General features: G+C 45.4%; 1 protein-coding gene across 1 annotated transcript; it reads left to right on the top strand.

Moving 5' to 3' along the window:
* Window positions 1-114,833: 114,833 nt before the first annotated feature.
* On the top strand, window positions 114,834-207,694 carry BRINP1 (BMP/retinoic acid inducible neural specific 1). Its single transcript, XM_034793712.1, has 8 exons — window positions 114,834-115,078; window positions 143,760-144,027; window positions 173,775-173,965; window positions 183,360-183,529; window positions 184,894-184,999; window positions 195,903-196,139; window positions 200,432-200,654; window positions 206,056-207,694. Exons 2-8 carry the CDS (start codon window positions 143,810-143,812, stop codon window positions 207,194-207,196), a joined length of 2,286 nt encoding a protein of 761 aa, XP_034649603.1. The 5' UTR covers window positions 114,834-115,078; window positions 143,760-143,809; the 3' UTR covers window positions 207,197-207,694.
* The last annotated feature ends 27,253 nt before the right edge of the window (window positions 207,695-234,947 follow it).

The raw sequence follows: 234,947 nt of genomic DNA, 5'->3' as shown, positions 1-234,947 counted from the left end.
GCGCAGGGTCCGGAGGCATGGGGGGCTGCCCGAAGCCCAAGCGCTACCGGCTTCACGGTTTGCCGGGCAGCCTCCAGACCCTGCGCCCCCGGCTGGGCTCTTCCCCTCCCAGGCTCCAGCTGTGCTGGGGAAGCGCCAGCCGGGGACGCAGGGTCTGGAGGCTGCCCGGCAAACCGTGAAGCCGGTAGCGCTTGGGCAGCCCTTTTCGCGTGGCTGGGAGGGAGGAGGGGGAGTTAGGGCGGGGACTTTGGGGAAGGGGCGGAGTTGGGGCGGGGAAGGGGCGGAGCCGGGGCCCCGTGGAGTGTCCTCTTTTTTTATTTTTTAAATATGGTAACCCTAGCAAACCCCCATTGTGTGTTCCTGGGTCTCCGGCTTAGCTTTCACCGGGATTGGGCAGGCTTCCTCCTGAGCTTGGGAGAACAGTTTTTATATTTTTGTACCAGTTTCTTTGGGCATCATGCCTACAGCTCAAACATCCCCGTGATCTCCTTCATTATGGAATACGCACCAGGGTTCACGTGTCCTGAGACAGAAATAGGGTGAAATGAATGGGAACGGAGCCTCCAAATCCATTAGGTGGCTTTGAAAACCTCATCCATAACCTCTCTCTGAGCCTCTAGCACCAAGTGGAGGATAAAATGCACCCCACCCCTCCCAGTTTATTCCCAGCGTGGTACATGGACCTTTAAAAGCCCATCAAGTTATTTTTGACTGTGTCACCAATTTATGGTCTGACAGACTGATTTATGAATGCCCATTCTGCTTCGAACTGGAGGGCCGGTGATTTTATACCTCCAGCCATGCGGGACATCGAGCTGTGCTGATCAAAGAGGCGCCAATTTCACTGGCATGATTGATTCAAGCCTGAAGAAGAATTACAGTGAGAACACACTCACACCCCACAATAATCACAGGTCAACGGCATCTCCTACCATCAAAGAGACCAAGTATGAAGTCTCAAATGCTGGAGGATTTTACCCTTTCTAATCCTCCCGCTCACCCCTAAAATCAAGCAGTCGTTCATCCGTATCAGAGCACTCCAAAAGGCAGTGCTGTTAAATTGTAACACTCAAGTTGCTGTTACTGATAGCGCCTCTTGGATCTCAGCTGCTGACACAAAGAGGAGGAGTTTTACTGTGCCACTTGGAAGGCTCAGCATGATTTAGTGACTCAGTATCTATGCAATGGGATGCCTTGGGGACTCAGCGCCCGGTAGCTGTGTGGTCAGTGATGCTCACTAGTTCATTGGTTCCTAACCAGGGCTGGTCAAAACTGTTCTGTCAGATTTGTCAAGTGGAAAATTGTTTTTTTGATTAAAAAATAATGTTCACGGAGAGTGTCAGATTTCCTCACTATTTTTGGTTGTCAGTGGAAATCCCCAGGTCAGAAAATGTTTGAGTTTTCTGGCCATCTTGGCCAAAATATTTTCAGTTTTTGGTGAAAATTTTCTCAGTTTTCGTTAAGCATTTTTGGCTTGTGGTTGCCAAACACAGTCGAGATTTTTGGTTTCTTGACAAAAGTTCAAATTTTCCATAAAAAAAAAATAAATAAAAAAAAAAAGCAACCCCCGCTCTGTATTTTCCTACCAGTTCTATTTTCAGCCTATTCTATACTGTGACCCCATGTGCAACTAAAACCATATTTCAAGATCCCCTTTCCTCTCTATAAAGAAATGTCACAAACCCTAGAAGGCCAAAACCCACATGTGGAGGGCTCTTGTACTAGCTGTACAGTTGTTGGGCTGGTGGCCCTGAAGACTAGTGCTCCTCAACGTGGGGGTAGGGCAGGGGGTTAATGAATGTGGAGCATTCCAGATAAGTAGCTACATCCTGAAGTTTTTACTCAAACCTTACATCCACTGAACTCAAAGTTGTTCTCTGGAGGCCTCCCTTCCCCTCGCTCATTTCTGGGTGTTCTTTGCACAGGGCCGGCTCTAGGCACCAGCGTCCCAAGCATGTACTTGGGGCAACACTTTTCAAGGGGCGGCACTCCGGCCCTTTGTTTGTTTTGTTTTGTTTCGGTGGCGCTCCGCCTTTTTTTTTTTTGCTCGGGCGGCAAAAAACCTGGAGGCGGCCCTGTCTTTGCAGAGCCTTTTTTGGGGCTGAGCGGGAAGGGGGGTTGAAAGAGAGGGAGCCATGACAGTTCCCTGGTTGGCGGAGGTTAAGATCAGTCTCTTCGTCACACAGGCATAGAGAATACTTCTGACATAATCCCCAAGAAAAATGGCTTAGTCATTAGGGCACTAGCTTAACGCTCAGGAAATCCAAGGTCAACTCTCTGCCTCACCACAGGTAACTTAGGGTATGTCTACGCTGCAGGGTTAGAGTTATGGCAACTGCATCTTTGCCACTGTAGCTCGGTAGTGGAGACACTTCCAATATTGATGGAAGGGGTTTTTTCTGTCGATGTAGGTAATCCACCTCTCTGAGCAGCAGTAGCTAGACTTTTTCTGTTGGCTTAGCTGCGTCTACTATGGGGGTTAGACCAACCTAACAGTGTTACATGGGATATAATATTTTTTCACAGCCCTGAGTGACGTAGTTATGTTGACCTACATTTTAGGTGTAGACCAGGCCATAGTCTCATTGTGCCCCATGTATAAAATGGGGATAATGGCACTGGCCTACCTTACAGGGTTCTGATGAGGATAAATAGATTAAAGATTATGAGGCGTTCAGAATAAGTGCCATGAATAAATAGCCTGCTATGTTCCCTATGATTTAGAACAGTGTTTCCCAAACTTGGGACGCCGCTTGTGTAGGGAAAGGCCCTTGCGGGCTGGGCCGGTTTGTTTACCTGCCCCGTCCACAGGTCTGGCTGATCGTGGCTCCCACTGGCCACGGTTTGCTGCTCCAGGCCAATGGGAGCTGCTGGAAGCGACGTGGGCCGAGGGACATACTGGCCGCCGCTTCCAGCAACCCCCATTGGCCTGGAGCAGCGAACCGCGGCCAGTGGGAGCCGCGATTGGCCGGACCTGCGGACGGGGCAGGTAAACAAACCACGTTCCCCACACAAGCGGCGTCCCAAGTTTGGGAAACACTGATTTAGAAGATGTTTCATTCTACTCCCATTGTACCCCAAAGAAAAGACAGAAAAAAAGTTAAATAAACACTGCAAAAACCTCCTGTAATCATAACTAAGGCTACAATTTAGTCACATGTATTTATAGTAAAAGTCATGGACAGGTGACAGGCAATACACAAAAATTAATGGTCTGTCACCTGGCCACCCGGGAGCTGCTGTTGGGGGTCACCAGGAGTGACTGCACTGGCCTCCCAGGGACTGCTGCCAGCTGCCCGGGGTTGCCCAAGCAGTGATGGTGCCGCAGCGGTCGGTGTGGCTGGCTATGGGGCCGCTCCAGCAGTGTCCGGGGTGGCTGTACCTGAGGCCACCTGACCAGCAGGACCCAGAGCCAGCTGCTTGGGTGGCCCTGGGGTCAGCCACACTGGCCCCTGCAGAAGTCACGGCGATTGTGGAAAGTCATGGAATCTGTGACTTCCGCGACCTCTGTGACAAACACAGAGCCCTACCCATAATTACTGGAGTCAGCAGACAGCAACTTCTTCTGTGGGATAGACGTGTTCACCTCTGGACCCCTGATCCAGGTTACGTGACTGGGGCTAGGCAGTAAAGCCTCCTAAAAATATTCCGGTGGGTCACACCTTGCTACAAAGACACCACTGGCTTGCAAACCAAAACCCGACACTCACCATGTGTCTGAATGAAAGACGAGACACACAAAATATGGAGCGGATCACAGCTCGGATGAGACCATGCCAAAACTAGTGTGAGGAGTCCTGGGATTTAGCCAATGAGCAACTTGTAATGCACAAGAAACAGTTTTAATACCAAGAGAAACTGACACTGTACTGTATCTAGAAAAATGTCACTCTCTCATTTGGACACTGGATAAACAACACCTGACTTCTTACCTTGGTATAACAAGTAGCCATATCAACTGAATCTTAATTAATTAGCCTCTTAGAGTTGATATGGCTACTTCCACCTTTTCACGTTCTGTATGTGTATATATCTCCTTACTATATGTTCCATTCTATGCATCTGATGAAGTGGGCTGTAGCCTACGAAAGCTTATGCTCAAATAAAATTGTTAGTCTCTAAGGTGCCACAAGTACTCCTGTTTTCTTAACGCGACAACTGTAAGACTTATACCTATGCGTGTAGTTTGTGCGCACGCTACATACTTATCCGGCCTATTTGCCAAAAGCCCCTGGCATACTTCCACACGTAAAGGGAAACCCCTGAATCCCTTTGTGATGCTCTCTGCAGGGAGCCCAGAACAGCAAGGGACTGTGTTACCTCTGCCTCAGCAAGGGAGAAATTTATTGGTGCTTAAACAGTGTGTCAGCTCCTGGCCACACCCATTCTGGCACCCTTACCAGCAAACTGCCTGAGACTCTACCAATTTTAACCTTGCCTTGCAGGTAACATTCAGTGAACCCCAGTTCCCCAGAGTGTCCAGTCCCTCTCACACAGAGCTCACAGAACTGATTACGCCCACTGTCTCCAAAGACACAGATACACACCTGTGTGTTGGCTCACCAAGGACACTTTATTAATACATAGTACTGAGATGGTTTATAGTAAACCTAAGCATAGGTTTATTAATAAAGAACAGAGATTTAAGTGATACTGAGCAAGAGAAAAGGAGACAGATATGGTTACAAATGAAACAAAGGTCAAGATAAGTTTCTGATGCTAGAAACTAACAGTTTGCAGTCTGGTCTCAGGCAATTTCTCACTTATCTTCAATCACATTGCTGAAGGATACACCTTTCAGATTCCAAAAGCACTGGCCTCTTTTGTCTCTTAAATGATGGAGAGCAAAGAAGTCCCCTTTCTTCTTTTTTTGTAGTTCAGAAAACCTTTGAAAGGTATTCTTTGAAAAGTGAACCCAAAGTTCCCCTCCCCTGCTGCTTGTTTGTTGGGGTGCAGGCACCAACCCCCCTTTTCATCCTCTTGTCAATTTTCTTCCTTGATTGGCTTGATTACTTTGTTTACCTTAGATGCAAATGTACTTCCATTGTCCCTGGCCTCACCTTGCTCAATTTGCAGTGAGGACAGGCAAACAGGCAAAACCACATAGAATCATAAAAGATTAGGTTTGGAAGAGACCTCAGGAGGTCATCTAGTCCAACCTCCTGCACAAAGGAGGACCTTGGACATTCCTTTGCCTAGGACAAACTTGATTATCCACTCAGTTGGCTTGGGCTGAACATATTTTCAGCATACAAACATAACTGCTTACACGCAACCCATACATACATCACACAATGATATTCATGACTAGTGTGTCCCCAGTTTACATACGATACCTTACAAGACACTGTTTGGCTAAATATTCTGACAATACTGTGTTGGGAGCACCCTTTGCCAATTAGCATAAAGGAGCTCTTAGGGTCACACCCTTAAACCCCAAGGCCCAACAAGATGATTCTTCCTCTGGGATACACAGGATCCTCCTTGTGGGGGTACCCAGAAAGAATTCCCTCTTGGATTCCTCATGTGCACACCCTCCTGCTCCCAAATACAATTGCTTTTTTGCAACTTTCATGACATTTGTCAGCTGACAAGAATACCGACAACCTACTGGCTGAGTGACCAGACTCACTCACAATCTAGCAGGAATGAGGGAAAAGAGGAAAGAATTTGCAGGGTTCTCAGCATTCAGAGCAATCCGTCTGGCCATTAATCACCTTCACCCTGTTCCTATTTCTGCATTTGATGTTAGCTGGACAGCATCTCGTGCTGGGCTCTCAGGCCCTGTCCTGTGCTGTATGCCTCTATCCTTAGCATAACTGGAAAGATGATTTGTGACTGAAGAATGAATTCTACTGCCAATCCATATCAGACTCCCCTAAATGGCCAGAGACAGCCTCTTCCAGAGGAGACTTTTACTGGTCTGTTATTTCTCATCCAAGACAGCAAACATTTCAGCTTGTGACAGCCTTCTGTCAGCCCAACAGCTTGGTGTCTTGTTTCTGAGATGGTAACAGACCCAGAGAGTCAGACCATGTTTCCTCTGTCTGCTGCTTTACCCTGAAATAACAAGCCTGGGATGGCAGGGAAAGGTAGAGGCAGTGCTAATCCGTCTTTCTGGCCCTCCAGCCAGACTAACACAAGACCGTTGGAGGGTAGGGTGACCAGATGTCCCGATTTTATAGGGACAGTCCTGATTTTTGGGTCTTTTTCTTATATAGGCTCCTATTACCCCCCACACCCGTCTCGATTTTTCACTCTTGCTATCTGGTCACCCTATTAGAGGGTCGTGCTGGGTGGGTGGGTGATTGGTTCAGTCTCCCAAAGCTACGGTGTCAACCCGACCTGCACAAAGTGTTGTCAAAACTCAGAAAGGTGGACGTACCCCTGCATGGCTTTCTACACCCATTCTAGGGGGAAGGGCTGGTAGAAATGCAAAAGCACGACTGACCCAAAGGTCAGATTTGTGTATGAAGTGATTCAAAGCAACCAGAATGTATTCTGAACACACACTTGGGTCTGGTATTGATTCCTGACTTTCTCTCTAGCAAGAGCAGAAAGCCGAGAACATTACGGAACAATGAAGCAAAGTGCATGTTACTGTGCCTTTAAAGGCTGCTTACCTGCCTTACTACTACAATGGGAACCTAGGGCCGAGAGTCTTGTTTATACTAAGACCACTTTATACTGCACTGGCTGTGTAAAGGTCCCTTAAATTGACCCCCTTCCCCCCAAAAAATTGTGTCAGGAAAATCAAAATGATCTATTCTGTTCTGTGTCAGGTCGATGTTAATCTGCCTGAGCTGCTGCAGGGTCACATGGGAGTGGTGGTTTGGATACCACATATGCCCCCGTCTTTCTCTAGAGGCTGGACTCCCTTGCTGGACTTTATCTTCCGTGATGCACTATGGTCTCCCCTGTGGTTGAGCTGCTGGGGTGCATCGGGGAGTCATGTGACTGTGGTACTTCCTGAGTCAGGGTGAAAAAACTCTTTGAAATACTGGAATTTCCTGCAGGATGGAAATTCTGATTTGTGACCTGCTCTACTACTTGGTACGTACCGATAGGTCCAAAAATACTTGGAGTAGAGATTTGATGCGCTGAAAGCCAGGCATATGTTTTGTGTATAACTCTCATATCAGAGGTAAGAATGCAGGTGTTATTTTATCCAGTATATAACCTCTCTGAAGGAATCATCAGTGCATCTGGGGAGTCATTACGCTTAATGTAGTCACAGGGGAATTGTCAACTCCAACTGAATGCGCCACCTCCAGAAAAAGTTTGGGGGACTGCTACGTTTCAGATAAAATTTTAATGCCGTGGTTGCTATTCGCTTTTCATTTTGCATTTCCTCCCTGCAATTATAAAAGAGCCCTTTCTCTAGCCAGCGTGATGGGATGCATTTGTTAGCTTCGATAACTAGAATTTGGAATATACATTTTCCCTTTATTTGTTTGCAGATCTCAGCCATTTTCCCAACAACGTATAAATTGGATCTCATGGGATCCCAAACAGCATCTGCTTCTACAAACATGTCATCTCTGGATATCCCTAACAGATATGGGTATAAGCACCACATCACTTACGATCTCCCCACCAGGTTTTGGTAACATTTCAAATCCATTTTATATTGAAATAACACAGCTTGCTGTTTGAGGAATGGGTATTGTCCATATAAGTAACTTATAGTTTGAAAATTAATGGATGCCACTGATTGACTTTATCCATGTAAATTAAAAGAAAATTCTAGCAAAGCTACCATGAAAAAGGTAGATTTGTTCGCCGGTATATTGCCAGCTGGTATGGAGATTTTATTAATATCTCGCAATATTTAGGTCATAAATCAAATCTGAGCCCTTATTGCACATCCAGAGAAAATTACTTTCCAGTGACATATGGTATAACCTTCAACATTTATAAATTAATAAAATTCCAGTAAATCTACTCAAATTCAGATATTTTTTACCCTCATATTACTTTTTATGGACACTATTAACCACTCGCAGAATTGAGGTCGTAGACCAAAGGTGAGAGTTGATTGCAACGTTAGGGGAAATTACCTTGCAAATGACCCAGGGCATGAACTTCACGTCCCAGTAGTCAGCAAGGAGTTCAGATCTTGCTGACCATTGATACATTCAGGATGCCCGATTTATACTCTCTGCCTGATTAAGGGGCTGTAGAAGGATCCAGTTATAGTTTGCCATGGAAAATTCTTGCCAAGGCAGTGAAGTTGTTGCAGTTTGTGTAGGTCTTTCCAGGGATTCCCTGTTGTGTTTCTTGTTCAAGTTTTGTACTTAATAGATTCTTTATGTCCTTGGAGTTAGTCAGCCAAGAATGAGTGTATCTGGGCAATTTGTCTTTCATTAGTGGAGGTGTTTCTGTGCCTCGGAGTAATGAGCTGTTCAGAAGGACAAAATCTCTCTTTGTGTGCCATGGTTAGCTTTGGGATTTTAAATTGGGCCTGATTGGTTAAGATTTGGAAAAGTCACATTTGCCTAAGTCACATTTGTGTAAAGCTGTTAAACCCAGTGCTCTCAAATACATCTTCCAGATTCGTGCCTGATGGCTCCCATCTTGTCATACTTTGTGTTTTTCCTTAATTGTGGAAATTAGAGACCAAATAAAGCATCTGGACTTTCCTGGTTCTCTTCCTATTTTGCTTCAACATAATCTTCAACAGGCTCTCCCCCCCTTGATGCTCCTAAGCAGTCTGTCCTTACCTTCTTCTTCATTAAGGTCACCTCAGCAGCTCCCATGCTTTTATTAGTTAACGGCTCACAAATTATCTCCCTAATCGGATATCTTCCCTTCTGTCCGGTCTTGGCTCCGTTTCTCAACCCCTATATGTAGCGCTGCTTTCTCAAAAGCTCCGCTTCCCACCTCTTCTTCTACACCTTTTCTTTTCCCCAAATGCTTAACTCCACCGTCACTCCTCATCGAAACCTGTCACTTTCCTCTCTCTTCTACTGAAATGCCAGCCCTATGCCTCAGTAGCTCCGCTTGCTGCACGTTTTTCAGCAGACCCGTCTACCCAGCCATGGCGTAACATGATCCAGAGACTGGAAGTCAAAAGTTGATAGTTTAAAAGAGAGATGGCTCAGTGGTTTGAGCATTGGCCTGCTAAATCCAAAGTTGTGAGCTCAATCCTTGAGGGGGCCACTTAGGGATCTATGGCAAAATCAGTACTTGGTCCTGCTAGTGAAGGCAGGGGGCTGGACTCGATGACCTTTTGGGGTCCCTTCCAGTTCTATCTCATAGACTCATAGACTCATAGACTTTAAGGTCAGAAGGGACCATTATGATCATCTGGTCTGACCCCCTGCATGCTGCAGGCCATAAAACCGTCCCTACCCCTTCCCTGGACTCTGCTGTTGAAGTCCCCAATCCTGTTTTAGGTGACTTCAATCGGCAGAAACCCTCCTGCTAGAGATCCCTGCCCTATGCTGCGGAGGAAGGCGAAAAACCTCCAGAGGCTCAGCCAATCTGCCCTGGAGGAAAATTCCTTCCCGACCCCAAATATGGCGATCAGTAAGACCCCGAGCATATAGGCAAGAGTCTCCAGCCTGACCCCTGTCAGCCATTATACAATTTACCTACCATTTCTTGGTTTTCCTTGACTACTATGTTTTACCATTAAACCATTCCCTCCATAAATTTATCTAACTTAATCTTAAAACCAGACAGGTCCGTCGCCTTATACTATCAGATAAGTATATCTCCATATATTTTTTTTACTGGGAAATGAGACACACATTTTTAACAGTTAGGGCAATTCATCCTTAGAACAGCGTCCCAAGGGGTACGGTGGATTCTGCAGCTTGTGACTGTCATGGGATTTTAAAAATTGTAAATTTCATGATTTCAGCTATTTAAATCTGAAATTTCAGTGTTATAATTGTAGGGGTCCTGACCCAAAAAAGGAGTTGTATGTGTGTGTGTGTGTGCACGTCACAAGGTAATTGTAGGTCGGGGGGTTGTGGTACTTCTCTGCTGCTGCTGATGGCGATGCTGCCTTCAGAGCTGGGCAGCTGGAGATCAGTGGGGACTGCTGGCTGGGAGCTCAGCTCTGATGGCAGAGCCGCGGCCAGCACCAGTGCAGAAGGCAGGATGGCATGGTATGGTATTGCCACCCTTCTTTCTGTGAGGTTGTGTGCAGAGCTGGGCCCCTCAGCCAGCAGTTGTCACTCTCTGGCCACCCAGCTCTGCAGGCAGCGCAGAAGGAAGGGTGGCAGTACTGCAAACCCCCCCCCCCAACTCCCTTTTGGGTCAGGACCCCCAATTTGAGAAACGCTGATCTCCCCCATGAAATTTGTATAGTAGAGGGTAAAAACACACAAAAGACCAGATTTCACAGGGGTGACCAGATTTCACGCTCCATGACGTGTTTTTCATGGCTGTGAATTTGGTAGGGCCCTACCTATTGGGCAGCTCTGGGGGGGTTAGTGCCTCAGGAATGCAGAACCCCTGTTGGAGTGATCTTGGCCCCCTGGGGGACTGCACATACGGCAATAGCCCTTAGGAGGGTGGAGGTTTGAGCCCTGTAATCCCACAGTCTGTTGAAAAGGGGCCACAGCCCTGCTTCCTCCCCATCTCCTTTGGGGTGCTGTATGACCCCGGGGGAGTCGGGGGGACCATGTAGGAAACAGGCACAGCACTCCCACAGGCAGGGGATGCAAATGTGGCAGGCCATCGGGTTAGCCATACAAAGGGCTCCTTGCATGTTCCCCTAGCCTACCAAGCACTAGCAAATGAGACCGCAGTACAAAAGGGTATTAGGGTTAGGGTTGTACGGTATTGGTAAGGTGAGGACACCACAGGGAGAGGAATTGCTTAGGGTGGTCCATGGAAGAGGGCAATAAGATGGAATTAAGCACAGGGAAATTCAGGCTGGATACCAGTGAAGGATTCCTACTAGTGTTAGAGGGTGGCATAGTCTCCCATTGGGAACAGTGGGAGCTCCATCGTTTGTGGTTTTAAATGATACTAAACATAACAAATCAATATGGTAATTAAGGGAATTCAAAAGAACATCCGCTCTGACCTGCCCCAGGGGTTTGACTAGGGTTTTGATCCAGGTGACACACGGGAAGGGGAGTTTCCCTAGCATTCAATGACGTTGAACAAATGCCACTGGCTGAACCCAGTCAAAGGGGTCTGCTGTTTCAGTCTGTCCGTTGCTCCTGTTTTGTTTATTGCAATAAAACCTCATTTCTTCTACTGCACCTGCCTCCACAATGTGATTTACAAATACTATAAAATGTTTGGCCCTCGTGCAGCACTTTTTTCCAAAGCTCCACTGCAGTCCCACTGCACCACCTATCTGGTGGATATTGTGACTCCATGGTACAGCGGGAGTAAGTTGAGGCACGGAGAGGTGAAATGACTTTCAGGTTTCATAGGAAGTCAATGACAGAGCTGGGAATGGAACCTAGAACTCTTGACTTCCAGGCTTGTGCTCATGTAACTCCCATGGCTCCTGTAATCAAGTGACTGTTTCAGACTCAAGACTCTTTGGCCGGAATGCCTGGAAATACACCTGGATCACTTGGCTAATCGTTTGTCAATATTTATGTACGAGAGATAAGTTTTGTGTGAACAGCCTCATGCAGAGAGCTGGTTGGGAAAGAAAATAGGCACGACGATTTCTTTGATGCACATTTTCGGGGAGGGAGAGAGGCTTTGAAGGGGGCTAGTGGAGACGGGCGTGGTCTGGGGTGGTTAGTATGTTATTTCATAACAGTGGAACTCATGTGTGTATTTATGAGCTGTAATTTTAAATTACCAACAGGCTGCTCTGGAGGTCAGACACAATGATCACAGCGCCCCCTTCTGGTCTTACAATCTATGAACTGGAGGCACTGTTTGTGCGCCTATCACTCCAAGTCAATAATTAGCATGGGGGCTTTGCTTTCTTTTGAAGTCAGTTGAGGTGCTCGGGGTGTGGCGCTGCTTATAAGGGTCGGGGCCTTCACCAACTGTTAGTTCCCCTCCTTAAAAGCTCTTGGCTCACGAGCAGCTATTTAGGGACAGATTTTCAAAAGTGCTCAGCGTGGTGCACGCGGCGATCCTTGGAGATTCTGCCCCCAACTCTGACACTGAGCATTTGGACCGCAGTCATTTCCTCAGGCTCTGGTCTTACTGGTGGACCGACCCAGCTGATGGTGGTTTTGGAGGGGGTGGCAGGGTAGAGGGATTTCATTTTGTAATGATACATTGAAGTGCACCCAGCCACAATTTGTATGGCTTGTGTGTAGACAAATTACCATAGACGCCGTATCTATAAAAGATAGTGTTGTGTGTGTGTTATTCACAAAATAAAGTCTTGTTTTATTGCTCTGGCCCTTATAATACTGAATGTAAGTCATCCAATTGCTTTTATTAATGATTTGTAGACAGTATTATTTGAGCCTGAACAGTGGAACCAGAACAGTTTTGTTTCACCCAAGAAAAAATGAGAGAGAGGAGGAAAAAAAAACCAACAAAAACCCTCCAGCTCTGGTGATTGATTCCTGCTGTCAGGAATCATTAGGCATTTGGTACTTATGGAGGTGTTGGGCTGTGGGCCCATGGTGGATAATCCCTCAATCCCTAAATCATTTCACTGTAAACATAATCTTTGAGTAGCAAAGTCATTCTTGGGAATCTGCCAACATCTAGGGATGAAGCTTGTCAAACGATTTCTCCACTTGCATTTGGATGTAAATTGCTTGAAAGACCGAATGGCAGGCAAGCCAGGAACGTGCTGAATCAGCAGCTGAAAAAAATGCACCCACCACGATCGAGGCGCTCTGCTCACCCCTTTGAAATCCCCTTCCTGCCACCACCACCTCCTGGAGCTGTTCCAACAGCCACCGAGCTTGTCTGACCTGCCCCTGGGCCATGTCCTTTCAAGAGCTGGACAAACAGATGGGCTTTGTTCTTTACCATGTTTGCAGTTGGCTTGTGAGCATGTAGGACACGGCTGTTCTATTGCTCTCTGCTTCTGATGTATTGCTACGGGTCTATGTAAGGATTTAGCTCACTATTTTGCGTATAGTGAGCTAAATCCTTACGTTACACAGTGCTCTATCAGCCATAGCAAGCATTAGCTCTCTACCCTATAGCCTTTAGTCTGCTCCTTTCCAAAGCACCAGAGAAAAAGAGATGGGGGATCTCGCCAACATGTCCAGAAAGGGAACAGATCTGGGCTCTGTTGGAAGGAGGGGTTGGCAGGCGTAGCTGATAGCAAAATCTGTTCATATGATTGTGACATATAGCAATACCGGGGTGCCTGGTTTATGATGTTATGAGCCACTGGGATCGGAAAGTACGCCAGAGCTGTCTTTTCGGAAGACATTGTATTCCTTCTCTGTGTATCCCAGACCGGCCAGGAATTTGTCCCAACATTCTTCAGACAGAGTTATCAAGAGTTAAGTTGAACCAAGATTGAAATGACTAAACATGTGACATTGGAAGCAGATGCTAAAAGAGAATGGGCCAAATTCCTCTCGGGTGAAAATCCATTGATGATGCTGGAGTCACACCAAAGGATGAATTTGATACTGTATTGCTTAGAGAGGTTCATGAGAGGCTAGATTAAGGCCAGAGGGGACAATTAGATCATCCAGTCTGACTTGGTGAATCACACAGACCCCTGGTTAGCATAAGTTGGTATCAGAACTTGATTCAGCCCGGCTTTACTACTCTGCTCTGGTTCTGAAAGGTGGTGGACCCTGTAGATTTGTGTGCCCAAAGGCAGAAACAGGGAGAGAGACATTTTTCTTGGGACATATGGCAAGCAGGGGCACTGGGAAACAACCTTTAGGCTAAAAGACCTTTTGTTCTGCCGTGATTTAGACAATATTCACTTATTTTCCAATGCAAGTTTTGTGTCAGCCAACCAATGGTTTGGATGCTACTCAACTAGGCAGCCTTATTTCCAGTGTTCTTTTATTTTGGGATGTTCCCTGATGCATTGACAATCTGCCGATCAATTCTGCATTGTCCCAAAGGGAATTTGGGTACTGTTAGACGCTAGTGATTGCTGACAAGGACTTACTTAGATGTCCAGGGAGCAGAATCTGAAGTGGGAATGGATTGAGTGGACGAGGTTAGAAGCAAAGAGGGTTGCAGTCACCTCTCTAAGCAGTGCCACGGTAGTCAGTGTCAGTATTAGAATGGTTTCAGCGCACCTGGCTATTTGGTCACAAGAATCACTTATAGGTGCTTACAGGATCCCATTATCGTAGTTTCTGAGCATTTCTCAATCTTGAATGTGTTTAGCCTCCCCATACTCCTGAGAGGCAGCGCAGTGCAGTTTATCCCCATTTTACAGCTGGGAACTGAGGCACAGAGAGACCCAGTGACTTGCCCAAAGTCACACAGGAATCAGTGACAGATCACGGAATTAAACCAGAGTCTCCTAAGTCCCATGCGGGCACCCTAACCACTGAGCCATCCTACCTCTGGGACAAAAGTCATGCATCTTTTTATTTGACTATTTTCAGTCTCTCCTTTTCTGGGCACCCTGGCGCATTTCAGTAAAAGCCTCTCCATGAAGATATCACTGCAAACAAATGACATTTTGTTCTCCATGCCACAGTGAGATATGGCTCTTCTCCCTGCAAGAGTTAAATTGAGACACAGTCTCTCCCAGGAAGAAAGTGTCATCTCGGACTCTGTCCAAACCACAAAGCGCTCTTTTTTCTACTTATGCCATAATACTTTACTTTCACGTAGTGCCTTTCCTGCTGCCAGATCCCCCAGCACTTTGCAGATGGGATATGAAAGGATCACTTCCAACCTGCTCTGAAATGCAGCATCCTTTGGGGCGAGAGGCAGCAGACAGTTTGCACCTACACAGCTGAGATTTTTGGGTGGGTGGAGAGGAATAACTTCTGGGTGAAACTGAAGAGTGGGTAGGATTGAAGCAGGAGGAATGCAATCCACAGCACACACTGGCCTCAATGCCTCTACTCCTAGAAAAAAAGGTCCCATAAGATTTTAGAATGATCACAAGTGATTTGGGCCTGTTTTCCATCTCACTCCAAAACCTCACCTTACCATACTCACAGTCCATAATGTGTCATTCGTTCAATCCTGACTGGGAAAGGGAATCAGAACTGGAACGGACCTCAAGAGGCCATCTAGTCTAGTCCAGTCCAGTCCCCTGCAGTCGTGGAAGGACTAAGTATTATCTAGACCATTCCTGACAGGTGTTTGTCTAACCTGCTCTTAAAAGTCTCCAATGATGGAGACTCCACAACCTCCCTAAGCAATTTATTCCAGTGCTTAACCACCGACAGTTAGCGAGTTTTTCCTAATGTCCAACCTAAACCTCCCTTGCTGCAATTTAAGCCCATTGCTTCTTGTCCTATCCTCAGAGGTTAAGAAAAACTATTTTTCTTCCTCCATCTGTAACAACCTTTTACAGACTTGAAAACTGTTATCTTGTCCCCTCTCAGTCTTCTCTTTTCCAGACTCAGCAAACCCAATTTTTTCAATCTTCCCTCATAGGTCATGTTTTCTAGACCTTTAATCATTTTTGTCGCTCTTCTCTGGACTCTCCAATTTGTCCACAAATGGGAAAGCTCACTTTTGAGCACCTCGTGCATTCTGTGGAGATTTCTTTTCTAAGATAAGGAGGGATGGGGCTTAGATAAGCAGCTGGGACCACAGCCTGGGGTTGGATGCCTGGCAAGATTTATCATCATGGACGTGATTATGAAGTCCCAGGGATTAGAACCTCGACACCATGAGTAAGAGAGGTGGTGGTGGAGGACACACACACAAAACACACACGTTTACGGTATTTAGTAATAATGACAATGGAAAAATGTGGGTTAAAAGTCAGTTACGTTGGTCCAAATCCTGAGCCTGGTTTTTCCTCAGCCCTCATGCAGACAAATGTCACTGACTTCAATGGGAGTTTGGCCAAGTAAAGAACTCATTTTCTGTAGGTCCATATAGGTTCCTAGGCCACACTCATCACCTCAGTATCTGGATTTGTGAGATTGGGTATTCCCCTGGTTTCTATGGTCTCATTATACTGGAGGCTTCTATCATGCTAATTTGCTCATTGCCTCTGAATCCTTATCCCTGGGGCATGACAGTAGGGTCTATGTTTCAAAAAGGGAGCCATAATTCTGAGGGCTTTGGGTTTTTGTGCCCAGCTTGAAAGATCTTAAAGGGGACACCCAGAAAATGGAAGGAACCAAAATACTTGGACTGTAAGCAATTTGGGGCAGAGGCTGTCTTTCGTTCTGTGTTTGTAAAGTGCCTAGCACAAAGGGGTCCATCACTGGGACTCCTAGGTGCTACACCAATACAGATAAACAGCCGCAATAATTAGTAGTCGTTTATGAAAATTTAGGCCTAGAGCTTTGTGTCGAGTAGAGAGGAGCAGGTCACCAGCACAGCATTTCCAGCATGAAATGCTGGCCTTCATTAAAGTCAATAGTAAATCTTCCATTGACTTCAATGGGGCCAGGACTCAGCCCATGGCTTTTAAGTGTGCTGGATGTTAGAGTCACTCAGCCTCTGCAAAGCCAACTTGCTTCAGCAGGAGCCAATCGCACTGTCAGCACTTTGACCCCAAACTGGCTAGTGGCTCCTAATACTGTTTATTTAGGAAGTGGCTTTAAAACTTTGGACTGCACTGAAGCTTGTCTGGCTCTTTATTGAGGCCATATCCAGCTGTTATTGCTCTCACTAAAATGTACTGATTAAATCATGATTCTAATTGTTTTCCTCGTTGCACAGATATAAATTCCATTTGCTAATAGCAATCCGAGGTATTTCAGGCTGCGCACTTCTAGCTCCATCACTGAGCTTCCTCCAGCAATTCTAGTGATTCCCATTCCGCTCTTGACCTTACACTAAATGAGACCCCATCTCTGCACAATGCCCTGCCCTGCTGTGCCCCCTATCATCTCTCTTTTATGAAAACTTTCTGATGTGGCTTGCTCCCTTAGGCTGCCCTCCAGTGGGAACGGTGGAAAAGTGCAGTCCATGCATCACTGCAGGCACCCTCCAGAGCATAAGCAGTGGGAGGTGTGGGATCCTCCCCTCCCAGACAGGTCACACTCATGGCTTCAAGCAAGTGTCCTCTCTCACGCTAGCTGGGAGAAGCTTTTTATGTTCTTGCTCATTTGTATTTAAACGTTTGGGGTTTTTTTGCTCCAGCAGACTCTCTCTAGAGAGATATCCCACCTTCCCCTCACCTTGCAAACCCACCTGTGCTCAGTGGCCTGCTCCCACCCATCACTATTACTCCTTCCACTCCATGGCTTTGCTTAATTCCCCTCCATGTGTTGGTCAGAAGGGGGCACTCGAACCAGGATCACTTCTCCCCGTGCTCTGACCCAGCTTATCCACCGGTGGAGAGTGTGGGCATTACCATTATGTTTTAACATTATGATTTCCTACAGTAGCTCCTAGAGGCCCCAGTCCAGAGTGCCAGGCACTGTACAAACACAGAGTATGAGAGCCCCTCGGCCAGAAAGCTTGCAGTGTAAATAGTCAACAGCTGGGGGAACAGGCAGTATTATTATCCCCATTTTACAGAGGGGGAACTGAGGCCCAGATGGTTGTAAGTGACTTGTCCAAGGTCACCCAGGCAGTCTGCGGTGAAGCCAAGAACTGAACGTAGTGCTCCTGAATCCCAGCACAATATCTTAGCCACAAGACCTTCCTTTCCTCCAGCAGCGATGTTAAGCAGCCCTGCCCTTGCAGCTCCATCTCAGCTGACAGGTCTACTCTCCACCCTTCAAATATCTCATGGCACCTCTTCCGCCGCCCATCCCATACACCGTTCTTTCCTCCTGGCTTGGGACGTCATTGCTGTCAACCCACCCAGACCAGCACGGATCAGTGCTGGAGATAGCCGGGTCTCCAATCATAGAACTGTTTGCTGAGGAGCCCGCTGCATGTGACTGATGGAGCAGCCAGCCTTGATCCTCCTTGCAGGGACTTCCGGATGGCCTTAGGCATGACCCCATGTGGCTAGACTGGCAAGGCCCCCTGGTATCGATAGCTGACTTTCTCTGGCTATAGCCCTCTCCCTGCTGCAGGATTGTTGACCCCCACCCCCAGGCATCTCTATTTAAAAAAGGAGGGTCTCTAACAAGTCCAGCTGAGCATCTAAACCTCCTGAAGGTCGCTCCTCAGTGAAGGACACAGCTGGCAGCAGCTGTTTCCTAGGCTAAAAGACTCTGGAGAGCATACTAAAAAGGGATTAACCTGACAACTCCACCAGCTGCTCAGGATAATCCACTGCAATGGTCTGGTCACCTTTCTTCTTCATCCTCCTCCCACGCCCTCAGGTGCATGGGCATCCACAGGTTTCTGCCTGTGGTTATGGTCTTGTACTGGTCTGCTCAGGCTTCTGAGTGTCAGCTTGATGGATTTGGCTTCTCTCTCTATTGTTCTGTGTCAAGTTCACATGCAGTTGCTCTCTTGCTCAAACCTGCTGCATACTGATATGCACCTCGGAGTTTTTTTCTTTAATAGATTTGGTTTTACGTGACAGGGCTCTGGTCGCTTTGAGAGGAAGCAATACCAAACACAGGAATAGGCCTGTGTAGTGAACAGAGCACCCTGTTTCCAGGAAGTGGGAGGGAGTGGAAGGGGCAGGGCTCCTCCCGTCCTCTTTTTTGATTGTTGAAATATGGTAACCCTACTATCTTACCTTCTCCTCCTATGTAGCCACTGCCCATCCTGTAGCAGGCTATATGGAGGCTGCCATGGTCTGCAGTTCCACACCCTGGGAACCTGCTCCACGGAACGTGCATGGCAGAAACAGACTCGTCTGGTTGCAAGTTAGGTGCTGAAATGAAAAGAGGCGTCTGGAAAAGGGGCTTGGGGCAGTGGGAAAAGAAGGGGTACAGCAGTTCCGTGAAAGGTTTACAGGACCAGTGCTGTTCAACAGATTCATTAATGATTTGGAAAAAGGGGTAAATAGTGAGGTGGCAAAATTTGCAGATGATGCAAAATTACTCAAGATCGTTAAGTCTAAAGCAGACTGAAGAGTTGCAAAGGGATCTCACTAAACTGGGCAACAAAGTGGCAGATGAAATTCAGTATTGGTAAATGCAAAGTAATGCATATTGGAAAACAATCCCAAATATATATACACACAAAACGATGGGGTCTAAATTAGCTGTTGCCACTCAAGAGAGATCTTGGAGTCATTGTGGATAGTTCTCTGAAAACGTCTGCTCAATGTGCAGGAGCAGCTAAAAAAAAGCTAGCTAACAATGTAAGGAACCATTAGAAACGGATAGATAAGAAGACAGAAAATATCATAATGCCACTATATAAATCCACGGTACGCCCACACCTTGAATTCTGCATGCAGTTCTGGTCACCCCATCTCAAAAAAAAGATATATTAGAATTGGAAAAGGTAGAGAAAAGGGCAACAAAAATAATTAAGGGAATGGAACAGCTTCTGTATGAGGACAGATTAAAAAGACTGGGACTTTTCAGCTTGAAAAATTGACGACTAAGGGGGGATATAACAGAGGTCTATAAAATCATGACCGGTGTGGAGAAAGTGAATAAGGATGTGTTATTTAATCCTTCATATAACACAAGAACTAGGAGTCACCCAATGAAATTAATAGGCAGCAGGTTTAAAACAAACTAAGGGAAGTATTTCTTCACACAACATGCAGTCAACCTGTGGAACTCATTGCTAAGGGATGTTGAGAAGGCCAGTACTATAATAGGGGTTCAAAAAAGATTTAGATAAGTTCATGGAGAATAGGTCCATCGATGGCTATTAGTCAAGATGGTCAGGGATGCAACCCCATGCTCTGGGTGTGCCTAAAACACTTGACTGCCAGAACCTAGGAGTGGACAGGGGAAGGATCACTCAGTGATTCCCTGTTCTGTTCATTCCCTCTGAAGCACCTGGCATTGGACATTGTCGGAAGACACAACACTGGGCTCGATGGCCCATTGGTCTGACTCAGTATGGCCGTTCTTATGAGAAATGAATGTCCGTACAGGGTCAAGTCCCAGAACAACATGGTTATTTAGCGGGGATTAGAAGGAAAGGGTCTCTACAGGGAAATGCCAGAGGAACTGGGTCAGAAGCTCACTACCACGTTAAGACTGCATTTGATGAATCAGAGTGCAGTAACAGGAAATGTTCTTGTGTAGATGAGACTGAGCTGTGGTATTATGCTAAATCAGACAAGGCTCTGAGCCTGCTCCCAGTGACATCTAAGACAAATCTCCCAAATCCAGGAAACCTAGTGGGAATTGGTCCTGCTTTGAGCAGGGAGTTGGACTAGATGGCCTCCTGAGGTCCCTTCCAACCCTGATATTCTATGACTCTATGATATGGCACTAGAGCAGGACACGTGGGTTCTATGCCCAGCTCCGCCACTAACCTGCTCTTTGACTTGGGCAAGTCATTTCCCCAGTTTCCCGTCTTATAATTTAAATAGAAATGACAAATAAAGGGTAAGCTGTGTGGGGCAGGAAACATCTCTCTGTGTGTCTGTACAGCACCTACTGCAATGAGCCCTAATCTCTGTTGATGTCACGAGGTGTGATAATCCTGATCCTAACAATGGGAGGGTTAAAATGCCAGGCACCTCTGAGTTGGGGGTGAAAATGGGTTTTCATTTAAAAAGGACTGTGACATTTATTTCCAGCCAGAGGAATGATGACAAGACTGTAGCAGACAGCCATCATCTCTCAGGATCCCTGCAAGATGACCTCTCTGCATCCTAGAGCTGCCGCTTCTACTGCGAGCGCAAAGCAAGTGCTGACCCTGCTCTCAGATCCAGCCCCGCGTACAGCAGTAGATAGGCTCTGAAGCGTGGACAGAGTTTGTCAGGGTTCCTTGGTGCTACGCTGCCTGCCCATCCCCGGTAGGCTCCGGCTTGTCATCTTAGATTCTCTCCGTTGTCACTCACTTAACCAACGTGCCTGAATTCCTCCTGACGTGCAGGACTGGGAGAAGGGAGTTCGCGGATGAGGCCAACGTTTCTCAGCAGAGACAGAACAGGAAGGACAGCCAGCAAGAACCAAGGGTATCTTCACGCAGCTCCAGTTCTGTCACTCCTCTGAAAGGCCCAGCCTTGCATGCCTGTCTCTCTGTGCCAGGATCCTAGAGCTGAAAGGCTTCAGCGATATCTGTTTGGGACATGCTTCTGGAGTGCCTCGTTCTTCAGAAAAGTCTAAGTCAGGGCCACATGGCTGGAGATCCACACCCAGCTCTGTCTATCTATGGCAATTGGCTGAAGAGGCAATCCCAGTTTGCTTTGTCCTCTCAAGGGACAAATAGAATTTGCTAACTCGTAGTTCCTCCAAACATGGTCCTTCTTTTTCCATTCCCCCTCTTGGTTCCCCTGGCCCTCGTCAACCTCCATCTGTCTGTCTCTCCCTACCTCGTCTGCAGTGCACCGACACTGCAGTGACTCATCCACGCCTCCTGGCTCCCTGCGGTAATTACCAGCGGAGCTTTCTCTCGTCACAGCTCTTAAGGTGGGCTCACGCTGTGATAAATAAGCTGCTTAGCAGCATGGAAAGAAATGGTATTTAAAGTTTAATATCTTTTTTTAGCCCCTTTTCAAAGAACGCTGATTGTGTGATCTGTTTCGGGAAAATGCAACGTGCTTTCACTCTGCAGTGGGGTGAGGTGGTGCTGGGGCGGAGGGGGGAGAGGAGGGATGGTTTGTGGTGGCAGCTAATGATGAAACCAGGCTGCGTTCCCTCTTTCTAGCCGCCCTAAGCTTGTAAAATGACTGACACCCTCATTATACTGTTGAATTTCAGCCTGGTAGCTTAGTTCTGCCACCGCAACTGTGGCTATATCAGCACTTTGCACCCAGGGCCCAGTCAATTCCTTCCCCCGGAGGAGAAGGACAAGGCGCTGGTGGGCGGTTTTGCCCTCCCCAGTTTCCAGGGGCATCTGAAGCTCTCGCTGTGGAGAAATGAACTCAGCCAGGCTGTCTTTCCCCACGATGGCAGCCTGCAGGCCCAAGAGTCAATGAGGGGCAGAGGGAAACAGAAGTCAGCGGTGCAGGGCTGTTAGTACAGACTGCTGCTCCCAACCCGGCTTGCCACCTGGCAACCAGCCTCTACATCTTGCAAAAAAACACGGTGAAGCCCATTTCTGCAGACATTAAAAAAAAAAAGAAAAAGAAAAAAAGATGTTGCCCTTCTGTAGCATTTTCCATCCAAGGACCACACTAGTCCATAGTGTTTATGTGATGCAGAGGCCCCCTGCTGGGTCTTTGCACAGGGGTGGATTTCAGTCATTACTATGTTAAGTCTCCCAATGCTCCCATGCATGGGGGTGGGAGCATTATCCTTACATACAGATGGGGAAACTGAGACACAAGGTGATTAAATGACTTGCTCAAGGTCACACAGAGAATCATTAGAAGAGCTGAGGATGGACCCCAGGGTTCCTCACTCCCAGTCCCATGTCCTAACCACTAGGCAGCACTGTCTCACCTTCTTGGGGGAGCCAAGCTGCAGCTTCCACCTGTCTATTTCCAGCTTTGTCCTAGCACCTGCAGCCAATCAGATTCTATTTCAGGGAGGCGGGGGGAGGTGAAGGCATTAGCAGCAAAAATTGGGGGATGTGGCAATTCCATCTCTTCCTGCAACTCTGTGGCTCGCAGGCGAGCCCCAGGGAGCAGCGAATGTGGGTACAAGGTGCCCTGATTGGAGCCCGTGGGAGGACAAGGCAAGAAGGATATGGCAGGCCCTACCCTACATGTTCTGTGCCTTGCAAGGTGGCAGATAGTGTTAGGCAAGCCGGAGTGGGGGGGTGGGGGATGGGGCTGCTGCTATGAATTATGCGTTCAGATTTCACACCTACAGAAGGCTGGCAGACTCCAAACAAGCTCTCTGAATTCAAAGCCCCATGAATCAAGTTACCAGGAACATGTGAGTGATTCCAAAGGCTTGTACTGCTTTGAGTAACAATTTATAACAACAAAAGCCTCATTTAAGACAGGGACCCCTGTGGGAATGTTCCTATTCATTTCCCTCTTCTGTGGGTAATTGCAGGAAGATGACATTTAAGTTGTTTTACAGAAGTGGCAAGGGAAAAAAAAGAGAGAGAGCGAGAGAGAGCGAGAGCGAGAGCCCGCTGCTGCACAGGGGTGAAGGAGAGGTAGTCTGGCTAAAGTTCCCAGGGGGCTAGCTATCTGAATAATGATCTTGGGTGGGTGGGGGAAAAGGGCTATGGCAAGGTCCTGAACTGTTACATCAGTTCACTGCAGGGTGTGCCCTCGAACAGTGGAATTCAGGTGCTGGTGCACCAGGGTTGGAATCCCATCACCAATGGAGAGGGACTGATTCCTTGCACTAGTGTGGATCCTGCAGTGCTCAGTGGGTGGGAATTGGATCAGTGGTACCAATGCCCAGGTGAGCGGGTCCTGCTGTGCTCAGTGATTTTGGGAGTCAGAGCCTTGGCCCTAGTGTTCAGGTGAGCAGATCCTGGCTCACACAGAACCTGGGAGTCAGAACCCAGCCAGTTTGGCCATAGCTGGAGCTCCACATAGAGGATTCTCTGGACCACAGGTCCACTCCTTCTAGATGCCTGGCTGGTGTGTCTTCTCAGGGTTGCCAGATTTGGGTTGGGGAGGAATTTCCCCCCAGGCTGGAACCTGGTTGTTTTGCCTTCCTATGCAGCGTGGAAGTCACCTGCTGGGATCATATGGGTGTATCTCCTTTAATCAATTCACTGCCCTTGCAGGCGCTTCAGGCATTTGGTGGCACCTCGGTCTCTCCTGTTCTCTACTCTGCAGCATCCTGTTCACCCTCCTAAAGACTGAAATGCTTTGGGCTGACTATAGAGTCTTTGGGGTTAATATAGGGGTAGCTGGGTGAACATTAATGGCCTGTGATATACAGGAGGTCAGACTAGATGATCTAAGGGGCCCTTCTGGCCTTAAACTCTATGAAATCCTGGCACTAGTGCCCAGGTGCGTGGATTCCAGTGTGCTCAGGGGGTGAGAATTTCAAAACATTTCACTCACGTTTCTAGGGGACCCCTAATGACTGAGCGTAGGCAGGGGTTATTGAACCAGCACTGCTGCAAAAAAAACAAACATGTCATCACAAGGAAGGGCAGGGGCTGGGAGAAGGCAAAGGGGGATGTCAAAAGGCAGCTGATTTGAAGGACAAGCAATCATTTCTCTCTCTTATCAAGCCAGTCCCTCACCAATCAGTCTAGGAGATGCACACCTGCTGTTCTCAGTACTCCTAGAGCTGGGTTATATAATCCCTCTGGTAACGTTCTGCTTTTTTTTAAAAAGCGGTCTCCCTCAGGTCCACTAGCAACACATGCACACGCTGAAAGAAGCTGGTACGGGCAACCCTGACAAGCTGAGTAGTAGATGCGGCCTGCTGAGTAACTTGGACAGGGCCCACTGAACCATGCTGGATGCCATCAATCATGGGTAGAAGCCCATCCTTCCCAAGGAGAGGGCAAACACTGAACGTTGTTTAGCATTTATGTTGCTCTATCACCCACAAACTAGAAGAAATGGAGGAATAAAAGCAAACCCAGATTCACGCAGTGAGGAAGAAGCAGCAGACGACACTAGAGTGGTGTGAAATGTTCGCAGTGGGATGCAGAACTCTTCCCAAGGCTGAGCTTGCAACATCCAGGTCCCTACCACATACGCACACTTTTGTAGATACTGTGAGGAAAAAAGGCAAAAACCCTGAGGGGGCTGTAAAGCAGAGACGACCGGGGCCTGCTGATAGCGGGGCAGGAGGGGCAGAGTGAAGGCAGCTGGCATCAGCAATGTTATTGAGCATGCTCAGTACAAGCCAAGCAGCAGAGCTGGGGGGCATGTGACCCCATATGTCCCCCCCACGCATCGCCTCTGCTGCAAAGTAACCTGATACCACTTTATTCCCCCCCCCTCCCATGAGCCTCGGTAATAACCTGGCAGGTTTGCATGGCCTGGCTAGGAACCCTACCCGAGTGGAAGGGGTTAGAAGTAGATCTGGTTGGGAATTTTCCAAAGAAAAGTTTTTCAAAATGGGAAATGCCAATTCCCACAAACAGTTTTGGGTTTAATGAAATGGTTGGTTATGACCACTGGAAAAAAGTTGAATTTTTTTTTTTAAAAAAGTTGTCAAAACAACCTGTTGACATTTTTGAAACAAACAAAACAAATTTCAGAATGTTAGTTTATTTACACTAAACTTGTATGTTTGTTTTATAGGTCAACATTGTAACAAAATAGTTTGTTTGACCTGATTTCCACCCCACTTTTTTATTTTTTATTTTTTGGATTATTAGTTGACTAAAGTTTGAGGTATTGGCAAAAATTTGAGATTTTGACTTTTCATCTCAATGCGGGAAGGGAAAAATATTCAAAAAAACCTCATTTCCCTCCCAGCTTTAATTGGAAGGTCTCTTTCAACCATCCCCTTTCTAATGGCACAGATGAGTCTCCATCAGCCTGTTCCATTGCCTCTGTACTGTGGGGGTGGGATGGGGAGCCATTCAGAAGAAGTGTAATGATAGTTTAGTTTTGGTCAGGGATGTACCTAGCCTCTGATTGTCAGAACCTGGGAGTGGACAACAGGGGAAGGATCATTCAGTGACTGCCTGTTCTGTTCATTCCCTCTGAAGTAACAGACATTGGCCACTGTCAGAAGACATGGATGCACCAAGGGCAAGTCATGCCTGACCAACCTGATTACCTTCTATGATGAGATAACTGGCTCTGTGGATAGGAGGAAAGCAGTGAACGAGATATACCTTGACTTTAGCAAAGCTTGAGATATGGTCTCCCACAGTATTCTTGCCAGCAAGTTGAAGTATGGATTGGATGAATGGGCTGTAAGGTGGATAGAAAGCTGGCTAGATCATCAGGCTCAATGGGTAGCAATCAATGGCTCCATGTCTAGTTGGCAGCCAGTATCAAGCAGAGTGCCCTAGGGTCCTGGGGCCGGTTTTGTTCAACATCTTCATTAATGATCTGGATGATGGGATGGATTGCACCCTCAGCACGTTTGCAGAGGACATGAAGCTGGGGGGACAGGTAGATATGCTGGAGGGTAGGGATAGGGTCCAGAGTGACCTAAACAAATTGGAGGATTGGGCTAAAATAAATCTGATGAGGTTGAACAAGGACAAGTGCAGAGTCCTGCATTTAGGACAGAAGAATCCCACGGACTGCTACAGACTGGGGACCGACTGGTTAAGTGGCAGTTCTGCATTGCAATGGACGAGAAGCTGGATATGAGTCAACAGCGTACCCTTATTGCCAAGAAGGCTAACGGCATTTTGGGCTGTATAAGTAGGAGCATTGCCAGCAGATCGAGGGATGTGATCATTCCCCTCTATTCCACACCGGTGAGGCCACATCTGGAGTACTGTGTCCAGTTTTAGGGCCCCCAACTATAGAAAGAATGTGGACAAAAAGGAATCCAGAGGAGGGCAATGAAAATGATTAGGGGGCTTGGGCACATGACTTATGAAGAGAGGCTGAGGGAACTGGGCTTAGTCAGCAGAAAAGAAGAGTGAGTGGGGATTTGATACCAGCCTTCAACTACCTGAAGGGGGGGGGGGTTCCAAAGAGGATGGCGCTAGGCTGTTCTCATTGGTGGCAGATGACAGAACAAGAAGCAAATGGTCTCAAGCTACAGTGTGGGAGGTCTAGGTTGGATATTAGGGGAAAAAAACCTATTTCACTAGGAGGGTGGTGAAGCACTGAAATGGGTTACCTAGGGAGGTGGTGGAATCTCCATCCTTAAAAACCTCTAAGCCGCAGTTTGACAAAGCCCTGGCTGGGATGATTTAGTTGGGGTTGGTCCTGCTTTGAGCAGGGTGTTGGACTAGATGACCTCCTGAGGTCTCTTCCAACCCTAATCTGCTATGATTCTATTACAGGATACTGGGCTAGATGGACCATTGGTCTGACCCAGCATGGCCATTCTTATGTTCTTCTGAGAACCCTGACATGGGCTCAGTAGGGGGTATCTGGGTGAACTGTACTGGTCTGTGATATACAGGAGATAAGACTAGATAATCTTGTTCTTTCTGAAACCCTATTAAACTCTGGGACTGTTTTATATGGGGTATAGAGACACCCCTTCCCAGTATTGGACACAGGGAGGTCTGGGAAGCGTGAAACAGCCTCTTCCTCCTATGTAGAGCTGCCTTCTCTTTTGTAGCACTTCAGAGCCTTGCTGCATATTAGAACTGATTTAAATTCCTTAGACAGGATTAAGCCCAGGTGAAGGCCCACGCCTTTCATCTCTCATGAGTCACAAAGAGAACATTCAATCTTTTCCCTGCCACGCTCAGGTGGCCGCGGAAGAACCCGAAGGCCGAAGCTGGTGCAATCCATTGCACTCTGCAGATGGCGTGTGCATGTGTAAAATCGCTTTTATGATCCGTAGCGGAAGGGCGAGGGGTGTGTGTGTCTTGTTTCTGTGATCAAGATAATTGGCCCTGCAACAGTAAAGGCGAGTTGGCTGTCAAGCCTCTAACAGAGTGTGCGAGAGGCAAAAGTGACATGCTGACAAGTCCTGCGAACATCCAGGGCCCGCACTTCCCTGCCAAACAAATTATTGCAACCCTTCCGCTCACGTTTGGAAAGTCAAGTGGAGGCAATGACCATCCTGGGGAAGGCTGGGATAGGATTGGGGTGTCACAGCTTCACCACAAGTCCCTGCATGGGATGGCCCCTTTCCTCTGCCCCCCCACACGTGGATTTTTCCCAGCTGAGGAACATACGGTCATATCTGGGATTACTGCCTTCTTCCTGCTCCCCCAGTTTGTACAGAAGGCGCTCTTGGGTGGTGATGGTAAGGAGACCTCACGGTTGAACTCAGGGCATGGACACAGATGGGGCTGCATCATTCTTGCTAACAGGGAGGGGGGTCTTTTTTGTACCAGGGTTTCCCCTCTAAAATCCAGCAGGCCACAGCTCATGGGAAAGTTCACCATTTTTTGGTACGTTCCCCTCATTCTGCAGATGCTCTGCCACTGTTGTATATACACCCCCACCTCCATGTGTTACTCAGCGCTCTCTACACATAGAATGGAATGGGTCATGGGAGAGCAACATACTTCCCTGCCTCCAAGCCCAACCCTGCTCTGTATCTTTTGCTCTCAATCCCCATTCAAAGCTCAAATAATAATATGGAGATGTACCTATCTCATAGAACTGGAAGGGACCTTGAAAGGTCATCGAGTCCAGTCCCCTGACTTCACTAGCAGGACCAAGTACCAATTTTGCCTCAGATCCCCAAATGGCCCCCTCAAGGATTGAACTCAGAACTCACATTGGGTTTAGCAGGCCAATGCTCAAACCACTAAGCTTCCCCCCCAACATTGCCATAAGCATGATTTTGGGGTAAGATTTAAATTTGGACTACCAACATTGCACTACCATGCACCAAGGAAGGGGTAGAAAGGAAGATCAGTGAGCATGGGCCGGGCTGAGACCCTATGAAATGGTTACTTCAGTGCTGCCTGGACTGTGTTTCTAGGGCTTCTAGAGCCATAGATAGGCATCTTTCATATTTTACATGTAAATAAACTCCCCTTACTCTCTTTTATCACTAGGAATCATTATTCAGCTGTTTGGCTCCTAGCAGGTGGTGTTGAAATTATCACACTTGTTTTGTTTGCTTTTCAGTCAGCAAGGAGTAGTTTTGTTTCCTGTTCATTCACCTCCCGAATTTCTGTTAGAGCACCCAACAGCATTACCTCTTCTTGCTTTTAAAAAAGTTAACTAGATGGAAGAAAAAAAGTTTGAAAACTGGCCATCTCACAGGAAAATGATCATCAGAGGGAACTACTAAAAGCAAACTGACGTCATCTAATTGAAATATAACCATATAGATCATTGTTGCAACCAGTTACATAGTTGCAGCAAATATTGTACAAAGGTTGTTGAGTGAGAGGTCTATGAAAAAGGTTACATTTTGCTGGTTATGATCATGCTGTCTGTATGCATGTATCATTTTTGTATGTGAAGTTATAAGTATTGGCTCTATACTTGGATTTCAAATGTTTGCTCCTGGGATAACACCCACAAGGTAGCTAGCCAGCACATCTTGGAGGAAATGTTCAAATTAAGTGGTTCATCAAGGAACACTTGGTTCACAGTGGATCATGGGAGATGCCCATCTACACTGAGTGGACCGTCATGTAAACGTGCTGTCTGGAGTGTAGGTAATGGCTTCCTGCAATGACTGAGGGAAATTGGGCATGAACATGTGACTTGCCCACGTGACTCCAAACTCCATCTTGTTGCTGTAATTTTCCACAGTAAGAACAATGGGTTGTCCTCCACATGGCAATAGATGTAAAAGGCCCTAGAAATGCCTCCATTTTGTCTTCAATCTTGCTTCTTACCTCTGGAGGAACCTTGCTACAACCTGAAGCTCTGAACAAAGGCCTAAATGGCCCATCCAAGCTGTGGATGTACTCCAAAGACTTGATTTAGGCCAGCAGTTTATTCCATCATTGCTACAAGCCTGAACCAAGAACTTTGCCATTACTATCTGTAATTGATTCCTTTAACCACTTTTAACTCATCTTTCTTTTAATAAATAAAGGTTTAGATACTAAAGGATTGGCATCAGCATGTGTCATAACTATAAAGGGAAGGGTAACAGCTGTCCTGTGTACAGTACTATAAAATCCCTCCTGGCCAGAGACTCCAAAATCCTTTTCCCTGTAAAGGGTTAAGAAGCTCAGGTAACCTGGCTGGCATCTGACCTAAAGGACCAATAAGGGGACAAGATACTTTCAAATCTTGGGGGGGGGAGGAAGGTTTTTGTTTGTGTTCTTTGTTTGGGAGTGTGTTCGCTCTCGGGACTGAGAGGGACCAGACATCAATCCAGGTTCTCCACATCTTTCTAAACAAGTCTCTCCTATTTCAAACTTGTAATTAAATAGCCAGGCAAGGCGTGTTAGTTTTCCTTTGTTTTCTCAACTTGTAAATGTACCTTTTACTAGAGTGTTTATCTTTGTTTGCTGTACTTTGAACCTAAGACTAAAGGGGAGTCCTCTGAGCTCTTTAAGTTTGATTACCCTGTAAGGTTAATTTCCATACTGATTTTACAGAGATGATTTTTACCTTTTTCTTTAATTAAAAGCCTTCTTTTTAAGAACCTGATTGATTTCTCCTTGTTTTAAGATCCCAGGGGTTTGGATCTGTATTCACCAGGGAATTGGTGAAGGTTTTTCAAGGCTTCCCAGGGAGGGAATCCATTGGAAATGGTGGCAGCAGACCAGAGCTAAGCTGGTAGTTAAGCTTAGAAGTTTTCATGCAGGCCCCTACATTTGTACCCTAAAGTTCAAAGTGGGGATACAGCCTTGACAGCATGATTTTGGGGTAAGATTTAAGTTATATATTGACCTGGGTGTGTGGCTGGTCCTTTGGGATCAAAAGTACCTATTATGATAAGACTGGTTGTAAAGACCCACTCATCTCTGAATCCAGTGTTTCTGGTGGCGATAGAAGAACTGGAATACCTGAGGAAACTGCCTTTATGTTTTTTTATTAGCCAGGATTGTGAAACAGTTTACTTTTGTGGCTGGTTTGGTATATCTTATAAAAGAATAAGCCACCAGTTTTGGGTTGCGTTTGCCTTATTTCTCAGTTCATCCTGAATTTGCCATCCTCAGTTGTGACCCACTAAGGCACGGTTACACACACACACACACACACACACACACACACACTGAAAGGGTTAAACATAGGAACATGTAAATTGATTCATGGTGACTCACTTGACTGACAGTGCTTTCAGCAGTTTTCTGGAGTCATCCCCTGCAATTCCATTTTTAGCACACCCGAAGAGTAATGCTAGGTCAGATTCTGATCTCATTTACTCCATAAATGAAAGTTCATTCATTTCTCTTCAGGGGAGCTACAGGTTCTTCATTACTGTAAGAGGGAGAGGATAATTTGGTCTGTGGCACTTAAAAAAAATCAGATGCAAGTGTATTTGTTAAAAAGCTACTGAAATAAACAAAGGCTTTTTTCCATTGCCTGTTTCTATTGGAGTAGCAGCCAGAGACCCCAGTCAGGATCCCATTGTACTGGAGACTCAAAGACATAGTTCCTGACTCAGTCTCTTTCCAGTCCATGCACAGAACTGTTTTCACTAGCAAAACAGCAACCAACTAACTTTAGCCCTACTGACACAGCCCAGGAGCCTTATTGTTCCTGTTTAGGTGAAAGCCCTAGAATTTTAGATGCTATCACTTTTCCTTTCTGTCCCTTCTCAAAACTTTCTTATTCAAAAGTATTTCACAGGAACATAAAGGCAAATCCCTATTTTTCCTCAGCCATGCTTTCAGACCCTCTCCCTACCAAATCTTCTACAACATAACCCCAACTTAAATCCCCCACAGAAAAGAGAGAAGCACCTACGGGGAGCTTATATACTGTTCAAGTCCCTCCCTTCTCTCAGCTGTCTGCATTTATGGCCCCACCTTGCCCTAGCTCATGCCCTAATGAGTTTCAGCTGGTCTTCATCATCAGCCTTGTTATTCTATTGATCAGAGAATGGTTTGGCTTCCTCAGACCTTTCCTTGAAAGTTCAACCCTTTGTGTGCCCTAGAACACCACCAAAGGCTGGTGAAGGCAGGAGAATTGCTCAAGCTACTACAAGGAGATTCCCTCCAGGGGCTGATTTATTTCCATAAGGGGTGCACTGCCATTGTAGCCCCCTCCCCTGTAGCCTAGCCCTCATGCCAGTTTGTGCAGCGGTACTCCTGGAGACTATATTTACACCTGGGGGATGAAATTCAATTTCAGCACGTGAGCATCTTGCTTATGCCTAAAAACTGGTTTTTAGTGGAGGGGCCTGGAGTGCTATGACCTGGGCCGAGATCCACCAAGGATCTGGGCCCTAGTGAGCGTTTCCACATGGCTGGCCGAGCTGGTTCTCTCACATGTGTGAGTCTCCAACTAAGCAATGATCCTTGTTGAGACCTGTAGCTGAGTCCAGACTCCTGGAGGCTTTTCAGAGGCAAAGCTGGTGAAAACCTAAAGCCCAGCTCTTCCCAGCTGTGTCTCACAGCTGTATGTTGTTTTTATTCTATTACTGTAGCACCAATGGGTCCCAACTGAGAACAGGGTTCCACTGTGCTCAGTGCTGTACATGTAAGGTGACCCGATGTCCTGATTTTATAGGGACAGTCTTGATATTTGGGGCTTTTTCTTATATAGGTGCCAATTACCCCCCCACTCCCTGTCCTGATTTTTCACACTTGCTATCTGGTCACCCTATGTACATGCTAATAGTAAGATATAGTCCCTCTCCAAAAGAGGTTACTGTCCAAGACCCTGATTCATCAAGTCATAACCTTCTAGGGACACCAATCTCTGAATGGTGCCAATTGCACGATTAGTACCTATTCGTGTCACCTTGTGCCCTCTCAGCAGTCACCACTGACCCTTCCTGTCCTTCTTTCCAAGTCCCATGAGTTCTGCTGACCTCAGTGGGCTGCTTAAGAGTTTACCTGTTTGGTCAGTTCATGCCACCAGGCTGATGCATCAGGGAAGGCCCTTCTACTTCCACTGCCAAGGGAATAAAGGCTTTTCATAGGATGCTCCTTGGAGAAAGTTGGTGGAACTCTTGTTCCAGGTGGCTGCTGTGGGGAGAGGACTCTGGAGCTGGGGATCCTAACTGGTCCTGGTGCTGGTATTGGGTTGAGCAGATGAGAGCGGCAGGCAAGCTTCACTTTCTTACTTCTGCTGCTCCTGAGGCCCAGAGACCTTTTATAGGCCTACTTCTTGCAGGAGAAGGAGTTTGCTGTCTCTATAAGGGGTGACCTTCCAGCTGAGATGAGCCCAGAACACCATCTAGCAACTTAGCCACAAGCGGGTTCCATTTTAGTTTCCTCAATAGAACTGGTTCTGAGGGACCACAAAGGGCCCTGGATGGAGTGTCTCCTTCATTGCGACACACAGAAGACACTCATAGCAATCTCAGCCACTGGATGAAGAGCAGAGGGTGGTTGCACTCACCTCTAGTTGGCCTTTTCTGGAATTGGAAAAGGTTCAGAAAAGGGCAACAAAAATGATTAGACGTATGGAGCGTCTGCCATATGAGGAGAGATTAATAAGACTGGGACTTTTCAGCTTGGAAAAAAGATGCCTAAGGGGCAACATGATGGAGGTCTATAAAATCATGACTGGTGTGGAGAAAGTAAATAAGGAAGTGTTATTTAATCCTTCTCATAACACAAGAACTAGGATTAACCAAATGAAATTAATAGGCAGCAGGTTTAAAACAAGCAAAAGGAAGTATTTTTTCACAGAACACACAGTCAACCTGTGGAACTCCTTGCCAGAGGATGTTGTGAAGGTCAAGACTATAACAGGGTTCAAAAAAGAACTAGATAAATTCATGGAGGATAGGTCCATCAATGGCTATTAGCCAGGATGGGCAGGGATGGTGTCGCTAGCCTGTGTTTGCCAGAAGCTGGGAATGGGTGACAGGGGATGGATCACTTGATGATTACCTGTTCTGTTCATTCCAGCTGGGGCACCTGGTATTGGTCACTGTTGGAAGACAGGACATTGAGCTAGATGGACCTTTGGTCTGACCCAGTATGGCCATTCTTAGGTTCTTATGTTAGTGTTTGGCTAGCAGACAGCAGGGGCAGTAAAGTTCATGCTGCCACATTGGCTGCCATCCAGATGCTTCTGGTGTTGCATTCCTAGTAAACAGAATGTCCCATGGGCACGAGGTGGGTAGACTTATTTCTTTTATGATCAACAGGACCAAGAAGATCAGTTCAGCTTGAGAGGGGCCTTCTTAGCTCTAGCCACATGTGAAACCATTATTTTATTATAAACAAAACCTCTCTCATATTTGCCTCTAATTTGAGAAGAAGATGGCCCATCGCCAAAGGACTAATGAAGTATTCTAGATGCCATCAAAGGGTTTTATCTTTGAGCATAAACAGAAAGCAAGAGGAAGAGGGCTTATTATTATTTTCCATTCAATTATGTTGAATGTATAATCACTGCTTCACAAGGGCACGTGTTTCTCTTTGGATTTCTCCCTGTGCTTCAGTGGCTCACCCTGGCTTGGTTACAGACCTCAGGCTAGTCCCAATGGACTCTCTTGCTTTGTCTGGACTTGTTTGTTGTCACTAGTTTGTTGAAAGGCCTTCAGGAGCAGTGGGGGAGACGTTGGTTTTATAACAGTGCTTTTGTAATGTAAATTTCTTATTGGAGAGAAATTTTAATAAAATATGTGTTTTCTTCTGAACTGTTGGCAGGGACATTTGATCAGGTTCCCTTGGTGTGGAAGACTATCTGGAGCTGCATTAGGAATTTCTGGCACATTGTTATACCCAAGATCTCAAGATAAGTCCAGACTGGCATCCAAAGAAGCTGTTTAGATCTTTCTGTAGGGGTCCTGATATCAAATGCGGGACTTGACGTTATTACATTTGGTCCAGATGAATTACTATTTTTTCCAGAATTTGGAAAGCAAAGATCGAAATGTCCACAGTTCAGAAAGTGGAGTAACTCTACCGGGAGCCTGACTGGCCTTTTTGGGAAAACTGGTTTCTCATAGAGAAATAAATAAAATTCAAATATACTTAAGCACATAGATCCACAGAGGAATCTGTACATCACAGTTAATGAACAAAGCTGGTCAACATTTTTCTTTTAAAAAATATTGAAATTTGACCATTTTTCAAAAATGGATATTTTGTGAAAACGTTTCATTTAAAAAAAGTCATAATGTGTAAGGAAAAGTTTAGTACTTTTGCTGTTCTTTCTTTGTCTGTCTGTTACCAGTTTTGATTGGTCAGCTTAGCCACATGGTAGGATGATTTTTTTAAAAAAAGGAAAAAATTTCCTTTTCAACATTTTCCAATGTCAAAAATAACATTTAAAAAAATTGGAAAATCTGCAGAATAAAAAATCAGGAATACATTTCAGACAGTTTGGGGCTACTCAGAGATGTTCTTAAATGCTGGATCAGGGCCAGAGTTCTCAGTATATTGGAGGACTGAGTCCAGAATGGATTAATTAAGCATCTGGAGGATTTTCTTTGAGTCACCAGCTCCAGCAGAGTTAATGGATTCATCTATTGAGTATTCAGCCCACTTTCCCAGGGCAACCACCCTAAAGAACTCAAGCATTGTATTCTCAGGAACATGGTTTCTGAGCCCCTGGGCTAAACAAGATCACTTCCATGTTTAACCAGTCCAAAGAGATGTTCTCTGAGTTTCAACCTGTGTTATAAAATGAACTGGGTAGGAAACTCAATCTTGACTACCTCTGTTATTGACATGCACAATTTCCGTGCAGGAAATAGTGGATTCCTGAGTAGCTATTGTATCCCTTGTCTTATTTGTAGAGAAAAAAATTTAGAAACCTTACATTCTTTTTCTGTTATTCTCCTTCCTTTGATGTCAGAGGTGAAATATTGGTGGTTGTCCTTACTAGGACTTGTGGAACTATTGGTTATGAATAATTTTCATTAAGAATGTATGCTGTTTCAGGGAATCACTTAACCTTTTAACCACTTAACTATAAGCACATGCTTAAATCCCATTGACTTCAACAGAGCTGTAGCTTCCCTGAATCAGAGCCTCATTCTGGTTAGCAAATTGTTCATGAACCGATCCTGCTTTCATATGAACGGATTTATTATGTGTAAGTATTCACCAAACAGGTCGGGCTCTTTGCTTTACCCTATTTGCTACTCAATCATAATTAATTTTGTATGGTTGGTCAAGCATCTCACATGGTATTGTTTTTGCTTCCTGAAGCTTTTTAAACAGGAGGGAAAAATGATTAACAAAAAATGGATAACATGCTTTCTTACATAAATCTTCATACTAACATGGGTGAAACATTCAATATTTGCAAATATTTTAATACATTCTCTGCAGCTGTCCAAATACTAAAGTATAATGAATAATGTGACTCTGTGAATCATACTTCATTAAACTGATTGCTTTAATTCGCTATGGGCCAGATTTTCAAAGCAATTTAGGTGTTTAAAGATGAAGATAGGTGCCTAGTGGGATTTTCAGAAGTGCTTAAGCAGGAGAGGTGCCAAACTCCCACTGAAATCAAAGTGCTTAGGAGCATTTGAAAATGCCATTTAGCACCTAACTGTGTTTTTAGGTACCTAAATACCTTTGAAAATATGGTCTCCAGCCACCAATTCAGCAAAGCATATATAAACAAGTTTTAGTGTATAAAATTGTCATTTCACCCATCGTAATGTACGGCAGAGAGACTTGGCCAGCCTCAAGAAAAGAAATGGGTATGCGCTCCACCATGGAAATGAAGATGTTGAGATGGTCAGTCATTGGACACTCCATGACAGAAAATGATATGAGGTTGTAAAGGGCCTAATGGGGGTTGCTACAACTGAAGACAAGTTGAGGGAGGTGAGGCTATGTTAGTATGGGCATATCCAGAGGAGACCTGAGCGCTATATCAGCCGGGTAGCTCTTGCAATGATTATGGATGGAAGATGAACAAGGGGAGACCAAAGACTCTGTACATAGACCAGATATCAATGGACTTCAGAGAGACCAATCTGCATGATAGCCTGATGTAGGAGCATGAGTTTTGAAAGAAGGCTATAAAAGTTGCTGACCCCAAATAGCAAAGTGGCAAGAAAGAAGAAGGGGTACACACCTGGGAATCCCATTGGGATTCAAGCATATGCTTCAAGTTAAGCATGTGCTCAAATGCTTTGCTGAATAGGGTGGTTTGCTGAATCAGGGCCTGTTAGATTTAAAAATCCAATGTTGTTTTTTCACTCTTTGACCAACTCTGCCTGACCCAGTGGATTATTTTCTTGTAGACTGTTGAGACCCTTTGGACTGAAAAATCATTTTAATCTCGAGGTTTATGGCCATCCTTGTGGCTTTTATGAACTCACATCGGAAAGAGGAGGCAGGATTTTCGGCTCCATCTACACTATGAGCTAGGGCTGTGATTCTCAACTCATGCAGTCATCCTTGCGTTCGCTCTCATCTGAGCTAGCATGGTAGCTATGGCTACACTTTGATAGCTGACCTGCCTACAAACTAGCCTCAACCCCGTGGCTACGTACTCAGTGCTGCTGACTGTGCGACACTCCTATATTTAGCACGCTAGCTCAGATAAGAGCTAGTACGAGTATGTCAACGCGAGGTGGAATCCCACTTCTAGCTCGTAATGGAAAGGCAGCCTGAGACTCTTACTTGCATTTCATTTGGGGAAAAAGCAAGTTTGGTGGCGGGGGGTATTCAGAAGCCTAGTGAGCTTGACTAAATGGAGGAACCATCGAAAGCCATGAATGAAGAAGGATGAAGTATCCTAAGAGACACACTAATTAATGCATGAGTGTCTTAAAACGCTCCTCTGTTAGAATGTCCACAAAAATCCCCCGAGAATGGTTAGGCAGCTGGTGTGCGGTGGCCAGTGTTTATCATGCTGCTCTGCATCATCCCATTGTCACTTTGTACTGCCTTCCATCTGCCACCTGTTGTCTCTTGTTTTATGCTTAAATTGTGAGCTCTTCAAAGCAAGGACAGTCTCTTTAGTTATATGTTTTTACAGCACTTAGCACAGTGAGGCTAGGCCCCATGGCATACGAACGAGTAGTAATAACAAAGTGTCTGTAATTCCACTGCAAAATAAAAAATGCAAAGCACAAGAAGTGGTCAGTTGTGGTCTCTGTTCAGCGATCTGAAGGTTACAAGAAATTATCCTTCATTTAGTGCTGGGAACATTTGGGGGAGGGACTGGATGGTCTAAGAGACCTTTTCCATCTCAATTTCTATAGGACAAGTCCTGCCCTTTGATAAACAGCTAGCGAAAGTCAATGGGAGTGAGATTAGAGTTGGTCAGAAAATAGATTTTTTTTTCCATGGACAATTTTGACTTTCAAGCAAAAAAGCTGGAAGTTAAAAACAAAATTTGGGGGAGTGTGTGGACATTTTTGTTTAGTTGAAAACCCAATTTTCTCTTGAAAAACATTGGGCAAACATTTTCCCTCAACAATGTTGGGTGGAATTTGGCTGCAGGGTTTTGTGTGGAATGCTCTAAAGTCAAGCCGAGCTGAAGGTATTTCCCTCCGGAGTTAGTTATCAAATATCAAAGTTAATTAGTTAGTGGCAATTTCAAAGTGGAAGAATTTCCATTTAGAAAACAAGCCTGCTCCTTTTCTCTGCAACTTCTTTTACTCCACTGCCTGCAGGATGCCTTTCCCCTCTGTAAGCAGGAGCGGTACGGTCTGCGCCCCCCTTATATACCACCTGGTCTCCGTCCACTGCTCACCGCTCCAAATGCTTCATAAATCCAGCCAGCTTCCTCCGTTTACTGGAACTCAGGGAGCTGTATCATTTACTGTGCTGCTCCCCATCTCCTCACAAATAACGTCCACTCAATGAGAGAACCAAGTGTCAGAACCCATCGATTTACAAGCTAGCCACCAGCCGCAGTGCCCTGCTCATTAGAAACAATTTGCATGCTGAACATCACGATGACAGGCCTAGCAAGGGATTTGTTTAGCTAATTTAGAGTAATGGAGAAGAGAAATTAATCACTTTAACACTGATGCTCCCTGGCACGGTCAGTCTAGTAGTCATCCCGCCCACCTGTCAGCTCTGAACCCCCTCCCTATTTCCTTGCCGCTGCGCCCCTGAGTGGAGAGTACAGTGTTACAATCACAGGCCCGGAAAAACAGGCCAGGAGCCGTCAGCGCAGAGAAAAAAACACAAGGCAGCTACAGAGCACATACAGCAAGGTTAAAGCAAGCAGGATTATCTATTCGAAGCACTTGAGAGTGTGCATGCTTTGGAAACAAAGGACGGAGACAGCAATCTGAATGGAGCACTGCTCAGTGCCTCCCAAATCTGTTCTCCACCGAGCCCAAGAGTATCGTGACACCGAGTTATTGTTTTATGAATGATTTATTGAGGGAATACAGCCGGGATGCAGAAATCACATGCACAGCAGTAGCCCTCTCCTTCAAAAATGGGCAGGTGTTTAACTCCTGTGAAAGAGTCTGAGGCGGCAGGATGCTTTATCTGCTTAATGCCGGGCCAGCTAAGAATGGGCTTATCTTGGGGATCCATTGGAGCAAGGCCCATTTACAACAGCAGAGGAGCCGGCTCTGTTTGGTTATTGTTTCTTTAGTTCTTCTTTCAATTGCTAGGTACAAACCAAAAGCCCCTATTCACACAGCCCTGGGCACCATCACATCGGTTACAATATTCCACACTGCTAAGCACTTAAATCAAACCTGGTACAAAAAAAGCCAATTAACTGTGCTGTGGGAGTTTTATTGCGCCAGGAGGTATTCAGGCTTTAGCCATATTCCTGAGAGGGGAGGAAAATAGAGATGTTGGGAAGTGTATGAGCGCTCTGGTCTGCACCATATGGTTAATCTTGACCGGTCCTATTATAATTAATTATTAATATTTCAGGCATGCCTAGAGGGCCCTGCTGACACTGGGTCCCAGTTGTGATGTATAGCAAGAGACTATTTAAGAGCTTGTGTAATACCGACTGACCCTGGTTGGTGGAGGGTGGGATCGAACCTGGGGCCCCTGGAGCTTAGTACATGAGCCTCTACTGCATGAGCTAAAAGCCAACTGGCTGTAGAACAGACTCATTTTATTTCTCTCTCTAAGTGGTCTTGGTGCCACTAGATGGGACAGAACACCACACTCAGAGAGTGTGTGGGTTACACACTTCCCCTAGCTAAGGGAGCATGTCCCAAGCTTCAGAGTCTTCCCAGTTGAAATCCATGACAAGCCCCCACTTGTAACACCCACAGATCCTGGTTGTCAATTGGTGGGATTGAACTGGGGACCTCTGGTGCTTAGGGTCTGAGCCTCTACCACATGAGCTGAAAGCCCACTGGCTGTTAGCTAAGGCTGTAAAGCAGACTGATTTGATCTTTCTCTCTAAGTAGTCTCGGTGCCCCTAGATGGGACAGAACACCACACCCAGAAGGTGTGTGGGTTACACTTGCAGTCGAACTAGACAGGACCGACAACAGGCGGAAGAGGAAATGGGGACCCAGAGAGGTGAAGTGACTTGCTCAAGGGCACACAGTGGAAGAGCCAGGAAGCGAACCCGGCTGCTGAGCCTTTGCTCAATTCCTTATCTATTGGACTCCGCTGCCTCCCAAACTGACATTAATTCCCTTTCCAGACTAGGAGAAGCCACTTCACATCTCTTTGCCTCAGTTCCCTCACCTGAGATGTACGGCTAGTAATATCCATCTTCTTCACGGAGGGTTATTGGGGTTTGAAGATAAAAAGTGTTACCCAAATGCTGATGAGTATTATAGCTACCTCAACGTCAAACATTCGAGCTTGTCTCTCTCACTAACAGAGGTTGGCCCAATACAAGATATTACCTCACCCACCATGTCACTCTAATATCCTGGGATCAACACGGCTACAACAACACTGCGTACCATAGCATATAGGTCCAACATGGCGATGTTCTATGGGCTGGCTCTTTCAGACCCTGGTTATCCGTCACTTTCCCGAGTGAAGCTTATCAAACCCATCCATGTTCGTCAAACAGACAGGAACGTGGTCTTTGAATGTGCCCGTTGCCTCTGTCTCCACACCCAACCATGACCACTGTGATAGAGGGGTAGTCATTGCAATCGCTGGTCTTTAGAATCAAAAGCTCTGGTGGCTGGATCATACAGGTCACTCTGTGGGAGGCCCGCCACTGTAGAATTCACAGCCACTGGAGAGCAGGAGAAATCCTACTTCATCATCTATAGGGGCATACAAGACTCATCTCTTTCTACAGGCCTTTGCTCAATAACTGTGGCTTCAGAATGACTGGCAATATTTTTTTCTAGAGTAAGAATGATTGAATATAAACAAGTGTCATGAAGTAAGGAGGAGGTGGAAATATTGGTTCTTTTATGGACAGACATGATGCCAGTTTGTGAAGCAAAAATATGAGTGCTGTAACATAATATGTTTGATTATGTATCTGGACCAAGGCTTTCAGCAACAGAATCTAACGTTAGGTTCCGAAAGCTCTGAGCATCAGCAGTTTGGGAAATCAGGACCAATGCCTAAATAAGGATTTAGGAGCTCTCCTTTAGTTCTCTCTCTCTCTGTCAACCTTGAACATGGCACCTACATATCATGGTGATAGACACATTTGAAATGAAGGTTAGATAGATAAAATTAGAAAGAAGGGAAGGACTGAATACTGACATGCTATTATAATCCTTCACTGTTCGAGGTGGATTTTAATTATGTTCTATCCATGAAGCTGGGACATGTACAGCTACAGTTAGACATAAGTGTGTCCCAAAGAATTGATTGGCCTAAACTGAAGTCAACAGCAAAAAGTCCCATTGACCTCACAGGGAGGAGGATCTAGTCCTGAGAAACCATAACCAATGTTGTAAGAGAACCTTCCCCATTGAAGCATCATGAAACACATAACGCTCTGCCTTCTAGATTAGAGCACGGACACTCATTCTATCTGGGATTTTCTAAAGTACTCAGTATGGGCGTAATTTAATTCCCCCATTGACTTTAATGTTGGGCCAATGTCAGGTGATTTTGAGCACCGCACCCTTTATGGAATAAAGCCCATTGAAATCAGTGGAAGTCTTTCCATTGATTTCAGCGGGCTTTAATCCAGTCCTCACAAAAGTATTTGAGCCCAAGACTTCCAAGTGACGGGAGAGTTGTCAAGAATTCCATCTTGTGCTTTCATCAGAACAATCTCAATATTTTTTTACAAAGATTATCTTTGCCATTGAAAATTATTTGAATGTTTTATAATAAAAGCCCAGAAACAAGGCTACACTTTAGTTGCAATAGAATGTGTATTAGCATATTTTGATACTTCTTGATCATTTTTGCATGCATTAAAATGAAACATTCTGTAAAAATTAAACATTATATGCAAATGAGTGCAACAAACCTCCTTTTTTGAATCATAATAATTCATTATCTCCCTATAGTATATGTAAGTGGTTTCCTCTTTTTTAAAAAAAATGCACTGTAGACATTAATTCAGCATACCAGAAGTTTACAGAGATCCACTGAAATTATAATTGAGGAACACATTCTTCATTTGCATAAATCCCAGAATCCCACCTGCCAAAACCTCCAGCTATTAATAGACGATATTAATGTTACTTGGTATTCATTTATAATGTTGTCATTGTAATATAATGCATACTTAGGGCACATTTTAAGACTCATTGTAATTAACAAAGCTCACCATTACAAGAAAGTGTTTATTTGTGCTATAGAATAAAGACATTGCATTAGGAAACAATTATAACTCTAGAGGTGCTGAATTAGCCTTTTGGAAGCTTTGCTTGTTTATATTGGATGTGATACATTTTTGACCAAGTGGTTGCATTTTTTATTTTATTTTATTTTGTTTGTTTAAAGAAACAGCAACTATGTACATGTGTAATTACAATAATGTTAATTCATGTTCCAAGTTCTGTACTGATAATATATAATTATTCTTCACCCATCTCTGTACCTAGCTGAGGAATGATTGTTGTCACATAGTCACACCTGAGGAAATTGAGTCAGAAAGTGGACTGAGATTTTCAATTTGTGCCTCGTTTTATATACTTTAAGGTCAGAAAAGACCATTATATCATCTAGTCTGACCACAGACCAGTAAATTCCATCCAAACACCCCTGTGTTGAGCCCAGTGTCTTAGTTAGAGCAAAGGATCTAAGTCTTTAAGAGACTAAAATGATGTGTGCCAGAGGCAGAGAAGAGGAGAGATGGAGGTACCACCAATGCCTGAGGCCCCTGCAATGGAAGAGAAGCGATTACATGAAACATCTCCAGATGATCCATTGCATTTGGTCACATAACTCCATTAGGCCACTTTGAAACTCTCAGTCTAAGTGACTTGCCCACGGTCATACAGGCAGTCAATGTGAAAGCTGGCATTAGACCATAAGAGTTCCTAGTTACCAATGATCAAGCTACTAGACCATGAGTCCCTGGTATATGCCCTGTTGGTGTGTATCCTCCTCGGTCCTGCTGAGAAGTCTATACTTTCCTGCTTGAAACCTTCTGAAACAAAATGGATTTCAAAGACACATACATGGAAAGGATATATTGTTCAGGGCTGGATCCTGAGTGCCGTCTTAGGCAGTCTCCAATTAACATCAGTAACTGTTTTGTCTGAGGAAGTTCTGAGTGAGCTCTGAGTAAAGATCTTAGAATTTGGCAAGATGTAAATACTTCAGGCTTTAGTACTCTATAGCTTATAAGTCCCTATCTTTTCAAGCAGGCCTACCTGATGAGCCCGTACGTCAGGCATCGCTCACTCCCCTATATCTCTGTGGGGCTGATTCTCTTCTCACTAACAACAGTGCTAACCAAGAGCAGCTCCACTGAAGCCAGTTACACCAGTGTAAATCCAGTGTAAGTGAGAGGAGAATCAGGCCTCAGATGTCACTGTTCTCCCACGTGCAAGCAGTGAAGAGATAACTCAAGGGCATGGGCAAAACTTAGCTATGTCAAATATGGATTCCTGCGATAACTTCCTGGCACCAAATGGAAATTTCCATTGATACGAGTCAGTCCCAGCCTGCGGGTGGGTGCCATGCTCCTTTGGGAGGGTGAGGAGTACAAGGAAAGCATCATGGACAGTGGGGAATGCTTCAGGACCCTGTATCTGCCCCTTACTCACTGCAAAACCAACCGTTGCAGATAAACTGCTCCTTGAAAGCCATCCATCAGCTCTTCATGCAGCTGACCTTGAGCCTTTTTTCTCTACTTCTGCAGCAGTTAGCTCAACTATGAAAGCATGAATGCCACGTGTCCCCTCTGAGTCCCCAGTGGAAACCATCTCCCCACCTTCACTAGCATACACGTCCTTCCCCATACCACTCGCGAGAATAGGGGAATGGTCAGGAGAGGATTAATCAGAAGGCAGAACAAGCAGGAAAAGAGGTGTAAACTCACCCACCCACCCACACTTTTAAAGAAGAGATGGAAAGAAATAGAACAAACACAATAAGCGGAGAAAGAGAATGAGAAGGATGGTGATAACTGTAGGGGCTAAGAACAAAGAGGCCTCATCTGTCTATCCATTGAGAGTGGTGGTGGAGGGGGGTCAACCAGAAAAAGTTATTGGGAAGCACTAGTCTCTCCTGCTGCTCTGTTATCAGCTGCCATGTGACCGCTTGATGTTTCCAGCGCTGCCTCTGGCTGTGGAATCTGACTCCGTGAAGTCCTCAAGCAAACCCACAGGCAGCAGACATCTCGGCTTTGCATTGCCCTGTGTGTCTCTGCGTGTGGGCAGAGAGGGCAGATTTAATGAACCGACTTGGGGCTTCCCTGCAATTTTTCTTTATGTGTAAATCACCCTGAATTGCAGTGCTCATCCATGCTGTACCTTCTTCCTCCTTGAAGCCAACAGAGCTTCTTCAAATGCTTCCTATTACTATATCCTACACTGACATGTCTTCCCTCCATACCCACAATAAACTCATCCAGGAGGACACAGCCAGAGCCTGTCTAGACTGTCTCCTAGCTTCCTTGCCCAAGCAGTAGGGACACTAGCGAAACACCACAAATCTTTCAAGGGCTACATGAATCACATCCGTACTGTTATCATAACAAATTCACTTGCTACACATACAGGCATCACGGTATATTCGTCTCTGGGAAAAGAACCCAGAGCCCTGTGTTCCGGGTCAGTCCTGAAGTAGAGTAGAATCCGCATTGGCTGTAGCACTTTCAGGGTGGCTGAAATATGGAACAACATTTTCACACTGCTAGTCTCAATTTTTTATTCATCCAAATTTGAAATTTTGGCAAATCAGTGAAATTTTGAATTTTGAAACATTTCAACTCGCTCCAATATGAGGCTGGAGCACGCTTGTTGGCTGAAGCTACTAGAAAGTAACAGGCTCCCATAAACTTGAGCTCATTAGACATCCCATGGATCCGAAAGTACTTTGTACCTTAACCAAAAAAGCTGGTCAGAAAATTACTTTTTTTTTTTTCATCAAAAAAGAAAAATAATTCCTTTTTCATCAAAGTTTTCTGCAGAAAATTTTGATTTTTATTTTTTTGGTCAACATCCCAGCTAAAGATCAAATTGCTGAAAATTTTAACGGGAATCATTTTTATAAAACTGAAAATTTTGTGCAAAAAGGTGCCAACATCCAAAAGATTTGGGTAAAAAAAATAAGATAAACAGATTCCCATATTTAAAGGCAAGGAGGGCCCATTAATCTACCCTCTGTGAAGCAGGCCATACAGTTTCACAGTTATCCCTGTATTGAGCCCAAACTTGGGCTTGACTAAAGCACGTCTCCCGGAAAAGCAGCCAATTTGGCTATGAAGACATCAAGAGCCTCCACCACTGCCCTTGGTAGTTTGTTCCAATGGTTAATCTCCCACATTATTAAAAATCCATGTCACATGTCTAATTTGAATTTGTCTGGTTTTAGCTTCCAGCCATGGTTCTTGTTATGCCCTTCTCCGCTAGGTTAAAAAGCTCACTAGTACCCAGTATTTTCTCCCCATTAAGATGCCATCATTAAGTCACCTCTTGATCTTCTTTATAAACTAAACAGATTTCAATCCTTAAGTCTCCCGTCATACAGAATTTTTTTAAGAACTCAAATATTCTTTTGGGCTGTTTTCTGTGCTCTTTTTACTCCCTGTTGCTGCATTGCCCATACTGTGATGCTTTTCTGGTGTCATTAGAGCAATGACACACCATCCCCTGTATTGCATGATACGCGACAGGACTTCCAGTTGCTAACTCCATGGCTACAGACCAGCATGTGACACTGGCTGTGATGCAAAAAATCATGCAGCAAAATAGGCATGACCAAAACATCCACAAAGGGATAAATTGAATACATAGCTGCCCTTTGCATTTCCTGCCCCTACTACACACAGAAACACAACTCACAAAGATACACATACACATAGATACAGATTCTCAGACATGGATAAATATAAACCAACAGATAGATACACACACAGAAATACACACAGCTCACAGAGATTCACATACAGATTCTCAGAAAAATATATTCCTAGATACACATATGCTTGCCCATATGCATACAAACACACACACGCAATTATCGACAAATACACACACACACACACTTTGAACTTTCCCTTCCTTGACAATGCCCCTGCTGCGTCTGTGCACACAAACTATATGCATCTATAAATAAACATACCAATGCACCACCGTTCTGAGTGTCATCTTTCTTCAGCAAGTTTGTTTAAATATAGGTGTTGGCTTGGCTCCAGGAGGAGGTACAAGTGGTTTCAGACTCAGACAAATTGTTATGAATCCCATTTGCAGTGTGAATATGCTTAGTGGATGTTTCCTTCCCTAAGGAGACCAAAATAGCAATTAACATGAGCTTAATGTTATAGTTCCGTGTGTGTATATATATGTATTATCCTTAATGTTCTTCCCTTCTGGCTTCAAATGCAAAAGCCTTCTTGTGTAAACATGTATGTCGAACACCACAACTGTGTCTATACCTTACTATTTCACACACAAACTCACACAGGTGTGTAGGGGGAAAGCTGCTGGCTTTGTAGCCAGATAGCTCCAAACCTTGATTGCTGGCAAATCCCAGGGCTCTGAGTTTGTGGTTGGCTTTTTGTTTTGCGTTTCTTGGTTTTGTTATTCTCCACTTGAGGATGATGTAGGAGCAGAGATTTTTTTTTTTTCTCACTTGCTGCATGAAGGTTTTCCTACCAGGGATTTTCTAGTTTTCTTTTTTCTTTTTTTTCTTTTCCAACAGCCCACACATACTTGGTGAATACAAAATCAGCCAACTCAGGCAGAGGCCGAGCACCCTGGGAGAATGAGAGAGCAGGAGAGAAAAAGTGAGACATGCTCAGCTCAGGCAGAACACAACATTTTGACTCCACGGTGCATTTTCTCTCCTTCTCTAAAATAAATAAATAATAAAAACCCCCAAATCAGGACCATGGAGAAAAAAGCTTCCGAATGTCCTCAGGCTTACTTTTCCTCCGATCACCCCTCCTACTGTTCTGTCCGAGCACTGTAGTGATAGGGAGCGTTTACGTCCACAGGAGTGTTCTGTTTGCTGCTAGTTACCAAGAAACACGGGCAAACAGAAGGGCCCCTTTTTATCATCGCTGTACAAATCGGCACGTCTGATCAAAGCTCAGAATCCCCTGCAGGACCAAACCAAACTGGCAACTGTTCCTCCTGGCCAGTCAAACCCAGGACCATACCCTGGCAACCAGGCTGTGGGTCTTGCTTTGCTGTTCTGTGCCTGCGCTGGTAAAGTGGGGCCTGTTAGTCTGAGCTCACGCCTGGATGCCAGGACCTCTTGAGTTCTAATCTGGGCTTGAATGCGTTGTGTGACCTTAAGTACATCACTAAACCTCTCCACCTCATTGTCTCCAGCTCTGAGATGGGGCTTGAAAGACTCAACTCTGCGGGGAGCGGGTGGGTTATGATTAGTTACGTTTTGAAAAATGCTTCCAGGCATAATGCCTGCAAAGAGGGGATACGCCACAGTTAACCCCCACTCCCTAGCTTCAGGCCAGCCACGAGCTGCTTCAACCCCCAGTACAACATAGAGCAGCCATGGGGCAGCTGTTCTGTCAGTCAGGAACCACCAGCGTGTACTGCTCCCTGGCCATGCCCCCTTTCCCAGGCTATGTTGTCTGTGCTCGGAACCAGAAAGGGACAGATAAATAGAGTTCTTGACTCTTTTTACTGCTGGTGTGAAAGATTCCTACTGGGGCAGAGAACCTGGCCCCAGTCGGTGCTAGTCAATATGATGTATAATTTATCGGTAGCAGAGTGGAACGGACCCTCCCTGAGCACAGCATTGTGACTTCGATGTAAAGAGGGAGGGGGAAAATAATCCCCTCCTGAGTAGCATACTGCTGCTGTAGCAGGTGTAGGGCTCTCTAGGGTGGAGTGCTTCACCATATTACTGGGAGCGAGTGGAAGGGAGACGGGATGCAGAACTTACAGCAAAACTGGACAAACTTTTGATCTATTTATCCAAGCACTTGGAGACTTCAGGCAGGGGGAGACTCTATCCTCATCATGAAGAATAATAAATAATACATCAGTGCCGCCCCATGAGCTCTCCCCAACCCACTGGACCCTGATTTCACTTGAGAGGTTTCCAATTAGCTTGTCGCATGAGCTCATTTAATCTTTTCAGACCCCCTCTTTCTCCGGGGCCCCTGCTACCCTTCCCTGCCCCCGTCTCCGCTGTGTCTCCTAGGAATGGCTGATTTCCAGCATGCTGGAGAGTGTCTGAGAACGGTGTAATTGCAATATAATTAATGAATTAAAAGAATGAGATGTTTTAAGTGCTTTCAATATCCCAGTCCCTATCATTATCTGCAGGAAACATGTTCATTAACGATCTTGGAGTACAAGGCTGTGCCTCATACAAGTGAGTGTTTCCTTCTCGGGGGGTGAAGCGGGGTGGGGAAATCTAATTTTGTGATCTTTCAGGGGGCTTTGCTTTTTCCCTAGACTAGGATCTAGCTGAGATAAAAGACGGTCAATGACACCCTGATCTGAATTAGTCCCTTGCAGTGACAGTAGGGATTGGAAGGCAGGACGGTCCAGTGGACACAGCACTAGACTAGGAGTAAAAAGACCTGGGTTGCGTTCTGAGGTTTGCTGTGCAATCCTATGTGTGCGGGATCCAGATGTAATGGGCCAATTGCAACCACGCTGCCCTACAACGCCCTCCCCTGCTGATTACAATGGGAACTGCACCCACTTATGTCAAGACTGAATGCGAGTCTGTGCACAAGAAACTAGCTTCACTCACTGAGCTACATTCAAGGCCAAGCAGGATGGCCCAGCAAGTGCCTAACCAAGCAAAGGAGACTCCAATTGCCCTGGCTGTAACTTGCATCGTTGGAGCATTGCTGGGAATTACCTCCCACGTACTGAAAGGGCACCGAAGTGAGGAAGTTCACACCCTGGAGCTGTGTTCCTAACAGCTTGACTCTCGTCCTGCTCACGCTGGTGTAAATCCAATGACACGATGGAGTTACCGGCCTGAGTAAGAGAAGAGCTTGGCCCACTGGAATCTTGAGGGCACTGTTACGAGGAAGCTCATGCTGTAAGACTGACAGGGCAAGGTTCTGTGCATCCTAGCGTCCCAGATTGTAACTTAACTCAGCCATATACGTGACTAATGCATTCTGTGGATGGACGGTTTCGGCTGCACACCAGGCTGGAGGTTCCAGGACGCTGTAAATTGTTTTCTGGTACATTTTCGGAATAAATGAGCATTGCATTTGGAGGGGGTCAGCAGCCAGCACTCAGACCCCCCCCTCACTCGGCAAGATGCTGCAGAATGAATCGCGGGGTGATCGCTGGGGCTTAACAAACCCACACATTTCGATCGCTGCATGGTCGTCGCCTGTTCTGGCTGAGAAGGCGACTCCATCCAGTAGGTGGGGGAGGAGGGAGGAATAAAAAAAAACCCAGCAGCTGAGGAAGAGACTGAGTGTGCCAAAGAGCCGCCGAGAGGGGAGGAGTTAATGAAGGGAGGGAGATTTTTGCTGGACGGAAGTGAGGTTGGCTTTCAGTTTCCAAATCATGGCAGTGGAGAGCCAGGCTGAGCCCTGGCCCCATGGCAGGAACCCAGGGTTCAGTACAGTCCCACGTCCTAATCGTGCAGAATTAGCTTACGAAGTGGAGGTGCAGCAGGGTCCCATTGATCCCTCCTTACCACATGCCCCAAGAGTGGCAGCTCAGAGCCAGCCTTGGCAGAGCTACAACACCGCGGCCTGGCACCCCCGCATAACCACATGCCCCGTGCTGGAAAGATGAAGGATGCCATTTTTAAAGGTCGGCGCGGTAGGCGATCATTCACGTCTCGCTGGTGGGTGATCAGATCGGCACTTAGAGGTGTAGGAATAACAACACCTAGCTCTTATTGAGCCCTTGTCATCAGTGGATCTCCAAGTGCTTTGCAAAAGAGGTCAGTGTCATTTTACAGAGGAGGAAACTGAGGCACGGAGAGGGGAAGTGACTTGCCCAAGGTCACCCAGTAGGCCAGTGGCAGAGCTGGGAACAGAGCCCAGAGCTCTATCTTCTAGGTAACAGTGCCTCTGAGATAAGCTGAGCATCCCAATCTATACTGAGACACCCCCCCCACACACACACACACACACTGGAAAGCTGGTCTTAGACTGGGAACTTCTCCAGGCAGGGCCATGTCTGACTGGGTGCTTCTTCCAGACCCAGCATGATGCTGCCCCTGGCAGTTCCCACAACAGAATACATACCAATGGCAGTTCCACATGCATCCATACTGTTACTCTACTGCCTTCATTTGGTTCACCCCCGGGATGAATCGGGCCCGCAGTGTCAGCCTAGAGTCACCCGCTTTGCACCTTCACTTCCTTTCCTGCCTGCACACCCATCTACCAGTCTGTCAGACATGCTGAGCTCTCCAACACCTCTGCTACTGCGGGCACCTGGAAGAGCAGGGCCATCTGGCAACACAATTCCCAGGTGGAAGCAGCAACAGCAGTATGGATAGAAGCCAAATTCTGCTTTAACCCCAGCATAAGGTAGGTGTTTGAGTGAATCTCCAGTGGACTTCCCGTGGTTTTATAATCTTCAGCTGGCCCATGAATTGTCAGCATGGCGGACTGTGTCCTAAGGAGCCAGGACATATTTTAGAACCTCAGTGCGTATTAGTGAACAGTGACCTTTGAGCCTTTATGTCTTGCCGTAGCTGCAGATGCTGCGTCCATAGGCAGGTGTTTGCTATACCTGTAGGAAATGCAACTGGTGGCCAGTGGAATGTGAGAGGGGAATCTAAAGGTGTAAAAAAACAAATGCATTTTACATAACTAAGACATAATTGTATAATAATTGTCCCTCATCCAGTAACACGTTTGACTCTGAATGAGCAGGAAAGATGAGCTTGTAATTAAAGTGCAGGCCTAGAGACAGGGAAACTGCATTCTATTCCCTGTCCTGACCCAGATTTGCTGCAGACCTTTGGAGAAACAAGGTGGGTGCGGTTGCATCTTTTATCGGACAAAATTCTGTTGGTGAAAGAGACAAGCTTTTGAGCTACAGAGCTCTTCTTCAGGTCTGGGTCAGTTTCAGTTCACAAGGGCCCATGCATATCTGCCTTTCGGCATGGGTTCCTCTCTCCTGAGGTTGGCTTTCAGTTTCCAAATCATGGCAGTGGAGAGCCAGGCTGAGTCCTGGCCCCGTAGCAGGAACCCAGTTTTCTGTACAATCACTCGGCCTAATCATGAAAGTGCAGAATTAGCTTAAGAAGCAGAGGTGCTGCAGGGTCCCATGTTCAATCCTTCCCCATGTCCCCATAGAGTCATACTTGACAGAAACTCAACAACATGGTCCTGCATCCCATTTTAACCACATAAGAGCAGCCAAACTGGGTCAGACCAAAGGTCCATCTAGCCCATTTTCCTGTCTTCTGACAGTGGCCAGTGCCAGGTGGGCCAGAGGGAATGAACAGAACAGGCAATCATCAAATGATCCATCCCCAGCTTGTGGCATTCGGAGTTTAGGGACACATATCCCAAACTGGAAAACCCAGACCTGAACAAGAGCTCTGCGCAAGCTTGAAAGCTTGTCTCTTTCACCAACAGGAGATATTATCTCACCCATCTCATCTCGCTAATATTCTGGGATCAGCTACAACAATGCTGCAAACAACTATTTTTGAAGAAGTCACTTGACCTCATTGGACCTAGGCTTTCCTTTCTGTAAAATAGGCATGCTAACATTTAGTGACCTGACACAGCTGCAGGGAGGCACAGTTCACTAGTGTTCCTGAAGGGGTTTGAGATACCCAGAGGGAAGGTGCTATAGGCATGCAAAGTATAATTCAGAGGGCGGGTCAACATTTTTAAAATTTCCACAAAAAATGTCACCATCATTTCATATTTGGATAAAAAGATGGTAAAAAAGTGGAATGAAATGTCATGACATTTTTCGGACCAACAATAGAGTTTACAGGACATTTTTTTTTTGTAAATTTCAGTGACATTCCACATTAGACCTGAGGGGGAAAGAAAACAAAACCCCGGGAAGAAAAGAAAGGTGTAATACCCTCCTTCTGATCTCATCCGGAGCTGTGGACGCTTTGAAAATCAGGCCAATGACATCTACAGGAAGTTTCCTCTGGGCCCATTAGACTGAGAGCCGCTCCCTATTCCCTGGCTAAACTGAAACTGACCACTGTCCTGCTGTTCAAACTTGCAAGAGGATGTGCGTGGAGGAGACACCTGGGCGAAACCTGCAGATGTTCTGGCAGCCCATTGACTAGCAGTGAGAGGAAAAGTGGGCTGTTCATTGAATATGTGAGTACATCTCTCTCCTCCCTCCCCGCCCGCCCCCGCCGTGCTCAGTTCAATAATGTAAATAAAGTCTTTAAGAAGTCCATTACTTTCATCTGCAGTTCTGAGAGAACCGTTTGGGTGCTCCCTTGGCAGTTCTGTTTGCACATAAGAATAATACTAAAAAAAAAAAAAAAAATCCATGGAAAACAGCACACACAAACCCCGAGTCCTTTCAAAGTTTTGCCTTTTATAGAAGTTTTCACTGTGTGAAAAAATCGCAAAGACTTTGCCACTATCAAACCCCTCTGCCATTTGAAAGTCTAATGAGTGCCGGCTCCTTTATTTCTGGAGACAGGGGTCCAAGGACCACGCCGCTCAGCCCACATCAGTGCAGCATGCTGTGGTGGGGCTGTGAACTCGGCAGGACCAATCTCCTGGCATTTAAGTCATCAGGGCATCAGCCATGAAAGACTGGAGCTTTTTCTCCCTTTCTCCCTCACACTGGTTCCGATCTGCCTTTCAACTATTTATTTCCCTCTTTAGGAATCTCTTTGCTGCCTTTCATGTCGGCTCCTTTGTTGTTTCTCCTTTAGCCTCTGCCTGCCATCCTTGCCTCTTTCATTTTGGCTTTGAGCTGGCCACTGAACTGCGGGCCCTGGAAGTGCAGTTCTCTGCGGGGAATGAGTCCCTCACTCCTTCCCACAAACAGCCCCAGATGGTTTATGCCTGACCCTGGGGATGGGGCTGTGGTGTTCTCCTCAGAGTTCCCAAATCCCACCTGGCAAAGGGCTGTCTCCAATGCTCTATCTAATACCTGTTCCACACTGATAAGGAGCAGTCCTCCTTCATTCCCACAATGGGAAGGGAGTGTCTCTGTTCTTCTAACCCCACAGGTTCCTTTGTCTTGGTCTGGAAGGTGGCTATCCTGGTATGGAGCAACAGAGAGTCCTGTGGCACCTTTAACACTAACAGATGTATTGGAGCATAAGCTTTCGTGGGTGAATACCCACTTCGTCAGACGCATGTAATGGAAATTTTCAGAGGCAGGTATAAATATGCAGGCAAGAATCAGTCTGGAGATAACGAGGTTAGTTCAGTTAGGGAGGGTAAGGTCCTCTGCTAGCAGTTGAGGTGTGAACATCTGTTAGTCTTAAAGGTACCACAGGATTCTCTGTTGCTTTTTACAGATCCAGACTAACATGGCTACCCCTCTGATACTATCCTGGTATGGTTTACCTCCCTCCATCTTTTGAGTAAGGGGATGGGGGGAGGAGAGGAAGCCTCAATACTCGTAACAACAGCTGGTTGAAGGAACTTTGATAGAACCATATTCCATGAGAAGATGAAGTTCTGACAAAATCTAAATGCGTCACAAAATCGTGTCGACTTCACCCGAATTTTGTTGGGAAGAAAATCAGGAACAAAAGGCCTGATGATGCTGAAGCATCCATTCTGACATTTTCAGAATGAAACAGTTTGATTTTTTTTTGTTTGAGACAACTTTTTTGGGGGGAGGGGCTGTTATTATTATTATTACGTATTTATTTTGTATTATATTATTTATTATAACATAACATTTTAAAAAGTCAAATTTGAAGCTAAGCCCTTTGGTTTTGTCAAAACAAAACATTTTGATTGACCCAAAATAACAACAACAACAAATCAGAATTTTCCTCATATAGTAACAGTTATAATAATGACTTTCAATAGATCGCAGTGAGGTAGCTGCTCTGCTACGCACGAAACCCTGACCCAGAATCATAGCAGAGCAGCTACCTCAGTGCAATCTATTGAAAGTCAGCCTTTGACACAAGACCAGCGCCGTGGAGCCTTGGTTGGCCCCGGATAGCCGCCCCCCCCCCCTCTGGGGGGTAGGGCTTGGTGAGGAGAGCCATTCGTGTCGGGACCGGAGTGCGGACAGAAGGGAGCCGCCTCTCACCCGTTGCGCACCGCATGTTCGTGGGGAACCTGGTGCTAAATCATCAGTTATAATAATGATACTGGAACAAGTCTGACTACCAAGGAAACTGATGGTTGTCAAATTTTGTAAGGAAAAATTATTTGCATTTTCTTACAAGGACTAGTTGTCACCATGCCACTCATTGGGGCTACTCAGAATTTCATGGTGAGAGGGAGGATAGAACTCAGATCTTCTCCTTAACTCAAGGACTTCAACCACTAAAGCTAAAGGAGAATCTCCTCTTAGCAGTACAGGGCTTATGACACACAGTGGTTCAGTTTTGATTTCTTCAAACAGGATGGCGTAACTCCTGATCGGGAGGAGGACATGAGAAAACCACTGGGGCTTTGAATCTCTCAGGGAGAGGGAGAAGCTTAGTGCAAGGGAGCTGATAACGATGGTTAAGGAGTATTAGAACATTTTAAACACTTCCTTTCAGGGCCACACAAATCATGCCCAAGTCATCATTCCAAGAAAAATTGGGCTATCCTAAGATTTATTGGCTGGGTGCAGAGTTCACATTTATTTTTCTCTCATCACATTTGTATATAAGAGGAGGGGGTGATGGTCAGGGAAGTCCTGCTGATGGGGACGGTGGCATCCATCTGCTGACCTAACATGATGTTCGGGAAGGTGTGCTGCCTGCCTGCAGCTGGGATCTGGGGACATTACGGAAGAGTCATTGAGGTTCATTCATCCCTCTGATCACTACCCCATGCTGCTCATCCACCTGGGCATTAACGATACTGCCAGGTGTGACCCTAAGCAAATCAGCAGTGACTACAACGCCCTAGGAGAAGGGTGAAGGAATCTGAAGCCCAGCTGGTGTTCTCATCCATCCTCCCTGGTGAAGGTAAGGGGACCAGGCAGTAACACACACATCCTGGAGATGAATGGTAGCTGCGCAGATGGTGTTGACAGGAAGGCTTTGGCTTCCTCAATCATGAGATGATGTTCTGGGAAAGAAGACTTCCGGGAAGAGATGGGGTCCACCTGGCCAAAAATGGGAAGAGCATCTTTGCACACTGACTCGTCAACCCAGTAAGGGAGGTTTTAAACTAGGTACAAAGGGGCAGGTGACAAAAGTTATAAAAAAGTTGACCTTAACAGAAGGCTACATAAATAAGTAAATCCATTTATTCATGTCTGAATATTGATGACACTATAGCAGAATTTTTAAAGCCTTCATGATCCCTCGCTAACTTTGAGCGGTCAGCAGCTGACCTTCCAGGGATCTGCCACATACCATCCATCTATCTCCTCGATGGTCATCCCTTACTATGATAACCCTCCACCATTCTTTCCTTAATAACTTTCGCAAGGTTATTTCCATCATTACACCTAACGAGACCAAAATACATACATTTGCATCTGTTGATTTCTGACATAAGCACCTGCTTCTCTCCAATAATATTTCTAACATAGGCATTCATCTCTTTTTTTATCCAGGAAATACACAAGAGACTTCACCAGCACTACATTCCAAAAGCTTCAGTTTTCTTATTGTCAGCAGCATTAACTTCCATCAATTCATATCCACACATCATTATGGAAAAAAACAGGGTTTTTTTACCAGTGTCACCATCGTACGTTTTGAGATACCATGTTTTTTTTCCACACTTTCTTAAGGGAGGCCATAGCTGAGCGTGACATCCCTAGTGCTCTTCCAATTTTTTGGAACGGTCTCCTTGGTTGGATATATATGATCCCAGATAGCTAAATTCATCTACTGCCTCTACAGCTTGTCTGTTAATGATGATATATGTTTGCATCCTAGTTTTGTTAGTCATGTCGATCTATAAGCATTTCAGTCCATATTCCCTCACTAACTGTTTTTACAGACTCCAACATTTGTTACTTTGCATCAGTGGTTGTAACAAAGAGCGTTGTGTCATCAGCATATCTTAGGTTGGTTAAGAGTTAAATGGCAGGGGGGAAATAGAAAATTACAATAGGGTCCTAGGAAAATAAAACAAGAGGGATAACAGAGGGAGAATCTGCTGAACATCTTAGGTGTCTGTACACAAATGCAAGGATTATTGTGAATAAACAGGAAAAATGGGACATTTTAGTACATAAGCTAAATTATGACTTAATTGGCATCACAGAGACTTGGTGGGCTAAATCTCATGGCTGGAATATTGGTAGAGAGGGGTATAGCTTGTTCAGGAAGGACAGACAGGAAAAACATAAGAAGTTCTTGCATTATACATCAAGAATATATACACTTGTTCGGTGGTCCAGAAGGAGGTGAGAGGCAAACTAGTTGAAAATCTCTGGGTGAAGACAAAAGAGGAAAAAACAGGGGTGATGTCATGGTAGGGGTCTACTATAGACCACAAAATCAGGAGGATGAAGTATATGAGGCATTTCTAGAACAAACAACAGAAATATCCAAAACACAAGACCTGATAGCAATGGGGGACTTTAGCTACCCAGATATCTGTTGGAAAAGTAGTACAACAAAACACAGAATGTCCAGTAAGTATTTGGAATGTCCTGAGGACAAACTTTTATTTCAGAAGGTGGAGGAAATAACCAGGGGGACAGATGCTTTAGACCACATTCTGACTAATAGGGAGGAATTGGCTATGAATCCTAAGGTTGAAGGCAATCTGGATGAAAATGCTCGTGAAAAGATAGATTTCATGATTCTAAGGAAAGGAAGAATAAGGATAACAGACAAAAAAACCTGACAACAACAAACGAACTCAGCGAAATGGTAGGTAAAGTCCCATGGGAAGAATACCAAAGGGGAAAAGGAGTTCAGGAGAGCTGGCTCTTTCTCAAAGAGACAGTATTAAAGGCACAACAGCAAGCTATCCTGATTCTAAGGAAAGATAGGAAGACTAGTACATGCAATATGGCTGCATCAGGAGCTCTTTAATGACCTGAAAATCACAAAGGAATCCCGTGAAAGTGGAAACATGCATAGATTGCTAAGGATGAGTACAAAAGACTATCACAAGCATGTAGGGACAAAATCAGAAAGGCTATGGCACAAAAGGAGTTACACCTAGCAAACATATAAAAGACAATAAGAAGAGGTTCCCTAAATACATTAGGAGCAAGAGAAAGATGATGGAAAGTGTAGGTCCTCCACGTAATGCTAATGAAAATTAAATGTATGTATGTTGATATGACTAATAAAACTAGGATGCAAGAAGACATCATCATTAACAGACAAACTGTAGAGGTAGTAGATGAATTTAGCTATCTGGGATCATATATATCCAACCAAGGAGACTTAATGTTAATTAATATTAACAGTAAGGGAGAAGAACACAAGCCAAAATAGGGAAAAAACAGGTTAAAGAATATTTAGATAAGTTAGATGTATTCAAGTCAGCAGGACCTGATGAAATTCACTCTAGGGTACTTAAGGAACTAGCTGAAACAATCTTGGAAACATTAGCAATTATCTATGGGACCTCATGGAGGATGGCTGAGGTCCCAAGGCACCAGAGAGAAACAAGCATAGTACCTAGAAAAAAGGGGGCCAGGGAATTATAAATCAATCAATCTAACTTTGCTATCCAGAGAGATACTAGAACAAATTATTACACAATAAATTTAAAGTATCTAGAGCAGAAGTAGTCAATTATTTTTTGTCAAGGTCCAAATTTCTTCAAGGTATAGGCATGGTCCAGACACCAGAGAAAATAAAAAAAATAGTAACAATAATGGTAATACAGCTCTACCTTGATATAACGCTGTCCTCGGGAGCCAAAAAATCTTACCGTGTTATAGGTTAAACCGCGTTATATCGAACTTGCTTTGATCCACTGGAGTGCACAGCCCTGCCCCCCGGAGTACTGCTTTACCACGTTATGTTGGAATTTGTGTTATATCGGGTCGCGTTATATCGGGGTAGAGGTGTAATAATTAAATAAAAAGATTTTGGGCTCTTTTCAAAAGTGTCTGGCAGTCCAGATTTGGCCCGCAGTCCAGATTTTGGCCCACGGTCCACCTATTGACTACCCCCGATCTAGAGGATAATATGGTGATAAGGAACAGCACACCTCTGTTCTCTGTTGCTATCTGACCTGTCCTATGCAACCTTCCCCAGTTCCAGCACTGGTTCCCTACCCACTGCTTTCTACCTTCTCTTATTCTTGCCCAGACCCCAGAAAACCATTTTCAATTCTTTCCCACTGCTTGCCTCTCTCATGTCACCTTGGCTACGTAGAACTCCTTCATCTACTACCTTTTCCTGTCTAGCCTCCTTCCACAACCCGTGTTCCGGAGTCAAATCAGCATTCGTTCAACACTGTCAGTGCCCATTACATTCCCCCAAAATTGAATTCATTATGAACCCATGAATAAATCCCCAAGAGAGTAAAAGTATTTCCAGGTAATTTAATCACACAAGAGCGATGGGTCTTTTTCTTTTCTATTCATTTCAAGAGTGCGGTTCAATCAACATTCATTATTCCCACCACCCTTGAACTGAGGATGCAGTGGAAATGGGTGGTGAAGGAGGACTCTTGGCCTTCTGATTAAATCTTCCAAGTATGATGGCCTATCAAGGTTGCAATTTGGGAGCCTGGAAACATGAGATTTTAATTCTTGCCCTGACTTCAATCTCCATGTTAAATGGTCCTTTTACTTTACACAAATACAAAAGTGCAACCAGTAAAATTGGCTGAGAAGAGGAGCTGAACAGTACAGCAAATAGTGCTGGTAAAAAAAACCCGATGGAACAGTTTTCCGTTAGAGAATGCTGTTTTGTCTATAGCAAAATATTTCATGGGAAAGTTCAATTCAAAATGAAAATGGAGCATTTTATCTTGACTTTCTTGTTCTGTTTTGACTTTCTTATATCATTTTATTCTAACATAGTTTCATTTCACCCTTTTAAACATTTAATTAATTTTAAGATTATAGTATATTTATTTTAATATATATCATGTAATAGTTTATATTATATTACAATGTTTCAATATTCTTGAGATGAAAGGGTTAGACATTAGCCAAACTAAATATTTCTCTATGGTCATCTCAATGTTTCCATATAGAAATATTTCAAAATTTCTGCTCTGCAAAATATTTTGCCTTTTCATCCTGATTTGGAACAAAAAGAAATGTCAAGGGGTTGGGATTTTCCATGGTATAGAGATGCTGTATTCCAACCAGCCCAAAGAGCAAGTTCATTGAGGAGGACGTCACCCACCGAGTAAACAATTTAGCGAGACACATGCGCCTACATTCTCCTCAATGGTTGTACTGCATATGAAACTAACCAAAGCCTCCCATATAAACCATGCAGACATTGAAGTCATCAGCTGGGATTTAACCTGTGATCTTCGGCACTAAAACCACAGGTCTCTGCCTCTTGCGCTAAACAAGACCTTTGCCAGCTCTGAGAAAGGAGGAGGATGTATAGTCGCATGGGCCAGTCACCAAAGGGAGTCATGTTCTCACACACAGGAGGCTAGTGTTTTATTGTACATATGCAATGAAGCCACATATCCCCCCCCCCCACCCCCAGCTACTGTGATGACATGGTAAATGCAGGTAGTATTGTGAGCCACATCTGTCTGGTCTAGCTGGATTTCCAAAGAAATTGAGAGCCGCTGAAAGTGGCGACTAGCGTTGCTCTGACAGAAGGGATAATGGGGGCCACGTCCTATCAATTGTCACCGCTATAATAGCAAGTATATACGATTGGAGACAGTCTCACACTTTCCAGGCAGATGTACACACCATGGTAGGCTGAGAGTTCTTTAGACAAAGAGCATGAGACAGACAGCGAGGACTTCACCCACAGAGTAAACAATCCCAATGAGGAGTCCTTGTGGCACCTTAGAAACTAACAAATTTATTTGGGCTTAATCCTACTGAGTAAATCACTCAGTTGAAGTCAGTGGAGCTACATGACTCTATAAAATGCCATGTATGTCTATAGTGCTATGTAAATATTTCTTAATAATACATAAACAGATGCAAAGCACACACAAGTCCTACAGGTGAACATGCATATATGTGCAAATTCACCTAGCTACCATACACATAGAGAAGCAACCAAAGCCAGGCTGCAAGATCATGCACAGATCACAAATGCATGCCCAAATATCTAGCTATAATGGATTTCTATTGTGTCTACCAGCATAGTATGTAGATTTGTACTACGCAGCTCACATGCATATACAAATGTAAACACACATATACATCCATGTGCACAGGTACCTTGCAAGCACATTTTATGATACATAAATTACATATATATATATATATACACATATACCACACATAGGTGCATAGACAAGTGTAAGTATATATGCTTCTGCACACACACACACGTGCATATGTTCAGACATGTGGAAACACATATACATTCCGACATGCATATGCATACAAAACATGTCTGCGCACACATTCATTCATGATGGGCCTATATGCAGATAAACAGATGCGCACACACGCAGATGGCCATGACTCCGCATGAACACACCCCAAGCATGTGGCTTGTATTCAGGAAAGGTCACACAGAGTCCTGTCAGAGTCCAACATCATTGTGAATTTCAGCTGAACATTACCTAGTGTACAGAAGAAGAAAAAATAAAGTCCTCTATCTCAAAAACCACAGGGCTAAAAAAGTGATGAGTGAGGCAGCTGAGACAGTCCATGTATGGAGAGGAGAAAATGACAAATCACCGTGCAGGCTGTCTCCATCAGTGGGAAATGCCTTTCTCTGCTCCGCACTCCCTGCTAGGTTTGATTGCTGCAAGAACTGATTAAACTCACAACCCTTCCCAGGCTGACTCCATTGGCCCAAATGGGCCAGATCCTCAGCTGATGAAAATTGGTGGCACGCAGGCAAAGTCATTTAGATTTAATTTGAGCGACATTGATTTACAACGGCTGAACATCTGGTCCAAATTCTCCAGAGGGCTAGAGATAATCATGCACAGGACTGAAAAGAAACTTTGACAACTGCTACTAACATGGGACCAGGAAATCGGTGCAGACAGAAAAGGGTTTTCCCACCTGAAACAAAGTTAATGGTGAGGATCAAAAAGGTTGGCTATTTTTGTTTGTTTGTTTAGTTTTACATTTTCATGCACCTTATAGCTTCTGTCATGAGCCTAAAGTAGAAGTCAGAATATCAGGGGAGAGTCTGTTGTTCTCATATTTTGGATCCATTTGACAGCTGTAAATATGGAAATCCCATAAGTGAAGCCTGTTTTTATGCGTTTTCCAGGACAATTTTTCAGACACAAGAAGTTTGGATCTTGAGTTGAGGCTCAGGACACATATCCTGGCACTTCTCTAAAATGAATTCAATGACATTGTACAGTGTTTTCCATCTCAAATACTGACCTCCTTCCATCTCCTGTATCACTTAACTTGGGATCATTGTAAACCATCAACTCTTTTAGCTATTTATTTTCATCTTGTTAGTCCACAGGAGACAACAGCATAAGGTACAAAACCCTCTGGGTGTAAGCAAAAATGTGATGACCTGGCTCTTTCATTTTTCAAAATCAGAGGATGAACATAATTCCACCTCAAAGAGGACAGCTTCTCCAAGTTGGTAGCAAAAGACCTTAGAGGTGATATCAAGGGCCAGCCACCATTTTAAGTGGTGCCTGGTCCTTAATGGAGACATAGGAAGGGCTTAGGCCTTGTCTTGGCCCATTGCACAGGGCTGAATTTCATCCTAGGTGAGTAGCGGTGGGATTCCAAGGACTGAATGAACATCAATTCTGAGCTTCCCCCTCATTGCAGGAGACAGTGGGTCCTGGCTGAGGTCTATCGGCAGAGCAGCAGGGAGGATGGTCAGGATTCAATGAACACAGAGACCAATTTTTCTCCCTGACACCGAGAAATGGTGCCCACACCTATCCTGGATTGGAGTCCTTTGGTGGAGCTGACTGGTGGTGAAACTCCACCACTGAACAAAACACTGGGACTGAATTCACCTCTCCTCTCAGGTGAGAGGAGTCAGTGATGAGAGTTACTGATAAACCTGGCAGAAGCCCACAGCCTACAGTGACTCACCCCCATAGTTTAGAGCAGTGTTACAACGCAATATGTTTCAGTGATCCAAACATCAAAGCTACACACACAAAGCTCTGTGCCACACACTCTGGGGCAGTGCAGGGTTACCACTGGTCAGCAGAGCACTTGCTGGTGTGTGGCAGAGGGATGTCTGGTCACATGGTTCGGGCTCTCCTTTCTGTAACTATTTTAAGCTATGACTGACCAATCTATTGGGAGAATCAGGATTCCCAGCAGGAACACTTGAGAGGAAGAAATCCAGGGGAACCAGGGCTGGCTCTAGGATTTTTGCCGCCCCAAGCAAAAACAATTTTGGCCGCCCCTCCCCATTTTTTTCTTACCCCACCCCCGGCCTCGCCTCAACTCCGCCCCTTCCCCAAATCCCCAGCCCTGCCTCCTCCCCCTAGGCTCTCAAGCCTAAGAGGGAGGGAGGGAGAGGGAGAAGCAGCGTGAGCACCGCGGCCACTCGGAGCCTCCCCCTCCCTCCCAGGCTCTCAAACCTAGGAGGGAGAGAGGGAGAGGGAGAAGCAGCGCGTGCGCGGCGGCTGCTCGAGATCTCCCCCTCCCTCCCGGGTTTGAGAGCCTGGGAGGGAGGGCGAGCAGCGGCGGTGAGTTAGGGCGGCCGGGGCACATTTTTAGGGGCGGCATGGCCCGCGCCAGAATGCCGCCCCTAAAAATGTGCCGCCCCAAGCACCAGCTTGTTTTGCTGGTGCCTAGAGCCGGCCCTGAGGGGAACATAGAAATCGCCAGCCTGGATCAGACCTGAGGCCCATCTAGTTGAGTATCTGTCTCTGTTCGGGACCAACACCAGACACTTAAGAGGACGTTGCAAGATCAAGAAAAAGCCTCCTCCTAACCCCACCTGTGAGATGCTGGCTCCAGACGTGAAGCAGGAGGTTTAATATCCTCCACAAAATTCTGGTTTATTCTTTTAACAGTTTGAATCTTTCTCCAGGACTTTCAGTTTCCTTGCCTTCAGCTTTTGACTTCCAAATGTCCAGGGAGAGCCTATATCCCCTGGGGTTGGGGGAATGCCTGGGAGCAGAAAATCCTGGGCCATTTTATTTGTGTTTATAAATAAATCCATGGCTGTGGCGTTCTGGTGACACTATCCGACAACAAGGCTTGCAAGCGTAAATGCAGTGGTGTTGCACCCACTAACATGCGCGCTGAATTTGACGCTATTGCATTCAATACCATGGCCATCTAGCCAGGTCTATCTAGGTTGTAAAGCATTACAACCTGTGTCATAGGCATTTCCAGTAAGTCTCTGTGCACACTATAGCATCAGCAGGGCCGGCTCCAGGCACCAGCCCACTAAGCTTGTGCTTGGGACGGTACCTGAAGGGGGGGTGGCGCGGTGCGGTGCTCTGGCTCCGGCTGCCGGGAAGAGCGGGACCACGGCCGGGCACTCCACCCTCCCCCCGATGCTCTGGCTGCTGGGGAGAGCAGAGCCCCGGGCGGGCACTCCGCCCTCCTCCCAGGGCTCCGGCCGCCCTCCCCCCGCGCCCTCCCCTGCCGCGCTGTGGGGGGGGCGGCCGGAGGCTTTTTTGCCTGGGGCGGCAAAAAAGCCAGAGTCGGCCCTGAGCATCAGAGTCAGTATCACAGATATCCAGGTAGATATCTCTGTGCTGCAGAAAGGCTCAGTGGTAGGCCTTGATGTGCCCTGTAGTATCACAGGTAGTATCAGTCACCAAGCTAGTTGTGTGACAATGACAATGAAAGAACTGATCCTTTAATGCTGTGCTTGGAAAATACTCATCTGTGAAGAAATATAGACCATGAGGGGGAAAGAACCTGAATTCCTTTCTGAATGGAATATGGCAGCATGACAAACAGTGACTTGTCAGGCAGGGAGTACGGCATGTGAGCGAAAGAACTTGGCTGTGATATGAAACGGAAAGCCTGATGTTTCTGAGGATGAGGCCCTAAGTCTGGGCAAGGGAAATAAAACATTTATGGTTTTAGACTAAAGCTACTTTTTGAATTTTAGCACAAGGCGAATCTTGTGCATTGAAGTAGCTATTCCACTGCCAACTTCCGACAGCGGGCTGACATCAGCATGGCTCCAAAGTATCCATCACAATGCAAATGCGAGGAAGCAAACTCCCACTGGAATGAATGAGATGGTGGGTATTATCCACACTGGACTTATAACACGTAGCATGAACAAAATACGTGTGTGTGTGTGGTGGGGGTGTACCTATCGATATAGTGATATATCTATATAGCTATAGATATAGAAATGGATATGAAAATAATAAAAATCAGGATGCTTTTCACTTATTTCAAAGCCTTTTATGAACAAAAGTTAGTGAAACTACCTGTAAGTTAGCAACCTTCTTCACTAGCCTGGGGAATTATCAGCCATACCCAAATCAGTCTTTAGCCCCTGCATTTGAGCTCCATTGATTGTCCAAACAACCAACAACCTCACAAAAGCAAAACAAAATTCCAGCTGGGGTTTTCTACCCAGCCACCATTCCCAGGCTTCTCTCCTGGAGTGTCCTTTCTTTGGGGACTACAACAGGCACCTGACCCTTCCTGCATCTTCTTTCTGTCATCCTTCCCTTCCGCTTCCTGCAGCTCTTTCTAGGGAACATTGGTCTCCTCAGCTGTATCTGATTCGTGAACAGTGCTGGTGGTCCCCTTAAAGAGGGAGGTCATCCTATTTCACTGCCCACCATCCCTGTGGGGCAAAATAAGTATTATTACAGCAGTCTGTGTTTCTGTTAAGTAACTTGCCCAAGGTCATACACCAGCACAGGGTCCAACAATGGGGGAATTACACATAGCTGGTGAAATTCACCCCGTGCTGTGAGCCAATGTAAGCCACACTAGGAGATTGCAGATCTTTTTTTCCCCCTCTCTGGTATCTGGTTCACACAGGAGGTTTATGAGTCTGCTACTGCCCACAGTTAGAGGACTTAGGACCTGATCCAAAGCACACTGAAGGCAATGGGAGTATTTCCGCTGATTCCAGTGGGATTTAGCTCAAACCCTAAATGCTATAGCTCAAATAATAGACCCTCATTCTTTTAGCATCGAAGAGTCGGTGTTCAAATCCAGCTGCCAGCCCAAGCGGGATTGGCTATACCAGCCTTGGATCTATACACCACTTGAGTCCAAAATATGACTTAAGCATCGGGTGACCAGATGACCCGTTTTTATAGGGACCGTACTGTTTTTGGGGGCTTTTTCTTATATAGGTGTCTATTACCCCCCACCTCCTGTCCCGTTTTTTCACAGTTGCTATCTGGTCACCCTACTTAAGCGGTGCATGGTCTTTGTGCTGGGTCCTGATCATAAACAGGGCCGGCTCTAGGATTTTTGCCGCCCAAAGCAAAAACAATTTTGGCCGCCCCCTCTTATTTAATTACCACACCTCCGGCCCCGCCTCAACTCCGCCCCTTCCCCAAATTCCCAGCCCTGCCTCCTCCCCCCAGGCTCTCAAGCCTAGGAGGGAGGGAGGGAGGGGGAGAAGCGGCGCCCACGCCACGGCCACTCGGAGTCTCCCCCCCCCCAGGTTTGAGAGCCTGGGAGGGAGGGGGAGACTCTGAGTGGCCGTGGTGCGGGCGCTGCTTCTCCCCCTCCCTCCCAGGCGCCCAAGCCTGGGAGGGAGGGGGAGCAGCGGCGCGCAAAACGGCCGCTCGGGATCTCCCCCTCCCTCCCGGGTTTGAGAGCCTGGGAGGGAGGGGGAGACCCCGAGCCGCCGTGGCGCGCAAAACAACTGATTCGCGCGCTGCTGCTCCCCCGCCCTCCCATGCTTGAGAGCCTGGGAGGGNCCTGGGAGGGAGGGGGAGACTCTGAGTGGCCGTGGTGCGGGCGCTGCTTCTCCCCCTCCCTCCCAGGCGCCCAAGCCTGGGAGGGAGGGCGAGTAGCGGCGTGCGAATCAGCTGTTTCACGCACCATGGCAGCAGCAGCGGAGGTGAGCTAGGGCGGCCGGGGCACACTTTTAGGGGTGGCATTCTGGCGCCGTCCATGCCGCCCCTAAAAATGTGCCACCCCAAGCACCAGCTTGTTTTGCTGTTGCCTTGAGCCGGCCCTGATCATAAAGGTGAATTTCACCCATCTTGCAAGACGGAGCATAGAGTCCCAGCAGCTCTGATTTCTGAATGCTCGCATTAGACCACATGGAGTACTGGAACGAACTACTCCACATGCATGGTCATTGCTTGTCCAATTGCAATAGGCACGGCTGTCTGAACAATTGAAAACAAAAACAAACAAACCAAAAAAGCCACTCCATCCTGGACTGCAAAGTGTAAGTTGGGAAAGCGCAGCCCGCGTTAAGATAGATCGTTCCAAACACAACCCCTGAAACGACCCGGCTACTGTTTCATCGCTCCCCCGATTACAAAATGGGCGCGTTAGCAGAGCTGGAACATTCCAGACATAGAAATAGCAATAAAAAGCAACTTGGGCTGGGGATGTGTGTGTGAACTCTTTCTCCCAGTGGGCGCGAAGGAGCTGAATTACCATACACATCGGTGATGGATGGCTTTGATAATCTAAACCCCGATGATGCCTCTAGTACAATGTTGCTGCCAGGCACGGCCACGGTTCTGACGCTAACGTGTCAGTGAGTTTATTAAGTCAAGACAATATTAAGTGTGTTCCAGACAATAAGGGCACCCACTCACCGTTGGCGTACGGGCCCAGTGCCGTCACTGCAGGCATGCCTGCTCATCTGTAGCAGAACCAGAGACGCTGCCCTGGCCATTGTATTCCCCCAGGTGGAGTCATTTCAAGGCATCTCCGGAGAAAACAAAGAATTTGCCTTTGGCTCTACCCTTTTTGTTTTATATCTTCAGCTGCTGCAAATAAACATTCTCAAGGTAACGTTACTGGAGTGTTTTTACACCACTGTCAGTTCCTCCCTCTTTTCCTTAGTGCCAGATTTTCAAAAGAGTTTAGGAACGTCAAGGTGCAGCAAAGCGCCCAGTGAGATTTTCAGAAGCACAGACGCAGGTTAGGCTCCTAACTCTCATTGAAATCAATGCAAGTGCTCAGGGTCCTTTGAAAATCTCACTAGACACCTATCTCCGTCTTTAGCTACCTAAATACCTTGAAAATCTGACCCTACATCATTTTTGAAAATGGGACTTAGGCCTGTACATGACTTAGGTGATTTTAAAAATGTTACCCTGTGTATCTCAATTCTCCATCTGAAAAGAAAATGGGATAATAATATTTCTTTTACTCCACCATTATTTTTTTGTCAACCTGAACTCTAAGCAATTTGGGTAGGAGCTGTACTTATGAATAGGCTTGGAAGGATTAGATTTTTATTTATGGGTTTAAACTGCAGCAAGGGAGGTCTAGGTTGGACATTAGGAAAAAGTTCCTAACTGTCAGGGTGGTTAAACACTGGAATAAATTGCCTAGGGAGGTTGTGGAATCTCCATCTCTGGAGATATTTAAGAGTAGGTTAGATAAATGTCTATCAGGGATGGTCTAGACAGTATTTGGTCCTGCCATGCGGGCAGGGGACTGGACTCGATGACCTCTCCAGGTCCCTTCCAGTCCTAGAATCTATGAATCTATGAATGTCCATAAATTTTGATTTCACCGTACATACACAAACTGACAAAAAATATTTTCATTGCTGATACTCTAAATAGATGGATAGGCAAAATAATAATAAAAAAAGCTCCTTGAGAACTTATTTTGTATGCTGACTGACCCATAATTTCACTCAGCTGTGAAAATGTAAATAGATCAAAATTTTAAAAACTTAAGAACGACCATACTGGGTCAGACCAAATGTCCATCTAGCCCAATATCCTGTCTTGCAACAGTGGCCAATGCCAGGTGCCCCATCTCCTGTCGCTCATTCCCAGCTTCTGGCAAACAGAGGCCAGGGACACCATCCCTACCCATCCTGGCTAATAAATTTATGGAGGATAGGTCCATCAATTTTTATCTAGTTCTTTTTTGAACCCTGTTATAGTCTTGGCCTTCACAACATCCTCTGGCAAAGAGTTCCACAGGTTGACTGTGCGCTGTGTGAAGAAATACATCCTTTTGTTTGTTTTAAACCTGCTGCCTATTAATTTCATTTGGTGAACCCTAGTTCTTGTGTTATGAGAAGGAGTAAATAACGCTTTCTTATTTACTTTCTCCACACCAGTCATGATTTTATAGACGTCTATTATATTCCACCTAAGTCGTCTTTTTTCCAAGCTGAAAAGTCCCAGTCTTATTAATCTCTCCTCATATGGCAGATGCCATACCCCTAATCATTTTTGTTGCCCTTTTCTCAACCTTTTCCAATTCCAATATATCTTTTTTGAGATGGGTGACCACATCTGCACACAGTATTCAAGATGTGGATGTACCATGGATTTATATCGAGGCAATATGCTATTTTCTGTCTTATTACCGATCCCTGTCTTAATGATTACCAACATTCTGTTTGCTTTTTTGACTGCTGTTGCATATTGAGTGGGTGTTTTCAGAGAACTATCCACAATGACTCCAAGATCTCTTTCTTGAGTGGTAAAAGCAAATTTATACCCCATCATTTTATATGTGTAGTTGGGATTATGTTTTCCAATGTGCATTACTTTGCATTTATCAACATTGAATTTCATCTGCCATTTTATTGCCCAGTTCATAGAATATCAGGGTTAGAAGGGACCTCAGGAGATCATCTAGTCCAACCCCCTGCTCAAAGCAGGACCAATCCCCAGGCAGATTTTTACCCCAATTCCCTAAACAGCCCCCTCAAGGATTGAACTGACCATCCTGGGGCTAGCAAGCCAATGCTCAAACCACTGAGTTAGATCCTTTTGTAGTGCTTTGCAGTTGGCCTGGAAGTTAACTATCTTGAGTAGCTTTGTTAAAAATGTTTAAAAAAACATTAGTATCTGTCAAAATTATTAGAAAAACTAGAAATTGAATTTTGACAAGCCTACTTAAGTACAGTGATTAGCTCAATTTAGCTCAACCTCGGTTGGGATCTCTATGTGCTAAAGTAATCAAAATAAATAAATAACGATAGAGGTGAGATAAGATCAAAAGGCTTGGAGGTTCAGGTCAGATAAGGACTCAAAAATTTCAATTATCCCAGGTTGATCTGAACTATCCAGCCCTCTTAAACCTACCAAGAAGGACTGAAAATTTTAAGACAACAGGTTTTTTCATCACATTTCTGCTGTTTTCTGCTTCCTTTTGAGTCAGAAAAATTTTCCTCCCAAGTATTTTGGGAGATCTGCAGCTGATTCCAGATAGAACCAGCAACCACAGGGGAGTGCAGAGTTGAAAACCCAAATATTTTAAAATTCATAAAGAGTTATTGGTTTGGCATTGTGGGTTCATTCTGGTTCTTTCATTAATCTGAACAGGCATTTACCACCTCCTTAGATCCTAGCCAGTATCTTTATACTAACTATGAAATATGTCCCAATAGGATTCTACTTTAGCAGTCTCTCTCTCCCAAGAGCTCAGGCTGAAGCACAGGAAGAATAAATCCACCTATATTTTTTATACAGCCAGTCTTGTAACGTTCTTTTTGTATGTACTGACTAATGATATCTTAATGGGATAAACTAAAGGCCTTATTGAAACAGCTGTAAGCTCAAAGCAGGAATCACTCAAAACATTAGAAACCTGCCTGTTGATTGTGGGAGAAGTTGATAAGGAGCCAATCTTCAGGTGGAGTAAATTGGTGTAGCTCAGCGGAAGCCCATGGAGTACAATTTACTCCAGCTGAGGATCTGCCCTATCTAGTTTTTCTGCTTAGTTTGCAGTTTAAACTGATCTCTGCTGTTTTCTTAACCACTTTGCCTTCTTCTGATAGATTAGTGTGATGGCAATAGCCCAACCAGTCTCCAAGAAGCACAGATGGCAGTGCATGGAAAAGTGTTAGTTTAAGTTTCCTGGGGCATTCTTTTTCTAGGAATTTTGGAATAGCATTGAGGCCCCTGCAAAAGTTTCTGTTATGATAACTTTGATGCTGCTATAGCATCTGAGACTAAGTTCTTGGCAAACAGGAATTAGTTATGTTTTGCTGTGAGGTAGGTAAGAATTATTATCCCCATTCTGAAGATGGGTAAATTGAGTCACGGAGACAGTGAGCTAAGATCAGCTATGCACTGGTTCATTGGCAAAGCCAGGAATAAAATGTGGCCACCCCTAGCTCTCAGTCATGCAGTCTAAGCAACAGATGATCCTCTCATTGATGTTCCTGTAGCTCCAAGTATTCAGTGTTAGTGAGGCCTTCATTTTTGTGGGTACAAATCATGGCATGTACAATTTGAAACTTGCCAGGCTTGTGAATCATAGAATATCAGGGTTGGAAGGAACCTCAGGAGATCATCTAGTCCAATCCCCTGCTCAAAGCAGGGCCAATCCCCAGACAGATTTCTTTTACCCCACTTCTCTAAATGGCCCTCTTAAGGACTGAGCTCACAACCCTGGGGTCAGCAGGCCAATGCTCAAACCACTGAGCTATCCCTCCCCCCCACTGAGCAATGGAGTTTACATCATTGTTCAAACCCCCGATTCTGCCGGCAAATCAGGGACTTAAAAATCAAAACCACCTACGTTGTTGCAAATAAATGCAAGGCCATGGTTATTTGCAACTGCAAAAACTTGAGGCCGCTCTTTGAAAATCTGGGCCATAACATCAGACAGATCAGCCCCTTCCTACTGGAGGGGGAATCCTAAATTGCCAAGACACAAGGAGTTTGGGAATCTCACGCTGTTTATTCCAACCCCACTCTTTCTTATGGCAGTGAAAAGTCAGTATGCAGAAGCCATAAGCATCACAGAAGCACTGTGCAGCCATATCCACTTTTTGTGTTGTGGTCTCATCAGATCTCAAATAATAAACAAGACTGAAGTCATACAGTGCTTGAAGGGGAGAGATCAAGGGGGAAAAATAACAAGTTTCACATAGAGCGGTGTTGGGTATACAGTGGGGGGGGAGTGCTTTCCTTTGAACCAAACCTCAGCATGGTGTCAAGAGGAACCATGCTGCCGGAGCTGCCTTTTTTGGACAAGACGTGAAACCAAGATCCTGGCCATTTGAAGTCAGTAAAGACCCCATGGCACTTTTTGCAAGAGTCAGATTGTCATTCCCCGTCTCCTGGCAACATCCCAACTAATTATATTCCGCCTCCCTCACTGCCCCATACAGCTTCAAACGAGCACAACATACTCATTCCCTTCCCTTTCTAAACCACAGTGTAGCGTTGTTGTGCACTGTTAAGCATCTGTTGCGTCCCACCCCAGAGATGATTTCATTTCAGTGGTGGGTGGGATGAACTTTATATATCCCTTCCTGCCAACCCGGGGGTTTTGTGGGGCGTAATTAGTCACCGTTTGCAAAGCGCTTTGAAATCCTCAGATGAAAGGGCTCTACCGAAATGCCCAACCATATGATGCTTTTTTATAACATGCTCCAACTGAAATCAAGCAGTCGCGCCATCCAAACGCTCACGAATTTCCCAGTTATCTGCTTTGCGCGGCTCCATCTGTCTCTTTCTCTTTTGATTCGCCAGCCTCCGAGAGGTCTGCGCTTTTGCAGACAGCATGGAGGTGGCGGGCGGGGGTGGCGGGGAAGATGAAGAACTCAGTGATATACTGAGTATATATAACAGTGTATAATACACTGAATGATGTAACAGTAAGAGAGCTAAGTGAATGCCGCTGCCTTGTGATTTACTGCTTGTAAATGCCTTCTCCTCTTCTGAAATGCTCTTAATTTAATAGACAAACATCCTAGGATAAAGGCTCACCAGAGACGCGACTGATGGGATAAACACCGAGAGATTAAAGACCTGCAGGGGGAATGTATAATTCCGTTATTAAAATCCTGAAATGTTCTCTTAAAATTAGAGCCTAGCAAAAGACGAGGCATGGAAAACCTATGCTTAAAAGTGGGGCTGCTTTTGTACTGAGCATTTCAGCATCATTTGCTAAACAAAGTGAAACAGAATAATAATGCCAAGCTGGGTCTTCCGCTTGATTTTCCTCCCGCTGTCCCTAACTATCAAAGAGGCGTCAAAGAAACCTACCTATTAGCTGCCTGTTCAGAACAATTTCTAAAGGCAGCCGGGAAGCCATCAATGCCAGATTTTCTATGGCCTCCTAATTGCACCCCATACAGCGGAGCTGCTGTTAGGCCCATGCGGCAGATGCATTTGCGTAGGGCATCCCATGTCCTCAGCTCCCAGTGCAAGAAGGAGCCCATCCTGCTGTGCATTGTTTAGTATGATTAATTATTTGTATTACGGTAGCACCTAGATGCTCCAGCCAAGACCTAGGCCCTATTGGGCTGACTGCTATCCGCACACATACTCAGGATCTACCCCAAGGATCATACAGTCGAAACAGGCAAGACAGCCAATGGGTGGGAGAAAGGAGATATCATTACCCCATTGTGCACCAGGGGAAACTGAGGCACAGAGATCCCAATTCAGCAAAGCACTTAAGCCCAGGTTCAATTTTAATCCGGTGCTTATGTCCCATTGACCTGCGTTACACGAGAGGTCAGACTAGACGATTCTGGTCTTAAGATCTATGAAAAACTTTGCTGAATTGGGGCCAGAGAGACGAAGCAGCTCGCCTAAGCTCACATAAGAACCATGAAAGAGCTGGGAATTAAAACCAGATCCCGAATCCCAGGCCAGTGCCTTAACCACAACCCCATCCATCATCTCACGAGTACCTAAATGACGGACCATGGTGGGTGATTGCCCTCTGCTGCTACTGCTGAGTCCTCTCTTTTGAATGCTGCCTCCATGCTGGATGTGGATTTTTAAATAAACGTGGCAAAACTGGCCACTCCTTTACTTTTCTTGAACTGGGGAGGGTCTAATTTGGGAGAAAGAGAGAGAGAGAGAGGGAAAGAAATTTCAAAATAATGACTAAGAATTTAAGGAGAAGGAAGGAGACAGAAAAGCAGGAGGGACTGGGGCTCACTTATCAGCAGTCACCTTGGTGGGACAATGGCTGCCCCTCCAGTCCCTAAGGATGCTCTCAGACTGACAGCAGGGCATGCAGATTCTGGAAGCAAAATGAAAGGATAAAGAGACTCTACGGCTATTTGTTTGAATGCTAGACAGTCTAACTACCTACATTAATATTACCTACGATGTAATCTGGCTAAATAATTGATGAAGTCTCAGTGGCTAGCTGTTCTGAATCCTATAGTTACGTAGTTTTAGGATTGCATTAAATGGCTAGCAGCTCTGGGTACTATATTAGAATCATAGAACATCAGGGTTGGAAGGGACCTCAGGAGGTCATCTAGTCCAACCCCCTGCTCAAAGCAGGACCAATTTCTGAGTTATTTTGGTAGCTGGCAGTTCTGAAGACTACAGTTAAGCTTTAAGCTTTTCCTTGCACGGGAAACGTTGCCATGTTTCTGAAATAGACATTGTGGGCCAGTTTCCGACACCATTTGTTTCTCCCATTAAAGTTTGTCTATATGGGGATATTGACTGGAATAGCTATTTTGGAATAGCTCCCCCTTCTGGGCCTTCTTATTCCAAGTGGATTTAGCTGAACCAGAAAAAGGCACTCTGATTCCAGAATAAGGCTGGGTCTACACTACCCGCCTGAATCGGCGGGTAGAAATCAACCTCTCGGGGATCGATTTATCACGTCCCAACAGGACGCGATAAATCGATCCCCGAATCGACGCTCTCACTCCACCAGCGGAGGTGGGAGTAAGCGCCGTCGACGGGAAGCCGCAGAGGTCGATTTTGCCGCCGTCCCTACAGCGGGGTAAGTCGGCTGCGATACGTCGAATAGCGTAGCTGAATTTGCGTATCTTAAATCGACCCCCCCCTGTAGTGTAGATGTAGCCTAAGAGTGCCCACATGGAGGGCTATTCTGGAACAGTTAATCCACTTTAAATTCACACTCTCCCTTATTCCAGAATTACTTCCCCATGTAGACATGTCTTGAAAATTGCCTTACTCCAGCGCCAATTCCACAGAAGTCAACAGGACTCTGTGGGATAAGGTAGGGTAAGTAAGGTATCTGACTCTGACCCTGCCTGGATCACTTGACGTAGAACTGCTTCCTTTTGTCTCTAGGAGCACTCTTTTCCCTTCTCCTGTGTGTGTTTAGAGGATACCAGGAGATCTTGTGTAGACACAGCAGTAAACTGTGCCTGAATTCAGTCCAGTGTAGGATCAGGCCACAGATTTACATGGCTGCCCTTGGAGGGATAAGTTGAAGAGCACCCCCACCAGAAAACTAATTCCATTTAACAATCGTCAATAGCAAATTAACCAAAACCCAGCTGATTCTGACAGACACAGTTAGCAGTCATGTATTAGTCACGTATCACTGACATAGATGTTAGACTTCCATAAATAGATTTTTAATGATCAAATATTACTTAATGTACTTTGAATATCACATTAAATGGAAATTAAATGCACGGTTTAGTGTATCATCTCTTCGCATGGGCTCAAAAGCATCTTTCTCCAGTGTATAAACATTGACAATACAGCCATTGTTCAGCACAACTCTACAGCCACCAGATGTTGGAGCCTTGGGCCATTGGGTGTGTTGTCCTCATCAAAAAGGCTGTCGTTTGCTGTCAATCTCTCCCATTACACCAGGGTCTTTTGGCAGAGAATTCCTGGGCATATTCTGGAGGCAGTGCACCCTAGTAGATAGAGCAATGGACTAGGAGTCTATTGGACTTGGGAGCCTCTGACCTTGGGCAAATCATCTCAAATCTGTTTCCTTCCCACCCTTTGACATGTCTAGTTAGTTTGCAAGCTATTCAGTATAGGGACTGTCTCACTGTGTGTTTGTGCAGCACCTAGCACTATGGGCCGTGATCTCAGCCGGGGCCTCTAGGTGTTATTAGACTATGAATAATAGTGGCTTGTTTTCTAACTGTATAGGTAAGTAAATGCCATTAATATGACTTTGGACTTATAGACTGCGTTTCGTCCACGATCCCAAAGCACTTTATAAATATTAAAGTGTTATTAAGGTCAGAAGACAATGGTACTCATCTATTATTAATTACAGTAGCAGCTAGAGATCTCAACCGAGTTCAGGTCCCAAGACATATACATAGTAGGAGTCAACACCTGCTCTGAGCTTACAGTCTAAACAGACACGACAGAGGATAGAATTAGTATTCTCCCCATCTTCTGGATGAGGATCTGAAGAACAGAGAGATTAAATGAGGTCACACAAAAAGTCTGCGGCAGAGTTGGGAATTGAACCCCCAAGTCTTGGTCTACATGCATAGATTTTAAGGCCAGAAGGCACCATTATAAACATCTACTTTGACCTCCTGCACAATCCAGGGCAGAGAATTTAACCCAGTAATTTCTGTGCCATCCTTTAGACTTCTGGTCTAATGCCTTCATCACCAAAACATCAAGACCTGTCTATTCAGAGTCATAGCTGCTGCTTCCTCGTCTCACAGAAATATGGTTTCACTACTTTTACTCATTATAGCACTCAGAACAACACAATAATGAAAATCATTAACAAAGCTTGACAAGGAAGAGAACCCAGTTTAGCTGTCTGTTGCCACACTGTTTGCAGACGCAGCGGCGAAGAAAAACAATCTTCTTTTGCCTTGTAAACTGAACAAATTTGATCTGGAGTCACTGAAAGATAATCTTTATACCTCACAAGACCGTTACAAGAAACACTCACTCTTCTGTACAATACCATGTTAGTTAATATTTAGCACTTGTAGAGTTCTTTACCGTTGGAAAGCATGGTAATAATATTAGTAAGATCGTTTAGTTCTGTAGTATTTCCATTCATGATGCTACATTCCCCTGGGTAATTGTACCCATTTTTACATGTAGGTAAACTGAGGAACTACTATAGTTATCCTGAAGAGGTGTAATTTTGACAAGGCCCAGGAGCCAAAGTGCCAGTAAAAGTCTCAGAGTAGCAGCCGTGTTAGTCTGTATCCGCAAAAAGAAGAACAGGAGTACTTGTGGCACCTTAGAGACTAACAAATTTATTAGAGCATAAGCTTTCGTGGACTACAGCCCACTTCTTCGGTAAAAGTCTGTATTCCCACAAGGTTTCCAGCTCCATTTTTCAAGTCCAAGTGGCTTGGATGACCATTTGCATTGCTGGATGCTCTTGCAGACCCAAATTCTGAGCCACTGAAAGCTCACACAAATGCTTAGTGGTCAGTTTCCAGGGTCTTTTTAGTTTCTAGGAGCATTCTGTTCTAAGGTGCCATGGTATTTTCCCAGCTGCATTTTCAGGGTCCAAGCTGGAGGAATAACTCAATAGAAATACCCCCCAGGTGCAATCAGCAAGGAATCCTCCTCTGGGGTAATGTTTATAACCAGAAACCAAGAAAAAGCGTACACCATGAAACTCCTCCAGCTTGGATGTCACCTTTAACCCAAAGTACCCTAAAGTATGGCGCATGACAGTGCTCAAAGGCATTCTCCCTTCCCTGGCACTCAGGGAGCCAATTTACTGTCCTTCCTCTTTTCAAGGAAAGGAAGGGGGAGGTTAACCCCTTATTCAGTGGGCACAAACCAATTCCACGTACATCCCATCACTGATAGTCCCCACAACCCACTATCTAGTCCATTCTTTGCTTAATATCAGCTGTAAGAACTCTGCAGTCCCCCTCCGAAGTCATGAGTTTTTTTTAATCAACCATCAATGTTCAAATTTTAGGACTGATCTCCAAGAGTACAATGATTAGCTTTGAAAACAGGAGAGATTCTGCCTCTCACATCTTCATTATTCTGTAGTTTGTCCCTTCGTGCTGACTGGTACTCCTTCACCAAAGGCCATAAATACAGTCTGTCGTTTTTATGATTATTGGTGGTTAGAGCTGATGAATATTGATACACTGCAACTGTGCAGTAGATATTAAATACATTAGCCAATCTTCCGCCCTCTCCCAGCCCCACCCGTTAATGCTTCATCCAATATGAATCAATATTAGTTTAATAATTAACATGTTTAAACATTTTTATGTATATTTCATGATGAGAAGATCTATGTTTATTTTATGAAGATAAAATATTTAATTCCCAGGGAATTTTACTGCGCTGCCATCACTGCATCAGATGGGCCCTTTGCTCTCTGCCTGACAGAGCAGCTCTCTGTCTCATCTAGGCAAAGCAGAAACTCCAAAGCTTTCGGCTATACATACAAAAGCCCAGTCTACGTGCGTCTGAGATGCAGCTGGCTTGGAATGGAGGACTGACAGTAGTTTCATCACTTAGGAAGTGGTCCAACCATTAGTGGTTCGGGCGCAAAAGGACTGGATCTGACCCAGAAAGAATGGTAAAAGGTTCATTTTCAAAAGAAATTCAGAGTACAAGTTTGAGCGCTGTGCCTAATCTTCCCTTCAGATGCAGGTGTGTAACTCCTATTGAAAACAACGGGCCTGATTCTCCATTACTCTGTCCCTGTGCTTGGGGCAGGGGTGGAGTGTGTGGGGGTGTAAATTAAAATATGGGTCCTCAGGCTGGATGTTGTGAACAGATTAGGGGCTGTGATCACCCTGCTCTCCCTGTATTGCTAAATCATTTAGCCTAAATGAGAAAGAGGGTACTAGGTAGTTCCCAGCTTGATAAGAGAGGATTCCTGGAGAAATCTTGGTATGGAAATGCGGGTCTCAATGTGAAAAGGTGGAAAACCACTGAGTTAGATTTCAGGGTAGCAGCCGTGTTAGTCTGTATCCTCAAAAAGAACAGGAGTACTTGTGGCACCTTAGAGACTAACAAATTTATTAGAGCATAAGCTTTCCGAAGAAGTGGGCTGTAGTCCACGAAAGCTTATGCTCTAATAAATTTGTTAGTCTCTAAGGTGCCACAAGTATTCCTGTTCTCACTGAGTTAGAGCAACCTCAGGGTCACTCTGATTTATGCTTTACATTCCATAGTCCCCTGTGCCCCCTGAGAAGCAGAGAATAGCCATAATGCAGTGTGCTCTGTACACACCATGACATGCCCCCAACATTGGTTAGGAGGGCTGGTGGACAGCCTTTGCAGCAGATGCACACTGCAAAGGATCTTTTATCAGGGGACTGCTTCTATTCACTTTAAGGCCCCTTTAGACTGCCAGAATGGCAGAGAGGGGCCTTAGTGTAACCGAGAATCGGCCCTAAAGTACATGCATCCAAGGAAACGATTGGATCTTAAAGTCAGCTCCAGTGTTCTGGCCCAATTCCAATTTGAACAATTACATCCTGCATCCCTAATTTCCCCTGTGGTTGCAGACAGCGCTCTTCTTCGCTTTCTCTCCTAAACCCGTGTGCAGCGTGGCTGTGGACTGTTAAACACAAAGTGTGTTTTGCCCTGTGGTGGCTACACTGCAAGGATGGGTTAAGGGATGCGTACTGGGGCGTGCTATAGGAATATCAGTGAGCAGGTTCAATGGTAGAAGCTTTGGGCCTGATCCAACCCCTACTGAAGTAATTGAAAAGATGCTTATTGATTTCAATGGCCTTTGGGTCAGGCCGTTTATGTCTTGACAAGCCTCTAACCGAGGTGCACACAAACTATTATTCCTCAAACTGGACTAAAGAAGTGAATTATGTCAATACCACTACGGTACAACTAAATGCCTGTGCAGATAATCGTGCTTCCTCAGAGATGTCTTGATGAGATCCTGGATGGATTTCTGTTTCATTTAGGGCCTGAACCAAAAGCCATTACAGAAAATGGAAAGACTCCCCGTCACTTCAGCAGACTTTGAATCAGGCACTTAACGCACGAAGGGTTACATGCACTCTTGTGCAGAGAGTCAGCACATGGGTCTAGTTAAGTGGCATTTAAGTGATGCATAGAATTTGCACTGATTTTTTGCACAGAGGTGAATTTCATTTGGGGGGGGGGGGGGGAGAGAGAGAGAGAGAGAGAATGGCTGCCTCTAGCCACTGTAGAATCATGGATAATGAGATAACAGGCTCAGAACTCACTTTAAACCATGGTGAAGGTTGCCTGTGAAATTGTGATTAATGTGATAAAGATGATTATGTTTATTTCCTTATTTGTGAAGAATTATTTTCCTGGTCACAGTCCAGTGATGTTCTACTTACGGGCATCAGGACAAGTCTTGGTATCAGATCTGATGCTACTGTAATCACGTAGAGCACCTGACCACATGCTGAAAGGGGGCGTAGGTGAGGGGTGGATGATGTATTCCCCAGGGCCATAGAAAACCAGGAAATTAGCTGGTGGAAACTTTTCATAAGATTCTCTACTGTTTTGTTTTGCACTTGCAAAGTGACATTTTCTGACAAAGTATCCCATGAATTATTTCCAAATTGAGATATGGGAAAATTCACTTTTTTTTTTTTGCTTTGCAAATTTTCATGTGAAAACTGATCTAGGAATGAAACAGCAATGTTTTTAATTATGATTTTTTTTGGTGCTGGGGGTGGAGAATAATGTTGTGGTTTTTCAGCCGGCTCTGAATCACAGTGAGGAAACATTGCATGTACGTTGTGACATCCAAGCACTTCTTGTGGAATTTTGCAACCAAGTGTGAAAACCTCCGATTTCAAAGATTTTTTTGTATATTAACTTCATTGTGACTATTTCCCACCATTCTAGCAGGGAATAACAGTTATATTAATCCACCTCCTCTAGGTTGTTAATCCTGGTAAAGCAGCCTGTTGCTTGGAAGATTTTGTGCAGTTCAGGAGCTCTCTAAGAACTCCTTTATTAAGGTTTGCAGAGTGTATTCCTAATTCCATATACTTTTCATGTAGGTTGAAATTTGGCCCTGTGAAGAGGAGCAAACGCAAGCTCTTTGTAACATGTAAATCCCAGGAACCCCCACCCCCGCAAATCTGAGACTAAAGTAAAACCCTGGGACAAAGAGTGGCAGGATATTCTAGCCTAGCAACCACCAAGAGGAGGTTGCTGAGATTAAACCACCAGAGACGGGAGAAGGGAGAAAGATGTTCTCTCTGTGTGTATACACATACCCCTGATTTCTAGCAGAGCCTGTATGTTTATATTCCAAACCCGGAGCCCTGAACTCTAAACCTCAACCTTAGGCCAGGAGGCGTAAAGGCCGATCAGACATGTAAGTTGCACTCTCCGAGCGGAGCAAGACAGCAATGAAATTCAGATGGAAGCTCAGTTTGCACCACAGGTGGTGTCCTGTGGAATCCCAGTGTGTCCGTAGGGGTCTGTATTGCAATCTGCTATCTCAATGGCATACTGGGTGGAATGCTTCAGTAAGACCAGCAAAATAACATTGCGAGGCTGCGTGCCAGAGACCTACGATGATTGTTGTCTGGCAAGCGCAGCTAGTTCTGAAAGCGTGTTGTTCCACGTGCCTTTAATAACGTACCAAGGCTTTGCACGGAGGCTGCGCTCCGTTCATTGTAATACACAGCTATATGCCAACGCAGCAGTACTGGTGTTACAAAGATGCATCTCGGAGTCTGTGACAATGAAGTGGCTAATGGGGCTATACCGAAGGTGCTTGCTGCGTGGTGCTGGCGACGCGTTCGTTGTTTCTCCTTATGCTCCCTTAAAGCCATCAGTCCAAACTCCAGATCATACCCCACCTGTGCACTTCACAAACCCTGCACTCTCTAGCTGACTATGCCCCAGCCACACCCTCTCTTCTCAAAGCCACACCCACCTAAACCCTTTGCACCCTCCATCTTCCACCTGCTTCCAGAGCATTACACCCTTTCACAATTGCTCTACTAATTTTTGCTCCTTGTACTCCTGGTGCTGGGGCTGATGCTAAACTCTGAGTGTAGCTTGTAGCCCTACAACTGTGTGCCAGCCGAACCCTGAAGGAGCTGTGGCATGTGCTCCAATAAGCATGAGGGGTCCCAGCTGAGAAGTTCAACATGCCTACTTTCTATCAATCATAGTGGCCTGCAATGACCAATATCCTGATCCCTCCCTCTATAAATCTCTTCTGAAAACGGCCAGTGCATGTAGGAATGCGAAGGCGCCCCTGCTCTCATTGTGTTGACAGTAAACTGCCGTGCATTGGTGCAATGAAAGGGTACTGCATGAAAACGGGCATATTCTTTTACCCCTGAGGGAACCCGGTTCAGTGTAAATCCCTCCACAGTCCCCGTCTCCCAAAGCCATGGGAAGGCTGAGCAACATGTCACAACACAGTTCCTGACACATTTCCACTTTTGTTGAATTCCGATCAATCTTCAACTCAACAGTGTTACCGACAGGTGTACATTCCCATTCCCTGACCCTTTATATATGACATTTTTGTTCACACAGGTGTTTGGAGGGGAGATTTTATTCACATGCAAAGAAAAATCTTCACCCCAAAAATGCTGATCTGGATACCTAAGAGATATTATCCTTGAGGTTAGCAGTGAGGGGTGGGGAGGAGGTAGAGAGTGTTATAGCAACTTTGAGACGTTTGGTGTCATCTGTAAAGAGCCAGCTTCTGGAGGCACGGGATTATATGAGAATCTCCTCTTTCAATTAAAAGCTTCTACCCCCTTCCAGATGCAGAGAAAAGATGGAAAACATGAACCCTAAAGGTCCAAATGCCATAATGTAAAAAGAACTCCACATACATTTTGTAAACCTCATGATTTCTAAGCCAATCTCATGATTTTTGGAGTTGCTCTTTGAATGCTTGGGAATTGGGAATAGTGCAATAGAAAGTCCCCTTGCTTTAGAGACACTTTGCCCCATCCTCTGGGAATGGAGTATACCCGTCCCTAAAGTCCACTCTCTCAAAGCCTCCAGGGTTTCTTCAAGCATTCCTTCTCTTTATAGAGGCTAGGTCACCCAATTAGGGAACAGAAACAATACTATGTGACTTAGGCGACCAATCAGCTCAAATGCTGACTACTTGCTATCTACAGTTGTGAGAGGCCCAGTGGCACACAGAGATCTTTACACATCCCCTCAAGGAAGGATCAGCCTGGGGTTAGGGCTGTAGCTTAGAACGTAGTAGGGTTCACTTCTCTTCACTACAATAAAATTCCTGTGTGATGTTGGGCAAGTCACTTAGCCTCTGTGTTGCTCATCTGTAAAATGGGAATAATGCTTCCATTCCTCACAGGGTGTTCTGAGGCTAATATGTTTGAGGACTGTGAAGCACATTGGGGCCTAGTTGCTATATGAGAAATGATTCCTATTGTGCCCTGTGCATGTACACACAAACACCAGCCGCATGCCTAGTCATATATTTATAGCTCCCATCATGTACAAATATATACAAAGCCATACACCTACACATGTACATTCCTCCAAAAACACACTCCTACACACACAGGCCCATGCCTATATACATTCAAACATATAGTGATACAACCAGAGATGCACAAGCGCGTCTATAGGCAACCACAGAGGCAGTCATGTATTCACTGACCTATACACACACATACCCATCTACGCAAATACACCTGCAGTCATTGACACTAACACAAACACACAAGGGACCAAATACACAAACAACTGTGAACACCGACGCACAATAGAACCCATACTTAAAACCTCATTCACATTCACATACGCACACGCACACCCACAATCTCGCTCCTGGATTTTTGTGCGCTTTGGTCGATACGTAGCTGGTGGTTCTCCCACATCGATCACATTCCATGGCTTTACCCAGATCCCTTCAGTGAAGTTTTAGGTGCTTTTGTGCAGGCTTCAATCAATTCAGACAAATAAATACAGTGGAGGTACCTGGCTGCCTCGATGAGTCAGACAAGAGGGCAGACTCCAGCAGGGAGAGGAGGAATCAAGGCTTTAGGAAGGGAGTGAGATGTAAAACCATATTGGATGCACAGGAAGAGAATAAAGTATCCCAGGCTGATCACATGGGAAGGACACGTCCATTTCATATAAAGGCACAAAGAAGCCCCACAACCTCAAACATATTGCTTCGTAACATATCAATTCCCATGCAACCAGCCTCAGAGGGGTCAAGACCACTGTGTGAGCCATTTTGGGCAGAATTAAAACAATCTTCATCCTACAAAAGGTCGTCTCCAGTTTCAACATCTCCCTTTGCACTATTCCAGGATGGAAACTGATCAGGGTGCTTTGCTAATCAGCAGAGTAACTTACGCCCCATGACGAAACTGGGGCCTACAGGGTTAAGATGTGACTCTGTAAGAGGAATGTGGGTGGTTGTCTGGAACCAATAGAAACCATCTGCATCATTTTAAAACAGCATATACCCTGGGACTAGCTGGCTCAATGAGATAAGCCTAGGTAAATTTGTTACCACAGCTGTGCAGTGGCCTATGTAAAATAATCCTGGTGGCTTTAGTAAAAGTCCTGGTGGACAGGTGTCCACCACAAGAGCAGGTTGTAAATTTTCTTTTTCTGCAGAAATATCCATGTTTTGTCAAAAAGCCAAAAACCATTCTCCCCCCGCCCCCTTTTTTTCGGTTGCTGAAAAGTGAAAAATTTTGGCCAAAACCCAGAAGCATTTCATTTTCCAGGTTTTCAGTTGTCTGATGAAAAGTGAGCATTTGAAAGGAATGCAGACCCTTGTTTTCAAAACTGTTCATGCAGTCAAAAACCCAATTTTTCACTGAAAAAGATCTAGATGGAAATTTTTCAACCAGCTCTTTCCACAATCACACAACGCCCCAACAGCACTAGTGGGCCCACAATCGCACAGCTCCCCAACTCCACCAGTGGGCCCACCATCACACAACACCCCAACACCACTAGTGGGCTTGCTTGTTGCCATCATGCATCCAGAGGTGAAAAACAGAATGGACCATTGATATCAAACTAACTCCCAACCCTAGATGTGATCCTGCCAAGCCAAGGTGGAGAGGCATGTGCAGGGAATGATGTGGTGTGCTTTGTAGCGGCTCTATGCCTACTGGGATGCCAGGCTGGCACCTTCCAACAGCACAAAACACATAGTGGGAAAAACATTGAGCAGGAATAAAAGTGTTTATTTGTTGAAAGGAAAGCATGTTTTTGTTGACTCAACCTTCATTAAACGGTTCTCATTACTGCCGCAGTGTGAGCTGCTGGCACGAAACGCAGCTCTGCCACTAAAACCTAGTGCCATCTGGAAACGAAAGGGAGGTGGGGAACCAAGACTGAGGGCATGTGAAAGACACGAGTGCCTGGTTTACCTTTGCACACACACCCCGTCCCATCAGAGCCTGTCTCGATCTGAAAAGGAAAAGGAGAAGCTGTGCTGGGAGGCGCCGGGAGACCCTGTGGCTGAACTATAAATCTCAGTCCGAGGGGAAGATTTATGCTCATGGATTGGAAATGATGCCTGTAGCATTCACCAGCACAATAGAGACATAGGCCCAGATACATTCCCATCCTGTGAAAACACAGGCTGAGCTGGAGCTGTGAGACCCCGGAAAGGTGCAGTCCTGGGGAAGAGCCGAATTACTTTCATGACTTTCCAACGCCATTTGGAAGACAAACCGAGGGCTTATGTATTAAATTTATCCCCAATTTGCATTTTGATTGGCTAACGGGCCACACACGTTCCACAGTAACGTATTGATCTGTCAAAGACATCTGACAGTTTCCAACAATTGCTGAAATGGCTTTTAAAACAGACCTGTGAGAGCTGGGGAGAAAGCCTGACTGATGAGTGAGTTCTTTCATCTGCTAAAAGCTCACCAAGCCCACAAGCCTGGGGGTGACTTTAAATAAAGTCAATGGAGAAATATCTTCAAGAGGGGAATGATGAAACCCTCCAACAGTCTCTCTCTCTCTCCCCCTCCACACGTTCACTCTTCCTCTCTCTTCCTCCTATAGAAGCCCAATCCTGTTAGGGGCTAAGTGTCTTCCATGCCCGATAGAATCAATGATAGATGAAGGGCACCCAGCCTCTCACAGGACAGAGCTTCTGGCTGGTCTTGCACCCAGGATGTTCTCTGTTTTAAAGACACTGGCTCTCAGCACTGCTTTTCATCCTGAGCCCTGTGGGCTAAAGGCGAATAATGAAGGGACTTCCACAAGAAGCCAGGAGGGGGAGATGTTGATTCCTGGACAGCCAATTCGCAGAGGCTCTTCTTGCAAGCTCAACCAGACCTTGGCTGGCACCAAACTGCCCTGAAACACCCGCTGAGGATGTCCAATGAAACAAATGCTCCTGTCCCTCCACTGAAACCCGTCAGTGTCGGCTCTATAGCCAGAGCAATGCTATCATGGGAGAGCCTGAGGCAAAGAGCCTGCGATGGGGCATTCTGGAAACAGGAACAACTCACAGGGGACCAGAAAACGGCTCTAAGGAGCTGAACGTAGATCTCCTGCCCTGTGAACATTTTTGAGAGTTCCATTTTTTTTTCTCCTCTGAGTCCGGATGGGAAAAAATCTCAAAACATCAGATAAAATATTATAAAAGAAATGGTTTGGGTCAGTTGAAACGTTTTGTGTTAATGCTGGCCATTTTTTTATTTGAATTCGCTGACTTTTCAAAACAAACTGTCGTTTCAAAGTGGAATGGGTTTTTTTTTGTTTTGTTTGGAAAACGCTGAAATGGAATGTTTCCAAACTTTTGAAGCTTTCTTTCCACAAATGTTTTGAGCCGAGAAATTTGTTGAAACTGACTCTTTCTCGTGAAGTTTTGTTTTTCACTAACCGGCATTTTTTGAGGACAAAACATTTTGGGGGTCAAAAAAATCCCAACCAGATCTAGCGGCTCGTCCCTCAGGAGAACTCAGCACAGTGCTGCAAAAAGGGAATTTGAAGCTACCATTACACTCCTCTGTTCCTAGTGCAGAGATTTAAACATCTCTTGCTCGCTCTCACACACAAACACTTTATTTATAACATGAGTCAGCCAAGCTTGGGGTAGCTCCTTGTGAATCACCTCCACGACCTCCCCAGAATCCTGGGTCAGCCCTGTGCATAGTGACATAATAATGATGGATTGGAATCATTTACATTTTGGGGGAAGAGGGAGAGCAAAACAGGCCTGCCCCAAACTGCACCGACCTGCTCCCTTTCCAGAGCAGCGTGCACATTTGCAACCAGAGAGTGCATTTTTCTCTCTGCCCTCCAGCTTCGCTCTGATACCAGACTGACTCTCACACGTCTGACCTTACAGATCGTCCACAATCTGCTTACCAACCCACTTCTCGTTCCAGAAAAACACACGGATGCCGTGTCTGCACAGGAGAAGCGAACTACGCCTAAAGCAACCAAGGAGACGGCACCAGATTGACACAAACAGTTCAGTGTGCACAAAGGTGTTGTGAACCCTGGCCGTTTTACCCGGCTTCTATACCAGGGCTCTTCTAAGTTTCCTTGTGGGTATCTCTCACTTGGTTCGTAGCTCCTAGAAACAGTGGATTCTGGGAGATTTCAAAATGCCACTGGGACATGGGTTGGGACAGTAGTGGCAGGAGTGAAACACATTGGCCCTAAGCCACTTCAGGCTGGAGCAATTTGGACTGACCCAAGATTTAGCTCTGCTAGACACCATTGCATTAGATTTGCTCTCAGCAAAAAATATACTCCATGTGGAGCACTTTTGTGTATGTTACAAGCTTGCTAAGGAAAAAAAAGAAACTGTTTGCAGCATGGTAAAAATTCTCTAGTGTAGACCAGTCCTAGCCACTAGCTTCTCCCCACTTCTCGATTAACCCCCACACGCCTGGCTTTACTGACTGTCCGTCCTTCTATCTACCAGTCTACCTCTCAAGCATCTTCTGCTCACCATGTTGCTCATGGTGGCACTTTTTGACTCACCCCTCCTTGTGTCCTTTACCTGCTTGCTATAAGCGCATTAGTGACTAGGTCATATATTTAATCCTCTGATAACTACATCACAATTTTATCTTATGGTGAGGATCTTTTGAATGCCACTTTTCCTCCTTCCCCAGGCTTTTCCCAAGGAGGATCTCCCTTTGACCTCAACTAATCAGGAGGACCAGTGCAATGATTAGGGAGAGATGCCTGGGAGCAAAGTTCAAGCTGTTTTTGCCTTGCCTACTTGCCTCTGACAGTTCCTGCGCAGTATTTAACAGCAAACAGTTATTAATTTTCCATCTCTGCTGGTTGGTGGTGTGGGTGGCTAGTTGGCCTGAGGGCTGGGAGAAGTTTTCAGCTTTGGTTTAAATCTTTTTAATGGTGATGTGACTGCCATGCACAGCTCCTCAATTATAACTGGCCGATGCTTTTTCTCGTCAGTAATGGTCATTGGTAGCAACTGGTGTCACGCTGCCCTGGGCGCTGGGAATCCGCAAATCTGTTTGTTGCGGCCCCCGGGATCAAATCCCGTCAAGTCCCCAGTTTATAAACGGCATGTCAGATTTGTAACATGAGCACTGATTGCAAATCTGCAGACATTTCCATGTAGCCCAAGGCCAAGATTTTTAATTTAAAAAACCTCCCTGTGCAAAGGCTCTTCAGATATTCCGGCCAACGCAATTTGTTTAAAAATTCAATAAGGCAATTTTCATGGAGCAGGAAAAAGGAGCAGGGCTGTTGTTTGAACCTCCCATAAGGAGGAGGAAGCCAGGCTCACATCTTCTACACCCATTTGAATCTAGCCATGTTACTGCTTCATTCCAGCTCCTCCTACCCCCTAGCCGAACCCAAACGCAGTGGGCCTGGTTCTCACTTACACCAAAGCTCTTTTATGCTGTTCTGGCAGTGTAAAGGGAAGCTACGGGGGCAGAAATGACCCCGGGTGAATATCCCCTGCCTAGGGAGCCACCACGGCTAGCGTACAGCTAGTGTACGGAGTCTATGACAGACTTACTCCTGGACCCCACCATGGTTGGGTGTCAGGGTAGGCAGGGGCAAGCCAGGGGAAAGTAGGGGATCTTGCCAGAGTGCTGGTGGCTAGTCTCTGTTTCCTTGGGACCACAAGGAGGTTTATGGGAAGCAGAGGGAATGTTAGAGCATCCCTAAGGTGGCTCTAACTTACACCAGGGGTCAGGATCAGGAAGGCTCTGGGCTGCCCCAGAATTTGGTGAGTACAAAGGTGCTTTACATGGTATTGGAGACTGTGACTCTAAGGGCTGAGCTCCCCAGACAGAGAGTCTGGGCAGGGCAGGCTGAAGCAGCTCTTGTTGTTATGCACAGCCAGTTGGAATGGGACACAGAATAAAGCATGTTTTTTGCAAGTACCTCAGGTGCTGAGTGATCACTGAACACCACAGTTTAAAGCCACCTCTGCCCCACTCTCTGTTCCTGTTCCAGCTACAGAGTGGGAATACCTGAGAATCAAAGCCTCTGACTGTTGGCATTAGACACTATCCTATTGTTAAGCGACACAGCACAACACACAGGCCACGTCTGGGTAATTAGGATGAAGCCAACCCAGTGAAAATTCCTAACTCCCGGAAGCCACGGGGAGCTGAGGACATATAGACAGGCCGGGGCGAGGAGGAGAATGGAAGGGGGAAGCTTCTCTTTCCGGGCTCTTTGCTTGGAGTTCCCGCACAGCGACCTGCTCACGGAGACGCGGCTGGAGCACAAGAGCCTCCCTGCACTAGGTATCTGGGGCTCCGGTCTATCAGCAGTGGAGGCTGAAGGACTCTCTGATTCTGCTGCTAACCAGCTTGATAAAACAAGCACCGCGCGGCTGTGAGCCTTTCTAGTGGGAGAGGCGAGGTGGGGTTTTAAGTAAGGTAAATATACCCAGCTAGACAGGCTGTTTGCAAAGATGTTGAAAGTCTCCGGCAAGGCTCTGCGCAGACAAGGTGCTCCGGCTGCAGCCGGGATCAAATGAAACCCACAATCCATGGGACCCCCCACTCTTAATCTCCCATTGTAGGCCCCGTTTCCCTACCTGCCTGGCTCGTGGCCTCTTCTGCAGGCTTCACCTTGTGTCCTTCCCCTTCTAGAGGTTTCACCACTATGGCCGTGGATGACGGGCCCTGGAATATGCACCTTGCTGCCGATGGGGCCGAGCCACCTCAGACCCCCCCCACTTCTTCTATTTACACCCCTGCAGCTCCCTGTCCCCCTCACACCTTTCTGACAACTCGACTGAATCTGGGGTGACTGAATTTCAGAGGGGCTAATCCTCCTGCCCTCCCTCCGCTTGAGGCCGGGACTGCAGCCTGGCCAGTACCTCTGCCCATCGGGCCTGGCCCATCTTTCGTCTTGTCTGTAATACCGTCTTCACCCTGATGCTGTTCTAACCACGACGGCTGTTTATTTATCGCTGTTCCTGTGCTAATCCTTTAATTGCCAGAGCAGTGCCTGAAGCACAGGAGCCGGCAGTGCCTTTGTAAACATTATTATTAGTTATTTACTTGACCCCCCCCACAAAACCTCGGGGAGAGAATATGCCCCCCCAGCTGCCCGCACCTGCCAAAGAAGGGCAGTCCCTCTGCCTGTTTGCTCTTCTCTCTGCACGGGAGCCCTCACCTTTCAATGCTAGAAAAGGGAAATTTAATTAGAATAGCATTCAGGAGGTTTTCAATTTTTTCTACCAATTAGTGTTTCATTAAGGCCGGTGAATTGGATTTGCCAGAGAGAGAGAGAGAGGGCCCTTTAGAAGGGCATTATTTTAAGATGTGGGGGTGGAGTGGGGGGTTGCATGTTGTAAACTGCAGATGACATCGGGTGGTGACTGAGCTTATTAATTAATTACCGCTCATTAGGCTGGGTGGTAGCTTGGCAGGATCATGAGGGAGTGCGGGGAAGGGGGCTAAGGAGCACTTGCCCATCTCTTTTGAGCATCTTTGCAGGAGCCCACCTGCAGCTGAACTGGGAAGTGTCCGTAAGGGTGTGAAGTCTCCATGGTAGGCTGGCAGTGCAGCTGGCACTGCTCTCGCTGAAGGCGTTCCTTGCCCCGCTTGTTGCCATCCAGTCGGGAGAGGGCAGACAGGCTGCTGACAATCCAAACCGTGCCACGGGGAAGGAAGGCTGAGCTTGTGCTTAAGGTGCTGGCTTGGCACGCAGGAGACCTGGGCTCAGCTCCCAGCTATACCACAGACTCCATGTGTGACTTTGGGCTAGTCACTTACCAGACCCTGTGCGTCAGTTTCCCATCTATAGAATCATAGAATATCAGGGTTGGACGGGACCTCAGGAGGTCATCTAGTCCAATCCCCTGCTCAAAGCAGGACCGATCCCCAGACAGATTTTTGCCCCAGATCCCTAAATCACCCCCTCAAGGATTGAACTCACAACCCTGGCTTTAGGAGGCCAATGCTCAAACCACTGAGCTCTCCCTAGTAACAGCAATGCTTCGCTATGTAGTTTGTAAATGCTCCAGGGCAGGGACTGTCTCTTACTGGGTGCGTGCCCAGGGTCTGGCAGGCTGGGGCCTCCAGGTTCCGCTGTAATAGATGTAATAATACATGCACTCTCCCAGAGGGATTCTGGGTAAAGGGTTGAGCACTATCAGTGTGGACCCCCGTGGAGCATCATTTACTCCACAGTTCATCCGGTCAGTATAACTATCACCATCATTCTCCTGGATGGAGGAGGATCTGCCTGAGGTATGGGATCTGGCTGGCAGAAATGACCCCGGTGCATCATAGCCTCAGCGCTGGCTTCGGGAAGGGTTAACCTCTGCCTTTCAGCTTGCATCGTATTTTATATTATTTTGCTACTGATTCTCCCCTCTGTCCCTCTGCTCCCAGCGCCGCTTTGTCTCTCCCTTCATTACTCTCAAGGTCACCATTGATCAGCTTCCGAGTGCTTTACAGCTGCAGCCTTGGACAGGCAGAAAGAGAAATTGATTGCAGTCAATTCAGCAGCAGATTGAACTGTATTGACTTGGCCTCTATTCATGCAGACGAGGAGCTTTGCTACCTTTTAATTACCACGGCTATCCTTCTCGGTATCAATGGGACCGCTAGGCGAATGCAAGAAAGGATCAGCTGACCTTGTCACCATGGAGTTCGGACTATGGAGCTCTTCCTGCCACATGGCATTGGAGGAGATGTTTTGTTTTGCTGGGGCGTGAATCTCACGGTGGGGATGTCTCCTCCCAACTGTGGAGGATGCGCTGGACGGTCTGGCCGTTGCTGTGTTTTCAACCTTCTCGCCACGACACGTTCAATTCGGCAGCGTTGGGCGTGGCCCATTTGCAAGGGAGTGGCATTGCATTTTGCAGAAGAAATGGAGATCACCGGGGAATGAGGTCAGCAGCAGCCGCTTTCCTCTGCACCAGAGATGTTGGGAAGGACAAGCAGAGGACCGATAAGCTGGGAGTCACCCTTTCCGCCACATTTCACCGCCTCTCTCTCTGCCTTTGTGTTTGTGCACATAGAGGAAGGACATGCTGCTGCAAACTTTCTCCAATAGCTGCATGAGCCAATCTGCTGGTAAGCCAAGTCATTGGGGCAAATCATGAAACCTCTGCTTAGGGAGATGGATATTCTGTGGTTAAGGCTTAGGAATGGAAACCAGGAGAGAATGGGCCAAATTCTGCTTTGTGACCACACTGTAAATCGGGATTAAGCCAATTGACTTTAGTGGAGCCGGTTTGGGCTTCACACGCTGGATTCTGCTCCTGGCCTCGCCCACAGACTCACCTGGCCAAGCCAAAGTGCCTGTTGCTACTGTAGAAAGTTCATTTAGCACTTGCGCAAGCTCTGGTCTTGACACCCTGAAGAACGAAGTCCTCCCTTCATCTACAGACCTGCTATCCGCAGCACCAGGAGTAGAGTCTCCAGGCCCATTTGGTCCTTGGCATCTTTGCTGAGTCATCTCATAATGATACTAACATTTAAATTAATGGAGATATCCTATCTCCTAGAACTGGAAGGGACCTTGAAAGGTCATCAAGTCCAGCCCACTGCCTTCACTAGCAGGACCAAGTACTGATTTTGGCCCAGATCCCTAAGTGGCCCCCTCAAGGATTGAACTCTCAACCCTGGGTTTAGCAGGCCAATGCTCAAACCACTGAGCTATCCCTCCCCCCCGAAACATCATGCCAGGTTTGTGTGTTAGATGCTCAGCGACTGGGGAGTTGACTGAAACCAGCCACACAGGCCACCCCCGGACAGTAACAAACTGCAGATCACTTGTTCCATTGGAGTTGGATTGGTGACCTACAGGTTGTGTTCCAGGGTCCATTCATTTAATCTGGCATCTTCCTGGCTCACTGGGCATGCAGCAAGATGCGATCTGGGTATCAGCTGTTTTAGATGGCAATGGACAAGAGGATTCATATTTTTAGTTACCTACAATGGGCAGCAATTCCTTTGTTTGGGTCTAATTTTTGTAGCATGTCCAGACCCTAAGGACATGGATGCAAAATACATATGTATATTTCTACCCCTACTGTCACGGATTCAAACCGGTAGCCTAATAGCGAAGTCATCCCATGTCTACCATCAAAACCCTCAGCTGTCCTGTCGGCTTACCACTGTGCTCCTGGATCCCCTTCTGGGGAGGTGGGAGCCTGGATTTCTCACCCACATGTAGCTTGAGCACAAGGCACAGAGGTATAATGCGAAGGCCCCTCCTCTTGCCCTTGCAGAGAGACACTTCCTCTTTTCGCAGCATCCCAGAGGGGAGAGGTGAATTCCAGCACTTTACTACTCCAGGGGAGACAATAAGCTGCCATAATCTCCCCCAGTTTCTAGCTGTTAAAATGAATTCTTCCCACATTAGTAAGGCTCCCCGAGGCCTTGAGAGAACAGGTGCTCACTTGACCCAAGTGTCACCTCCATCTAATATATCGCATCAGCCCCAGGGGAAAAAATGCAGCCGTAGCTTCTTCCCAACCCCCACCCTCCACCCCAGAAGAGGCCTGGCTCAGCACAACTGCAGGAGGAGAGCTGTGTGCTGTCTTTGAAAAGAACAACAACAACAAAAAAGCACACCTTCCTAGAGGGAGTGAGGATTTGCCTCTTGCACCACTCAGCCATCTTGTCTGGTTTCCTGCCTCCAGTGATGGATATGTCTTCAGAGGGCAGCAAAAACTAGCACAATGCACTGAATTGTGCAATGTAAGGGGGTGCATGGAGAAATACCTTTCTGCCCCTGGGGGGAAATCAGTTGAAATCCTGCCGGAGCGTGTCCTTCGATTCCTCTGATCTTATCATGCAGAGCTATCAGTGCTGGTATTGGTTCCAATGCTGGAAATTCCCCTGGTGATAAACACCTTTCTTGGCCCAGTTCGTGGGAGAGGCACTGGAGGGAAGCAGGCACAGGAATCTGTTTCCTTTAGGAGACACCTCTGCTCTGAGAAAATCCCCAATTCGCTAGGCCTCAACAGAGCCTAGTGACTGGGAGGAGAGATCAAGCTATTACCCCTGCAACGGGTCTGTGTGACGACAGGCCTGAAGCGAGACAACTCAGCTAAGGAAGACCAGGTCTAACCACCGCAGCATTCCTCTAACTAATGTCACTAGAAAAGCCCTTTGACTGGGTTCTTGTGGGGCAGAACCTGCAGCCCCCTCTCAGGCAAATCATGCTGGGGGTTAGTTTGAGTAGAAACGAAGGGCCTGGTTGCTCCTCAGAGATACACACACACAGAAAGGACCTCTGTGCATGGAGAGGGGGCCCTGCTACCTCCATGTCAGGATTACGCCCTCCCTGACAAAGCTCTGCAGGTTGGGGTATCCCCTTGTGCGGAGGGGTTGGGGAGACCGAGAGAGGAGTGGGTGCATTCTCCCCTCACCAGCCCCGTGGCATTCAGGGCAGGAGTATGACAGCCGAGGCCTGTGTTACACTTCCATGGTGCTCTCTCCTCAGCCATGACAACTGCCAGCAATGGAAGTACTGAAAATCCATCTGCTTCGGCCCTACACTAGCACTGAGTGAGCACCAGAGGTTCATAGCTGGCATGGAGGCCCAGAGCCTCTGTATAGATGGCCTTAGACTCCATCAGTTGAGGTCTGGGCGGGGGCGAGGGGGGGTAGACCCAGAGCAGAGAGAGACATCAGGACAAACCCTGTCACCCATGAAGGAACAATTGAGGACTTCACAAAGGGAACTTGGTGGAGTTTCCCTTCCCTTTAGCCACAAGGGGTGATAGGACTGGAGGATGAGGCACACCCTACTTGAATAAGGTGACTATATCCTTGCTACAGACCATGTTATCCTGATTGCATGGACGTGAGCCCAAGCCATAGAGTTTGGATCCTGATCTGTCAGCTATTTGGGGCAGGAACTATCTTTTTTTGTTCTGTGTTTGTACAGCGCCTAGCACAATGGGGTCCTGGTCCAAGACTGGGACTTGTGTGAGCTACGCTAATACATATAATTTATTATTATTATCATCATCATCAATTAATTCACATACCCCATACTTAAGGGGCATTTGAGTACAGGGTTCTGGGCCGTAACCTAATTGCTTGATCTGATTAGCATGGCATTTAATTCATACAGGCGCCTGAACACGGCTGGTGCATCCAAATTATGCACAACATGGGTTGATTCCACATTTCATGGCATGTTTACAACAAAGCCAAAAGGTGTATTTATTTATTATGATGGACAAGAAGGCAACATAGAGAGGTGACTACATAATGACTAGTGCCCGGTGGATAATGCAAACAAATTCCTGTGAACTTTTGTTTGCCTTTCTAATTTAATTAGCTCTCTTTGTGTTCACTTTATGACTGTATGAATTTGAGCAATCAATGGCTTAGGGAGAAAGTCTCACAGTTACATGAGGTCTCAGAGGAACCAAATTTTGAACCCACAGTTGCAAGTATTTGTCCTGGAAGCATTGGAACACGGATTCAATAGGGAAGCAGAATTGATATTGAGTCATGTGACTTAATTGACTGATCACAACTAAGCAATGCAGGATCAAATTGAGAATGTTTACAACCAGTGGTTCGAGGGATTAAAAATCAGAAAAGATATTTGTTTAGTTAACTTGAATAATGAAGAAATCTGAGGAAACTGGGATCTGCTCACAGAATATTCCACCCTGAGAAAAAGAGGTTAAATTCGCTGGAAATTCTTCATTGAGCTCTAAGAATACCAAAGTTAAACAAACATGTAGTAAACATATAAGATGACCGGAGAAAAAAATATAGGTATCTATACAAATAAACAAGAGTCATTTACTTATCTGGAGTAGTTTGGTGACAAATGCAGATAGAGAGCATATACACTGACACTTTAGGGAAAGCTGAGGCTCCAATCTCGCTGGGTGATTTTTGGCTATTTGCTGTGCCATGCCTCAGTTTCCCCATATGGAAACTGCAGATAATACTTAGACTCAGTAGTGTAGACACAGCCTATGTCAGCACAGCTAGGCTGGCATAGATGCAGCGTACACATAGGGTCTGTCTACATTAGAAATGCTACAAAGACACAGCTGGGAGCGCTACTGCTGCACCACTGTAGCGCTGTAGTGTAGACACTACAGCGGCAGAAGGGGCTCTTCCATTGCTGTGGTAAATCCACCTCTCCAAGAGGCTGTAGGTGAGTGACATGAGTTTTGTCGACATAAGAGGCAATGTAGACATGGCCTTAGTCGCACAGGCCGTGACATTTTTCACACCTCTGAGTGATGTAGATAAGCCGAGCTAACGTTGTATCGTAGAGCAGCCAGGACCAATGGTCCCTTTCTGCCAGCATAAGAACACCACCTCCCTGAACATTAACTGACAGAAGCCCTCTTCTGTCAGCATAGCTGTGTCTACACTGGAGGTTTTGTCAGCGTAGCTAAGTTGGTCAAGGATGTGTTTTTTTTTCACGCACCTGACTGATGTAGCTATGCTAGTATACATGTTAAGTGTAGACCAGGCCTTATACCCACCATTGTCAAGCATATTGAGAGCTAGCAATGTTCTTATGACTCTCATCCCTCTGCTGTTACCAAAGCTATGTCTACACTAGAGGTAATTCAGTGGCCCAGCTACGGCGCTGCAGCTGTGATGCTGGAGCACCATAGTGTAGACACTTGCTACATCACCAGAAGGGTTTTTTCTGTCGCTGTAGTTAATTCAACTCTCTGAGAAGGCGCTACTAGATCAACAGAAGAGTTCTTCCATCTACCTATTGGTATCTACACTGAGGATTAGGTTGACTTAACTACTTTGCTCAGGGGTGTGGATTTTTCAGACCCTGGAGCAACATAGGTAGGTGGACCTACATTTTAACGCGTGGACCTGGCCGAAGGCATTAGCAGCAATTGAATGGGGTACCTCTCGCTAAAAACATGATCTTCTACTGTTCATGCTAAAAGGTGACGGCCTCCTTCTGGCAGCTGTAGCAGACTCACTAATCTCTCATTCAGCCAAGCCTCACACGGTGGCAATCTGGGTTACGCTATGGAAGTGCTAAGCATTAGTGTTATTTATTTCCCTTTCTACCATAAGCAATTAAACACAGACTCATTCTATCCATAAACAGCAACAGCCTGAGGAGAGTGGGAAGGACAGGCGCAGAGAAGAGGCACTTTATCTTTGACACATGCTCACGGGCAGAGGGGTGAAGGTCAATGGCTAGACATTGTATTGCACTGATTAAAATGTTGACAACCATACATTAGGTTTTATGAAATTACCAATTGATCTGTGATTGCAGGGTCCAATCAATGCTCTGAAAATATACGGTGCAGAAAATCAGACAGGGCTAGGTTATCCTTTTGCATCTAGCTCTGTGTACAGGGCTCCTCAAGAAGCAACTCAGCTCGCTGAGGTAAGATTCATTCTGATCTTCCCCTTCACTCCTGGGGGGGCGGGGAAGGAGGGGAAAGTAATCTGCTACTGGCCCTCTTGCCTATTGTCTATTACACCACCCTGTCTTTTTGTGGTCAGTTTAGACAGGAAGTTCTTTGAGGCAAGGAGCATGTATATAAAGCCATGTGCACATCTATGGTGCTATACAAATATTAGAGCCCCAATTGAATTAGGGATGAGCTGGTAACTTCATCTACAAAAAGGAACATTTGGCAATACTTTAATCTATCCAAGGTCTCCGGAACCTGCTACTGAAATGCAGCCACCTCTGTTGTGGAACTTGGCAGCTGCTCAACAGACCAATAGAACTGTACACATCTGTATTTAAAAAGGGAAGGATAACATCTGTAAATGAGACTTCAGGGGGAATGTAGAGAGGCTGAAGGTAAATAACCTGAGATAGAATTTGACTAACGAACTCTGACGACCATGCAAAGTGCCATCCGATCTTTAATGAGTACAAAAGGACAGAATTGCTCAATGCAGTGGGATAGGAGAAGATATCTCACTGACACCATGAGGGGCATTGGTTTAATAGCAATTCAGAGGGCAGAGTGTTGCCAACTCTCACTATTTTATCAGGGGTCTCATGATATTTCATATTTTTCTTAATGCCCCAACTCCTGGAGTCCTGTTATTACCTGGAAATCTCATCTTTTATTTTGTTAAAAGCGTGAGTTTCTAGCCTTCGTAACTTGTGGAAAAAAGTTTGAAACTGTGATTTGAGAGCACACTAAAGGCTCCAAAATCAGAAAGCAACTAAAAACGAAGCAGCAAACATATTTCCATTTTCCTTTTAAAAGGCTTTACACTTTAATAAAACCAAAAGTCAAGTTGCAGAAAATGATTTTAATAAACACCTTTGTGGGCAGAAGGGTCTGTGGGACAATTATGTTTTTATCTCTGTTGGTGAGTCTTCGGGCTGCTCTAAATGTGTGTATTAATAATAAGCCATTTGTGGCTTCACAATGTGTTCATTCTCACAGAATTACTGTATTCAATGACTGCATTAAACAGCCAGGGAAGCCATGATATATCTTCTTTTATTAACTCTGCCAACACAATGGGCCAGACCCTTAGCTGGTATGAACTGGCCAAGCTGCACGGACTTGAGTGGAGCTTAGCCTGTTTCATGCCTGCTGAGAGGACTCATGGACTTTAAGGCCAGAAGGGACCATCAGGATCACCCAGTTTGACCTCCTGTACGTTGCAGGACACAGAACCTCACCCACTCACTCCTACAGAAGGTTCATCAACTCTGTCTGAGTTACTGAAGTCCTCACGTCTTGGTTTAAATACTTCAAGTTATAGAGAATCCACCATTTACTGTAGTTCAAACTAGCAAGTGACCCGTGCCCCATGCTGCAGAGGAAGGGTCTCTTCCAATCTGACCAGGGGGGAAATTACTTCCTGACCCAAAATATGGTTCCTGAGCATGTGGGCCAGACCCACCAGCCAGACACCTAGGAAAGAATTCTCCATAGTAACTCAGAGCTCTCCTTGTCTAGTGTTCCATCTCCAGCTCTTGGAGATATTTGCTACTAGCAGTCGCGAATGGGTCATAGACCATTGTAGGAAAGCTTATCATACCATCCCTGCCATAAATGTATCAAGCTTAGTTTTAAAACAAGTTAGGCTTTGTGCCCCCGCTGCTCCCCTTGGAGCACTACCTCATACTCACAACATTCCCCAGTCACACACAGTTCAGATCTGATTTCAGACTTGCAAACAGAAGGACATTTAGGGTAAACAAAGAACCTTTGGGGCCAGCTTTTCAAAAGGAAGGGGCCTCCTTCTGCAGGGGAGATTTGCATTCGCAAGCTGGGACACCCACATTAGTGCACCTGCAATGGGCCTGTGGGCACAAGTGACGTAGTTACAGATCCAGCCAATTGGATTTCCACATATACCATTAGTTTTACATGGGACATATTTTGCAGGCACCAAAAGAGGACACTTTAGGATCATTAGAACATAAGAATGGCCACACTGGGTCAGACCAATGGTCCATCTAGCCCAGTATCCTGTCTTCCGACTGTGTTCGGTACCAGAAGCTTCAGAGGGAATGAACAGAGCAGTGCAATTATTGAGGGATCTGTCCCCTGTCTTCCAGACATAGCTTCTGGTAGTCAGTGTTTTAGGGACACTCAGAGTTTGGGGTTTCATCTCTGACCACCTTGGCTAATAGCTATTGATGGACCTATCCTCCATGAACGTATCTAACTCTTTTTTGAACCCATTTATACTTTTGGCCTTCACAACTTCCCCTGGCAATGAGTTCCACAGGTTGATTGTGCATTTGTGAAGAAGTATTTCCTTATGTTTCTCTTAAACTTGCTGGCAAATAATTTCATTGGGTGACCCCTGGTAGACCAATATATTACTCCAGTAACGCACAGTCTAGGAGAAGGGAAGTGCCTGTGTTTGTCCCAGAGGGATTTTGGAGCTACTCTAGAGGTCAAATTGTGAGGTCCTTATTCAGGACCAGATTCTGCCTGGGTCTCATGCTGGTACACAGTGTGAGGAAGTCTGCCACAGCACACCTTGCACAGCTGACAAAAGGATCAGGTCAAATTGCACTCTTTGGGCTGAGCAGAGCACAGAGATAGCTTTGTCCCTATTGCTGTCCCAAAGGGTGCATAGAAGAGCAGGAGCATGTAGGATGGAACCAGCACAGAGGGTGGAAGAAGTGGGCACTCCGTGAAGTGGTGTATCAGTGGGCATGCTCCTTCTATGTGGCTAAAAGCTACTGGAAGAATTCTGCTTTCCAGGGGCAGAATACCGCCTGGTGGTCCCATTGAGGCACCACACCTCCACACTGCCCCTTACCATGGGCTGTGCCTAAAAGATATGATATAATTATTAGTCAGGCAAATGCCCATTGGCTGCCACAATGGAACTGTATGAGGCTTGAGTAAAAAACAAAGCTGGCTGAGAATTTTTGGTGAAACATTTTTTCATTGGAAAATGCTGATTGGTCAAAACCTGAACTTTTCCTGAGAAAGGGGTGGTTTTGACACATTTTTTGACTCAAAAATTTTCTTTGGAAGAAAAAAAGTTTTGAAAGTGTTTTGACATTTTGGAAATGAAAAATTCCCGTTTTCAGGTTCGAAACAACTTTTTTGTTTTGAAATGTAAACCAATTATAATTTTTGTAAAAATGAAAAGTAGTCAGAAAAAAATGAAGTATTCTGAAATGATTAAAATGAAACATTTCAATTGACCTGAACTATTTTTTTGTGGGTGAAAATTTTTGAGATTTTGACGGATTCAGGACAGAAGAATTTGCACAGGAATGGGAAAAATGTTCCCTTGACTTCTTGGAGAAACCTGCAACTCCCTTTCACCCAGTAATGAGGTCCTGACTCTGTTTGCAATTGCCTTGACTTGACTCAAGCAAGAGTCCCACTGAAGTCATCAAGCCTGAAAACTGAATAAGAGCCTAAGAATGTTTCCAAAGTGTTGGGATCTCTATTAGATTACAGTCTTGGGAGAGTCACTTAATCAAAGTGACTGTCTTGAGGGATTACACTATTGAACAGTGAAGAATCCTGTTTCATTTATTTTATGATCTGTGTTACAGTAGCATGTAGAAGCCCCAGTAAGGATAAAACTCCCATTGTGCAAGGTGCTGTAAACACATGTAAAAATAAAGAGCTGAAAATCGTAGTATATGAAGAGAGGAATGAGGTGGATATAACAAATGAATTGCGGGAGGACACAGTACCAGTGAAGCAATCATGATTAGTTTAATAAGCAGCAGTCTCATGCCTGCTGTCTGGCCATTGTTGAACATTCTGTAGGCTTAAGTGAGTTTTTATTTGTATGACAATTGTCTTGACAGAGCATATTGTATACAGTGAATATTATCTGATTGGGGAATCCATGCTTTTGATGGATCATTCTCAGACTCCTTTCTTATTAGAGATATATCTCAGTTTAGACTATAAGTGGGGGGAAGTTTATTCTTAATAGTAGGAAACAGATAGATTAGCCTGTGTGGGGAATAAATCTCTTCCCAGTCTAAGGGCTCATTTGCAAAAATTTCAGACCAGGATGCGTTTGGGGGATTTTTCCCCCCTTTTCTTTTAACGTATGAATCATCTGAAAACAACTTGACATAAAAATGCTGACAGACCCTTAACAGTAATAGCGGGACTGCCCAGTTTTCCTTAGGGCCTATAGAAATCTCTGGTATGCACATGTTTTATTGCAGATTCTGTTGGAATTCATGGCATGAAATTGTCAGTTCTGTGGCAAGATGGGGAGACGCAGGAAAGGAAGGATGGTCTAGTGGTTAGGACCCTATTCTTCTACCTGGAGGCCTTGGGTCAGTTCCCTGCTCTGACACGTAAGTGACTCAGTTTCCCCTAGTGCAAAACAGTGATAATAGGGCAAAACAGTGATAATAGTGTTGCCCTACATTGTAGTGGTGTTATGAGGATAAGACTGTGAGGTGCTCAGATACAATAGGGGCCCTATATGTACCATAAATAGATCCAGTCCCTCCCTCACAGGACCCAAATCTCCTATGGGGTGAATGTAATAGTAGGTGGTTGTTGCCTCTGCATCCTCCTGGTTCTGCGAACTACAGGATTTTGAAACTGATACAAGATACTCCAGCCAGACATCAATTTCATAGTGCTCTCCACAGCTGTGGAATCGGGCAGTAATCAGATCTTAGCTATGTGCATTTATGAATGGGAGGAATTTAATCATCTGCTGGGATGTGAGTCAAGCAGGTACCTAAAACAATGGTTTAGGTACAAACCCATTTCCCTCATTATATACATGTATTAATACATAAGTAAAAATATATGAATGTAGTAATGTATTATTCATTATTATTCTTGGTGTTTGTAGTGTGTGTATCACCATCATATTTGTGGTACTGTAAATAGCTTTTCTCAAAATACAAACATCTAATCTTTCCTTCTGTCTGGAGAATGTTTAGTTTAGTGGTTGCAGCACCAGACTGAGACATCCTGATTTTACTCCTGGCTCTGCCACTGATTGGCTGCGGGACTTTGTATCAATCACTTGACCAGCCTGTGCCTCGGTTTCCCTACCTGTAAAATGAGGCTAACGACATTCTCTCTCAGGAGCATGGTGAGGCTAAATTAATGTTTCTAAAATGCCTTCGGGTGCTCAGATAGAATGTGCAGCAGTACAGCACGTACACACACTAACATATCTTAGGACATGAGACTATAACCTGCAGACTAGCGTCCTGGGAGGGATTGAACATATCTGATCTTCAGCTCCCGTCCTCATGCCCCAGCCAGGTATGCTGTTATAAAAACACACACTCCTTACCCTATGCTGTTGCTTTATGCAACTGTGTCTCGTTGTCCTCGTGACAGCATTTTAACCCAGGATAAAGCAAGGATCTCAAGACGCTGCCTTATATCACAAGAGCCCTGAGGAGGAAGCGCCTTATTCACTGTTATCTTACTACACCCTCTTCTATTTCGTGCATGGCTGCAGTGATCCCTTGGTCCTGTAATATGGACCTGATCAAAAGCCCACTGAAATCAATAGGAGTCTCTCCTCTGAGTGAGTGGGAACTTAATACAGTGGCGCATATGGAACCTTGGGTCTCATCAGCTTGAATAGAAATGTGAGATTTATTTTTAATTAGTATTATATTTCCTTTATCCACATATCCCATTCAGAGAAAGATAGAGATGAATAGAAATCCTACAGCATATAGGTATATCCACCCACCGCAGTCCACTGAAATGAATGTCTAGTATAAGAATAAACCCTATCAAAAGACTAAACACACTACAATCAGCCTTCTGTGCAGCAGCAAAACTTTCCTGTGCAGCTGAGAAGAGAATTAAACCCACTAGAGGAAGATAGAGACTCATTAAAAAGAGTTATAACAAATCAGTTATCAGTCGTTTAAAGAATAAACCTGTTAGAATAAACCTGTTAAATAAATCTGCAGCAAAGCTAATTAGGTCAGTGTAATACCAGCACAATGAGTTCCCTTTCTTCAGTGAATCCTTAATGATGGCATAAGCCTGTTAAAGGAATACACTGAGTATACAATAAGCCAGGTATTTAAAAGAGCACATCGGTTAGTACATCCTCCGAATTTGATCTATCTTAAAATTGTTACAATTTAGTGAAGAATGTCCTCTTGATGCAAAATATCTATGGAAAATCAAACTAATTTGTCATGCCATTTATGAAAAATGAAACCAAGGATGCACCCCCCAGCTATTATTTATGTAGGACCTACAAAGTGTGATTTTTCCCCCCGGCTCCAGAACCAAACTCCAGATTAACCATCTAAATCTATTCTCAGAACTTTAATGACTGAAAATTCTTTTCTTTGTTTCTGCACCAATGGTCCAGCAATACTGACACATAGATGAACATGATTTGTTGAGGAAGAGTCAATGTGGCTTTTGTAAAGGGAAATCATGCTTCACCAATCCATTAAAATTCTTTGAGGGGGTCAACAAACATGTGGACATGGGTGGTCCAGTGGATATAGTGTATTTGGACTTTCAGAAAGCCTGTGACAAGGTCCCTCACCAAAGGCTCTTAAGCAAAGTAAGCTGACATGGGATAAGAGGGAAGGTTCTCTCATGGATCAATAACTGGTTAGGAGACAGAAAACAAAGGATATGAATAAAGAGGCAATTTTCAGAATGGAGAGAGGTAAATAGCGATGTCTCCCAGGGGTCTGTACTGGGATCAGTGCTGTTCAACATATTCAGAAATGATCTGGAAAAAAGGGGTAAAACAGTGAGGTGGCAAAATTTGCGGATGATAGAAAATTACTCAAGATAGTTAAGTCCAAAGCAGACTGTACAGAGTTACAAAGGGATCTCACAAAACTGGGGTAACTGGGTAATGAAATAGCAGATGAAATTCAATGTTGAGAAATGCAAAGTAATGCACATTGGAAAACATAATCCCAACTATAATACAAAATGATGGGGGTTTAAACTAGCTGTTACCACTCAAGAAAGGGATCTTGGAGTCATTGCGGGTAGTTCTCCGAAAACATCTTCTCACTATACAGTGACAGTCAAAAAAGCTAACAATGTTAGGAACCATTAGGAAAGTGATAGATAATAAAACAGAAAATATCACAATGTCACTATATAAATCCATGGTATGCCCACATTTTGAACACTGTGTGCAGTTATGGTCTCCCATCTCAAAAAGGATATATTATAATTGGAAAAGGTATGGAGAAGGGCAACAAAAATGATTAAGGGTATGGAACAGCTTCCGTATGAGGGGAGATTAAAAAGACTGGGCCTTTTCAGCTTGGAAAAGAAACGACTAAGGGGGGATATGACAGAGGTCTATAAAATCGTGACTGGTATGGAGAAAGTAAATAAGGAAGTGTTATTTACTCCTTTACATAACACAAGAACAAGGGGTCACCCAATGAAACTAATAGACAGCAGGTTTAAAACAAACAAAAGGTAGTACTTCTTCATACAATGCAAGTCAACCTGTGGAACTCGTTGCCAGGGGATGTTGTGAAGGCCAAAACTATAATGGTGTTCAAGAAAGAATTAGATAAGTTCATGGAGGATAGGTCCAACGACGGCTATTAGCCAAGATGATCAGGAGTGCAAACCCAATGCTATGAGTGTCCCCATCCTCTGACTGCTTGAAGCTGAGTGTGTATAATAGGGGATGGATCACTCAATGATTAAATGTTCTGTTCATTCCCTTTGAAGCACCTGGCATCGGCCTGTCTCAGAATACAGGACACTAGGCTAGATGGACCATTGGTCTGACCCAGTATGGCTGTTCTTATGTTCTTAAGCAAGAAAATAAAGAAAATAATTATAATAATTGCTTTGCACCAATATAGTGTCTTTTGTTACAGCATGTATAAGGAAGGGTGGTTTGGAGATTAAGACACTGGACTGGGACTCTGAGTTCTGTTCCTGGCTCTGACACAGACTTCCTGTGTGACCTTGGGCAAGTCGTTTAATCTCTCTGTAACTTAGTTCTTCACCTGTAACATGTAGATAATAATACCTCAGATACCTCCTCTATTAGCTCCTTGAGTATTCTAGGATGCAAATTGCTCCACTTAGGAAGGAAAAATCAGTTTCACACATACAGAATGGGAAGAGACTGTCTAGGAAGGAGTACGGCAGAAAGGGATCTAGGGGTTATAGTGGACCACAAGCTAAATATGAGTCAACAGTGTGATGCTGTTGCAAAAAAAGCAAACATGATTCTGGGATGTATTAACAGGTGTGTTGTGAGCAAGACACGAGAAGTCATTCTTCCACTCTACTCTGCTCTGGTTAGGCCTCAACTGGAGTATTGTGTCTAGTTCTGGGCACCGCATTTCAAGAAAGATGTGGAGAAATTGGAGAGGGTCCAGAGAAGAGCAACAAGAATGATTAAAGGTCTTTAGAACATGACCTATGAAGGAAGGCTGAAAGAATTGGATTTGTTTAGTTTGGAAAAGAGAAGACTGAGAGGGGACATGATAGCAGTTTTCAGGTATCTAAAAGGGTGTCATAAGGAGGAGGGAGAAACTTGTTCACCTTAGCCTCTAAGGATAGAACAAGAAGCAACGGGCTTAAACTGCAGCAAGGGAGGTCTAGGTTGGACATTAGGAAAAAGTTCCTAACTGTCAGGGTGGTTAAACACTGGAATAAATTGCCTAGGGAGGTTGTGGAATCTCCATCTCTGGAGATATTTAAGAGTAGGTTAGGTAAATGTCTATTGGGGATGGTCTAGACAGTATTTGGTCCTGCCATGCGGGCAGGGGACTGGACTCGATGACCTCTCAAGGTCCCTTCCAGTCCTAGAATCTATGAATCTATGAATGAATCTATACTCCTTTCTGCCTTTGTCTATTTAGATTTCAAACTAGGACAGGCACTGTTTCTTACAACAGTATACAGGATCCCGGCGCAGCAGGTCAGTATTATTACTTTAATTTTACATATGATGAAAAATGGAAACAAAGTGACCTACCGGGGGTCACATGGCCATCCACAAGCAGAGCCAAGAATAGAATTCAGATCTCCTGGCTCTCTGCCCTCTACTCTAGCTACTAGAGAACACTCCCACAAGAGCTGTGCTGGCTTATTCTCCTCCAGAAATGCAGCAAAAGTTAAATGCTGGGCACCTGGGGGAAAGGATCTTAAATGGCAGGGAATAGCAAGAAATGTTTCTTTTCCCATTTCTGGAGAAGGTGTTGCAAGCCAAAGAAAAGGGTGAAAACAAGAATTGAAAACTACATAAAGAAGCAGTTGACAGCAGCAACCTTTTTAAGTTGCCTCCAGTGTATGTGTGCATAGCTACTGCCAAGCTCTGTCAGTTCCAAAGATTGAACACAAGGTGTGAGTCTGGCACGGAAGCAACAGAATATTGAAAATGACAGTGCTCTATGAGATAGCTTTGGCTTGGCTTGGAAGCCTCTACGGAGAACGGGCCCACGCTGCCCTGGCAGCAAAGAGATGCAAGGATAGGAGGAGGAGGGATAGGAAATGAAGTCTGACAGAGCCCTGTAAATGAAAGTGCTGTCCTGGGTCCTACCCACCTATCACAGAACTGAGCAGCTGAGCAAGGGGAAATGGCAACGCTGGGTAGCAGGAGAGAAGGAAGCAGGTGGGCAATGTTAAATCGTGATTATCGTCTGAATTACCACAACACCTAGAGGCACCAGCTAAGCTCAAGGCCCCGTTGCAGTCGGAGCTGTGCAAGCACACTGTGTGAGACAAGATGTGACACTCTGGGGGTTCACCCAGACCACTAAGGGGATCTGTCACTGCCTGCCCGGTAACCCTGGGTGTGTCCCTGCTGTGCAAATTTGACTCAAAGCCCTGCCGCCAGCAGCCTGCTCACAGCACAGCAGCCTCACCCTGGCTTCCACTTGCCGGGTTACGCCTTGCAGGGGGACACCAACAACCCTTCCAGTCCAGAATCTCCCCCAAACTGTCTCCCCTTCAGCATCCAGTCCCCCTCACTGGATACTCAGAGAAGTGATTCTGTGTGCTGCCCAGCCTGCTAGTTGTACCTGAGGACTTCCCCCTTCAGTTTAACACCCAGCACTGAGGTGGCTTTGTAATTAATCAAGGCTGAGATTATTAACAAAGCACAGAGGTGTAAGTGAAATAAGTGAGAAGGGAAGAGACAGGCCTGGTTACAAGTGAAACAAAACAAAACAAGCTTTCCAGTGACTAAAACTTAACTTCAGCAAGTTACAGTCTTTGTCTAAGCAGTTTTCTCACCTAGAGTCAGTGACAGCTGCTCTTGGTTTTCAGGCCAAGAGGATACACTTTTCATGAACTCAAAGGGCTCTGCTCCCCCTTTGTCCCCTAAGTGATGAATGCCAAAATGGCTTTCTGTTTCTACTTATATTTCCCAAAGTCTGTTGTCTCTGTTTCAAGATCCAAGAAGTTTTCCTGGGGATGAAGGCTCCATTCCCCATTGTGATCATTAAACTGTCTTCCCTCTACTTCTTTAGCTTGATGGCTTTGTTTACCTTATATGCAGATGTACTTTTCATTGTCCTCTGAGGTATTACCTGTCTCGTTTACATTGGAGTTACAGAAAAACCAGCAGGACAATATTCCTTTATCTAGGACAGACTGGGCTTAGGCACTGCTTGCAAAACTCCTTTTCAGAACATATATCCAGCACACATCTGTAATTCTTTATGCCCCGCCCGTACATATATCATGCAATAATATTAATGACCAGCAAATTACTGGTTTGCATATGGTACCTTACATGACACCTTTTAGATATAGATTATGACAACAGAGGGTTGGGCACTGAGAATGTCAGGTCTGCTGTGTGTTATGGCTAATGTGACTCTCTGGGTCACACAGGTCCTTGACACAATAGGTTTGCAATCAAAACAGATGAGACAGAATTATGACCCCTTTTGGGGGAACCAAGGCATAGTGCAATTAAGTCACTTTCCCAAGGTCACACAGGAATTCTGTGGCGGAGGTAGTTACTGATCCTAGATCTCCACACCAGGTCACCTCTCCTCTCTAAGCATGACATTTAAATCATAACAGAGATAGTTGTAAAAATATTTACTGATTATTATTTTTTCTGATGAAAAAAAGGGACAGTTTTGGATGAAAAGTACCACCATTCTATAGAACTGGCCAGGAAAGTTTTCCAATGAAAAACAGAATAGTTTTATCTAACAAAACTATTCTTTTTTTAAAAAAATGACCATCTCTAAATCATATCTAACTTGAAAATAACAATAATTAGCCCTCTTATAATACTTTCAATCCCAGGGTCTCCAAGTGCTTTGAAAACTTAAATCAAGGCTCCCAGCACCCTGGAAAGGTAGATAAGTATTATCACCTCCATTTTTATAGAGGGGTAAACTGAGGCATTGGATCACCCTCTTCAGCATTCCATCCCTATTGAGCAAAGAACTTAAACTTGTGAGAGGCAGCATGACCAGTGGCTGGTACAGTGGCTAGGGACTCAGAGGTCCTGTGTACTTCCCAATTCTGCCACTGACTTTGGGAAAGTCATTTGACCTTCCCGTGCCTCTGTTTCCCCTCCTACCCTTTACACTGTAAGATCTTTGAGACATATACTGTCTACATAGCTGTACAGCACCTAGCACAATGGGACCAGGGTCTCTAGAAACTACTGAAATAGAAATAATAATACAGTGCTTAGGTCCTACTGACTTCAAGCGCTTTGAGAATAGGGGCCAAGGAGACTAAGTGAATGGTCCAAGGTCACATAGTGAATCAGTGGCAGAACCAGAACACAGGAATTCTGATTCATCCTTTCCTGCTTTAGCCACTACTATCTAACACAATATGTTTGTATACAGCTATTTGTAAATCTCTAGGCAAAGACCTTTCAACACAGTTCCTAAAAATTGATCGTGTTGGTTTTTTATTTTTTTTTAATATGAGATGAAAATCACCATCGTATGAGTGGAGTCGAGCAGCCCAGGGCATGTGGCTACTGTTCACTAACAATAATCTGACTTCTCAGGGTGCTGGAATACATTAGCTATCGACCTGGTGACTCATGAGATAGCCTCATTTTGCCTCAGGTATCTCAGAGGAACAGGAAGCTCTGAAATGTGTCATTCCTTAGTTGTATTCATTTCTCCCCAGATAAATAGGGAAAGTGTTATTTTTTCCCCATCTCTTTCTCTTTTCGACCCTTCCCCAGTGTATTGGTTTGTGGGAGGGTAACGGTGTTGGTTGGTTCTTGCCTGGGCTGTTGTCATTCAAAAATTAAAAAAAAAAATTAAAAAGGTTTTGTAAAATCTTCAGAGTTAATTGAGAACCGGACACTGACTGCCCTGGAGACTTGGATCTTCTATCCCCATGAGATGAAATTCACCCCTGTGAAGTTGACCAGCAGAAGATCTAAGGACCACTTCAATGCTTGTGCTGCCCCTACACACAGAGGTGAATTGCACCATTGAGTACAGCGCAGGCAGCAGCACCTCCTACACACACACACACACACACACACACACACAAACACACCAATCCACCAATGTACCTTGACCTTGGGATGGCTGTGGTTCCATCTTACTGGGACTGGGAATGAAAAAGACAGCAAGGATGTTTGGTTTGGGGACTTTGACACCCACCCACTAGAATTCCACCAACTGACTGACATAGATCAAAAAGACAGCCACAAAAGGCCCACTGCCGACCACAAGTCACCTGTGACCTGGCTCAGAATTAACCTAGAAATGAGACACCATGGGTCAATGATAATCCACTCTTCCTGCAAATGGCTTAAGGACAGATCTAACTCCCATTGACTTCAGTGAGATATGGATCAAGCTCTTAATTTCTCTGTGCCTCAGTTTCCTTTGTGTAATGGTGGGGAAATAATACTTCCTTTCTTCCATTCTTTGTCTGTCTTGTCTATCTAACCTGAAAGCTCTTTGGGTTAGGCACTGTCTCTTACTCTTTGTATGTACAGTGCCTTGCACAATGGGGGCCCAGTCATGGGTATATTCTCTAGGTGCAACTATAATAACGAATAATAAGATTAATCACAATTTAAAGGGGCTTTTTAACATCTCCTCAGGTCAGAAAACAAAGAACACACTCTGGGCCAGATCCTGAACTGGTGTAAACCAATATAACTCCTGTGAAGTTAATTCAGCTACACCAATTTACACCCATTGAGGATCCAGCCCAGCATAATTAGATTAGATGGCTCCCACTTTAAATTGTGTGAAGCTGAACTGTAAGTGGAATGAAAGTTCACTGAAATGCATCAAAACAACCAGGGCTTTCACTCCACTTTATTGTAGCCATGGTTTCACTACAACTGAGTTCATAATTGGGTTTCCCAATATACATACATGGTACAAGATGCACTAGTCACCAGCAAAGCCTTTCTGAGGGCCATCAGATCAGTTTAAGTTTGAGACAGAACAAGCAGATCAGAAAAAAAGTGCTGATCCTTCCTTCTATCCACCACCCAAACTCCACCCTTTCCTAGAACTGAACTGGCACCAAGCCCCATTTTTTTAAGGCTCTGTGATTTTCAGATGTCTTTATTTCTTTTTCACACACCTTTGAACTTCTGGTTCCCAGCCAGGATCAGCAGTAGAAATGCCAGAAATCTGATAAGAAAGCCTTTTCTCAAAAGCTTTATATCCCAGTTCTGCAAATCCTAGAGGTTCAAGTACAGTAGCTCAGCTGTAGCAGATAAAATGTGAGCGCTTACTCAAACTGAAGTTGAGTTTTGAATCTCTGGCGCTTCACCCATCACTAGTGTGACTACCTAGAAAGAGATCCATTCCAAATATCAGATGGAGATTAAATTTAGGAATAGTGCAAGGCTGAAGCCCAGGGCAAGAGTTCAGCACCACCCATCTGGATTTGCAAATGGCAATGAACCCAAATGCATTTTTAAACAATGGTTTATGATCAACAAATAAATACGGCTAGTCCTAAAGAGACAGATATCCCTGCAATGAACACATCATGCCATCTAAATAAGATCAACACTTAGTGCAGTATTGTTTGCAGAGGAGAAACGGGAAAAAAAATATTTCACAAGAGACCGAGAGAGCACCAGAATATCAACACAGCACTCACAAAGCACATTTAATCCATTTTTAGCCTGTAATAAACAATGAGAGCTGCAAAACTTTGACAATAATACATTCTGCATCCTCAAGGAGGGAGACACAAGAGGATATATAGAAAAAAAAAAGATTTCATGATAGCAATGAGTAGAACTCAGGGATAGGTCTGATTTTATTCAATAACCCATGGGACTCTGAAGTGAGCTTTTGCTGTAGAATCTCAAATACAAATAAAGTATCTATAGTTTATTGTGGGCATATGTGGCTCCTTTCAAGTTTTAAAAGGGAACTTATAGTACACAATGGAATCCCATCTGCCAATCTTCCTTCGTCAGCTGTTTTGTGAACAATCTGGAGGCTTTTTCTGCTGCATGGATCATCTCTGTTTCATACTGTGTTCTTATAAACTTCTAATGCAAAGAACATGGTATATTTTGTTCCATTATTTTTCTTTTGCTCGCTGCCTGTGAACAAAAAACTGTTACATTGTGTGCATTGTGCATTGTGCATTCATATCCCCATTGTGCTCCTGTTGATTGACTGGTTTCCATTTTCTCCATCAGGAGAGAGAGATGTGCCTTCAATAGGTTTTCTCCACCACAGAAGCAATAGATCTATGAACTATTCACTTGCCCTCTGCTATGCCCTGTTGTGCATATTTTAATATTATTCCTAAAAGCAGGCTAGGAGCTCATCCAAATACAACTCTTCAGACACTGACACCAAAAGGGAAGACTGGACAGACCAAAAATTTTGGGACCTCAGAAATAAGGTCTGAGGTGGAAAATTCAGGGCCTAATGGAGGTAGGCTGCTTTACATTGGCTGGGAATCTGGCCCTCATTCATTGCACAGAGAAGGCAAGAAGCTGAAATATCCAAGACTAAAGAGAAGAGACCATTGAAAAGAAGAAGCTACTGGAGTAAAATAATTTTGCTTTTAAAAACCACATCCAGAAACCTTATCTTCGACACATAAGAACAGGCACATAGCTAAATATGCGGTAACCTGCTTAGGTTTCCAAAGCAGCAGATTAAAGCAGTAGACTATGCATGGAGTGTCCATTCAGATGGGCAAAGCTCACAGCTCACAACACAGCTGCAAGAGAACAGGCTGAATACCCAATGCACCAGGTAATCCTCTTGTGATACAGACACAGTGGAGGCTTTTTTGCGGGGATGGGGCGGGGTTTCGTCAACATTTTGGTGAAGGCTGTTTGTGGCAGGGGATGGCTGGGCAAATCCTACTGCTTCTCTGTATTTGCCTGTGTGGGGCTCTTATATTACCCTTAGAGTATCAATGGTAACTAGCATTTCATGCAGCATTGTCATTCTGAGTGTATTTATTCTACCCCTTTGGACGAGGGATGGTAATGCTGGTGTGCTGGGTGGAGGTGTAGAGTGATCTGGGGCCTGTGAGACCTTTGGATGTTTGGGATTCAGATTCTGGTAGGCCATTCCAGCTCACTTCACTATTGTCCATCGGCTTTTTCACCCTCCTAGGCCAACAGGGTCAGAGAATACTGAGTAGGCATTTCCCAGCAGGTGCCTCCTAGGCCAAAGGCCATTACAGTCTACACTTGAGTAATACAACCTATCATACTTGCATTGTCTGAAACAGCAACTCCTAAACGATTATTGGTGGTGGGGAGATGCGCTTGGGGCCCTCTCTTAATTTAAAACAACCAAGTATAAAACAGAAGGCGCCACCTTAGATTGCAAGTAGAGGACAACAGGAACAATCAAAGAACATAGTAATAATGTCATCAGGCGCTTTCGTTTATTTTTGAAACAATTGCTTTGTAGACAGGCAGCTTGTTTAGGGTCCTGGCCCTGCGGCGCTTAGTCCCTGTGAGTAGTCACTCACCTCTGCCAGTTGTCCCATTGAAACCAGTGGGACTCATTTCGTGAGTGGCGCCACTCCCTGTGGCAGAAGCAGGGGATGTTTAGAGAACAATTGTCTTGCAGTGAAACAATCACGGGGAAAAGTAAAACTCTGGCGCTTGGGCACAGTGTAATTGTGATAAGCTAAGCCTCAAACCTATCAGGCCAGCCTGGAGTTGAACCAAAAAGCTTTTAATTCTGCTGAGGGAAGATTTGCAGAAGATTTAGCTTAAGACAATGCTTTGTAGCCTTGGGAGGTAGTGGGTGAAGGCTAGGACAGTCTGTCCTTGCAGGCTGGGGGAGGACGTGGGGTGGATAACAGCACCACTGCTTTTCTTCCCCGTGTCTCTAGCAGAGGCATCTGATTGTTGCTCTCTCTGCCGCGGCAAGATGAGCTGGTGGCTGGAGGGACAATTCACTGGGTCTGAACCTCCACAGGGACAGGGATTATTAATGGCTAGTTACAGCTTGGGCAGCCGTCGCTGCTCAGTCTATGTGTATGCGGTGCCCTCCCTTGGAACCAGAGCGCCCTGACCTCACGGCTGACCCCCGTTTGCCTGTCTTGTTTTTTTTTTTGCGGGGTGGGGGTGGGGAAGAGGGGGATAAATTGCACAACTGCAGTTGCCTTTTGCTGTCCAGAGACCCAGGAAGGGAGAGAGAGAGATTTCCCCCTCCCCAGCTCCAGCCTTTGGACCTTAGCCCATCTTGGGAGATTGGCCAGGAAAGCAGACGAGCCTGAAGGCAGCAGGGTTGCAGCTCGGGCTGTCTCCTCCCTTCTGCCTCCTGACGCTGCTGGGTGCTTCAGACCTATTCCTAGCACTGCCAAGCTCCATCCCCAGCAGGCTGCGAGTGCCTCCCGCTGCCCGGGGAGGCAGGGCAGAGCTGGAGAAGCATCCGCCGCCGAGGCTGGGGCACCGAAAGCAAGCCGGATTCAGACGGATGCTGGAGGAGGAGGAGGAGGACGAGGACGGGCTGCGGAACGGACCAAGGTCTCCAGCCGGGCTCTGGGCGCCGGAGGGCTGAACCAGTGGGACGTGCCCCCTGCGGAGCTCTCCTGGGTGCTGAACGCTGTCCCCGGGTCTCCGCCGCGATGCAAAGCGCCCCGAGGAGCCGGCCGGGGCTCCTCGCCTCCAGCGGGGGATATGGGGCGTGCTGGCCACCCGGCCAGCCCTGCCGATCCGGGATCCAGCCCTGCCGCCCACCCCGGCCCTCTGCTGCCTTCCCGTCACCGAAAGGAGGAGAACGCAGCGAGCATCAAGCTGCCTGCAATCGCTGCAGGGACACACACACACACACACACCACGCAGTGCTCTGGGGGCATTGCCCTGCAATCGCCCCCCCCCCCTCAGGTTGTGCCCAGGACCAGGCTGCCCTCTCCCTGCCCCAAAGGAGTTTGTAAGAAGGACTTTACATGTGAATCCAACCAAATCACCAGTGCAGTGAGCGCCCGCAGTCCCCAGCCCCTCTGCCCTGCGCTTCAGCTCCTTCCCGAAGCATAAGCTCGCAATACAATACAATCAAATACAATACAATGACCAGGGAAGGGAACTTTCATTAGAAATCCACCCCCCCCCCCCCCCCCCTTCTCTCCCCCATGCCCCCCCCCCCAATTCAATGCAAGCGAACTCTGCAGACCCACCCACGGCTGGCCCTGGCCCGCATAGCGACCCCCTGCGCTTCTCGATGGGCCCACCCCACAACCTCTGCCCCAGCTCCAGTCTGATGCGCCTTTTACACGTCCCTGGCTCTGTCTGCCCAGGTCCTCCGAGCCAGTCCCTCCTCTCGTGTCCCCTTCTCAGGCCCCCTCCCCCATGATGTACAAAACACTTTTTAGAATAAAATCTCCGGGTTTAGGCTCCTCCCCGTTTCTCCCCCATTCATTTTATCCAGGCTGCTCGAAGTCCCGCCCCTCCGGGAAAGCCCCGCCCCTCGCTTCTCTCCTGAAGCCCTTTTCATTTTCATTTCCAGCCCCCTCTCCATTCTCCCCGCTGCCTCGGCTGCTCCTTCCCCGATGGCTACAGACTGATCGGCAGAGGAGAGGGGAGGGGAGAAAAAAAGGAGGAAGGAACAGAAAAAAAAGAAAGAAAGAAAGAAAGAAAGAAAGAAAGAAAGAAAGAAAGAAAGAAAGAAAGAAAGAAAGAAAGAAGGATTTGCCTCTGCCCTTAATGCCGGCGATCTGGATCAAGGGAAGGGATTTTCTGTCTGAGCATGAAAAGTACTGCTAGAGCTCCAGTATTCCCACGCCTGCATCATCAGCACAGCACCCAGTATGCCAGCTGGACACAGAAGCGATCCCACCACTTCCCGTCGAGCCCAATAAAACCCACCGGCGATCAGCTCTCGGCCAAAGAGGAACAGTAACCTCAGGTAAGGGGAGGGTTTCGTTCCATCGGCATCGAATCCCCCCAGCTCCTTGTCTTGGTGCCCCGCTTTTGAACTGCGTTTCATGCCTTCGTCCTGATCCCTTCTTACTGTAATGTCGTTTTCTAGGGGGTCCTATTGAATCCCATCCCCCCCCCCCGAAGTCAGAGCCGTTGAAAACACACACACACACACACACACACTTTGCCTGGCAGTCTCTTTCCCCTTCTCCCTCCCCCTTGGGTTTGCACGAAGTTAATGTGCTGTTTCAATGCAGAAGTCCTGTAACCTAATTAGCTTCGTGTGTGTGTGTGTGTGTGTGTAACACGCCTGTGGCTGTCAGGACATTTGCACGCATAGGGGGTGGGAGTTGCTTCATGCAATGGGATCACGTAGCTAGGGCAAGGTACATTTCTAAAATGGACAGGAGGAAGGGTGCAGCCTTCGGCTAGAGCAGGAGGTGGGGGGTGAAAATCTACAGCTCTATCTTGGTGGCAGAACATTGATACATCCCGGGAAAACGTCCCCAAAGAGATGGTGTCATCTCCACTTAATCCACTGCTCCATTTGTGCAAGTGACAAGCAAATCCCGTAGAAGGGAGAAGTCTGTCGCTTTAAATCCCACACTGGGTTGATTGCCTCTACCCCGAATGGGAATGGGAAGAAACTGAAATACAGCGAGGAATGAAGGGGAGTTGGGTGGGGGTGGGACGTCTGTATGTGCAGGGAGAGAGGACCACAGATCTGGGCTGGGGATTTTTTATGTATTGATGAGCCGCTCCGTTGTGAAGGCTGCTTGCAATGCTGCCTGGTAAAGGAGCATAAGTTTGCTTTTCCCAGTCCATAGGGGATTTGGGGAGGTCAAGTGAGAAAGCACTTCCACACCATTACATCATCATCGCCGACAGGTCCAGCACAGATTCCATTTTTTGGAGGTGCCAGGAGGAGTCTGGGGGCGTGGGAGGTGTCCCTCGATACAATACTGGGGGGAAAGGGTGCAGGAGCCCTGGAGAGGGGAAAACAAACCGCAGACAAAATGCTGACGAGCTTCATGGATGAATGTAGCCTTGTGATTGGCATCTGGAGTCGATGCTCTGGATACGACAGTAAGATTGCTTGTGTTAGCCTGGCTTTCCATCTGGGTTTATAATAATAATTCGTTAATGGGAGTTAAGCTGCTTTCGGGAGAGTTGCAGAGAAGTGTGTGTGTTGTGTGTGGGGGGGGGGGGGAGCTGGCAAGTGGAGAGAAGATAACCAAGATGTTGGTGCAAGAAAGGTGCAGGGTTTTTTAAAAATATGTATCCTAGTCTCTAGTGATTCTCTCTCTCTCACCCCCACCACACCTCACAAAACTTGGTCTCTTTCCCTCCCTCTTACTTGTACACAAGCCACACACCATCTTGGACACACACAACTCCCCACCCCATGCACACACACACAATCTTGGTCTCTTTCTCTCTCTCTCTCACACACACACACACACACAATCTTGAACTAACATAATCTCCCACCCCCATTCTTGGTCTCCTGCACCTATCTACACACACACCACTGTCACTGCATTGCCATTCTCACTGTTAGTGCAAATCAAATCTCCAGGCAGGTTTGGTGTGTGCCCCCCCCCCCAACACACACTACTCTTTGCACATCTCTAGGTAAGCAACGCACTTTGAAAGCACAGTGTTCTGCTTTGGATTATCTTCCAGGCATTGATTTGGGGGTTGTCTGCTTCCATAGCCCATTGCCACTCAGAAGAAAATGCTTTGCATGATTTGTTGTGTTTTCCTGCTCTTTGCATGGCCCCGGGACTCGGTGATTACTTCACCCCAGTGAAGGCAGACAGGCTTCCCAGGAGAGGGAACCATCCTGCACCCTACAGACTTCGGGCTAGAGACTGGCAGGATGGCTTGCAGAAATCACACCTGTCCTGTTATAGTTGTGTATATCGCTCTATGTGTGTGTGTGTGAGAGTGAGAGAGAGAGAGAAAGAGAGAGAGAATATCTCTGTGTATGTCCACAAGACACACACAGTTTTCCAAGATCCCACTTTACTCTAGTTCTACCTATTGGGGTCAGATCAAAACATTCCCGTCCTTGCAGCACAATCCCTCACCAAGAGTCCTTTGCTTTGCTGCCCCCCTGGTTCAGGGATGAACACACTGGTATGGTGCTTGAGGGGAAGATGATGTCACTAGTTTAAGATGCACTAACCACCACCACCCCTCCTCCCTCCTCTCTCTTTCAAGGGCCTAGTTAGGAGATTGTGTAATCTCCCTAAGGGCAGGAATCTAATGAGGCCAGCTGACTGTCCTGGTAAAACTTCTGATTTCAGGGACACATTGAGAGGGTACTGCTACTTCTAAAAGCTGGTTCCAAGAGGGATTGTGAACTTATCCGTGGTCTCCCCTCCTGCCTGCCTCCCCCACCATGTTTAATACCTTGGAAGTATGTGTAGGGCCAAATAGAACAGAGATGGCATTCTGCTTCTGGTGAGTGTTAGGTGGAACTGAACATGACCATTGAGAGTTATTACTGAGATGATCTTTATAACACAAATCTTGTTGTATTCACTCAGTCAAAACTCCCATTGCCTTCCCCGAGAACATGGCTTGAGGAAGCTCTGAAGAATTTGGCTCAGAGAAAAACTGTGTGTGTGGTTGTCTCTCTCTGCCATACTGAGACATCAGTTTGGATTTCCAGATGTGACCCAGACATGTACACTCGTATAGTCACATACGATGCAAAGGCATGAAAAATCAGATTTGGGGTTGAGAAAATCAAAACTCCTAGATTTATGTCAAATATCAGCAAAAAATTTTAAAAAGAAACCCTGAAGGAACGGGGGAGGGGGGGTGTTAAATAAATAACCCAACAAGTAAACAAATGCAAGTCCCTAGATGAGACATTAGAGCAGCTGAACAATTTTCAGGGGGGAAAAAGCATGCAGCAACATATGTGTGTGATATCTAATGTCCTTTGTGTGTGTTTGTGTGTATGTGAGAAACAAATGCATATACAATTTAAAACCTTTCTGGTAACACTGATATTTGCTAGCTCAGAGTCCCTGCACTAGTATCTTCATTTACACAGGGAATCAGTGTCACAGGATGGAATTGTGACTCCCAGAAGGGGGCGCTCTGACTCCATTTCAGTTGTGGTGGGAACGCTTTGCAAGGCAGGAGATTAGCTGGCTCCACAGCAGCTAGGTTCCCAGTCAGGTTAGACGTACCGTGTTTGCCTAGAATAGGTTTGGTGGGATGCATGCAAAAGACCTGCGTGAACTGCCCTTCTCGGTGGCGTTTTCACTCCTCACACAGTTGCAGCCAGTACCTAATAATAAGAGCAGGTAATAAAATAAATAATGACATATACAGTCTTTAGGCTGAAAGGATCCCAGGTGCACTAACAGGCTCTGGGCCAAACCCTTTGTTGGTGTAAATCAGCAGCCCTCAGCTGAAATCAATGGGGTTATGATGAGGATCCGGCCCTGTGCATAAAGGAATCCCTTACCCAGTGCTGAAATGCAGCCACTTCTGGGATGGAGGCCAACAGCCAATCTGGGCCAGAAACACTACAGCTTTTAAGAGGGGGAGAGAAAAAAAAATAGCTTCTCACATTGAAAGGGATGAATTTAGGGATATGGAATATAATCAACCATAGTTGGGCATGGCCAGGACACTGGGGCTTGCTTAACAGCTCTACTCTTACAAAATAGGGGTGGGATCTTAATTAGATTAAGCAGTAAGGACCTTGTGTCAGATCATCCCAGACCACGCAGAGGCTCCTGGGTATTCAGAAGTTGAGCTGGCTTTCTCTTTGGTTCTCTTTGGACCTTCATGGTATGGAAGGTCCTGTCCAGGAGTGGTTCATGGGGCACAATCTGGTCCACTGGTTTTTTTTAATCATCTGAAAGATGGCTTCTCCCGTGAGCACCATATCAATGCTCTGATTGGTTCAGAGTTGACTCAGAGCAAAGGGCACGTCCTACTGAGTCACACTTGCCACTTCCTGCAGTGTCCTGAGTTTTCTGTGGAGGTCTCCAATGTGGCTATTCATGGGCCCAGCATTGCTTTGTTTATGAGATCTGAGAAGAACGCAGCTCCGTCTGGCACGGCTGCAGGTTGTAACTTTGGTGGTGGGGACCCTTGCATTCCCCTGCTGAGATTGAATCTAGTTTATGTTTTGCCCTTGTGGGCAGGGTTAGAGTGAGTTAATCTGACGACTTCAGTTTGGTATATGAGAGAGAGAAATAGTCGGTGACATGACAATCTGGGCTCTTCCCTTTTAATCAGGGAAGAGAGTCAATATACTTAGAAAAAAGAAAGAAAGAAGGGCCTGATTCACTGCCCACTGAAGTCAGGGGAAGGACTCCCATGTGGGCTTCAGTGGGCACTGGATCAGAGTGGGCACTGGATCAGAGCCTAAGCAAGGACGGAATCATCTGTGACATGTTTCTGTGAACAGTGGCTGGGGCTACAGACTGGGGTCTCCTTGCTACTTGCGTGGAGGGTGGATACAACATATCTACCCCTTTGCACCTTCCCTTTGCAACAAACAGCTTTTCGTGCGCTGATGAAGCAAGCGATGGAGCAGAAATCTCCTGAAGCAGAACCAAAGGAGGGAGGGGTCCTTTTTTATTTGTTCAAATGGAGCATGTGCCGTAGGCAGAACTTAGTGTTGTCTATCAGGTGTAGTGGGCAGGCGATGGGGCTTAGATGTGGAACAATGTTATTGAGGGGTCTGGACCTCTGACCCTTCTGAGAAAAATGTTGAGTGATGATGCCAGGTCAGTGTCTACAGCACAACTATGTTGATTGGGCGATGTTGACAAGAGCACTGTTCCAGTCTGATAGCACGCAAAATGGAGCCCTGGCAGGTGTTGATTCTAAGACCCCGGTACTTCAACTCTTATTCCTAGGGTTGGTTCCATTGACTTCAAAGAAACAACTCATTTAAGAGCTGCTGGATGTGACCCTATGACAGTAATGGGAGCAGCAGTGGGTGCTGGCTTCAGGGCACTGTTCAGAGCAGCTCTGACTGCTGATGTCCAGACAGTGACTGGTTAGTTGGGGTTCATGCTGTGTGCTCTTGTTCAGATGTGTAAACATATTGTTTATACTGGTGAGATAAATACTTGACAGGGTACGGAAGCCCAGACATTAAGAGGACTATTTCTGCTTCCGACTGCTAGGCAAACGCTGGGTGCTCTTGTCTGGACAGGCTCTAGCGCTGGACACTGGTTACTGAGGCACTAACGCTAATAGTGACCCTCGTGTATTGATGCAGGACCTTTCATCTCAAAGGGTCGCTCTACAAATCACGTCACCCATCCCTGGATTATTGTGAAGCCAACCTGGAGTGAAATGTAGCAGCTGTTTAGCGGCTACCCAACAGCCCGAGAGCAGAAGTAAAAGACGGTTTGGTGCATAAACGAAACTCTAGAAATACAAGAGAGCAATTTCATCTGGCTCTTTTTGTTTAAAAGTGAAACATAATATCTGAACGGAGAAAGACTTCATGCCATGGTTCATACTCGCATGCTGACCTGCACTCTCCAGCTGGGATGCTTAGTCTCTAGCAGTCATGCTTTGCAGAGAGCCTGGCGTGTCATGCAGCTCGCATAAAACCAGCCGATCTTATCAGCACTCTGCCAACTCCGCTTTGAAATCAGGCCGAGTAAGAGCAGCACTGGCCATCAGGTAACAACATTGGATGCTGTCCCTTGGAGCGTGTGACGTGTTCGGTGTGGTTCGGAGGACAGCGTGTCCCCTTTTGCATGCTGTGTCATCTGAACTAGTACAAGCGGAAGCCTTGTAGGTCTGAAAAGTATTAGTATTGGTTGCACTTTTAGAACTAGGCCCAGTACAGCCAATCGGTGTAGCATAGAGAATATTCAGAAAGGGGCTAGAATCTCAGTTGGTGTCAATGGAGCCACTGGACAGGCTGTTAGGATGGCCACTCAGGAAATCCCTTTTTTTGGCTGGAGTGAGGGTTATGCCTGACAGGTCAGTTCTATTGATTTATTGCATCTTTTGGTTGGGTGGGGGTGGGGTGCTGAAAATTCTTTTTGCTCCCTGGATGACAAAACCTCGAGTGCTGGCCCAGCCAGGGGAGCGTTGCCAACGTACGCCAGCTCACGATCTGTCCCTTAGGTTTGACTTGGACTGAGTATCACTCTGACCTCTCCCCCCTTCTGGAGTCTGCAATTCTGTAGGACCTTAATGATTCTGGGTGCAGTTATGTGTGAGCCCAAGTGATGTCATTGAGATGTCTACAGACCCCCACTGGGACCATGTGTGAGGTTGATAGACATACCACTGACAGCAGGTACTGACATCTGCAGCCATTTGTCCCTGCACAGGGGGGGGAGGGGGGGCTAACCATGGTGGGGAGGCTGGGTTTTAAAAACCTTGCCCTAAATGTGCTGTCATTACAAGTGCAGCCCATGCGCTTCAATCACGCTTGCGGAGGGACAGAAGAACAAACCAAGACAGCTCGTAGAGTAGTGCAGAGTCAGGGGTAAGGAATGGAAACTAGTCAAAGAAGTAGGCAAAGAGATGAATTGCGATGCAGGTTGAGTCTTGAGACTGCAGGGCAGGTATGGACACTGGAAGAAGCAGGTGTGAATGATGCCACTATGAGACAGTTGCGATTAGTGGAAACGGCAGTGGGAAGGCTGTGAGTGCCGGAATTGCAACATCATTATCAACACATTACTTCTCTTTAGAGCATGTAAACACGGTGAGAAAATAAGTGAAACATCAGAAGCAAGTGAGATCCTTATGTGGAATGTAGAAAGAGGTGCTGAAGTTGTGTAGAAATTCCATTGATTCTTTGCATCAGTCTGCACTGTGAGAGACTTGTAAATATCGAGGGGGGGGGGCACTTTTTTGCTGGCAATTGTGGGGTAACACTAGCAGAGGCTGAAGTTTACATGAAGCACCCTGAGGCAATGAAGGGCAGTAGCTTGCAACAATTGGATAGTGATCATGGTAAAATTGTAAAAAGAAATAAAATATGAAATCACGGCAATGCTGCCGAGTGTGTATAATGTATCTTTCAGAGCACAGCTGTTCCTGGAGCTGCTGGCATGGAGTCATATCCTGCCTCTGATTTGCTTAAACTAAAAATATATATATATTTGTTTAAGCAAATCAGCGGCAGGATATGTATATATATATATATCTCCCGTTGCTTCACTGTTTCTATGCACAGAAACCGCGATAACATGTGGCCCTGGGTATGCATCTTCCTAAAGACAGTCTAGGAAATTATAGAGTGATGAGTTACACCCAAGTTCCAGGCAAACCAACTGAGGATATTTTTAAGGAGAAAATAACCCAACACTTGGATAAGTCATAAGGGTTTGGGTCTAACTAGCACCTCTTGTTAAAGGGTAAATGGTGCCTTTCGACCCTTTTAGAAAATTTTGACAATGTCCATAAAATAGAGAATAAAAAGGGACCTGGTGATTATAATTTATCTGATTTCCTCTCAGTCTCACATGTCTTTTGAAAAAGGTCCCTCTTTAGAGAAGTTAATCCCTCCTGTGAATTAAAAGGTAGCCAAGTACTATGAATTAAGGAATCATCATGAATAATTGCTGCTCAGAGGGATGGAAGTTAATAATGGGGAAACCCATTGGTCGATATTGGATCAGCATTGCTCAATACTTTTGTTTGTGATTTGGAGGAGGACGTGAGTAGCAAGTGGGTGAGGATGGAAAAGGCTAGTTAAAAGCAAGGAGGTTGCGGGGCAATTTAAGAAGAATCTGATCAAACCAAAGGCTTAATATGACATTTTACTTGGAGGAATATAAAGTTAATGGATTTGGGGGAAAATAACCTTAGCTTGCAGGATCCTCTGAGGAAAAAAGATTTATGTCCTAGCTTAAAGGGAGCCCCTTAAATTAAGGCACTGAAACTGCATAGTAAGGTACATAATGATAAGTAGTGCTCACTGCACGGGTATTCAGATAGACCCTGATTTGGCAAAGTGCTTATGCAGCTGCTTGAATCTGTCCCCATGCATCAAAGCTCACCTTTAGTGATGTACTTAAGTCCCACTGACTTGAATAGGTGCTTCAGAGCTTTCTTGAACTGGGACCCCTGGGCTCACTCAAGGTGCAGTCCTGCAGACGGATCCATGCAGGCAGACCCTTCACACCTATGCAGAGCCCAATAGACTTCACGAGGCGCTGACTGCAGGGTCAAGGCCCAAAGAAAGTCCCCATGCCCTAGCATGTACTAGGTTCCATGTGAACCCTGTGTAAGATCCACTGGAGTTGAGTTCAGTTTCTTTGGTTGTTCCAAAATCCCGGTCAGGAAGGGGGAAAGGAAATTCCCCATGGCATTATAAAGACCTACACATCCTCACTGATAGAATCAATGGAGATGAATGGCAGCTTATAGGAGGATACTTGAGGCATTAAAAGGAAGGATAGAAAATAACAGAAAATACATTATAACTGAATGATACTAATGCATTTTCAAACTGCTTTACAAATATTAACCAATTAAAAAGGAAAGAGACTGAAAAGAATGGGTTATTTAGTCTGGAAAAAGAATGGCATTGAGGTACATGATATACAGTTATTTGAAGGATACAGTAGAAAGCAATCAGAAATATTTGTACTTTGTGATGCGACAAGAATTAGGGGACATATATCAAAGAGCACAACATTTAAAACAAATGAAAAGAGAATATATTTTTTTTCGGTGAATAGTCAAGCTAAATAATGCTCTGCTGCAGGGGGTCATTGTGCGTGGCTGGATTTGAAATGTAAAGGTTGGGTTGTGGCAATGAATAGCATTTGCAACTCCGCTATTGAAGAGAATGAGAATCAAATCTCATTTTTCAGAGCATGAACTGATCATCTTCTGGGGTTAGGAAGGAATTTCTCTCCCTGAACAGAGCATTCCACAACTGGTAAGGGACTTGAGACTGCTCCCATTGAAGTCAAAGGGAGATTAGGAATTGACATCTCTGAGTAAAGGGTCATGCTCTGGGCATTATAGGAAGGTTTCAGCCACTGAAACAGGCAGGATACCAGGCCACATGGACCAGCAGTCTGATCTGATGGGACCGCTCCCATGTTACTACATGAGACACGTTCATTGACTTCAATAGGGATTGGAGCAGGTCCTAAAATGGGAGCTCCTAAGTAGCTGTAATGAACCTGAGCTGCAAATCTCAAATCCACGGTATCATTATTATTATTATTATCATGGTAAGGGCCTCAAGTGCCGGCACGGTACATACACATGCTGCTGGACACAGTACATACACATAGAAACATACAGCCCCTGCCAGGAAGAGGTTACAACCTAAGCAGACAAGACAGGCCAAGAATGGGGGAAAGGGTCTGCCACCACCCTTCTTTTACAAATGAGGGACGGACGTGAGAGAGAGCTCAAGGGCTCGATCAAACTCCCTTTAAAGTTCATTAAAAGTCTTTCCACTGACTTGAATGGGCATTGGATCTGGCTGCATGGGACAGACAGGTTTTCTAAAGAGTCTTCAGCGCATTGGGGTGTCAATGTGGGAATGACACAGTTCTTGAAAGTCTGTCCCGGAGATCTCTAAAAGAGTGAACTCTATGGGACTTGCCAAAGGTCACAGAGGGAGTCACTGGCAGAGCCAGATCTCCAGACTCTCAGTGTAGAGTCTCCTTCCTCTCCTCAGAGCCGAAATTCAGGGGACCCTTTGGATCTGGGATTTTGGATTGGGCCCACCACTACTTACAGATGCCTCTATATATAGCGATTCTGCCTTTGTCATTGCAACTCTTTTAAGGCAAGTGCGGATGATTACACTGCAAAGGTGGCACCACGCATCAGGTGTATAAAAAAGATACATAGACATGCAATCAGCTGTAGAGACAGCGACAGCAGTGAGGGAGCCAGGGAAGATGGCAAGGTAACTTTTCAGAGCAGGTGGAAAGGATGAAAGGGAAGCAGCTGCAAAGAACGCGTGAGCGCTAGATGGAATAATCAGCCGACAGGAGACGTGCGATCTGGGGGATCTGACAGGTAGAACATGGAGTTCATTGGCAAGGCACATGTAAATGCTGAGATAAGCTGCCGTTTAGGGGTGAGTGACTACTCAGCTTATAGGATAGGAAATAAGGGGGAGATGCGATGGGCAGGTGCAAAACCAATGATAAGGTATTATGTAGGTTTGAATGATTACTGTGTTTATAGAGGCTTGCATGGAAAGGGGAGGGTGGAGGGGAGGTGTGAACGGGGAAAGCTTTCCTCATGCAAAATTAATAGGAGAGATTCAGGCAAGAAAGTAATCATTGGGTAGATTGGCCTCTACCTGCATTCCAGGAAGCTTGTTTGTAGATGATGGAGGCTGGGGGTGGAAGGGAGTGAGGATTTACAGACAGGGATGGCAAGAATGGGAATCTGTGCAATTCTGCGTTGTTGTTTTTCTTGAAGGACTGGTACAAATGTAGTAACTGCAGACTGGGTGGGGGCAGATTCAGATTTCAATCACATGGATGGTAAAGCGGGAGTAACTCCATAGGCTTCAGTGACACCCCCATACAAATGAAATCAGAAATTTGCCCCTTGTCTTGGTGACTGGGATGTTTAAAGACTGATGGCGCCTTAGAGGAAAGCATAACTTCTTGGTCGTATACCACTCTATTGAGCCTAACTGAAATATACGAAAGGGGCAAGGGAGGGATTCATTCCTCACCCTGACTGCTGATCAGCTCATGCCCTGAAGCATGAGGCTTGATGGCCCTTAAACATTTAGGCGAGGGATTGTTATTGTGAAATGACTCTCCGTCTTGGTCATCACTGGAGACCAAACCCTGGCACTCCAGAGCTAAGAGCTTGTGCTGTTGCTAAAGGATTAAGGCCCAGGTCCTTAAATATATTTAGATGCCTAACCATAGCAGGATCATGCGCTGTGTGGATCAGGCATAGCGAGGGAGGCTTAGCACACTGAAGAGTGGGTACCGCCTGTAAATGCTATTCTTACCCCTACGCTAGTCTTATCCATAGGTGTCCAGCCCTCCATTTGAAATACTGTTTAATTCAGCGATGTCTGATTGCTGAAAGCAGGGAGGCACTGACCCTCTTTGCTTCACATCAAACCCACTCAGCCATCATAGGTTCCGATTTTTTACTTGAATCCCAATATTCTTGGCCTCGTGTGCCATTAGGGGAGGGCCCGACAAAAGAGATAGGGGAAGAAAGAGACAGACTCCAGTGGAAACATTGGGTGGAAAAGGAAGCAGAGACTGGAGCAGAACAGGAAAGGAATTCGGAGGGAAAAGGAAAGAGCAGAGATGGGAAATGGGGCAAATTCTAATGAAAAGTACCTTCGAATTTGAATTCCAGCTCACTTTTATTGTGGTTTTCCTATCCCTCAGAGAAGGCACTGGCCTGGGTAGATTTTTTTTTTTTAATTGACACATCCTTGGATAATAAACATAGGTTCAGGAACTCAACAGCTCAACAGATTCACAGAACTTCAGTCTCCCTGCGATTCCCTATGCCTGGCAATGAATTTTTACAAGGTCTCTTATTATTATTATTATCTGTTTTATCATAGTGCCTAGCAACCCCACCTAAAATGGGGGCACCAGAATGCTATGCCCTGTACAAACACACAGTGAGAGACAGTCCCTGCCCAGAATTGCTTACACTCTATAGACAAGACAGACAATAGGTGGGAGAGGGAACAGAAACACGTCAGAGGGGAAGTGATTTGACCAAGGTCACACAGCAGGTCAGTGGCAGAGTCAGGTAAAGCCTACTTGTTTTTTCTGACTCCCAGGCTTGTGCCCTCTCCACTGAACCACAGGCTAATTATATGCACTTTCTATCATCCTTCACTCCTCCCTTTCCTGCACTTTCTCTTCATTCATCCTTATCACTGTCTGTCCCCCTCTTCTCTCCTTTTCATCCTGTTTTCCACTCCTGCTTTCCTCTCTTCACTCTCTCCTCCTCTTCTCCTCCTTCAGATGCTCATTAATGCTCTAGCATGTGTTAATAATGAGCCTTAGCCAGCAACATCTAAGATGCGTTGAGGAACGGGCCGTGGTGGGTAGAGTGGGAGAGAGGGAGGGGATGGAGGAGGAGAAGGAAACTGATTTGTGGGTGGCTCTGAACTTATTTCAGCGTCTGGCCCTGGATTCCAGCTGAGGCTCTGCGGTAAGATACGGGCCCAGTCATATACTTGGAAGCTGCTACAGCGCAGCATCTTGCATCACAGTGGAAGCAGCTGAATCCAAATGGAATAAGAAAGGAGCAGATTTATGGACTTTGGCTGTGGCTGGAAAGCTGGGGGGATTTATCTCCTGGGGGCAGACAGCCGACAAAGGGGAAGCAAAGGTTCAAACGAAGCACGAGGGAATGCAAGACATTTTTTTTTATGAGGTGGGAGAGGGGAAAGCAGAGCATATATTATCTATGCAGGGAAAAGATCTAGAACTTGGCTACAATGTGTGTCCGGGATTTTAGTCATCCGTGTGGGTTTCTGCATGGGGACTTCTTCCAATCCTAAAATAAAATCAGACGTGAGTGTGAATATTCAATCAGACACAGGGGTTACGGTGCTCTCTGCTCACTGGGTTTTGCATGCTGGCGGGGATTAGACTACCATCTGGTTTGCACAATGTACATCAAAGGATTAGTACCTGAATCCAAGACACTGCTCTAATTCCCGCCGACTTTCTGAAGTTCTGCAAAATTACTTTTTTGTTATTATTTGGCTAATAGATTGAGATGGACAAAAGGATGTGAATGTTGGGATAAGGCACATCTATGGGACAGACAGGCAAAAGGGCCGGCGGATTAAGATATTTTCGCTGCTGTTAGCAATCTGTAGAACTGAGCTGTAAAAATATCCGATGTGATGTAGGAGGGCTGGAGGCAAGCACCTGCTTTAGTGCTTAGAGTGCTGGAAAGAAGGTGTTGCCTAGAAAGGAATTTCAGTTGCCCAAACAAGGAAGGATGAAGCTGGTAGGTGAATGTCAGGAGGCGGCTGCATACCTACATGATGAGCTGCCTGTTACAGAGCTTACTCCATTACCTTTGGAATACTCTGTACATGGCCTTGTAATGTGATAGACAACTTTTGTCCTTGTCTATGGATATAAATGCTCCAAAGCACCCCTCTTTTCTTGGGATAGCCTTACAAGACACCTTTATGTACACACGAGAGCGTGCCATCGCTGGTAAATAGTATCAATGGCCAATGAGGGTCTGGCTGGAGAATCTTGCCTACATGCTCGGGGTTCTACTGATCGCCATATTTGGGGTCGGGAAGGAATTTTCCTCCAGGGTAGATTGGCAGAGGCCCTGGAGGTTTTTCACCTTCCTCTGCAGCATGGGGCAGGGGTCGCTAGCTGGAGGATTTTCTGCGACTTGAAGTCTTTAAATCACAAAATTTGGGGACTTCAACAGCAGAGTGAAGGGAAAGGGGTTGGGTCAGCTTTTGTGGCCTGGGGTCAGACTAGATGATCATAATGGTCCCTTCTGACCTGAAAGTCTATGAGTCTATGAGAGAAGGCTAATGGCAGAATATGGGTTCTGAATTTGATTCACCCCATCATGAAAGACTTCGGGGGGAGACATAGCTCAGTGGTTTGAGCATTGGCCCGCTAAACCCAGGATTGTGAGTTCAATCCTTGAGGGGGCCATTTAGGTATCTAGGGCAAAAATCTGCCTGGTCCTGCTTTGAGCAGGGGTTGGACTAGATGACCTCCTGAGGTCCCTTCTAACCATGACATTCTATGATTCTATCTCTTTAATGTTATGCCAGGGCTGTGATTGGAGAGGAAGAACGTTTTCTCCTTCTCTGCTGCAGTCCCCATCACGTCTCCACCAGCAGGGCTGTCCTGGCTGGTAGACAGTCTAGCCAATGTGGAAATCTCTCCCTCTGTGGAGGAATTTTCTAGCTACTTTGACCTCACTTGGACAAAAAGCTTTAATCCATAGTGCCAGGCCATCTGGAGCAGCGATAGACCAAATGGGGGAGGGGGGGAAGAGAATCTGTATGCCAAGGTGGAGTTTAAGCATATGTGTGGGGTGATTTATTTTGGAAATGGACATGATTGGCCAGAAGGCCGTGCCTCCCTAAGAGCCAAACATAGACAGAGGCTGCAATCCAAAAGTAACCAAAATATTAAAGGGTGTATGTCATCCACTGTAAAAGGTAAGCAAGTGCCTTGGGTTTTCACTGGCTTGTAGAGAGCACCAGCCAATCCATCCTTCCTGGTTAGCAAAGCAGAGGTGCAGATGTCTGTTCTGGGTGCCATGTAAACCTAGGGTTGCCAGGTGTCCGAGTGAGTGAGGGTGGGGAGAGCGAGCGACGGAGGGGGGGAGGAGTGAGCAGGGGTGGGGCCTCGGAGGAGGGGCAGGGCAAGGGTGTTCGGTTTTGAGCGAGTAGAAAGTTGGTAACCCTATGTAAACACCTCCTTGCTAAAGACTAGGCTGGTAGGAGCCTCCAGGTAAGAGGCAGCCCTTACAACCTCTTTGGCCCTCCTGGTACTGTATGACGTGCCATGGGGAGGAGTGTGGCCATGACAACCTCCTTTGCTCTGCATTGCCAAGCCCCTCCACGTCTCAATACCAAAGCCTCGCTTGCCTTTCCTACCCAAGAGATCTCTGTGCCTGATCACGGCTGTCTCCTGTGTGCTGTGGGAAGAAGGGATGCTCTGTGTCCTCTCTCCCCTCTAGTGCATCCACGAAGTGCCATGCACAATTTAGCCCTTCATGTTGCATTAGTGCCCTTTCTTTGTATACATTGTGCTATACACTTTCATTTAAAATGGAGTCCCTGTTCACACACAATTCAAGCCCTGAACACAGATGCTGGCAGCCCGATAGAGCATAGATCTCAGTCCCGAGACCCCGGTGCCCTCAATCTCTTATCGAATCATAGTGAACACACAGAAACTGTTGGAGATATTTTCCTCCATGAAGACAAAGAATCAATACAGTTTCCTTGTTACCACCTCTGCTCTGAGCTGTTGCTCTCTTTCACCTATGCCTGTCTGCTGTACTTGTTTTCAGCCCCATACTCCCCTCCACCCCACACAGACAGGGTGGTCTAAATTCACATGTATCTGCACTGCAGGCAAACAATCATGACACAGAGATTAAACAAAGACATCATTTGTGATAAAGACACTGGGTAAAAATTTTAAAAGAAACTAAATCCTATTGAAAGTCAATGGGATTTAGGATCCTAAATCACGTAGGCTTCTGACAATGTTACCCACACATTTTCAATACGGCACGTGAAAATGAATATGAATACTGAGTGGTCAAGCATACTTCACCCTAGACAAAGAATACTGAGGATATGGTACATGCCCAAGGAGCTTACAATTAGGGTGGATTAGAAAATGGAATTTCCTTTCTGCAGGAAATTCTGCCATTTAACCTAAAATTCATTCCAGGTTAGGACAATATTTCTACATTTCCCACAGAACAAAAATTCTGAAAATGAAAATTTTTGATTCGGGACTACAGAAATGTTTCATTTAGATAATGTCAAAACACTATAATAGTATAAAATCATGTATAACTATAATGGAATATTAATATTTTAATTTGACATGAAAGTCCAAATGAAATGTTTTGACATTATCAGAACAAAAAGACTAAATATTTTGTTTTGATATTTTTCCTCAGAGAAAATTTCACTGAAATTGACACGTTTCAATTTTGAGGAAAATGTATTTTTGAACAGGAAAACTCTCACTAATTTTTTTTTATCAGCTTTACTTACAATCTATCTAAACAGACAAGCAACACAGCACAGACAATAAAACGCTCCAGGTGGCCTGATGATGGATTTATCCCAGAGCAGAGCAGGTTCAAGGAAGGGAATAAATAAAAGCCATAGCAAGTGATGAGCCTAGACTGTATCAAACAGTCAAGGTTAGGGGTGTTCAGATCTGGTTGTTTTGGGTTCTGATCCTGGAAAAATTACCCTAATCTCCCACTGGATCTATACTGCAGGATCAGTCCTGTGGTTAGGGCTATTAAAAATTCAGATCTTGATCTGGGGTACAGATTTTGAACATCCACTGGGTTTTTCAGATCTTGGCTGTGTTTGGGACCCATCTCTAGGAACAACTTTCCTAAGTTAGATTCATGATGATAGGAAAAAGGCAGTATTATTTTCCATCTTTTGGGGTCCATATCACATACTTGGGAGACAGTTCCAAAAATTGTACTCCAGGAGGATTTGCTACAGGTTTCTGGGGATGGAGAAGGTGCCCTCACCCTTGGCCAGAAATTCTCCCACCTCCCTCCTTTTTTCAACCCGATTCTCCTTTCTGTCTCCCAGGAAATGATTTACTCTTGGGGGAATTTTGAGTCACTGCAAATATGCAGAATTTATGTCCCCGCAGATTTCTTTGCTTCCCGGCAGAAAACTGACTTTCTGACTGGGAAGCAAAAGGAAGCCACAAGAGTGGTCATGTGACTCTCCCCAGCAGTATGTTTCGTGTACCCAGGGCAGCCATCAGAGAGGTAAATAACTGTGAGTCAGGGGGCGGGACTGGGGAAGATACGGCTGGTGGCTCCTACCCTGCGCCAGTCTCAGCTGCTAGTCCCAACTGGGCTGGGGAGGATGGGACTTCCTCTTCTCCTACATGGCATCTGGGACCGGGTCAGACCCACCCCCAGATTTCTCCCACATCTGCAGGAAGCTCTGCAAACTCCCCCCTGCCCCTTCCCCGCACGCACCCCGCCTGCTTCCTGCGCCCATCGCTCCGTAGCTGCAGGGAGATGGATCCCTCTATAGGGAGCTGCTCCCCCATCTGCCCAACCCCCATGCATCCAGACCCCTTCATACCCAGACCCTCCTGCCAAGCCTCACCTTCCCAGCACCAAGAACCCCTCAATGAGCCCCACTCCCCCTGCACCTGGACCAACCCGATGAGCCCCGCTCCCCCAGAGTCTGGACCCACCCACTGAGTCCCCCACACTCAGAACCCCCTGCCAAGCTCTATCCCCCCCACACACAGACTCCCCCCTGAGGAGTCCCAACCACCTTCATTTGGACCCCCAGCAGAGTCCCATTACTGTTGCATCCAGAATTCCCCAGCAAGCCCCTGTGCATCCAGATCCCCCACACACACCTGGATCACCCCACTGAGCCACTTGCACCCAGATTGCCCCACACAGAACCCTCTCAACCCACACCTGGATCCCTCCACACTAAGTCCCTCCACACTTGGATCCTGCCTTACTGAGCCTGCCTGCCCACACCTGGTGCACCTGGCATGGAGGGGAAGGGCCCTGGTGTGTTTCTGGGGCAGGCCTGGTCCTTGTGCCGTGTCAGGGTTGGGTGCAGCCTCAGGGCTGAGTCCGTATCCCAGGGGTCAGCTGCTCAGTGATCTCCCACTGCTGGGCAGCCAGTGGCCGGTTCTCTTCACTGCCATGCTGGAGCCTCCAGATATATTTGACAAATACAATTTGCAGAATTTTAAACTATTGTGCACATATTTTTTTTTTTTGGTGCAGAATTTTTAGGTTTTTTTGGCGCAGAATGCCCACAGGAGTAGAAAAGTAACAGATACATATTTTGCTAGTAATTAAATAATCCTCTGCTGGTCCTGGGTTAATTCAAACTTTTTATTTAATTTAGGATGATGTTTAATACAATATTCCACTGTATTCTTGCAGCTAGATCTAAACCAAGGCCCACTGACTTTAATAATCTTTATGCCAGTCTCTGCAATACTAGAAGCAGTAATTTAGGCAGTGCAGACTTGTGGCTAGAGCAGGAATCCGGCAATCAAGATTCCTGGGCTTCTATTCCATAATCTGCCACTGGGACTTGCGTTATTTTGGGCAAGTGGCTAAGGCCAATCTTTTCAAACCTGGGTGCCTAAGGCAAGGCCCTTCTGTCAGTATGTAGGCACCTAAATAAGTGGCCTGAATTTCAGAGGTTCTGAGAATTTGGAGCTCCTGGGGAAGCCAATGTTGTGGACCCTGACTCACCCTCATCAGCCTTTACTCCCTTCAGTGGGATTATTCCCATGAGTAAGCGTTCACCAATGAAAAAGGGTTCCACATTGCATCCCACTGTGTTTCTGTTTCTTCATCTATAAAATGGGTATAACTGATATATATATACACACACATTATACTTTGTTTGGCTTCTATCTCTGTGCTATCTAGCACTGCACAATCTTTAATGCATTTATCCTCCCAGCACCCTGGGAAGTAGAGCAGGCTATTATCCCCATTTGACACAAAGGGAATTGGGGCACAGAGAGGCTAAGTGACTTAGGCAAGGCCACACTGGAAATCTGTGGCAGAGCATGGAACTGAATCCAAATCTCCTGAGGCCTAGTCTGGTTGCCTATTTACTAGATCACCCATCCTACACGCCTACTTACCCACCTTACAGGAGTGTTGTGATGCTTGATGTACCAGACATCATGACTCTTGCAAGCATCGTATTCAACACTGATCAGTTACCAAGGGGAACATTAAACACGTGCCAATGACCCTCACTAGCCTGGTCTCCATGATCTGAAATATTTCTGTGTTCTTTCTGCAAAGGGCTCAATTGAGGACCGGCTTAAGCTTCCTCAGCTTGTTTCCAGTACCCTGACAAGAATGTTGCACGCAGGGAAAAGGCAGCGGCTGGCAGAGCCCATGAGTCTAAATTCATATGAAGACTTTATAGCCAGTGCAAATTATTCAGTCATTCCATGTAATAGCACAGGCGGTTCAGCCCTGGGCCAGAATTCACATCAGCCAACAGTCCAGACTCCTTTTCCCTCCCCCTCCCCATCTATCTCTGGGTTCATTTGCATTTTCCAGTGTGTATAGTGACAGAACCTGGATGTCCTTAGGAAGTGCTGAGTTAAACGGGGCTTTTCATCCCAGCAGCCCGGCCTGTCATTATCCAAGCAGCAGGAGCTCTACCTGGAGAAGTGATGGGCTGTGGATTTTAACCCTTTGTGCTCCTTGACCCACAGCTGAGAAGAGAGGAAAGATCCTGGTGATTGCTTAGCTAGGTAGCCCACCTGGAAGGTGGAATTGAGTGCTGGGAGATCAGGAAGCTCTTGTATTTAAAGGGATCATCGATTTATTCCAAACCCTTGGGACGCCAATATTAATGGTGTCATGGTACAGTCCCCAACCGCTCTGGAGCAGCGACCATGTCTTTGTGTCTGTGCGGTAATGAAAACCAGGACAATAGAAATGTCACTATGAATATCAGGCTCAAAACAATGTTTGCAGTTTTCATATTGTTCATTTTGGAGCAGAGAGTCAATTCTCACTGCTGGGTGCAATGCCAGGTCTGTTTTCCCTCTTCCCACACCCACTCCCCATCGGCCCAAGTGGTTGCAATGGAATGGTGTGCAAAAGGACAGAGTATTTTTCTTTTGAGAATATCTGGATCAAGCACGATAGTGGGAGCCAAAAACCTCTTGAGCTCTAATCTGGGCTGTAACACAGTTTCTGTGTGACCTTGGGTACATCACTTAAACACACTCTGTGCCTCAGTTTCCCCAGCTGAATAATGTGAAATAGTGATATAGTTTTACCTAGCTCATGGTATATGGTGAATAGAGTTGGGCAGGAACCAGATTTTCCATTTGGTGGGAAATTCCACAATTTTATTTTATTTTTTCCATTTGAAAATGGAACAAAAGCAAAAAAAAACCACCGACCAACCAAACAAAAAAACGCTGAAATTTCCAGCTAAAGAAAATTCTGAAAAAAAACCCCACATTTTGTATTGATCATAACATTTTGTTTCAGTAAAATTGAAATGTTTCATTCTGATTTTGACTTTTTAAGATGTGTATATTACATAATATAAAATTTAAAACATTGAAGCCAAAAGTCATTTTGAAACAGCAAATTTGAAACTGTTGGGTCTGGAATACTATACACTAGGAGCGGAGATACTTGGGTTTATTAATGCAAACCTTGATTTGAACCAAAAGCCTGGCCTTGCATTCACAATTGCTATAAAAGCAATGAATGCCAGATGTACAGAAAAAGATATTGGCCAATTACCATCTCTTGGGGCATAGGCACGTCACAATGGATTTCTCCTACAAGGCTCCAACTTTGCTTTACGCTCTAGCATATTTATACCTTTTTCACATTAGAGCAACCATCCAATCAATTATTAAGCGTTGTGTCTTGCATAACTTCCGTTTACATAACTTTTGCTGTCCAAGCTATTTCCATGTTACCTCACTCCACACAGGGACCTTCCTTGCTTTCAATATGGTGACCTTTTCTCAGCACCTTTTGTGTATTTATTGTAGTGATTAACTTCCTCTTATCTATGCCGTTTAACACAGTACAAAACATCACCTTCATCCCACATAGCAGATTAATTTAGCAAGCAACGCTCATGCTAAGCAAAGAATAGGCTGAACGCAGGTAGGTTAGCATAAATATTACCCTGGTCTGTCCAGACTCATTCACTATACCTGACCCACACTTGTGATATTTCCAACAAAATGTTCCATTCCATTCTCATCAGAATCTCTTTCTTTCTTTCTTTCTTTCTACTGGAATTTTGTCAAAATTCACATGTTTCTGTGAAACATTTTTGCTTTTGACAAATTGGCATTTTGTCATGAAAAAAAAAAAGTTTCACCAGAAAATGTCCAATCAGCCGCAGTAATGAGGCTAAGTTAATTTTGGAACAGCAGCATGAAGGAAAGATAATCTAATGGACAGAGCACTGGACTGGGACTCAGGTGACCTAGTTCAATTCCTGGCTCAGTCACTGGATCCCTATGTGACCTTGGACAAGTCACTATGGGTATGTCTACACTAGAAATGCTGCTGCAGCTGCGCCCCTGTAGAGTTGTAGTGTAGAAACTACAGTGGTGGAAGGGGTTCTTCTGTCACTGCAGTAAACTCATTCCCTTGAGAGGCAGCAGCTAAATGGACTGAAAAAATCTTCCATCAACCTAGTGGGTGTCTATACTGGGGCTTAGATGGCTTAACTGTGTCTCTTCGGGGTGTGAATTTGTCACACCCCTGAGTGACATAGGTTGATCTAAGGGTATGTCTACACTACCCGCCGGATCGGCGGGCAGCGATCGATCCAGCGGGGATCAATTTATCGCGTCTAATCTAGACGTGATAAATCGACCCCCGAGCGCTCTCCCGTCGACTCCTGTACTCCAGCTCGGCGAGAGTCACAGGCAGAGTCAACGGGGGCGCGTCAGCAGTCGACTCACCGTGGTGAAGACACCGTGGTAAGTCGATCTATGTATGTCGACTTCAGCTATGTTATTCACGTAGCTGAAGTTGCGTAACTTAGAGCGACCCCCCACCCCCAGTGTAGACCAGGGCTAAGTTTTATGTGTAGACCAGGCCTTACTCTCTCTGTGTCTCAGTTCCCTATCTGTAAAATGGGTAGAGAACTACTTCTCTACCTCATAGGGATGTTGTGAGGATAAAATCCATTAATGTTTGTGAGACAGATACTCTGGTGATGTGCGGGCACATAAGTGCCTAGATGGATGCTGAAAAATCCTATGTAAATACTAGCTCTTATTATTTTGGTGTAACTTAACTTATCATGAAACTATGGAGGAGAGGACTAGATAATATTTAGATAATATTTTAGATAATAATTTCACATTATTAATAATAATTTCAGGTTCAGGACAATGTTTGATTGAAAACCACCTAGACCATACTTTTGTGAGGCTCAGAAAAGTTTGGTTAACTTAGTGTTGTTATTATTATCTATTTTCATTTTATCGCTGCCACTTCACTCCCTGGCTCTCTCAGGCACCAGAAACAGAAGAGCCAAAATACTGGATGCAAGGTTGTTGTCAGAGTGTTTCCAACCCAGATAGAAGCAGGAAGTACCGCCATTCTTATAAGAAAGGCTATTCCCATGTGGCTGCCAGCATTGCAGAGCTAACTGTTAAGCAGTGGAACTGTTGGGACTTATCTGAATGGAACTTCTGAGACCTTTGAGGTTCATCTATCGCTACATGGAACAGATGAGTGAGCCTGGTGTCAATCCTCATTTCCAGCATATAAGTAATTGGTGTCTCCTGGGATTTCACATTTGTAACTATGGTGCATACCACAGCCACTCAGAAATTCATGGCAACAGCTGGGCTGCACCTTCCATCCTTTTATAGTAGAACCTCAGAGTTACAAACACCTGGGCAATGGAGGGTGTTCGTAACTCGGAACAAAACGCTATGGTTGTTCTTTCAAAAGTTTACAACTGAACATTCACTTCATACAGCTTCGAAACTTTACCATGAAGAGGAAAAATGCTGCTTTCCTGGTTTTTACTAGTTTACGTTTAACACAGAACTGTACTGTATTTGCTTTTTTTTTGTAGTCTCTGTTGCTGCCTATTGTGTACTTCTGGTTATGAGGTGTGTGGTTAACTCGTCAGTTCATAACTCTGGAGTTCGTAACTCAGAGGTTCTACTGTACTCCAAATGCACTGCTCCCCTATCATTTGAGATATAGGGACATCTGATACTTACCTAGGGTGTAGGACAAAGAGTTGAGCAGCTCCAGTTGCATCCAGTTGAGGGCAGTGGCATGCATATACAGCAGCTGTTATACTGAGGGTGTAATCCTGCAAGGTGTGGCCCCTATCTAGCAAAGCACTTAAGCACATGCTTAAATTTAAACACAGGGGTAGTTCAATAGGACTTAATGGGGTGAGTGCCATGCTTAAAGTTAAGCATGGGCTTAACCTGTTTGCTGAATTGGGGCCAGAATGTTTAGCCCCTTTCAGGATCTAGCCCTAATGTCTCCCGAGACTGTCTCCTTTGCTAATTTATCAGCATCCTATGGCAAGCTGTGAAGTTGCTGCAGCACAGAAGTATTTCAGATACAAATAGCATTTGTTATTCCCTTCCCTCTGGTAAAGTGCAGCAGGCAAAACACCTCACTCAACCTGCCAAGAACCAAATGTGGGACACAAGGAAAAATTATTGGTGCATGAAGCTAAAAGAGATACGGGACTCATTTCTTTACTGCAAACAATGTGTTCTGTAATTTCTCTTTCTTGAGGCTGCATTTCTGATGGCAATAGTTTACAAGAAGGAGCATGGGGGAACACTGGGTATGTGTGAAGGATCTCTTTAATTTATCAAATATAAGGGGTAAATTGGAGGTGAAGAGGTTAGAACAAAGGCCTTGTTGGTATTCCAAAGAAGGTGTTTAGAGCTGGTAATTGGGAGTCAGAATCTCTGGATTCTTGTTTCCCCTCTGCAACTATCATCTTTGCAAGTCAATGTCCCTCTGCAAAATAGGGATAATAACAATTTTGTTCTCTGTAAAATCTATCACCCATATCTGAATACCTTACAACCGTTATCTTCGGAGCGGTCAAGTACACACCTGATTTTTCGCTATCTTTATTTCAGAAACAAACGGGGATAGTGGTGCTTAGCTACCTCACCGAGGCGTTGAGAGCTTCCATTTATGTTTGCAATGCAATTCCAACGCCTTGGATCAAAGCTGCTGTCTTATGGGCAGCAGAAGTATAGAATATAATTAGCAAACGTGCAGCTATCGGTCATGATGAAATTAAATGTAAATTCAAACATAGGTAACTTCCATTTAACACAATGAATTGGCCTCTTTTTGCTACAAAACCTCAGAGTTCTAAAAGAAAGAGAATTACAAGGCAGGGGACGAATTTTAAACATTCAGGCCTGAATTCTCATGTACACGAAGACTGGCAGTGCAAAGGGACTGTAATTTGGGTGTAAATTTACACTCACTAAAGCCAAGTTTACATTAGCAAAATGGTGTGATGGAACTTTACTGTAACTGAGAAGTGGGCCCTCAACATGCTGTTCATATTGTGTTGACCATTCATCTTAACTCTGATCAGTATCCCAGTCACCTTCCACTCAGATTCTTTAAGGAACATTATTCTGGCAAACTGTGCATGTTCACATGAGATATATGAATTTATAAGGGCCTGGTATCAGACCTCTGTGCCAGGATGTTCTCTACTGAATACATCTGCTATATTATAAATAGGGATCACTGGTTCTTTGTGTTAAGTATTATGTGCCAGTTATTATTAAGTATTTATATTACAGCAGTGCCTAGAGATCCCAACTGACTGCAGGGCTGTATTTTCCTAAGTGAGGTACAAACATACAGCAAGAGACAGTCCCTGCCCCAAAGAGCTTACTGTCTAAACAGGCCAGGCAGGCAAACCACAAGGCCATCCTTCAGTCTAAGGCATTATTATTGTGCCAGTTGTTATTTTGGGTTAGATTTGGGATTCGGGCCCAAGGGCTATAAATCTGGGGATGTCCCTCCCCTCTTTTGACCCCCACCCAATCTCTGCAAAGTCTCTGGGATGGTTCCAGGATAGGGCCAGATCCAGAATGCCAAATTACACATTAATTTGAGACTTGAGGTTGTTAGCAGTTAGATTTAATAGACCTCGCAATATTGCCTTAAACACAAAATAATCCCACTTAGTAGGTTTTTATGGCTTCCGCGGGGACCAGCCCTGTAGTGTGTATTAATGTTTAATGCCAAGCAACATCTTTTCAGCAGCTATGGGGAGAAAAGACACTAATAAAAATTTAACTTGATTGTGATATAATTGTCTAGACTGGTGGTGAAAGTCATGTTATTTCTTCTTCCTTTGCCCCGACTTCTGCTCCTTGCTCTGAACGCTTTTTCTTCCAGCCTACCTGGTTTCATCCAGAACCCAGGTTTGCCCACTTCTTCCTACTGTCTGGGGGGGATCTGGTCCACATGTTGATTAAGGTCTGGCAACTGATGACTGTTTGGATGAAGATCTGTATGCAGTTAGGAATCACCCAAGCTCTTTTCATCATTACCCCAAGCCTGACCTTAACAAACATGGTGGAGGGTAGATAATCATTCTCTGTGTGTTCCTGTCTTTGGTCTGCTGTGAACAGAGACAACCAAAATACCGTGAAACTCCACATCGGAGAGAGTAGATGGGTGATGTGACTGAGGACTATTACAGTCATTCCACCTAGCATTCCACAATGGACATGAACTGGACAGGGGATTGGAAGTCAAGTATCACTCCACTTTAATACAAAAAGCCCATTCTCCCAGCACAATAGGAATTCAGTAGAAAGAAGAGGGCTTAAAGAACTGATCCAGGGAGGCTGACAAATGAGGTAGTTACTGGGGGATTCAATAACCAAACAGGCATAGTTAGGTCTATGCGTGCAGTACAGCTGATCATTAGTGGAGACAGATGCTGATGCTTATCTAATGGAGAAGGAGGGTGAACTTATAACTTTTCATTGTTTGATTGAAGCGTATCATTTGTGCTCATAATCTGAGAAACAGAGGTGTGGCCTGAACAGATGACAAGAAGCTAGGCACTCCGTCCTGAGTTCTAATCCTGACTCTGAACCCAGGATCAGAAGATATCTAAGAACATATGAGTTCTTCTCATCCAGCCTCGGACATTAACTCTCTCAATGGCACCGGGCAAATCATTCATCTGTCTTTAGTCTTACTATTAATTACTATTGTGTGCAGAGCACAAAGCAGCCCATCAGGATCAGGGCCCATTGTGCCTGGTGCTGTAGAAACATCTCAGAAGCCAGGATCCCTGCCTCAGAGCACTTTCAAATAGTTAAGCAAAAGAAGGAGGAGATTATGTTTGAAAACAAAACAAAACAATATTTTGCCATTTTTATTGAAATTTTGAAAAAAATAATAATTTTTGAATTTGAAATGGAAAAATTTGAATTTGAAATTTTCAGCCAGCTCTATTTACATTCTGGGAAGAGACAGGACAGGAAGAAGGAAGACGGGAGAGAGGAAGAAAGGGGGACACAGGTTACAAGGATAACCTCCTGAGTTCTGGTACAAAGTGGTACAGAGTACGTCCCGTTGGGGCTGTATTATTATTTCCATCTTTATTTTAATCACTTCCTACATTCTGTTTATTAATTTGTCTCATTCTTGCCTATTTATTTTAACCTCTGCCTATTTCTGTTGTTTTTTTCCTGTTAAACATCTGCCTATAGTGTTTCCGTGATATTTTATTGAAACCCCTTTTTCCATTTTTATATACATCGGTGTAGCTGCCTACCCAAAGACTGTACCCAACTGCTCTCGGTCACTCTGTTTCTTCTCCCTACCCCCACCTCTGTTTCTCTATCTGCCTTGATTTCCCCATGCTCCCCTACCTGACAGGAGCGTCCTGAGCTGTCTGGAAAGTATTTGGAAGATTACACATGTTAAGGATAGCCATGATATTCATAGCATCATAGAAGATTAGGGTTGGAAGAGACCTCAGGAGGTCATCTAGTCCAATCCCCTGCTCAAAGCAGGACCAATCCCCAACTCAATCATCCCATGATATTGAGCAGCAGCATGGTCTAGTGGCCATGAGACTTGGGTTCTGGTCCTAGCGGTGCCATTGACCTTCTGTGTCACCATTAGTCACTTCACCTCTCGCTCTATGCCTGTGTCTCCTCTTCCACCCTTGATTGGTTCGTGGATGTAGTTTGCTAGCTCTGACACACAGACTGTCTGTTGCTATTGGTTTGTGCAAAGCCTAACATTATCTATCTCGGGACGGCTATGGAGCACATCTCTGTAGTATTGGAGCGCTTCATGCTCAACATCTTTGTGAGGCGGGGAAGATTTAGCCCCATTCTGTAGACGAGGAATTGGGGGCACAAAGTAGTTCAAGTGACATGTCTAAAGTCACACAATGAGACAGGAGAGGCAGAGTCAGGAATTGATTGCAGGTCTCCAGTCCAGAGACTTAACCTTCCTCCTCACTAGGCCCGCTCGGCACTACCACAAGACAATTAATAGTAATATTCCACCACAGTAACTGGAGGGAGGTTCAAACCTGTCCAGTGGAGAAAGCTAAAAGAGACTGTTCTAGGGTGATATTCATTGCCTCTCTTATATTTAATGCCTTCATTTTTCATGTGGTGTAACTTTAGCTGGTGGGGAATTGTTCAACAGAACATTTTAAACAGGCTACACGGAGTGTTTAGCTTTCTACGGTGCCGCGGATCTCGCTTGCAGCAGCACAAACATATGCTGTGCACACGTGCAGACTCCCACATGCTCCCGTCACACACTCACCGCCACCAACGCCCAGTCACACGCTGGATTTTGCTGCACCCGCGCAAACACATACACACTCACAATCACATGCTGTAGCCTCATGCCACTCTAACACATGCCTTCCCGATGACATAAATCCATATTCACACAAACACCATCACTTTGGATCTCTCTCTCTCTCTCTCTCTCTTTCTCACACACACACACACAGGCACTTTGTGTGTGTGTGTCTCTCTCTCACACACACACAGGCACTCTCTCTCTCTCTCTCTCTCACACACACACACACACTTTGGATCTCTCTCTCCCTCTCACATACACACACAGGCACTTTGTATCTCTCTCTCTCTCACACACACACACACACCCACCAGCACTTTGGATCTCTCTCTCTCTCTCTCACACACACACACACACACACATTCTGGGAGTTGTACCTGTGCATGGCACACATGTCACACTCATATACAGCCCCGCTCATACATATCCCTCTTCCAACAAAAGCTTATACAGCTGGAATTTAGAAAAGAAGACTTTGTCAGTGATGAATAGATAATTGATACAATCTGGGACCATGTTGTGCCCTCCTCCCTTGTATCTTTGTCACAAAACTGAAAGGGTAAGGACCATTCCTGCTGTGTTCCTAATAACCCCATTCACTCTCCACTAACGTAAAGCCAAGCATCACCCAATAGGGGGCATAGTACCAATGGTGTGAGTGGGGAGGCAGCAAGATCTAATGGTGAGAGCACTAGGATGGGAGTTGCAAGTTCCGCCACTGACCTGCTGTGTCTTGCCTAGACTTCAAGCTCTTCAGGGCAGAGCTGTCCCTTACTACATGCATGTGCAGTGCCTAGAACAATGGGGCCTTCACCTTAATTGAAGCCTCTATGCACTACTTTAATAGAAATAACCAAATAATGGTTCATTTGCCCCCGCTCCTCAAAGGCCTAGTCTGTCAAGCCAGCTGCCTGGTGTGATCTTTATCCTTCAAAGTTCTGCAGGATTGTTTTTTGTTGTTGTCTCTGAAAACAGGATAATTATTTTATTTTATTTCTCGTTTTTTGGCATGACTTTAAAGTAAGAGCTCAGGTTGCATGGAGTATGGATTACAGATCATCGGAGATAGATGAAAGCAGAAGACACATTTATCTGGCACTGCATTAAAGGGATGATAAACATGTAATTGAAGCCTGGGGTGCAGCCACCTTGTGCATCCGGCCTCCTCTCCCCACTGCAGCATTGCAGAGAACTTCCCCGAGAGAACTAACTGGGGGAACAGGGTGAGGTGCATTTAGGTCCTGACCTAGCTGTTTCACAGGGCAATGCGTGCTCTGAGAGAAGGGATAAAAGCCCCACAGAAGTATATATCAAACAGTGAAATACAATCAGATACCCAGAACCACAATACAAGTAGACTGGGGGCATTTAAAATCTGGTTTAAAGTTTGTTTTCATGTTGTGCCACATATTTGAAATAATTAACAGCAACCAAAAACATTTCTATGATTACATGTGTAACCATTTTTCTTTCTTCTCTCTCTTTTTTCTTCTATTTCTTTCCTCTGTTCTTGCTCTCCTCTCTCTTTCTTTCCTCTTCCCCTCCCTTCCTCTCTTCCTCCACAGGACTCCATAGAATGGAGCAAGAATGAGAGGAAAAAGGCAGACAGAAAAGCATGAACTGGAGGCTTGTTGAGTTCCTCTACTTCCTGTTTATATGGGACCATATAATAGTACAGCCCTCCCACCAGGAACCAGCTGTTACCAACCAACATGTCTCCAAGGAATTTGATTGGCTTATTTCAGACAGGGGGCCTTTCCACCACTCACGGAGCTACTTATCCTTTGTGGAAAGACATCGTCAAGGATTTACAACCAGATATAAAATATACAGGTATGTTGGTTTCTTACAGAGCTCATTGCTTTGCAGCCAGTGGGAACTCTGAGGGGTCACTCTTTCAGTCACAGTAGATGCTGGTCATTGGTTGAGACCCGCCAATGCCCTCATTCAGTCTGGGAGTGCTACTTGACTATCTGCTGCCTTTCGTTAGCAATGACATCTGCTTCAAAGACTCAGATACAGTAGATGTAAAGCTCTGACGTAAGCAATGAAGGTGTGTAGGTACCCAGGTGATTACCACAATATAAAACCAATGTAGAGAGACAGACAGGAGCTCAGGGGAGAACCTGTCCGATGTGCATGTGAATGTGTCATATATGGGCAAAGATGAAATACATGGACACACAAATGAGCACATCAAAACGCATCTAGCACTGTACCCACGAACTTGAATGCAACTCTATATGCAAACCCAGCCATCTGCCTATTGTACATGCATTCACAAGCTGACATATCAATCTATACAATCACAGAAATGTCAGGGCAGGAGGGACCTCGCAAGGTCATCTAGTCCATCTCCCCACGTTATGTTTAAGTATACCTCGTACAGACACATACCATCATTCCAGTTTTCACACAACTAATATTTACCTCTAGAAGTACTACCCACCCCAAGAACTCCAGAAACAAGTGACCCCCCCAAATCATGAGATTGGGTTCAAAATCAGGAGACTTCTTTTTTAACAGAAATAATAAGTGTTGGGTTCTTTGTATTTGCCTTCTGCTTTCTAAGCCTTTAGGCTTCATTCACTGTGTGTTTTCAACCTTGTCTCTGCAAAAAACTTATTTGTATTAATGGAAGCTGAGATTCTTATGCAATCTCTTGTTTACAGAAGCTGAGGAAACAACCCCACCAAATATTATGATAAATGCGTGAGAGGTGGTAGGGTTCCTATACACACATGTGGATAGGCCCCAGTATACAATTGCATAAGGCACCAATAAACACGCCAATACGAACAAATAGGTAGGAATGTAACACCGACGTAAAGGTAGCTCATTGCACTCACACACAGTAAAAACAAAAAAGATGGAGTGCACACACACACAATGTTTCCTAGGAGGCATTATTCCAGAAGCATCTGCAGATGTAGAATAACCCCACAATTTACTGGCTGAGACCCTGCACTGCGCCTCCAGCAGGTATGGCCCATAGCCTACAGACTCTGTTCTACCTTCCCCATTCAGAACTTCTCTGGGGGAAGAAGCAGCCTCCCGCTGCTCTAGTTTTTGCTGCCCCATTTCCCCCATGAACTCCACATCTCCTTGCGTCAGAGAACACATGTATGCTGCAGGGATTCCATTTCTGCTCTTGGGACACCTTCAGCACCCCCAAGTATATCAGGGGCTTCAAGGAGAACGGTGCAGGGCTGCTTATGACTCTTCTATGCAGGGACTGCTCCAGGAGAACTCTCCCTGGCCAGCTAAGGGGCTTTTATGGCCCCGTAGGCCACCCCACTGGTATAGAGGGTCCATGGTGGGAAGGAGAATGCCTCCCACTTTATGCCTGATACGTGCTCAAACACCCCCAAGTATGTCTATACATATGCACGAGCATAAATCAGTGAACACCCACAATAAAATACACATAGACAAGTACAGGTGAAATGTGCCATGCATTCCGACATTATTTTATATACTGACTTTGTGGAGTTAAATAATGGCGCTAAATGGGGGCGTGGGGTTAACAGCGGAATGGGGGAGGTATTAAGAGGCACCTAAGGAAGGGATACAAGTTATGTTTTCAAATGAGATAGGAAATGAGATGGAAATTCATTGAGGGATCACGGGAGACAAGAAAGCCCTTTGCAGATGGCAGAGATTGCAGAGGAGAAGGCTCTCATACCTAGAGCAGTGAGATAGTGTGACTGAGTTGATGAGACGTGGCAGGGTGGAGAGTAGCCAGAGAATCTCTGTGATAGACCCCAACAAATCCATAAAGGATTAAGGAAGCTGAGAGCAGTTCCAAACCAGACCCTCAAATGCATAGGGGAAACAGTAATGGATCTGTTTGTCTGTGATGTTTCTAAGGCATCTGCCACCATAGTATCCCAAAGGATGGGGATGCTTCTTTGAACATGTGAGGATGTGGGCAGTACGTTCTGCAGCTGCTGGAATCTAGAGAGCTGGGATGATGTCATGATTCACAAGACATAGAAAACGTGAGGTGGGTCAGAGAGTTCAGAGCTAGGGGATAATGACACGGTTATGGGCAATGGAAGTAGTTCGACGGTGTGAGTCAAGAAAGGACATGAAAGAGTTGGAGTTGTGGCTAAGTCTTCTCCCCTTGCCCAAATATCAGACACAAATCACCCCAAGGACAAGTTCTTCCGAATGAGCAATAATAATAAATCACTATATTGCATGCAGGACACTGAGCTCTGGAATTCTACCCTCTGATTTAGGTTAGGAGCCTTTGAAGAAGCTGAGCTCTTTTGAAAATCCAGGCATCTGTGTCAATACTGGAGTTGCTGGGAGCGGCTCCCTTTTGAAAATCTGCTCCGCTTGGCCTTGATTCTGCTCCCGCTCAAGTCACTGGGAAAAAAAACAAAAACCAAAAACAATCTGCCGTTGATTTGAATGGAGCAGAATCAAGCCTTTATTTAGCTGTTCAACTGGGTACTGAGGACTTTTTAACAATCTGGTTCCAATTGTGGGTGTCGAGCACTAGAAAATCGGGCCCATATTTCCAAATCTTCAGCAGGTATAAATCAGTGCGGCCCTTTTAAATTCAATGGAGCTATGCCAGTTTATAGCAGCTGAAGATCTGGCTCATAGCCCTCAAATCATCCAGAACATAGTGGGTTGTTAGCATTAGGGGTGGGCAAATCTCATTTTGCAGGCTCCACAATCTACTGCACAGGTCTGCAAAGCAAGCTGGAGTTCACAAAGTATCAAATTCTGGTTTAAAGACAAGTTTCCTCCTCAAGGGTGATTTTCCCACTGCATCTCCAAAGCCCGGTGTCGCTAGAATCCAAATCAGCCATCCCGACCCATGAATTTCGAGTGGGTTCGAAATTAGGCAAAAAGGAGCTCACCCGTCCCTAATTGGAACACTGTAACTTGTTTAGTGGTGATTTCCCCAGAGTGTCTTGCTGTGAGGAAACATGGACACAGCACATTAGAACCGTGTCATTTACATTGAAAACCCTCAGAGATAAAGCCACTGCCAATGTTACGCAGCGACGTCAAGCAAAACACAGGATTTTCTAGCGTCTGCAGCCAACCTCACAAAAACCAGCCCCTCGTTCGCCCCTTTCCTGCCACAGCTGAAGCTCAGACATTTACTAGTAGGCCAAGCGCCTTACTCCAGTTGGCAAAGGCATCCAATGCAAAAGGACTCTTTCCCTTCTGCAGAGTTCCTATGGAACTGAACAGCCACTGATATTCTTTCCATAGAATTTTTAAACCAGCCTCTAGAATTCTACCTTGGCGACATAATTCTCTGTTACATTCTGTAGGTGGATAGAACAGATCTCTCTCTTTATTCTGTTCTACAGGATTTTAGGGTAATTTCCTTAGAACCCTGAAATGATTATTTTGCTTGTACCCCTTAGTTTAGGTCTGTATCTCACCTTTGGTCTTGAGAGGTAGAGTGAAGATATGGAGAGCTGTTTTGTACTGAGCGTTGGGTCATGGACAGTATAGATAAAGGCAAGAGATGAAGAATGAGCATTATTCAGAATCAACTCCATGATAATGAGGCGGGTTTATGGTGCGGTTGAGGATGGAAAATGTTGCACTGATGACTGTCCTATGAGCTGTGATAATGTGGATGGGATGGCAGTGCTGATTTGTGGGCTGTCTGCATAGTCATCTAGGTGGAAGGGCACACAGTACTGGAAGCACAGTTTAATGTTTAAAGCTCAGGAATAAGAAAAATCTGAGTTCTGTTTGTGGTTCTGCCACAGATTTCCCATGTGGCCTTGGGCAAGTCACTTCACCGCTCTATGCCTCAGTTTCCACACCTGTAGAATGGAAATAACAATACTTGCCTACTTCCCAGAGCCATTCCAAGGCTTAATTCATTAATGTCTGTAAACTGTTCTGAGATCTTTGGATGTCCAGTGCTATAGAAAAACAAAGAATAATTCTTTTACTGAGTGGCTAATAAAGGACTGGCTTGATGGGGAAGCGGGGGGCATAATTGGGAGAGGAAAAGTGGAATTTCAAAATGCATTTATTTATTTCAGTTCCTAAGGAAAAAAGAAAAACAAAAAGTTTCCATTCCAACCTCTAGACACTTTATCATCTCTTAAAATCACGTACATCACCATACAATAAACACTGGCAAATTAAATGGTTGACAATACAAAGCTATTTTGTTACATAAGCTAGTTACAAAGAGGGCACCAAGTATATAGAAGAAGAAATGCAGGATTAGTTGTGGGTTACAGTGAACAGATTAATTAGAGCTGGTCAGGAGGAGGAAAGCCAAAAAAAACCCCAAATCAAAAATAAATTTGAAAAAAGAATTCCTAATTTTTGTTGAAATTTCAAATTTTATTTAAAAAAATGTAAATATTTCAGCCACCCTTTATATTCAAGATGTGATTCGGAAATAGTTTATAAAGAGTTGAGAAATGATTCATAGATGCCACATGCACGTTGCAGACACTAATGTGTGTGATAGCGATAGTTATAAGCATATCAACAGATGGTGTTATACATGGCTGTAAAGCAGGGTTATAAGCAAATCTCTAGACTCTATAACAATCATTAAAATATCTATGAATAATGCATTAACCCTTTATAGACTATTTATAAATGCCCTCAGTATGAAATACGATCAACATTTCAACCAGCTCTATATTATAATATTAATAAGCCATATCAATGATATGTAGACAGTCAACTTATCTGAGATCTTCCATAGCTCATCAAATAGTTTCATTGTTAACCTGAGATGGGCCAGAAAATCATTCCAGTTCTGGCCCCTTTGCTCTGGGTAAAAGGCCCGGAGTGGCATAAATGTGCTCTAAAAATCCCTGGGAGCATTGTGGGTGCTCAACAACTCTGAAATCCGATAGGAATTGCTATATCTAATGTTAGGCTCTCAACATGGTTCCATTTTGGCCAATGCATGCCCGTGGCTAGAGGAAAAGGCATCAGCAAACCAGAGTTCTGTTCAATTTTGCTATTGTCATCTTCCTGGCCCATTCGTTTGTTCATGTCACTCCTCTTTTTGAATCCCTTCACTGTCTATTGCATCACATTTAAACTATCGGTCACCTCCTTCAAGACTCTCCATAAATTTTATCCTCCTTTGGGTTGAGTTACACGTTGGTCTCCCTGCCACCTGCCTTGCTCATATTCCTATTCTTCTGAGCCTGTCTGCCACTCTCCCCATCAGTCCCCTCCCTTCTTTCATCCACACAGCCCTGTGTGCATCATCCGACATCCCTGGAGTCATCCCCAAAGCCCTATCCCCTTTACTCTCTGTCCGTCTTAAAACCCACTTCTGCTGTGCTGTCTGTAGAACATCTCGTGAATTTGTATAGAAAATCCCCTGTATTGCTCCACATCCCCGACCTCTGTCTACTTGTCTGTGCAGCCGTCTTCAGACAGTCAGTTCTTTGGGACAGGGGCTGTCTGACTCTTCCTCTATGTCAGAAAAGTCTCTAGCTCATGACGAGTGCTGCCACAAACAAACAGAACAATCATCAACGCCCTGGGTCTCTTTGGGTGAGTCACCTCACTGCCCTCTGACTCAGTTTCCCCATCTGTATGTAACCCCAATGTAACTCTGGCCCTCTCTAGTGGTGGCTGTCCACAGAGAGAGAGAGAGTTTGATGAGCCTGCGATAGCCTTGCCTAACAGAACAGGGTCTTTTAAAATGAGAGGTCCCACATTCAGTCCCCACAGCTGTTGACCCTCTACATGGTAAAGGGTTAACAAAACCCAACTCTGTAATGCAATGTGAGCTCCGTGGGTGACAGGTGCCATAGGAGTGAGGTAGCATTAATTCTATCCTTCATTTTCAGCCTGGAGTGCAGGTTTATGTGCCTGGACAGCAGTGACAGGGGTGTGATGCCTGCTCTATGTCCGTTCATAGGGCTAAGGACCATTTTCTAGCCAACCAGTGAGAACTTGATTCACATTTACACTGAAGCCCCTTTATGCCACTCCTGATGTGCAAAGGGACTTTAAAGTGAGCATAAATGTAACATAGTCCCACTTTTAGTCCCTTTATGATGCCAGAGAGGTGTAAAGAGGCCAGAGTGTATATGAGAATCAAGTGCTAATTCTTGAAATGGTGTGTGCGTGTGTGTGTGTGTGTGTGTGTGTGCGTGAGTGAGAGAGAGAGAGAGACGACGAAAGCCAAAGCTAAAATCTTCTCCATTCAGAGTATGCCCCTTCCCAGTGCCACTTCACCAGGCTATTGTTAGGTTTCGTTTTCACTCTCGTTCACAACCCATCTGGATTTGCAGAAATCATTAAATAAAGACTGCAGAACAGAGCGTCTGCGTGCCAGGGAGGAGAGTCACACCCCAGGTCAGTCTGCAAAATAACACTTGTCAAGTCAGACACATTCCCCCCCTACCCCAGCGTTTTTTTCCAGCAAGTTCCCTATCGTGTGAGCAACGGTGACATTTCTTCCCACTAAGAAAGCTGCAGAGAAGATCAAGCTGTCATTCTACATTGAGAGCATTTATCAGCATTAGCAGAGAGGTGCCTGCAATGGGCTACTCACCCCAGCCCAGCCCAGGTCTAATTATCCACTTCACACTGTAGGCTGTGTCCTGTATCACTTACCCAACCTCACAGACTCCTTGCCCAGTACAGTACCGCACAACGTGCAAGACTCTGGTGGGAATTCTCAGAAGTTGAAAGGAAATTGACTTTACACTGACTTTTTAGACCCCAAAACAAAATATGGACACTCCCCAAATGGATAGTTTAGAAAATAACCCACTACCTACCTACCAATTAGCTGCCTTCTCAAATTACAGGTTAGGAGTTTGGGGTAGTCTCTTCATTGCCTCTGTGATGCAACCTGGAACTCCTATTCCTAACTATGCCTTATCTTAAAGTCTCTCTGTCTCTCACTTATACCCCATGGCAAGCTTTCTGTCCAACTATAAAAGGGGTAGCCGTGTTAGTCTGGATCTGTAAAAGCAGCAAAGAGTCCTGTGGCACCTATAGACTAACAGACGTATAGGAGCATGAGCTTTCGTGGGTGAATACCCACTTCTGCATTTTGTTCTGGCACCAGTAGCGCATAGGGAGATGCCATCTGCATCTGAAGAAGTGGGTATTCACCCACGAAAGCTCATGCTCCTATACGTCTGTTAGTCTATCGGTGCCACAGGACTCTTTGCTGCTGTCCAACTATTTTAGCTTGGATGCCAATAACATCTGAAGGAATATTACCAAGAATATTACCAAGGCTCCTCTCCACTGCATTCAGGAACCTCTTTCCTCTTGTATAAATGGACAGGCTCCTTTATATTTCTTATTCTCTGCTTTGGTTTGGTTTTTTAGTCACACTGCAATTCTGGTGACAGCCAGTACGTTTTCATACGAGGGTTTTACTCTCTCAGTGTAAAGAAGACATCCTCTTTTATGTTTCTAAGCTGGAGGTGAGATGATTTTCAGCAGTAATGTAGCAGTTGAAGGACTGAAGGAGAAGAGATGAAAGGAAGTTCTTGTTGACTGTGTGGAATAAGCAATGGGATGCTACAGATCACTGCATGTAAAAAAAAAAAGAAATTTACATAGTTTACATTATGCATGTAAACTAGTGATGTACATTGGTTTGTAATCAGTAAACACCTTGTAAATAAATGTGTGTAAACCAGGAATTTAAATCAATTTACATAATGTGTGTAAACAATGAAACCTTCCAGTGTGCTCCTCAATGTAAACGTTCATCTGAAAATGACACTAACACAAGTTTACGCAAGTTTATGAGAGAGATGCAAAATTTACATTCCCATCTCACTGCTCTCACACTGCAGCTTGGCAAAGATGACACATTCAGGAGACTGGCGTAAACCAGCCAATTACATCACGTAGTTACTCGTTTACCCACAACCTTCATTTTTCATGCAGTTCAGGGACCAGTGTTGTTACATTCCCTGCATAATGAATCTCCATGCATATGGATAACCGTTCATATATTTGCATAAAGGAGAACAAAGGCAGGGATGGAGGATGATGGGGCTTGCTGGGGCATGTTTAATACTCTGCAAAATCCTGGCGGTTGCTAGGTCATACAGCCAAGGAGTTTGGCCTTCATCTGGGTTTGATGAGCAGCTGTTCTGGCTGCATTTGGATTCAGATGGTCAGGGTTTCAGCATATCAGTGGCAGCTGTGATATCAGACATCCCTCCTCATCTTTAATAATCTTGAGGGGCGCTGACCGAGGAAAGCATAAATTGCCCTGAAAATTAATAAGCTTAGAAATCATTCCAGGCTAACATCTTAGAGCCAACCATCTCTCCAAACTTTGGGAAAGGTCAGGTCCTCCTTTGAATTTAGCAGTTCAAACCCATGTCTTCAGGAGCATAGGACAGGAGACACCACATGCTCTTGGGCCTCGAAGGGAATTCTGTCCCCTCTCATTTCTCACCTGCATGAGTCCCTTTCTTATGGAGTGATGAGGGATCCATTCTCCTCTACGTACATTAAGTTTTGGGATTATTCACAGTGCTCCACCCACCGGTCTCCTCCACACTGCTCCGTAGTGGATCTCTCTAGCACTTAGCTGGGCTTTCCATGTTCATTGCAGATGTCTGAAGGCAGGCAGACTGAGGCCTTGTGGTTTAAGAGCCGTTTAAAGGTTAACAAGCCAAGGAGAAGCCGTCACTCAACCTTGTGGGTAGGCTTTTAATTCCACTTGTAAAACAGGCAGATGCTTATTTCTGCAGAAGCAGTTATGTAAAAAAGGAGTCATCAGATGTTTGATGCAAGGAATAATTTTGTTCTGGCACCAGTAGCGCATAGGGAGATGCCATGACTCTACCTTTTATAGCTTTTTCTATTTCTGGATCCCCCTATAATTTTTTCCCCTGTGTTCCATGTCTTACTTCTTCTTCTTTTATTCTGTCTGACTCCCGCCCACTGACCTCTGTAAGTGCAGCAAGATAAGCCCCATTTGCAACAGCAATTGGAAACATCCATGCTGATTTCCCATGCGCATCTTACGGACCCACTGTTGGACAATGCAAGTTCAGTCAGAAACCAAGGGCCGGTCTCCTGAAAAAGCATGATTGCAAGAAGGTATAAGGGAATCGGCAGCCCCTGGAGATAGAGTAGGAGGGAGAGGGATTTTGGCAAGCCTCGGGTGACAGGGATTCTTCTGCAGGCAATGAGAGATCCATTACATACTCCTTCAGGGCAGGTCGTGCAATATGCAGTGGCTTATGTGTGCACACAGGAGATGTCATGTAGCCGCCTGCACTGCTCTTAAAGAGCTGATTATACAGGTATATCAGGGCTTCTGCAGCCGGCAGTAGCAAAGGTGTCATCTCTGAATGGTGGCGCAGGTGATACCAAGTATCTGATGCCAGGATCACGCTTCAGGGCCATTGTTAATTGGTAACCGTGCTCTGTAACTGATCGCGCGCGGGCATCTCTCTCGTTCTCTAGCCCTTGGAGACTATTTCCCATACACCTCGCTTCACAGAGCTCCACCCGGACACAAGTCATTTACAATAAAATATTTACAGGAAGCTGCAATGAGGCCGACTTCACAGGGGAGTAATTTGTCCTGGTTAAATAACTTCTCCCATCGGGTGAGTCCTGTGGCTGGGGGAGGAAAAGCCAGAGCTGACAGATCTCAGCGCATTTGCATTCCATGAGCCTGCCTGGTGTGGAATCAGACTGCAGTGCAGACTGCAGGGGGGATGCTAGGTCCTTGCAGCTGAGGCTTCACCCACACTGTTAAATGGAGAAGGGATGACCGCATCTTCATCCGGCCTGGGAAATCCTCCTCTTCCTTGACCTGCTCCTGCTGCCTCTTGGTAGGCATTCCTCGTGGTCTGGGATAAATGAAGGCAGCTGTGAATAGGGCCAGATTAAGGGGATGGGATTGTCAAAAGTGCCTGATGGATTTAGAAGCACACGTCCCACTGAAAATCTGCCACAGTGCGTGCAGGCCGATGGTCCCTGCTCCTGGAGTTCTAGGATGACATCAGAATCTGAGCTTCCATTAAACGAACAAATCCAAGCCCTAGGGCTTGTAGTAGCAAAGGAAAACTTGAAAACATGACCCAGGCAGTGAAGTCTGCCTGAGTCTGCAGACAGGCCCCAGCAGAGGGAGGAGCAGCAACCTCTAGAACCAGCAGGGAAGCTATCTGGCCCCCAAACCTGCCACCAGAGCAGACCAAGCCTCCAACTGTCCTGGATGCTTCCCCTTATGCTGCTTGTGGGGGGAAATGAGGGCCCTGTGACCACTCCTGCTGCTGCTGGAGTGGGCAGAGCCCCCGCCACTGGTCCACATTCTGCTGGACCTCCCATGCCTGACTGTGAGTCCTCCAACAGGTGTGTAAGGAAAAAAAAAAAACCCAGCCTCCCTTTGTAATAGAGCCATAGGGTTAGACGGGACGTCTAGTCTACCCCCCTGCCAAGATGCAGGATTTGTTGTGCCTAAACCATCCAAGCTAGGTGGTTATCCAGCCTCTTTTTGAAACCGTTGCCTCTTGTCTTGCCCTCTGTGGCAAGAGAAAACAATTTTCTCCATCTTTTTTATGGCAGCCTTTCAGGTATTTGAAGACCGCTATCATGTCCCCCCTTAATCTCCTCTTTTCCAAACTAAACACACCTGTAATCGAGAGCCTCTTGGGTCCCTCTCCTAAGGGAAGTCATTTAAAAGCAGTCTGGACAAAGCACTAGAGAATATACTTTACAGAACAATCCTGCCTTGGCCAGGAGTTGGGAGGGGAATGTACTCCATGTCCAATAGGCCTTTTCCATCTTTCAAGTGGATTCACTCACACACCTGATTCCTTATCTTCAAACTGATCGGCTCTGTGTGGAGGAGTGTGATGTGACAGCGGCCAATCAGCTCTCCTTGAGCAACTCACCCAGTGAGGGCACAGTCAGCTCCCCACACTTTGCCATAGCATTCAGCCTCGAAGCACAACCCTACCCCGCCTGTCACTGGTTCTCAGCCTGCTGTACTGGGCCAAAGGGCCTTTGCTAATACAGCTTCTGCTAATGTTTTGCCCTTCCTTAGAGATTCCAGTCTCTGCCTGGACCCTAATCAATTCTTAAGGGCTAAACGGTGCCCGTTGTAAGGGGCAAAGTGGAGGTCCACAGCTCTATTCTGCCTCCTGGAACTCCCTAGCTGCATAGCAAGGGGACTGACTGTTTATGCCCCTGGAAAGGCTACAACATACTCTCCTCACCGCCTGCTGATCAGGGGTCAGAGAAGTGATGGAGAGGTGGCTCCCCCAACTCCCAGCCATCCCGTTCAGGAAGGTTCAGGGAGGATCCTAGCTATTCTTCCCAAGGCAGAGCATCTAGGAACCAGCCCCTGGATTCTCTCAAACTCAAGGGATGCTATTCTGGGCAGGACTTCTGGGGAAGAGAAAACGTTCCTGTATGTCACGGCCACCATCTTGGCCATCAAAGCGGGGATCTTCTGAGCTGAAAGCAGGAGCTGCTACGGCTTGAGCTAAACAGGCAGACTCTGTAGCTGGCAGCTGTGACTGACTCGCAGAGGAAGACACACAACACACATGGACCAATAGGTTACACTTACTCCTCCCCTGTCCCCCACCACTGCATGGAGGTGTAAGTAAAGACCAACCACAATTCAACCCTATGTGGGGGCGAGAAGGTAAATTTGGACAGTTGTTTTTCAGTCATGCATCCAGCACAGCCTGTTCCCATTTTTTTCTATCTTACTGTTTCCTTCCCGCTCAGCAAATGAGAGCCCCTCTGCTGAGTATTCAGCATTTAATATTTCAGTATTGGCTTCCAGCTCTTGAGAAATACCAAAAAGAACATTACTTTTTACTTCCCTCCAAATGTCTGGGTTCTCCTTGGGGAGTCCGCACTCCTAGTCTGATCAGCACTAATAAGAGAGCTGTGGGGAGAGAGGGAAATATAAGTTGCAGGGTTGATGGAGAGAGGAAGGGAAAGAGAAGGAGGTTTGTTCCGTTCATCCCTCATTCAAGCTGAAAGAATAATCCCTAAACAAATATAATGTACTCCTTCATTTTGCATCTTGTTTTTCATTAGCAGAATGTGAAATTCTGAGATGTATTCACGCGGCACAATGACACGCCAATTTCTTTGCAGTTATGTTTCCCTCTTGATGAAAGGCAAGCATTTGAGATTTGGTATAATGAACCAACACAGCACAGATTTCAGTGTTGCCAATTCTGGAAATTTTAATGAGACTCTCATTGTGCCTGGTGTTTTTTCTGGAAGCCCCAGCACCTGGAGTCCTGTGATTATGTGAGAATCTCAGATAATTTATTTTTGCAGTAGGTTTCTAGCCCTCATGGTTGCAGAGAAAAACTTGAAAACATGGCTCCAAAATATTCAGAAAGCAGGAGGCAAGTAAACCCCCCAATTATATTTATCTTTTACAAATGTCATGAATTTTAAGTGAATCCCATGATTTTTTAACTCTTGATGCTGGCGATAGTGCTATAACGCTTATGATGCCATTTTTGTTATCTAATTGGATGTCTTCCATAAATTAACAAAGCCAGCAAAGATTCCAAATTTTGAATATCGCACGCCGATATACAATTCAATCACAAGTGTAAACGCCTCAGAGTAGCACTGTCTTGCTTTGTGTTTGCACAGCACCTCGCCCAGTTGGGCCTTCATCTTTATCAAGGATGCTACCGCAACATAAATATTACATAAAATTATATTCATAGAAATAATATAAGTAACAACATCAATAATATTGGTCATAATAATATTGGTAATAGTTTGAGTTTAAAAGTAGCCTCTGTAGCCTTAAAAGCATTTGTACTAGTAAAGCTCAGTTGCTTGAATGTGCATGAAAAAGCAAACCGTAGAACATCCACATACAATTAAACATTCATTTATTCTAGCAACTTCCAACCTACCATCATATTTTTCACCAAACAGTCACATTATTCTGGAAACACATAAAAATACTCTAGCGCCATCTAGTTAACTCCCAGAGCAAGTCACATCAACCATTCAATTTCAGATGAACCGTACGTGATCTTGGGTGAACACCAGATTAGGCTAAGCTTTGTAAAGAAACAATATAAACAGCTGCACAAAGGAAGCCATTTATTTGCATTCACAACTAGTTTTACGGGTCCTGCAAAATCCAGGAACTATGCTACATGTTTCTGAGTGCCATCTACTGGCACCTTATCTATTGTCTAATTATTTACATGTATACAGACACAAGAGCACTCCTGTAACAAGCTTCATTTTGAGTTTTTGGATTTGTTCTTATGCCAAACTCAAAGCGACCATTAGAGTTGCGAATACAAGGGAAGGAAGGCTGTGTCATCGCTGTGAAGTTCTAGATGGACCTGGTGAGGGAACATGACGTTCTAGGTGGCTGCAGAGTTCTTGCACTATTGTCACAGTTGCAGCTGGATGGAACATTTTCAGCTCAATCACATTTTGTCAAACCATGCTGTTTCGTGAGAACCAAAATGTTTTGCAGAGATGTACTGGTTCCAGTGAAGTTGTCATTGGAAATGGTTTTGAAGACTTTCTGGTCACTTCTGACCAGAGGCAGAGAGGGATTGAGTGCTGAAAACAGCTGTTTCAATGTTTCCAAACATGTTTTTGTTCCAGTGCAGAAGGAAAACAAATGACAAAACCTTGAAAGTTGCTGCGAACCAAAATTCTCATCCTTTGGACAGCACCAGTCACAATCAATATTTGAACTTTTCTGCTTGCCAGACTCTCGAGCTTTGTCTAGCTATGGTAATAGGCAATGAACCATCCAGTGTGAATGTGTATGCTGCCCTCTACTGGGTGGTATTGGGACTGCTTAGCCCCATTAGGCCCTAAGCTGTTAACAGTATAAACTCCAGGGCTAGAAGACCTGAACAGATGGTGCTATCTGCTCCCTCTGTTGGGGAGAAGGGGAAAAAGCCAGCTCTGGCCAGCTTCATTCACCTGAATTATACTATTGTTTACCCATAATTCCACCTTTTGTTGCTTTGATTGCAATGTGTTTGTGTTTCGATGTGTTGACGTGATAATAGATTATTATCATTACTATACTTGGGAAATGGAACTCAAGTAGTAGGGGCCCATGCTTTGGCCACCAGAGGATCTGCCTCTGTCCTTGATGTCACCCTGAACTACAGCACTGCCAACACATCCCTCCTCTGACACAGGTGCTAGCACATGGACAAGGAGGAATAGTCTACGCAGAGACCACTAGGGCGTGTTCAGCACCCGTATAGGCTAGGGCGACCCTAATTTGCACCTAGTTGCAATGGCCCCCACAGGCCATTAGGGGGATGTAGAATCGTACAACCCCCTAGTGGCCTCAAGCCACTCACTTGGCCCATCTCTCTGCATCCAGAACTGTTCTGGAGATAGCACTCCGCTGTGGTATTCTCCAGGATAGGACTCACACCTGCACCATGGTCCACTTCTGACAGCCAGCCTAGCTGGTGCAAAGAGGCCATGGTGCAGTGGGGGAGATGCTCCGTGGTATGCAGCGTCGGTATGAAGTCATAGGTAAGCCACAGATTTGTTATCCTAAAGTGTAGCCGGGTATGTGTGCGAGGGGGCAGGAGTGTAAAGGATCAGCCAGCATGTGTAGACATTTTTAATGGCTCTATGCTGCCTCTTCTTCGGTCTGTGCTAGTGGAAATCCTTCTCTTAGCATGATAGATTTTATTCAATTTTTAAGAGCTCTTCATTTTTCATTTGGGAAGGAAAGTTGGAGCTGCTTCCAATCTGCAATCAATCAGCCACCATAGCGGAAGAGATACAAGGAAGCTCTCTTGCTTTGTGGGAACCTTTATCTTCCTTGTGAGCTCACAGAAGTTAATATATTTCTGAATGGAGGAGAGAGAGAGAGACAGAATATGCAGCCAGCACATCGCCTGCCTAAACCCTGCAAACTGCCTTGTTGTTAGCGCTAACCCTACAAAAAGTCTTCAGAACTACACAACACAATATGGGCTTATAGAGAAAGGAAGCAAATCACATGTAAATGTACATACGGCCAGATTTTTAACGGTATTTAAGAGCCTAAAGACGCAGAGGGATTTTTTTTTCATTGTCTCATTGTTTCCATGTATTCCTGCGTCTGTTTGAATCCATCTGTTGTCTCTTGTTTTCTATTTAGTTTGTCAGCTCTTTGGGGTAGGGACTATGTGTGCGTTCCATGCTTGGTCAGGACCAAGCACATCGGGGTCCTGGTTGGGGATTAGGACCAGGCTATGGTAATACAAATAATTAATAATAATAGTAATTTTCAGAAGTGCCCATGTGCCTACATCGTATATCTTTCAATGGGAGTTAGATGCTTAGCAGCACTTGAAAATCGCACTAGGCACCTATCTGCATCTTTAGGTGCCTAAATATCTTTCAAATCTGGTCCTTAGGACATTGATCTTCCACTTTTGTTTTCAAAAATGACAGCCATCACTTCATCAACATATGCACGATGTGTTGCTGTCCTAGAAAAACACCCAAATAAGAGAAATATTAAGGGTTCGGACTCCACTTCTGGAGAACTGTAAACCCTTTAGGCCATGAAGATGTCTCCTTTCTGTGTCTGTACAGCACTCATCACAATGAGACTCCACTACTAAATAAAACCTTTGGGCGCCACCATAATATAAATATTTACTCCTAATAATATCAATAAATCACCAGGGACATACTCATCCAGAAAGGAATAACAACAAGCACTTGTATAACTAGGCTTGGAAGGATTCGATTTTTGTCGGCAAATGTCGGTAACTGTCAATTTCACCGTGCAGGCAGGAACTGACAAAATAGCTATATTTCCATCGATAATAATCAAAATGTACAGAGAGAGACCAAGTAAGAAAACACGCTCCTTGAGAATTTATTGCATTCTGATTTAAGGATCTTTACTTTGTATATTTTGACATGTGATGTTGACAATTGGCATTTTAACCGTTATAATGCTGTAACTTTTTGAATCTCAATGTCTGTTGACATTTGATAATTACTGCCTGACCCCCTTCTCCCACATTAATGCCCACAACTGTGAAAATTTAAATAAATACAAATGGGAAATAAATGCTTAAAATCCACAACTGTGAAAACTTAAATAAAAAAAACAAAGCTTTAAAATAAACATTGATCTTATCCACTGAAATTATTTAAAAAAAAAATAGAATTCAGACAAGCCTATCTATAGGATCTTTCATCTGAGGATCTCAAAGCACTTAACAAGTGTTAATTAAGTCTCCTAATGATAGCTGAGGGAAGGATTTTTTAAATGAATAATTTACTAGTAAAATATAATGAAATTCATCATATTTATTATTCATGGATATATTCGTCAAAACATAGCAGCTTGGTTGTATTGCTAGGTAAATCATTTATAATGTGCATATATTCCTCAAACAATTTATACAAAACTACTTTGAAATGTGTAGAATAAGCTATTCACTGATGATTATTAACCAGCTTAACTCACAATCCCCCTGTGAAGCAGGGAAGTATTAGGTTATAAACTCTTTGAGGCTGGCTCTGTCTTTTTATTCTGTGTTTGAATAGTGCCTGGCACAATGGGGTTCTGTTCCATGAGTGGGTCCCCCTTTAGGTACTACAACAATACAAATTAACAACAATAATAATAAATAAATATTATCCTTATTTTACACAAGGTTTAACTTAGGTGGAGAGAGGTCAGACGACTTGCCCATAGTCACAGAGAAATTAAGTGGCAGAGCCAAAACAGGACACAGGAATTGTTATTTCCATTTTCCTGCTCTAACTACTAGACCACACTCTCCTTGCAGAGCCAAGAAGAGAACCCAGGTGTCCTGGCTCCTCATCACCTATTCAATCACACTCATCTCCCCGGGCCAGAGAGAGAACCTGGGAATCCTGACTCCCAGTCCCCTGGTCTAATTGCTAGATTACACTCTCTTCTCAGTGTTCGGAAGAGAACCCAGGAATCCTGAAACCCAGACCCTTTCTAGATCCCTTTCTTTCTGTCTCCTGGGACAGCAAACTCCTGTAAGCTGGTGTTGTTTGAAAGGAACATCAGCAGAGAGAAAGCACAAGGCTCACACTCCTTCTGACTTCCACTGACATTTGTGTCCAGCAATCCCAGAAGGCCTTTCATGCCTTTACTGGTGTCAAATATCACAACCTCTCCCTCGGGTTTTATTAGGAAAGCTGATGCCGAATTACCCAGCCTCCTCCCACACAATAAAAAGTGTTTATAACCCTGTAAATTCCAACATATCAGCAGCTTGTTACGAAGAGAAAAGGTCATTTGGAGAGAAAAAATGTGTCATTCCCTCGGAAATTCTGGCTTAATATATACGAGCGAGTCAGCACTGGAAAAATATTGCTTGATATGATAAAGTCTCATAATAGAAAATGTTGCTGCAATACAGGGCTCGTTTCTTCAGATAAATATTTAATATAGATCACTAAAGATTCATCGAGTACAGAAAAGAGTCTGTCCTATGGTTGGTGTAAAGAAAACATCTTCTTGTTAATTTATTATGGAGCCTGAAATGAGAAAAAACTCATAGAGAGAAACGCAGGGTGCAGTTTCCATAGAGAAACAGAGCATCACATTAGAATGTATTTAGTGTGTAGGCAGAAGCCTTCCCATGACCAGCTGCACCATGGAGTTTGCCTCATGGAAAATCCCAGTAGGAAGAAGTATGCATGTAGAAAAACGAGTCCACGGACTCAGAGAGTCTTACTGGGAATAGTTAGACTGTTTCCTGATAATTCCTGGTTTTCCAGAACTGGGAAAGGGCCAGGTGGAAATCTCTTCAACATGGCCCAGACAAGTTCTCATTTAATGGAATTCTAGTACATCTAAGTCCTCACAGAACTTTATACTCCAAGGATGAGTCTCAGCCCAGGTCCAGAAGGTCGGTGTATGGGAGATATCATCAGCCTGTCTCTCTATTGGTACTTTCACATTAATAAAAGCAATAGCTTCTAGGCTAGGAATGGCCAAAGTGGTGGACCATAGACAAAAGGCATCCATGGAACTCTACAATACGGCTTGCCCCCTCTATCAAACAGTGTTGGGTCCCAGCATTCATGCTCCATTTTGATCCAAGTGGCTCCACCACACTACATGCTGAGATATGTAGTTTATATGGGCCATGGCTCTGTATTAAAGATGAGAATATCTCCAATGTCTTCCATTTGATGGAAATTAGGGGCCACCATTGGTTTCCTGGCAAGCTGCTAGCAAAACTCCCACTTGGGCACAGTTTGAGCACCTTGGTCTGTCCCCAAGGAAGGGGGGTTCATTCATGTTAGAGTAACGTAGCAGCAAAAGCCAGGTGCCAGGAAAGGGGGTCTTGGCTGGATCTTAAAGGCTTGTTCTGCTTTTCGACTGAAGTGTATAAAGGCTTTTCACTGGCCGTTTCCTCAGGGAGTTGCATACAATGTGTGGGGATCATTTCATTGGTGGCTGCACTCTCTGGAATTCTCTTGGACTCCCTAGGCAGTGAAGGAAGAATCTAGTGGCCTAGGAGTGAGGGACAAGCCTTCTGTGTAACACGGAGTGCAGCTGAGTTTGGTTGGATTGACAGATACCATGCAATACTACTTTATTTCCTACGCATTGTTCATACAAACCGCATCCCTGATCACTCTGTAGCACTAACTAGGACACTTGCAGAGATAAATCATAAATAATAGCAGAGGGAACACCAGGAAGGGGGGGAAAAAAGATACGATTTCAGCTGAGATTGAAATGAGATGGGGGATCAATGAGACGGAGAGACATGTGAAGGGTGATTCCAAATGGCCAGATCTGCTGAGGTGAAGCATCCCGCTCTAACAACGTGTGAAGGGGGAGGAAGGTGGTGCTTAGATGAGGAGCAGGCATGGGGGAAAGGAGCAGAGATCTGAGCATGACTAGTGAGAGAGAAAGAAGAGGGGCATGACATTGGAGAACCCCTTTGGAAGGCACCTGGCCTGGACATGAGAAGTGGCTTTGCTGTGGAGAGACTTTGACCTAATGCCATCAAGCCTGTTCGTCTGTCCGTGTTTGGTAGCTTACTAGGGGGTTGCTTTCTCTGCTCTCTTGATTTGGCTTTTTCCACTAGACAGAATGTTCTGGAAATGTGTGTGTCAAACATTCCACAGAAAACTAGGCTGCACACACAGTTCTCCTCCAGGAGGGAGGAGGAGGAGAGATCGAACCAGACGGGAAGGATATTAGTCATGTTGCACAATGCGCTGCTGGAAGGGGATCAGATCCTAGGGTGATGAGGGTGGCATGAAAAGAGAAGAGAATAGCTTGTGTTGACATATACAATGTAACCAACAGAAGAGGATCCCCCCACCCCAAGATCCCTACTATTCATAGCTGTTCTCACAAGGCAACTGAAGCCTTGCCTGTTCTCTGTAGTTCCCCTCCTGTCCGGTTTCAGAAGGACCAAACTATGCACGGTATTAGCTGACTCCACCTCTCACAGCTCATCATGGGAGCCTTAACTACCCACATCGGCTTTTCCTATAATCACCTCAGTGCCTTTTGCCCCACTGTCCATAATGAATGGCGCACTCTCCCTTTTCAGCCTCGCCAGGTCACTGCCAGGGCTGGTTGGAATCTTTTCACATTTTGGGGGGGAAAAGGAATGAAAAAGAAATCTGTGAATTCTCTCCCAGCTTCCCCCCCCCTTTTAAAAGACCAACTCTAATCCCTACCCTTTCCTCCGAATCTCTCCTCAGGACCTAGTTCTGCCATGATGCTCAGAAGCAACTGGTCAGGGTGGGGTGAAGGGATGGCAGGCACATGGAGGTGTATTGATTGTAATATATACAGCACCGTTGGGCTATATCCCTCTCCTCTCCCATGTGGTCTGTTAGGCTACTTGTGTTCTTAGGCCCCTATACTGCAGATGACAACAATTCAGGGGGACTGTATGGAGGCCCGTTGGCTTCAGCATGGCCCCGTGTGAGAGTTGCAGTCCCCCCATTTGACCTCACTTGCCAGATCGGGGACTTAGATCATAAGCCCTTGGAGGCAGGGAACATGTCTTTCTCTGTGCAGACAGCACCTAGCACATGATGGCTGCTACCAGAATACAAATAATAAACAAACAGATGATAACGATACACTCTAGCTCAACCCCAAGGAGTTATGCTCAATGCAGGCATCACTGGGTGAATTCTGTGGCTGAGGTTATGCAGAAGATCAGAGTAGGTCATCACAATGGTCCCTTCTGTCATTAAAATCTGTTAATCTAATAGTAAGAGGGGTGAGGAGGAGAAATGGATTACTGACACGAGGAAAGCCACCCCTGGGATGATATGGAGCTGATAACTGGTACCTTTCCACCACACACAATATCTGCTCAGCGAGCCCCTGTTACAAGCTAGCCCCTGTTAGAGATAGTATCATACCACCTCTAAATGTCCCTTAGAACTTTGCATGCCCTATGCTGTGTTCTTGCCCTCCCTTTAGCGCTCCCACTGGAGCGAGTCACAGCTATAATCCATGGACATGAAAATGATTTTATAATAAGATTTAAATGCAGCCGAAATACAATGCCAAACAAAATCGGAAAACAATCAGTCAGAGAAACTCAGCTCCAGCGATGAGTGTGCAACTCAGAATGGTTCAGTGCTCAGGAAGACTGAGGCTCTAAATACAGCCACCACCTGCCCTTTAAAGTACTGGCATCCACGGGAAAGCAGACAGACGGACAGATGGAAAGATGAGAAAGACAGAGCACCTGATACTGCTCCTCTTGAAAGTCAATAGGCGTTTTGGCATCAACTACAACTGGAGCAGGATCGGAGCCAGAAACACACTTTCAATACTGGATTCTGGGGTAGGGTGATCAGACAGCAAGTGTGAAAAATCAGGATGGGGGTGGGGGGTAATAGGAGTCTATAGAAGAAAGACCCAAAAATCGGGACTGTCCCTATAAAATCGGGACATCTGGACACCCTATTATGGGGTGATTGCATCACAGAAGGAACTAAAGCTGGGTAAATACCCCAGCAGCTGGATTTGGTAGGGATTTGGTTATGAGGATGGAGGCAGTGAGGTCTATTTATTATTGTGAATCCTGTGAGAGTTGGTGTTGGTTTGTTTTTGTCTTTAAGCCCCAGCTCCTGGAGTCACATGCTTGTTTCTCAGCTTTCATTATAATAATAATAATAATCTGTCTCTCATAGCTGCAGAGAAAAGCCTTAAAGAGGATCCCTAAAAGGCTCAAAACCCAGAAGAGAAATAAAAAGAACCCAAAATGTGTTCTATTTTTTGTAAGATCTCATGATTTTTTTGGGCCTGACTCATGGTTTTTGAACAGATGGGGTTGGGAATACAGCTGTGCATATAGACATCTCAGCAGCCTACTTCTCTCTGGGTAGCCTGCCCAGCTATGTGGGTGGGCATATGGGTGGGGGGAGGCAGAACCATAACTGTCTCTGTTCTGCCCTCTTTGGATCACCCCTCGTGAGTAGTCAGTTCTCAGTGGCTGTACTCTCCTTAGCCCAGAGATGAGCAATGCTTTGGCCTTAGCCCTTATGCAGTTTCTAGGCCAAAGCTTCATGTGAGCAAAGAAGAATCCTGTACAAGCATAGGGGGGAAACATTATCCTGCCTCTTTCAACCCCAAACCAAGCACAGCAGGGCTTTCTTCAGCTAAGCAACAACATGAGATGGCTCACCCCAGCCCAACGGTCTGAAATATGGGTCATTTAACAGAGGAAAAGGTGCCCGTGCCCGTGCCCCACCCACCCCCACCCTTTCTCAAGACCATTTCCCACTAACAAACACAACCCCCAGTGCTACCTTACTGCACATCCCTTTTATAGTGTGCTGGGCAAGGCTGGGTGTATAATTGATTAATTAATTGCTCCCAACTGCCCCAACCCTGCTCACACATGCAAAGCCCGGCAATCAGGGTAGGTAACTGCTCATTCCTCTAGCAGAAGCAGATAATTCACTCTGCCCTCTGCACAGGGCCTGTACTTCCTATCATAGAATATCAGGGTTGGAAGGGACCTCAGGAGGTCATCTAGTCCAACCCCCTGCTCAAAGCAGGACCAGTCCCCAACTCAATCATCCTAGCCAGGGCTTTGTCAAGCCTGACCTTAAAAACCTCCAAGGAAGGAGATTCCACCACTTCCCTAGGTAACCCATTCCAGTGCTTCACCACCCTCCTAGTGAAAAAGTTTTTCCTAATATCCAACCTAAACCTCCCCCACTGCAACTTGAGACCATTGCCATTATCACTATGGGATAGCTTTCTGTACTGCCTGTGATCCTGCTGCCCTTTTTAGGTTCTCTGCATTTGCACACCTGTAGTGAAATCCTGGCTCCACTGAGGCCAATGGGAATTTTGCCATTGAGTTCAGTGGGGGACTGGATTTCACTCCTGGATGTCAGTGCGGGTGTGACTTTTTTTTCTTTACAGCTGAAATGACCAAAGTGATTCATGTAAAGAGGTGCTTGTGGGGCTTTGTGTGCACAGTCTGTTAGCTTGCATTTTGCATGCACTGCAATCCTAGTGCAAGGAGCATTGAAAACCTTGCCTTTAACCTCCTTGTGCCTCAGTTTTTCCACCTGCAAAATGGGTATTATAATATCTCTCTGCCATCACAAGGATACCATAAGACTTAGCTGGTTAATAAAGTATCAGAGGGGTAGCCGTGTTAGTCTGAATCTGTGAAAGCAACAGAGGGTCCTGTGGCACCTTTAAGACTAACAGAAGTATTGGGAGCATAAGCTTTCGTGGGTAAGAACCTCACTTCTTGTGATCCTCAGATGAAGGGCACTTGTGATGGCTAAAATATCATGCCGATAATAATCTATTCATAAAAATACACATATATAAAGATTAAGAGAAACAAATACAGGAGACTATAAATTCATATAGATTCAGCTATAAGAAACTCTGTCCCACACCCTAACCTCACAAAATCCCCCCTCCACTTCCTGAACACAAGAACAGGATGGGGTCAATATAGCTTTCCCAAAGGAAGTGGTTTGAGTTTCATTAGACTGATTTCTCAACTTCTGGGGTGTTTTTGTTGTGGTTTGTTTGGGGATTTCTTGGTGGTAACTAAATGCTGGTGTGCATTTGCATCACCTCTTCCTCGCGTGGATAGAAAAATAAATCCAGCACCTTTCCATTAGCAGAACTCCAGCAGATTCCGCTTCACGCTCTTCCGGAGCTTGATCACTGCTGCCTAATCATCCCATGAGAACTGGGATTCTTGAGTTACAGCTGAATGCTGGTCTTAAAGGGACCTTATTACAGCTGTCATCTGCCTCTGTCCACTCTTAACTGCACTGGGCTGTATCAGCCTTTCACATCATTTGAGTCAGTAGGAAAAACATAGGAAGCGGTGTGGCCTGATGAATAGTGCAATGAGCTAGCTATGAAGAGATGTATGTAGGTTCTATTCCTGTCTCCACCATGTCTGTGTTATGTAGAACAAATGGTTTCATCGCTCTGTGCCTCAGTTTCCCCCATCAAATAGACTTCATGAGTCTTTTTCCATTGATTTGAAGTGGCTTGATTTTTCAGAAAGTTCTGAGCACCTATGCTTGGAAATCAAGCTCCTTTCAGGTGTGTCATGTTACTAACCCAAAAATGGAGACAGCCACAAACATGCAAACTTTTGAAATATCAGGGCTCTGAAAGAAAAACTGATTTTTGCTGAGGTGTAGTTTTGGACTGATAAATTGGGGGAATGTCAAGTTTTCTTTGCTAAAGAGAGGACTGTGTTGGGAGTGAAACTGGGCCAGCGCCCAATGGAGGAGGAGAATTCCATTTTGTGGTAACTTTTTTGCAAGGTTTCAAAATTTGGGTTTCGTTTCATATTGGAACAATCCCGGAAACCTTTCAAACATTTCCCCCCAAATGGAATTGTATCAAAACACCCATTTTTGGATCAAAATCTGGGCTTTTCGATTCCCATAGGTGTGTAGCGCCTGGTGCCTAGGGGGTTGGCCTGGCATGGGGGAACCTCTGACTCAAGTCAAACTTTTTTCATTCCAGATCACTCCAGAATGATGCTGCAAACAGCTGAATGGCTGTTAGCAGTAATGGGAACTATTTGCAAAAATTATCCAGTATGGACAAGGATATGGTGAAGGTTGGAGTTAGAAAGGGTAAATCCAGTGCTGCTGGGGGTGAAAGGTGCACAAAGAATATCACATAAAAACACGAGGGGATGAGTTGACAAGTTTAAATAGCCCAGAAGGCGATCTCACTATGACCAGATCCCTGTGGTCAGAGAGAATGGATTCCAGCAAAATTTGCCAGATCCGGGTGCTGTAATTCAGTGTACCTTTGCTGACGTCAGAGGAGCTTTGACAGGTTTGCACCACCTGAGGATCTGGCATCCCCCAGAGCTAAACGAAATGTGTTCCAGCAGATTGATCCATTTTCTGCCACGCGACCTAGCACCTTCTGCTCTTCCTGTTTTCTTTCTCAAACAAAAAAGAGGACACCGCCAAGTGACAACACATTTTAACTCACTTTTAAAGCCGTGCAGCCGAATTTCCAAAAACAGCTTCTGATTCTCACTGTCTCACAATGTTTGGGTGCCCAGTTTAGGACACTGCATGGCCCCTGGTTTTCAGGGGGGCTGAGCACCCCCCCCATGGACATCAGATGGACTATGGTACTCAGCACTTTTTTTGGTCAGGCCTATTGAATGTGTCTCAAATTGGGAACCCCCCAAAAATGGAGACACACAAAATCAGTGGCTGCTTTGAAAACATGCGGCCCTCTGTCCTGAGAGTTTTGCCATTGTCTTCAGTTGGAGGAAGATTCAGCATCCTTGAAGAAGACTTGAGCATCTAGAACCCACAGTCTATCTTATGACTTATACAGCCCCCATTTTTGAGAGCTTCGCAGTCATCAGTGGACTTTACCCCTGTGAAGTAGGGGGGAAATGATCCCCATTTTACTGATGAGAAACTGAACCACAGAGTAGATTACATGACTTAGTCAAGGTCACACTAGAAATCTGAGCTGGGAACCAAACCCTTGTCTTCTGCCGCTCATCCTAATGCCCTATCCACTAAATCATCTTTCCTACCCTCCCTAGGCTTTGGCTCAATAAAAATGTATTCCACTTTCTTCTCTCTTTTTTTTTTAAATTGATCTTTCCATCACCCAATAATTAGGTCTCACTCATAAACAGAGGGAGGCTCGCTTGCTGTCCAAACAGACAGCACTAGACTCGGAGTCATGCTTGTTTGATTGTGTTTTAATTTAGTGCTGGAACAATCCACTTACCGAGGTACTCTCAAGGTCACACAAGATCTACCCAACTTTGAAGTCATTTATTTCTCAGCACTGTTTGCAAAATCCATGTTGTTCTTGGCATCCCCCCCCCATCAAAACAAATGCTGTTTTCCACAAAATATCAGTGAGAGAAAAACAAAACAACAACAAAAATGCTTCCTAACAGTGACATCCAAGAGACGGTGGAAGAATTGCCCAGGGAAATAGGAGGACTTGCTGCTTGAAACACTTAAGACTAGACTAGACAGGGCTAGAGAACACACCACTGGCGGGGGGCAATCCTCTCTTGGCCAGGGTTAATGGGGGATAGACTAGATAATTTAGTGTGTGGGGGGGAGGAAAGTAGGGGGGTTACTTCAAAGGCTTATAATTCTGTGGCAGCAGCCAGCCCTCACGTGCAGCCTTGCCCTGCAGAACACCCCAAGGGTAACAGAGTGCTGTTTACTGCCCTGATCAGTAGCTCTAACATCCGTCTAGCCAGTTAGCTGTCATGTATCTGTCTGTCTCTCTCACTGGCAAGTGAACTCCAGCTATCATGTCTGATCACTTTTGGCTTGCACTGTTTTTCTTTTTAAATGTTGCTCGGGAATTAGATTTTTTCTTGGTGTGCTAACCTGAGCTGTATTGCGTATCTAATCCAGAGGCTATGGGCTGAACGGTCAAAGAAGACAAGGGGTATGTCTGCACTGCAGTTATAAACCCATGGCTGGCCCGTGCCAGCTGACTCGAGATCACAGCACTTGGGCTGCGGGGCTGTTTCACAGCTGTGTAGATGTCTGGGCTCAGGCTGGAGGCTGGGCTGTAGGACCCAGCAAGGTTCTAGAACTCCTCTGGGGACTTAATTCCCTCGTGCCCCTTTGAAAATCTCAGCCTTTAATGGCCTAATGCTGTCATGGACGGGGGAGAGGCCGTGCTGCAGAGGAAATCCCTAGACAAACTGCTCAGCCTGGATTTGTCCTGGGCATTTCAGGGAGGGGCAGCTGGAAAAGCACCTCTACCACCCTTTGAAAGGGGGCAGGGAGACCTCTCACTCTGTGTCAGGCCAGCTCAGTGCCATGGTCCTGCTGCGATCCTGCCCCTCACCAGAGCCTTTGGGGGTATCTAGTGCCTGCAGCAATCTCAAGGAGTCTTGCACTCAGGAGCCAGGAGGACTATGCATGTATCCAGCCCCGGATCGGGGGGGAGGTCGGGGAGGGAAAGAGTGGTCTTGTGTAAAGACACTGGACTGGGACACAGGAGACCTTGGGGTGTATTCCTGGTTGTGCCACAGACTCTGTGAGCGACCTTGGGCAACTCAATGAGACTTTCTGTGCCTCAGTTCCCCATCTGTCCTATGGGGCTGATAATACTTCCTATACCTCAGGGCTGCCATGAGGATGCAGGCAGGAATGCTTGTGAGGTGCTTGGACACTGTGGAGACGGGGGGGCAGATAAGCACCTCCGTAGCGGTCTCTCGCCTATGCATGCAGAACTATACAATCCGGCTCTTAGAAAGTCAGACCTTTGGAGCAGGGTATTTGGCTCATTCCTTTGATCACATTAATGTCACCCAGTAAATAAGAACAGCAACGCTGAGGTGTTGGGGGGCACAGGAGGCTGGCTGGTAATTGCAAGTCCTGGGGCTTGGGGTTGTGTGGGAGGGGCACGGGCTGACAGCTCATCGGCTGTGGGCAGCATGCAGCAGCTGGTGGCTTTTAAGCCGTGCTTTACAAGGAGAGGGGGAGTGAGCAAGCTGGAAGGGAGGCGGGGAAGTTCAACCTGGCTATGGCGACAGCTCCAAAAGGAGTGACTCTGCCCTTAGCCCACGTGGCTGGGCCTCGTTGCTGGAGCATATGTTGTGCATGGCATCCCCTGGTTGTCCTGCAAGGCCCATAGGCAGCAGTATCCCCGGGGAGGAGGAGAGTGAGGTGGGGAAGCGGCTTCGTTAGCGTGGTACTTCTGGGCTTCATTCGGAACCTTTCTGCTCTGTTTCTTTAACATATTCAGTCCTGCTCCTTGGTTGCTGCATTTCACTCTGGTTTGAAACCACAGCCCCCAAGGTCTGCATTGAACTTGTTTCTCCGCTTATGTCCTTTGGTCGCAAGGGGGTTTGAAGATGGAGAATTTAATTTGCTCCGACGGCCTCTCCTTTTCAGATGCCTCTCCCCAGATAGAGATGTACGTGCCCTTGGATTCTCCTATCTGTAGAGACTCAGTGGGAGCTCTGGGTGATGTCCCCGGTCTGTGCTTTCAACTCTGCCTCCCTCCTCAGCATTTTTCCCTTTTGTTTTTCCCCTGGAGGGAATGTACCACTAACGAGTGTTGAGACTGTCCCCAGCGACTCCCTCCATTTCTCTGACACACAATGTGGACTGCTCACTCATTAGTGCTAGCTCAGAAGGGGTGAATCTATCTATCTATCTATCTATCTATCTATCTATCTATCTATCTATCTCATCTCCAGACACTCCCTCTATCTATCTATCTGTCTATCTATCTATTCCCATACACCCCCCCCCCACCCCTCTATTGTTACTGGGGCAGGGATGGATAGATAGAGTGAAAGTCCTTTCACTGAAAATATTATGCCACCAGTCTTGGTCCTTACTGGCTCTCCACTCCCTTTCCCCCATCAGGCATTAGCGTCTCTTTAACATGGACTCACAACACTGTTCCATGGCCTTGCTAGTTCTGTCTGCCTCGTTGAGTTATACTTAAGCTACCCTTGAAAAGAACCCAGTTGCATCAACTAGTGCAGTCTCATGTCGTGAGTGGCATTAGCTGCACGAGACATCTTGCATTTCCATTGCAGGCTCCAGGGGCCTGCTCCAAAACTCACTGATGTCAGTGAGGTCAGATCAGGCACCACATTCACAGCACATCACACCAATATGGCACTGTGAGCGCCATGAACACCTGAGGCTTGTACTCTATGCAGTATGAGCATGTGACAGCCATACTTTGTGCTCCATGCAATGAACACCTGTGCATTTCTGGGGGCTATTCAAGGTACTCGTTATTTGGAAATAGTTTTGGAACCAAGAATCTGACTCCCAATGTGTCCCATCATAGGCATAACTGATCCATTGGGTTGTTCTCGTTACTGGTTGCTGGGAGGAAACACTCCAAGACTGGTGGCAGAATATTTTCAGTGAAAGGACCGTGTTTCTGGGATCTGCTCTTTCCATAGCCTGAGTGTAGTGAGTTTTAGGGCACACTGTCAATGGAATTTTTGCTTAGGTTTTTGAAAGTCTGAGGATTAACAAGTGGGAATTAGCTCTGGAGTTTGCATTTGAAGTTAAAAGGCTGGTATGTTGCTGATATTATTGCTGTAAGACACCCTGGTGAGTTATGATGGGACCCAGTCAAAATAAACACATGCGTAATTACATTCATTAAAATAATCTAAAAGGCAGCAAGGCCCTGTGGCTAGAGAACCAGACTGGGAGGCAAGAGCCCCAGGTCTGATCACGGCTTTGCCGCTGAGTGCACTAAATCATCTCCCGGCACGTCAGTTGCTCCACCCGTACAGGGGGATGCCAATACTTATTGAGATAGAAAATGCCCCGTATTGTTATTCCTATTATTTAAACGAACGTTTGATCTGATTTACTGGACTAAATGAACGAAAAGGAACAGCAGCCTGTGACTCAATTGGACATGTCAACATATTGCTTAAGATAGTGCTGTGCGTATTGCAGGAGCGTTGTAAATACTGGTTTTCTTCTTAGGCCTTCTCCAAGATTTTGCAAAAGAGGCTAGTAATGTCAAGTGCCTCGGTTTTTGGCTGCCCAACCTGACATACCTTAAAGGGGCCTGATTTTCAGAGGGCAGGTGCTGAGTGGGTTCTGTCCATGTTGTTGGTCAAGGATCACATTCCCCTGCACTCCAGGGGCTGGAAAATCAAGCTTGTGCTCTCCAACTTTTTAGCTGGGTTTTGCGCAGTCAGAGAGTTTAGATAGGATGGAAACACATGGACATGGGAATTGCCAGACTGGATCAGAACCAAGAGCTGTCTGCTCCAGTATCCTGTCGCTAAGAATGGCCCAAGCCAGCTGCTTTAGAGGAAGGTGCAGGAGCCCTGCGGTAGGCAGATGTGGGACAGCCATACTTCCGGAAACTCATCTGAAATGTACCTCTGAACTTGTTGAGGTTCCCCCAGCACCAGCTCAGACCCTGCTCCTGCATTGTGCAGTAACGTCTTGCTTCTCCTCTTCTTCCTCACCCTCCTCAGAGCCTCACCTGTGTATCTATGTGGGGATGTCCTCCAGTATTTTCCCCTTTGCCTTCACCTTTCCCCTTCCTTGGTGGGTCTCCCCTCCTGTCCAGACTTAGTGCCTCACCTGTGTTGTGTTCCTGTGTTATCGCATAGGGAGTTTGCCCGTTGGAAGGTGAGGAACACAGCCATCGAACGGAGGGACTTGGTCCGCAATCCAGTGCCCCTGATGCCTGAATTCCAGAGAAGCATCCGCTTGCTGGGCAGGAGACCCACCACGCAACAGTTCATTGATACCATCATCAAAAAGTACGGCACCCACATCCTCATCTCTGCCACCCTCGGAGGTAGGTGGCCACCGGGCTATTTTCTTACACAGTCACTGGGACGGTGGGGAGAGGGGATGAAGCATGCTCTTCCAGCTCTGTGTCACTTTGAATGTAAGAGCGACAAGGTGGGCGAGGTAAATATCTTTTATTGGACCAACTTCTGTTGGTGGAAGGTGCAAGCGTTTGAGCTACACAGAGCCTTTCTTCAGGCCCGAGGAAGGATGTAGGTCGGTTGGTATGGTGATGAGTTAGGGTCATCACATTTCCCCCCCTGAAGCCCCATACTCCCCTCCAGATCTGCTCAAAAGCCCAGGCTAACTCTGAATGGCCTCCTTGGCTTATGAAGCAGAGTGTGTGGGGGTGGGTGTCGGTAGATGTGACATGTGTGCCTGGTGTGACAATGGAATGTGTATTGGTGTGTGTGACATGAGCGCAGGTGTGCTTTGTTTGACAATAGCGTGCTTGGAGTGTTTCTGTGATCTGCGTTTACACACACTTGATATGAGAACGGTGTGTGTTTATATGATGTGTGCGCACATGTCTGTGTCAGGTTTTGAGTGCATACAGTATGTGTGTAGGGTGGGCAGTCATGCCTAGTGGTCAGGCCAGGAACAGCGCCCAAGCTCAGAGCTGGAGTCAGGGACCAAGAGTCAGAGCCCAGGGTCAGGAACCAAGCAGGGAAGCAGGCCTGCCGTGGACTGGGCAGGATAGGAACAAGGCTGGGAACAAGTAGGATCAGGGCTGGCGCAGACCTAGGAGCAGGGCAGGCACAGTAGAGATTACATTAGCGGGTGTGTGAGTTGAGCAGCCAGAGATCAGTTGTGGCTGTTGGACCTAGGTGCTTGTTGACTTCCTCGGCCAGTAGATGGGGTGTCAATCATGCAGCTCTGTTGTGCTCATAGGCTGCCCAGAGACTGGGCAGACATGACGGCAAGCCCTCATCCCTGACAATATACATGTGTCCACACACCTGCTGAGGGCTCAGGTGGAAGGCCTTGGAAATATTTTGCAGCCCTAGTGATGCCCGAAGTTAAATTGAGTAGCGCAAGTGCTCTCGGCTGAGGCAAACCCACTGTCATTGCTCCCCCTGGTGCTAGGACAAAGCATTGCAAGGGGTTCTTCCACTGCAGCATCCCCTTATCCATCATTCTGGTTCTGCAACCATCTGCAGCTTCTGTGGCCCGGCCCTCCAGCCAGGTCACCTTACAGCTCAGCCCCCTTCCGGGGGTAACAGAAAAGTCCAAACAGAAAACTCAGAGTCTAATGGCCTTTATGCCAGGCCTTTGGCCCCCATCTGGATGAATGGACTATAAGGTGGATAGAAAGCTGGCTAGATTATCAGGCTCAACGGATAGTGATCAACGGCTCCATGTCTAGCTGGCAGCCGGTATCAAGTGGAGTGCCCCAAGGGTCAGTCCTGGGGCCGGTTTTGTTAAACATCTTCATTAATGATCCGGATGATGGGATGGATTGCACCCTCAGCAAGTTCGCGGATGACACTAAGCTGAGGGGGGGGGAGAGATAGATACACTGGAGGGTAGGGAGAGGGTCCAGTGTGACCTAGACAAATTGGAGGATTGAGCCAAAAGAAATTTGATGATGTTCAACAAGGACAAGTGCAGAGTCCTGCACTTAGGACAGAAGAATCCCATGCACCGCCACAGGCTGGGGACCAACTGGCTAAACAGCAGTTCTGCAGAAAAGGACCTGGGGATTACAGTGGACAAGAAGCAGGATATGAGTCAGCAGTGTGTCCTTGTTGCCAAGAAGGCTAACGGCATATTGGGCTGCATTAGTAGGAACATTGGTAGCAGATCAAGGGAAGTGATTATTCCCCTCTATTCGGCACTGGTGAAGTCACATCTGGAGTATTATGTCCAGTTTCTGCCCCCACTTCCTGCCCCCCACTACACAAAGGATATGGACAAATTGGAGAGAGTCCAGCAGAGGGAAACAAAAATGATTAGGAGGCTGGGGCACATGACTTATGAGGAGAGGCTGAGGGAACTGGGGTTATTTAGTCTGCAGAAGAGAAGAGTGACGGGGGATTTGATAGCAGCCTTCAATTACCTGAAGGGGGGTTCCAAAGAGGATGGAGCTCCGCTGTTTTGAGTGGTGGCAGATGACAGAACAAAGAGCAATGGGGGAGGTCTAGGTTGGATATTAGGAAAAAACTATTTCACTAGGAGGGTGGTGAAGAACTGGAATGGGTTCCCTAGGGAGGTGATGGAATCTCCTTCCTTAGAGGTTTTTAAGGTCAGGCTTGAGGAAGCCCTGGCTGGGATGATTTAGTTGGTGTTGGTCCTGCTTTGAGCAGGGGGTTGGACTAGATGACCTCCTGAGGTCTCTTCCAACCCTAATCTTCTATGATTCTATGATCTGGGCATACCTATCTTTGTTCTTTCAGTCCTGAAACCTGTAGGAGGACTGACCTCTCCTCTTGGTTTTCCAGCCCAGGGACACCACGTTAGGCAGCTAAGGATTGATCCTTCTAATCCCTCACTGCTTCCTTGGGATGCTCCTATTTTGTCCTTAGCTCTTTCAGGGCTAAGGTCTCCACTACTCTCACTCCATCTCCTCCTGCAGCTTCCTCCCTGCCCGCCGCTATGGCGTGACTTCCAGGCCACTGCCAGTCTCTCTGGCAGCAGATGGATTGTAATTCAGAACATCCCCTCCCTCTCTCTTTAAGGCCCGACTCCCCCAGCTCTCCTCCCTGGAGGTAGGGTGGTAACTTAGGCAGGTTGTGGAGCTTTAGCAACCTTCTCCTTCACCGGGCCCCTTCCTCCAATTAGTCCTCAGGGTCAGCAGCCCAGCCGTCTCCTGCTGCTGTCTGCCATGCTATGAAGGAGAAGGCAGCATATATGCTGATCCCCTTCCTAAAGCTCATCCCAATTGGCTGGGAGCAAGGGGAGCCCTGGTTCCACCCACCCTGCAAAGCTCCTGGTCACAAGACCTTAAAGAAACAATAACTGGATTTCCTCCCAAAATACTACTTACGTCTAGGACCACTTCCTTTCCACCAGTATCTCCTATTTCCTAGGCCCTTATATATATCAGACCTCCCAAGATCTTAAAAGGCAATGCCACATGATGGGGGTGAACTGAGCCCTATGTCTTACTACTTTTAACAGGACAGAGTACTCCATGTGGCTTTAGGTCCTGCTATGTGTGAGAGACTCACAGTATGGCCCTGAGTATGCAAATACCATTATCTGAGTATGTGAGTTTTAAGATAGGGTGACCAGATGTCCCGATTTTATAGGGACAGTCCTGATTTTTGGGTCTTTTTCTTATATAAGCTCCTATTACCCCCAACTCCTGTCCCGATTTTTCACATTTGCTCTCTGGTCACCCTAGTTTTAAGACGATGTGGATATGCTGCAGTTTTGAGAGGGTGCATATGGGCATGTGTGTGTGATGCCTGTGTGATGATAATCATTCCAGATTAAATCTGTTAAAGCCAAACTCCAAATAAGTGCACAGGCAGCATTTGAAAGAACCATGTGAATTGGATATTCTGCCTGGGTGATTTTCTCTCTTGGAATAGACAGAATAGCAGCGTGGCTGGTATAGTGCCTATAATACCAGTCCCCCCTAACCTTCACACCCTGCCTTGTTTCTTGAAACCAGATGCTCTCTCTCTCTCTCTCTCTGAAACAAACTCAATACAGAAGGAAAACAATCTTCTCCCACAGGGGAAACTCACTGGACTTGGAAAAATCTTGGAGTGCTCTATGAAGTAGCATACCAAGGCATTAGGCAGGGATGGAGACACTGATGGGGGACAGAGAGTGGCCTGAACTGGATACAACAGTTAAAGGAAAAAATATGGGCCATATTTAAAAAAAAAAAAGAATAATAATTAAATTCAATGCAAAATATATACCCAGGGACTGCAGACAGGTCCCGGTATGGGCAGCATACGCCAGGAGATCAATAAGATGGAGAACTGCAGGTGCAGTCACCAATTTGCATGCCTGGTTACTGGAGCTGGGTAGAAAATTTCAAATATTTTGAAAATTAAAAAGTGGAAGTACATTTCTCATGGACATTTTTTGCTTCTGCTTGTCTTTTTACCGCTTGTAGCTATTATCCGTTTTGTACAAAGAGTTAAATAGCATGTATGGCATGTATCAGTAGTTGCACTGAGAATACTGCAGTGACAAAGAAGGCATCTTATCTTAACGTTTTGTGCTGCTGCTCATCATATTATCTTAGCACTGTCCACATAAAATAGACTGGCAATAGCAAAATCCTTAGTGAAATTCCTAGGATTTCTGGCTCTTGTTTCTCTGGGGGCTATGGAAAGCTCGTTAAACATACTGTAAATGATCAGTTATGTAGACAAGATTAGATTGATTTGCCTCCCTGCCTGCATATATTTCATGCACAACGTAGGTGCTAGATCCTCAGATGGGCTAAACTGGTGTAGGTCCATTGAAGTCATGTGGTCCTAGCCATTACTGAATGGAGCCCTAAAAGAACCCTTAGTCCAAAACTGCCGGATCAATGCATCCAATCAAAGTCCACCACCTCAACCACATGAAATGTTCCAATACAGCAAAGTGATTAAGTGATTTGCTGGGTAGAGACGATGTGTTGAATCAGGGCCTAAAAGAACTTTGTACAGAGAGAGCTCATTTCTGTTGAGGAAACATCTCCTTGGAATCATAGAATATCAGGGTTGGAAGGGACCTCAGGAGGTCATCTAGTCCAACCCCCTGCTCAAAGTAGGACCAATCCCCAGATAGATTTTTACCCCAGTTCCCTAAATGGCCCCCCTCAAGGATTGAGCTCACAATTCTGGGGTTAGCAGGCCAATGCTCAAACCACTGAGCTATCCCTCCCCCCCAGGATAGTTCAGTGGTACACAGGGCAAGGCAGTGAAGGAAGAAACCATGGATGTGAATGGAGTTTTATTTGTGGTTTTATTTTTCTTTCCATTGGCAGCCTTTTTCTCTTCCACGGCCCTGGAAATTCCAAATAACAAAGACCTTCAACGGTGAAATATATTTTTAATTTCACCCGGGCGAGGTTGTGAATTATTCACAGTGGCTTGTTCCGTCTCCTGTTTTTACAACGCAACATTTTTAAATATGCAGAAGCTTGTAACGAGAGCTGGTGTTGGACAGAAGTGCGAAGTGTTCAATCAGCCCAGAGCAGCGGGGTTGGGGCAGGCAGGGCAAGAGGAATGAAGGATTCATCTTGCCAATGACCGTGATGAAGATGAAGCAGCTTTAGACCTGCCACACAGTGTGCATTGTGCACGGAGGGGGACATGTTCCGCTCAGAGTTTGCAGGCTAATCCAGATCCCTGTGACCTCAAGTCGATCGTCGCTTAGGAGTCGCTTTAAGACCTTGGACCACATAAAAAAGCAGCTACCCAGAGAATTGTGCTTTTTATTAATTCAAATCTCAGCCTGACATTTAACCAGCTACAGAACGAGAGACAAATGTGCAAGACTACCTGTTTGCGTAGCAGCTGTTGGGAGGGGCTCAAGGAGGTCTGAGAGATGGAGCAGACCATCCTGCATCCAGCACTGTTGCTGCCTAGACACCTTCCCCAAGAGGAGGATTTCTGATGCCTTTCTGTTGCCGAACAGCTGGTTTCCCCCAGAGCCCGATAGAGAGCCAGCCCTGCTCCAGTTTAGTTCTGACAAAGGGATTGGTGCAGGGTCATTTCTAGGGCATCCATGCTCAGGGATGGAGTACACAGAGCCGAGAGCTAATTTGCAGGGAAAGCCCTGAAGGGAAGACAACTTTGAACATAGCATTCGCTTAATAAACGAGAAATTAAGACTTAATAATGCAGCAAAAGTCTATTAACCCCTCTTGATCTATGGGCTGCTTTACGCTGGCTCTCTTTCCATGGGGATGTTGGGCTTTTCCCAGTCTTAGGCACATGCACACAGCGTGGGTTTCAAGCAGTGGTCTCTCCCTGCCCTCTCCTGCCATTGTATCTCACGTCTCAGGAACGGGGCTTGTCTTCCAGGATGTGCATTGAATGAAGCACAGAGAAGTTTCTCTTTCTTTCCCCCTCATCCTCCCTGTGGTGAGACTGAAACACTTCGGAGGGGCAAACGACGGCTTCTTTGGGAATAGAACACAGATCTCCAGGTGCCATAAAAGCTTTGGGTTCTCCAACTACTGCCTAGGTGCTAGCTTCAAATACCCTACTTACATACTGGTCTGGGACCCTTGTTCCTATCCCTCAGCTCTGTCAATGTAGAATCCATTTGTGGATCAGTATTTAACATCCTAGCACCTTTGGTTACTGCCCAGTAGCTTTACCAGGTGGGGATTAAACCAGGACGTTTTGCTTTCTGCCAGGTCTCCACGGCTGTGTCTACACGACGAGCTAGGGGTGTGAGTCCCCAACTTGTGTACACATATTTGTGCTATCTCCTGAGAGTTAGCATGAATACAAGTAGCAGGATAGCCGTGGTAGTATGGGGAGCGGCATCAGAGGCATGGCTGAGCCGTGTCAAGTACAAAAGTGCCTGAAATCAGTGGATATATACTCAGCATGGCTTGGTCGTTCCTCCACTGCCGCTCCCCACGCTTCTGGAGCTACACTGGATGTCTATATTCACACTACCTTGATGACAGCAGAGCCAGGGCACGTCTACACTTAGAACACTGGTGCAGCTGCGCCACGGTAGCACTTCAGTGAAGACGCTATTACGGGAGAGCTTCTCCCGGCCGTGTAGTTAATCCACCTCCATGAGAGGCGGTAGCTCTGTTGCAGGGAGAAGCCCTCCCATCAACATAGCCCTGTCTACACTGGGGTTAGGCTGATAGAACTACATCACTCGGGGGGGAGGGGGGAGGATTTTTCACACTCCTGATCATTATATTTATACCAATGCAAGTTCATAGTGTACAAGAGCATCCCCAGTTCAAAGCGTTGTCCCAGCTCAGCATTCCACTAGTGATTGTTGAGCCAGGGACTGACAAAGGCCTTGATCTTTCTGCATGGGAAGCAAAAACAAGGTGTGGGCTTTGCACAAGAACCCAAGGGAGTTTCCAAATCCCACTAAAACTCAACAGGAGCTGGGTGTCTAACTGCCATCCGGGAGATACCCGTCCAGGGCTCCCAGGTGCCACGTTCTCCTAGGTACAGTAGTCTAGTCTGAAATGGACACAGAAGACCACCTTGATCTCTGGTGCAACTCCACTGAGTTCAGTACAGTACATCAAGGATACATTTGGCCCAAGTTACAGCCTTTATTGCCTATTAATCACATTTCCCCACAAGCACCTTTGCATTTTCTCCCAAGCTTTCCCCCTCATACAGAGGCACTCCCTGTAAACGTCCACGAAGTCACTACTTTATCTTCCTTCAAAGCTCTCCTGAAAACTCACCTGCGTTGTGACGCCGGCAAAACACTTGACAGCAGCTAAGCAGCTGGTGTGCTGTGACCGCTGCTTATCATGTTAATCACATTCGTCTCATTACCTTGTGCTTCCCCCATCTGTTTGTTGTATCCACCTGTTGTCTCCCATCATATGCTTAGATTGTAAACCCTTTGGGGCAGGAAACATCTTCTCTGTTATGTATGTGTACAAGGCCTAACATGGTGAAGCCTTGATCCCCAGCTTGGGCCTCTAGGCATCCCTGTCAACAGATTAATTGTTGATTATTATTAATTATTATTGTTGTTCTTATTTAGAGCTGGTCAGAATCTGGGTTGTTTTTTTTTCCCATGGAAAATTTTGAGGAAAACGATGTTTTTAGTCGGAATTTTCCGTAGAAAATTTTGACATCCTGGCAAAAAATCAAAATATTTTGATTTGAAAATCCCACAGCTTGCCTCAAGGGAGTTGTAGTTGGGTGCTGGAAGCTCCCATTTTCTGTGGCTTAGATTGGGTTCCCTGGTCAGACTGTTTGCCATGATGCACCAGAGTCTTCCCTCTTGGTGTGTCGTGGGAGACCCTGGCCATGGTGCATCATGGGATATGTGGGTCAGCTAAGGAGTCTGGCCCATCGAGGAGAATAAGGCCGTGGGGAAACTGAACTACAATTCCCATTAGGCACCACAGTAGTCTTGCCAAATCAAAATATTCTGGGGTTTGGTTTTTAAATAAAAAATGTGGAGACACATTTCATATAATTTTTTTAATTTTTCAAATCAAAGTTTGTCACAGAAAGTGTCTGCTTTCCACAGAAAAAAATCAGTTTTTTCCTTAAAATAATCAAATGTCCCTATAGTAAAATATTTATCCATCAAAACAGTAGTGATGCAATTTTTTTCATACAACCCTAGTATTATAATGATCATCAGCAGCATAAATATCAATTCATCTGTTGGATACACAGGTTGGATTAAGGCAGGTGCTACTTACTTCCACCCTAATTAAACTTTGATTCTTCTCTTAAAGCTAACTACATAAAAATGGCACCTTCTGCTCTGTGTGTACATTCAAAATCAGATTTCCTGACCTCAGTGAGGAAAATGTGTTGGTTTTGTCTGTCACTCCTTTGAGTCTTGCAATGCTAGCAGAACTCAGAGAAAGTCAGCTGGGTTGTATTCTGGCTCAGACATCATGAATAGATGTTTTTAACAATAAACTGTGGTTATAAACTTTGTTCTGTCTTCTTTTCATCTTTCTTTTCTTTTCATTCAGAATGTTCTATTGTTCATTAACGTTTGTTGCCTCTTGGGGCTCGAACGTCTGTACTTCCTGATTCTCTGTCATTTCCAGGGCAGCAGTGCTCTTGTTAATACCGGGCCTGATTTCCCCGCACTCCTTTGTCCTGTTCAACACCTTATCCCTTGCTCTTGTACCCACACAACACGCATCACCTGTGCTCCCCAGGACTGTAGGAAGAGCAAGTGGTTGTTTATGCTACTTCTCTTTGCTTTTCTTCTGCTTGTCATCTCATCCCTCCCACTCCCCATTCTTCTCAACCACTCATCTTGCATAGCTACTGGATGCCAGATGACACTCGTTTACCCTTTAAACACAGATCCATTCACTCATGAGCTAAATGTAACTTAAACCATCATTTATGCCATTGAATTAAGAAAAGAGACTTCCAGGAGAGTTGCATCTTCTTCCACCAAGTCTAAATATTGGCCCCATCACTCCAAATGTACCCCCAAAATGACAGGCCTTGTTGGTATTGTTCTGTATAATGGGCTAGTTTCTCAGTTGGTTTAAATCAGCATTGTCTTTAGTGAAGTTATTCCAATTTACAGCAGCTGGGGATCTGCACCATTGGCCTCAATGGAACTATACTAAGATTTTGAATCTGGCCCATTGTACAGAAGAATGGGACTGGATTTGTTGCACAAGGCATCTCCAGGGGGCAGAGTTTGGACTGCACAGGTTCAGTGTGTGATACCATCGGTACCTGTGTGGTAGCAGCAAACCTTCCAATGTAGCAATCTGTTTCCTTTCACTGCAGGGGAGGAGGCCTTGACCATGTACATGGACAAAAGCCGGCTTGACAGGAAGTCAGGAAACGCCACCCAAAGCGTTGAGGCGCTGCACCAGCTTGCTTCCTCCTACTTCGTAGACCGCGATGGCACCATGAGGAGACTCCATGAGATCCAGATCTCTACCGGAGCAATCAAGGTATTGCCTCTGTTGCTATGGAGATTCCAGGGAGAGACATGGCCTGGGGAATGACAGCCATTCCAATGCAATAGTGATGCCAGTCAGGGCTTGGCCTTTAATATGGTATTGCCGCTGGGTAGGCACCAGCCGTTCCAACGTGGCATTCTTCCCAGGAAAAGGCAAGTTATTGCCCTGTGGTACAGATGTTAGATGGGAAAAGTCATTCTTTTGTGTCCCTCATTTTGGGTAGGCACAGACCATTCCGGCGTGAAAGTGATTTTTGTGAAAGGGACACCCAGTGTGGCACTGATGTTAAAGAGATCATGGTCCTTGCCATGTAGCAGTGGTATTGGGGAGGGCCTGGCCACGGCAGGTCAGCAGCGACAATGGAAATGGGCAAGCAGTTATACAAGGGTGGAGTGAGGCTGCCACTGCAGGTCTTCCTGCAGCAGGTATTAGTACAGTTTCTACTGAACAGCTCTCAGGTGAATTGATTACAAGGGAATGAGAAAAGCCCACAATGAGGCTTTACAAAGGCTTCCGGTTAGAGATAGAGAGCTGGAGGGGGAGCGGGGGAAGCTACTGGGAGGAGGATACAAAGGAAAGGAAAATGGATCCACAAACAACGGCCTCCTCCTTTGAAAGCACTGAGTCTCCATTGGGGAAGGATTCCATTGTCAGGGAACGTGCTGCAGGGAAGGCAGTCGGGATGGAGACATCACTCTTAGCCATCACACTGAAAGGCTCCGGCTTGTGTTATTGTTCTGTGATGTCTCCTGGCCCAGCCTATTCCCTCAAGGATGGGAAACTGGATTGAGATATTGAAGCCCTGACAGCACATAACCACTCTTTGTGAACTCAGAAAGGGCAGGTCTCCTCGGCAGCTAGATACCAACAATACCAACAGCTACGCTACACGCAGCGGGAGGATTTTCTGTGTCTCCATCTATCCGTAGTATGTGCTTGTGTGGTGGGGGGCAGGACGTCGTTCACCATATCTGTTTCTCAATCCATGTGCTCTAGATTTCCATGGAGAGAAAATGGGATAATTCCTCTCCTGGCTTCTGGTCTAAGCCATCAGAGATCCCCCATGGATCAGCCTGCAGGCCTCCCCTCACCAGGCCCAGATTCAGATGCAATAACATAAAACAAGGGACAGTTTGCAGCTGGACAGAGTCTGGGAGGTGGATCTTCTTTCAAGTTTGCATTTCTAACCTGGCCATTGGGGATATTTGGCTCTTACCCACGTCATGTAGGTTGTATTTTCGTGAGGGTAGGATGGATGTGGGTGTCTGTCAGCCAGTGGAGATGTCAGGGACTGGACCGTCCTGGAAATGCCGCAAACAAATGGCATGTTTCCTTTTTTTTGCACCCTGCTCTAGGTAACAGAAACTCGGACTGGCCCCCTGGGCTGTAACAGCTACGACAATCTGGACTCTGTGAGTTCTGTCCTTCTGCAAAGCACTGAGAGCAAACTCCACCTGCAAGGTAGGAAACAGAAGAAAGGAATGAGTGAATGTCGGGGGGGTGGGAGGGAAGGAATGACAAGAGGAAATTAAAGCGCATACCCTCCTCCTCCTCCTTCTTCTTCCTCTTCTAGTGTTTGTTACACTCACTTGCCTTGTCTTCAGTTACATTGTAAGCTCCTTCGAGCAGGGACAGTGTCTTCTTATTTATATGTACAGCACCTAGCACAATGGGACCAGAACTGCAAAGACATTCAGGTGCCTAAAGATGTAATTAGGAACAGAGTGGAATTTCCAAAAGTGCCTACATAATGTAGGTGCCTGAATCCCATTGGCTTTCAATGGGAGTTAGGCATCTAACCTGCTCAGGTGTTTTGGTAAATCCTACATGGGTGCCTAGATGCAGCTTTACGTGCCTAGAGGCCTTTGCCATTTTGGCCCTGAGTCCTCTGCGTGCTACTGCAGTTCAAATAGTTGTAAACAGTAACAATGGTTGAAACAGGGAGAAGGAGAAACAGAGAGGGACTAAGAGGGGGGGAGAGAGAGAGAGATTTATGGCAGGGCTATGGACCTGACCCAAAGCCCACTGAGGTCAATGGGAGTTTTTCCGCTGATTTCACTGGCCTTTGGATTGGACCCTATATCATTACATCGGTGCTCTATGATTTGTATTGGCTCCTATTGGTTTTCAGGCAGAGTTTAAGGTTTTAACCTATATAAACTTGACCTTGCCACGTTCTCTGCTTGTCTGAAGTAGTCTGAGTTTGTTGGCATCCAGGACAAGCTGTGAGGTGCAACTACTTTTTTTTTTGTCAGGGGTGGAAGAGGGGCTTGGGAAATGAGAGAGAACTGAATGAGGGTGGAATATTATGCCTTTTGAGATTCATTTTTTGATTAGTATCCTGACTACAAGGGTGAATCTATGCTGCTGGGTTTGTTATTCACATTGACTGTGTTCTAAAACAAACCCAAAGGCACCAGAGAATAAATGGGCATGATGCTTTTTTATTGTTGTTTATACATCAACGTAAAGAAATACCAACATATCCAATGATATTTAAGTAACATACTGGCCAAATGTCCCTTTGTCCCTCTCTGGTGGCTGATCAGAGGTGTGTCAGTCAGCTACAGCTGCTACCTAGTATACCTAATCCTTTAGTTCAAGTCATAGACACCTGTATTTTGGAACTGGAGGTCATGGGCCAAGTACATTAATTAACGTAATGACCAGTCCTGGTTCCACTGAAGTCAACAGGAGTCTTTCCATTGACTTCAATGGAGCAGGAAATGTACTGTGCATGAACTTTGTTGTGATTATACTCAATGTTTAACAAAATAGGAAATAGGAATTTTAACAGTTCACTTTGTCCAATTTTTATATAGATTTAAATTTTAAATTTTGCAGAAGAACAGGCTATATTATGTTTTTGGTTTTCAGTGTAAATTGGCATTGTTTTAATTTTAGTGAAACATGGGATGTTTCACAGAAATTGGGTTTCATTGATTAGGTCATATTGTGGATTTTTTTTAAAAAATGTTTTCTTTAAAAATAATAATCATGTTGCTTTAAATGTATTGGTGATCACTGAAATGTACCTTCCCATAATTTATATAGATAGTAATATATAGTGTAGGGTTTCTTATATATACTATAAGAATGATCACTAAAAGAAAAACCCTTTAGGTAGATAGATAGATAGATAGATAGATAGGTCTAAGGACCTGATCCAAAGACTGGATGAATGGAAAGGCTCCCATTGACTTCAAAGGACTTGGGATCAGGCGCCAATGAACAATAATGCTTAAAGTCATCCAAGGTTATTAAGAATGGGATTTTCAAAGACATTGGCTGAAAACCAATGGGTGCATATTGTCCTCTGGCCCTTTTGAAAATACCAGGGAAGGGGTTATCCTAGATTTTTGTAAGTAATATCCTCTAGATTTACAATAAGGTCTTAGGTTTGACCTATTACTCTGATTTCATGATAATTTGGCCAATCTTCAGATATGTATACATGCAGCAGATACCTCTGTTGTATAATAAATTATGGTTGATTAGGATATGTATGACCAACCAAGGGAAGGGAAAGAGGGAAGCCTTTCATTGCTATTAGAGCTGGCCAAGAATTTATCATCAAAGTGTTCTGTTGTTGTTGTTGTTGTTTTATGGAAACTGAGGTTTCCACAAAATCTTGTTGTTTTCATTTTTTGATTTTCCCAAAGGAAAATAGAAAGGAAATATCTCATTTTGACATTTCCAATTCATAGTTATTGGGAACTTTATATTCAATTAAAAAAAATATTTCAAATGTTAGTTCTTATGTGGGCCAAAAGAAAAGGAATATCATAATTTCCAGTATGGCAGAAATTCCGATTTTTGCCTTTCACTTGTTCAGAGTTAGGGTTAGCTATGATGGGAGGAGAGCTTCCAAGTGGGGTTTGAAGGGACAATGTAACCAGGGGAAATAAAGGCAGAAACAGAATGTCAGTGAAAGAACATTTGGAAATGGGAACTTCATCATGGCTTTCATGGAGCTGACTCAATGGAAGGGGGGAGAGAGTGAACAAAGAAAGAGTAAGAGAGAGAGAGAGAAAATGAAGAGCAAAGGGAAAGAGAGGAGGACACAGTGTGTGAGAGGGAAGGGGGAAGGAATAGAAAGAAAGTTTCCCCTTGCCACTCCTTCAGCCAGTCCCCATGATTATCAGGATCTGAATCAGTCTCTGGCAGAAAAGAATGGGGATGGTGGGAGTTTGTTGGGCTGAGAAATTCAGAAAACTGCACCCTTTCTGACCATCCCGGTAGTCACTGCTATTCAGAAAGCCAAGGTTGAACAGCACCGTGGAGCTAAAAAGAGAAAGCCAAAGAGCAAGAGAAACAGTGGAAGTGGGGGGCACCTGGAAAGATGCGAGCTATGTAGCGTCTTGTCGCCCTGAACAGTCTCTGCGCAATTTCAGTAAAAAGGCATTTAAAAATATATATATATTAGGAACAAAATGAATCCTAACAATGCTGTTGGTCCATTACTAGATGTTGATGGTAGAATTATCAGTAATAATGCAGAAAAATCAGAAGTGTTCAATAAATATTTCTATTCTGTATTTGGGGAAAACAGCTGATGTAGTCTCATTATATGGTGATGACAACATGCTTTCCGTTCCATTAGTAGCTCTGGAGGATGTTAAGCAGAAGCTACTAAAGTTAGACATTTTTAAATCAGCAGGTCCAGAGAACTTGGATCCAAGAGTTTTAAAAGAGCTGGCTGAGGAACTCACTGGACTGATAATGTTGATTTTTAATACATCTTGGAGCACTGGGGAAGTTCCAGAAGACTGGAAGAAAGCTATGTTGTGCCAATTTTTAAAAAGGGTAAACAGGATGACCCAGGTAATTATAGGCCTGTCAGCCTGACATTGATCTCTGGCAAGATAATGGAGTGGCTGATATGGGACTCAATTAGTAAAGAACTAAAAGGAGGGCAATGTAATAATGAAAATCAACGTGGGCTAATGGAAAATAGAACCTGTCAAATTAACTTGATATATTTGTTTGATGAGTTACATGTTTGGTTGATAAAGGTAATAGTGTTGATGTAATATACTTAGGCTTTTGTAAGGCGTTTGACTTGGAATGCATGACATTTTGGTTAAAGAATAAGATAAATATAGAATTAACATGGCACACATTAAATGGATCAAAAACTGGCTAACTGATAGGTCTCAAAATGTAACTGTAAACAGGCAATCATAACTGAGTGGGTCTGTTTCCAGTGAGATCCCACAGGGATTGGTTCTTGGCCCTACGCTATTTAACATGTTTTACCAATGACCTGGAAGAGAACATAAAATTATCACTCATAAAGCTTTCAGATGACACAAAAATTGGGGAAATGGTAAATAATGATGAGGACAAGTCACTGACACAGAGAGATCTGGATCACTTGGTAAACTGGATGCAAGCAATGTGCATTTTTATATGGCTAAATGTAAATGTATACATCTAGGAACGAAGAATATAGGCCATGCTTACAGAATGGGGGACTCTATCTTGGGAAGCAGTGACTCTGAAAAAAAGATTTGGGGGTCGAGGTGGATAATCAGCTGAACATGAACTCTCAGTGTGATGCTGTGGCCAACAGAGCTAATGCAATCCTGGGATGCATAAACAGGGGAATCTTGCATAGAAGTAGAGAAGTTATTTTACCTCTGCATTCGGCATTCTTGTGACCATTGCTGGAATACTGTGTCCAGATCTGGTGCCACAATTCAAGAAGGGTGCTGATAAATTGGAGAGGCTTGAAAAGCCACAAGAATTATTAAAGGATTAGAAAATGGGCCTTATAATGATAGACTCAAGGAGCTCAACCGATTTAGCTTAACAAAGAGAATGTTAAGGCATTACTTGATTACAATCTATAACTACCTACATGGGAAAAATATTTAGTAATAGGCTCTTCAATCTAGCAGAGAAAGGTACAGTGTGATCCAATGGCTGGAAATGGAAGCTAGACAAATTCAGACTGGGAATAAAACATACATTTTTAATGGTGAAAGTAATTAACCATTGAAACAATTTACCAAGGGCCATGGTGGATTCTCCATCACGTAGAATTTTTAAATCCAGATTGGATGTTTTTTCTAACAGATCTGCCCTAGGACTTATTGGGGGGAAGTTCTCTGGTCTGTGTTATGCAGGAAGTCCCATTAGACCAGCGGTTCTCAAACTAGGGCCTCCGCTTGTTCAGGGAAAGCCCGTGGCGGGCCAGGCTGGTTTGTTTACCTGCCGCGTCCACGGGTCCGGCCGATCGCGGATCCCAGTGGCCATGGTTCACCGTTCCAGGCCAATGGGAGCTGCGGGAAGTGGTGCGGGCCGAGAGATGTGCTGGCCGCCGCTTCCTGCAGCCCCCATTGGCCTGGAGCAGCGAACTGCGGCCAGTGGGAGCCGCGATCGGCTGAACTTGCGGATGCGGCAGGTAAACAAACCTCTCCAGCCCACCAGGGGCTTTCCCTGAACAAGTGGCGGCCCTAGTTTGAGAACCACTGCACTAGACGATCATGGTGATGCCTTCTGGCCTTAGAATCTATGAATACTGAACACAGTCTCACTCAGAAACTGCCATAATCCCTAGAGAGAGAGAGATGGGGGAGGGGAGGAAAAGGGGGAGATGGTTGGGGGAGATTGTGATGGTCTGAACAGAAAAGGAGGAACAGAGGGAGGGGGAACGAAAAGGGTAGTGGTTGGGATGGAGAGGACAGGAGAAGGCTGACAGAAAGAGAAGAGGAAAGGTTGAGAGTCCAGACAGGGAAGGAGGAAGGTACTGGTTGTGATGGGACTTCAGACAAGTGCTCGCTGCTGGCTGCATCTCAGCTGTGTGAACTGGTTCAGTGAATACTCATGGTGAGAGCCTGTGGAATAACAAGATAACCAGCACACACGGTTTAACTGCTACAACACAGGGCAGACACAACATTTGCCAACCCAGAGCTAAGGGAAAGACATAGGGGCAGGGAGAAATGGTCTCCTTTTAATAAAGCAAAGTGACCTTTAAAGCTACACCTTAATGTTATCCATCCAATCTGGAGGGTGGTTCGCTGAATAATTATTTAGGCTCTTTTCTCTCCTCTCCAGCTGCTTTGTGAGAGCTCATTAAGAATTAGTCACAGGGCTGCAGGTAATGAATCGTGACTTAGTCTACTTTGATCTGATTAGCAGCCAAGCATGAGCTGCTGACAGAAATCCGTGTTCCTGCCTTCATGTCGCTCTGCTCAGAGGCCAGTTCAATAAAAGAACAGTGTCTTCATGACAGGAAAGATTTCTGATTCCCAAACAGCCGGCCGGAGCCAGACCTTGACTGAAGCCTACGCATCTCATTCTCAAGGAAGAGCCCAAGCCCCTGGCAGTCATAGGCCCAAGATGTAATGTTCAGATCCAGAGTCAAAATACCTCAAAGGTCATCTGAAGGCTTTGGTTAGGCCCTTTACAAGATATAAGGATCTGCTGCAAGATTTAGAACTGGGTCTAAATGTCCTCCAATGTACATGAACTGAGTAGAAACATTCACTGATGAAAGAGCATGTGTGTTTGCGTGGCTGGGCGTCAGCACGTATGCATTCATGTGTGTCCGCGTTCTTCTTATCTCTTTGGCCTGCCCTAGGCATTCTTGCCCACCTTCATTGCAGGCTGTAAGGAGTTGAGCACTGGCTGATTCTGTTGCTGATTGGAAAGGAATTGGCTGTTGGAGGTGTTTGGCTCTGTGTGGCAATGCTGGAGATTGCAAGCAGAGCTGGCTAGAAAATGGAATTTCCATTCCGTGGAAAATTCTGACATTTCAAAATTGATTTTCATTCCGAAACGGAACCAGAATTTCTAAATCTCCAGCAAAACAAAAGGTTCCCCAAACCATTCCATTCGGAAATATCAAAATGCTTTTCTTTGACAGCATCAAATCTTTTCGCTTCAATATGGGAACCATGTTTCCTTTTGATAACGTCAGCACAGTAACCCGAAACACTATTATATTGTATTTGTATATTATATCTATGCAAATAGTTAATATAAGGGAAAAAGTCAAAACGAAAGGAATTGAAATGAGAAAGTTGAAATGAAACATTTCAGCATCACCTTAATGAAATGAGAAAGTCAAAACAATTCATTTACATTTTCTCCCCATCCAGATATTTCCCACAACACATTTGGATCGCAACAAAACTGCATTTTTCAAGGGAAAACTGTTCCATCAACATTTTTGTCACTCGGCTCTAATTGTGGGGCTGTGGGAAGGTGTGCAATCTGCTTTTTAGATATCTCCAGGCCAAGGCCAAAACACCTCTCCAAGAACCCTTCCTAAGTGAATTCACGTCCCTTCTCACCAGCTCCCATATCCTCTCTCTGCTCCTACCTCAGTTTGACCAAACCTCTGCTCCCTCCAGACTTTAAAGAGGGCCTTTGCACTTCCTTGTGTCAGACATTCATCCTATGATTGATCCTGACCAATGGGTTACCATTTAAGGAGTCTTCCAGAAGCATGGTGGGTGAGAAAGCACAGGTGTGCATGCCTGTCTCTGGTCTGAGTGTGTATGTGTACCTCTGTGTGTTTACATGTGAATGGGAATAGGAGTGTAGGTGTGTGTGATTATATTCCTACAACCTTAACATTCAACCCCCCCATCGGGGATTTCCTAGCCTGGACGGTAATCTTTGTGCATAGCAGGGAGTCCCTGTAGAAAGGCAGACATCTTCTGCAGGATGGGTGGAATTTTTAAGCTGCAGAGCTGTATTTCTTGCATCCAAGTCCGTGTTTTGGAAGTATGAGTGCATGAGTCCCTGAGCCAGCCAAGCATTTAAACATGTGCTCATCTTTAAGCCCCATTAGTAGCTGCATTGAAATCAATAGGACTGCTCATGTGTTTAAACGCAAACACATACTTAAGTGCCTTGATAGATTGAGTCTTAGTCTAACTGATAATCAGGCCCGTACTTACTCACTAAGCTCCCTTTATACCACACTGACATTGTGAAGGGACCTGTAGAAGGGTGAATGGACTGCTAATGAACCCCTCATGGCCGAGTGTGCGGCTTTTCCTCATCCAGCACACACTCACGGCTGGGTGTAGGCCCCCCTCATCTAGAACCCCCTGCCGATGGTTGCTCTAGCCCTGCAGTGGTTTCTCTTCTTTGTCACTCAGCCCTCTAGCCAGGGTCTGCCACAGGCGCTTGCTTCATTCCTCTGTCCTCCAGAGACCTTCCCTCCCCCACTCAGATTTCCTTCTCTCCATGCATGGCCTCCCTGTTTCCTCAGGTCTCTCTACTACCACACAAGTGACTGCAGAGTTCTTCACACTCTGCCTTCTGCTCCACACTGCTTCTCTTTGTACCGCTACCCAGCTCCTCTCCAGCTAGGCTTCATCTTTAATTAAGTCTGGCCTACCCTCTAGGAGCAACCGGGTGGGTTAGTTGGGCTCTCAGGCCCACATGAACCCTTTCACCACCTGTGTGGGGTAGGCACCCCAGCACCTGGCCTTAAACCGAGGGTAAATCCGTTTACGCAGTGTAAAGCAGTCTTAGTATAAATGAGCGTTAGGACCTGCTAGTGCACATCTGTGAGGGGACACATATTTCTGTGGGGGCGTGTGAATATAGGAGTGTGCATGTATTGTATGTGAGGGGGTGTTTGTTTGAAAAGGGTTTCTGCATCTTTGGCCATGCATTATACATGCAGTATACATTGCGTACATGCATGGGAGTGTGTAGGAGTGGGCATTTGTGGTCTGTATGTGAGGGGGAGATGAGTGCCAATCAGAAGTGCCCACCATGTGTCTAGCTACGTATGCAAATGGACAGGGTGGCTCCCCACAGGTTAGCTGGGCTGTTATGCATCAGAAAGCAGTCCCCATTAGCTGGGATGGGGAAGTGTGTTGGTGCTGCTGTCCAACTAAGGTTAAAAAAGAAAGTTTGGTGAACTGAAAAGCATAACAATATTTTAGGCTTTGCATACCATCTCAGAGGCCAGGATAGGCCATTCCTGTAGAGTGTAGACAAAGGACTGAGTCAAGTCCATGGAACCTAGACCATTCCTTTAGGGTCCATGGAAGCTGATGAGTCCAGCTCATGGCTAGCTATTGCCCCAGACCCTCTGAATCTAGGAGCCCTCAGGGTCTCAAAGATCTTTCTCCAGGTGCTTTGAAAATCTCAAAATCCTTAGCCGCTCCATACTCACTTTCCATTGCCAAGGCAAGTGGAGTCAAGTCTTGGAGCCTGGCAACTGGAGATCTTCACCTACCTCGAGTATTGAGGTTTGAAAAGGAAACTCCCTTCTATAGATGGATAAGATGATAGTGCATGGCAAAATCCAGCAAGGCGCTGAGCAACTGCACTCCCTTTTGGAGTCAAAAGGAGGAGTCCTGAGGTTCTTCTTGAGACCCATCCCAGGAGAGATCAGTAGGACATGCAGGGGCTCACCCTCTTTTTGTATGTGCCCCATTGTTTGATGGAGCTCCCCCTGCCACCACACCCCACCCCTGATTCTCACAGAGTATGCATGACGGACATGGTTTTCATAAGTGTGGAGAACCCATAACTTCCAGGGTAGTTGGTAGTGGCTACAAATGCTCAGTGCCTCTGAAAACCAGGCCCCAAACCTTTTCCTCATGCATGTGTCCCAAATATTACCTCAGGCTGAAGACAGCACTATATTTATTCTGCCTGGCAGCTGCCACTGCTCTGCGCTTGATTGAGAATTAGGTCAGACAATTGGACAGCTCACTGCCAGTGGACATGGCATTCTGCATAAACTATGTCTTGTGCACAAGGGGGTAAGAAAAGGAGGTTTGGGATGTCCCCTTTGCCTTGGTTATTCTCCAGTACCTGAGCTACTCCGTCCTGCACCAGAGAAGGGAAGGGTGTCCATTAAAACGAGCACTAAGGTGGGTTCTCAGGAGCTCCCAACCACCTTTCTGTCGCCGAGAGTGCAAATGACTCATCACGAAGATGGGGGCTCAACTCCTGAATGAGATCACAGCCCTCCTGCCCTTTCTCCACAGTTTCACCCTGTGAATTATTGTCTTATTTTCATTCCACTCCAATGAGCTGTCAGCGATGGATACTGTAATTCAGAGCAATAGAAACACAAACAGATGGGTAATTGACCCGCGTGCCTTCATTACACTGCAGTTCAGCACTGCTGTTCAAGCCATAAACTCCTTTATCTGCCAGTCTGAAATCCCTGGGCCTTTTGTGAGGAAAGGCGATCAGGCCCGGCTTCTTCACTCAGTTATTGTTCTCCCCTGCCTCATGCACTTCAGAAACTGACAGAGTCTGACAAGCAGAACTTATCAGGTACAAGGAAACAGCTGTGAATCCTATAGGGCCCCAGGCCGTCTGTAGGGAGCCCACAGACTTGGGCTTTAACAGGAGAGCACAAAAAATATCTATAGTCTGTGTGTGTGTGTGTGTGCGTGTGGGAGGGGGTATGTATGTAGGGCTAGATCCTCAGCATGTGTAAAGTATCAAAGCTACACTGAGGTCAGTGGAACCATGCCAGTCTCCTTTAGTAAGAATGTGGCACCTACTCTTTTTGTTGGGATTTTCAAATGAGATGAAGGGAGTTAGACACCCAGCTCTCACTGAAATCCTGTGGGACATGGGCTCCAAAATCCCTAATCACCAGTACAAATTTCCCCCTATATTCTTTTTCTTTCTTGTCTGCGGTAATTCTTTCTGTCTACCACTCTCTAGCCTTTCCTTCTTTCTGTCTTTCTTTCCGTCTTTCTTGCGTAGGTCCGACGTTTCCACACCATGAGAGATATTTAGACTCCAACAAAATAGGTCAGAATGGCATAATGCTCATTATATCTGAACTAGCGCTCGGTGAATGAGGCTGAAAAAGTCCATCCGAGGAAAAGGTATAAAGGCCAGCACTGTGTACCAGGGTGGAACATACTGTAGTGGAGTCTGGGGACGAGTTGAATAGAGACAATCTCCTCCCAGTGTGGGATAGAGGGGACTCTGGGGTTGGGGTAAAGAGGCAGCCCCTCCCAGGCAGCTCTGTGGGGCTACAGGTTTTTAGCAGGCTTTTCCTAGCACCTAATAGTATAACAATGTCAATTTCACCTAAAGGACTCCCTCCTTATGTCTCTTCTTGCAGAACACACTGTGGTGTATTTTCCAAGGCTTGTGAGCTGATACCCCACACCATGACCTCCTTAAGGCCAGCAGATGCAATCTGATCTCAGCTGAGCAGTTGCAATGCGCTTGAGGCATAAATCTTGTACCCCAAATTCCTTGCTCCTGACAACTAGGGAAGAAATCTTATAGCAACTTTTAATTCCTCTGTGTCACCTTCCCAAGCTGTTAATGAAACAAGTTTAAAAAAAGGAACGGCAACCCGCAACATTTATTTTCACATTCCCTGCTCTTGTCTCCGCACCAGGTCTCCAGATCATCTTCCCTCAGTATTTACAAGAGAAATTTGTCCAGTCTGCGTTGAGTTACATCATGTGCAATGGAGAGGGGGAGTATGTGTGTCGGAACAGCCAGTGTGGCTGCCAGTGTGCTGAAGAATTCCCACAATGCAACTGTCCCATCACCGACATTCAGATCATGGAGTACACGCTGGCAAACATGGGCAAGTCCTGGACGGAAGCTTATAAAGATCTGGAGAATTCAGGTAACCAGGCAAAAGGGCTGTTTTTCCAGCTTCTGTGGTTTTGATGTTGTTGTTTTAATAATGATCAGAGCAAGGGTTGTTAGGCAAATGAGTTTCTCTTCCAGAAAACATTTTGACTTTTCATTAAACACCCCCCTCCCACACTGAAAAAAAAAAACTAAATATTTTTGGCCTAATATCTAGAAGCTTTTGTTTTTCAGATGTTCTTTTTTTTGGACAAAAATTTGAAAATTTGTATGTGAAGCAGACACTTTTCATGATGAATGTTGTTTCGTAGAAAACCCAATGTTATATCTAAAACCAGTTTTGATGGAAAATTCTCTACCGGGCCTGCTAGCATTCCAAACAATCTATTTCATCATTAAACAGGAGCGATATTTAGCTTCGTTATAGATTAGCCACAATGTAAATGGTGCAGAACGTACCTTTAGCTCTCCCAGAATGACACACTCCTTATCGGTGTACTGGCAGCTCATGTGCAAATATCACAGGGCAGATTAAGCCCCTTTATGACAGAGATGTGCTGTGGGGAGATGGTGGGGGGGAAGCTCTGAGTGCTGGTGTCTGGTGGCTTGAAGTTCCTGATTTTCGTGTGGTTTAGTCTGCTGGCTTTATTGGCGTTTTGTCTGCATGATGTTGGCGTAACCTAGATCTGAATCGGGCCCATTATTAAGCTTTCATAAAGCATAATGCTTTCAGGGGCTCTAGGTGGGATGCAGGAGCATTGGCCCTTGTTATGCCTGTGGGGAAGGTACAATAAATGCTCCACCCAGCAGTCCCCTGAGCCCTAGAGGGGTGGAGTTACTGCTCCTGCCTGGACACACCCCTTTTGAAGTGGGAATTAATCCATGAAGCGCTAGCTAGTCCCCTCCTCCCTGCACTACATGCACTTGTTAGTGCTTGCAGCCAAATTATACCTGCCTCCGGCATGGGAATGCAAGTTGTCAGGAAGGGGCTGCCCTCCTAGGGGGCTTTCCTTTTGGAGTTGTGTGACACGACATGCACCCGAAGCAAATTCAGAGCACATTTGGCTTTTGGCCAGCTCTGCTGTGGGTTGGAAATTAATGGTGTTTCGTGCAATTTGGTGCTTAAGTCGTAACTGCTCTATTCAGGCTCTGAATTGACAAATGCTCCTTTGTCCCATGAGGAAATGGCGCTAGGCCTTGGATAAAATGCTTTTAATGAAAACCTCCCTGGGGGAGCCTTCACAGCATCACAGCCACGCTTCTCAGCCGGTCCTTTGTTACTCATTGTTTTGTAGCCTCCTGACCCCTTGATGGTCTAACTTAGGTGCCCTACAGTGGACCTCAAATGATCTGCCATCTATATTTCAGTGCCTGGAAACTGCATTCACTGTTGCTCCAAGTGGTTCTGCTCCCACTCCAATTTTACACCTGAGGAACCATTGAGACAGATCCTCAGTTGGTGCAAATCAGCATGGTCAATGGAGCTGCCAATTTACGTTTCCTGGGGAGCTGACCCAGTGACTTAAATGGAGCTGTTCCTGATTTGAATTGGGATAAGAGGAGAATCAGAATCTCACATCCTAACCATTGTTGCCATTACAGACCCCAGGCATATTTTGCAAGTGTAGAGGTGTTAAAACTGGCCAGAGTCATCAGAGTTCACTATATTCTGCCTCCCTAAATTCCTCTTGCAGTCTCATTTGAATAGGGAGTTTCTCACTTCATGTTGTGTTGCAGTGCACACTTAAACTGCTGCCATGTTCCTTCCCAGAGGTGGATGCCTTTCAATGATGGCTGAAGTGACACCTATTTGTACTTTGTATATCCAATTGGTACATTTCAGTCATCAATTTGTTACATTCCATATAAAGTATTCCTTGGAGTGAAAAGTGTCATTAAATCTAAGGTTTAATTAGCATTTTGCTTCACTGTGCTAATAAAACGTCCTTATTTAGTTAGTCTTCATCCATGGAAAAACATTTTGATGAAAATCTCCAATATTATCCCTTAGGCCTTCTTAACCAAAAGGGGAACAGGGATGTAACTGTGAATTTAAGATGCACATCAGCTAATGGCAGTGGAGTGCAACTCAAAAAATCTAACATCAGTTCCTGCTTCTGCCACAGACTCTCAGTGTGATCTCATAAAGTCATATGAGGGCAGATCCTCCGCTGGTGAAAACTGGTGTGGTTTCTTTAAAGCCAATGAAACCATACTGATTTACACCAGCTGAGAGTATGCCCCATAATTGCTGTGTGCCTTAGTTTCCCATCTGAAAAATGGGCACAATAACACAGCCTATTTCTGTCTTGTCTAATTAGTAGAGCTGGACAATTTTCCTTCAAATCTATTTTGGAAGAAAAATTGGGTTTTGAGTAAATGTGGGGAGGGTGCGGGGGGTGGTGGTGTAACAGTGTCTACTTTCCCTGGAAAATTCCAACTTTTCATTGAAAGACTGAACACCTGAAAACCGCAAACATTTTGGCTGAAATCTAAAAAAAAAATATTTGGAAATGTTACCATGGTGCCTCATGGGAGTTGTAGTACAGGTACCTTATGCCTCCATTCTCCTCTGTAGGCTGGGCTCCCCAGCCAGACAACATCTCCCAAGATGAACCAGAGCTGCAGAATTCCCATGATACACTGTGTGACTCAAAAGAGAAGACTGTGGTACATTGTGGAAAAATTTCTGCGGGGGGAGGGAGGAATAAAATTCCAGCCAGCTCTACTACTTAGAATCCAAACTGTTTGGAGCAGGGTCTTTCTATTATGTGTGTTCAGTGCCTGGCACAATGGGATACTGGCCCCAGCTGGAGTTTCTAGGTGCCATTTTAATATATATAAATATTAACTAAGAAACTGGTTTTCTTAAAGTCAACCTTAGCTTTGGGAACCAACACCCTGCAGCTTTTAGTTTGCTGGCTTTGTTTTGTGCTGCCGGTATCAAAATACACACAATGAACTCAAATTTCAACCCCTAGTCTCTACAAAATCACGGCACGTCCATCATCAGAGAGAAAAGAGCTCGGCCTTTCACACAAACAGGCTTTGGAGGAAATTGATTTGTAAGGGGCGGGAAGCAAATGCAGAGCTTTTATTGCTAAAAGGTACTAGGTATAATCAGTGCGGTCCACAGAAGCAATTATACATGATGATAGTTTCAGAGGACAGGGGAATGGGAGGGAGTCGTTTTGAGGGGAGGAGGAGAAAGGGACTAAATGCCACATTATAAATGGAGTGGATTGCAGATGACTAAAAAAAGAAAATCTCCCAGCTGCCTTTGGGGAAGGAATGTAGGAAACCAGATGTCCTATGGTCTTTATAGTGTGGTGGTAGTGATTATTTTTTTATTAGGTGCTCAGATTGTATGGTGATGAATATCTGTCTACCTCCCTAACTACCTACTTGGCTAATACATAGACTTTCTCTATTAGGCTGCTAGTTTTGAGTTAGAGGTTGAACAATAGGAAATGTGTAGTAAAAAAAAAAACATTGATCATTTATAAGGAATTTTCATACCACCGGTCCAAAAGGGAATAATTTTTCAGTTATATGAAAAATTTCAGGAAAATCTCTCTAGAAAAAAATTGCTTCTTGGATTTTTCGCTTTTTGCTTTTTTTCTCCCTCTCCGCTCCCCCCCCCACACTTTTTTTTTTTTTTTTTTTTGATTTTGCCACCAAAAGAGAGAAAGGGAACGGGGAGGACATGAAAACAATAAACTGAAAGCCAGAAAAAAGTGACAATGTTTTTAATTTTCTGGTGTGGTGGGGCAAAAAATGGAAAATTTCAAACAAACCAAATTTGTTCATGGCAATTTCTGAATTTGAAAGAAAGGCCATTTTTAAATGGAAACATGTTTCACTTGAATACATTCTTAAACCGCTCTAATCTCTACATTTTCCCTAGTGGAATCCCCGATCCCATATAACTGGGGCCTTGCTGGGACACCCTTCCCATTTAGCAATAGCAGGGTGGGTACAACCCCACGATGCCTTTGGTGACCCGTCCAGGTTAAGATCCCATGCCCTGGAGTATTAATTCTCCATCTGTGTTCTTCTGCTGCAAGTATACATGGAAAATATCTCACCCATAACATGCGTTGGCTATAAATCCCCCCTTATAACAGCAATGACAACCACAGAATTAGGGTGCTTCCTGGGGAATAATGACAAACCTGGGGATTAATGCTCATCAGCTTCTTTCAGCTGGTCATTAAGGCCCTACTGCACCTTGACTGTTATTTCTTCAATAGCTAGTATTAGGCCTTGTGCCCGCACTAATGCACAAGTCACTCAAAGCCTGCCACTTTGGTTGTGTGTTCCTAGATGAATTTAAATCCTTCATGAAAAGGCTACCTAACAACCACTTCCTGACCATCGGGAGCATCCACCAGCACTGGGGCAATGACTGGGATCTTCAGAACCGATACAAACTCCTGCAGAGCTCCATGGAAGCCCAACGGCAGAAGATCCAACGTACTGCCCGCAAACTCTTTGGCCTCAGTGTCCGGTGCCGGCACAACCCTAACCACCAGCTGCCTAGAGAAAGGTACTTATACCCCCACCTTCTGCATCCATGGCAGGTCCGTGCCGATGGCCTCAGTGAGAAGCACAAGGCAGGGGGGTTGTTTTATTTTATGTTTTGAATACTTGGTGCCTCTTTCTTCTTTTACAAAGCTCAGAGCAATGCAGAGAAAACTGTGGACCTGGAGTGATTCCGGCCCCGGTGACATAGCTACCAATGAGAGCGTGAAAGAAGGAAAGAGGCATGCTCAGAGTTATTGAGGAAATGGGTGTCCTGTCACAGCTATAGCAGCTGTAGATATTATATAGTAATCGCTGACTCCTCACAGCCTTTCCGGGTAGCAGGATTCAGAGCTGTCTCCCACCATTTTTGGAGTTCTGTCTCCATGGTTTTAATGAACATTTCTCACCCTATCGTAGCTCTTGTCTGGAACTGAGGAGTGTTGCTTGAAACCCTGGAAATAATGAGCGGCTGGTATCTCCTCTTCCAAGCCGCTCTGGGAGCGGATGGGCCAAGTTAGCATTTGTAGATGAGCTGCTTTTTTTCACCAGCTTGATCAGCTGTCTGTTCTATTTCGAGAGATAATTAATTGGCTAACTAGAGGCTCTTGTAACCATTTTATCCATAGGGCAATGAGCATTCTGAGCTTTCACGTAGCCATATACAGTCAATGTCATGCTTCCAGGTCCTTAAGGCCTCTTTAATCACAGAGGATTGTTGTGCAGGTGGACAATATCCCATTGAGGAGACCAGGGATAGTTCAAGGTTAACGGATTTTTATTTTCTTCTGGAGAACATTTTCAAACTGACTCCTCTAGACGGTTGGCTAAGTCGTTACAAACGAACCTGGCTTCTGCAGAAGTAACATAGACATTCATATATTATCTTTGAATCGTGCATCATCACCACCACCAAAAGCAGAAAACAGCACCTAGCAAATATGCAGCCAACCGCGCTGATACAAAGCTTTATATAAATATGTCGTTAGCATTTCGCTTCTATTTTAAAAAGCCAGCCAGGCAGAAAGGGAGCCTCCAACAAGCACTATAAAAGCTGGGTGAGGGAGGATGAAATGGATGCTGGCAGCTGAGTTTTTAACTGACTGATGTGTTTGATTTGTTTAAGTCAACACCACCAGGCATATTATCATTTCCACTCTTATGTGTCATTCCGCATTTGTAGTAAGTTGGGGGACTGGCTCGGTAGACAGATATGGAGAGAGAGGTATGTATTTCAGTGTTCTTTTTATTGGGGCTAGGAAACATTCTAATTTTCTAATTGTATATATTACATAGAGACAGATGCTTATCATTCATGCCACTGGCTTTGAAAGGATGGAGGGGTTATATTAACAGCACGTCTCTCTCTCTTTCTCTCTCTTCTGCACAAAAGCATAATAGAAAAGTACATTATATATTCAATAGCAACCTAAAGGAGAGAGAAATAGAATTGCCATTCACTGCCCTCCAGGAAAAAGAAGAGGAAGTGTTTCCATGAAAAAGAGAGGGTAGAGATTTTTGTAATTGGAATGATACTACTATGACCTTTGTCAATAGTGGAGAAAGAAAGAAAGGAAGAAAGAAACTGTAAAGATTTGCATTGATTTGCTTTTTCTTAAAAGTACATTGTCCATATCAAGTTCATAGGTTTTAAAAAAGAAATGACTCCTTAATTCTCGTAGCCTATATTAAAGCATGTCGTAATTTATTTAAATTTGAAAACTGAATGGGCACACGTAAGTTTTAGAGTTAATAAAGAATACACACAGAGGACCATCTCTCCCGGCCTCTAGTCTTATTGACATTAGCTAAGAATACATTTCACAGTCTTTAAGAATGAAAATAGTAGCACATACTTTCACTTCACTACGGCATCAAGCCATCATGGCAACTATCGCTTGATGAGAAATAGGGGGCTGATTCACAAAAATATTAAAATCCCCCATCCCCTTGATTTTTCAATGAACTGTTGACACAAATGTGAAATTAAATGTTTAAGTTCACATTTTAACTAGCGTACATAGCTACCATCCAGATGAAAATCTCATTTCCCTTCACATTTCCCCCAAACCTTGCCCAAAGAAATGAACTTTGGAGTGACTCCAGAAGGTCAACAAATCTGAACTCTTTTAAACCAGAGGGACGAGAGCAAATCATTCCAAAGTCAAAGGTCCCTCAAAGAGACCACTCTGCCTGCAGCTCCCTTTATCTCTGGTGATGGGTCATCCACTGGTTTCAACTGCAGCCTTGTGACACAAATAGACAGAACTGACAGAAATGTAAAGAGCTAATGGCGTCTTCACCATGCATGTTGTTTGTGGTTTGCATTTTGCATTTCACAGGGCTTGAAGAGAAAATACTAGATTGGTCAGTTTATCGTCCATCTCATTTTCTGGTTCTAATGTGCCAGCACAACGTGTTTAGTGTTCACAGCATTACAGAGGGATTGTTTGAATCTGACAACAAAAAAACATGGAAATTTAACTCCCACTTATAACCTTTTTTGGGGGGGAGGGAGCAAGAGACACCCATCCAAAACATACTGGTTTACTCTGACATTTGCTTTCAGATGGTGTCTGTCTTTCATTGCACCTCTTTCTTTCATGCCTATAGCTTGTCCCTAGGCATGCTCTGGGTTTTGCTTCTTATTTTATTTATTTATCTATTTAGTGCAGCCATCAGCAGATGGTATTTTTTCCCCTGTCCTGCTTGCATCTCCATAGCGCTGAGACACAGAAAACACAGTACCATCCTCTGCTCCCTTCCCATCACCGCTTCACAATGCTGATTTGGGGAAGAGGAAAATTGCTAGTTTCCAGATCTTGGCTGAGCAGCCTTTCCTGTTCTTCACGGCCTCCTCTTGGACGGGATGCTCAGCGAACGAGTGGGTGGGAAGAAGGGCAGTCTGCATTTGTACAATCCAACCAGCATCGAGGCTGGACTAGGACATAATGATCTGATTCTGTAATTGCCATGGTGTGGGGAACAGGCCTGTCATGTTTCTCTAATTCCTTTCAGGTCAACTCGTACTATTCTGGCTTATTTCTGTTTATCTGGCGTGTGTGGCAGCTGTAAATTCGTCTTTTCATTGCACTGAGCCATTTGTAGCCCAGACGGATATCCGTGTAGATCATCTTCTGAAATGTGCCGGGTCACACACAACCAACCTCCTTCCCCTCTTAGTCTCTTGCACTCACTAGAATGGTTGGACAGTAATCTAATTCCACTGACTTCAGTGGATGCATCTGAAGAAGTGAGGTTTTTACCCACGAAAGCTTATGCCCAAATAAATCTGTTAGTCTTTAAGGTGCCACCGGACTCCTTGTTGTTTTTGTAGATACAGACTACAACGGCTACCCCCTGATAGCCAGCAAGCCTAAGGAAGGAATATCCCCATTGTACAGACAGGGAACTGAGATGCAAAGAGATGATATGACAGAGCCAAGACTTGAACACCCGTCTTTCAAGCCCCAGCCCTGTGCCTCGTCCCTGAGTTCATCTTGCTGCCAGGGGGCTCCTCTGTTGTAACTGTCGTGGTGGAAATTGCAGTGTAGGTGGGAACTTGGAATGTAGCTTTAAGACACAATAGCTGCTGTGAGCCTGGCAACCTGTGATTTCCCATTGTTGCCATTGAGCAGGGAGCTCCATCACCGGAGCCTCATGCTTCATCAATGAGCCTTTCACCCATGCGGACAAAAAAACAATTTGGCAGATGGGCGGGTTGTTTTATTTCCCATGCACCTGCTCCAATGCTGCAGTTTTATATTTAGATCGCCACGTACAGCAGAAGCAAGAAATTGTGCGTCCCTCGAGGGGAAGGTGATCCATCCATATTGTAGTCAGGGGGCCTAGTGGTTAGAGCACTTCAGGACAAGGGGGACATGGATGCTAACTCCTTCCCTTAGTGTCTTACTTTCCAGTCCGGATATTTATAGATGTCAGTGTCTTGTTTCCAAGTTCCCTAGCCTCTCTCTGCCTTTTCCCACTCGCAGGACAGATCTGGTGAGGTGTTATGGGGGAGAGAGACCCTGGCAGCTTCATGCCAAATGAGGGATGTGCTAATGGTCCCTTCACACTTCTCAGCCTTCAGCATTTTCCTGTTAATTCATTTCGCTCTCCTGTCCCTCTCAGTTTGAGCCTTTCACTCCCTTTCTTTCTGCTTTCTATTTTCCCTCCCTTTGCACAGTTCTCCTTTCTTACCACCCTCTCCCTGCTTCTTTTTCTCCTTTTGTCAGTTTCTCTCTTTCCATTTGCTTTTTTCTCTCCTCTGTTTTATTTCACACTCCCCCTTAACCTCTCCCTCCTTCCATCTCTGCTTCCAATTCTTTTCCACATCTCTTCCCTCTTCCTTATTTATTTCTTCCCTTCCATGTCTCTGTCTCCTTCACCCCTCTCTCTCACCCCTCCCTTCTCTTCTCTTCCTTGAGTCCTCTTGCTGTTCTTTGCTGCTGTATCATTTAATGCCTTCTTTGATACAGCTCACAGCTTAATGGTTCTTCCGTGGTCAGGCTATGCAGGTGCCATGAATTTCACTAATCCAGCTCTGAGAGCCTCTGTCCATAATCACTCCTCCTGTTCTGCAGGGACTGAATCCTAATTTGTCATTAGCCAGTCCTCTCACTACAGCGCTACCAAGAACTTTTTTGCCCAGAGGAGACAATGAAGTATTCATTAGTGAGGGGGGAGGGGCAGCTGTGCAGGGAGTTGGGGGGGGGGGAGGGACTGGTTAGAAAGGAAATACTGCATGGAGGTACTAAGTGGTGGCCAGTCAGAAAGGCAACATTACAGGGGAGTTGGAGAAGCCATATATGGGGTTACTGCAATATAGAGTAATAGGGGCAGCCACTGAGATAGTGGGGTGCTTTAAGAATGAGGGTATTACGACAGAACTATCACCACACACCCAAGCCTCTGGCTTCTTTTCTGTCTTCACTGACCTGTGCACCATCAGCTGATCAAGGTTCCCGGGTTTGGCTCATTACATCATGAGCTCATTTTTTGGGGGGGGGAAGAGAGGGCTGGCTAGGAGGACGCCCTGAGTCACTGCCCAGTCTCAGCCTAGAGAAGCTCTTATAACCTGCAGCGGTTGGTAATGCTCCCCAAGGAACCAGCTGCCAGCGGGGGATAGTCAAAGGGGCCTTTTCCTGCAAACCCTTGCTGGGTTTGTCAGTTCCGCTCCCACTAGCGACTCATCAGCACTGATGAAGCCCCAGCTGGCCTTTCTTTTGCATGGTCCGTGCAGCGCAAAGGGAGTGATGCAGGATAGGGAAAGACTGGACCAGGATGTATCAAATGCCAGACACCAGAACATGCCGCTTCTGAAACCCTGCCTCACATACCCACCCTACCCTTAATAGGGGCCCAGTTTCAATTGTAAGAGCCCATCTGTATACTTGAGGCTAAAGTTCTTGTTTTCCTGTTTGCAGGACAATACAGCAGTGGCTTACCCGGGTTCAGTCCCTGCTTTACTGCAATGAGAATGGGTTCTGGGGGACCTTTCTGGAGAGCCAACGGAGCTGCGTGTGCCACAGCAGCACCAGCCTGTGCCAGCGCCCCATCCCGTGCATCATCGGGGGCAACAACAGCTGCGCCATGTGTAGTCTGGCCAACATCTCCCTCTGCGGCTCGTGCAACAAGGGCTACAAGCTGTACCGGGGCCGCTGCGAGCCGCAGAACGTGGACTCGGAGCGCAGCGAGCAGTTCATCAGCTTTGAGACAGACTTGGATTTCCAGGATCTGGAGCTGAAGTATCTGCTGCAGAAAATGGACTCGCGCCTCTACGTGCACACCACCTTCATCAGCAACGAGATCCGCCTGGACACCTTCTTCGACCCCCGGTGGCGCAAGCGCATGTCCCTCACCCTGAAGAGCAACAAGAACCGGATGGACTTTATCCACATGGTGATCGGCATCTCCATGCGCATATGCCAGATGCGCAACAGCAGCCTGGACCCCATGTTCTTTGTCTACGTCAACCCCTTCAGCGGGAGCCACTCCGAGGGCTGGAACATGCCCTTTGGGGAGTTCGGCTACCCGCGCTGGGAGAAAATCCGCCTCCAGAACAGCCAGTGCTACAACTGGACCTTGCTGCTGGGCAACCGATGGAAAACCTTTTTTGAGACTGTCCACATCTACCTACGCAGCCGGACTCGGCTGCCCTCCCTGCTGCGCAATGAGACTGGCCAAGGGCCCGTGGACCTTTCTGACCCCAGCAAGCGTCAGTTCTACATCAAGATCTCTGACGTGCAGGTGTACGGCTACAGCCTGCGTTTTAACGCCGACCTGCTGCGCAGTGCTGTGCAGCAGGTCAACCAGTCATACACCCAAGGTGGGCAGTTCTATTCCTCGTCCTCCGTCATGCTCTTGCTGCTGGACATTCGGGACCGAATCAACAGACTGGCCCCCCCTGTGGCACCGGGTAAGCCTCAGCTGGATCTGTTCTCCTGTATGCTCAAGCACCGCCTGAAATTGACCAACAGCGAGATCATCCGCGTGAACCATGCACTAGACCTGTACAACACCGAGATCCTCAAACAGTCAGACCAGATGACAGCCAAACTCTGCTAACCCAGACTCTTCTGTGGACACATCAGTAACTGATCCTTTCGCTGTATAAAAAAAATGAAAAGAAAAAGGAAACAAGGAAAGGGGAAAGAAAAGAAAAGAAAATTTGTAAAATGTAATTAATATACAAAAAAAAAGGGGGGAAAAAAAGAGGAAATTCTTCATTTGTTGGAAACTAAACCCGTTCTAGCAGCTGTATAAAACTGTCAGGCATGTTTGTTATTTCTATAATCCATCATAAATGGGTCACATCTTACTCTCTCTCGACCTTGAGGGTGTTGCTTGTTAGGACTCAGGTGCTGCAAAAATAAATCAGAGGGAGGATCAGAGCTGGGGGGAGGGACGTTTCGGTAATGAATTGTAAAGATTTCTGCTATGCAGGTGCCAAGACAAACAAACCAACAAACAAACCAACAAAGAATTATATATCAATGTAAAAGAACTGCCATTATTCCTAGTGGGAGTAAATGGACAAAAGATAAAAGATATTTCTTCTGTTGAGATTTATATCAGCCTGATGTTTAATTATTCACCCCTCCTGTGCTGAACTTTGTCTCTGGAAGGGAGGTGATGGCAGTCCTTTGAGAGTAATATCTATGGCTTGCACACACAAGGAGGAGTGAAGGACTACATTTTCCAAAGAGACTAGGAACTTGGGGTATCTCCATCTTTCGGCGCCCAACTGGAAACATCTTACCAGTGGGCCGATGCTCAGCACTTTCTGAAAATCAGCCCCTTTGAAGGACCAGGACCTCTACTGGGGCAGATCCCCAGCTGCTCCAAATGGTCAGCGCTCCATTGATACCGTTGGTCATAGCTCCATTGGAGTCAATGGAGCTATGACAATTTACCCCAGCTTCACAACTGCAGCTACACAAATGTAAGGTGTCTCAAGTCAAGGACCAAAGAGCAGAGGCACTCCAAATCATGTCACTTTGGAAAATATACAAGTTGAGTTTTTTTCACATATACTATACACACACACGTGTACACACACAAACGATCTCTACAAACAAAATCCAGGTTTCATCTGCAGACACTAAACTCTTTGCCCCATAAGAAAGAAACAGATTGTTGCAAAAGTTCATCAAAATGACCACAACATTTGCACACAGACACACACAAAAAGAACAGAACTCCCAATCTCCCAAAATCACTACAGCAAAATAGAAGTAAAATAGGTTGAATTATCAAAATGTAACCAAGCTGAGTAAAGTTGTGCACTGGGAATATATATTTCTATTATTTTTAAAAAATCCATAGAGCATATAATTGAAGATTTAGGGTGCAATCCACAACCTACTGAAGACAGGGTGAGGGGGACTCTTGATTGATTTCAACAGGTTTTGGTGAGGAATCACTAAAAAATAAGGAGGTGTAGTGCCTAACAGGAGAAATACAGCTACTTGACCTGGTCAATTCAGGCAATAAAGCAGTATCTTCGTACAAGCTGGAACTGAGATCTTGAGCCAGACCTGAACCTAAGCCTGGGTCCTGATCCGGTTTGTGGTTTAATATTTCAGCTCAAAAAAATTCAGATTTGAACCCGAACCCGGATATTCAGATGTGTTTGGATCTATGGTTTTGGATAGGCCAACGGCAAAGATATGGGGTTAAATTTTGTAACGTAGGTGTTTTTGAAAATGTTGTCCATGGAGTGCATTGATACCAGGCATCAAGTTAGACAATTAAATCTGGATTCAGACTCAGAGTTCAGTTTGCAAGGTTTTGGTTCAGGCTCATCTCTACTGTGCACCAAAGTGGAGGGAAGAGGATTAGCTAACCTTGAAAGAAACATACACTCATTTAGAGAAAGCCACAAGCAAACTAGCTAGGGGGGGGCTATACCCAAACTACTCTGAGCTGCTACCAAGAGAAGAAAGAGTAAAATCCGGCAGTCAGCCCATGCTGTGTGTATGATGGGGAGTCAGTTACATTTGTGACACCTCTTGTGTTTGCTTTCTAATGTGAGCATGTTCCCTGGCAGGAATATGCATGGAAACAGTCACTTTTAAGCAAATACTGGAGAGTATTCATGAGAATCCAATTTCACATTTGTAAGTATGAGTATTTGCAGTGGAAACTGTGTTTCTAAGAATTACATCCATCCAGTCAAGGACCAGGGACATACCATGTAATCTACCCGACCAATCAAAAAAGCTGAAAGTTAAGGAATAATAGTAATACATTTAAAATACCAAATATTGTTCTTGAACAACCTACAGACCAAGAAGGATTCACTGATATGATTTGGTGAATAATCTGGAAGAGTGAAATTTGCTAGCAGAAAAAGAAATGAAATTCATCAGATAATTATTCCTTACGAATTATTCACCCAGGTCTAGTCACCAATAGCAGGAGGAGTTGCCACTCAACCAGAAATCCATAGGGTCATCAGCAGATTCATTTTCCAAAGCCTGTCCTCTGTTTGCAGAATAGTTAGGGTATGCATACATCTCCTATTGACTTCATGGGGTGCTCAATCCCTATTGTTTTATTTACGTTAGGCTGAAACTGGTGGTACCAAAGTGGGAACTTTAGCTTAGACATGGCACTGGCAGCCACCAGAGTTTTCAATCACTGTTGTCTAGACCTGCTCTAGCACATTTGGAAAACACAGGGGTTAAAATGTCAGTCACTGATGATGACCACTAGCACGTCAGGAACTGCTACCACTGTTGAAGCTGGACCCTGGGTAGAAAAAGAGGGAAGTTTTATTTGGAAAAAGTCTAATATAGACACCCCCTTGGTGTCCAAAACTTTTTTAATGAGTCATGATGTTATTACATGGCATCATTATGCAATGCCACATCAATACCGTGGAGAATCTTTGTCTGGCATCACCACGGAATGATGTCGCAACATGGCAGGGTGTCAGTGCATTGTGAAATGAAGACAAAATGTTGTGGATCAATTATTTTGTCCTTCAGGATAAAAAAAATTACAACTCTCTGGCAGCTCAGCCAGCATATTGGGCTTAAACCGAGTCTCAGACTCACAAGAAAAAGAAATAAACACAGGTTGGGTTCATTAGAGGAGACTTGATAGAGGTGGCACTTGCATCATGTTTTGCTCCACTAGGGCAGCTGGGAAAGAAACAACCAGGTCCAGTTTATGGAGCGAGGAAGATTTCAGGGTCTCGTTTACTAATGGGAAATGTGCCTGGTTTTGTACAGTGTTTTGTGCTCTCTGTTTCCTCTACTCAGCTCCATATGCTCCGTGAAGAAGCACATATGACAATCTCATCCAACATACAGGGAAAGCCGGTTGTACTAGCTCATGTTTAGGTCCTTTGCTCTGCAAGCTGTGACAGGTGTAGAGGCATGTCACATCTCCAGGTGGCAGAGGGAGGAAGTGCCCTGTATCCCTCTAGAGGGGCCCACATCAGTACTCAAAGCAGCTTTGATTGGCTTTGGAGAGAACCATGTCCAACCAGCAGTCCTTGGCCAGAAGTAGGCTCACCATGACACAAGGTCTAGGAGGGAAGGGTCACTAATGGGGAAGAAATAGGGGTACTCCAGAAGGTCCCTCCACCCAGAAAACTAGACGCACCCAATGTGTCTGACCGCACAAGTGTGACATTGTTATAGCCATATCCTCCGCTACCTCTCCCTTCACTGTAGGGAATTAAGGGACAAGCTTTAAGGCTACATCTAGTCTAACCTCTCCATTGAATGCCGTGCAGGATTGCCCCTTACAATATAGTCCCTAGTGCTTGATTTTCCCTTGTATTTACATTAGGGATCCAAAGTAAAAAGCAAAACCTCCTCTTCTCAGAGGCAAAGCACGGAAGGGACCAAGCTTGATGGGTCTTCGTTACACTCCTTACAGCAAGGGGCAGGGGTAGGGGATGGGGAGAGCACTGCTGAGACCCATTGCTCATGGACAGAGGGGAGGAGCAGCCACGAGCTTGCTGGGAAACTTTGTAAATTCAATTTCAGCCTTGCCAGCCTGATGTGGCAGCAAGCGGATAACGTCAGCATGTCTTATTAATATGCTGATGCTAAGGCACTGGGAGCGTACAGAGTGCCCGTTTGGATCAGGGCTCGGAGCAAAGCACGGGGTTGCCATGGAAACAAGGGGAGGCCATTAATTAGCTATCAAATGAAATCACTGGGAAGAGTCTGGACCTTCACATCTCTGCCCTCATGAGCGGCAAAGGACATGACCCTAGTCACCCCGCCAGCTAGTCTCCCTTCAGCAAGTTCAATGGCAACCGGAGCAAGGCATAAGACTTGGAGCAAAACAGCTTTTTGCAGAGGTGGGGTAAGAATGGATGGATGAGGGAAAATGAGAGCAGGGAACACAAGGTGGAAACCTTCCATGCCAGGGTCCAATTTTATTCCTGTAAAATATGTGCAAGGGGCCTGCTGCTGTTTAAGTCAACAGGCGTTTTGCCATTGACTTCAGTGGGGTCAGGATCAGGCACAAAGCATGAGAGTGGGGCTCTTAGTAGCTGGGTTCATAATGCTGGTTCTTGTGCGGCTGAGCTGATACCAGTGCTCTGATGCCAATGTCCCTTGGTGCTCTCGCTCCCAGGCCCAGTGGCTGGTTGTCCCCCTGGAAGCCAATGATGGAACCTTCTCTCCCTCAAAGGGTCCAGGAAATATGAGAGAGGAATAAGAGTTTATTGTTCAATTACCACACTTCATTCCTACCTACTGAGCCATCATCCACCTTCAGGCCAATTTGTGTGTGCATGTCTTTGTGACAGCTGCGCTGGTCTTAAGTGCTGTGTTTCACTGCCATCACAAACAAGCCGTTCCTTTCACCCACTTGCCGAAAAGCACTTATGAGAGCATTCTGCAGATGGTGTCTGGTGCACAGGGGACCATCAGCTCCGATTCTCCGCTCCCGCTACTAGGAAAGAGACGCGGCAGCGGTGACGCGAGTTGTTTACTCCTGTCTCACACTAATGCATTTTTCTTGATGAATCCACCCCTTGGTGGTTGGTGAAAAGGAAAAATGGTACAGGCATTAGACACTGCTGCCTGGTGCCTGAAAGCTGAGAAGCACAAGGGTTGATCTGGAATGTTTCCAGCTGGAGGGTGGAGGATTAGGAATTAAACTGGAAAATAATTTCATTAAATTTCAGAGTTGTTTCCATTGTGCAAGGCTCAAAATGGACCCATTTATTGTTTTTCCTAAAATTTTCTGCCATCATTTTGCCAATAATCTTTTTCATTTCTTTTTCTTTATCAAAAACTGCCTTTTTGTACCAAAACCCAGATTTAAAAAAAGGGGGAAATGATTTAAATGGAAAAAATGAGTGAAAAAAAATATAATGGGAAATTTCACAACCCCCATCCCAGAGCGTTTTGATAATGCTGAGACATTTTCATGAAAAGGTTTGTGTTTCAGAAAGGGCCATTTTTTTAAATGTAAGCACCGTTCCCCTCCCGTTTCTGTGTGAAAAACATCAACCAGCTCTCTTAGGAAACCAAACCAGCATGTGCCCCTTGAATATCTGGAGCAGCATCCAGAAAGAGAGGAGCTAGGTCAGGAACAGAAAATGTAATCAGCAGGGCCACTTTCTCCTGATTTATTTTCTGAGTGAGTTTTGTGCTAGTATAGTGTTATATTGAATGCCCAAGACCTCTTGTTTATGCACAGAAGATAAGGTTCTGTCTGGGCAGCAACAATACAAACTTCCCCACACTCCAGCCTGCCTGAATCCTGACCTGTCAGGGTGAGACGGATGGTCAGTCTTCATGCTCAATTCCATCGTTGGCCTCTCAGCTGAGTGTCAACAAGGATTCCAGTTAATGCCCAGTGGGTTTTATGATGTGGGCTCCTGTCTGCTGTGGGATGGATTTAGACCGCCAGTGGATTACAGCAGGGTGCTGAACCTTCAGTCTTTTTCAGCCTGGGCTGGACTGGTACTTGGGAAGAAATGGAGATGCATGGGGATACACACATGAACACTCCAGGAGTAGTGACTTCCTCAAAAAACCTTCCAGCCAATAGTCCCCCATGGACAGAGGAGCCATGCAATAACTGGGGTCCAGATCCTACTCCCATTGACTTCAGCCAGACCGGGATTTGACCCAGGCCATTTGATGTCAGGGACCAAAACCCCAGCACCTTCCATTGATAAAGAAGTCATGGAAACACTGGGTGTTTGAGGCATGGTATCTAATTCCACCTGTCCAAGGAGTTGTTCAGGGACCAGGAGTTTCTTCTCATCACCCGCCCATCTGGGAATTCACCCGTTGTTCTGGGTTATAAAGTTCTTTCCATGTTAAATTGTCTCAGTGCATAGGTCAGAGGTCAGTCCACATGGTCCCTTGGCACTAGGCTCATCCCATTTCCTCCTTTTCTCCCTGTAGTCTTCCTCTTTACCCATCTCTCCCTCTCTTCCTGTCTGTCTTATTTCTTTCATCCCTGCCTCACTCCCTCCTCCCTTTCTCTCTCATAAACACAAGCAGCAGTTTGAGAGATGGGAAATCCAAGGTGAAGGTGGCTCAAAGAGCGAGAACACCACCGATGAGGGAGGTCTGGCCACTTGTGTATAATCGTCAGGGATGGACTGGTCAGAAGCGGAACCTCTTGCTGTAAGAGGCTTTCATATGTAGGGGACTGGTATCAGGCTTGCCCAGGGCAATGGAAGGAGTGGGAAGAAAGAGAAAAAGTAACAGTGAGATTGTAAATTCAGGTCAGGGATGAGTCTACCCATCTCTCATACGCCAAGGGTCAGGTTCTCAGTGACACTAAAGAAAAACAGGAGGTATTTTTCAATCATGTTATCTCAGTTGAGTTAGCTTAATGCAACTGAGAAACCTTGACAAGATACAAGCCAACTCATCTGAAGACATGATAGCTGGATGGGCTTTAGACTGGGGGGAAATACAATCTTTGTGCCCCGTGTAAAGGAGGGGGCTTAAAGTCAGTGTAAATATAATTTAACCAGATCTGGTCAAAAATGAGATAGGAAGTTCACAGAAATGTTTGAAATTTCAAAATTGTTTCCACTTTGCAGTGTCCAAATTGGCCCCTTTTCTCCTTTTTTGTGAAATGTTCTAAGGGTCCGTCTTCACTACCCGCGGGATAGTGATCGATCTATTAGGGATCGATTTATCGCGTCTAGTGTAGACATGATAAATCGATCCCCGATCGCTCTGCTGTCGACTCCAGAACTCCACCGTGGCGAGAGGCGGAAGTGGAATCAACGGGGGAGCGGCGGCCGTCAATCCCGCGCCGTGAGGACGAGAGGTAAGTCGAACTAAGATACGTTGACTTCAGCTACGCTATTCATGTAGCTGAAGTTGCGTATCTTAGGTGAATCCCCCCCAGTGTAGACCAGGCCTAAGATTTTTTTTTACTGAAATGTTTATTGTAGTACTGTTCAAAAAATTTTATTTGCCAGAATGAAGGTTTTCAGCAAGAAAATGGAGTTTCCAGTAACAATAAATAAATAAAATGGAAACCTATTATAATAAAAATCTCGCTTAAAAAGAAACACAGAAAATTTCATAAATGATGGGAAAATTTCAACATCAACAATTTTTTGGGCAAAAAATGTTCTGTTTTTATTAAAAGACCATTTTTTTTGGCAGAAAATCTTTTCATGCAAATATTTTGGCCAGCCTACAATTCACACTAGAGCATAAAAGGGTCTTAGTGCAAATGAGACTCAGGGCCAGAAACGTAACCGAGAGTAGAAATCTGTCTGGTCCCACCTGGTACCTGAATGTTCCATATGGGAAAGATGGCTGCTAGGTGTGTTATGGAATAACAAAAATAAACTAATTATTCATTAATAATTGGTCATTCACTGTAACAGTCACTAAGTAGAGAAAAGAAGCTGTGGGGTCTGTTAACAGCATGTGAGGACAAATCAGAGGTACAGTTGGTTGGAAAATAGAATTTCTGTTCCATGGGAAATTCTGACATTTCAAAGTTTCTTTTAGTTTCATCCAAAGATTTTCAACCAGCTCTAATGAAGTGGTTTCACGATCAGAGTTTCCGAGCAAACGTGTGATATGCACACTCCTCTTTGGTACCTCCGCTACCTGTGTTCTGAACACGCTCCGCCAACACCGTTTACAGGGTTGGTTTTTGGAAGTGGAAAAAAAGCCCAGTGAGGGCCCAAGAGCACAAACATGTCTCAGTGGCTAAGTTCTGCTAATGGAAGAGCAGTTTGTACTGAGTGGAACTGAAGGTCAACAAACTGAGGGGCACTGACGTGAGAGGAAGTGCTGCCAAAGGACCCTGGGGCTGGCAAATTCAAGAGGCAGAGATGCAGTGTGGCCAGAGAGACAGAAATGATTCTTACTATTATTATATTACAGTAGCACCTAGAGGCCACAGTGGAGTTCAGGGCTATACAGTCGCATAATTAATAAGAGCTTACAGTCTAGATAGACATGACCAACAAAGGATTATTATCACCCCCATTTTGCAGGTGGGGGATACGGACACAAGACCAATTAAGTGACTTGCCCATCATATACAGGGAGTTTACAAAAAGCCAGGAATGGAACCTTCATGTCTTCAGACCCCATCCAGTGCTTCCATCCTCAAGACCAAACTCTGAAAGGACAGCAAGAAAAAGGACAAGCTTTCGTCTACCTTCTCTGACAAACCCGGGTGTCAGGATCGGTCCCATTTCCCTGCAAGTTGCTTAGCAACATATGGAAAGCAGTAAAGAGCTTTGCCATGACATTAATTGCTGCTGTTGCAGTCCTGTGAAAACCAAACTTTCATTTACAATCCTGACTCCCTCCCAATGGACCGAAGAGCTGGGGATGGTGGGGGAAGTCTTTGCTGGTTCTGGTGGAGGGAGAAAACACAACAGAAATTTGCAACAAATAAAGACAGACTTATTCCAGTTTTGTTTTTGGAAACAGGGGATCAAACCTTGATCTCAGTTACCACCTGGTTACTGGAGCACAACTCCAGTTACTGTAGTGCATGGAGGTGTAAGGAAAGCTGGGACTTGGCTCTATGTTTTTAGTAATGACATGGCACAATTACATATTATTTTGTCATTCACAGAGGGTTATGATGTGCCCTGAACCGCGAAATTCAGACCTGGATTTGAAACCTTTCCTTTGAGGCATTGGCTCCAGGGTTTTGTTTTGATTCATTAACCAAGCAGGGGCCAAAGACCTGAATCTGGGTTTCGATTTAGATTCTGACCCTCCCACAAAAGCTAAGATGGAGTTTGAAACCAGGATTTTGATCCAGGACCAATTTCTGTTCATTATGGCTCTAATTTGGATCTTGCACTAGTGAAAAGTTTACTAATTTCAACTGAGTTAAATCCTAATTTACACTAGTGCATTTGAGAGCTGGATCAAGCCTTTTGTCTGAGAAAGAACTCTTCCATCCTGTTGACCTAATTAATTCGTTAATTTGTTCATCAAGCATATTTACAAACACATGTAAAGCCATTGCAAACGGAGAGTAACTACACTAGTAGTAAAAAAAAAGAAAAAAAAAAGGACTCTATACAAATAGGAATTGCCATGCCAGCTCAAACCAGAGGTCTTCTAGTATCATGTTTCTGACAGTCTACCGTGATAGGTGCCTCAGAGGAAGGTACAGGAAACTCTGTACAGGACAATTTTGGAATGACTTGCCTGTAGTGTATTTCTTCCTAACCCCTGTCATTTAGTGCCTGGCTTATCCCCTGAAGCATAAGGGTTTTAGATCTCTTCTTAAATATAATGTCCCGTCTAATGTAGCTGGGAATACTAGGTCTAGGTCAGATACTGAAGTTCAAAACATAAAAAAATAGCCTTTCATAGAGACCCAAGGCCAATGTTGTCAAGGTTGGGCCCTGACCAGGCCAAGTTAGGACTGAAAGGGACACACTTCCCTGTCCTTGCTTCAAGCAGAACTGGCCTCTAATAGAAGCAGCCAACCATTTTTTATCTAGCCTACTGGGCCCGGATTGGCTTCTACCTGAACACAGCCCTTCTAGGCACTGGAGGACCAACTCTCTTTGGTTGTGCTAGCATCTGATCGTGGGAAGCCTCTTGTGGAAGTAGAGAAAGAACTGACAGGGATTTGAAGGGGATTTCAGATCCAAACAGTCCCCTTATGTGAGCAAGAGTCAGGCTAGCTGTAACCCTAATAACGCGAGATTTGCAGAAGCTGCACCCAAACTGAGAATGAGAACTCTGTTTTTCTCCGACACTGTCAAGGCAAACCCTGGAGGTCCAAACTTGCTGCTCTTCCCTTACAGCAGGTCACCTTCTGAGAGTGGGGTGTGCCAGGGCATCTGGGCCATAGGAAAGGGACAACAAACACCTGGCACACCTCATCAAAGCCTATTTTGAATCTTGCTAACTTCTTATCCTCAATGCTGTCTTGTGGCAGTGAGTTCCACAGTTTAATTATGTACTGTTTAAAAAAGAAATTTTCCTTCAATCAATATTACATGTGTTGTTTTTCATTGTAACGGACTATTCCCTTTTTCCTGTAATAACAAGAAAGAGTAGATGGGGCACCTGATTTGCCTTCTCTATGCCATTCTTTGATTTGTATACCTGTTTCGTATACCCTTCTTCACTTCTCTATATACTAACCAGTCCCAGTGTTTTTCCTCTCTCTTCATATGGAAACCTAATCATTTTCATTGTCCACTCTGCGGTGGTTTTACATTCACCTTCATTTCTGAGGTGAAGACTGATGCAAAAAGCTCAGAGTAAGCTGGCAGCTCACTCAGGAAATTGCCTATGTAGATAAGAAAGCCCTGCAGTTTGCTCTGAAAGTCAAGATAATTGGGCTTAGGTGGATCAGTTCAGGGCTCAGGCCTGCAAGATGCTGAACACTCTGGCCCCAATCCAGCAAAGCATTAAGCACATGCTTAAGCATACACAGAACTTACTGCTTTCCCTGTGCTTAAAGTTAAGTGCTTTTCCAGATCAGGGCCAGAGTGCTCAGCCCCTTGTAAGTCTGAGCCCTATACGAATTCCTGCGCTTAGGAGCCTATGCCTCGAGAGCCCAGAGTTTAAAATTAGGCCCATTAGCATGAATTTCCCTGCTAATCTCAACTGCTGGGATGGTGCATAATGAGATGAGACTCCAAGGCAGTGAGGACCCAAAGCATATAGGGCTTTATAGATCAAGACAGACACTGTGCATCGCACCCAGAAACAAACTGGTAGCCAGTGAAGTTTACAGAGCATGTGCAGGGTATTAATGATCATTTCATTATGGTTATTTGTATTGCAGTAGTATCACGGGAGCTCAGTCAGAGGCCAGGAACCCGTTGTGGTAGGTCAGGGGTTCTCAGACTTTTGTCCTGGTGACCCCGTTCACATAGCAAGCCTCTGAGTGTGACCCCCCCTTATACATTAAAAACACTTTTTTATATATTTAACACCATTATAAATGCTGGAGGCAAAGCGGGGTTTGGGGTGGAGGCTGACAGCTCGCGACTCCCCATGTAATAACCTCGCGGCCCCCTGAGGGGTCCCGACCCCCAGTTTGAGAACCCCTGTGCTAGGTGCTGTATGGACACATAAGAAAACAAAGTCTCTGCCTCGCGTTGCTGCTTAGAAAAGCATTAATAAAGGGGCAGCTGCCTTCTGCACTATCTGAGTGGTTTTCCAGGGCAGAGTCATATCAATATCTTGCAGGGGAAAATAAGGGGGTCAGTCAATGCCATTAAAGGTCACTGAGTTTGGAGGGAGCCACCTTTGGAACTCATTGTGATAGACACTGAACATACACATAGTGAGAGACAATCCCTGCTCCAAGGAATATACGATCTAGACATGTAATGTTATGGGAAACTTGCTTAACGTCACCTAGGAGATCAGTGGTAGAGCTGTGGGTGGGGGGAAAAAAAGAGGTCTCCTTTTTTAAGTCCCCTATCCAATGGACCACCCTGCCTTTCTGCATTTACAGCTACAGGAGCTAAGGTCATAGGGTGAAATTAGGTCTCATGCCTCAGGGTGCAAGCTGATCGTGTGGAGGAGGGGGGCTAAGGAAGGCATTTCTCTACACAGTGCACTGTTGGCTCAATGGAGTACCTTGATTATAGAATTTCTTTCCTATTTCTCTGAAACATCAGGTGTTGGCCACTGCCAGTGGCAGGATATCGGGCCTGGCAACTCCTACGTTCCGGTGTTCTTCTGTAAAACAGAAACGCCATCTTCCCCAATCATTATGCATCACACATCAATCGGTTGTTCATTAATGTCCCTGACCTGAATCTGTCACTTTACAATGAACTCCTTTAGGATTCAGGGTTTACTGCCAGATAAATGCTTTATTATACATGGAAGCCTATAATAAGCTGATTAAAAAATCCCCCCCTTTTTGTGAAGACTTAATATGTACTTTTCTGACATCAGATAAGTACAGAATAAAACTGAAACATCATCCAAAATACCGTATGCCGAGAATCCTGTCACTATAAAAAGCACCTAACACTCTATCCACTCTTGTGCACTGACTTGGCTGCCTATGAGGGAATTCATCCTGGACTTTTTTGATGCTTTAAAAGCATTGGGCCGTATTCTGACCTGCTCTGCATTGTTGGTGCAATGGGCACCCAACATCCACAAATAGAGCTGGTAGGAAAACAAAATTTCTGTTCGACAGGAAATTCCAACGTTTTGATATTGCCTTTTGACTGAAAGAGGAATGCAAAGTTAAAATTTCAAAATATACCACAAAACAAAAATTCCAAAATATTTTGTTTCAGTCTTATCAAGATGTTATATGTTGATAAGGTCAAAACATTTAGATGTTTATGTTTATTAGGTTATATACTATTATATTAAAGTGCAAACGATAAAATGTTTCATTCATTTCCCATTGCACATTTCAACAAAATTGCTAAGTTCCCAGGAAATGTTTAATCAAATCAGCGTTTTCCAATGGAAAAATGTTCCAGCCGAAAATTGTTGACCAGCTCTACTCATAAAGCTGGCCGTGGGTGGGACTTATCCCAACGTACGGTGATCCTCCAGTAACGTACCTACTTCCCAATGGCTTGAATAGTGCATGGGGCTGGGGAGGAAGAAATTATGATTGGGGCTTTCTTGCACTGCACTGACCCCCAATTGATACACTGATCCTTAAGTGTTACTGGCAAGCTCTATACTCCCAATTACTCTGGGGGCCAGCCCAGTGCACACACTCCTTTGCACTCCCACTCTGTTCAGTCTTTGGCTGCAGCTGGGAACTTGCCCTTGGTTTCCCTTGTAAAACAGTGAATGCTGCCCAGTGGCGTGAGATAAACACTGTGGGTGAAATCCTGACCCCATTGACTTCAGAGGGGCCAGGTCTTCACCTTATGTGTACCCTGCCTATGGAATAAGATCTAGGTAGTGTTCAATGGTGTAAGTTTCATGTGGTTTAGGATGGACTGTGTACTGGTGTGTATGATCAGTGCCCAGCACAACAGGGCCCTGTCATAAACATACAGCTAAGAGTAGCATAAAATCCCTCTTTACCCTGTAAAGGGTTAATTCCTCTTTTACCTGTAAAGGGTTAAGAAGCTCAGAAAACCTGGTTGGCACCTGACCAAAGGGACCAATAAGGGGAGAAGATACTTTCAAATCTGTGGGGGAAGTTTTTTGTTTATGTCTTTGTTTTGTTCTCTTTGAGTCAGCAAGGAACCAGGGCAGGAAAAATACATCTCCTTAAGCATATCTGGACTAAGCATCTAGTATTGCAGAAATAGTAAGTAATAGCAAAGAAATGAGTTAGATTATCTTTTGTTTTAGCTTGTGAATCTTCCCTGTGCTAAGAGGGAGGTTTATCCCTGCTTTTGTAACTTTAAAGTTTTGCCTAGAGGGGAAATCCTCTGTGTTTTTGAATCTTTTGTTATTCTGTAAAGTACTTACCATCCTGATTTTACAGAGGTGATTCTTTTACTTTTTCTTTCTTTATAATAAAGTCTGGGTTTTTTAGAATCTGATTGGGTTTTAGTGTCCCAAGGGTCGGTCTGTGCTAGGGTGACCAGATGTCCCGATTTTATAGGGACAGTCCTGATATTTGGGGCTTTTTCTTATATAGGCTCCTATTACCCCCCACCCCCTGTCCTGATTTTTCACATTTGCTGTCTGGTCAGCCTAGGTCTGTGCTCACCTTGTTATGTATCTGGTTGGTAGAGTATTCTCAAGCCTCCCCAGGAAAGGGGTGAAGGGCTTGGGGAGGGGGTATTTTGGGGAAACAGGAACTCCAAGTGGTCCTTTCCCTGAATCTTTGTTTAACTCACTTGGTGGTGGCAGAATACTTTTCAAGGACAAGGTGGAATTTGTGCCTTGGGAAAGTTTTTAACCTAAGCTGGTAAAAATAAGCTTAGGGGGTCTTTCATGTGGGTCCCCACATGTGTACCCTAGAGTTTAGAGGGGGGCTGTGTACTGGAGTATATGATCAGTGCCCAGCACAATAGGGCCCCAATCTCGGTTGGGACCAAAGCACACTTAAGGAGACAGACTGAGATAGCCAAGAGTAAGCTCTCTAGGACCAGCAAAATGATGATGATCCCATGGAATATTTGAAAGTAGGGCTTTAGAAACTATAACTCAACTTTAAAAGGGCAGCTATTTTTAAAGGCCCGTGCCTGATTTGTTGACTACAACAGAGCTTTATAAGGTATCTGGTGCAATCAGCAAACAAAAGGATCAGGTTGTTCCTCTTAATCAAAGTTCACTCTATAAATCAGCTGTTGGATTTTTCCCTTGTTCCAGTCTCTGCCCTGCACAGGTGGAATTACGAGCCATGTTTCTCTCGCCAGCGGTACAGTTTGCTCCATCCTAATTAGTGCAGACCAGCGGAGTTAAGGCGATCAAGGGACACTTTAGATGCAATTTGATCATCAAAGTTTAAAAGGCAATGAAGCCTTAACATTTTTTTCTCTGTGTGCGTACGTCTTCCTTTTGTATGATGATCAATAGCACTTTCCCTAGAGGAGGTGGGCAAAGCACCTTTTACAGTCGATAATTGTGCAGGAGCCAAATCCTTTCTAATAAAATCTTTTAAAATCTTTATCAAATTTCCACGGTAAAACCAACTTTCCTGGGAGGCTTATAATTATTGAGAGACAGAGACGAGATGAGTGTTATCAGCCTCTTTCACATAAACAGGAGTAATTCAAACCGGGGACCTGAAGGACGGGAATATGGAAAATGAAACCAGAGCTAAAAAAATGAAGAAGGATCAATTTCTTTAAGGAAAAAAAAAATTACATTTTATATTATCCAAACCGTAAAGCAAACACACATTCTGTGATTTCCCAGAGGTCTTCATGTTGATTCTGTTTGTAAAACCCACATCTCTATACACTGTATCCCCAACCCCTGTCTTTGCAATAGACATTGTATATTCAGACGGAAGGATATCCCAAGAGATTTGTTCCCCCTGCTGCTGCTCCTCCTTCTCTTTCACATGTTTGAAAGTCCAATATTTATCATTTGGCATCTTCTTTATTTCTCTTTGATCCTCTGAAGAAAGAAAAATCAATTCCCACCTCCCCCACCTATGCATGGGTCCAAGAGCAAAGGCTCCTTGGTCCTGAAACAAGCACCAAAGGAAGTGGAAGGCAACACACGGAACTGGCAGCATGACAAGGATAGGGTACTAGAGGCAGCAGACTGTAGCAGGAACATGAATGAGACATGAAAGGGTTAACCGCTTTCCGAAGCTGCTAGATAACATTGCACTGACTTTTAGATGCTTTCAGCCAAGGAGCTGTTGCTCTGTGGGTGTTATAATGCTCTTTCATATTTCACTGATTGAGTGTCTTGTCACTTGACATCCTCTGGGGGAGCTCAGTGAGTGGAATCTCATCTTGAAGTAGAATTAGTTCCAGCCCGCTCATGTAGTTGAATTTAGCCCTTTAAAAATTGCTTTAAAAATATTTGTGTCAGATCCTCAACTGGTATAATTTGGCAGAGGTTGGCAGAGTTATGCCAAATGACACCAGCTGAGGATCGGGCCCATTATAGATATACTAAGACTAGAAAAGCATACTATACATTGTGCCAACTATGAGACATACTGTCATGTTGTCGACATTTTTGTTATGCTAATTGCCACCAGGTGGCCAGTGTGAGAATAGCTATGTACCGTTGGAAGCCACAAGGCTCTGGGAGGGTTGGCAGTGCAACAAAGTTTTCCCAAGACAGAGGCTGATTAGTTTTTTATGTGAACTGGTACTGGAATAAAATCTCTCTTTTTTTTTTCAGTTCTAATCTGTTTTGTGTCTCCATATACTACGAGTACATACGGAGATTTCATCTGCAAAGTTGGTATTGAGATTCAGTATTTTCTCATGAATGGAATGGCGCATAGTTATGCGGAGGTGGTAAACCTGTGTAAGCCATCTTTTAGATTCATCACCAGCTGAGGGAGTTCTGCTTTAGCTCAGTCGATCGGGGCTAGTATTTTGGGAGCTGAAAGATGAAGGTTCTAGTTCTGGCCCCTCACTAAGGTGGGCTTGAAGTAGTGGCCCACTGGTCAGGGCCTTGAGCTTGGGAGACTCAGGTTCAATTCTCTCCTCTGTTGCAGCCTTCTTGGGTGACCTTGGGCAAGTCACTTAACTTCTACCTGCCTCTGTTTCCCCATCTGTAAAAACCAATAATACTAGGGATAATACTTCCCTACCTCACAGGGATGTTGTGAGGATAAATACATTAGAAAGACAGTGACGAGCTTAGAAGTCTACTGGTAAAAGTGCCCTATTAGAAATAGGGAGCATAATAATCAGAGCAGCTTGGTATATTGAGGGGAGGGGGAAATGCTACTATTTCCCCCCACATTTGAGCTCTAATAATAATTGTCCTCTGCCTCCAGCATGGGGATTTGTTACACATGACTGTGACAGAGGTAAACCAGGGATGAATTAGGTTTAGTTTTAAAATCTGCAGATCTCCTAGAAGCCCAAGATCACTCATGTTCTACACCTGTGACCATGCAGCCCCACCCCATCCGCGGGCCCCACCTATAGCAGGCACTTGACCTAGAGGAGATTAGGGGTTGATTTCATTTTTTGCTATTAAAATTATGAATTACTGTTCTAATTGTGCTAATTATTGTTTTCTACTGTAGCTGGGGAGAGGGAATGAGCCATAGGGGCTGGTGGTGGCTGCTTCCCCAGTGTCTCATCCAGATGGGATGGGCAGGGGGGAGGGCACGCAGGGTCATGTGCCCCCCCCCCCCCGAGCTTGTACTGAGCATGCTCACATGGACTGAGAGTGCTCAGTAACATCTGCTGAAGCCGCTACCCTCAATCTGCCACACACACCCCCCCACTATCGGGAGTTACGGGTCTTCTCTGGTCTGATCCTAAAAAGTGCTGAGTACCTCCTGAAAGGTGCAGAGCTTCAATTCCTATTGACTTTGGCGTCTTTCAGGAAGGTGCGAGACCCCTCCCAGAATTGGTTCTGCCCTGTGCGAAGCCCTTGGGAATCGACTGGCTTGTATTAACAGGGAGGCAGTGAAAGCAACTACGCCCTGTATGAACACACAGACTCAGCCACAACCCGAGGTGCTTCAGCGAAAGTCGCTTCCCTCCTGCAGTATTCCTGTCACCCGCTCAGAGCGCCCCTTCCCTCCCCACCTCAGAAATACTTCAGCTGGCCAGGAAATCCCCTCAGCAAGAAAAGCAGCCATTAGCCTGCAGATTTGCCAGCCCCTTGGAACTTAACCTCTGGCCTCTTTTCACACATGCCTGCCCATGGAGACTCAACTGTCTCTCCTTCTCTCAGTGCTGAGGTGAGAGGAGAGAAGCCAAATGTGAAATCTCTTTCACAGCTCCATGCTAGAGCTTAGCCAGTTGAAGTCCCCTCTGTGAACGAGGTACCGGTGGAAGTTGGGGAGAGGGAGGAATCACTCCAGTGAGAGCTGACATGAAAGCAGCAAGGGGACACAGGCCTGGAACTGCTCACAACTCCTGTTACAGCTGCTGCAATCTGTACTCAGAGCAGTGCTTATCACCCCCCAGAGTGCAAGGAGGTTTCAGAAAAGCGCTCCAAGAATACCTCAATAGCAAAAGTTAAAAATAAGTAATATCCATCTATTTATCCATCCCATATCTGATCTATGTCTCCTTTCCCGCTCCTGGGCACCTCCTAAGGACTTAAAAACAGACACTCTCTTACTCATTCTTCCTTGCCAGCCTCTTGGAGAAATAGTTTGGCCAGTTTACAGGGCTTTTTAGTTTTTTGTGTGTGGAAAACTATGACAAAGCATTGAGCTTTTCATGTAGTTCTGAGAGCAGGTAGATGGACCCAGGTAGATCATTCTTATTTCTTGCCGGAGGGAGTTACATAGTTGATGTATAGCTATTGAGTACGTTCTGGCTAATGCAGAACCATTCCCTCTTGGTCAATAGTTTCACTGGTTTTGTGGAATGTGAGTGTCATGAGACGCTGTGGTCGTAGAGAGAGAGACACACACTCACTCAGGCAGCCTGGGCTTTGACTACGGGAAACTAGCCTTGAACTGGACTTTAGGGAACCAGTGTGCAGAGTGGAGCATTGGGGTGATGTGTCTGCTGCTACCTGTGTTGCTGAACTGACTGATAAATTTTACACTGATTAGAGATTTTTCATGGTGTAGCTTCTTTCCTAAATTTTATACAACATCCAAGCCTAGAGATCACTAGTGCCTGGGTCACCATGGGTAGGTCAGTGACTGAAAAGAAGGGTTCAGCCTTCTGGCCTGTCACAGATGGAAGAGGGATTATTTTTGTAACATCCAGTCACCCTGAGGAGTCCAAAGGGACCCCCAAAGTTATGGACCAATTAAACTATGTGAGGACATATTCCCTTGGTAGTGGGGGATTTTGTATAGGAGGTAACTTCTCTGAAGCAGTTCCCTCTTCTTAACAGTATCACCTGCATCTTACCTGGCTTCAGCTGCTCTTCATCCAGGTGTTGATTTCAACTGCGCATTGTGAAAGCTGGAAAATGACATGGCTCCCATGTGATGATGAGGGGTAGGTGCCACCTGCATAACGCTGGTACTTGGGTTCCTGCCATCTCATCAGCTCTCTCAATGGCTTCAACTAGGTGTCAATAACATTAGGGAGAGGAAGGAATCTTGTGGGACTCCACACATGAGGACTTTGGAGGAGCAACTACCCATGCAGACCCCCGGGTCTGGTTTGAAAGGAAGGATGCTGTTCACCCTCTATTGGAGGTAGGCCAGTACGTGGCAAGTAACAGTATAAAATGCTGCAGTAAGGTCCGGCAGGATGAGCACAGATACAGGTCATTTCGTGTCATCATTTTGCTCTCCCCGCTTTCGCAGTCAGGGACACAGACACAGCAACAGCTCTGAGCTGCAAGTGCTGCTTTCTGAAAGGACTTCTCAGTGCATTCTGCCCTACTAACAGTTTTCTGTATTCTATTCCCAAGCTTAATTATTAATCTTATCCCCAAAAGTGCAGCCATGATGAAGTTGAAGCGTGTGTAGGCATTTTTAAATGTAGGTGATGTTGCAACATTTAAGGGATGTTTATTGCTTCTGTTTCTTCTGACTAGATCTCTCCACTGGGCACCCGGTCTGAGCCTCTTCATTGTACACTCTCTAATGCATCCATCTCTTTCCCATTTTTCCCACGCTCTTCCTGCCTCAGTTATTTCTGCACTGTTCATTCTCTGTTACTACCTTTCACCTGTCGATTTCGCTCTGCATCCCAGTTTCCTCTTTGTTGCTCTCTTTGGGCCTTATCCAAAACCCATTGAAAACAACAAGAGCCTCCCTGTTGACTTGAATGGGATCAGTCCCCTGGCCTATGACATGCCCCTTCTCAGTGCAAAAAAATCCTCAAAACCATGGCTTCGAAACCTTGAAAATCCCACCTCACCATCCCTTCTAGGGACAAGGGTGCGCAGGTCTCTGTAGGAGGCAGGAGGTGGCCAGGTAACCACATGGATAGCCTGAAATGTGCATGGAAATCCCATGAATCTTGGGGCATCTATACGGCGATTAACCCTTCCACACTATTCCCTGGGCCCCTGGTGTGTTAAGATAAATGCCTATCATTCTGACCAATACCCTCTCATGGTTTCCTTGTACTCTCCTGCCAGTCTGTCTGTCTGTCTCCATCCATTCTTCTGGCACAGTGGCTCACTCAGGAGTAGAGCTGATCCAACTACTTGTAGCAAGTACCTTACAGCATGTGACAAATGTAGCCTTGCACACATTGTCCATACTGCTTCCCCAGAACCATGGCAAGCAACCTTTGTGCAGACGCTGCAGAAGGGCTGTTCAGCACCTGGACCCCCCTACAATGCTTCCTTCCCACTGAGCAGCAGTCACCTATCCCCATCACCCAGGGGCAGTGTTTCCTAAAGCATTGCCTCACTGTCACTGACAGTCCCCTCACACCCACAGGAAGTAAGCGTGGGCCACAATCCTTTGGGCTTTCTCCCATCCTGACACTTGTGCCTGGGAGAAGCCTCCCAGAAACATCTGCAAAACTAACCTACTATCCTCTTTCAAAATTTTCCTTTGCCGAGAGGCCTATAAAAAAAAATCTTGATGAGGCTAGGCTGCTGGTATGCTAAGCTCAATGCCTATCATACTGATCACTATCCTCTCATTGTTTCCTCATGACTATCACATTCCACAAAACCAATGGAACTATTGACCAAGAGGGAATGGTTCTACCAGTCTGTCTGTATCCATCCGTTGGCCTTAGATTATAAGTTCTTTGGGGTAAGGACTGTCTTTTTGTTCTGTGTCCATACAGAGCCAGTGTAATGGGGTCCTGGACCATGACTGGGCCTCCTAGGTGCTACCAGGTTGAGTCACCTGCCCATACTTGACGCATCAGGGTCTGCATGTGAGAGCACCCATCCCAGTGCTTAGCAAGAACATGGGGGCTAAATCAGCGCTCTGGTGACTGAAGTCTAGGGCTGCTTGCAGGCTTTTCATTTCTAGAATGCCACACAGCAGGGAGGAGGATGGACCTCTCTCTGTACTGCACCAGCACATTCATTTACAAAACTGACCTGAAGACAAATGCACACAAGCTTTTCTTGACTCCCCCCTGGTATCTTGGAGGCAGGACTCCTGATTTTAACCATATGACCTGGCATGATAAGCCTTACAATGAAAGCCAAACAATGCAATTGCATCCCAGGGGCTTAAAGCCTTGATCTTTGTTCAGAGTTTTCCCAGGTGTTTGTCAGATGGACCTGTAAGCAAGACTGAATGAGGAATTTCAACTTCCCTGGAGCAAAGTCAATGGCACAATGATATGCATCCGAAGAAGTGGGCTGTAGCCCACGAAAGCTTATGCTCTAATAAATGTGTTAGTCTCTAAGGTGCCACAAGTACTCCTGTTCTTTTTGCGGATACAGACTAACACGGCTTCTACTCTGAAAAATGGCACAATGGGCTTTTAAACCATTTGTCTTCTGCGCCTGGGGTGAAAGGAGTTCTAACCTGTATGTAATCACGAGTGAACTGAGTTTGGTGGTCTCAACTGGACATCTGTCCACATCGCCAAATCACCAGTTTGGCATGATGCAGCATGATCAGAGGTGGGCAGAGATTCGGAGATGCAAGAAGGAAAGACTGGGGTATGTCAAGGGGGTTGTGTGTGGAAATATACACGTCTCCTGTCTGTACTATCTCTGAGTCCCACATCAACACTATCGACTTTTCACTTACTGGTACATGAACATTGCAAATTCATCAGCTATCCCCTAAAATTAATAAAACAAATACAAAGATATAGTTGAAGCTGTCAGAAAATTCACTCAGGATAAACTAGATTCTCCCTGCTAAGGTAATACAATATGCTGCTAAATTCTTTCACTCAGGAGGGAATAAGGGATATTTGAGCATAAATGTATTATCCACAATAGCACAGCCTATTCCCCTGTGGATAATACTATTAGTCATACATTTCAAATTAAAAAGCATATGCTTTTTGTCTTTCAAATAAAAGGGAGGGCTGCCCACTTCCTTCACTTGACTAAAAACAAAAGCTTTTAAAATGATAAAACAGCATCCGTTTGATAAAAACAGCCATCTGCACCTGATTTAGCTAAGTGTTAGGACTTCAAAACAAATCACTGGTTTGGGAAAAAAATTAAATACAAGCAGAGAGGTTTGTTAAATAGGACCACAAATGGTTTTGCATAACCATTCATACTACTCCTAATCCTGACCCTTAATCCCAGCTCTGAATGAGGAGGATTCATTTAAACAACATCAGATCTTATGAGTTAATAAGGCAAGGATTTGGGAGGGGGGGGGCGATGGCTAGGAAGGGAGGAAGTACTTTTTTTTTTTTTTAAAGTGAGTAGCTATCAGTTATTTGTACACTTTCAAAATGTTATGAAAATACACCCAGGTCTTCAAGTACCAGATTTCCATAACTCAGCGTGATATTAACAAACATCAGACTCCATCAGTGATTTGTTCAGCATGCCTCCTTAAAGCATGTAATTAAGATAACACGAGATAACATCGGCCACAAAAAAAGAAAGAAAAAGTGCCACTGTAGTTTTCTGAGTAAGCTGCATTGAGATCGACCCTTTGAGGTCAGGACATGGCAGCGTCGTGGGAACAGTGAAAATGCTATGCTGATAATGCTATAAAATGAGATGAACAATGTGCTGCACAATCCTGCTCAGAACAATCACAACTAGTACAGCCAGAACAGAACAGAAGATAGGGCAGGAAGGAAAATACTCCTATAGCAATAGCTAGGCAGACCCTTCTGGGAAAGTCCTCGAGAATTATAACCTTTCCTTCGAATTTTTAAGTCAATCAGGGATATGATTCTCAATTAAATTCCACGGGATATTAACCTTGGTGGTTTAATTCCTGTTCAATTCCATAGGACTCTTCCATAAAGAATGTATGTGTATACAGTGCTGGTAGGGGTAGGATGGCATGTACGACTCAAACAGCAATCACTATTTTAGTATGCACTTTTAAATATCAATCTTTTAAGTCTATAGGATTCTTTCCATTTACTTTAATGGGAGCAAGTTTGGGCCTATATATGGCACTTTATAGCCAAAGATCTCAAAGTACTTTTAGTAAACATGTATGGCTGTGCATGCCTCTTTCTTTGGTAATCTCTTTTCATCTGATCCTGGCGATATGTTTTTGTGCTTGTGAGAGCATGGCTGTGAATGTGTTTGTTCTACATGTTACTGCAGCTGGGTTTTTTTCATGTTGGATAAGCGTGTTTGCAATATTGGATATGCGGCTGTACATGGATGGGGTTAGTTGTGTCTGTAGAAGAGAATTTTCAGCACTGCCGGATGAAGAAAATTTCTTTTCCACTGGAATTGTCTATCCCATTGGGGAAACTTGCCACCTTCCCTCTCTGTTCTAGAGAGACAGAAATAATATTTTCAAATAGCATCAGAGAAGAGAGCTTAAAAAAGAACCCCAAATCCTAGACTACAGGATGCAATGGCAGGAGGTTCTCCGAGCTAATAATCCCCCTTCCCCAACCCCATCCCCATCCCCACTGTCTGGCATAAAAAGTAAACCAATTTGTCACTGCCTCTGCATAATGCCAGGAAAAAAAGTGTGTGCTGTTCCCATTTCTTTGCCAGAGGTCACTGGATACAGTGTCTCAAAGATTGTCTGGAGGAAAACAAATGAGTGCTAACATAATAAATGGCAACGGAGATGCTCTGCCGTGACTCGTAAGGACAGGGGTGGGGGGATGATGGCTTTCGGAAAAAGGCTGTGTACAGTTCATCCAGCACGAGACTGCTTTAATCAGTTTGCAGGGAGCTCACTGGCTTCAAGGACAGATGGATATACATTGTTTCGCTAGGGCTGATAGTGAGATAGAGAGTATGTTTGAATGTACTGAAATGGCAATTAAGCAAACTAGTGTCCTTGGGCAGCTGCTGAGGGTTAGGCAACTCAGAGTTTGACGGCACTTCAGTCTTTCCCACCTGGCTTTCAGGATACACAGAAAACGTCCTATTGTAGGAGCTGATAAGACCTGGGCACATGTCTGGGGACATTGTTCTTCCCACAGACTCAGTAGGTCTCAGCTTCAAAACCCAGGTGCTGACCTTGACATGTTCTATTTGCTAACCCCTCATCACAGCAGCAGATGGAACTGTGCTACTGCAAGTTCTGCCTTTGGGAACCTTGGCTTGCTCCACGTATCAACACCCCAGCCTGTTTTTGCAGGATTGCTGTGCTGCTAAAAGGACAAGTTTAGCTTTATGGGATGCAAAAGTGGGGTCCTGCTTTTTGATACTGTAAGCAGCATAGGGGGATGGTTTCTTTGAGCACAGTGCTACCTCCGCTTGCATGTGGTCTGTTCCATGACATTACCATGCACCCAAGCTGTTGGGTAACTGGAGGTCTCCGAAGAGCACTAGAGAAATGATAGTGTGATGTCTGCCATCACCACAGATTGAACCAGGGACCTCCAGTGCTATGAGCATGAGAATCTCAATATCTTGACCTAAAGAGCCAGGCTCTATATCTGCATAACCTTAATGGATCAGACACAGATGGGATCTGTAACACAGGCAGACCAGACCAGACGGTTACAATAGTTTCCTTTATGAATGAAAAACCTGTCTAGTAAGTTCAAAATGTCCACATGGAACCAATATTCATAGAATCATAGAAGAGTAGGGTTGGAAGAGACCTCAGGAGGTCATCTAGTCCAACCCCCTGCTCAAAGCAGGACCAATCCACAACTAAATCATCCCAGCCAGGGCTTTGTCAAGCCGGGCCTTAAAAACCAATAAGGATGGAGATTCCACCACCTCCCTAGGTAACCCATTCCAGTGCTTCACCACCCTCCCTGTGAAATAGTGTTTCCTAATATCTGACCTAGACCTCCCCCACTGCAACTTGAGACCATTGCTTCTTGTTCTGTCATCTGCCACCACTGAGAACAGCCGAGCTCCATCCTCTTTGGAACCCCCTTTCAGATAGTTGAAGGCTACTATCAAATCCCCCTCACTCTTCTCTTCTGCAGACTAAATAACCCAAGTTCCCTCAGCCTCTCATCGTAAATCATGTGCCCCAAACCCCTAATAATTTCCTTTACCCTCTGCTGGACTCGCTCCAATTTGTCCACATCCCTTCTGTAGTGCCGAATAGAGGGGAATAATCACTTCCCTCAATCTGTTGGCAATGCTCCTACTAATACAGCCCAATATGCTTGAGCTCATCCACTGGACAGCAGAATGGTACCTATGTGCTGAAACTGAATTGCTATTTCAGAGCAAATGGTTCCTTGGACTCATTCTGCCTCTTTCTCTTTGCAAATCGTCCATCAATAACTGAAAGTATTTGTTATTTGAAATTGTTTGTCAGCTATTTTCCAGGAATGATTTTTGGTCCATAGTTTATTTGGATTGTATGCTCTTTGGGGCAGGAACTACTTCTTTTTCTGTGTTGGGACAGCACTTAGCAACACTGTCCTGGGCTATAACTGGGACTCCTAGTTTCTACTGCAATGCAAGTAATAAAGAAGCAGCTCCCCTGTGGGCGGCTTGTGAATATTCAGTATCCTAAATTCAAGTTGTGTTCGTTAGTAGCAATATAGCATGTAGATCATGTTGTATGTGTCTTTTCCCCCTGATTGGATGAGCATTACTCTTCTGAAGCAGGTTTTCAGTGCAAATATCCCTGTTTACAAACAAAACTCATTTCCTGCCAATATTTTCTAGTAGTCACTTAAAAAATGCTGTTTCAGTCATCGTTACTGCCAGCAAACTCACTCGTAGAAATATGGGTAGAAAGAGGACACAAAAGGAGTGCAGACAGATTCAATATGAATTGTGTCAGTATTTCTTGAAGATGTTTTGAAGTATTCTCTCATCTTTCTTTTGTTCCTTCTGCTGAACGCTGTGGCCCGGTGACCCGGCCTAACAATCTCACAGCCATCCCTGACTTTTTAGCAGACCTCCAAACTGACACTTGCAGAGTCAAGATGACATTTTATCACTCAGACAAAAAAGACCTTTACCTTTCGGGGAAGAAATAAATATTTGAACACCATTATTCTATAGGCCATTGTTAACACTGCTGCACTAGGAGAAGCCATTGTAGAGCATAGAGGTCATTTGTGCAAAAATGTTATTGTACAGTATAAGGAGCAAAGGCCACCAGGTTTTATTTTGACCACACTGGGTTAAATGGAATCCATTCTGATTTAAAGTAGTGAGAACAGAATTTCACCCAAAGATGGGTCTTCTTTTATATCTCCTTGTGCCAAGTTGGTGAGATCCTAGGAAACCAGATCCAAGAGGGAAAGGGTGGAGTCCTCCCATTCCACACACATCCTCCGTTATGTCCATAAAGACAATGAATAGGATTTGCACTGATGTCACTACAAGCACTCAGGTATCTACCTGTTCACACCAGTCACCTCTTTAAGGCTCATCCAGTCTTATGGCGGGGAAAAATCTCATCAGAGTGAAATTCACCTCCGGACAGTTAATGGAAACAAGAAAACATCTTATATGCAGAGCAGTGTGTCTAACAGCTCAGATGAACCAAATGTGACTCAGAGCGAAATTCACTCAAAAAGAGTAAGTTTCATCTTCATGAAACCATCAGCCCAGGTTTAGTTTACCACAACTACGCTCCTGTGACTGCACAATGAACTGAGTTATGGGTTATTCAGGTATTATGGACCCTTTAGATCCCGGGCCAATTCCTCAGAGGCTGTAAATCAGTGAATCTCTATTAAAGTCAATGGAACACTGGGTGAGAGTCTGGCACCTAAACTCAGTTGTCCCTAGGCCATAGAATCATAGAATCATAGAATATCAGGATTGGAAGGGAACTCAGGAGATCATCTAGTCCAACCCCCTGCTCATAGCAGGACCAATTCCCAACTAAATCATCCCAGCCAGGGCTTTGTCAAGTCGGGCCTTAAAAACCTCCAAGGAAGGAGATTCCACCACCTCCCTAGGTAAAGCATTCCAGTGCTTCACCACCCTCCTAGTGAAATAGTGTTTCCTAATATCTGACTTAGACGTCCCCCACTGCAACTTGAGACCATTGCTCCTTGTTCTGTCATCTGCCACCACTGAGAACAGCCGAGCTCCATCCTCTTTGGAACCCCCCTCAGGTAGTTGAAAGCAGCTATCAAATCCCCCCTCATTCTTCTCTTCTGGAGACTAAACAATCCCAGTTCCCTCAGCCTCTCCTCATAAGTCATGTGCTCCAGCCCCCTAATCATTTTTGTTGCCCTCCGCTGGACTCTTTCCAATTTTTCCACATCCTTCTTGTAGTGGGGGGCCCAAAACTGGACACAGTACTCCAGATGAGGCCTCACCAATGTCGAATAAAGGGGAACGATCATGTTCCTTGATCTGCTGGCAATGCCCCTACTCATACAGCCCAAAATGCCATTAGCCTTCTTGGCAACAAGAGCACACTGTTGACTCATATCCAGCTTCTCGTCCACTGTGACCCCTAGGTCCTTTTCTGCAGAACTGCTACCTAGCCATTCGGTCTCTAGACTGTAGCAGTGCATAGGATTCTTCCGTCCTAAGTGCAGGACTCTGCACTTGTCCTTGTTGAATCTCATCAGGTTTTTTTTGGCCCAATCCTCTAATTTGTCTAGGTCCCTCTGTATCTGATCCCTACCCTCCAGTGTATCTACCACGCCTCCCAGTTTAGTGTCATCTGCAAACTTGCTGAGAGAGCAGTCCACACCATCCTCCAGATCATTAATAAAGATATTAAACAAAACCGGCCCCAGGACCAACCCTTGGGGCACTCCACTTGAAACCGGCTGCCAACTAGACATGGAGCCATTGATCACTACCCGTTGAGCCCGACGATCTAGCCAGCTTTCTATCCACCT

The sequence above is a fragment of the Trachemys scripta genome, chromosome 17 (assembly GCF_013100865.1).
Source record: "Trachemys scripta elegans isolate TJP31775 chromosome 17, CAS_Tse_1.0, whole genome shotgun sequence".
In the NCBI taxonomy this organism is placed as follows: domain Eukaryota; kingdom Metazoa; phylum Chordata; order Testudines; family Emydidae; genus Trachemys; species Trachemys scripta.
The sequence above is the reverse complement of the archived record's forward strand: the minus strand, read 5'-3'. Positions and strand labels throughout refer to the sequence as shown.

Excerpts from the sequence above, each read along its gene's own strand:
- BRINP1 (XM_034793712.1), top strand. The coding sequence starts at position 143,810 with ATGAACTGGAGGCTTGTTGAGTTCCTCTACTTCCTGTTTATATGGGAC. Across the intron at positions 183,530-184,893 it reads TCTCTACCGGAGCAATCAAG|GTAACAGAAACTCGGACTGG; the intron begins GTATTGCCTCTG and ends ACCCTGCTCTAG. Across the intron at positions 200,655-206,055 it reads CACCAGCTGCCTAGAGAAAG|GACAATACAGCAGTGGCTTA; the intron begins GTACTTATACCC and ends TCCTGTTTGCAG.